Source organism: Littorina saxatilis, linkage group LG1, assembly GCF_037325665.1.
Source record: "Littorina saxatilis isolate snail1 linkage group LG1, US_GU_Lsax_2.0, whole genome shotgun sequence".
NCBI lineage: Eukaryota > Metazoa > Mollusca > Gastropoda > Littorinimorpha > Littorinidae > Littorina > Littorina saxatilis.
Window position 1 is genome coordinate 84902115 of NC_090245.1, and position 228943 is coordinate 85131057.

At 41.9% G+C, this 228943-nt stretch overlaps 7 protein-coding genes and 1 long non-coding RNA gene across 12 annotated transcripts in view; 4 read left to right on the plus strand and 4 right to left on the minus strand.

Moving 5' to 3' along the window:
- Positions 1–14335: 14335 nt before the first annotated feature.
- On the minus strand, positions 14336–23388 carry LOC138982215 (COMM domain-containing protein 10-like). 2 transcript variants are annotated; one of them, XM_070355452.1, is made up of 8 exons: positions 23263–23388; positions 22935–23025; positions 22343–22453; positions 21658–21729; positions 20664–20747; positions 16613–16723; positions 15456–15515; positions 14336–15151 (listed from the first exon to the last, which is right to left on the minus strand). In XM_070355452.1, exons 1-8 carry the CDS (start codon positions 23289–23291, stop codon positions 15113–15115), a joined length of 597 nt encoding a protein of 198 aa, XP_070211553.1. In that variant the 5' UTR covers positions 23292–23388; the 3' UTR covers positions 14336–15112. The 2 variants fall into 2 exon arrangements, with proteins under 2 accessions (XP_070211553.1, XP_070211545.1); XM_070355444.1 differs by lacking the exon at positions 23263–23388 and having other exon boundaries at positions 22935–23072.
- Positions 23322–34776, plus strand: LOC138982205 (GPN-loop GTPase 2-like). The gene is made up of 6 exons (XM_070355432.1): positions 23322–23420; positions 24736–24896; positions 25193–25370; positions 31886–32176; positions 32727–32825; positions 33331–34776. Exons 2-6 carry the CDS (start codon positions 24754–24756, stop codon positions 33529–33531), a joined length of 912 nt encoding a protein of 303 aa, XP_070211533.1. The 5' UTR covers positions 23322–23420; positions 24736–24753; the 3' UTR covers positions 33532–34776.
- Positions 25564–31513, plus strand: LOC138982147 (uncharacterized). Its single transcript, XM_070355370.1, has 2 exons — positions 25564–27116; positions 30824–31513. Exons 1-2 carry the CDS (start codon positions 25905–25907, stop codon positions 31148–31150), a joined length of 1539 nt encoding a protein of 512 aa, XP_070211471.1. The 5' UTR covers positions 25564–25904; the 3' UTR covers positions 31151–31513.
- Positions 34777–36785: 2009 nt separating the features above from the next.
- Positions 36786–52935, minus strand: LOC138982188 (protein FAM81A-like). 2 transcript variants are annotated; one of them, XM_070355418.1, is made up of 8 exons: positions 52809–52935; positions 46646–46945; positions 45633–45731; positions 44254–44433; positions 43503–43751; positions 42016–42258; positions 39646–39756; positions 36786–38892 (listed from the first exon to the last, which is right to left on the minus strand). In XM_070355418.1, exons 2-8 carry the CDS (start codon positions 46859–46861, stop codon positions 38677–38679), a joined length of 1314 nt encoding a protein of 437 aa, XP_070211519.1. In that variant the 5' UTR covers positions 46862–46945; positions 52809–52935; the 3' UTR covers positions 36786–38676. The 2 variants fall into 2 exon arrangements, with proteins under 2 accessions (XP_070211519.1, XP_070211525.1); XM_070355424.1 differs by lacking the exon at positions 45633–45731 and having other exon boundaries at positions 52809–52933.
- A 94-nt stretch (positions 52936–53029) lies between these two features.
- Positions 53030–145443, plus strand: LOC138982157 (ras GTPase-activating-like protein IQGAP1). Of its 3 annotated transcripts, none has more exons than XM_070355391.1 (43): positions 53030–53452; positions 55716–55812; positions 98012–98168; positions 98778–98855; positions 99195–99271; positions 100500–100567; positions 102089–102180; positions 102829–102850; positions 104344–104522; positions 105982–106110; positions 109040–109130; positions 109749–109909; positions 110450–110543; positions 111003–111163; positions 111706–111915; positions 114479–114560; positions 117034–117197; positions 118021–118111; positions 118748–118912; positions 119335–119477; positions 119916–120086; positions 120652–120735; positions 120947–121018; positions 121288–121357; positions 122170–122256; positions 122722–122843; positions 124203–124498; positions 127828–127902; positions 128484–128633; positions 129203–129343; positions 129951–130035; positions 130217–130381; positions 130594–130661; positions 131079–131211; positions 132961–133063; positions 133795–133927; positions 135064–135151; positions 135691–135806; positions 136578–136692; positions 137479–137645; positions 139129–139260; positions 141988–142096; positions 142374–145443. In XM_070355391.1, exons 1-43 carry the CDS (start codon positions 53416–53418, stop codon positions 142497–142499), a joined length of 5106 nt encoding a protein of 1701 aa, XP_070211492.1. In that variant the 5' UTR covers positions 53030–53415; the 3' UTR covers positions 142500–145443. The 3 variants fall into 3 exon arrangements, with proteins under 3 accessions (XP_070211492.1, XP_070211484.1, XP_070211500.1); XM_070355383.1 differs by having other exon boundaries at positions 53031–53452; positions 133789–133927; XM_070355399.1 differs by lacking the exon at positions 105982–106110 and having other exon boundaries at positions 53032–53452; positions 133789–133927.
- LOC138982228 (uncharacterized) lies at positions 92548–94098 on the plus strand. The gene is made up of 3 exons (XR_011460811.1): positions 92548–92709; positions 93458–93550; positions 93803–94098. It is a non-coding gene; the product is annotated as an uncharacterized lncRNA (long non-coding RNA).
- A 167-nt stretch (positions 145444–145610) lies between the features above and the next one.
- On the minus strand, positions 145611–199459 carry LOC138982178 (uncharacterized WD repeat-containing protein alr3466-like). The gene is made up of 21 exons (XM_070355409.1): positions 199249–199459; positions 197602–197692; positions 197302–197389; positions 195439–195535; positions 194981–195089; positions 192998–193066; positions 190797–190862; positions 189933–190116; positions 189234–189327; positions 181376–181474; positions 172848–172938; positions 162936–163095; positions 159312–159408; positions 158695–158831; positions 156772–156897; positions 156196–156248; positions 155639–155734; positions 155169–155352; positions 154831–154946; positions 153858–153951; positions 145611–149348 (listed from the first exon to the last, which is right to left on the minus strand). Exons 1-21 carry the CDS (start codon positions 199349–199351, stop codon positions 149067–149069), a joined length of 2436 nt encoding a protein of 811 aa, XP_070211510.1. The 5' UTR covers positions 199352–199459; the 3' UTR covers positions 145611–149066.
- Positions 199460–219390: 19931 nt separating this feature from the next.
- Positions 219391–228943, minus strand: part of LOC138982233 (ATP-binding cassette subfamily C member 4-like) — a 48773-nt gene continuing 39220 nt past the window's right edge. Inside the window, exons 23-27 of the mRNA XM_070355472.1 lie at positions 228511–228702; positions 227893–228048; positions 227274–227536; positions 225961–226066; positions 219391–225774 (exon numbers count right to left, since the gene is read on the minus strand). Of these exons, the coding sequence (XP_070211573.1) occupies positions 224785–225774; positions 225961–226066; positions 227274–227536; positions 227893–228048; positions 228511–228702 (1707 nt within the window). The 3' untranslated portion in view covers positions 219391–224784. The remainder of the gene's footprint in view (positions 225775–225960; positions 226067–227273; positions 227537–227892; positions 228049–228510; positions 228703–228943) is intronic.

The window sequence follows — 228943 nt, forward strand, 5'->3', positions numbered from 1 at the left end:
CACAAAAACGAAAAGACCCTCAAGCAAGAATTCCAGAAGGTTTGCCCCGCCCCCAAAAAAAGTGAAAACTTTTGTTACAGGTTCAGGCAGGCTAGCAGTCACTGTTGCACCAAAGTGGAACAAGGGGACGTTACAAACAAGTCGCGTAAGGCAAAATTACCACATTTAGTCAAGCTGTGGAACTCACAGAATGAAACTGAACGCACTGCATTTTATCACAATGACCGTAGTCCGCCGCTTGTGCAAAACGGAGTGAAACTGACGAGCCTGTTCAGCGCGGTAGTGGTTTCGCTGTGCTGCATAGCACGCTTTTATGTACCTCTCTTCGTTTTAACTTTCTGAGCGTGTTTTTAATCCAAACATATCATATCTATATGTTTTTGGAATCAGGAACCGACAAGGAATAAGATGAAATTGTTTTTAAATCGATTTCGGAAATTTAATTTTGATCATAATTTTTATATTTTTAATTTTCAGAGCTTGTTTTTAATCCAAATATAACATATTTATATGTTTTTGGAATCAGGAAATGATGTAGAATAAGATGAACGTAAATTTGGATCATTTTATATAAAAACAAAATTATTACAATTTTCAGATTTTTAATGACCAAAGTCATTAATTATTTTTAAGCCACCAAGCTGAAATGCAATACCGAAGTCCGGCCTTCGTCGAAGATTGCTTTACAAAAATTTCAATCAATTTGATTGAAAAATGAGGGTGTGACAGTGCCGCCTCAACTTTTACAAAAAGCCGGATATGACGTCATTAAAAGTATTTATCGAAAAAAAGAAAAAAACCATCCGGGGATATCATACCCAGGAACTCTCATGTCAAATTTCATAAAGATCGGTCCAGTAGTTTGGTCTGAATCGCTCTACACACACATACGCACAGACAGACAGACAGACACACACACATACACCTCGACCCTCGTCTCGATTCCCCCTCTATGTTAAAACATTAAGGCAAAACTTGACTAAATGTAAAAAGGAGCCCTGTGATAACGCGGGACAACTCAGTTTGACAGTGAAAACGAAGTTTGACAGAGACTGGAGAGGCCGAGAGAAGAGGACAGACATGGGGGGACAGGGTGAATCAGGTTCACTATGACTCACTGTGGCCTGCATAACTGCACACTTGTCACAACACTAGTGCAGCAAAGGGGCTGTTTTGGAAAGTTTGGGACCGGGAGGATGTTACAGAGAGAAAGAGAGAGACAGAGAGAGAGACAAGGACAGAGACAGAGACAGAGACAGACACACAGACACACAGACAGACACACACACACACACACACACACACACACACACACACACACACACTCCCCCCGCGGGTTAGGGGGAAGAATTTACCCGATGCTCCCCAGCATGTCGTAAGAGGCGACGAACGGATTCTGTTTCTCCTTTTACCCTTGTTAAGTGTTTCTTGTATAGAATATAGTCAATTTTTGTAAAGATTTTAGTCAAGCAGTATGTAAGAAATGTTAAGTCCTTTGTACTGGAAACTTGCATTCTCCCAGTAAGGTAATTATATTGTACTACGTTGCAAGCCCCAAGAGCAAATTTTTGATTAGTGCTTTTGTGAACAAGAAACAATTGACAAGTGGCTCTATCACATCTCCCCCTTTCCCCGTCGCGATATAACCTTCGTGGTTGAAAACGACGTTAAACATCAAATAAAGAAAGAAAGACACACACACACACACACACACACACACACACACACACACACACACACACACACACACACAGAACGAGAGAGAGAAAGAAACAAAGACACAGACAGAGAGACAGAGAGAGAGAGAGACAGAGACAGAGACAGAGACCGACAGAGACAGACAGACAGACAGACAGACAGACAGACAGACTGACAGACAGACAGAAACAGATAGAGAGAGTTTCACAGACTGACAGACACACATGATACAGAGGGCATGAACGAACTATGTGTAGGGGGAGAGACAGACAGACAGACAGACAGACAGACAGACTGACAGACTGACATACAGACAGACAGACAGACTGACAGACAGACAGACAGACAGAAATATATAGAGAGAATTTCACAGACTGACACTCAGACACTCATAAGACAGAGGGCATGAACGAACGATGATATGGAGGAGGAAAAACAGAGACAGACAGGCAGACAGACAGACAGACAGACAGACAGACAGACAGACAGATAGACAGACAGAGAGACAGACTGACAGACAGACAGGCAGACCGAAATATTTGGAGAGAATTTCACAGACTGACACTCAGACACACAATCATATAAGACAGAGGGCGTGAACGAACGATGATATGGAAGAGGAGAAACAGAGACAGACAGACAGACAGACAGACAGGCAGACCGAAACAGATAGAGAGAGTTTTACAGACCGACAGTCAGACACACATGAGAGAGAGGACATGAACAAACGATGTGAAGGAGGAGAAACAGAGAGAGAAAGACTGACAGTTAGACAGACAGACAGACTGACTGATAGACAGACAGACAGACAGACAGACAGACAGACAGACGGAGACAGAGGCATGGCAGACAGACAGACAGACATTGAGACAGAGAGGGATACTGAGAAAGTGAGAGAGCCAAATGAAAAGTTGAAATTTGGTGGAGTGGGGAAATGCGTTAGAACATTGACGGCGTTGACGGGATGACTTGGTATACGACCAGAAAGGCCCATTTCACAATTTGATTGAGTTATTGTGCACTGACAAAACACAAGTGCAACAAATGGGGGTGAGGGTTGGTGATTTAGAGAAAAGGGCAAGAGGTTATATGATGCGAGAGAGAGATAGAAAGAGAGAAAAGCGCGTGCGCGCGAGAGAGAGAGATGGAGATAGAGAGAGCTAGCGTGAGTGTGTGTGTGTGTGTGTGTGTGTGTGCGTGGGTGCGTGCATGCGTGCGTGCGCGTGTGTATGTTTGTGCGTGTGTGTATGTATGTGTGCGCGCGTGTGTGTGTGTGTGTGTGTGTGTGTGTGTGTATGTGCGTGCGTGCATGCGTGCGTGCGCGTTTGTGTGTTTGTGCGTGTGTGTATGTGTGTGTGCGTGTGTGTGTGTGTGTATTTGTGTGTGTGTGTGTGAGAGAGAGAGAGAGAGAGAGAGAGAGAGAGAGAGAGAGAGAGAGAGAGAGAAAGTAAGGAGAGGATGAGGGTTGACATTTAAAGATGAAGTAAAACAGATCAATTTCATGATTGCGTCGCTCGCCACTGTCATCACAGTATTGCAAAATTGGGCGTTGCTAGATTGACTTCAGGGTAGGTAGACGAGATAAGGAGATTTGAAGGACGATTGGTAAAGATGAAGCCGTCCCGGCGGAGAGAGTATGTTTAGTTATGAAAGCGCGCGTGTATTGTTAAGCGAACACGAGATGGGTGGAGGCGCCAGAATGGAGGAACTTACGTGAAAGGATCCTGGATCCTAAAGAAGATCATACTAAAGATGCAGAATTAAAGTATCAATTCACTTTTACTGTGCACGTGTCATTTTTTGGTCCAATTATTTTAAAGTATTGTGAGTAAGAGTGACGTAGGACAAGGCGAGAGATTGGACAACCCATACGTAAGCTTTTAACCTAAATGGAAATGTCTGCTTGAAAACATGACATCCGTGTCAACAGTGTCTACATAAAGTGAAAATGTCCAAAGAAATGACAGAGGAAAATGCCGGCTAGTTACTGACTGAGTGACAGTCAAGAGAAAGCAATGAAGAAATACGTAGAACGGAACAACACGAAGAAAAAACGAAGAAATTGAAATTGAAATAATGAAGGAAGTTGGAAGTGCAGAATGCAGTCCTTGTCATAAATAAAAGGTTTTCTTTGTCTTCGAGTCAAGACAATCCTGAGTTCACAAAGTAAGGGATGAGAATGGACGGATCTGACTGACGAATAGGGGGGGAAGGGGGAACATGATGGCGGGAGAGGGCAGGAAGAAAACTGTACAAGACGGAGGAAAAAAGAGAAGATTGGATCATGAGCAATAGGCGGGGATGACTGAAGGAATAAAAAGGCAATTTTCTAATTCAAAAACGCAGTCGCGGCAATGTCCACTTGTCACAATACTGCTGCAAGACAGGGGTCTTAAAACAGGAAATGGGCGTAACATCAACGGAGGCAGGGGCGGACGGGAGGATGAAAAATAAAATCAACAGCGCCAGAAAGGACAGAGAGGGTTAAAAGGATGACTAGGGTGATTGCAAAAGGGAAATGTCAGTTTGAAAATACGACTTCTTCGATGTCCATTTGTCACAATACGGCTGCAATGAAGAGAACGCGGAATCAGGAAGCGAAGAGGGCAACCAGAGAGGGGGAGGGACAAAGAGAAAGAGATACCGTTAGACGCACCCTGGGGGGGGGGGGGGGGCGGAGATGAATACAGACTTGCCTGCCAACCAACCAAGAAAGACAGAGGGAGTGTAGAAGGTAGTGACTAACTGATTGACTGATCGACTGATGAATGGATGGATAGATGCCTGACTATGGTCATCAAACGACCATCATACAGTCTTATCAGAACATATGCCTGTCTGAGAAAAACAGATTAAACAAAATCTGTCACATTGCACTCTTTTAAATATTGTAGCTTAAGAAAGACAGACACATCGACAAATCGACAGACGGACAGATACAGAAAGACAGACAGAGAAAATGAGCAAGCACTGTGTGTGTTAAAGGTCGGAGGATTAAAAGAGGTGAATTATAGAGCGTAAAAAGTGAAATTCCTGGCTTGAAAATAGGAACTACATCAGTGTCTTTTTGTCACAACACCGCATTGCAGAAATTTCAAGGAAAGATAGCGAAAGATACTCATGAGAACCACCACAAAAATAGAACGCAGGATGCATAAAAAAGGCTTAAAAGACTGATAAAGACGAAGAAGGAAGAAAATTGGGGTGGACAAGATTCGAAAGAAAAGGGGGGGGGGAGAGAGAGAGAAAGGGGGTGAGTGGGGATAGACAAACCCGTGGCGGTGAGGGGGGGGGGGGGGGTCAACTTGGGGTATTTGTGCGAGTAAATAAAAAAAATTCTGATCAGAACTACATCGAACTACCAGGAAAAAGAGGATGGAAGGTTGCATAAAGGGCTTATAATGATGACGAAGAAGGAGGGGAACAAAGAGAGAAAGAGAGAAGGAAGGAGAACAGAAAGATCGAGGTAGCATTTGGGAAGACGTGCAGGATTGGGGAAGGGGATGGGTGGGCCTGGAGTCTTGTGCGTGTGTGTGTGTGTGGGGGGGGGGGGGAGTGGAGGGCAAAGGAGAAAGAAGAGAATATAAAAAATCCATGTCTGGGGGAAATGTAGGGCAGTCAAGTGCACGCGGGGTCAGTCAGGCGTGTTGAACCGGCAATGGGGGGAACGCTGGCAGGTCCATTTTCAAAAATGGCCAACCTGATTGATTGACTTGATGATTTGAACGCCCGTGTCAACACATGGCTAGTAAGGTTAATCCTTCTTCTCCTTAGATTCCAAAAGATTCTTCGCCCTTATCCCCCACCCAAAGACCCCAGATTCGTAAGAGCGCAGTAACTCCTTTCCTCCCCCCCCCTCCCCCCTCCCCCCTCCCCACACAAAATGTGTTAAAGGCAGAGGTGTTGTTGTTGTTGTTGTTTTTAAGGGGAAAAAAGCAAGGTGAAAGCGTTGAACCCAGCATCTTGGAATTCATTTTGCTCTCGTGTAATTCACGATAAGGTGCCAAGCTGTAAAATAAAAAGAAAGAGAAAAAAAAACGAAAGGGAAAGAAAGACAGAAAAGAAAGAAAGATTGAAAGAGGGAAAAAATAAGAAAGAAAGAAAGACGGCGAGGCTGACTGTCAGAAAGAAAGAAAAACAAACAGAAAGAAGGACAGATAGAAAGACAGACATATAGAAAGACAGACATAAAGAAAGACAGATAGACAGACAGACAGACAGACAGACAGACAAAAAAACAAAAAAACAAAAAGACAAAAAGACAGAAAGACAGAAAGAATTGGGGGGGGGGGGGGGGGAGAGAAAAAATCAGGAAAGGAGGAACAAATGAGAGAAAGAAATGAAAGAAAGAAAAAAATAAAGACCATATTGGAAAAGCGATGAATCCCGAATCAGTGAAAGCATCCGATGTAATTAAATTGTCGTTATTTTTCTTTCTTTCTGTTGTTGTATGCAGTCAGATTGTTTAGGGACGAGGATTGTTAAAAAGAAAGATGCTAATGACAGGAAAACTAAATCACCGAAAGGTCGGGAAAGACGGACCGAAGAAACAGAAAAATCGGAATCTATAAACAAACTTTAAAAAAAATAATTTAAAAAAAATTAGTATCTTCTTTCATTCATTTGCAATTTTTGTTCTTCACTTTCATTACAGCCAAGCCGAAAGTGGATATAGGACTGTATAGTCAACGAATTTAGCTTTAAGTATAAAGTAGAAGGATCTACAATAGAAATACATTCTTCTATAGCTGAGACTTCTTTTTTGATTTGGTTAATTTTGTTCCTTTTATTTATCACAAGAGAGTCAACAAGTAAGTATAGGCTTATTTAGTCAACGATTTTAGAATTAAGTGTAAACAAGTTAGATTTAAAATAACTGAATTATTTTATAACTCAGCTCTAAGAGAAATAGCCCACAGATTATTTTTATATTTGCGAACAATCTTCCAAGAAGACAGCCAACACACACTTACACTACAGCAGAAGTGAACAAACAATATGAATTTAGGTATGGCAATTTTGCATTTCATATCAATATCATACACTTTTCGATTTGACAAAAACCCTCATGAGAAAAGCGAGCTTCTTGTTTCGAGAACAGATATTTCTAAGAAGAACCACGGTCGTTTTTGTAGGGTTTTTTTTCTTTTCTTCTATAAACAAGATATTGAAATTATTATCTGCAGCATAAAAACTAAAAACTACAATATCTAACTGAATCCAAAAGCAATTGCTCCTCACAAGACACCTCGAACATGTCCAAAAACTCCACCCTCTCTCCCTTCAGATCCAGAAAGTCCATTACAGATAACAGTTTTCCCTCTCCACGAAAATAACATGGAGCCAATCACAAAATATCATTCCTCGCTGCTCCCCCCAGAATCACTCAAGTGTCTCATAGGCCTCACACTCGGAATATGAAATCTCCATTTGCTCCCCCCGCCAGCACTTTCAATCATTGCACAACGATTGCAGCGTGCGTCGTAGAATGATTCTGGCATGCCAGACGCCCTCAGCGGCAAAGTCGGTCTAATGACGCTAATGAAATCCTGTAGGCTCTTGTTTTCTGGAACTTATTTCTGTGAAAACCTGCCCTTGCCAAAAACGAAGTCCTCGGGCAATGAAATCCTAGAGGCGTCTGTTTTCTGGAACTTATTTCTGTGAAAACCTGCCCTTGCCAAAAACGAAGTCCTCGGGCAATGAAATCCTAGAGGCGTCTGTTTTCTGGAACTTATTTCTGTGAAAACCTGTCCTTTCAGAAAACGAAATCCTCGGGCTGAACGTCTTCGGGGCAGGAAGAAGAACATCGTCGATTGAAATGGCATTCCGTGACTGCTAATTAAGCATGATGCAATTTTGCGGCTGGAAATATGCTGCGGAAATCAGGTTAATAAAGAGGTAGAGTGGAGAGTGAGTTTGCACGAGTGTTGAGAGAAAAACGTGTGAAGGGTGGGGAAACGGCGGTATACGTGGGGAGGGAGAGACAAAAACAGAGAGGAGGAAGACAGACAGACAGGAATACAGACAGGTACACACACACACACACACACACACACACACACACACACACACACACACACACACACACACACACACACACACACACAAAGGCAGACATTCTATCACTACCAAAACATTATTTAACGTTCCATGTGGACAACTTTTTAGCAGTGGTTGTAGCCTAGCAGAAGTAACATAAGTACTGAGCAAGCACAGTAGTAGCAATGGTTGTATAAGTAGTTGCAGCAGTTATATAGCAGTAAAAATTGCGTGCATGTTCGAAATTGCTTTCAAAAACTGTTTACTTGCACTCTCTGACTGTTGTATGTTTTACAATGACAAAACACGCACACAATGTATTCTGCTTTGCCGTCGTGAATATTTTCCTGGAAATCTGCCGAAGACGATCGAGTTACATCACGAAAGGTACGTTTGCAATAGAAGATCAAAGGCCATACAATATATGAAGCGTAATAAATCATTTTGTGAAGGGATCGATTATCTAGTAGAATCAGTATCCATTGTGAAGGTATGAATAATTTATCAACGGCTTTCGATCACCTGTGATATACATTGACGTTTGGTATGATGTATTATGATGAATATGAAAAGGCGACAATCGCATGGATTAGTTATTACTCCATCGATCATTCATTGGTAGAAATCGGTGTGGCACCAGTTGTATTCAACAAACAAAAATTCTTAAGCGATCAGGGTGCAAGACTGCACGCACGCACCCTTAATATGTCACGTGCGAGAACACGCGAGTCTTGTATTGTACTCTCTCGCTCTCTCTGTCTCACAAACACACACGCACACACACACACACACACACACACACACACACACACACACACACACACACACACACACACACACACACAAAAGGTTATCTCGACAAAAACTCCATGGGATGTCGGCAGTAAATCTCTACCCTGTCTAATATATTCTCGTATATATCACAGTCGACCCCATTTCTGCTCGCAGGTACCTCCATTGTGAAGTTATTAGACCTACTGCAGAAAAAGGACACCACACAAAACAGTTGACAGGCGATCGTAAACACAGCACACCGCTCTCATCTATATAGATCTCGTAAAATCTCGTATCACATGGGAAGGCCTTTTTGAGAGCGAGAAAGATGGCGACCTACAGAGGTTGGGGCTAAAGTTCACTGGGCTGCATGCATGTTTTAAGTTGTAATGTCCCTTTTCAACGATGACTGAAAAGAATTTGATCGTCTATATAAGAAGGCAATAGACGGGAACAAATAGTTTTATGGATTTGCGGAACATAACATGCTGCGTGTAAAGCAGTCTTATCGGCGTCAGTTTTGCTGAAAGGAGTACCAGACGACGCCATAGTGCCTTAATTGTTCACACTTGCTTGCGACATAGATCTGACGTACCAGGCACCCAAGTTCACTCTTGAGAGAGAGTATTTGAGTCCTCCGCTGGTAAAAACTCTTTATTATTTTTATTTTCAGAGGGCTTTGTGGTGCTTTAAACGTTCATGTTCTTTGTGAAAGTTTTATGAGAATATCTGTAGTCATTGGGTAAAAACAAAAACCCGTTTTACATGACAGTTAATAGTATATGTATGACGTCACTACAGGAGGCCATGACGTCAGTCGGTTGCAGATTTTAGATACATGTATAAAACACAAGTCCGTGGCTTTTAAAGTATGTCGTAAAGCATTCCTGTATTGAATTGTGGGACTCACGTTGTATTGTTTGGCTTTGAACATTGTAACTTTGTAAGAAAAACAGACATACAAAAAGAAGGATCTGAGCCACAGTAAAATGATCGCTGGCACTATTTCACTTTTTCTCATCTTGAGTACTTGGCCGCCAAGAGTTCGGAGTGCAAGGACACGAGGAAGATAGAAATGAAACAGATAAAGACTGAGATGGAACTGCCACCTCCCATTCACATTCATTATCATTATCTATTATCTCTCCTCCTCCTCTTCAAACTCCTCCCTTGTCATCTGTATTCTGTCATCTTCCTCAACCTTTGTTGTCCTCTATATTCTCTATTCTCCTCCTCCTTCTTTCTTGCCCCCTATACTCTCTGCATCCTGCCTCCTCCTCTTCCTCTCTTGCCCTCCCCTCTCCTGTCACATATACTCGCTATCTTCTTTCTCCTCCTCCTCCTTCTGCTCATCCTCCTCTTCTTCTTCCTCCTTCTCGTCCTCCTATTCTTCCTCTTCCTCTCTTGTCCTCTCTACTCTCTAACCCCTTCCCTTCCTCCCCCTCTCGCCCTGTCCTCTTTTGTCCTCTCTTCTCTCTGTACTCCTCCTCCTCCTCCTCCTCCTCCCTTGCCCTCTCTACTCTCTAACCCCCTTCCCTTCCTCCCCCTCTCGCCCTGTCCTCTTTTGTCCTCTCTTCTCTCTGTACTCCTCCTCCTCCTCCTCCTCCTCCTCCTCCTCTCTTACCCTCTCTATTACATATCCTCCCTTCCTCTTTCCTCACCTCCTCGTTGTTCGTCTCTTGCCCTCGGTGTCTGAAGAAGAAGAAGAGATTAATGGCAGTGCAGGAGTTAATGAAGCGAGCGACCCAGTGTTGACAACATCGTCCGATCATCATCCATCACCGTGTGTGTGATCGCTCTGCATCTCTTTCTGCCTTCTTTCTCTGGCACCAACAAAGAAAACAATACAATCCTTTTCCCTTCTGTCCCGGCGTGTTTTTTGTTGTTTTTTAAAAATTATTTTTTGGGTTGGGTTTATCTTTCTTTTCTTTCTTTCGGTGAGTTTTGTGAGTGTTAACCTCCATTCCAAATAGATTGGGGGAAAACATGTAAGACAAGGAGGGCTCACTGAATTCTTTTCAGCGACCAGCATTTTAGAGGAGACTCAAGTAAAGTTCAGATGGAAAACGACCGAAGTTCCTACTGCTTCAATGATTCTTCGTTTAACTTTCAGATGAGAAAAGACCAAGAGTCCCACTGCTTCGATGATTCTTCGCCACACATGGCTCTTCTGGACACTCTTGCCTCAGTAATGGTTTGCCCCAAAATTGCCCTGCGTTTGATCGTTAAAACCGCCATAAACTAACTGCCTGTGCTTGAAACTAACACATGATGCTCGTCCTGACAGCAAGGCCAGCTCACAGTCATAGGCCCCACTTCCAGAAATAATATCTCTGCGTCATTTCTTTTATTCGTCATCACGCTTCCGCCCCCCCCCCCTCCCCCCCCCCCCTCCCCCCCCCCCCCCTTCTCCCTATTTTTTCCTTTAAAAATATCGTTTTTCCTTCTTTACGGATCATTTTTCTCCTTTTTTTCTCTTTTTTTTTGGTTTTTTTTGGGGTTTTTTTTTGGGGGGGGGAGGGGGTTCCATGGCTTGTGCCACGGTTGACTCCAACTCATCATTTTTGCCCTCTTCCTCTTGGTTCTGTAACTCACCCCCAGTAACTTCCGGCCACTCACAACGGCCAAAACGGACTTGATTAACGAACACCCACTTTGTTCTCATTTCCTGCCTCTATGAACACACCATTTCTGCGCCCTCAATTGTTCAATGGGGTCCCAGGAATAAAGGGTTCCTTTTGGCCACCAGTCCCGCCGGTTTGAGAATTTCCGTTCTGACTTCTCTGATGTCATCCTTCACCGCTGTCCATTCTCAAGAGCGTGCACACACAAAATAGAGAGAAGAGGGGTGGGGTGGGGGTTAAGGGGACGAGTTATTGTTGGCTAGCTGAGATGAGGACAAAGAAGAGCCGGGGAGAGAGAGAGAGAGAGAGAGAGAGAGAGAGAGCGAGAGAGAGAGAGAGAGAGAGAGAGAAAGAGAGAGAGAAGAGAGTAAGAGAGAGAGAGAGAACGAGAGAGAGGGGGGTCGGCGTTGCAGCCCGAGGAAAACGTTTTTCAATACATGACTATGACTAAGAGAGAGACAAACAGACAGCCTGACAGACAGAGACGGAGAGACTGACAGGCAGAGAAAGAGAGACTGACAGACAGAGGGGTTTGAACGAGACAGAGGCAAAGAGTTTAATCGGCTCACTGCCCACCCACCCCCACCCCCTCCGAAAAAATGTATGTAAATCCGAGAAGAAACAAGTGAGAGACTGAAAGACACAGTACGGACAGACAGGGAGACGGAAACACAGAGACAGACTGACATAAAGACAGACAGACAGACTACGACAGAGAAATCCGATACGCATGCAGACCCTTATCTCCAAATAAACAATGGACGGTGTCATACTCGAATGCAGCTTGTCACAGATTTGACACTAGACCATCAGCAATAATGCCCCTTGGCGACTTATAAAAAGCATTGTGTGTTTACGGAAGCACCCTGATGAGAGTGAGGTCAGGCTGCATGTATGCGAAAAAGCATGATTAGTGCACGTCACCTTTGTGATAGTGTGTAAAATAAACATAGAAACCTGGAATACAGGAACCAGTGGAGAGCTGAGGGTGGAACGGGAGAAGTTAGGCAGAGAGAGAAAGGGGGGGGGGTGAGAGAGAGGGAAAAAGAGGGACTGGAAAGAGAGACTGAGAGAATGAGTGAGATAGAGAGATGGGCAGACAGACAGAGAGACATAGACGGACTGAGACAGAGGCACAGAGAGAGAGGGGGGAGGAGAGAGAGAGGGGGGGGGGGAGATGGCTTTGTCAGACAAAGAAGCGGACAGAGATGGTGATGAATGATAACTCAAGTTATTGTGTAGGCTAACCTGATTACGCTGTTGCTGCTGCTACTGATGGTGACGACGGCGACCACTCAGTATTTCTTTTTCCTTAAATGCATGCCGAAAATACAAAGACATACGCGGGAGAAACGGAGAGCGAGACCGGAGGAGTGGGGGAGTGGGGGAGAGACACACAGAGAGAGACGACAGAGAGAGAGAAAGACAGACAGACAGACATAGAGACAGAGAGAGAGAGAGAGAGAGAGAGAGAGAGAGAGAGAGAGAGAGAGAGACACACACACACACACACACACACACACACACTCACACAGCGAATCAATACTGACAGACAAAAGGAGTGAAATTGAGACAGCACGGACATGGCGGATAGAGACAGAGACTTGGAGACTAACCTTCCGCCAAAACACACACACACATACACACACATACACACACACACACACCAGTCACTCCGCCAAAAAATTCACTGTGACCGTGTGTTTAATCTTCTACCGCCGCTAATGTGCACGACCTTTGTAGGGGCGAGCAATTTGTCCCTTGTCCAGAATCACGGTTCCAGAGTCTTGGGGGACATCAGTGTTGATCATCCTGTCTCCGCCCTTTCCCCCCTCCCGCGATCTGTGCCGATACGCCCTCCACAGTCCTCCCCTCACCCGTCGGCGAACCTCTGCTTCTCTTCACTTCCCCCAAGTTTAAGACATGAGGCTTCATTACAGACTGGTGGTACCAGCCGTTTGGAATCCGTCTGTTCGAGAGAGAGAGAGAGAGTGTGTGTGTGTGTGTGTGTGTGTGACGGTGTGTGTGTGCCAGTCAGTGTGCGTGTGGTGTATGTCAGTTTGTGGATGCGCTGACATGCCATTTGAGTGTGCGCGTGAGCGTACATATGATATGAGTGACTAATCATGTTCAGTCGCTAGAAAGATAACGAAGGAATAGTTTATGAAACTAAGCGCAGCAAACGGAGTAAAGATTTTTAGGAGGTTATGACATTTTCTTGTTGATCTTCTCTCACTATTCGGAGTGTATGAGTGCTCACATCGAAAATTTGTCAAATGAGATTTGAGAGTATTGTTTAGCATGGGCGCTCTTTGGATGCTGGTGACTTTTAACAAAAGGTACACAAAGCGTGAGCCTCTTGTTCATGTACTAAGATTGTAGTCACAGTGATTCTTACTTCTATAGGAACTCTTTTAAACTCTTTGAATTAGAGCCTGAGTGTCTACAATAAGCGTATCAGTGACTGATGAAACAAGTAAGCACACACACACACATACACACGCGCGCGCGCACACACACACACAATGTGTACCACTGCACTAAATATAAAATGTGTGTTTTTCTCATGTTACCTGCACGTCACGAAGGCACGTTTGTTTTGCCACCACTATTCTTTGACTTGACCGAAGCAATTAGTATTCTATAATTAAAGAGGTGTGAACAGAAAACGCCATCAGACAAGCATGTCACACTATCTCGTCCCAGACGTGATTTCCCATGAGCCTGCCATGGTCAACTTATTTATGGTCTTTCTCTCCTGTGTGCTGAAGCTCACATGTTTTCCGAACGTGCGTGCAAGCAGACCGAATCTTAGTGATTTGTTCAGTGTTTGCAGGCTTGCATTCTGCTCTGTGTGTGTGTGTGTGTGTGTGTGTGTTTGAGACATATAATCGGAGAGAGAACGCATGTATGAATGTTCCTGTATGGGTGTGTGCTAACTTGTTTGTAAACCGACAGTGTGTGCAAACGTGTGCTTGTGGGATTACATGAAGGTGTGTGTGCAGGGGTGTGCCTTTGTGTGTGTGTGTGTGTGTGTGTGAGAGAGAGAGAGAGAGAGAGAGAGAGAGAGAGAGAGAGAGAGAGAGAGAGAGAGAGAGAGAGAGAGAGAGAGAGAGAGAGAGAGGATGTATACATAAATGCAAAATCAAGATGAAAAACAACAACTACAAACACAGAAAATATGACATGGGAGTGTTGGCAACATTTTAAAAAATCACCTCTTTATTGACACATAAAACACTGACGGACATTCACTATTAGATTTCATACATTTACATGACATATGCCTAATGAATCATTTGAGTTAAACAGTTTGTGGCCCCTCACATCACTTAAGATTATTTACAATAAAGTCTAAAGAAGCAGACTCGACTAACAGACTTCCATGACACACACACACGCACTCAAACAAACACAACACACACACACACACACACACACACACACACAAACACATGCTCGCAAGACAAAATGTGGCTGATTCAGCTGACGCTGAGAAACACATTGTTCTTCTTAAAGCTAAACGACCTGCCGAGGCCGAGCACCAATGGCAATGCAAAATGACATTCCTAGCTATGATGCTTCAATTCAGGTAACATGGACATAACTGATGAACCATCAGCTTCATAAATGAGCTTGTACATTGGAAGAAACAATGCTTTAAAACTGACACTTGCCTTAGACTCTCTGATCACAGTTCTTTATTTGCCCAAATTGGTAAACAGAAATCTTGTATTCAAACAACTTTAAGCTTGAAAGTTTTCCAACACTTTTGCTTTAGTCTGCCATACTTTGCATGGCTGTTAAAACTAGTGTTTTGGCATGAACAATTATTCCAGCAGACAGCTAGACAATAGCAGCTTAAACTGAATTTTTGACTTTAAGTTCCTTAGTACAAATTATCAAGGCTGCCTTTTCATTTCTTTAACTACCTACCAGGCTTACAAACCATAAAAACATGTTTTTTAACCGCAACTTCAGCTCAAGGAATCCAACTGTTTTTGGATAGCCTCCAACTGAAAAACAGAAACATGACTGTATGAGACACAACGTTCTTCAAATCTTGTAAACTACTAGATTTGGACAGGGTGATGGTGGTTTATGTAAAAGAAAGACAGAGATATAAACAAATAGAGAAAGAAGAACAGACAGAGAGAGGACGGTGTGTGTGTCGGTACAGGGGGGGGTGTGTGAGTGTGTGTGAAGAGTTATTTTGAAGAGTATTGGGAAACTTAATAAGCATCAACCAAGGTATTCAAACAAGAATATGTGGTAACAAAGAGAAAGTCAGACAGAAAAATAAGACGAAGAAGTTCAAACCTGGTTATAGAATCCATAAAGTTCATCATGTGTAAATTCCATTCTGATTTTCTCCTTTTCCTAAAACACAAAACATAAACTTGTCAACATCCAGAATGAAAAAAATAACAAGTTACAGGTGATCTCAGGGCGACACTTTGCGTTTCAGGATGCAATCCAAGGGCAATAACCTTCGCTACATTTACAACTGTGAATCTGTAACTCGTGGATTTACATCCCCTCTCAACCCTTTGCAGCCTTAGTAATCACAGAGACATACATATCTATGTCTCTAACATTTATGTTCCACCATCACAAGCTCAATCTCACCAGCCTTTTATTGACAAATGTTGCTTTACCTTCAGCCATTAATTAAAACATACATGCAGTGGAAGACCACTGCTCCTATTCACAAGGAAATTGAATAGCCTTTTCCCCCTATAGGTTTGCGCGTAGCATGAACGCCACCCATTTGTATTGTTCAATTTACATGCATTTTTCATATTGCATTAAAACTGTCTTGTCCTAGATAGGGATTTGCGAGCCTGAGGATAAGAAGTCCCCAATATTAGTACTGAGTAATTTATATGGAGAAGACATCCTTGCTTCAAATCTAGTCTCACCAAAGTTCAGACATCTATATCTTCAGCAGGAACTATATGAGTCAACTCAAGGGTCACCACTAATTTAAGGCAATGTGAGGCACTAAAATTACCAAAACTTAAACTTGGAGAATACATGGAATAACTTAGTTTTTGGGGGTAGTTTTTAAAGTGACTTATAAAAAGAAATGAAAAATGTGTGAATACTAAAAGACATAGACTGCCGTTGCTATGGAAACTGGCATAAACAGCGCCATATTGGATTTCTAGGAAACGGTTTCACAGCAACATCATACATCAGAAATGCATAATATTTGGCACAAAGATGCACATGACTTATATCTACAATCAAATAAAACGATTTTTTTTACTAAAGACTACAGTTGAATTTTAATTAATTTTTGAAATAAGGATTAATGAATATGCGGTAAGAAATTCATTAATCCTTATTTCAAAAACTAGCTAAAGAGAGTTACTGATCTAAAGATCCACGCTGAGGCCTAGCTCATCAACTGATCAAACCACGCAGAAGCTCTAAATTTAGACTAGAGATGCACACAAGCAGTCAATACCTACCCCTGAGTTTTCATCTCTAACTCCAAATTCAAACATGGCGTTTGGTTCTTTCATCTTTAACTTGGAGGCCTGGGCCAGTTGTAGATTCAGTCTCCAGTTCACCTCCTCCAGCTGTAAAAATATGAGCAGAGTACATTTACAGGAACATTATTCCTATAACTCTTATTATGCCATATATATAATATAAAACAGAGAGACAACTAGACAGAATATATATCACTCATGACAACAGACCAAACAAATAAAAAAATAAAAGAATTGAAATATAAAAGCATATGTGAGACGATGACTGTCTATTGCATTGTTGATGTTGCGCGCCTGTTGGGTTGTTTGGGGCTTTTGCACTAATAAGACGCGTGGCAATGTATGATCACGTGAGACCGCGAGACTCGAGAAAGAGCTCAGCAGTCGAGCGGAAACCTTTGTGAAGTAAACACCAAGAACTGACTTCGCTTGCTCGACTCCCTTTTATTGCGTGTGACCAGTTTGACTGAGAAGCATTCAACAACCACCCGAACATAGAACAACAACACCACAAATGGCGTCGTCAAGTTGAGTGTGGGTAAAGCAGAGGGGGTGGACAAGATTTTCCACGTATTGAGGGAACATTTTTCGGGGGTTGGGTCCTCTCATGAAATTCTGGGACAGTTGTATGGTAGAGGGCAACGCGCAGATGAAGATGTTCGTGAGTTTTCGTTCGGACTTAGAGATTTACAAGAGAAAGTGCTTGCACTTAAGACATCAGTTTTCCCCAACCCGGATGAGGCTATTAGAGATCAGTTTATAGCTGGAGTCCGAGATACGATCCTGAGGAGAGAGTTAAAGAAAACCGTACAAGAAAAGAAGGGCATGACTTTCGTTGATGTGAGGCAAATCGCCTTACAGTGGAGCATGAATGCACCCCCCTCCCCAACCCCAGTAGTAGAGGCATTTAGGGTAGACGCAGGGCAGGCACCGGACTCCGTCCACCAGGAATGTAGAGTGTGTGTGATGAATAAAAAGTGATTTATGGAGGACATACTTAGTTTTGGTGAAAATGGTGCTCCATATAATTTGTGTTGTTTTTGTAAAGGTGACAGTAAACGGCTGTCACGGTGTGTTATTGGTGCTTTGGTATGAAATGTGTGCTATGTCGTGTGCAAAATGAGAAGATGGGAGGATGGTTTTTCATCAGCATGGCACGGTGGCATTGTTTCTGTTTGGTACAGATGAAGGATATATTTGTAACCATTAATTGGTAGCTTTCGCTATTGTAGTGGATATTGCAAATGGAAGGTCATTGTGCCGTGGTGGAGAGAGTGTCATCGTTTCTTGCATTCAGGTTGAGAATTTGAGAGAAGATGGGAGGATGGTTTTTCATCAGTATGGCACGGTGGCATTGTTTCTGTTTGGTACAGATGAAGGGGTAATCCTTAGAAAAGAATGCGTTCTTTTTGATAAATGGGATAAATTTGTAACCATTAATGGATAGCTTTCGCTACTATAGTGGGTATTGCAAATGGAAGTTCATTGTGCCGTGGTGGAGAGAGTGTCAGCGTTTCTGCATTCAGGTTGGGAATTTGGAATTCTAGCTGTTATGAATGAGAAAGATTGTGCAATCCAAGATGTGTAGTCAATTCTGCTTTATTGGAAATTGCATACTTGCCGTGTTGATTGAATTGCTGTTTTTCTGCTTTGCATCTCAAGAGAAAAGAAAAGTTTGGATATAGCATGTAAATGTGTGATTAGTAATGTTTAGTGTACGCTGAGAGACTGAAAATTGCAAATGTTAGTTGTTGGTGAGTTTGCGTCTGAGAGAAACGTTTTTGTTTATGTGTGGTGTTTTCATATGATGAAAGGGAAGTAACTTTTTTGGGGGTACTTGTATAATGATGAAAGGAAGACATTTGAGAAGAAGAAAAGAACATGACTAATGAAAACACTGTGTTTGTTCAAAATTTTTATGGCAAATAGTTGTAGAGATTATTTGGTCCTTTAGGACAAAGGAATAATGGATACATTTTTAAGATCAATTTTATACCGGATTCTTTGTTTTGTTTTTTTCTTTCTGGAAATTGGTTGTGCTTGTCTGATTTGTCAATGGTGAAGCAACATGGTGTGATCAAAGGGAGATAACCTGTTAGTGTTTTGTTGTGCATTGTGTTGTTTTGGACTGAACTTGTTTCAGTTTATGTTTTTGTGTTTTTTCAAGATTTGCTGCTGCAATGAAATTCAATGCGTAGTCAAGGCTACGTTGTTTTGTGATTGCAGTTTAATTTTGATTGTATGTTTTTGTGTTTTTTCAAGATTTGCTGCTGCAATTAAATCAGTGCGTAGTCAAGGCTACATTATTTTGTGATTGCAGTTTAATTTTGATGGGATGTATTTGTGTTTGTTTTAAGATTTGCTGCTGCAATTGAGTCAATGCGTAGTCAAGGCTACATTGTTTTGTGATTGCAGTTTAATTTTGATTGTAGGTTTTTGTGTTTTTTCAAGATTTGCTGCTGCAATTAAGTCAATGCGTAGTCAAGGCTACATTGTTTTGTGATTGCAGTTTAATTTTGATTGTATGTTTTTGTGTTTCTCCAAGATTTGCTGCTGCAATGAAATCAATGCGTAGTCAAGGCTACATTGTTTTGTGATTGCAGTTTAGTTTTGATGAGATGTTTTTGTTTGTTTCTCCAAGATTTGATGCTGCAATGAAATCAATGCGTAGTCAAGGCTACATTGTTTTGTGATTGCAGTTTAGTTTTGATGAGATGTTTTTGTTTGTTTCTCCAAGATTTGGTGCTGCAATGAAATCAATGCGTAGTCAAGGCTACATTGTTTATTTGCAGTTTAGTTTTGATGAGATGTTTTTGTTTGTTTTTTCCAAGATTTGATGCTGCAATGAAATCAGTGCGTAGTCAAGGCTACATTGTTTTGTGATTGCAGTTTAATTTTGATGGTATGTTCAAGACACTCTTAGGTGTGCTTGGGTGTTTTTGTATGCAGGGAAAAGATAAAGAAAAAGTTGCTGCCATAGGACAAATTTCGGACATGTACATTATTTCCTGAAATTTTTTTTATTATATTTTTTTGTTGTGGTGTATATTCGTTGTTTTTGGGTGGTTGTAACGAAAAGGGTGAATGTATTTGGCCACGACGGACATTTTAGAGAGTAACTTTTTAGCCTAAACGAAAGGCTTAAATGAAATTGACTGGGGATCTTTTTCGCAACTTGGGTTTCAGTGTGATGGTTTTCAGTGTGTAGATATGTTGTCATTTGGCACCCTATGTTTTGGCGAGTGTTGTGCACAGTTTATATTTTTGGATATAGTATGGCTTCCCATTGATGCACCTTACGATTTGTCTGTGTGGTTTTGCCTTACGTTTTGTCTTTAAGAATTGTTTGTGCAAATTGACTTATAATATTTTGTCGTTGATGACACTTGGTCAACGGCGGGACGCCGTTGCATGTCCCGGGGGGTGTATGTGAGACGATGACTGTCTATTGCATTGTTGATGTTGCGCGCCTGTTGGGTTGTTTGGGGCTTTTGCACTAATAAGACGCGTGGCAATGTATGATCACGTGAGACCGCGAGACTCGAGAAAGAGCTCAGCAGTCGAGCGGAAACCTTTGTGAAGTAAACACCAAGAACTGACTTCGCTTGCTCGACTCCCTTTTATTGCGTGTGACCAGTTTGACTGAGAAGCATTCAACAACCACCCGAACATAGAACAACAACACCACACATATTACAAAAAAAATTACAAGCTTCAAAATAAACGAGTTAATACCTTTTTAAACTTGACAAATAGACAAGCACACTATGGATTCCTTTGATCACATTCCACCAATTAGCAACAGTTACAGTGGAACCCCCCTTTTTTAAGACCTCAAAAAATCTGAGAAATTCAGGTCAAAAGGAGGGAATCTTCAAATGAAGCTAAAATTTAAAGAGGTTTTGAAAGGTACACCTGAAAATCAAGGTCTTGAAAGGGGGTATGTCTTCATTGAGTGGGTCTTAAACAGGGGGAGGGAGTTCCACTGTACTTTTATCATACAACCTAGATATATATAATGTCTTACTTGCTTGGGATGAACAGTGCGCTGACGAAGCTTGCTGATAGTCTCTTTAGCATTGGATGCCCATGCTTCCACTATCGGTTTCACCTGCAACAGAGACAAGACTGTGTCATATACCACAAGTAGTACATCCAGTAGTATCAGCAAACAAAGGCAATCACATTCTGATCATCATCGCTCAACGGCTATTGCCAGTTATCTCTCTGACCGGACGCTAAATTCCTACGCGAATCTATCAAAACAAGAATACAGAGTTATCTCCCATTATGTTGTTCACGAGCAGTGTTCGCGAGACGAAAATGATTGCAGATTGGCCGACTGACAGTGATCTCCGTTCTGTTCTTCACAGTTATGAGAAAGACATCGTTCTAAGGTCAAAACAAGTCGAAATTTTGGGACTGCTGCCGGAAGGAGACCGTCATATATGGTTGCATCACTGTCAAAAAATCGTCTGCTCCAGCGAGCGCGAAAACCAAACGGTTGATTATCACGTGACACTTTTGCCATATTTAGAGTTGTTTGCACAGTAAATACAGCCGCGAAAAATAGCTCGCTTGAAACTGTCTTACATATCAATTCTTTTGTAATTTAAAAATTACACAACACCATGAAAAATCATTATCGACGATTGCGAATCTGCTTACATCCATAACACATTACGAAAAGATCTAAATATATGTAAAAAAAAAAATCGATTTCCTCGCCAGACAAGAAAAACCAAGGCATCCTGTCAGGGATAGAATGAGCCGAACTCATTTTGACCTGAGTTCAGGATGAGGTAATCACTGTAATTCTCAAGACAGAAAGGTCAGCCCCCCTCTCTCTCTCTCTCTCTCTCTCTCTCTCTCTCTCCCTCTCCCTCTCCCTCTCTCTCTTTCTCTCTCCCTCTCTCTCTCACACACACACACACACACACACACACGCACATGCACACACGCTACCACGCATGCACACACACATGCACACACGCACACACACACACACAATGAACACAAACCTTATCATCATCTAGTTCAAGCTGTTGTAACTGTTGAGATAAGACCTGGGGTTTCGCGGCATGATAGGCTGCCTGTAAACAAAAGTAACAAATATTTGAGCTCAAGGAAACATGAAAAAAAGAAACAATAACAATGCTGCAACAACTAAAAATACATAAATGTACTAACGAGTATGTATATCATCTGCCCAATTTCCCTGGTATTTGTTCTCATATTAATGTCTCACTGCATGATCCTAATTTGCATCAGTACATCTCATAATTTCACAAATATTTCAGCTACCAATATAAAATGCAATCCCATTGTCCGGGGTAAACCAAAGACTACTTGGTGAAACTTTTGAAGAAATAGCTTTCACATGTGACCGCCTCAACTTTCAATAAAACGCACAAATGACGTCATCAAGCAACACGGAGAAAATGTGTTTCAAGCAAATGCCCTCAAAATGTCGCTATTAATTTTCATAACAATCCGTTGGGTAGTTTTTGAGAAATGCTTTTTACAGACAGACACACTGTACACGCAAGTAGGGAGACAACTAAACCTCCCCTTCAACCTGGTTAATCATTCAGTCAAGTATAAAACAGTGAATGTAAAAACAAGGTCTTGAATTAATGAATGGCAGAAGTCTCAAATTGGGGGTCTTAAAAAGGGGGGGGGAGGGGGTTCCACTGTATTAATTACCTGTTGCAGAACAAACTCCAGAGTCTCAATGACAAGTTCCAAGTCAGCACCTCCCATTCCTAATGCGGCTTGAAGTTTTTCTTCTTCTTCATCAGAAAACGTTCGTTCTTCCTGGAAAACGAGTGTTTCTCAAGTGAATAGTTCATTGTGCTCTTATTTTTCTGCAGATAACTCTAATCTTTAAGGTCATTGCCAAGTGAAGCATAGTCTGATTTCTAATGGTAGAATTTATAGTACATGTATCATATTAATTTAGGTTCAAATGGCCAACATCCATGGGTGGATATATATGCGTGTGTGTGTGTGTATGTGTGCCCATGGGTGTGTGTTATATGTGTTTGTGTATGTGTGTCACTGTGTGCATGCACATTGTGTGTGTGTTTGTGTGTGTGTGTGTGTGTGTGTGTGTATTTGTTTTACGGTGTGTGTGTTGTGTCCGTGTGCTGGGGTGTTTGTGTCTTTTGGTCTTTCTATGATTCTGTGTTGCTGTGCGTGTCTCTGTGTGTCTGTGTCTGCCTAGATGTATGTGACTGAGGGCATGCAAGTATGCAGGAATATAACATTAACAAAATATTAAAAGCCTTTCACCAACCTTGATGTGGATTTTCTGTAAAATACGTGACAGAAGAAGTGGGAACTTCGCTGTAGCTAGATCATTAATCAAGGCCACTGCCTTCTTGATACTGCACGTAGAAAACAGGAGGAAAATACTCATAAAATGCACACATACGGCCTTTCACAAATCAGAAGCAAGTGTCGGTGTCACCGGTTTGACACTGAATGTCAATGCAACCCACTTATATTTTGCAGTAATCTATGCGATAAAATAAGTAACTGGAAGCAAGATATTTCATCTCGACAAATACTATGCTAAAGCAAAAAATTAACGTGAAGTTTACACCAGGAAAACGCCCACTTACTTCGCTGTCGCTGTGAACATCGCCGCCATCTTGTTTACATGTGACGGCTTTTACGAGAGTGATTTCCCTTGTAAAATGTCGGCGCCCATGGGTGCCTGAGATTCTGTGGACACTGGAGTTTGTGTATAGCTGGGCAATCTCTGTTGTTTGACAGTAAGGTACAGTATGACATTCTTATTTCTTTAATAATCTTGAACTTTAGCGTGTTAAATTCATAGCTCATAATTCAGAGGCATTTAAGTCCACAAATTTGTAGAACCTGCACTTGTAATCATAACAAGTCATTTTAGATCCCTTTGAAGTTACGGAATGAACTCCGATGAACTGTACGAATGCATAAATTATGAGCGGGGCAAGGAAAACAACTCTTTCGTGTAAATGATGTCCCATGGTTGACAACGTACGCCATTTTCGGTGCATTTTCGTCGATTGAACAACCAAATTAATTCATTATGCTTAAGTTTGGAGCTCAATCCGTCAGTTAATTTCACGACAAATGTTCTTTAGCTTGCTTACATGGACTTGTATCAAAAATAAGTAAAGAATGTCACTGGATTCTGAGCTATGAATTTAACACGCTAAAGTTCAAGATTACCGTCCTTTGGCATTTAAAACAGTCTTGCTGACAAAGGGAAACACAGTAACTAGTAAGGTAATGTTGGGGTGATTCCTTGGCAGAATTACTGTCACACTCACAATCTTATGCAGTTGCCAAAACTATATGCACTCCGAGTGTATACAGTATCGATGAGTCTGTATACACTCCGACAATGAAAAGCTCTGTTACAAATTTGTAGCCAATGAAATACCCCTAACAAGTGGTTAGGAAGAAGCCAATGAAAAATCAATCTGACGTATGGACTTCCGCTATCTCGGAGTGTCCAGGGTTGGCAAATAATGTACATTCACATAGTATACAACCGTTTCTAGGTCGATACAAGTGTGTTCCAAACTCAGACAATAAACTGCCGTGAAGCATCATTTTGTGTGTGTGTTTGTTTTTGTCTGTGTTTGTTCCCAGCGTACTTTGAAACCATGAATCTAAAGTGAAGCGTACCTTCGCAAAATGGCGTTGAATGACGCTCCAAGTGTTATGCGGTTCAGTGTGTGGTCTTTTAAGTTCACCCCGAAACTGTAATCTACGTTAACAGCAAAGCCCGTGCAGCATCTGCCATCAGATTGTTTTCGTTTCTTTGTAAATTGTACTCTTATAATCAACTGCTCTGCGTTCCTATCGCAAAGTGTTTTTGAATGGCAAATTCGCTTCGCGGCCGGAAGTTAACGCCTGAGTGTATACAAGATTCTGACCCCTGTATACACTCCGAGTGCGTATAGCCAGTGCGAAGGCAGTTATACTTATAGGGCTGTATATTTTCAGATAAAACTGAACTTTTGTTCTCCGAGTCTTAGAACAATACTGTCTTCTTGCTTTCTTATACAACTGCCTCCTAACATATTTAGTTTGTGTTTCAGGAAATCAGAACATTGAAGATGCCATTTGGACAAATAGTTATTGGACCACCGGGGTCTGGCAAGACAACCTACTGTGCTGGAATGGCCCAGTTCCTGGAAACCTTTGGCCGTAGTGTTGCTGTCATCAACCTTGATCCTGCCAACGATGCTCTGCCCTACAGGTGTGATTGATTGATGGATTGATGCAAAACTAAGTGTGATAAGGCAGTCCTTTTAATTGAGCCCGAAGTCGACTTATCGCAAAGAGAAAAAATGTAAGTTTTACGCCCTCACGGCAAAGCCATTAGGGGCATGTTACACGGGAAAACCCGGCTTTGTATGAAAATAAAAAATAAAAATGCGGGGGGGGGGGGATGATTTAGACAGCTGGCTGCTAGAGGAGACCTGAAATGGGGTAGGGACCGGGTTGGGTTAATTGGACGTGTTGTTTACTGTGTTTGCGATTTTTTTTTTACAGATGTGATGTGGACATTTCTGACCTGATCACAGTGGACGACGTGATGACTCACCTAAACCTGGGTCCCAACGGAGGCCTCATTTACTGCATGGAATACCTGGAGAAAAACCTGGACTGGCTCAGACAGAAACTGGCACCACTAAAAGACAAGTATCTCATCTTTGACTTCCCTGGACAGGTATGTAGAGCTGTGGCAGAAGAGCTTTGCATACATATATATATATGTGCCAGCCTGAAGTGTTTGTAAGTCTGATTAAATTACATATTCCTACTCCGAATCACATGTAGCAGTTGACTCAGTCTAAAGTGCTAGGTCTGAAAAGGCTACCCGTCTAAGGGGAGCAACCCCAACTAAAAAAGTGTAAACGTAGCTATGGTAATGACGACGCACCCAGGGAGTTACCTCCCCTCCTGCGTACTACGTCACTACTGCTACTGACCACGTGACCCCTATCATTCGACACTTCAGCTTTCTAGGGAGCAGGTCGTGAATTTTTTGGCTCTAGTGGAAGTTCGCTGTTTGGTGTTTGCTTAGACACCCACCGGCACCCACACCCGTCTCCTCACCCGCTGCACTGGTAGTTGGTGAGCTCGTTCCTTTACTTGTATCGAACGTAATTTTTCAGTTGCTACTTGAAATTTTCGGCCACGTGTTGGTCACGTATTTTGTGGTAGCCATTTTGGAATTTTGTGTCTCCATTTTGTTGTCAGCATGTCTGACGGAGACAAAAAGCGCGAGCGCGGCAAGGCTGATGCGAAGGGGAAAATTAAACCCAAGTCTTCCACTTCTGTCCCTAAGCCTATTTTGGTTGTTGTTTCTGACGCGGCTAACAATGCTGTTATGACGGTTCCTATTTCTGCCCCAAATGACCAGCCGGTTGGGGGGCAGTCTAATCAACCTACGCGTACCGTTGTTTCTCGCTCGTCTTCTCTGCCTCTTGCAGATTCGACGTCGCTGGTTTCATCGTTGCTTTCTTCGCTGGTTCCCGAGCTTCGCACGTTGGTGAGAGAGGAGATGGTGCGTTCTCAGCCTTCGACTTCCGTTGTCCCGTCGATGGCTTCCTTTCCGCTTCCGGCTGTGACGCTGTCCTTGACCGAGGCGGTTGCTTCTGTGCCTTCTACCGCTGTGGTTGGCGACGCAAGTAAGTTGGGCTTGTCCGTAGGTCCTCGTGAGGCCGCTGGACGCTCCCTGCTGGGAAGCAGCCCTTTTCGGCGGGTTCACGACCCGCAAACCCCTGTTCGTTCTCACTTTGGCTTCACGGAAGACCATCGTGTCGATGAGCAATGGCGGCATTTGGTTCAGGCTTCGACGCTTCCGGCACTCGCCGGAAGTGTAGGTCCTCCGACGTACGCACCCGCTGGGGTCGTTTCCGGAGTCGACCAGCCGGTTCCGTCTGCTGCGCTTCCGGCACTCGCCGGAAGCATAGGTCCCCCGATGTACGCACCCGCCGGGGTCGTTTCCGGGGTTGACCGGACGTGGCCCTCTGGGCAATCGGCCTTCCGGCCGCCGTCCACAGTGTCTGCGCTTCCGCCTTTCGCGGTCGCGTCTGATACTTTTCCGGCTCAGACCGGATCTGCTGCTTCTTCCGCTTCCGCTTCCTCTCAGGTGGCGGTCGCGGGGGGGCATCACCAGCCCTTTGGGCAGGTGTCTCAGCCCTGGCCGGGGCAGTCAGCGCTTCCGTCTTCGGTTGTTGCTTCGACTGCGGTTCCGGTTCCGGCGGCTGTGGGCATGCCGTCCTCTTACTCTTTCCCTATTCAGGGCATGAGTTCGGATGGCATTGGAGTGGACGGGTTTCCGGTTTCCGGTTACGGTGTTCACCGCCCTTCTACCAGCAACGTGGACTTCGGTCCTTCGCCGGATGTTTCGGATATTCAGTCCGTCGCCAGCGAGGCTGCACGTGTTGGTTATCCGGAGAGACTCAAAGTGGCTCTTGAGGCCGCTGCTGAGGTCACTTCGAGATATTTCGCGGAAGGGGCTTCGGTCTCGTCGGCTGCCGCTTCGACGGCACCGTCCGCGATGGCTGATTTTCGCTCTGGGAAGGAGGATGACTCATACTTCCGGTTTTTGGAGTCTCCATCCATAGCCTTTCAGCTTTCTCAAGTTTTGGCCAAGCCATCTCCTTCCGGAAGCGGAATTCCTTCACTTCCGGTTCCGCTGCTTGTGCCTCACGGCTCAGTTCCGGAGCTGGCTCAGCAGTGGATGGCTTCGCCTTCTCAGGCTTCTGCATTCGCTCTGTCGTCTCACAAGCGGTTGGTTTTGCAGAAGTCTCCTAGGAACTTGTTGGATGCTTTCGCTCTCCCGCGTTCATCTTTGACAGTTCCTCCGGAGATGCTTGCCTTGTTGGCCAAGCCTATCAAGAAGGATGACGGCGTGCTCTTTTCTGAGAACACGCTGATTGCTTCTGAAGAGGCAGGGCGTCAACAGCTGGAGCTTGCCTCCATTGCTGAGACTCTCATTCGGGCCCTCTCTCGTGCCCTCACTGATTCGCTGAATCCGTTCTCTCTCAGCGAGGATCAGGATGCGGATGACGTCTCCACTTTGTTGGCCGCTCTTGCGAGGGTCAATGAAGAACAGATGAGACTTTCTGCTGTGCACTATGCGCACTCTGTTATGTGTCGTCGGGATCTCTTCCTGTCACACTCTCAGTTTTCGGATCAGGCGACCAAGGACACTTTGCGTGCCTCACCGGTCTTGGAGGGTTCCCTCTTTGGGCATCTCGTTTTTGATGCCCGAAGACAGGAAATTCAGGCTAACAGGGACCAGCAGTTCTCTGACTTTTCCCTGCACAGCCTTAAGCAGTCCAAGCAGTCTCAGCCTTCTCAGCCGAAGCAGGCTAAGGTTGCTGGCCCTCCCAAACCGGCAGACAAGGGTCGGGGACGTTCCTCTTCTCGGGGCTCGAGAAGACGACCGTCTTCCGGCAGGGGGAGAGGCGGCTCTGGAAGCAAGCCTCACCCCCAATGAAGTGCTCCCGATCTCCCCCCCACCCCGCCCTCCACTCTGGTGATGGCGGGGGGCCCTTCCCGGGCACTTTCCCACTGGCTCGTGTCTGTACAGAGTCAATGGATCGTGGGGGTCGTGAGGTCGGGCTTCCGTCTTCTCTGGAAAGATGGCAAGGCACCTCTGGTCAGGCGTCCGCCGGCGTTCAGGCCTCCCTCCTCGCAGGAAGCCATTTCCGTCCTTCGGTCGGAAATAGACTCCCTGGTGCAGAAGGGCGCAGTGGAGAAAGTCCTCGACCACAGTTCCCCTGGGTTTTACGGACGGCTTTTCGCCGTCCCCAAAGCCTCAGGGGCATGGCGTCCTGTCTTGGACCTGTCGTTCCTCAATACCTTTTTGAGGGAGATAAGGTTCAAGATGGAGACGCCAGCGTCGGTCAGGGACTCTCTCCGCCCGGGAGATTGGGCGACTTCCATCGACCTGACGGATGCATACTTCCATATTCTTATGCATCCAGCCGACCGGAAATGGCTTCGTTTCCGGTGGGCAAGTCAGGTTTACCAGTTTCGCGCCCTTCCTTTTGGCCTGTCTCTCGCCCCTTGGGTCTTCACCATGGTCGTGAGACAGGTCTGCGCGCTGGTGAGGTCGCGGGGTGTCCGGCTACGTGCCTACCTGGACGATTGGCTCATCCTGAGTCAGAGTCAGGCGGGGTGCGAGCAGGATACCCAATCGGTTCTTCGGGAGGCCAACTTGTTTGGCTTCTCGATCAACCGATCAAAGTCGGAGCTGACACCGTGTCAGACGTTCACCTACTTGGGAATGTCTTTCGACACGGTGGCTTGGACTGTTCAGCCCTCTCAGAAGAGGGTGGACAAGCTCCAGGCGTGCATACGCTCCACTTTGCCTCTCCCGAGGGCCTCCCTGCGGACTTTGGCCTCCATCTTAGGGCAGATGGAGTCCATGGCTCTCCTGGTCCCCTTGGGGAGGGTCCACAAACGTCCCTTTCAGCTGGCGCTGAAGCCGTTCGTGGACTCTCCCACGGTGGATTGGAATGCCCTCATCCCTCTCCAGGGATGGTTCCAATCCGCTACCCTTCCGTGGCTGGACACGGAGTGGGTGTGCAGGGGCGTGCCGATAGCCCTTCCTGCCCCAGATTTGGACCTGTTCACGGACGCGTCCTTGATGGGGTGGGGGGCTCACACAGACCAGCTGACTGCGTCAGGTCTGTGGTCGGCAGATCAGAGGATGCAGCACATCAACTTGCTGGAGCTAGAAGCCGTGGCTCTAGCTCTGGACAAGTTCCGGCCCTCCCTTCAGGCCAAGCATGTTCGTCTGTTTACAGACAACACGACAGTGGCAGCTTACATCAACAAGCAGGGAGGGTCGCGGTCTCCGTCGCTTTCGGTCAGGGCCTGCGAGATCCTGATTTGGTGTTCAGAGCATCAAATCAGGCTTTCGGCCAGGTACCTGCCCGGAAGCTTGAACACTCTGGCGGACGCGCTCAGCCGCTCCGACAGAGTGCTTCAAACAGAGTGGACCATCACTCACGGAGCGCTGGATCGTCTCTGGTCTCTTGTGCAGAAACCTCAGGTGGACCTTTTTGCCACCAGGTTCTCGAAGAGACTACCAGTGTTCGTCTCACCATTCCCGGATCCCGAGGCGTGGGAGACGAACGCGATGGACATTTCCTGGTCAGGCCTGGAGGCTTACGCGTTCCCGCCATTCCAGTTACTCACACGAGTTCTCAGGAAGGCGGAGCAGGAGGGCCCGTCCCTCCTGCTGATCGCTCCTCTTTGGCCGTCTCAGCCGTGGTTCCCGGACCTGCTGAGACTCGCCCAGGGCCCTCCCATTCCTCTCGCTCTCACGCGAGGAGAACTGGTACAGCCTCACACCGGCAGCCTCCACGCAGAGCCTCAGATGCTGAATCTTCACGCGTGGAGGTTGTGCGGTCTTCTCTGAGGCGCAAAGGGGCATCAGATCTGACCATGGACCTGGTAGGACGCTCGCACAGAGCATCTACCTCGTCCGTTTATGAGTCACATTGGAGGGCCTGGGTTACCTGGTGTCACGAGCATCGGCTGGATGCTACGGCGCCCCGCACGATGCATGTGGCGAACCATCTTGCTTTCATGTCCTCTCAGGGAGCTTCTGCTGCCTCGTTGAAAGTAAGAAGATCGGCCATCTCGGCGACCCTACGCCAGATAGGTCGCTCTATAGATGTTAGTGGCGTGATCGCGGGGGTCATCAAGGGCGCTTCCCTTGCTGACGTCAAGTCTCGTACGCCCGTTCCTAAGTGGGATCTCTTATTGGTCATGGAGTTTCTGCGTTCAGCGGATTTTGAACCTCTCAGAGATGCCAGTTTTGCGAATCTTACACGCAAGTCCCTTTTCCTTTTGCTGCTAGCATCGGCACGAAGGGGCAGTGAGATCCACGCTCTTTCCGGTAAGTCGGAAGACATTTCCTTTGAATCAGATGGGTCCGTTACTTTGCGGTTTCGACCTGAGTTTCTTGCGAAAAACCAGGCTCCCGAGCGAGCTTCTCCTTTGGTTCATGTCAGGCCTTTGTCCACTATTCTGGCTCCGAATGATCCAGACTTAGTAAATTGCCCTGTTAGAGCCCTTCGCATCTACCTTGCCCGTGCTCAGTCTCTTAGATCCGCAGCTCAAAAGCTTTTGTTTATTTCTCTCAATACGGAGAGACATAAGGATATTACTAAGACGACTCTGGCCCGGTGGGTGTCGGCGCTCATTAAGCATGCTTACGAGTGGAGCCGCCGCAATGAAGGGGGGACACAGCCTGTCCTTCCTCTGGAATCAGCTCGGGCTCACGAGACGCGAGCTTGGGCCTCCTCCTTGGCCGTGTTACGATCAAGAAGACTGGAGGAGGTGCTCCACACCGCATACTGGCGTTCCGAGGATGTCTTCATGAATTTTTACCTGCGTGACATCTCGGCTCTTCGCCAGGATGGATCTAGAGCTTTGCCTGCCATGGTGGCAGGAGGTCAGCTCTTGACAAGGATTTGAGAGTGAGTTTGAACTTTTTCTTTCCCACCGCCTTGTTGTTTCAATCTGCTACATGTGATTCGGAGTAGGAATATGTAATTTAATCGAAAATTTTATTGTAAATTTTCATTTAATAAATATACCTACCCGAATCACATATCGTAGTCCCTCCCACCTACCCCGCTTATGATTGGGAGATTTTATTCTTCGAGTCGAATGATAGGGGTCACGTGGTCAGTAGCAGTAGTGACGTAGTACGCAGGAGGGGAGGTAACTCCCTGGGTGCGTCGTCATTACCATAGCTACGTTTACACTTTTTTAGTTGGGGTTGCTCCCCTTAGACGGGTAGCCTTTTCAGACCTAGCACTTTAGACTGAGTCAACTGCTACATGTGATTCGGGTAGGTATATTTATTAAATGAAAATTTACAATAAAATTTTCGAGTTACCCTCCCTCTTGCGTGTGTTCAGTTCAGTCTCTACTTCGATCCACGTGTGTGTATGTGTTACATGTTTATAACAGAATTGGTATTGAAATGATGAGTCATGAGAACTGTTGAAAGATAGTATTGTGTGTTGCTGTTTTAAAAACAACTATGTTTTGGTAACATGTTTTTGGTTGTATTGATATATACATATCAACATTAAATTCATTCAAGACTCTTACTTTCAGCAAATGCTCACAAGTGGACTCTATAACGTATTCCTTACCACAAATACATTACAATTAATGACCAAGTTCGACACTTGTTTTTAGGTGGAGCTCTACACACATCACAACTCAGTGCGCAACGTTGTTCAGCAGCTTCAGACTGTGGACGATTATCGCTTGGTGGCAGTTCACCTCGTGGATTCCCACTACTGCAGTGATCCAGGAAAATTTGTTGCCATCCTGCTTACCTCCCTTGCCACAATGCTTCAGGTGGAGTTGCCTCACATGAACCTCCTGTCCAAGGCAGACCTGATAGAGAAGCATGGTAAACTTCACTTTGGTGTGGATTTCTACACAGAGGTTCTGGATCTGTCCTATCTCTTGGAACATTTACAGGTATGTCCCGTCATATCATTTTATATTTTTGCAAATATTAAAGATAAAGTGTAAGCAGATAAATTTCTGCCATTTCTGCAAAAACAGTCACTGTGGTAAATACATTTTTTTATACGCATCCCGAGACTGTTTTCCATTCCTTTTCATCTGTTTTACAATGTGCTATTACTAATCCTTCCTTGAACTTTTAGAAGTTCAGCTTGAAGTGGGAGTCAGTGAGTACAGTCAAGTTTATTTACAGTTTTGTCAACTTTGACCACAGGTTTCTCCAATCAGAAGATTGAGTCAACAATGCCCATAGATATGGCCACATATGGTCAACCATTAGAGCTTTTTTGTCAAAGGTTTGGTTTATCTTTAGACAATTTATTTCATGTAGTTTCCAGGACATGTGCAAAACAGCAAACTGTTATAAAAGCAATTCTGATCAGGATACAGTGTTTTGCCATTGTACCACAACCAAACATGGTGCAGGCAGGTAAACCATCAGCAATTACTTTGCCACTGACTTGATTCATTTATTACAACTTCTTTCTTATTTGTCAACCAGGGTGATCCAATCTTTGCAAAATACAAACGTCTGAACGAGGCCCTGGTGGGAGTGGTTGAAGACTATAGTCTTGTCAGCTTTACTGCGCTCAGTGTTCATGTAAGTGAAAGTGCCTCATATCTCTCTCTCTCTCTCTCTCTCTCTCTCTTTCTGTTCTAAAAACAATTTTTTGTGAGACAGCTGTCATTGAAGTGGTCACATTGCATTCAGTGAAAAGAAAGGCAGTTATGTCCCTTGCACTGTTGCTTTATTCTATTGTCTCCCAGCACGCTCACCGTGATGCCTTTTGGATCCCAGGACTTTTGGGTGAATAGATAAGTAAATGGATAGATGAAGAAGCAAATAGATGAATAAATAAGTGAATGAATAAATGCATAAGATTATGATTCACATACAGATTGACAAAGGGAAAGGGGACACGCTGAGTAACATTTATTAGGAAGTACTTTGTAGTGTGTTTGTGTCTGTCTGTGTTGTCCACAAGTGCTTGTATATGTAACGAAGATCAAATGCAGTGTTTATTCCTCTAACAAAACTAGACTATATACAAGCTGTTGTGATATCATACTGTAATACTGTTTCTGATCTTTGCTTTTTTGCTCAGAACAAGGAATCCATGCTGCGTGTGAAGAACTTAGCTGACAAAGCCAACGGCTACATATTTGGGAAGGAAGAAGAACGAACCATGGAATCTCTCATGTCCTGCGCCATGGGGGCCGAGTTTGAATATTCGAAGATCCAAGACATCAGAGAAAAGTACACTGAAGTGGACGCTCAGATTGAGATGAATGACGAAGATTCCTGATAAAGTGTGTAATTATTGATGGGTGGGGAGTAACCATGCTGTCTGTGCTATGTAAGAGTGCATGACATTTCCATTGATTCTTTACACATGCTGCAGCCGCCTTAAAGTTAAACAGAAACACTCTGAACCTTTAGAGCAGGATTGTGTGTGCTTACCCTCGACAAGCAAGTTTGTGACTTGTCAAAGTTAGTTCAACTCAGCTGAAACGTCCTCATTTTTGGCTCACGTAAGTGTAGCCTATGCGATGCTAACTTTTGTCTGTCTGTGCGTGCGTGCGTGCGTATGTATGTGTGTATGTCTGTGGTAGAAACTTTAATATTTGAAGACGTCATATTACATTGACGTCACATTATGACGTACGAGGGTTAGACGATGGAATTTCTGAAAGTCTCGGTGATTGTTATTTTGAGCGGGCCGAGACTAGTTTGGCAGTCGTGTCCATGTAAGTAGGCTACATGCAGACAGACAGATCTAGATCTAGTGTCTCGCTTTCTTGCACAGTTTCACCTATGCTCTTTCTCTGTGTCTGTGTCTGTGTGTACTGTGTGTCTGTATGTGTGATGGAGTGATTGAGTTTGTGTTACTGTTTGTCGATTTCTTACGTGAGCCTTGAAGGCTTCGCCTCTTGTTTGCTGTTGTAACTTAAAAGGGGGCAACTGTGAAGAAAAGCTTGGTAAGAAATATCTGCATTAACATTTGGGTAATTGTTTACCATGAATATTAGAGGATCTGTGACACAATTCTTAGGGAGAAATAATCAATAATGTTATAGTGTGAAAGTATGGCTGTGATTCATGCCTCTGTGTGTATGTATGTTTGCTTGCTTGCATGTGTGAATATTACTTATTAGAGAGAGAGAGAGAGAGAGAGAGAGAGAGAGAGTTTGTTGATACTTTCAATAGGTTTTGTTGTTTTTTACTGAATAAAACTACGTGGAAAAAATAATCAAAGACTGCGAAACTGTCTTCTTGTTTCTGTCACCCTTGCATACATTCACACATCTGAAGTTAAAAAATATTTTATTGGCCAAAAATGTCTATTCAGTAAACAAGAAAATGTGTACATAAAATATTCCAACCAGCATTTCTTTCTGTACATCACAGCAATGTTCACAAAAGGCATTATGATCTGCAGAAGGCAAAAATGATCACCCTGTATGAGATCAAATGGACGGAATGATGCGTAATACTTTGGTGCGTGCATTATCTACAGGGTACATTTGTTTATGTAACATACAGAGAAATAGCCCGCAGCAAAAATGTCTAAAATGTTAACCTTTTTTCTTCTTTTTTTGCGCAATGAAAGATACTGATGTATGTACACACTTTCTCTTCTAAACTCAAATTTAAAGGGAACAGATTTATTTGTTTATCATTGGAAGCATAACTGGTTCCAAACCAAATGAAAGGATCAATGCAAGTTCTATTTTTACAATAAAAACGCCATCAAATCAGAATGGAAACCATGCACTTTTTCAAAGTGTGTCAAAACATTGATTTATCAGGTCACTGCACGTTCAGAACTAAATGTTAATATTTCTACTGCTGATGTTTTATCATGGAATGTCAACAATGTGATTTATGCAATGGCATTCTACTGCTAATAAAAAATGTAAGCACTACATGCGCTATTGGTTAAACAAATGTAACATACAAAAAGTAAACATTTAAATAGATTTATAAAAGTAACAAAGACACTTGCAGACAAACAAAAAGATACATCACTTTCCTGAAATACCAAATGTAAATATATGGAGACCGCAAGGAAACAAATAATTAAATAGGCTGATCAAATGTGAACATGATACCATCATATTCAAATGCATAACAATGGAATACAAGTACTGTAATGTGCATCAGATAATCCAACCAATATAGATTATGCAGCTGTTTTGTGACAAGAACTAACACAGGCAAAAAAGTGTTAATAACCATTGTGCACAAGACATATTAAACGGCATATATACGAGACAATTTAGGTACTTCTTAAACTTTCTTTCTTTCTTTATTTGGTGTTTAACGTCGTTTTCAACCGTTGAAGGTTATATCGCGACGGGGGGAGGGGGGGGGGGGGGGGGGGGGGGGAATTGATAGAGCCACTTGTCAATTGTTTCTTGTTCACAAAAGCACTAATCAAAAACTTGCTCCAGGGGCTTGCAACGTAGTACAATATATTACCTTACTGGGAGAATGCAAGTTTCCAGTACAAAGGACTTAACATTTCTTACATACTGCTTGACTAAAATCTTTACAAAAATTGACTGTATTCTATACAAGAAACACTTAACAAGGGTAAAAGGAGAAACAAAACCGGTTATTCGCCTCTCACGACATGCTGGGGAGCATCGGGTAAATTCTTCCCCCTAACCCGCGGGGGGTGCGGGGGGTAGTACCAGCACTACCTAAAGATAGTAGTACATTGGTCATAAACACCATCACCTGTGCAACTTGTTTCTGGTGGTGATGGACAATATGCAATCTGTCACCAAAACCTTATCATCCAGATTGGAAGATCATGATTTGTGTGTAACCAAAGTCAAAACCGACTGAAGCATAACAGGTACAAACAATTCTAAAGTTTGGGGGCAAAAGTTCAAGTTCTTTCATCATGATCAGTTGGTACACTCAGGTGCAATATTTCAGTCAAAAGCGTGTGTATAACATAATAAGTAACGTAACAGGTGATATAGTCTGACATGAATACAAGTCTGTAGCATGTACATGTATACAAAAAATTGAATTACAAAGGGATAGATGTAAGATAATGATGTATTAAAGAGCAACTTATCCTTTTATGAAATACCTCTTTTGTATCTTATAAACAGAACTGTCTGATATTCATCACTTTGGATTCCCTGAGCAACCTAATGTTGTGACTGATACAATCAATAAGGAAAGAAAACTACACCAATGTGTAACCTGTAACCTTCAAATTCACAAATGACATATATATACGCAAGGCATGCATAAAGTCAACTGCTACTTAAAAGAAGAAAACTGTTACACAGATAACGAGTCATCAGAAAACAAAGAATATTTAAGTCCAATGGGGATGTATAGTGGCACCCATGCAATGAACCCGAATTCTTGAAAATAAAAAAGACAAAATGATTTGGGTTAAAAGAATATTTATGCTTCCTGCAAAGAATATTTGTATACAGCTCTCTTATCTTTATATCTCTTCAATACAAAATGACTGGAGAGTTTACATGCATTTAACTATTACTAATGACATTCCCTTGTCAAAACAGGTTCTCTTTTTACATTTAGTCAAGTTTTGACTAAATGTTTTAACATAGAGGGGGAATCGAGGCGAGGGTCGTGGTGTATGTGTCTGTGTCTGTGTCTGTGCGTGTGTGTGTGTAGAGCGATTCAGAGTAAACTACTGGACCGATCTTTATGAAATTTTACATGAGAGTTTCTGGGTATGATATCCCCAGACGTTTTTTTCATTTTTTCGATAAATGTCTTTGATGACGTCATATCCGGCTTTTTGTAAAAGTTGAGGCGGCACTGTCACACCCTCATTTTTCAATCAAATTGATTGAAATTTTGGCCAAGCAATCTTCGACGAAGGCCGGACTTCGGTATTGCATTTCAGCATGGAGGCTTAAAAATTAATTAATGAATTTGGTCATTAAAAATCTGAAAATTGTAATTAAAATTATTTTTTTATAAAACGATCCAAAAGTACTTTTATTTTATTCTTCATCATGTTCTGATTCCAAAAACATATAAATATGTTATATTCGGATTAAAAACAAGTTCTGAAAATTAAAAATATAAAAATTATGATTAAAATTAAATTTCCGAACTCGTTTTAAAAACAATTTCATCTTATTCCTTGTCGGTTCCTGATTCCAAAAACATATAGATATGATATGTTTGGATTAAAAACACGCGCAGAAAGTTAAAACGAAGAGAGGTACAGTAAAGCGTGCTATGCAGCACAGAGCAACCGCTACCGCGCTAAACAGGCTCGTCACTTTCACTGCCTTTTGCACTAGCGGCGGACTACGGTCATTGTGAAAAAATGCAGTGCGTTCAGTTTCATTCTGTGAGTTCCACAGCTTGACTAAATGTAGTAATTTTGCCTTACGCGACTTGTTTTTTATTGTTATTCTTCAGAGGGTTGAACATAAAAAACAGTACCTAAATGCACGAAACATGAGGTCAACCTCTTCACAAAAGGAAAGAAACGATAACATAACACATAAACACAAACATTTTTCTTGCTGTAGCTTCACTTCTCTGTATTGTTCCCCACTCTTGAACACTGCCGATGGGAATTGCACAAAATATTTTTCAAGCAGCATATGCTGCATTCCCAGTTTAATTTCCCATCCTATCCCCTTCTCCTAGTATTGTCTTCTAATGAAACGGGCTGAGGAAGTCAAAGTAATGAGATATGAAGACTTGAAGTTGTTTTTCTCTCTGAATGCTAACAACGCCACTCTGATTACCCCTCACGAATGACTTTGAAATGGCAACCATGATTTAGGAAGTCAGTTTAGTGATCTCATCAGCGTTGCGCTTGACGTTGGCATCTATCTTTGCCAGGAGTTTGGGCCAAGGCTTAGTCAGTTTTACTCCCATCTATCAAGAGCAACAACAAAATTCAACTAGACCCTAACCCTGCCCATCACAACCCTTTCTCCATATCCCTCTTCTACCACACTCCCTTACTCTCTTCACTTTTCCTCCTCTGTCACACTCCCTGTCCTTAATTAAGCCCAAAGTCGACTTCACGAAGACTTCACAAATTCTATTTACCGAAAACTCAGTGCTAAAGATTTGTGCGGTCAGCTTTGCGAAGTATACTTCACGTAGTCGACTTCGCCCAGTTGAGGACAGGCTTAACTCTCTTCACATTCACACCTCTCTAACAATTCTCTTCCAAAGCCCCCTTTGCATCTACTGCTGGTCCCCAGACTACAGTGAAACCTCTGTTTTTAAGACCGTCCATATGACCCTGCTGTATTGAGACCTAGTTTCCCCAAAGTTCCTTTTTACAAAGTCTGTAACTTTATTTCCATTTTATGACTCCCTCCTTTGTAAGACCTGATTTTCTCAGGTTTTTTCAGGTTTTAAAAACAGAGGCCTCACTGTATCACTAAGTGTTCTTCAATGATACTTTTGTCAAAGGCTACACTAACACCACCATTTTACGAATCTGTCCGATTTCCTTGCGCAGCTGGTCTTCCATGAGCTTGCGTTTGCCCTCCATGACTGTTTTAACATTGCTGATACTTTCGTGCACAGTGGCAAACCCTTCGCGGCACTCTCGCTTCAATTTAGCGATCTCGTCAGAGTTGCGCTTGATGTTGGCATCCATTTTGGCCAGGAGTTTCGATTCTATGTTCTGTGTGAAAGGAAAACAACAAACAAAATTAAAACACTGGCTTGTACACATAGATTCTTCTGCAGTCTAAAAAATCTAAATTCCACATCCAGCAAACAGGATTTTTGTTTTCAACATGATTTTTTTTTCGAAACACCTTCCCACAATCAACCAAAGTGGGGAAAAAAGGAGGCTAAATCATATCAGCATTTATGTTGCACATGTATTAGCACTTTACAGAAATTCCAAAACTGAATATACCCCTCATGTGCAGGGGCTCACATCCACGTCGGACATCGGACATACACGGATATTTTTTCCAAATGTCCTATACATTTTTCATGCAAGAGGACATATGTCCTATTGTTTTTGTCACAAAGGGGTTATTGTCCGATTATGCTTTCATTTGATCTGGAAACTGTCACTACTTTCCAATTTACAGTAGTTTGATTTGCTACGATGTGTCTCTCCAAGCAGACAAAACCATGCTGTTAGTGTCCGTTTTGTTGCGAGACAAAAAAGGTCCTATTAATTTTTTTCCGGGACAAATGTCCTATCGCTTTTACATTGTCCAGGACATTTGTCCTATGCCATCTCTCATGGATGTGAGCCCCTCATGTGTGTGGGGGTCATGCAGTCCTTGACTGTTCTGGTATCCAAGAAAAGAGCCATATAGGCTCTAAAGTCTACTCGTTAGAAATTCAAACGTACTGAATGTACAATTTTTGCCAATGAACCCAGAAGAAGAGTTGCAAGACAAAAGAAAACGCTTACAGTCTGCATGTCGGACATGAAGGTCCTGGAATCCGCCAGCAGTTCTTCCAGCTTGATGATGCGAGCTTCAAGGCCGTAGTGGGTGTCGTCCAGCCTTCTTTCCAGCTTTTCCTGTTCAGTAACAAATAAACTGAATAGAGGATGTTCAGAAATCACTGCTTACATATTTATGGGTTAATGTGGAAGAGTGGTGCCCCCAAAATGAGGCAATAAATCATCTGACTGATGATGTGTAGAGCGATGTGTGCGTTAATGTCACATCGAAAATTTAGCTCTGATATGTATTTTGTGCAATGTTAGCTTGACATGATATGCCCTTTTCTTTCAAAAATATGCACATAGTAGCTCACGATCACTACCTTAATGATTGCATGGCTGCCTATTGAAAAGACGCCAAGTGTTTTGGCACTCATACATGTGGCCACTGATCAGCATACGTGGCAACTTTTTAGTTTTGAAAAGGGTTGAATTCAAAAAGACAAACTGCTGTGGATTTATTCTAATACCTGATACAGTATGAACCATGTTTGAATTAGCGATGAACAGTATGTATTTAAAAAAATAACTTACTCTCTAAGTCAGTAAGTGTTATATATATCATAATAATAATAATAATAACGGGTATCTATGTTGCGCCTTATCTGAAGTTCAAAGCGCGTATGCCATGTGAGATGGAATTTTTTACACAATATATCACGCATTCACATCGGCCAGTAGATCAACAGCCTATATAGGCGCTGCATCCACATTTCACGGCCTATTATTCCAAGTCACACGGGTATTTTGGTGGACATTTTTATCTACGCCTATACAATTTTGCCAGGAAAGACCCTTTTGTCAATCGTGGGATCTTTAACGTGCATACCCCAATGTAGTGTACACGAAGGGACCTCGGTTTATCGTCTCATCCGAAAGACTAGCACTTGAACCCACCACCTAGGTTAGGAAAGGGGGGAGAAAATTTCTAACGCCCTGACCCAGGGTCGAACTCGCTTCCGAGCGCAAGTGCGTTACCACTCGGCCACCCAGACCTATATACAGCCCTAACATACTATTTCAACTGCATGCACTGAGTTAAAGTAGTGGCTTTAGATCATACTACTAATCAGATCACTATTGTCACCATGACATTGTTAAACTTAACACTATTGTGACTAGCACTGCCACGGCGTTTACGTCCTGCCTGCCCAAGCTTGCCACCAAGAAACTTCCCAAAAATCAGTAACTGTAAAGAAATCTGTCTAGCAAGCTTGAATTAAGTCCAATCACCACCAAATTTTGTGTACTAATTCAAAAATGGATGCCCAGTTCAGTCGTGCTATTTATAAGTTTGTCACACGATTTGTTTTAGCAAAGGGGGGTGAAAGGGGGGTGAAAGGGGGATAATTTGTGTTTTTTAACGTTTTTTTGTGTGTGTTTTATTTTCTACTGCTTTTTTTAAAAGTTATTTTTTAACAGAAAGTATCATAAATAATGTTATTACCAAACAAGGTGTAAAACCTATGAATTAGCTGAAATATTGTTAACATTGTACACAGAAATAAGGAGACAGTACAAAGAAAAAAACAAGCAAATCACGCATTCACTCACAGCATCCTGACTCAAATGAAACAAAACTGTAGATCTAACACTCACCAAATGATGTCTAGGTAATCCATATTGAATATAAGTCACATTTTCACAACAAAGTACCAACTGTACACCTATGAACAATTCCAAAAGGATTTGAAGGCTCCAGCCATCCATTGTTATCAGTGCTGCCACGCCCCCATAGCTCCTGCACGATTCCGAGATACATGTTCGTCTAGAAGTATCACCGCCAACCACGTGTAGTTTGCCGACTCATACTAGCAACAACGGGACTGTTTCTTCCTTACTTTCACTGCTTGTATCGCTTTCGTGAGGCGAAAACGATACGTCCGAATCATGCTCTACGGGATCCTCAAGGTCCAACATCCGGAGAATCTCCTCCCGAGGCAAGGCTCGCCTTTGATTCATTTTTTTTCCTCAAAAACGCACACAAATCAGGCGGATTTGCAAATGGCAGAAGGGGACGCCAAGTGTATCAAGGGAAACAACTCAATCTATTTGCAAGCTTCAAAAACCGGGAAGCAATCACGAGTCGTGTACCCTCTATGGCTGGTACTGAAAAATGCGCGTCCCGTCCATGGGCGTGTCAGCGCTGGTACTGATTTATCAGTGTCCCGTCGCGAAAGTGTTAAACAAATTCAAAAACACCATTTCACTGAATCAATAAACCAGAATGGTAAAGTTTTATTGATTTATTTGTTAATTTTAGTTTTATTCACTCGCATCAGCCTAACTTTTCTCAGCAATGGTAACTTACACAGAACTCAACACAATACTCACAATGAGATGATCCTTGTTGGCGCCAGTCTTATCAATCATAGCCAGGATGCGTTGTTCCATACGGTCCCTCTCAACATCCATATTGGTTTGCATGTTAGCCATGGATGTCTTGACCTCGTCCACAAGCTGACGCGCCCTTCCGTCGATCATCGTCATCTGTGTGCTGGTGTCTCCTTCAAGATGGGTCATTTTCAGACGACTTTCACCTGAGTTCCGCTCAATTTGGTTGTTGAGGGCAATCAGCTGAAAGAAAGTGTGTGGGTTTAGTGAGCTGAAATTTGGTACACATACTGGCTCCTGATGTTATATTTTGGGAGAGAAAGGACTGGGGGCGTTGTGGTGAAAGAGAGAGCAAGAGAGAGACATATGATAAGATGTTTTGAAAAAGAACAGATTATTTTAACCTTCACCGATAGCTCTGCATGCAGACTCGGGCACCCACACTACAATAAACTTTGCCATAATTTCTTTGTTTTTGATGTCACAACCAAGAGACTTTAGGTATTCTTCAAGAATGTCTATACTAATATTGTGATCATGAAAATGGTGAATATACTTGATAAACGCGAAAATAAAAAACAAAAATCGAGAGTGGGTGTCTAACGCACGCATACTTTGACAGTGACTATGCCGGGCCCTGCTTAACCTCTCCACTGACAACTCTGTGTGCAGAAGGCGCCCACACTTGTTTACACAACAGAAATCTAAGACCGCAACAAGCTGAAAGATGGCGGGAAAATGACTGTACAGTGGTAACGGTCCCGTTAGGTCTCATCATGTTATCAAACTAAACTGGACAGTGCATGGGAAACTAGTACACACAGAAAGCACCACATATGCACTTCGACCCTGTTATTTTCTTTAGCGCTTTCATCTATTCATTTGGCGGCAAGCAACTGTTTGGAGAAGTACAGTATAACGAATGCCACTAATTTGAACACACGAAGCGGTACATTTTTATGATCATATATATGCAAGAATTTGTTCCCTCCTACACAGTTTTCAGATTTGGAGCACAGGGCATGGAGTCTCTGTAAAATGTGCTGCCGCTTGGTAGGGAATGTCCATTTGCAACCGAGAGGATTGATGCTTTTGGACAAGAACATGATTATATAAAAAGATGATTAAACCACAGAGACAGAGACAGAGATGCACACACATGTACACAGAAACACACACAGACACATGGGCGCCTAAGGCACCCACCATTGTCAAAACCGGAAATTCCCATGGACGCCTTATAGTTGCCCACAGCCGTCAAATCATAATTTTTACAGCCAGGCAGTATGGTGAACATTAAACAACTTAACATGTGAAAACCAACAAACAAACAATACACACAAAGATAATTCAACCAACCCACCTCAGACAGAAAAAAACACTTACCACACACAAAAAGAACTACGAATGAACACAAATGTCCACTTACAATATGTGTATGGACTGACAGTAATGCAAACACTGAATCCTCTCCCTCTCCCTCTTACCTGTTGTTCAATGCCGTTCATTCTGTCACCGATGCGATTGGTCACTTCTTGCTGCTGTACGTTTAGTTGGCGGATGGAGTCAAAGCATGACCTGACATCTGTCCCCAGCTTGCCAATGGCGGAATCACAGCGCACAATGCGACCTTTGAGGTCAGTGAGGGTCGCCACATGGTGAACTTCTAAGTTCTTCACAGCATTGTTTGTTCCAACATGGGCACTGTCTCGAGATTTGATGGAGTCCTCTATGGCCTGAAAATTGATAAGTAATTAATATCTCACTATTTGTTGCAATTTATGTCAAGCCAAATGGGGGGGGGGAGGGGAGGGGGGGGGAAGGGGGGGGGAACAACGCGGATGAAAACTGCAACACCCCCCCCCCCCAAAAGTAGAAAGTAGTGTTTGTTTAAATCTTTTTTAAGAGACTACTTTATTAATATCAATATTACATACTCCAATTCCTTTCTACAATGAAGACTTTCTCTTGGGTTCACTTCCTTTAAACTATGTTATCTTAGGTTCTCATCTATCCTCTTCTTGCCTTCTCTTTGTGCTATTTTTTTTCTTCTGTTTGCTAATGAAGACATTGTTTGTTTCCCCCCTTTTTTATATTGGCGACAACATTTCCACTGTTGTCTCACTTATGTCAGCTCACAAGTGGTCACTTGTTTATTTCCTAACACTTATCATCAAGCTCATCAGCATAAAAAAAAACTAAAACTAATGAACAAAAGGCGTGTGTGCCATGACTGACCGCAATATCTGAATTGAGGCGATTGACGCAGGCGGTGATGGTACGGATGTGTTCCTGTAGCAAGGTGCGGGCCTGTTTTTCCTCGTTCCAAGTGCCCTGGGTGAAGTTGAGGCTGTCAATGACATCTTCTTTGATCTTGAACGCTCGGTCAATTAGCCCTGATGTTGTTCGCTCTTGGGCCTGCAACATTTCAACACTTTTTGTGAAGGTATTTTGAGGGTTATAAGTTTAGAAATCTGTGAAGATATGGTACAGTGGAACCCCCCTTTTAGAACCTCCAAAAGTCTTAGACAATCAGGTGTTAATAAAGGAGGGAGTCTAAAAATGGTAAGTTTACAGATATATGAACAGAAAATTTAAAAATGTAAGGTCTTAAAAAGGGGGTTTATTCTTAAATTGGGGGTTCCACTGTACTAACATGGAAGGAAAATGCAGGGACAGCTTGGCAAATGCCAGCTCCTGCACACATAAGAAACTCTTAACATTTTTTTTCTCTCTCATACCTGTACATCTAAAATGCATGTACGGTATAAGTTATAATTACCCTCTGTGCTCTCTAAAAATTTCATTTTACATGTAGTCAAATACTGACTAAATGTAAAAACTAAATTCCTGTGTCACAGGAATATCATTCATAAATGTCTGAACATATTGACCTACCACATAGAGGCTTAATAATGTTCAAGGTTGAATGAATAGGGTTCCTTTGCTTTCAAAGTTTACAAGAATTATCAGTAACATCGTAAACACACAGCTGTTGCAGAAAAATCTGGCTACGTAGAGTCTCTCAGACAGAAAGATAAAAAAAAAAGCAGAGGCAAATAAATAAAAGGGGGACATTGGGGAGGAAGGGGGTATGGCAGTAAATGAATAAATCCATGTGTCACCTGCAAAGGCCTTAAAATATTATACCTGACAAGCTCACGTAACATTCACAAACCTAACTTTCTAGGAATGAACTACAACAAAAGTTCATAAATCTACGATGACAAAACATTGTTTAAAACAAAGTAGCTAATAAAACATTAAATACATGTACAATCAAATGTCCCTGAGCCCGTCTACATAAAAACAACAACAATATTTTCCATTTTGTATTAAATAGCCCAAGCCTACATTACAGACAAACACTATTTTAGTGCTAAGTTCCATAGAGAGTTATTGGTTCACTAAAACATTAGTCAAAGCCTAGGCTGCGCCTGGTACTCTAAGCCTGACCCTTTCACTATATCCTGTATTATTTAGCTGGAGGAAAGTGTTCTCCAAACCCAAAAAAATTTAACAATCAAGCTGAAAAAGAAGCAAAATGTTAATGAAATGAAGCTGCTAAATGCGTTAAGAAGCGATCAAAATGTCTGCAGCCTTCCTGTGTTGAATACCTGCAGGCGTGCCTCCAGCTCATCAACGCGGGAGGGGATCTCTGCATCAACAACTGGCACTGGAACAATCTCTCTCTTCACCACTGGGCGTTCCGCTGCCTATCACAAGAGCGGAGCTTTGCTCAGAAAAACACTTCCCTTCTCCATTGTAGATGGGAAATCTTAAGAGCTGATACTTCTACTTTCTTTCAAAATTGTCCAGGACTGATTACATCAGAGATTAAAAAGAAACCTAAATGAGGCAAGACCATCGCTGTGACTAATCAATTTTAAACCCAGACAAATGTATGTTGAATGCTGGATCATTGCATAGATATAAATATAGGTCCCTGATCATTTTATCCCCATGGAACAAATAGAAAGCTGAAGGCAACAGGAATACACAGAGGGAAAAACACTTGATTCAGATACACTGAACTGAGGACGTTGCAATATATTACAAGGGCTGACTGCAGATATCTTGACCGCAGCTGATGTCAGGAGATCTCTCTAATCATTGTTAGCATCAGGCTGATTACTCTAACTTGCCATAGAAACTTGAAGCAGTGCAAGTACTGTGTCCTCAAATGTAATACATGTAAAGAAGAAAAAGGAAACTGCATAAAGAGGACAAAATTATGAAATTAATCAGCAAGTGCCGATGCGTCATGGAAGTGATGCCCTTTCCTCGGTTCTCTCTATTACATACAGACAAATACAAATTATTTGTCTCTTGGTTTCTTGTTAACAATGAAGTGTTAGCTGTTGTCTTGTTTGCTTCTATTGCAGATCTGAGGTCCTAACATTAATGCTCAAGAACATTTTAAGATACCTAAAACACAAGAAAGACTGAAAACAGAATAGAAACAGCAACACACGTAAACAAACACACATGCACACACACACACGCTATCACACACACACACGCTAACACTTACCACTGCCTCCTGGATTTAACTACATGTACTAACCAAACAAACACATTTGACCTGAAATAGACTTTCAACACCAATAAACAAACAAATACATTATACCTGTAATCGCTCCTCTAGAGCATCAATGCGATTTGGGATGTCCGACTGGACGACTGGCACCAGCTCTTGGAATGTCTCCCCCCTGTGCGACACAGGGGGCAGATGGCGAGGGGTGCCGACTTGGATGGCATTGTAGTCGTGGGTTGTGTCCCATGGGGCAGTCACAACGTAGCCCTGGTTGTTACGACCACGACCGCGACGTACCAACTGACTCATTTAAAATGAGGACTAAACTTGCTGGTGAATGAAAAAGTCAAGTCAGCCCACCGAGTGTGCAGTGTGTTGTGACCCCCACTGTGCCTGGAAACAGAAAATCATACAAGTTGAATGTGAAACCCAGAAAACTAACTTACTTTCTTATTTAAACATTAAAAGCTTAATATTAATTGGTAGAAGTCAACTTCACAAAGCTCAGTGTCCGATGGTTTGGCACTGAATTTTCATTATGAACAGTTTGGGAAGTCTTCGTGAAGTCAACTCAGGGCTCATTTGAGGACAGCCTTAAGGGTGATTAAAAACAGTCTTTTGCAGCCCAATGTTGCAATTAAGCAACAGCTCATATAGCCCTGACAACACTCGACACACATGTAAAATAAAAGATTAATGGTTATTAAGCTTTCAACTGAAAACAAAATGAAAATCAATTGGTCTAAAAGTTCAAAAGATATTAAGTAGTAATTGAAGACCAAAGCTAAGATTTTGTGTGGCTTGCAGTAGTACAAGACTCTGCTATAGATCTAGAAGAAAAATGGATATGGCTGAAAGGGATACATTTCAGGAAACATCAAAGAGCAAATTAAAGCTAAAAACAAAACAAAACAAAATGAAGGAAAAATTAAAAATGTCTAATCAAAGGCAAGTCCAGTAATGATCAGACCTGTCCATTCAGAAAGTAAGACAAATCCATAATAAATTCAAAACACTCTCATTTTTACAAAGATAAGTGCTATTAAAAAACATTGGATTTTGCAATTAACGGCACATTTACACAAAATCTCAGTCAGTTTATTCCAGGGCAGAGCAAAAGCTATTGGCACAGAAACCAACGTTGCTTATAATTTATATTATCTCGGGATCAGGTAAACCACAACACTGAAATTTAAAACCTAACCTAGCCAGGAAAAGTAATTAATCTAACTGAAACACCAATTAACAACTAGCTGTCTTAATTGTTTGCTTTTCTCCCATAACACAAAGGGGAAAAAACGGGAGCATGTCTATGTTCCCCCAGGTCTATGTTCCCCCAGGTCTATGTTCCCCCAGGTCTATGTTCCCCCAGGTCTATGTTCCCCCAGGTCTATGTTCCTCCAGTCATACCATGTGTCATATGTCATGTCATGCCATATGCCATGTCGCATGTCATGTCATATCATGGCAAGCAATATGTCGTGTCATATGTCATGCTATATATCGTGCTATAAGTATAAGTCGTGTCATGTGTCATGTCATATGTCACGTCCTCTGTTCTGGTGTTTATGAAAACGGAAGCTTCTGAAAATCAAAATATTCCCCCCTCTGTCACCTCTTACAAGACGCGCTTCATCCATTTTGAACAGAGAAATCTGCTTGCTTGCCGCTTGGCAATAAGTGGAAGTGCCTAGCTTCAGATTGACTGTCTTGGGCTTCTAGCCCTTATAACCTGAATTTCTCTATAAGTAAGGATGTACTGGCAGAAAGAGTAGTCAGCTCCTTCCACAGAAAACCCAAGCTTTGTCAGTAGGCTAGCTACCAGCATACAGGCCAAGAGAGAGGCTGAATAAAAGAATAGATCCGTTGTGTATTGCAACGGAATGCAGTAACTTCTGTAGGCGCCCTGTAGGCCTACCGCTTTTTGGCTTTTTGGGAAATTACGGGCAGTTTGAAGACTAATGTTGGCGGGAAAAGTACACACCCAAGTTAAGTACACACCCCACACAGAGTTTAATTACTCCATTTCAGATTTCTAGAAATGTTGAAGTTCCCCCAGGACAGAAATGGCATTTGCCATGTCATATGACATGACATGACACATGACATGACATATGACATAACATATCAGACCTGGGGGAACATAGACCTGGGGGAACATCGGGTGCCTCCCGAAAAGAAAAAAAAACTTAAACCCCTTTTGAAAAAGTTCAGATGTCTCTTACATCCACTCATATAAAACAGACCACAACAGTCCTAAACAACATCAACATCTTCTCTAATATAATACAGAATCATTTCTGTCCTGCTCTGAACACTAAATCTGTTATACACCCTAAAGAAGTCACACATACAAAATGCACAGGTTTACCAGTTGTGCCCACAAATGCAGAAGAGATAATCCAAAGAATGATGTTACACTGTCTGCAAAAACTGCTTCTGCTCAGAAATCCAGATATATTCCTTGCACACAAAATTCTAATCCAGTAGTGGGCAGGAGATAGGTGAGTCTCTCCCACACACAGTCGATCAGTTCATTTCTCTCTGCTCAAATCGAGACCAGGAAAAATGACTGCTTTCTTTAAGGAGGTATAGAGCTCTGCACTGGTTGAATTATTGAGTGAGTGGCTGGCAACAGTTGCTAAGCACTGCTCTGGGAGTTCCTGCCTTGCATACTGAAACAGCTATAGGTCTCATAACTCCCCAAGGTAACACAGCCATTCTCCCACATTGACAAGCTCACTCTATTCTCTTGCCCTCAAGTAGAAGAGAATGCTGATAAAGGAGCCGGTTCTCTATTATAGCAACCAGTCAAATTGGCTGTGGCAGATTTCTCTGTGCAGCTATTTGGTTATCATTCATAAATCATTATCATGATGTGGGTGAAGGGATTGTGCAGCTGAACCTACGAAAGACTGACAAATTGGCAGCAATACAGAGCAAACAAACCTCACCATATGTATCATCTCTACAAAGCTGAGTAAACAGATACATAATCCTTTGTTTCAAGAACATTTCATCAGGCAATAAAGCAATCAAAGAATCGACAAAACAACAAAAACGTATTAGAGATAGGGCAAACAAAGTAACATAGTGTATGAACCATAACCCTTTATCAATTTTACAGGTCTGAAATAAAACGTCACATAAAAATGAGATGAGTAATTCAAGCAGTTTCCTATAAAATTACATGTAACCTTCATTGTATTGATTTTTCCCCCCACAATTCACACAAAACCTTGGTTCATATTTCTGTTTTGTACCTGGGTTTTTTTCTTTTTTCTTTTTTATACTACATGTATGAATCATATGGGGAAAACAGAACAATGAACATCACGATCTCTTGCGTTTCAAGCATGCTTTCACATATTGTGCTGTCTCTATGGAGACCTCACAGTCGCTGCCCTCCAACCAGCTCTGATGTCAAACACTGACTGTCCGCAGTAGCCACATTGAAACTAACAGTGCCAACAGTCGTATGTGACCCTCCACCACGGAATGAGTCCCATGTCACCTCGTGCAGTTCTGCGCTAGACTTAATATAAGTCTGGGGGGTGTCTGGTAACTGTGTGAGGGTCACCTTAGCCACAGGCTTATAACTCGAACAGTTTTCGCTCTTTTCTAAAACGGTTTTCACCACTGGATAGAGCATAAAAAACTCTTTAGGAAAATGTAAAAATATGAAAATCATGTAAAGGTGACATGCGACTCATTCCGTGGTGGAGGGTCACATATCGGGTTAATGGAAAGAGCTGACAAACACATGAAGTAGGTCGTTTGAACTGTTAATGGTAAAAGTTCTCTGATTGTATGTATGTATACTGTACAGGTGTGTAAAGCATTGGCGATGTACTAATTTTTTGGGAGGTGTTGAAAAAAGGTCTGTGCATTTTTAATATTTTACAAACACTTTGTTCTCAGTATCAAAACTAAAGAAAGCCCTTAATAATAAAAAACCCAAGAAAGGTATGTTGTTGTAACGTTTAATTATTGACAAAACAAAACTTTACGTTCACAGATATTTTGACCCAGCGGTTTTTCAAGTGCACAGACAAACAAACACTAATTATACAGAAAACTTAGATCTGACAAAATGTTCAGCCGCTTACAGGGAAGACACAAGCAAGGAAAGCGTTCCAACGACATATCTTTCTTGTTTTTCTATTCTGAATTTTGGAACGTTGGTAGTCTATTTGCTTTTGGATTAAAGAAAATGGTTTTACCAACCAACAATGAAGCAGTCTGATAAAAAGAAAACTCAGCAGCTTTCTCTCTCTCTTGCTCCCTCTCTCTCTCCCTGTGCAGCATTACTTTTTGTGTTAGTCTTTTTTTCCCTTAAATATCTGTACACAAAGTCTTTCCTGATTGTTATTAACTCAATTACAGTATTTTCTCTCATTTGATCTGCTTCCTTGTTGGCATGGAAATTGATAACACACTTGTAATAAGACACTTGTAAGTGCCTGCATGTTCACCCCATAAATTTGTATAAACCTTTATTTGTCCAAAACTATGATACATTACTTATGTAATACATGTGGACACAAAAAAGCATCTCATAAACTAATTGAAGTGATAAAATCATAAGACAAACCAACTTTGCACTTTCTTTTGCCAGATGTGGTGTAGCCCAACAGTGATCCTGCAATGTGCTCAAGTTACCTATGTTTTAGTCCAGAGTCAAGCTACCTTTTTTTCTATTTCTATTTCTTTTCCTCTCAGCACCTTTGACAATTTATACCATACTCCTGTTCTTTGGTTCAACCGTTTTCAGAGGGGATGGCAGGGAGAAGTCTTGTTATTTGGTAAGGCTCGAGAAATTATGACGTGATGAGTTGGTTACAGAGACAGGCCAGAGGCTCACAGCGACCGTAGGCTCAAGAACTGACAAGTCATTAATAAAGATCTGTTTGAGTTAAATGCAAGAACTATTCTTTCTCTTTTTTAAAGAATTTTTTTTTTTTTGAAGACTTGTATCTCAACAATTGGAATACATGTGTGACAGGGAGACTACCGTCGCCCTGCACAGCAGGCTCTGCAGAGTTGTTGGCCTTTGAGCACGAGCTATTTATAGCTCGCCGCCTAGACACCTGTGGATTGTAGAGTTCTGTTTGTGATGGGGTCTGGTGGCTGCTGACTCCCTGTATGGGAAAGCGAACAAACACTCAAGTCCTTAATGGCAAAAAAACATAGGACTTTTAGTTTTAATATCAATTTTACTACTCCCTGTATGTTCTTGGTTTCCTTTGGGTAACCATAACACATTAACAGTTTTAATAGGGCTAAGAAATTAGCTCTAAAATTCTCAATCTTGTTTGATTTGACATCGTCTCCAAAGGTGATAGTTGTGTTTCGGCACTCGTTTACATTTGGCGCCAGCGGGCAGGAATGGGACTCGACATGATATGTTCAGGAATGGCATTATGGCCACTGAATCATTTTCGTGCTGTTCCCATTCCACAAACCTGGGAGGGACCTAAGCTCGGAGGGTCCATGGTTCGGAACTTTGGGGACAAATTTCATTCAAACGGTGGTGAGTGTGGCACTGACAGGGAGAATACCGTCGCCCTTCACAGCAGGCTCTGCAGAGTTGTTGGCCTTTGAGCGCAAGCTATTTATAGCTCGCCGGCTAGACACCTATACATTGTAGAGTTCTATTTGTGATGGGGTCTGGTGGCCGTTGTCTCCCTGTATGTTCTTGGTTTCCTTCGTGTAACCACGACAGTTTTTATAGGGCTAAGAAATTAGCTCTAAAAGTAAAATCAATTATACAAGATTTATATATATAGTACTTGTAGAAGTTAAAAGCAGAAGTTTACATCGCTTTTCACAATGTAACAGGTAAACATTAGATTAACCGAGTGAGTAATCACCTTCCACACTTCATTAACTGGAAGATTGCCAATACGGACAATCGATTGTACTGCAAAAAATCACTACTTAAGTTTATAGTTTATATAACTGTTGAAAATGCTTATCAGCTTCATTTAGATTCTAATAAAACACCAGCTAGAGGAAAGTACACACAAGTGAATGCAATATTTTGACTAACGGAATCCAGTTTCGAACGCAAAAAAAACCCTGCTAAGAACTTCTCTGAAAAGTTTGAGCAAATAAAAACGTCTTACGATCGCTTAAACATTTCAAAACATAATAAAAGTTCATACAAACGACAAAAACAGACAAAGCTCATCCATAATACAAGAAAAACAAATCTCCTTGCTGTACAGTACAAGAAAAAGCATATTATGCTCACCTTGCAAAAATATGACCAAGCAAATAACTTTTCCAACAAGTTGCTACCGATCGTCAGTCGCCATTTGTAAACAAAGCACAGTGCACACATCTCGCGCTAGTTTTCGAGACTTCATGACGGGGTCAGGGGGTTACGGGGTTTCTGCCCATGACAGTTCGCGCGAAATCGTAACTTCAAACCAAACCAGCGGTGGGCGCCGCATTCAAGCGTCGAAAGGGAGAGAAAAACAAGTTGTCGCGCCGCGAAACTCTGTTGCGCTTCGCTTGCGATGGCAGTGACGTGACCCGACTGTTTCTTACTGTCTGTGTGTGGATTATGATGTGTGTGGCGACAGCTTCCAACGTGTGTTAGTTGCTTTACTTTGTGGCTTCGGATACATCTCGGTGTGTGTGAGACTGAGAGACTGGGACTGGGAGTGTCGTCTGCTTCAACGGCCTGTTGACAGCGCATCGACAGTGGCTGTTGGCTAAATGTGTTTGTTGTGTTGATTTACGATTACAGAGGCCCTGTGCGATCGGATTACGTACGTGTGGAACTTGGACAGCTTTGATAATATTTGTCTTGCTTCAGTGATTCGAAAGGATTATTACTTCGTGACTTATTCAAAATGGAAAATTCCACGGAACATAAGCCTCACTACAGAAGTAAGTCATGGACCATTAATGGCATTTTTGGCTACTTATGTTTCTTTGTTCTTTTTTTAATTTAGAGTTTTGTTTCAGGGTGTTGTTGTTCATTGGAAAAAAAGAAAACGTTCTTACATACAGCACATCTCAATTAAACTAGTGGTTTATAACACTTACATTGTCGTTTTACACCATCGTAATTTTAATTCAGTTGCAGGTTACACTTACAGGTAACATTTTTTCCCGGCCTAACCTCATTTTAGGGCAGGTATGCATGAGTAATGAGATACATCGATCCCAAGTTTGACAGACTGCCTATGTCCATCAGTCTATTTATGACATAGTGACAGAAAATATTCAGGCTACCTGCACCTCACCGTCTTAGTAATCTATGAGTGATGAGTGGGCCCCCTCTGTTTATCTCCACATCTCGGCCACTTTGGGAGCTATATTGATTTTCCCCTCACCTGCTGTCTCTCTGTCTGTTTCCCCAGTATTGTTTCCAACAAGAGACCACCGGTAGAGCAACAAACAGGTGATGCTGAACATTGGGAAGGAGGGGTGAATGGGAAGTCCAACTATCATGGTTCTTACTAATCTTAGAAAGGGGGTGCTGTAGTACTAGTAGAACTATAGGGAGTGAGAGATGAACTGCATGAGATGGTTAAACAGTATTGTTAGACTTAAAACCTGCAGTTGGTTGAGAGGATGCTGTCTAATAAGTAAAATCACAAACATTGATTGATTGGGGTTAACATTTAAAGATGTAGTTTTACCTACCTGATCATTTTTTGTATGGCATTTGCTTGATGTGTGTGTACGTTTTAACATGGGTGTTTGACTATTATTATCAGAAATCCACGTTTTTGTTTGTTTACGTTTAAAGCCAAATAGCTAACTTCAAATTATGTACTGTAACTAACTAGTAACTGGGCACATGCATAAATGTTCTCACTCAGATGAGTCAGAACAAGAAGGTATCCTCATGATATATATTTCATAGTAGTATAAATAAGAGGATATAGACATTAAGTTCAGGCACATGGTTACATTTGTCAAGAAGATACCTTATTATATTTATGTTTTATTTTGGTTTACTTGTCCACTTTTTAGCCGTGGGGAAACAAAAGGCGTAAAAGGGGGGCAGCTCCGAATGTAAAAGAGACACTTGAGCCCCTTTGTGATGAGTGGCACACGTGAAGGTGAAGTACTACAAACAGTGGCCTCACTTTACCAAGTTCAGAGCTAACATGCAAACATTTTTTCAAGGGCCACTGTTGGAAATGGGTGAGATTTGGTCAGTTTTGGAGATCAACTGTGAAAAGTGACCATGCTCTTTGCTCACCAGCAAACATTGATATTTTTTTCCCCGGGCGCTGTTGGTTTGTGCAGAGATGCAAATTCAGGAGGAAAACAGTTGTAACAAGTTCGTAAACATGTCACTTGTCAGATGTTTACTCCTCTGAACTAGCTTTCAAACACTAAGACAGCTCGCTGCCCCTCCCTTTCCTCTTTTGCGTTTCCTTTTCTGGTTCCCCTCTCTCTCTTTCTCATTACCCCCTTCCTCTCCTCAAGACTGAGACAAGGATGGTTCTCTCTACCCCCCCCCCCCCCCCGCCATCCCCTACCACCACACACACGCGGACACACATGTGCTCGTAGTCGGGATGTCTGTTCCTTCCGAAGTCCTGAAGTTTCTGTGCGGTACCGGGAAGACGGTGGCACTTGGTGAGACTCAAGCTGTGAGTTATGCACACACGAATATGAAGGTAGTTTCTCCTCTCAATAACCGAATGCACAACACACACACCGCTACTCAGCTGTTTCGACTGGCATTGTTATCGAGCCGCAGACCCTTTATGGAATATTTCTTTAAGGGGGGGGGGGGGGGGGGGGTTACATTAGGTATGAACTGTGCAAGGAGTGGAAAATCATTGTGGAAACAATGAAAGCAACCATACAGTAAATTCTTACTTTCTGCATTGAAAGTACCCCACTCCGTCCTGATTATTAGCCATTCATGACCGAAAGTAGAACTCCTTTAGTTTTATGGTAATTGAGTTCGTGATTGCGATTTTGACATTTAAAATGTGGTCTATTATTAGCAGGAGACTCAAAGTCAAAGTGTATGCGAACTGTTAGATCCGTGTCAGATTGGGTCATTTTGAAAATGATGTGTTCAAATTATTATTAATCACTAAGTTCAATTAATATAATTTTAGTTGACATTTTTTTTCTAAACATGTCTTCTTCATCCTATTTCGTTTGCTATGACGCACAGCCTTGGATGATGAGCGCCTCACGGCAGACGAGATGGACGACCAGAGGAAGAGGAACATGGCCTATGAGTACCTCTGCCATCTCGAGGAGGCCAAAGTGTGAGTATACGCTCTGTGCCGCCGCCGCCCCCCCCCCCCCCTCCTTTTCTTTGCTTTGGATGTTATTGTGCGTTGCCGTGTATTTGTTCTTTATGTTTAACTTTAAGTTGGGAGAAACAGATCTAGGCTTACACTTTATGTCGTTGCACACCGTTCTCTCTCTCTCTCTCTCTCTCTCTCTCTCTCTCTCTCTCTCTCTCTCTCTCTCTCTCTCTCTCTCTCTCTCTCTCTCTCTCTCTCTCTCTCTCTCTCTCTCTCTCTCTCCATATAGACATACACACAAACAAGGAGACAGTCATGCCTGAATATAAATGTGTCCGTTTACACACAAACAGGTACACCATATGTATGTATGCTCAGCAGGGACTCTGAGTCTGAAAGAAAGAATACGGTTAATGTGAACACGTCGCCCTTTTTTTCTGGCGTGCCAGTAGACAGGCCATTAACCACCAACAACATCGATGTCGCCCAACACCTGCTTCTGCTGCAGCTGGTTACTGAACTATTTATTCAAGTCTTTTTTGGGTGCAAGCTGTACAATAATGTATGTGTACACATGTATAGATCTACCTTATCTACAGCTAGTCAACTAGCTGGCGTATTTCTCGGTGTCCCTGCTCCCTCTCCCCTGCCACCTCAAGGGGTGATTCAATAGACGCGCACGTACATTTGATGCACATTATGTATCAAGGTTGGCACGTGCAGCACAATGCAGGATTGCTGTTTTCTTTTCCTTATCTCATTTAAAGTGGGCAATCTTTGCTGACTAATGCGACTGAGCCCCCGTATTACGAGAGGGTTCATTTACATTTTAAATTAAAACAGTCCGATTTTCTATAGTGACAGAAAAACGCCCGTTTGTAGCCCTGCTTCTGTTTGCATTGTTCTTAGTCATCTCTCTTTGTTCAGCTTGTTTTTCGGGTTGAAAATAGATCTGTGGATGTACCTTTCAGCGTTTCTGCTAATATTGACGTTACTCCGGTTACCAACCTTGCTGTGCTTTTGCAGTCCATATTCCGACATAGGTGTGATTGTGCGCGATATTAGGACCGCGAGGCAAACATTCCAGTTTGATGTGCTTTTTTTCTGAGTCATTTTTTAAGATAAGGGAATGGGGTGAAGCAACGCTTACGTGGGTACCGGTTTCTCGTTTTGTTTTATTTCGTTATAATTGCGTTGCACACCCAAACGCACTCAACGGCTTCGCTTGAAGTTCGTGTTTATCCGCTCTGTGCCGCTGGTACCACTTGATTACAGCATGTTGCTGTTTCTTCGCGTTTTATATGATATAGTGACCTTGTATGTGTGTTTTGCGATTAGCATGTTGATTGTCTCTCATCCTTTGGCCAGTCTGTTAAAAACTCATTGAATGCACTTCGTGTGTCGGAACGATTCAGTCGCCAAAGCAAGTTTGAGTGGGGGGGGGGGGGGTGCCTGTACACGTGTCTGTTCGTTCGCCCGTCTGTCTGTGTCTGAAAGCGCGGATAGGGATATGGGAGATCGAAAGAGGGAGTAGGTCAGTGCTTTCGCTGTTTCTTTGATCACGCAGCCTCATCGACCGCTGCTGCACTGACTGACGGTGTCTGGCAAATCAGACCGGCGTCATGTCTGGCGTTTGATCCAGGTACCTTTGCGGACACATTGTCGTGGTCAAGTTCCCGTGATTTTCCCCTCGAACTTGATCTTTTCTTTTCTTTGCAAGCTATTTGTGTCAGAAAGATTGGGTTTCCAGCGAAAGCTTTTATGTGTTGGGACCCTAGTAATTATCAGGAAGGTTTCGTGTTAGCTCTGACCCTTGTGAGGGCCAGGCGGCGTAAGGTTTCCTGTGGTCACCTCTCAGAAACATGCTGAAAAGTTGAGTGGAGGTATCTTTAAGAAAAACGTCATGCGACGGTCTAACCAACGCCGTTTAACGTGATGACTTGACGTACATTGGTCGTGACGGGTCAGGCAACTGGGGGTATATTGAGTCAAACCGACAAACGCCAACTTGTAGTAGTACTGTAGGTCAGCCCATCCAATGCCAAGCTGTGTCCGGGTCTACAAGAGCATGCGAGATGATTTCGTCTCCATGAGTAGCATTTGTTGTACCTTTTTGTCTTGTTTTCAGGGCGTGAGTGCAAGCGGGGCGAAAAAGTAGTTGACGGCATTTCGTCACGCGACTAGCCATGCCAGGCGCATGTTACCATGTATTCTATTTTTATCGACTAGACGTTGTTTTCAATCCTCTTGTTTTGAAATTCACCGACGACCCAGGTTCGCCGAGCTGCCTGCTTTACTTTTTGGGTCAATTGACTGTGTCCCATTTAGACCGAGGAAAATATTTTGTCACACAGCTTTAACTTAAAAGCCAAGCTAAATGTCACTAAACCGTTTCCACGAGCTGAAAATCCTGCGCTCTGTTGGGTGACATTATTAGGAAAGGAAGCCAGATCTCTCTCACTGGCGGAGTTTTAACCTGGTGGAGTCACTTATTTTGTCGCTGCAGAGCGTGTAGAAAGGGATGAGTCATAGTGCATTACACTAGGACACACACAATGACAGATTGCCGCCAAATGTTCTCGAAAGGAAAAGGAAACGCTGGTGTAGTGGCGATAGCATGATAGTCCGACTACAGGCGCTTGACACCAGTGGATTGTAGTCTTGTTTTTCTTTTTTGTGCTTCTTGTTATCATTATCATTTTTGGAAAGCAAAACAAGACCAAATTGAATTACTCAGCACACAAAAAGGGGATCATCGTCTTAGTTTTATCAGAATGATATTGAAGAATGACGACAAAGAAGACTGCAAGTGTATCTGTTTTTATTGTGGATTGACTCGTCTTTCAGGGTTCAGAAGATCATGGCCCTTCTCCCCTCAAAATTTGCGACATGAGTCAAGAACATGAACGTTAACTATTGACTTTCTATGATAATAAGGTTTAAAAAGCAAAATTGCTGCCCATGTAAGTATCAGTCGGGCTTTTGGTGTAATTTCTTTTCTCCCGAAAAGTACGTCAACTAACCGTGATGTGCGTCTTTGATTGATTAAAAGAGGTACACGAACAACGTAGGAATGTGAATATGACTTTGATGGTCAGTTAATCACAACTGATGTGCGAAGTTTGAATAAGGACATGACAGCTGCCTGTTGGCTTGGCCCATCATACCAGTTTTCTTGAGCATGCTATTGTGTATCGTCGTGAGTTCTTTTTAGAAACTCCTTCTCTCTGTGCCCTTTTCTTGCATCAGTCAAAGAAGCAGCTCATTATGCGAACGCTAGGCTGCGCGAATGAATCGTGTAGAAGAGCACTTCAGAGTAGGAATTTGAATAATTGCACGTGGCTTGTCATGCTCATACTCATAGAGGTCTTGCCGACGAGGAGACTATTGCGCAGGTGCTTACATTGAATTAGGCGAATGTATTGGAGATATCCGGCTTTAGTGTGTATATATATTTTCTTTGGTTTGCAGTGAACGTGAAAAGCAGCGGCTGTTTAAACAAGAATGTCAAAAAGTCATGTCAACATGTTCGTCTGGGTCATACTGCATTTGATCTGTTATTTATGTACCTTCCTTATTGCTAATGTAGGATCAAATGTGACCACTGTGGGAGGGGGGGGGGGGGGATTCAAGCCATTTGATAAACTCTGGGGAGGGGTATGGTTGAGGGACTTGGCACCAGCACAACGATGATTAAAACAGATTGGACATTAAGTCAGTGAAGCAGATCGTGTTTAAAAACTTCAGTTTGCAGTCATTTATCTCCAGGGCGGTCGTGGTATAATACTATTTTACAACTCTCGCACAACCATAACAGAACCGCCCTATTATTGACGTATCAAGCACAAAAAGGGGGTACTTGTTAGGCAAGTTAATCGTGAATGTGACTTGAATACAGTCACTGTGATTATACTCCCCTTTTGTGGGAGAAGTTAACACCAATTTCGGTTTCTCCCATAGTCTCTCTGACTCTAGTCTCGTAATTATTCATCGCGGCCCGTTTTGGGCTGTAACACCTTTGCGGTTTCTCGCTGCATGATGTACGGTGTGTGTCACGAAGGTGTGGGCTGTTGTCAGTGACAATGCTATGTCGGTTGCAGCCAAGATAAAACGTATTCTCTCCTCTGTTACTGAATGTGTACATGTATGTTTGTGTTTTTCGGTGCGCTCTCAAATCCCGGACGTGTACACACAGGCATGGGAATTGTCCGCCGAAAGGCAAATTTCCGCCGATTTTTTTGTTGTTCCGCCGAAAAAGCTTCAGTGTTCGCCGAAAAAATAAGTGGGGGAGGCAAAAATGGTTCTGAAAACTGAATTTAATGGCAAACTTGGAGCTCAGATGACACCAAATTGCACAATTTGGGTTCTTTAGAGATTTTTTTTCTCGGGGGGGGGGGGGGGGGGGCATGCCCCCGGAACCCCCCTAGTAAGGCTAGGCGCTTTGCGCCGTCGACTTTAAGCTTACTTACAAATGTTCAGCCCTTTTTACTTTATTCAATTCCCATGCCTGATAGTGATACAGTACATTTCTACTTTTTTTTTCTTTTTTAAACGGCAGGCGGAAACCATGTTATTTAGCTCTGAAATTGACGTTAAGTTTATAAATGATTCATTGTTTAATCTTATTTTGATTTATGTCCACTGAATACGAATTTGTAATACATTTTTTAAAGTGTCCTCGAACTATATGTGTATCACGTGCGTAAGGATTTCCCCTGCTGAAAAACTGTAAACTGACTGAGTGTTGCGCAGTCAACAAAAAAATTGTGTAGGTTTTGAATACAGTGTCAGTGGCATGGCCAGACCCATTCTGACTATCATCGCTCAACGCTATCGCTTTTAAGAGCCTCTGACAGGATGCTCTAGTCCTACGCGAATCTATCAAAACAAGAACTACAGAGTTATCTCCCATGTTTTTCGCGAGTCGCAGATCTAAATTTGAGATCAATGTTCGCGAGAGGAAAATTATTGCAGATTGGCCGACTTCGACAGTGATCTCCGTTCTGTTCTTCACAGTTACAGTGATCTCCGTTCTGTTCTTCACAGTTATGATAAAGACATCGTTCTAAGGTCAAAACAAGTCGAAATTTTGGGACTGCTGCCCGAAGGAGACCATAATATATGGTTGTATCACTGTCAACTCGTTACAGAAAAAATCGTCTGCTCTAGCGAGCCCCGGAACCAAACGGTTGATTATCACGTGACACTTTTGCCATATTTAGAGTTGTTTGCACAGTAAATACATCCGCGAAAAATAGCTCGCTTGAAACTGTCTAAAATAAAAATTCCTCTGTAATTTAAAGATTACAAAACACCATGAAAAATCATTATCGACGATCGCGAATCTGCTTATATCAATAACACATTACAAAAAGCTATAAATATGTTTAAAAAAAAATCGGTTTCCTTGCCAGACAAGGAAACTTAAGGCATCCTGTCAGGGAGAGAATGAGCCGAACTCATTTTGACCGGAGTTCAGGATGGGCCAGACCGTAAAGCGCGGACATGAATGGGACCCGTGAGCTGGAGGACAGGGCAGTGGGTGCTGTAGCTTGTAACACCTGTAACTTGACCATGTTGAGCTGACAGCCACTGTCTTTGAAGTGGACATGTCGGTTCGCGGCTACCAGTTTTACTGGTGAGAAGGGGAGATGTATGTGGATCTGGTAAGATCTATGTGGATCCACACGAGGTATAAAAGTAGTGGAGGCGACGATGTGTAGCGGACCCTAAGGACATAACAGAGTCAGTCTGGATGATGCTGTATAAGTGTTTTCGCTTATGTCGAGTGTTTGGGATATATTGTAACCGTTGTTGTAACTATTGTTGTAACCATTCTAACCCAAGCGAACACGTAAAAAGAATGCAGGAATTGTCGGTATACAACGCCCCAACACCTGCAACAGTTAACGTTTCTGGTTATTTTGCTTCCTATAGATAGTGCTTGGTTCTCAAAGACAGTCTCCTCTGGACTGAAATTATCCCGCGTCACAAAAGCAGACGGCAAACACCCATAACGATGCAATCGGTGACCTTTTCAAAAATGAAAATCGCAGTGTCGGGGAGCTTTACTCTGCCAGTCAGGAAGGATCCAGTTGCCTTTCCCAATTACGTCTATCTATCGTTTGGCTGGGTGTTTTCGCATACAATCTCTCTCTCTCTCTCTCTCTCTCTCTCTCTCTCTCTCTCTCTCTCTCTCTCTCTCTCTCTCTCTCTCACTCTCTCACACGCACGTATACACACACACACACACACACTGCTGTGCATATACTTGTCGAGAGAATCATTGCTTATAATACTGACAGCGCTATTAATCACTTGAGACGCGATTAGGTGGAAAGAGGATAACATTACACGGAAATGATGGATCGTACAAAAGGAGATCCTGACATTGGAAAGGTAATATCGCAGTTGACGCATGTTGCATGTTCGTAGGATTGCACATTGCACATAGAAAAATTAGAAAGCCACTCATTTGATGCTTTAAATTCGAACTATGTTGGCTGGTTTCTTTTTTGTTGTTGTTGCGGCTGCTGTATTGAAAGACGAAGTGTGTCATTATTTGTCACTTAGTGTGTCACTGTGTGTCTGTGTTTGTGGAAGACCGTTAACGAAAAAGTTGAGGTTGCACCATGGATAATATGAGAACTTTTCTTAAATGTCATGATCAACGATTACCTTATGATACCTGTCCTTTGGGTCAAGTTTCATGCTGCACCAGAAATGGTATACAGAATAGAGATAGCAGAATGGGAAATATAGTGTGCGTTTCTTTATATTTTTGTGCGTTTCTTTATATTTTTGTGCCTATAGCAATGCAGTTCGACAGAAAAAAAGACTTTCACTGCGCTCCAGATTGACACAACACGCACTCCTGTTTCAAAAGGGAGTCTGTTTCGTGTGGGATACATTGCATTTTTTTAGAATTAAACATTAGCGCTGGTACGGAAATAGGTTACCAGCTAACTCGGGCTACTTTCCGCTTGTCCATTGCATGATTATTTTCCCACGACAGCCAGACTTGTCACTGTCACTCACCATGAGAACAGAAAGTTTGCCCAAAGTTAAAATTGTTGTTGCTAGACGTGTCGTGTGACGGGTTTTTTCTTCTGAGGGAGAGCACAAAACTGCTGAGAGCGATAGGTTGAACGGCTGTGACGTGCCGGCACGTCCTTCCGACACAGCCTTAATTTGGGTCAACAAGCAAAGGAGTCATGTTTGCAGGGAAAATATTTTAAACCCGAAAGAATTTGAACTTTAATTTTCTTTCTTTCTTTTGGTATTTGTCAAACTGGAGCGGCTTTACGCGGCCTCGGCCCTGGGTTGCCAATGTTTTCGCCTGTGTGTCATTGTTATTTTCGCACGTACGTGGTGTGGACTGTCACGTGGGCTTTGGAAAAGCGTGGGTTGTGGTGTGCATTTGACATTTTTTGCTCCATCCACCCTCCTTTGGGTGCCGGATGCATTGGGCGATACACATTGATTTAATCGTAGTATAGTTTTCTACAAATCAAAAAATATATCGCTTAAAGATACTGCACGCAACTTCCAAACAGTATGCCTTGGGTAGCTATTACTGTATAAGTTCTTTTGATAAAAATGCATCCCTTGGCTCTTTACCGGCTGTTGTGTGACTCGGTGATGGGGGCGGGGATTCAACTTTGCCAGAGTGTGATATGTTGACATAAAAACTGATACTTCCGTGGGCTTCTGTTCCCTAGCCGGATGACACGAATGAACTAGAAATGGTAATGGCCTTCCGCAAACCAACCGGCCGAAAACAAAACAAAAACAATAGCTGCATATTGGTCAAGATCCAAAGAGAGTAGTCAGGAACGAATAAATGCATTATTTATGCTGGAAGTGTGACTGGAATCCGGGGGGCCATCTTGTTTATTACTATAGGTAAATACACTCCAGTTTTGTTTTGTTTTTTTAACACATGAATGGCAGTAGGCAGCACAGAGTCAATTTCAGAAGTACGTTCTCTTGGCATTAATCATTCGGATAATATAGTCTAAATGATTCGGCACACTCAAGTCACGGGTGAATTATTATTGTCGTTGGCCGCCAACTGAGTGAACGGTCGGTAACCTAAGTAAACCGGTTATGCAGAGCAGGAAAAGCAAGGAAGAGTGACAGAGGTAACAGGTGTAAATAACTGCCGCTCAACTTTTGTCCGCTTGCTATCCATGTCCCAGGCCACCATGTTCATGCATGAGTGGCTTTACATAACCCTGAATATATGCGGCCCTTTTGAGAATACTGCCGCACTGAGCCGGTGTGTTTTCTGCGCAGCACGATAATCGAAGGGCTGATAAAATAGATTTTGGGGACATCAGGCTTTTTTGCCGACGTGTCAGGTCGCCGTTATGTCGCTGGCGGGATTGGGAATTAATTTCCCCTTTAGCTTTGTTGACCTGGTTGAATAGATTCTTTCTCTCGCGTATAGGAACGGTAATAAGCACATCTGAATGCACCTTCGAGAATAAATCTCGTGTCAATAGACCAGTAATGTATTCTTTTATTGAACGTTCATGTCTCCAGTTGACGCCTTTTAACTTGAGTACATGTTATAAATTCGCTGGGCGCGTGTAAATTGTGAAAACATGTGGTTACAATTCAATAAAACTATGAAATGTATGTGTTTATCACCAGTAATAGTTCACAATCACACACATGAACATTTTCGGTATGTAATTCACAATAAATTATGTTGACTGCAAGTCGTATTTTGATTTTAAAACAAATATTTAAAGAACGCCTATTCAGTTTAAAAGAATAAATGCTTTTGCTGCTAAAAAAAAAAAGTGTAGCTTTAACATGTTTCTTATGCTGAGACACATGTTATCCTCATCCTAAGGTTCACTATTCAAATTGGTCCGGACTGTACATCGTAACGAGCAAAAAATGAGCAAGCGCAAGCTGTTGCCACTTGTTGGCGAAACACCCTTCTCGTGTAAATAGTACTGACACAAGCACGATCAAAACTATTGACAACATGAGTACAGTTTAACAAAATCTGTTTGCCACTGCACAGTGGTGGTGTTTGAAGAATCCGTGTCGTGTTAACGTACATTGTGTGGTGTGTATGTGTGTGTGTGCTTCAAATTAGCAACAGTACATGTCTGAATAATATATGTGGTTGAAGATGAAAGCGATTTGGTTGTCACGCTCCGGTTTCATTTTTGTCATTTCCTGATTACGGAATACCCCACTGTGTGTGTGTGTGTGTGTGTGTGTGTGTGTGTGTGTGTGTGTGTGTGTGTGTGTGTGTGTGTGTGTGTGTGTGTACACGTGTGTGTGTGATAATGTTCAGTCTTGGTTCGTCATGACTGTAGTCTGCAAAAAAACCTGTGATGATCGTGTCCTCATTGCTTACCTGTTGGTCATACTCGTATCATGTCAGCGTATCCTCCTAATATGTCCAGTTGCGTTTCAACCAGCTGAGCAGGAATAAACGAGGATGGAGGACTGGATGTCAGAGCCCTGTAGCGAGAGGCGTTTATTGAACAATTTGCATCGTCGTGACTGTCCCCAATCCGCCCTCTTCCAGTTTGCTTTGTGCCAACTCCCACTATTTGACCAGCTCCCCCCATCGAAAACACACACGCACATGTATGCACGGTGATTTTCACCTTCATCACAACCGTTTTCACCTGTTCCTTACTTGCATGCCCGTAGTCACTGTACGTTTTGGTCAAGTAAACAGCTGCTGGGTTCTTATGGAGGTGTCATGACCTTGGTCGGAGTCACACTCGAAGTATAAGCGAAAACATGGTGGCAGTTCTCTGTTGGTTCTTACCTGGGTAGTTTTCGTGGGTCCTGCACTGTTCTGGTCTTTTCTTCTCGGAATGTGTTTAGGGATACTTCGAATTTTATTACAAGGACATGTTACAAACCGTGACAAGTGATAGACCCAGTTTACACTGCTCTTAGAAGGATCGCTTCGTGCAAAACATTCACGCAGTGAGAATGATTGTGTATCTGTCTGATTGTGTGTGTGTGTGTGTGTGTCTGTTTGTCTGTCTGTCTGTCTGGTATTCTGCAGACGTTTGTTGTGTTTCTGGGAACGAAAACAGTGCAAAGGTAGTCCAACACGAACACAAGCCTCAAGATAAAGCTCCCTCTAATCTATCTGTTGCTCGAGGACAAGAAATGCGACCAAGTATAACACCTACAGTGTAGACACAGTTGTATCTAGCTAAAAATGTAAGTGCATCTGCTTTTACCGTTAGGAGCTAAAAATGGAGAGAAAAGAGGCAGATTCTTATTCAGATGAAAGAAAAGATACACACGCAAAAGAGGGGAAGGGCAACGCGGGGTGTCCCCTAATGAAAGATTTAACGACCGGCATTTGAAGGTGTTGCGTGACTTAGCAGAACAAGTGGATCAGAGAGATGCCTCGGCATAGTGCTGGTGTAGCAGAATGTCTCCGCTGGTGAACGGCACACAGAAAAATCACGTAAGTCTCCCCGTGGGGTTCCGACCCTACAAATAGCTTTGACGACTTTCTGTTTGTGCTCCTGGGTGTTAGTGTCATCAAGGCAAACAGAGAGCCCGTCTCAACTATGTCGGCCCCGGACACCACCACTGCCTTTGACGATCGTTAAAGGAGGCTTAGATACACATAGACACAGACAGACCGACACACACACACACACACACACACACACACACACACACACACACACACACACACACACCGAGATATACACACACACACGCCGAGAGAGAGATAGGGGGGGGGGGGGGGGTGGGAGAGATTCTTCATTCATTTTGACGCAGGCAGTCTACGAGATCCCTTCTCTCAAAGCGAGCGTGGATGCGCAGGTGCTTTTTTAAATTTTATTTAAAATTTTATTTTTATAAACGCTGAAGTGGCAATCGCACTGACAGCAATGAATTTTAAGGGTCCCAGTGTAAATGTTCTTATTCAGTTTATTAAAGGGAAGAAACTTGTCTTTCTACTTCTACAAAGAGAATTTAAATAATCGAGCGAGGAGGCCAGACGAGGAAGATGTCATTCACTGAACTTCAGTTCAACTTGGGTGTCGGTGGTAAAATCTTTTTCAGTCTCTGTTGAAGTTGTGAGTTCTGTGTGGAAGGTTGTAATGTTTGTCAATGCGACAAACATTACAACCTTCCACACAGAACTCACAACTTCAACAGAGAAAAAAAAGAGAGACATGAAGGTATACAATGATGGTGGTTGTTTCTGGATGATTTGGTAGTATTAATCGGTTGTGACATGTACAACGATGGTGAAAATATAGAACTATTTCAAACATACATGTAAATGTGTATGCATATTGACATGTAACTATTTTACACATTCGCAATTTATGAATTAGACACACGTCAAATTCGAAGAAGGTATTATTCAGCGTTTAATTTTCTTCAGAAGACATGGCGGTTGGGAGCAGAGACTCGATATATACGAAGACTTTTCCACTTTCTGACCCTAACAATCTTTTGCAGGATACGGTGGCATAACACTTTATTATTGTGCACTGGTCATTACTAAATTTGTCGCTCTGGTCACCTTGCGGTCAACGTCTTCGAAGGGTCATTACAATTAATGCTATTAGTACTTGGCACTTAGCCCTTATAGCCCCTCTCTCTCTCTCTCTCTCTCTCTCTCTCTCTCTCTCTCTCTCTCTCTCTCTACTCTGCCTTGCGGGGGCAGTCATTGTATACCTTCATGTCTCTCTGAATGCAAAGCGGTGTGGTAGTACAGTAGTTTATTAAAAGGATTTAGTGCTCAAGTAATAGTTTTGATTGTTCCCGCAGGCGAGAATGTAAGCTCCCGTTTCATGTATTGCGTGCAAACGCAATTGATCCACACGTACAGTACACAAACCAGAAACAGACGAGATTAGAAAGGAAAAGGGGAAAGCTTGGGGCCGGGTTTGAAAGTGAATCACAGTCAGGACATGCCAGGGTTGGGATGTGCAGCAGACGACAAGTGGAATGAAAGGAAATCCTCTTAGGGCCGACTGAGAGCTTTGTGGGCCCTGTCCCAGCCTTGCACTCATATCTGTCTATCGCTCTTCCTTTCTCTCTCTCAACTTTGTTTGCATCATGCTTGTCGAGTATCATGTGTACTTCATTTCCGATTTCTTCATCTCAGTCCGACGCATTCTGTCGTGTCTGTGTCAAACGGATCCTGACTTCAGAATAATGCTCCAATGTTGAAGCACTTCGTCAACTGAAGCAGTCCGCTCACGTGGCGTGATGACGAAACTGAGATAAGCTGTTTGTAAGTTTGCGTAAGAACAATCTATCCGCGCCAACTCTGCCTTTCTATCCGTGGTTTCTTTCTCATGTTTCTTCACCACTATCCCCTAGAGAAAGGGAGTTAGGTGTCTGTGTCTGTGCATGTGTGTGTGTGCACGCGCACAAACGAGGGAAAGAGTCGTCTGAGTTTTGCAAGTCGCAAACCGACCCACCTCCCCCAAACTCACGATTTAACTGCAGTAAAATGTATACTGCCGTAAATGTAATTATATCTTATAAAGGAGTAACAGCCATATTTTGACTGTATACTTACGGTCAGCTCCTATTTTTACCACTTCTGTTATGAGGTTGAAAAGAGTCCTCGGATGTCACGGAAGCCGTCAGCGACTAATAATATTAGGCGTGTGGTATTCGATAGTTCTGATTCATTCACAGTAAACTGCCCAGAAAATCGTAGGCTTAAGAAGGGATGGCAAGATGGTTCAGGGTGGCATTTGTAAAACACTTCTCTTGTGAGAGTTTCCTTTCAAATGAAAGGTTGAATATTTCTGAAGCATCTGACGTGTAATTAGTGGAATACGTTTAGCCGGGCCGAAAGCTATGTGATAAGCGAATGCCTGACTAGAAAATGTTTTCTTGTCTGGCGATTGTGTATAGCTTGCTGCAAACGCTGCGCATCAAATGTCCAGCGAGACGCAGCGAGATTTGCTATTCGTAAAAAAACCCACCAAAATGACTCAGGTTCTGATGGTTCTACAACTGATACTAAATGTATTGCTGTGATTTTATACCATCTTTGAGGAACGTATTTATTTATCTATGATTGTGTGAAAACGTTAGCTCCTCCTCTGATGAAAATGCAGCTTGTTTGTGAATGCAAAGCGATTGCTTACAAGCTACTAAAACTGTATAAGCTATTACTAACGTCATTCGCATTGAAAACAAACAACTCAGACGAACAGTCGATGTCAGCGTGACACTCTTAAAACTATTATCAACATAAATTGTTGGAGCGTACGGCGCAGTAATGTCATAGACATATATATCTTATGCCATAAAACCTGCCACAAAGATCGAGATATTGTGCGTAGACTTTTTGTTTAGCTGTCAATTCAGAAAGAGTTTGTAAATGTAATGAAATTTAACTTGTTTCGCGTTGGGACTTGAAAACGACATCGCACGGTGGCGTGAACGATGAAGCCACTTCTTGGCCCTACCCTACGTTATCCCTATATTCGATCATAGGCGGAAGGCGAATAAATAGGAATCTTAAAAGAGTGATGGGCAACAACAACAAAAATAATAATGATTCTGTTACGTTTGTGAACTTGAGGTGGACATTGCATCGTATTGAGGTGCGAAAAAGATGGAAGCCCTGCTGCCTTGCCTCATTATCCCCATGCTGAAGAACAGCGAATTCAGATGAATCTATAACTGTATCGATCGTGGTCTTCGAAACAACATTGCACGACCGTATCGTGGCGTGAACAGATGAAATCACATCTGGCCCTGTGGTCTGCACCAGCAGTTTATCCCTATGCCGGATTACGGGCGAATTTGCTGAGTGGTGCAGACGACAAACGTCAAGCGCATGGCAGGCATGGCTGCTCCTGTTGCCAAACATAGAGTTAATCCCCACACAAAGCTTTTACGTCCTGCACACCGCCGTTGTCTTGCTGCGTTTCACTCGCTGAAAAGGCTGATCAATGAGAAAGTGTTCGCAGACTGTGTGTGTGGGGGGGGGGGAAGGGGTAGGAGAGAGAATGTGTGTGTGTGTGTGTGTGTGTGTGTGTGTGTGTGTGTGTGTGTGCTCAGCTTGCATCTGTTTGCGACATTGACCAGCGCTTAATCATCTGCGTCTTTTAACTCCTGTTTTCCTCAGAACTAGAATCCTCGGATGTTTGGTCACACCCACACCAACTAATTCTCTCCAGATAATTGTAACGTTGAACACGGAAAGGAAAACAAAAACGAAAGGAAAACAAAAACGAAAGGAAAAACAAGAACGACATCAATCCCCAGCTACCACCACCACCAAAAAAAAAAATAAAAAAAATAAAATAAAGGGAGGGAAGAGAACAAGACAGACAGAAAGAAATAGAGAATGCTTCATGTCCTACTGACTAAATATTTCGCCTTTTAAGGATCAGATATGGGTTATATGATAATTCGAGTTTTACGCCCTCACGGCTTTTGATGAGATACACAAGTGTATGCGTGTTTAGGTGGTATCAGCCATCTGCACTATTGGCCGAATGACCTAGACCTTTACGTGCCATTGTGATGACACGGGGGTGGGACGTGGCTTCCGTCTCTGGGTCTGCACATAAAGTTGACCCGTGTCCGTCCCGGCCCGAATTCGAACCTGCGACCTTCGTATCACAAGTCCAGTGCTCTACTGAGCTACCGGGCCCCCAAGACAGACAGAGAAAGAGGGATATGTTTTATACTTCAGTTTTTATTGTTCAAAATGCCCCCATGGGTTATGGACCAATAAAAACTTGAACTTGAACTTGTTACCACGTGTGTGCGATCACTGCCTGTCGCGATGAGTAAGTCTGAATAAAGCATTTACACAAGAACAACGTGAAAGTTTATTAGATGACATCCTGTCCTTGAGCTGTTTTTCTGTTGGCAGTTCCCTGTCTGACTATGACAAACGTAGAGGGCAGGCACCTCGCGCTCAACTTACGTTCTATCACGATTATCCGGACTGTCTGACCTTCTTCTCTTTGTCTATTGGACTACAGTGTGTTCTGTGTCACTTTCCATCTGGGACACACACACACTCTCTCTCTCTCTCTCTCTCTCTCTCTCTCTCTCTGTCTCGCTCTCGCTCTCTCTCTCGCCCACCAATGAACTCGCAATTTCCCTCTATACAATGTATTTTGCGTACATAATTATGTATAAATGTGTTCTTACTTCATTTATCTGTTAAAATGTAAAAGTGTTTTGTTTGTCTTTAGATAGTCCCTCTTTAGGGCGAGGGATGGATGGAAAAAAAGCAGATCACTGCTTAATCTATTACCTTCATTAAATAAAAGAATTGTCATTGTCTCTGTGTCTCTGTGTGTGTGTCTCTCTCTCTCTAGAGAGAGAGAGAGAGAGAGAGAGAGAGAGAGAGAGAGAGAGAGAGAGAGAGAGAAGGGTTGGCGTGTGTGCGTGCGTACGTGTGTGTGTGTGTGTGTGTGATAGAGACAGAGAGAGTCTGTGTGTGTTAAAGTGCTTGTGCAAGAGTTGTTGGTTCAGTGTGATTGTCGGTATATATATATATATATATATATATATATATATATATATATATATATATATATATATATATATGAGAGCACGTGTTGAAATATCTCATCGATGAGGTTGTGTCCGGGGTGTAGCTGAATACGGTGTCCAAATTTGAAAAAGATCCACCGAGAACTTTGGCCGTGCATCGCGAACAGACACACAGACACACAGACACTAGTCGTATATATATATAGATATATAGATATCTTTGTACATTATTGTAACTCCCTTTGTCTAAAGGGCTTTTTAAGCTGATGACAATAAACCCTCAAAGCGTCTCTCTCTCTCTCTCTCTCTCTCTCTCTCTCTCTCTCTCTCTCTCTCTCTCTCTCTCTCTCTCTCTCTCTCTCTCTCTCTCTCTCTCTCTCTCTCTCTCTCTCTCTCTCTTCGCGTGTAAAGAAACATGTGTTAGCATGCAGTGCATGAGTGTGTGTGTGTGTGGGCGCGCGGGTAATGTAGGTGCTTTCAGTCGTTTATCCAAAGAAAGAGTAGAGGAGGGAAGGTAAAGTGGGTTAAAAATGTGACTCTTCGGCTACATTTTCAAAACAACACCGAAAACTTGCAGTTCGATCTTCACTGACAGAAAGAGAAAACCCTACTTCCAAGTTAGTAACCTCACCGACGAATACCACAGGGATTTTTTTGTTTTCAGTCCCGGCGTAGTCTGATAAGAAACGATTTCTTTTCTTTTGATTTTGAATATAAAAATAGAAGCCCTTTTGAACGTCAGGCGATCGAACATTCCCACACAGACTACACCTCTGAACACCAGGAAGTGAAAACCCTGTTTACTGAGGTGAGGGCAATCTTTTTTTTTGTTGTTGTTTTTTTGTGGTGCATCCTGTTTACCTGTCAGACTTTGATTACCTGTCAGACTTCAATACTACGAAAACACAGGAGAGAAAAAACACAAACAAGTGTCAACGCCCAGCAATTCATTTATCGCAAGCAGTATGACATTTATCTGGTAACAAGAGGATGTCTTCTTTGCTGACGTACTGAATATCATATTTAGTCAAAAATATGACACAAGCTGTCCAAACAGTAGTGAGTTCCTTTGCGTGATTAAACGAGGAAAAATGTGTCGTTTGAAGGAACAGTATTACACGAAATTAGAAATTGAGATTGTCAGAGTGAGGTTCATAGACCGATGGAAGTAGTGTTTAGAATGTAAAAGGGAATTAAATTAATTCACGAACCCCGAAGAGAGAAAAATACGAAGTAATCATTAAAATAACCGAAGTTAACTCAGTGTGTGTGTGTGTGTGTGTGTGTGTGTGTGTGTGTGTGTGTGTGTGTGTGTGTGTGTGTGCTTTAAAACATTCGTTACCAAAGCTACTCATAATATTCAGTGTACTTACGTAAAAGAGGTACGCATGCGTAAACTGGTATAAACGTAACTCATAGTTATTAACAACACGCAGATTCTTAAAAAAAACATTAAACAAACATGGAGATGCCGATAGGGGTCGTTGTGGTGGTGTGTGTGTGTGGTGGGGGGAGGGGGTAGTGCGACAGTCACTGACGTGACCTGATTGCCATCTTGTGACAGGAAATGTCAAGAGCACTTCAGGAAGCCCGTTTCGCCCAAGAGTTAATGTCTCTTACAAACGACAGTCATCTTTGCTGTATTTAAGTGCGAGAAAACAGCAGCTCGCTTAACTTTTAAAGAAAAAGAAAGAGAGAAGAAAATTGCTTTCATAGAGATGCCTGTTCGTGAAATATATCATGCAGTTAATTACTGTCAGAGCATTATACGACGAACTTACACGAAAGTTAAGACTACAGAAAATGTCAACGTGTGTAGACACTTCGGTCACGTTTCACTCAATGTCAAAAGTAACATTTGAGTAGCAAGCTGTGACAACGATGTACAAATGGCTATTTAGCTCATGTTATTGCCCTGAACACAATTACGGCTGTCTTCAGTTTACGCTGGTCGATTGTTGTGTCGAGGATATTATCTGTTGATGCATGGCACTATGCATGCCTTCTTGGTGGTTTAAGATGTGAGACAGGCTAGACAAGTATTTAAATGTTCCTTGGAATAAGATTAAAGGCTCACTCCGCCTTCCGTAAACCAACAATTTGGGATCACGAACAACGACAGGCTTTTACATACAGTACAAACATTATTTCCTTTGAACGCTTACCGCTGGGGAACACTCTGGGTGCTCTCCATAGACTGTCACTGTTCGTATTGCTTGTGGTTCGATGTCAGGGCATGTATTGCCAAACGGAAATGATTCCACACTAGTTGCATTGGTCTTGAAAAGATCACACACACACACACACACACACACACACACACACACACACACACACACACACACACACACACACACACACACACAGTTTACTTCGGTTAATTTTATGATTACTTCGTATTTTTCTCTTTTCGGGGTCAGTGGAGTATATAATTTATTTTGGGTATCTTCAGGTGGTTTTTGTCATTTGCGGGATAGGTCACCATGGTCCTTTACGTAATAGCTTTAGTGCTAAGACAGATGTTGTACACCTGTTATAAACCACGCGTGTTTAGTTTATATTATAAACATCTTCCGTTTCTGAAGACAGCATCGCATAGACAACCTTTGTTATTCGTCATCCGCTTTCTTCAGTCGATTCGTCTTTGATTTAGGCCACAGCTGTCCTCATGCTCCGCTTGACTTTTCCATTTGTTTGTCGCAGGAGTTCGATTTCGTGATTGACAAAAATAAAGGCCCCGGGGAAAGGTCGAAAGGGGAATGTTGAAAATTTACCTGTGTTTAAATTTAGATAAATTGGTGTGTGTCACTATCTTTGTGTTCGTGTGTGTCTGTGTGAGAGAGTGAGAGAGAGAACAAAACAGAACTGCGAAAGGCCGTATGTGTGTCAGTTTTCATACTTAAGTCAATTAATTGATGTAAACGATAATACTGTCGTTCAAAAATGGAAATGTTCCTTATTGATTTATTTATTTTTCATTACCAAGATAAAAAATCTTGGTGTCAGTTTCTGCTCGGTTGTAATGTTTGCGTGGCGGTGCTTTTGATTGACAGGAACGCTAGTAATATAACAATGTGGCACACTGGATGCAGACACACACAAACAAACACACACACACATCCACACACACACACACACACACACACACACACACACACACACACATGCACACACGCACGCACACACACATTGGGTTCTGTAACAGGCATACGGTCACGCCCTAGTTGTGTTATTGATTGCCGTGTTTCACGGGCGACAGATCGTTCATCCACGGATACCTACCTCAGCATCCATACTGCGATGAGTGCGTGGGTTGAACTGCGTCGTAGTTTGCTATTGATCACTGTCCAAAAATAGTGCTTTGCATCTTTCTGTTGATGTAAATAATGAGGAATTTGAGTCTTGACTGTTTTTTGTGGAGTGCTTTGACTGCGTGTTGTTGTCTATCTGTGTGTGTGTTTCTCTCTCTGTGTTTCTCTCTGTGTTTCTCTCTGTGTTTCTTTCTCTCAGTGTTCGTTGCACTAGCACTTGTTGGGCTTTGTTTCCATTACACAAGTCTACTTCTGAACCCCTGTTTTGGGGGTCGATTCAATTATTTCTATTTCAGTGCGGACGGTTCATTATACTAACTTCACAGGATTACAATGTGTTTACGTAAAGGTACGAGACAAGACCAATCGATAAAGCGTTTTTGTGTTCGCACAAAACTGTAATTGCATTTCTGCTGAGTGCGTTTTACCGGGTGGGATTATACGATTTAGTTGGCAGTTGATTAGATGTCACGATTTATTTTACACGCCTTCATAGTGTATACTTGAAGTATTTCGTAGGGAATTATGGAGACCTGTGTAAAGGCACCTGCATTGATTTTTTTTAGTTTAGCTGGCTGTAACAAATTCAAGATGTGTTATATTGTAGGAAATAAAGTTTGACGAGTATGAAGGACCGTTGAAAGTAATTCCGTTATTGCCACTTCAGTTTTTAGGGCAGCAGATTAGTAGTGTTCTCTCTCTCTCTCTCTCTCTGTCTCTCTCTGTCTCTCTCTCTCTCTCTCTCTCTCTCTCTCTCTCTCTCTCTCTCTCTCTCTCTCTCTCTCTCTCTCTAGAATATAATTATGTGTGTACATTTGAGAGAAAGACCATATCATGGAGTCAGATGAAAAAGCCTTGTGCGGGATAAGATCGATGGTAGAGTTTCCTGGTCTGTAATTGAATTACATTCACAGTCTCATTCACGCCAATAAATATTTTGCGGTTACTTTTCCGCCTTTTTTCCTGTGTACTTGCCACGACCCAACCCTCAAACCTTTTAACCAGCACAGTTTGAAACTCTCTAAATTAAACAGGAAAAAATAGACTTGCTAATTTGATTTCGGGGAGATTTATTGTGAAAATGTCGGGTCTGTTTCACCGTCTGGGAAAGTAAGACAGTTCGATTTTGTGCCGTCCTCGACACATGTTGGTTCAGCCGGAAGGTCGTTGTGAAGCTGGACGTTAGTGTCCTGCGTCCATTAAGAGTTAAGTATTTTGAGTGTGATAATGGGAACCCCCCCCCCCCCCCCCCTCGCAGCCAATTTGCAGAGTCTGGGCGCACTGCCTAGGTTGGCAAGATTATGAATGGTTAAAGTTACAACGCACAAAGTACAGCAGTGGTTTTTTGCTTGAGAACGTCCGTTTCTGTTGGTCGCAGGTCATTTACCCAACTGTAGACAATTTGACAGTATCACAATTATGTTACGTTGTCAGCAGGAGTTCTTCGTCGGATTGAACAGCACCGCAATGATACCTACTTACGGACATGCCGAAGTAAATTGAAGAAAATGTTAACATTGCCGTTCTTGAGAGAAGAGGGAAGGGGCCGGTGTTATTTCAAATCGTTAACACTAATGCAGTCCTCTACAGTCAATCACCATGCAGTACTATTGAGGCAAACACCGCCTTTCCGGAAGAGAGATTTGAAGTGGGTTATTCACTTAACACTTTTTATAAGTACATTTTCGCGAAGCTCTATGATAGTGTACTTGAGACGATCAGAACTGATCGTTTTGAGACAGACCAATTATCACGATAACATTCTGAGTTTTATGTGCACCTCTGTGGTTCCGTGTGAACTGGAGATATCTCGCCTGTTAGAATTATTCTTTTTTTCTTCTTCTTTGTTTGTACAATTATGACTCATTATAGAGCTAGTAACGTGATTAAAAAAATAAAAGCTGGTGTAAAGTTTCTGGTCATTACTGTCATGAAACACACTGCATTCTCCCTTCCCCCGGACACTTACACATAGACTTCTCTAGAACCCTTGGGTCCAGAGGAACGTGCTCTAGTTTTGTAGCGCAACTTTCCGGGTCGAAGTTTCGACTACTGTACTATAGATCTATCAGTGTACAGATATTTTATGAAAGTTTTGGAGTGCAACTTTTCTGGCAGAAGTTTCGACTAAAATCAACCAGTGTGCCGATATTTTATGAAAAAGTAAGGGTTCTTTTGTCAAATGACAAGTTGAGGTGATCGTAGTTTCGTAACTAGTTTGCATGCCAATTACACCAGCACGCTTCATTTAACACCTCCCACTCTGTAGTGCTATGCCTGGAGGGGATAAGACATGATCTATGTATAGTGGCCCACTTGCCATGCTTCATTGACTGCCAGATATATATACAGTACAGCGCCTGAGGGGCTGAGTCTTTTGATGTGTGATCCCTCCCTGCACCTCCACACGACAAGTCGATCTCTTTACGACCACACATCCACACCTCTCCTTCTTTCTACAGGTCATGCTATCTTGTCTTTGTTATGTTAGGTTGCAAGTCCGCTGGAGATGAACAACATCTGGTTGGTGGTAGTAAAATTAATATTAAAAGTCCTACGGTTGATGGTCGAGCCGATTTTGCATTTATACCCGCTTACTCAAGGAAGTCTTATCGTGGTTGGTCTATTTTAGTTTCCATAGTGAGCCTTCCTCCCTCACTTAAAACCCTTGCGAGCTTGTCGAAGTTGTTTTGAACTAGTCGCGAGACTCCTAAACCGCAGGAGTTGTGCTAAACCTGGTTGATGGTCAAGCTAGTTTTGTTTTTCTGTTTATTTGCTCGAGGAAGTTGTTATCTTGGTCGGTATCCAACACATACAAATATATTATATACGTTCTATTCGGGGCTCGATGTAATCTTGTGCCGTATTGTCCTTTCATTCACGATAGCCGATGTTGGCTTGCTTGCCAATAAAGGATCAGGTGTTGGACTACGTAGCGCGAATTATAGCAGCTAAAAAGTCCTGATGATTTTGTGTTGGTGTCCACACACCGCGGAACTTAGTCATTGATATATATACATGTGTATATATTTATGCGAAGAGTTGACCAGTTGGCAAGATCATGTGTAATATGGCAGAGCCTTTGTGTCCTATTTCCTGAGCAGCTGATTTAAATTTTGCATCGAGTGAGGTCTGTCGTAATCACTATGTATTGTCCTTTGGGATTTCTTCCCGAAACTTGGGTACACTCACACATATTATATGCCTTCTGTAGCATGTTTTGGAAAACCAAATGCAAAGTTGTGCGTGTTTAGATAAAATGTCACATGTCACATTTGGTAACTGTCAAATTATGTAAGTGAAACTTTTGAAAAGCCGTGACACAGAAAATGGATGAAGGAGAGGGGGATTTTGCCGAATGACAGTGCGGACATTGAGTTAAAAAGGTCATCTTCTACACTGGTTCTCACACCAATGCCTCTTCTTACAGTGGCCAGTCCGAGAGAGAGAACCCTGAACTGTATTAAGAGATTTACAAAGAGAGTGCTTTCCTGAAGACGGCTCTTGTCATAGACATAGTGTAACAGTCGGTTTTAATACACCATTACTACGAATTACTACCTTTTCCCCCCAGCAGCACTTTATAAGAGCTTGTTTATTTACCACAGAACACTCACTCACTCACTCACTCTCTGTCTCTTATCTGTGTGCGCCATTTCACCTTGAGGGCTTAGTTTTTCTAGCGTGTCAATGTCAGGAAAAGAACACATTTATTTGAACCAAACAGCCTTTTTGTCGCCGTTGTAGATTGATTACTGTCAGCGTCATGTATAGCCGACCTGTAACACGAAACCTGCGGTGAATATTGCACGTGTGGTAGGCGTAACGCTGCATATTATGTGTAGGCCTCGTTTTATGCTCGAAAGGAAGCTGTACATAAATTTCAATTTTACCCTGATTATGCATGACTCATTTGTCGTATTACGTTGGTTCTATTAATGCCCCCACCTCCAAACCGTCCCCACTCTTCCTACTCGTTCTCTCTTTTACTGTTTAAGGCCATGCAGCAGTAAACAGAAATCAGAAGACAAGTGCTTTAAGTTGTTTCGTTTAAATTGTAAAGCCTTTTCATTCGTCTGTTTCGTGTGAGTGTATGTGGGTGTGTGTAGGTGTGTGTGCGTATACGCTGAGTATACACTGACATAAAATCTTGTTACATCTTGATGTTTCGCCCTTTCATTTGGGAGATTGCGATTGTTCCCTGAGTGCGACCGAGAGCTTGTGACATCAACAGAAAGTAAACATATTATATGCGTGCATATTGTCAGATAAATGCAAGATAAATGCAAACTAAACCTCCCTGGCTCATTTCATTTCGCTACACCACATGTATGAAGGTGGACGCATCCTTTGGACTTTTTCCTCAAGTGACATGTTTTGTGTGTTTGTGTGTGTGTGGTGTTGGTGTTGTTGTTCGTCGCGTCCTGACCTCAATTACAATTCTGTAATATACTAATAATGAAGGAGTAATAAATACTAATTTTCTGCTGCTAAGTGGTTTACGATGTAATTTTAACGAGTGTTTTATATTTTGTAAAACACCAGGAAATGAAATGGTCATTACTCATCCAACAAGGTTGAAAGAGAATTCTTCTTACAGCTGTAGTTTGTTTGGTGTTTTGTTTGGTGTTTTGTTTTTATCAGAACTATGTTTATTGTTTGAGTCACGGACACAACAAAATCACACAATCAAGTGTTGTGTGTGGACTCCATTTTACTGCATGAAGAAATGCAATTATGTTAAAGTGCACAAATACCGCGCTGACGCGTGTGCTACTTAGTATTAATATTTACCGGCGTAGATTATGTTGGGAGGAGTGCATGTGTTTTGTTGTTGTTGTTGCTTTGGGTTGTTGTTGCTGCTGTTATTTTGCACTTTGCGTTAAATAAAAAACGCTCGCGCTGGACCCGAGTACTCTTCAGACTGGCTCGCTCAATAAATATAAATGTTTGGAATGTCTGTGGTGGGAATGTTGGTTTCTGACCAGAAATGCAGGTCTATCTCTGGCCGATTCATAGATTCAACCTACAAACTGCGACCTCATCTGTGATCAGATATATATTAGTACAGCGCACCTATGATTGCTGCTTACTTGATGCTCTCAATAATTACCATAGATTTGATTTATATCACAATGCACAGTACCAACCAAGAAAAAACACATATGAAAAGTCCCGGTGAGAAACTGGAACAATTGATTTTTTTTCGGGCTTTTTCGATATCTAAAAAAAAAAAAAATGCCAAAGAAATTAGCAATTTCTTGAAAAAAAAATGAGAATCCTATCATGCTGCATATCAAATGAAAGGGCTTGAGCTGAATAACAAGAATATTAAGCTAAAATCCATTTCCGGTCAAATGCTGATGAAATATTCAGTAAGAACGTTATTTCCCGCGGTAACGGTGATCATACCTAATGACGAAAAGCATCATAACAAAGAAAATCCCTTACATGATGCATAATTCAACCTAGATGCCTATCTGACTCTATTTCTACAGTCCTAGTGACTCCTACCTCAAATATTAGTCTCGTCCTCCTCTTCATCCATGGGAAGCATCGAATTGAGGCAACTTATTCCACGGCACTGTCCACAGGCAGTTGTGCAGCTAAGGCCGACCTTCCGGCAACTACAGCGTTGTGAGGAACAGTCAGTAGTGCAACCACATCTGATGATGTTCATTAACTCCTCAGGGGCTGGAGGAATGTCAGTGTGAACAGGAAGCAGCTGTCCCCGCTGAAGCTGAAACCCCCATTCTTCAGGCATGAGCTCCAGACTGGTACCCAAACAGATGATGCACTTGTCCGAGACACACCCCGACGTGTACAGGGACTTCATGGCTGGACATCATGTCATCCGACGGAGTCAACGTTTTTGGGCGGGACTGTCATGCGATCTGACGATAGAGCAGACTTTGATGTGTTCCCTCAAGTCAAGTGGCGGACTCACGAGAGGCAGGGGAATGGGTGAACTCCAGCGGCTTGTTTGGTTGCTCTCCATGCCGTCTTGCGCTGCAGTGAACCAGTGGATGGTATCCTTCACCCATGGTGACTCAAACACTGAACATCACAAAGATCTCACGGAGGCAAGACAGCTTGTCAAGAGTGTCACCATCATTTTCTTTGTATATGTCGACTAACAGTTTCTCTCCTGTCTCTTCAATCATCTGGTGATCCGAATTAGTCTGCAGGAAAACCTTGGCACTATTTTCAAACAGTTTGTTCTTTTTTTGCAGTCTCTTCACTGGGACACATTTTCCGACACTGAAAGGCCGAGAAGTTGTGTCACAGCCACTAAATGCATGCGCGAATAAGATATTCTTGCACACATTTGGGCCAAGACGGCTCTGCGTTGATCTGATGTCCCAAAGTCTTGTTGTACTTGCCTTGCTTGACGAGAAGAACACATCCTTCATGTCTGACTTGACATGAAACAGAAGAAGAATGAGTAGGCCTGTGTCTTCCCCAACAACATATGTAGTGTATTCTACGGCAGACTGAAGTGCGACCTGAACTATGACACAGTCAGCATCCCCCTGAGCATGCTGCACCGGAATCTCATTCTCCTCAAAGCAATTGCCAACAAGATGAATGAACCGCTGTTTGTTGGTGGTGTTGGAGAGGAACTCCTCCTTCTTCTCTGAGAGCAACATGTCAGGAGTGAACTGCACATCACGGCCAAGCGTCTTTGAACATGGGCCATGTCTTTGGTCGAAGGGCCCCCAAAATACCCATCAAAGACGACTGTTGCATGAGGGTATGAGTTCTTCACATACTCAACATACCTCTCAGCCAAGTGCGTGTAGGATGTGCCTCTCAGCCAAGACAGTTGATGAATTAAAGAGCCCCCATCAAGGATGTAGTGAACATCTTTGGTTCTCAACATTTCCTGCTTGCAGCCTTCACTGGCATCCCACAAGTGCTTTGCCAAGAGGTGTTTGCTGGATTCTCGCATGAACCCGCTGTCGTCAAACAAGGATGAGGGCAGGGCTGTCAGTTCATGCTGGAAAATGTCTTGGAGCTTGGACAAGTCGCCACCAGCAACATGAAGAAGGCGCTGGAAAAGCAGCTGTGGATCTATGCTGACTCGCTCACCTCCAATCTTGACAGTGGGTTTGGTGCTCATGGTCACAGCCTCCTCCTTTTTCTTGAAACTGACCGCTGACACTGCTTGGCCTGTCATTGTCTGGAGAATTCGATGCCCAATCACTTTGGCACTGTCCACGTTAGCAGATGTGTCAGATGTCAGGCCAGTTGCTATGCAGACAAGTTGGTGTCCCTCCGTCTCAAAAGGGTTTCTTTGTAGAACGTATGTAACTATAGTGCTGGTGTCCTTGTCATCTTTCCGCTGTCTTGCCTCCGTGAGATCTTTGTGATGTTCAGTGTTTGAGTCACCATGGGTGAAGGATACCATCCACTGGTTCACTGCAGCGCAAGACGGCATGGAGAGCAACCAAACAAGCCGCTGGAGTTCACCCATTCCCCTGCCTCTCGTGAGTCCGCCACTTGACTTGAGGGAACACATCAAAGTCTGCTCTATCGTCAGATCGCATGACAGTCCCGCCCAAAAACGTTGACTCCGTCGGATGACATGATGTCCAGCCATGAAGTCCCTGTACACGTCGGGGTGTGTCTCGGACAAGTGCATCATCTGTTTGGGTACCAGTCTGGAGCTCATGCCTGAAGAATGGGGGTTTCAGCTTCAGCGGGGACAGCTGCTTCCTGTTCACACTGACATTCCTCCAGCCCCTGAGGAGTTAATGAACATCATCAGATGTGGTTGCACTACTGACTGTTCCTCACAACGCTGTAGTTGCCGGAAGGTCGGCCTTAGCTGCACAACTGCCTGTGGACAGTGCCGTGGAATAAGTTGCCTCAATTCGATGCTTCCCATGGATGAAGAGGAGGAGGAGACTAATATTTGAGGTAGGAGTCACTAGGACTGTAGAAATAGAGTCAGATAGGTATCTAGGTTGAATTATGCATCATGTAAGGGATTTTCTTTGTTATGATGCTTTTCGTCATCAGGTATGATCACCGTTACCGCGGGAAATAACGTTCTTACTGAATATTTCATCAGCATTTGACCGGAAATGGATTTTAGCTTAATATTCTTGTTATTCAGCTCAAGCCCTTTCATTTGATATGCAGCATGATAGGGTTCTCATTTTTTTGCAAGAAATTGCTAATTTCTTTGGCATTTTTTTTTTTAAATATCGAAAAAGCCCGAAAAAAAATTAATTGTTCCAGTTTCTCACCGGGACTTTTCATATGTGTTTTTTCTTGGTTGGTACTGTGCATTGTGATATAAATCAATTCTATGGTCATTATTGTGAGGTGAAATCATAAGTGGCCTAGACTATATGTTTTGACAAGCATTAAACGGATGAAATTAACCACATGCAGTTTATTCTTCAGAAAAATGCAGCGATACGCACCCCCAAAAATGGGTTGGGTTCGGTGATTTGTACATAAACGTCTTCCTCGCGATAGATTCGCTTATTATTTTGTCTTATGAAGCCGTCATCAACACGAACACAATGATTGCAGAAGCAAACTCTGTACCTACACGACCGAGACACAAGACTGATTATTTCACAGCTGCAATGAGAATAGAGAACACAGACGTTTTGGGTAAGCTTACTCACGTCAGGTCTTCACTGACAAGCTAGGAACAGACGGAAAATTCCGAACAAAAGTAAATGACCTCAAAGACAAAGTCTCTTTCGCTTTGCGTGTAACTTTGTCATGACGTATTTTTGTGTGACGCGTTCGGCTGTTCTATCAGGTCAATGGCTGCGTGTTGCCCCGCCGGTGTGAACTCCTCCTACGGCCAAGTCGTTTTTGTGGTTTATTTCGCATTTAGGTCCCAGGTAACATTATGAAGTTTTAATACGATCAATCGGACCTATTATCAAGTTAGTGTATCAACTTTTGAACGAACTGCGCCCAGTAGTTTCCCAGCAATAAGCTGTTAAGTGGAGAAAGTCGGCGCTGGCAGTAGCCAGACGACGATAAAGAACTAGCTGCGCACCCCCCACTCCGCTGCAACAATGCCAGACATCTGGATGACTTGTTTTACAAGTGCAGCGTAACAGACAGATACAGAGACAGATACAGAAAGACAGACACGCAGACAGACACACAAAGTCTGCTGAGCCCTAGTACCAGCGTACTCGGGGATAAAATTTAGGATAATGTATGTTTTAAAAACAGCGTTTTGGCGTCCATTAGCACTGATGTTGTGTACTTACTAGCCGCTTTAAAATCGAATAAGCGCCAACCAACGCCGACGTGTGGGACGTAAGCTTTGCATGCCAATTGAGGCGAGATGTCTCAAAATCAGTCAGTCGAGGAGAAATGTTGACTCACTAATGAACTGGCGTTGTGCTTGGAAGAATTCGAACTATTTCTAAGCAATACATAACAACATGAATCAGACTGATGCTCACGTTATGGAGCATTTTGAGTTCCTACTTGATATTTAGATTACATTACGTTACTTGCAACAGGTAATATTTACCTGGATCGAAGTCCGTCCTACTCTGGGGAATGTTTTGCCATGCTTCATTGACTGCCCGATATAGCGCCCGGTATGGTGTTGCCCATCAAAATTGATGAATACAAGGATTTCTGACTGCTAATCTCCTTCCTTCACCTTGCTCCCTCTGTAAAGTGAAAAGCGAAGTGGTGGTGATCAAGGAGTTGTTGCTGTTGTTGTTGTTTTCTGTTGTTGTTGTTTTTTCTCTCCTCTTAGCATTGCCCTTTGTTTTAAATGTGATGTATTTTGTGTCGGTAACCGCCCGACACTGCATGGGCAATTTTCCTTGTTTTTATAACTAGGACAGTATAATATTGAGTCTTGAGTCATTGACGTCATCTTTCTTCAAGGTTGTTTGACTTGTACACAGATTTAGTTTCACTCAGAAGTGTTGATCTAAAGATCTTAGGTTTGTTATTGTGCTTCAATTCATGGGCAGGATACTCTCCTTCCTTTAGTTTGCTCCCACTGTAAAGTGGACAGTTTTTTTTAATGTTTTGTTTTGTTTTTATAATGAAAGCGGGGGTTGTGTGTGCGTGGTACTAAAAACATCGAGAGTATGCATATAGTTACATCACTATCAGCGGCGGGCGGATGTATTGTTTCGTTTCGCGGTTACCCAAAACTGCCGACTTTGATCACACACACACACACACACACACACACATAGCACAGCACAACCGTTTGTCAAGCGTTGCCCGGCAACTCGTCTTGAGAGACTTGGAGGTGGGGGGGGGGGGGGGGGGGGAGTTTTCTTTGCGGCGGAAAAAATGTGGGTTGGGGACACACAAGGGCAAATTGTCGACTGCATGTCGTTCAGTGTGACTGTGTCACAAGGGGTGCTCTCTGGAAGTCGGGCACATTACGCTGCGAGGACCATTGGTTCCCAAGTGAATACATGCATACAGTCTCTCTCTCCCTCTCTGTCTGTCTGTACTCACACACACACACACACACACACGTACATATACACAGAGTTTATTACGGCTCTCTCATTATCTGAAACCATAGCTTTGATTTATGCTGGGGTAGGTGCTATGCATTTGTACACAAAAATATTGCCAACGTGTTTCCCCCACAGAGATATAGAATAGATTCTATATCTCTGTGGTTTCCCCCTTGCATAGTTGCGTTTAAGCCGGCAAGCATGAACTCCTTCATGCGTGTTATGTCCTCTCCATCCAACCGGCGGGGATACGATGACAAAACGCCAGTAATGTATAGGCTCAACAGTGGGGCCAGCATCAGTGCACACAAACATTGCAGCAAATGTGCCAGCGTTTTATTTGTAAAATAAAAGGTACCCTCCTCGTGAAAACCATCCCAGATCTGGCCAGGCTTTTACATGAGATAAGACCTTCCCTCCTCTTGCTCATCTATATCTGTATTGAAAAGGAACAGCCTGGGTGCTCTCTGTACACGGAGGAAATGTTTTATGAATTGGTTTTGTAAATGTAGCCAGATGCTTTTTAAGAAATTCATTCATTACACACACAAAAATCAACTGACCACGGATGTTGATCAGGGTGTTGATTTTGGGTATGTGACCAAGTGGAGGGATGGTCTTATCCCATGTAAAAGTCTGACCAGATCTGAGGAGGAGTGGGCCTTTAATGTTACCCTTTAATGTGGTTCACTTCTTGTTTCACTAACTGCACGCAGAATTTAAAAAAAGATGTTAAGCTGATTGCAATGACACAGTCAGCGGTCTCGCAGGAGGATCAACGTGGCAATACATTACCCGTAATCAGTAACCAAACCAATGCGAACTCGAACAGCCATCTGAAAATGAAAGGTAAATTAATCGATCGCTATTATTTATAATGTTTGAGGCGACCGTTTTCAGGAATAACTAAGAGCGAATCTGACTTCCTAATTTAAATTTAGGTCATGTTTGCCTTTGGTGAAAAAGAATAATGACGAGAAGAGGAAAAAGAAAAGCCTTGTTAAGTTAAGGACAATCGTAAAGTATTTAATCATTCTTTGAGACTGACCGACATAGCTTGGGCAGAAGGACCACGCTTCAGGTCACGTCGATGAAGTAGAAGGGGAGGACTCGGAGGGAAAGAGATGATAAAGCAACAGTGGCAGTTAAAACTCGGAGCTTTTCCACAGGTTTTTTTCAAGGAACAAACAGCGCAGGGTTATGTGTGTGTGTCCCTCAAAGCCAACAGAGCCCGGAGTCCATTGTGTGGGCAGACGAGAACAAAACCGTTATGTTATGATGACTCAGAGGCAGATTGACGGAGAGTGGGGGTGATAATCTCCCTTTTGTCCTTCGACGTTCAGGTGGTTTGTGCTCCTATTCAGAGCATTTGTTGTCAGATGTTCGTGATGTTTGTTTTGTGCTGTTTTATGTTAAAAAGCTATTGTATTTTTGCACACTGGGATTTTTCACAATGAACGACAAGTTTTTGTGGGGGGAAAACAAAACAATTGAATTCGCTTTGTCCCGCTATAGCCATATCGCTTTTTATATTTAGTCAAGTTTTGACTAAATATTTTAACATCGAGGGGGAATCGAAACGAGGGTCGTGGTGTATGTGCGTGTGTGTGTGTGTGTGTGTGTGTAGAGCGATTCAGACTAAACTACTGGACCGATCTTTATGAAATTTGACATGAGAGTTCCTGGGTATGAAATCCCCGAACGTTTTTTTCATTTTTTTGATAAATGTCTTTGATGACGTCATATCCGGCTTTTCGTGAAAGTTGAGGCGGCACTGTCACGCCCTCATTTTTCAACCAAATTGGTTCAAATTTTGGTCAAGTAATCTTCGACGAAGCCCGGACTTCGGTATTGCATTTCAGCTTGGTGGCTTAAAAATTAAGTAATGACTTTGGTCATTAAAAATCGGAAAATTGTAAAAAAAAATAAAAATTTATAAAACGATCCAAATTTACGTTTATCTTATTCTCCATCATTTGCTGATTCCAAAAACATATAAATATGTTATATTCGGATTAAAAACAAGCTCTGAAAATTAAATATATAAAAATTATTATCAAAATTAAATTTTCCAAATCAATTTAAAAACACTTTCATCTTATTCCTTGTCGGTTCCTGATTCCAAAAACATATAGATATGATATGTTTGGATTAAAAACACGCTCAGAAAGTTAAAACGAAGAGAGGTATAGAAAAGCGTGCTATCCTTCTCAGCGCAACTACTAAACCGCTCTTCTTGTCAATTTCACTGCCTGAACGGTGGACTGACGATGCTATGAGTATACGGTCTTGCTGAAAAATTGCATTGCGTTCAGTTTCATTCTGTGAGTTCGACAGCTACTTGACTAAATATTGTATTTTCGCCTTACGCGACTTGTTTTTTGTTTTTTTTAAAGAAGTTTACGTTTCAGCATACGCATATGGTCACGAACGTGACTGTGAATGTGTTTGTGACTTTCAACAAAGACAGCTTTATTTCACCTTTCGATTGTGTTTAACATTTTCTATTCCCTTTTTTTCAACATTCCTCGCAGTCGCACCCTCCCCTCAGCCAGTGTGCACATCTATATTCTCCCATCCCTCCGTGTGTTACTTAGGCAGAAGTTCAGTAAATGGGTTTTGAGGAAATAGCACGAATGGTGATGTGACCGATGTAAATTCTCACGCGTGGCTTTGTGACTGGTTGCGTAGAATCTCTCTCTCTCTCTCTCTCTCTCTCTCTCTCTCTCTCTCTCTCTCTCTCTCTCTCTCTCTCTCTCTCTCTCTCTCTCTCTCTCTGTCACACACACACACCAGCTTAACTCTTAATGTGTCCCCGTTTTCCCTTGCCTAGCTAAGACTTCTTTAACTTGTTCCAGAAAGGGCTCTTTTCGAAAGTTCATATTGTACGCGTGCTGTGGCTTTGCCAGTCTCTCTGCCTGCTGATGAAAAGTAAACCTCGCTAATACTGATGATCTTTTGCCACCAGCCCTGCCACTTGAGGTACGGTTGTGTTTTCTTTAGGATGACGACGTGAAGCCTTTGCTCACAGTCGCAGGCCGACACAGACACGCGCGCGTACGTAGGTAATCTCTTTTGTATGAAGAAGGCAGGTAGAAATGCCTTTTGTATTCACCTGAGCGACGGTGTCCGTCTTCGTCGTATGCAAGAAAAACGAGGAAGTGGACCAGATGTATGGAGGGTTCTCCGATTTTACAGTCGACGTTATGTTTGTTGAGTTTATGTGGCGGGGAGGGGGGGGGGTATACAAGAAATACATAAATAAGTGTGTTGGAGAGAGACAGAGAAGAGAAAGAGTGTGCAATTGTACATAGAACTTTTAAACCTCCCCACCTTTTTAATCTCCCTGTTTGCCGGAGCTAGCCACTCTCGGTAACAGTGACTCAACCGCAGGACTCAGAGACGTTCGCAAGAACCCAGGGAAGAAGAAGAAGAAGAATGTGTGTGCCTGTGTGTGTGTGTGTGTGTGTTATAGCTTGCGTGTGTGTTGGAGGGTGCAAGACAGACTAGCTGTTCCACTGTCATTGTACTGAGCATTCTTAGCTGCAATGGTAAATTTCAATGCTCTGGCAGTCCTTTCCCTTGTTAATACCATACTTACATGTATTCTGATACACATAATTCCATGTCCGCCCTTGTGCAGCACGGTGTGCGTTTTACTCTTTACCTTTTATCTTCCTCTTTGTGTCATATTTCTTCGTGTCTCATCAGTTGTGGTTGCTTGGGTGGGTTGTGTCGTCAAATGTTTGCACAGTATGCCGGCTGTTTGCAGTGAAGACATTATGCACAAGATCCTGTAGCACCCTGCTGTTCAAGTTTTCATTGAAGTTTTTGTCATGTTGCCCTTCAAGTGTATTTTTCGTCCATCCTTGCAACACATCTTGGTGATATGCAGAACATTAACTGCATATGGATGACAGGTGTAGGAAGGGGGGAGGGGGATGAAGGAAGGGCATTTTAAAGGATGCTTTGTATTTGTTTTAACCCTGCACACATTCACTCTTCCTCAGTTAAAGAGGGGGAGGAAGAGAGAAATGTTGTTCTTTTAGACAACTTGTGTCAAGAGGAAACTTGTCCACAAGAAGCAGATTGGTTTCAGCTTTTGAAATCTTCTTCTTCTTGTCGATCACTAGCTTTTGAAATGAATTGACATTTTGTTTGAGCTAATTTGCACATATGTTAATTTAACTTGTTCAATGTGTAGTTTCTTCTTCAGAAGAGGTATTTTAGACAAACACTCAACCGCTTGTCGGTACAACTTGATTAAAAATAGATGACTAGGTGGCATACATCCACTGTCTTAAGGCAGATGAAAAATTAGTGGAAATGTTGTGTTCTTCCGGGTTGAGGCAGACGTTTTTAAAATTTTTGATGAGATGCAAAGTTTGTTGCACCACAGGCCAGTGAGTCATTAACTACAGTCATAAGGCCTAAAAAATAAAAAATAAATAGGTGTGGTTACGGTAACCCGACCTACCCTATTTTTAGGGGCCGACCCTATAACTTTTTATTACATTTGTCAAAAAAACAAACAAACAAAAACCAAGAAAACGAGTGCAGAAAACGCAATGAAAGCGAAAGCGCCTGAGTCGCACACTTATTTCCCTGTCAAGTAGGTTTAATTTGTACACATTAGAAAAAAAAGTTTTAAAAAAAAAGGGATTGCCTACCTTCCTACCCTATTTTTTTTTGGGCTATGTTTCCGTAACCACACCTATTTTTTTTATTTTTTTGGGCCTATAAGGAAAACTAGTCCTTGGTTCCCTCTATAAACCCGCATACTTGGTGTACAAGAATAATTATGTGTCACTGTAACTTGTAAGCAATGATGTTGATAAATAAGTGAAAAGGATTTCCCTGTTCACAACCCCGGCGAAACGGTCAAGAACAATTCTAGAACCATTCAAGAAACATTCATGAATATTCATGAATATATATTCTAGAAGGTTCTTGAATTATTCATAAAGATTAAATGAGAATTCTTGAATTTTAACTAGAATATTTCGATGTTTTGGTAAGGAATATTCTTGAAAAAGGACTTGAATAATTCTAGAATATTCTTGCCTACTTGAAGAATATTCCTAACATTATTCTAGAATATTCCTGACAATATTCTAGAATATTCCTAACAATATTCTAGAATGACACTAACATTATTCTAGAATATTCCTAACATTATTCTAGAATATTCTTAACATTATTCTAGAATATTCTTAACACTATTCTAGAATAATTCAAAAAAGTTCAGGAATATTCATGAATTTATATTCAAGAAGTTTCTTGAATTATTCATAAAGATTAAATGAGAATTCTTGAATCTTAACATTTTTCTGGAATATTCTTGAATCCTGTTAACTTAAAGTATATTCTTGAACATGTCTTAAGTATTCTAGAATATTCAAAACTAGGTTGAAGTTCTACTTCTAGTATACTCTCAACACAATTTTCAGAATGATCTTGGAATATTCTGTGCTGGCATTTAAGAATAAATCCATTAAGAATATATTCTTCATACAAATCAGAATGATAGTACAATTATCTAATGACTAATAACAGAACAAGAATATTTTAAGTGATTTTTTCCTCCATCAATACTTGATACAGCAGACAAAACAAGATTTCATTCAATACTTTATCACATGTAATTTAACTACTCGAAGGATGATAAATCGGTGATGGTTATTCATTTGGCGAAGAACCTTTCCACTGGTCACACCGGGTGCAGTCTGAATACTGGAGCCGATGCTTTGCAGGTTGCGGATGCCCTGTAAAGTGCAATGAAAATACAATTTTAAAAGTCTAAATGTTTCTTTGTGGTGCTTTTTTTCATCATGCTTAAAGAGTCAACAATATGGTCAGGAATCTGTCAAGGTGTCCAAATGCAAAATTCCTGTTCTGGATACTTTTATTACTATGTATTTTGTTCCGTTTTAAAATGACTACAAAATAAACAATACAGTTATGAAGTATTCTTCATGCAGATTCTATCCACACCAAATGTATGTATCAGTCGCCTGGATGCTGAGAACATTAACTGTTCAAGAAATGATGGTTACAAAATCGAAAAATGTTTTGTGAATTTTGTCAAATCAAGGGTGCCATGTCAATGTTTTTATCAAATAAGTCACCATTCATAAAAGTATTGAAACAACTAAATGATAGCTTTAGTTAGCTTCATTTCCAGAAATGCCATCCAGAGAGTTTTTGGGGACTGACATGCAACGGGCCAGGAATGAAAGAAATTACAGTATTTAACTAATTTAATTTTCAAAGAGACTTTTTGTTGCGATTCCAAGCCATTTTTTTCTTCAGTTTAGGAATAATTCATTCATCATGTTTTGTGCTTTCATTTAATTATCCCAAATTTTGTTGTGACAAAGGTTTAAATCAATAAATGTTGATTGCCTTCACTTAATTACCTGAGTAAATCTCTTCTTGCATCACTATTCCCATGGCCTTGACTCAGGCTTGAGCACCTCTTCAAGCTCTTGAAAAGACTAATTGATGCACTCTCTGACAAGATGTTGATGGGTTAATGGTTTGCAGCTTGTTGCCTTTTGATGCAGCATCTGTAAAAATGAGAAGTGATCAAATTAGAACAACCATTATATATATAATTATAAATGCTCAAGTTTGAATATATATTTATATTTACTAATAAGGGGTAAATACTGAACTATTTACAAATAATACTAATAGTAATCATCTTTGTTCATGCAGGAATTTCTATAAGTATAAATATATGTTCCTGACCAAACCCAGTCTCCTGTAAAGTCTTGTAATTGACTAGCTAATACTCAGAAGACAATTATTTGAAAAAAATAAAAACAATTTAGTGCCGGCTTGCTGATTGACACTTGACTATTAGTATCACTGTCAGACAAAAAAGTCATGCAATCCTACCAAAACAAATGATAGTTCAAAATAAACAAATCCTACAGGTCTAACTCAACTGATTTCACTTAAAATCTTGCAAACAAGAGAGAAAGCATTTAATTGTTATTCACTTATTGTAAACAAAATAAAAAATAAAAACCTAAACCTAGATCCTAGATATATCTATATATATGTCACCTAAAACAAACAACAATATCAAACATAAAAGAATTTTTATAAAACACCTACCTTTGTTTTTCCTGAGAAAATCAGGATACAGCTTGTTGCCAGTGCCACTCAAGTGAGATCGCTGCTCTTAGTTTCACCCATGGTGCTTTCAGTTTCACTCATCTGTCATTTTTGTGTCTGGCACCTCCAAGTTCAAACTCTTGTTTGGGATGAAGAATACAGCATTTCTTCATGCCTAACAAGTTGACAAATCGGTGGCATGCCATTTTTTCAGATAAATGGAGATTACAAAATCTTTCTCAGTTCTAACAACGTGCTTCCAAAGAATTTGGCGCCTGGTTTCTTAGCTTCCGGTGCCAGAGTTTGTCCACCGGAGTTACTTCCCTTAAAAGCAAAATGGCGACGCTCTGTAAATACACCATGAGGAAAGGGGACTCTTTTGAACGAACTGCTGCAGCTAGAAACCTTTTCTCTGTTGTCTTTGTTGAAGCACTTTTGCATCAAAGCAAAACAACATTGATCCATGCATCATTTCCATGAACTCAGTAAGTATGTTTTGTTTTTGCTTGTTTTATTCAACACGTGGTACAGATGTAAACATGTGTGTCACTGTGTGACTGTGAAATCGAAACCAGCCTTCAATTTTAAAAGTTTCTTCTTCGATCTGACACATGAGAAATGGCAGATGTATAAAACTTAACTACATTTTAAGCAAAAGTACTGTTTAATCATGTGATGATTTGATTGTTGGGTTTAACGGCCGCCTTTCTGTGTCAGTGTGTCATTGTGTCGTCTGTTTGCAAACAGAAAGTCTGCCGTGATTTGCGTTCTGCTGGCACTGTTGGACAGAATAAACGAAACCTGTTGGTTTCAAAGTATAAATTATAGACTGTAACTTCTGCTGAATTTGTTTGAGGTTTGGAACTCACAGATTTGGTATAAATTTGCCGCTAGCAAACTGACTGGTTTGGTCAAAATTGAAAACAGGTTTCTGAAAATGAAATTGAAAAAAGTGCTTCAAATTGTAAACATGCCTGTGGGTATTTACAACAATGACGATTATAACAAATATTCCGAAAGTGTATTGATAGAATTATGTACATTTATGTAAAAAGGTAACATTAACCATTGCATCAAAATTGGTTTGATTGATTGATTGAATGACATTAATGACAAGCAATACGTTTGTAAGTTTTCTGTTCACATTCACTCTAGTTATGATGATGATCTTTGGAATGTCTGATGTTTGAGTTTATCCTTTGTTAAAACCTTTTTTTGTTTCTTATTTACTAGGTCCAGGAAAGAGGGGTGAAGAAGATATCTGGATGAATTCTCACTGGAAGTACCATGAAGCACATCATAAATAAAATATCACTGGAGGAAAAGGTAAGAGTCCTGTCAACGAACTGTGGAAGTAATTAATCAGCCAGTGAATGAATTAAATCAATTAATGGGCAAAACGTCTCAGAGAAAAATGGCTTATTTCAGATGAAAATGTGTTTTCATCAATATTACAATAATATACCATATTTACATACCAAAAAGAACAAACTGCGGACATTTAACTCTTCATTTTTGTTCCTTTTTCCAAGTTTTTGAATGAATGATTTTTTGTAAACTGTAGGCATTGTGTTTCAGGCTTTACAGGACACAATGTTGCAAAGCTTCAAGCTGAGACTGAGCCTTCTTTTGAATCAAATCCACCATGCCCTGCCACAGACTGACAGTGAAGTTGGCCAAGGGAATCATCCAACAAGGGATGCTGGTGACAGTGACCTTTCCTGGAGAAGCGGTACCGCATCCATGCAGTTCCAGTAGTTCAGAAAAGTGATGACAAATGTTGAAGACACATTCTGCTTGTGAACATTGTTAGCCCAAGATCGACTTGTCATCTATTTCACTTCTTTGTGACAATATAACATTTGAAGAATGAACCAAGTGTTTGTTTGGCTTTATTTTGTAGCATAATTCGAATGTGTAGCAAACACAACCAAAACTATAAGTGGAGAACACAAAATTAAATTAAAAGTGTTTTAAAAATAAGGGATCACAGTTCTTGAACTTTGAAGAAGAATGTTCTTGAATAAGATCATTCTTGAAAAAAAATATTCTAGAACATTGTTGCTGTTCTTGAATTTTGTTCGATATTCTAGAATATTCTACAAGCCAAAAAATTCTAGAATAATGCCAGTTGAAAAATTCTAGAACATTCTAGAACATTCTAGAATATTCTTGAATAAAAAAAAGTTCTTGAACAACGTTTCGCCGGGGAACTGTCTGGCGCCTGGAATTTTGCACAATTATGTGCAGAAATTGCATATATATATTATAGAAAACTGAAGTCCCTGTCTTAACTCTGCAAGCTACCGGCACGGTTGGCCTAGTGGTAAGGCATCCGCCCCGTGATCAGGAGGTCGTGGGTTCGAACCCCGGCCGGGTCATACCTAAGACTTTAAAATTGGCAATCTAGTGGCTGCTCCGCCTGGCGTCTGGCATTATTGGGTTAGTGCTAGGACTGGTTGGTCCAGTGTCAGAATAATGTGACTGGGTGAGACATGAAGCCTGTGCTGCGACTTCTGTCTTGTGTGTGGCGCACGTTATATGTCAAAGCAGCACCGCCCTGATATGGCCCTTCGTGGTCGGCTGGGCGTTAAGCAAACAAACAAACAAACAAACAAACTCTGCAAGCTCAAGGGTTTGCCTGATACAAGTGGTCGCGCTGATTTTGAGGGATTTGCATGGGTTGACGCAAAACAAGATTTATTTTGCACAGCAATATATATTGCTTATGGTTTTTGTGAGTCTCATATTTCAAAGGCTTAATTGGCTTTTCTCTAACTTTATTGCACCAGTAACTTACTGCCCGATAAATGTATGACTCACAGGGTTTCATTTACTAGTATGCCCTGCGCCATTGGCACATTAAATCTGAAAATGTCCCATCACAATTCCCTTCAGTGCGTCAAAGGGCGCATTGAGATTACGTACCACTGCGCCACCAAATGTACACTTTACATCAGATTAAACGCACGCACGCACACACACACACACACACACACAGACAGATAACACAATATAGCGGCTAATTCTCAAATGGCACCATATTGCACCCTTTTGCTTCGACTATGTTCCATCCGAATTTGGTTGAGTGGGACAAATGTCCTATTGCCTTTTTCTCCCAGGCTAAACCCAGGACTCATGTATGTAAAGCACAGTAGAACAGGAGAGAAAAAAAGGTGAGGTGAGCAAAGGCACTGATTGAATGATGTAGGGGTGAGTTGGAGGCGTTGTAAGAATGATGTAGGGGTGAGTTGGAGCCGTTGTTAGTACAAATTGTTATTCATATCGTCTGACAAGCAGAATGACTCTGCTTGTGGTACAGATTATTTCCAGTTGACAGCCATTCAGCATCATAATCTGCGCTTTGAATAGGCTGAATGGTTCAGGAGTGGCACCTGTATTTAAGTTTGAGATCAATGCAAAATAGCACAACAGCCATACCAGTGTTCTGCCCAACTTATTTTTGCTGAGAGGTGGTTTATTCTAGCAGTTCAGCCTTACATGACCAATTGTGTGTGTGTGTGTGGAGGTGCGTGCATGTACGTGAGTGTGTCTGTTTCAGTGTGCAAGTGCTATGTGCTGCAAGGATTAAGGGGTGGGGGTATTAGGTATGGTTAGACAGCAAAATTCTTTCAGTATCCCTTGCCAACTTCTTGACAGGGACTGTGTTTGAGTAGACAAAGGTTGTCTTGCACACCGAAGTCTTGAATGACAATTAATTAGACCGTTCATTGATTTTTGTTCCTCCAATCTGTTTTTGTATTTCATCATCAGTCCCGGATGTCATTCGTGCAAACATTTTCTTGAATGTTTTGTAACCCAGATATTTGAGGGGAACTGATGTGCGTGTCTGACATTTTGGGCTGATGTTCTATTCTGAAACTTTACACTTACAGTAGACCTGTTTTTCTGTAGTAATGGAGAATATGTACAAGACATAAACTCTTTGGCTTCAGTGCTGAGTTGTGTTTGCTTTGTTTCCCTTTTTCATAAGAAAATAACACATTTGATTGTAACTGTGTGGTATTATTTTTACAACAACAAGAACAGTATCATAACAACAACATTCAGCTCTGCATACATGACTTCTTCTTCTTCATTCATGGGCTTAGACTCCCACGTTCACTCATGTTTTTAGCTTGAGTGGATTTTTACGTGTATGACCGTTTTTACCCTGCCTTTCAGGCAGCATACGCCGATTTCGGGGGAGGCATGCTGGGTATTTTCGTGTTTCTATAACCCACCGAACTCTGACATGGATTACAGGATCTTTTCCGTGCGCTCTTGGTCTTATGCTTGCGTGTACACACAAAGGGGGTTAAGTCACTAGCAGGTCTGCACATAAGTTGACATGGGAGATCGGAAAAATCTCCACTCTTAACAGGGATCGCGCTAGCTTTTTAAAAAACGCGTAAGTCATACGCAACGAAACGAAAAAAACGCGTCACGGACCAATATTTTTGCGTACTACGAAAACACGTACAGACACAAACAAAACACGCACGAAAGACTTAAAGACACTCCTTACCTAAATACGGCGAGTTTTCCTGTCGAACTCCGCGCACGCCTGTCGAATAACACCCCTGCTGTCTCCAACCTTCGGGCCTTGCGAGTTTGTTTCCCGCTCTAATACGACTAGACACACTTTCCGCCTTTTGGAAGCGCGAGATGGGAGAGCAGCTAATGTCTGTTTCTTTATCCGACAAGACATTGTTACGTTCGTTTGCGATACTTCGATGCAAAAAGAAACGGACTTTAGTTTTGACGCGCAGATTTCATGTGTGTCGTCACTTTTCGAGCCCTATAGTCAGTTTCAGGATCGGGTGATTATTAAGTCAGAGCAAAAGCGCTGCGTGAAGACAAGAAAAAGTTACAATATTTTTGCGTATGGCTTACGCGGCGCGGCGAAAAAAACGCGTCAGCGACTTTTAAAATGCGTCAAATACGCAAAAATCGTGCGTAAACGCGATCCCTGTCTTAACCCACCAGGCGGCAGCGACCGGGATTCGAACTCACGACCTCCCGATTAGGAGGCCGACGTCTTCCCACCACGCCACGCAGCGCCCGTCCATGAAAATGACAAATGTGTCAGGAACATGCGCACAGTAACGTACTCTAACTTCCACTCTTTTCTTCTTTGTGAAATAAATCAGTTTATGCCACAATCTGAAACAAGCTTAGGCTCTACGATAGAGAGAGAAAAAAGCCACTATATTCTGTAGACAAACCTTGTGAGGTACATTCCACATAAACAGACCACATACTTTTATTGTTTGTGGCCAGACGGGCGCTGTGGCGTGGTGGTAAGGCGTCGGCCTCCTAATCGGGAGGTCGTGAGTTCGAATCCCGGTCGCTGCCGCCTGGTGGGTTAAGAGTGGAGATTTTTTCGATCTCCCAGGTCAACTTATGTGCAGACCTGCTAGTGACTTAACCCCCTTCGTGTGTACACGCAAGCACAAGACCAAGTGCACACGGAAAAGATCCTGTAATCCATGTCAGAGTTCAATGGGTTATGGAAACACGAAAATACCCTGCATGCCTACCCAACGAAAGTGGACTGAAGCTGACTATGCTCTCAGAGTATAGTGTGGGGAACCCAAATGGGCAAACGAGCTAACACGTCACCAGAGTGTCTGGAACGCTGAAGAAGAAATTGTTTGTGGCCCAGTCAGACTAGAAATCAAAAACTGCATCTAGCTTGATAATGATACACTCAAGTTTCGTTACAAACCGAATTCAAAACGTTGAACTTGAAGGATTTTAATTTCTATTTCCTGTGTGTTTCAGTTGGATACAAGCTTGCATCAATGAGGACCTGCCACCAACCGTAGAACTTGAGGAGGGGCTGCGAAATGGGGTTTATCTTGGAAAGCTGGGACATTTCTTCGCCCCAAATGTTGTGCCGCTCAAGAAAATATATGACAAAGATCAGACCCGATACAATGTGAGTGAAAAAGTAAATTCTGTGCTTCTGCAATTGTAAGGTCACATTGCATTTTCAAGGACTCAGTGTTTTGCTTTGATTTTGGTGCTTGTGTGTTGTGCTTTGTTTGTTTGTTTGTCTGTTTGTTTCTTCACTGCCTTTATCTTAGGTTGACTTAAAATGATTCAGCACAGCTTGATGCGATCATCTCTCAAAAGATGCTTCTAATCTTTCATTAGATGCTCCTGTAAGTATTGCCATATTTTTTAACACTCATCTTGGTAGGCAGGTTGAATGGTAACAGGTTCAGATCTCTGTAGGAGTTGATACAGTGGAACCCCCTTTTAAGACCACCCAATATAAGACTTCTCCCCTTTTGGACCCTGCTTTTACAGATTGTCTGTTCATAATCTCTGTAAATTTACCCCCATTTTAAGACTTCCCTCCCTTTTAAGGCCGTATTTTCTCAAACTTTCTGTTCATAATCTCTGTAAATTTACCCCCATTTTAAGACTCCCTCCTTTTAAGACCTGATTTTGTAGATTTTTAAAACTATTTGTTGAGGTCTTGAATGCAAGGATCCACTTCAAGAATTGCTACACGAGATTTTTGTGATGGTTTGGTTTTCAGAGCAGAGGTCTTCACTTCCGACACACAGACAACATCAATTACTGGTTACGAGCCATGGAGGATGTTGGCTTGCCTAAGGTGGGTGGCTTTGATGTTGTAGACAAGACCGGTAGTATGATAAGATCTCATCATACCCAGGGTAGGCTTAGGGATAACACCTGTCCTGGTCTTTGCTTTGGTAAAACATTGTGTCATAACAGGGCGTTGTCAGCCTTGCTGATTAAATGAGATCATTAGATGATTGGGTGTGATGATTTTCTTCTTTGCTCAGCTTGACTTGATGTGGTGACTAGACTTAGTTTGATCTAACCAAACTGTACTTCATTTTTATTGACTGAAGACTTAGAAATGCGTGAAAGGTGTTTTTCACTGATAATGTGACTGATATGTTCAATGATGCAATTTTCCTCCTTTCAGATCTTTTACCCAGAAACAACAGACATTTACGACAGAAAGAACATGCCTAGAGCGGTCTACTGTGTCCATGCCCTCAGGTAAACAATGACAATGAAACAACATCAACAGCACAAATAACCTTGTCACCCATTAAAATAAGCTTAAAGTTGGACAAGCTCTCCACTTTTCCCCCATTCTTTCTTGATTCTGTCTCTGCATTTCCCCTCTGTCATTTACCTTTATTTATAGTCTGTGGGGAAGGAACAAAGAAGAGAACAATGGAAATGAGATAATTATAAAAGTACACACTTGGTATTGAAAGCTAACAACAAAATGGAAAAATATATGCCAGCTGTTGTAATCAAGCATGGTTTCTTTTAAGGGGTGTGTATGAAAAGGATGCTGATGTTCCAAAATCAATGGTAGAATGTATCAGGAGGGAAAAAACACTTGAAGGCTGATCATACACATGCACGCATGCCCTTCATTTTACTCACAACGACAGACAAGACGAGAGCGAGCTGTAAAAGCAATTAAACGAAGTACACACACGTTTGCACACACGCTCACACACACACAGCTATACATTTTTCATTAAGGGCAGGCATCTTCAGTGTAAATTCCCCTTTAGCTTATTAGTATTGATCTTCTTGCACAGTGCGGTGCAGCAACCACTTTGACCTTTGCATTATGGATGTTTGTTGTGCAATTTGGCTAATACATTATACATGATTGTAGCGCAGAGGAATAATCCAAAGCTATCTGCTTTGTAACATTCAATTATCCCGTGTATGACAGAGATAAATTGCTCACAAAGGTATTGTGCCTTCACAGGAAAATGTCTTGGCAAAATCTGTTTCTCACAGGAAAGAAGAAATATGGCTGTAGATATTGTTGTCTTGGTCTCACTGTCTGTTTTGTGATCTCTTTCTCTCTCTCATTTTTTCTTCTTTTTTCTCTTTTTTTCCCCTCTTAGTTTTCATTTTGTTTATAACTGCATGGGATTGGGGGGGGGGGGGGGGGGGGGGCAGCAATGAGAAGTCATATGTTTCATCTGGAATAAAGTGTTAGTTACTTTAGTGTTAATGTTAATTGGATTGCCACAAATCTGTAAAAGGCAGAACTCGGCATAAAAGGCGCATTACATAATCATGAGGTGTTTCAGATTTGTTGGGACATTCTGTCATTTTGCCATATATATAGAGTTCTTTCCACAACCTTTATATATATCCAACAGTGTCAAAACAGCTTTTTTGTTCTTGCTTGCTGGCTTGGTTATTTGATTTTGTTGTGTATTACATACTTGTTTCTGTGTTTGCTTTCCAGTCTGTACCTATTCAAGTTGGGTCTGGCTCCACAGATACAGGATCTCTATGGAAAGATAAACTTCACAGGTATGGTTCTTCTCTTTTTTTTCTCAGAAGAACTTGGTTTAATGGGTTGCTTACTGAGTGCTACAGTGGAACGCACATTTTATGACCTAAATAATGTGAGAAATTCAGGTCTTAAAAAGGAGGGAGTCTTAAATAAGGGTTAATTTGCAGAGGTTATATTAAACTTATAAACAACAAAATCTGTGAGAATACAATACAATACAATACAATAATCTTTATTCATCTCTAAAAGAGAAATTACAAGCTTGACTGTGTGTCTGTAAAATCAATCAATTAGTCAATCAATCAACCATGCATGTAGTAACATTCGCATCGCATATTCACATCATATCGTTACACGCAAACATTGTACCCACACACTTACTAAAATAAGCCTACAAATAGAAGCAATGCATTGCCTGTTTAAAAATTATATCACATTATCACCTTATCACTGGGTCTTCAAAAAGAGTCTCAAATCAGGGGGTCTTCAAAAATAAAAGGGGGGGTTCCACTATATTCAGACTTGAACGAAGAATAAGTCAGGCATGGGAATTGTCCGCCGAACGGCGGATTTCCGTTGAAATTTTTTTTTGTTCCGCCGAAAAAGCGAAAGTGTCCGCCGAAAAAATAAAAGGGGGATGCACACAAAAAAAGCACCGGTTACTTTTGCCTTTGCGCAAAAGCCCGCGAAAATTGTCCGTACTTTGTTCACGCACTGCTACCGCCTGCCTCAGTTACTTGAACTTTTATGTTTGAAAGTAAACCAGATTGCACAGATTGTGTTACAAGTTACATTTTCCTGTTTGTCTCAACAGATCAATTTTTTAACAAATTTAAACCATATAATACATGTATATATATTTTTCCTTCAAAAAAGCAAAAATTGGTACTAAAAACTATTCTAAAAACAGAATTTAATGGCAAACTTGGAGCTCAGATGACACCAGATTGCACCATCTAGGTTCTTTGGAGAATTTTTTTCCGGGGTGGCATGCCCCCGGACCCCCCTAGTAAGGCTAGGCGCTTCGCGTCGTCGACTTGACGCTTCGCGTCTTCAGTTATACATTTTCAGCCTTTTTATTACAATTTTCAATTCCCATGCCTGATAAGTGCATTTTTACATTTAGTCAAGTTTTGATTTATACTTAAAAAAAAACTATACAATGGGCGCCTGCAATTTGAAGCCTTTTTGATGACAGAATACCTCCCAGGAAAGGAAACCTTCTGTAACCCATGTGTCTGTTATCTTGGAACATATTACACTACCTGTTCATGACAGGCCATCGGCAATGTAAGGATGCTTTTGGCTGGTGTAAAGGATGTCCTTTTATCACAAGTGCCACTGTATTACTATATGCGAGTGTGTGTGTGTGTGTATGCCTGCATTTGTGAGTGTGTGTACAAGTGTGTGTGTGTGTGCGTGCGTGCATATGTGTGAGTGCATGGTTGTGTGTGTGTGTTACAAGTGAGTCTTTGTTTAGTGTATTATACTAGTAGAACTGCATGTTATGTAAATGGGCACATGTTGCTTTTTTTCAGAGGAGGAGATCAGTGCCATGCGGAAGGAACTAGACAAATATGGAATTCAGATGCCTGCCTTCAGCAAGATTGGTGGAATTCTGGCCAATGAGGTACGATGGTTGAAGAGTTCACTGTTAATAATAATAATAATAATAAATGAGCATTTATATAGCGCAACATCATAACTTTACAATTATGCTCTTTGCGCTTGACACATTTAAAATTAAAACACAGTTATACAAGCATTTACATCTACATTCATAGTCAGCAACGCTTAATTAAAAGCATACACCATCAAACATACATCACAAAAGATTCTTCCACTAACTAAATAATAAAAACATGAATAAAATAGGTAGTGAAAACAAGGAAATACCAGCTGAATACCCTGTTGTGGTTGTTTTTGAAATAAAATGTTCAAAAGATAATTATATAGAAGTCCAGCACTGTTAAACAGACATGCTAAGAAAGCACTTATGCATTGTGCAGTGTATTTGGTTGTGGATTGTCATTGTTTTTCATCTGTAAATATTTGGCATGCACACACACACTCGTACACGCACCTAAAAGATTTCATCTGTACACAGTCATTCACGCACATGTAAGAACAAAAACATTATAGAACTTTTTTTCAGTGAAGATTTTACAGAAAAGAATCTCATTTGCGGTAATATTAACCACATTTCATAATTCAGCTTCAATGCAAATGCACTTTAAATACTGTAGAAGTTTACATTTCTCTGTTGTTTGTTTTACAGATGTCAGTTGATGAGGCAGCATGTAAGTATGAATTGCTTTATTGGCAAATTTAGTCTACCTTTAACTAATGAGGCTTGACATATGCTTCAATATCACTGTTATTTTGTCATTTCAAAAGTCCAGTATGAGGTTATCTTGCTATTTTATGATCGACCAGATATTATTTTGTCAGTTTCCAAAATCCACCTAGGCCCCTCAGAATGTTAGTATTCTATGACGTGGTTTGTCAAAATGCCAGATGTTACCATGATTCAGATTATGTGGTAATGCATTGAGATTGGTTGAAGAGCTCCCCTTGTGTAATAGATAAAAAGAAAGGTGATCGTTGAATTCTGGCTGCTCATTTTAGAAAAAGAGGATTGAACTGTTTGGTAAAAGGAGAGGACTTTATTGCAGCAGATAGAAGTATCTTGAGCATTATGTTTGTCAGTAACGAAAGTTATTACTACAGTGGTACTTGATATATATATAAGGCTCCTCTAATGAGAGGACACCTCCCATGAAAAAACACATTCTGTTGCCCCTGAATGTGTCTATTAAAAGTATTATCTTGACCAGAATATATCTGTTATGACAGGCCAGTTGCAACATAGGGACACTTTTTAATGATCCTAAGGGTGTCCTTTCATTGCATGTACATGTACCAATGAAATATGTGACCCGTTCTCACAAAAGGGGGCCTAAGTCGGAATTTGGATATTTGGAGTTATGCATATCACTGGAAACTGCATTTAATAAGCTTTAATTTGATACCAAAAAGAAGTTTGTGTGAAAAAAATTGCGGAAGTTAAGTAAGTTACAACCGGACCATGTTCAAGGACGCCATTTTGAGAAAATCGCGATTTTTTTCCTTCCCTAATTATAGTGTTGTGAGCGAATTTGTGTCTTTGAAGACATAATTAACACATTTAAATAATAAAACATATGAGAATCTTCAGACTTTTGGCTGATATCAGACTTAATGTGAGCCCCAAAACAACGATACAGGGGGCCCGGTAGCTCAGTTGGTAGAGCACTGGACTTGTGATCGGAAGGTCGCAGGATCGAATTCGGGCCGGGACGGACACGGGTCAACTTTATGTGCAGACCCAGAGACGGAAGCCATGTCCCACCCCCGTGTCATCACAATGGCACGTAAAAGACCTTGGTCATTCTGCCATAAGTGCAGGTGGCTGAATACACCTAAACACGCAGACACCTGGGTAGCGCGACTCTGTTGCTGCTAGCTTTCCACTGGGAGGAAGCGACCCGAATTTCCCAGCAATGGGACAATAAAGTAAAGAAAAAATGAAAATGATTCAAAGCAGTTTTGTGGGTTTATTCTCAGAGTCTGAATTACTACCTACATTATTTTGGAACCATAAGTCATATTCAGACTTTTTCAATTCCATGCACAGTGGAGCAGTGTTATGACTGTGTTAATTGTCAACTGCAATGTAATTTCTCATTTTGAGATTATTAAGTTTTATGGTATTGTATATTGTATTGGATTGTATTGTATTGTATGTCAACAGTACATGCTGCCATCATTGCAATCAACGAGGCCATTGACCAGCAAGTTGCAGAGGATACTTTCACAGCTCTGCAGAACCACTCAGCCATGCTGGTCAACTTGGACCCTGAGGTCAAGCAGGAGTTACAAAACCAACTCTACAGTGCCAAGCAGGTCAAGGCTGAAAACGCCAAGAACAAGGTCAGTTGCAAGGTCAAGGTGACTGGTGCTTTTTTTCTGCTTGTTTAGTTTGTTCCTTTCTTCTTCTTTATTTCAATTTTTGTTTGTTTCATACATGTATATTTTTTCATAGTTCTGCTTGAAATATATTCAGGTGTGGGCTGAAAAGTAGGGTGAGGGCTCAGTTATGTATTTTTTGGTTTAGTATTTCCTTTTTCTTCTGCATTTTCCTTTCTGTTTTGACCTGTACACAAAATGTTGTTTCTCTCTCTCTCTCTCTCTCTCTCTCTCTCTCTCTCTCTCTCTCTCTCTCTCTCTCTCTCTCTCTCTCTCTCTCTCTCTCTCTCTCTCTCTCTCTCTCTCTCTGTGTTTTCAACAAGTACTCTAACACTGTGATTCAGGGTGTTATTTAGGCTACTTATAGCTTAATTAAGTGCTGAATAATCTGCCACATGTAAAAGTAAGGCAACTTTTTTTTTTAAGTTAGATGATACAGTTGATATAGTGTGTTAAGAATCATGAAGCAGCATATAAAAGATAAAACTAAATTACAAAACTGTGGTCAAAACAATGTTACTTTTTGAAAACATTTACAGGATCTTCCAAATGAGTCAGACATATTCTCCACTCCTAAGACAGTGGTAACCCTGAACATTAATTCTGTTGTAACTTCAGTTGCATTAAGAATTGCACTTTTTTTTATAGAGCACTGCAGATCAGCTTTACAAAACAAACATGCACTAGCAACAACAAAAGAGCACAGATTTTGGGGTTGTCTTTTTTTCATGCAAATTGCAGTATGTGCATGTCCACTGACTGTTTTGACACAGAATGTTTTTACTAACGCACAAATGTTCGTGTTTTGTTGGGATTTTTATGAATGCAGTGGTTTGATATATGTCACTACATGTATATGTTTCCCCAGACTAATCATTGAATGGTCCTTTATACAATGTAATGATATTCAGATTTACTTTTTCCTTGAAATGTTCCCATTATACAGTGAAATCACTTCCCTTTCAAGACTAGTTTCCCTGATTTTCTGTTAGTAACATAATAAAGTACCTCCTTAAGACTTCCTCACTTGTAAGACCCAGATTTTTTCTAGACTTTTTTGAGGTCTTCAATGTATCTCTCTCTCTCTCTCTCTCTCTCTCTCTCTCTCTCTCTCTCTCTCTCTCTCTCTCTCTCTCTCTCTCTCTCTCTCTCTCTCTCTGAGTCTCTCTCTCTCTGAGTCTCTCTCTCTCTCTCTCTCTGAGTCTCTCTCTCTCTCTCTTTCTCTGAGTCTCTGAGTCTCTCCTCTCTCTCTCTCTCTCTCTCTCTCTCTCTCTCTCTCTCTCTCTCTCTCTCTCTTTCTTTGATTTAGAGTGTATAACATACTTTTTTCAGTAATGTTTCTTTCTTCTGGCATTTTGGGCTATTTTGTGAAGGCTTGATTTCTTACCTTTTTTATACTTCTTTAATGGCTGGCTCTCCTTAGCTGGAAGAAATAAAGCACTTGGCACAGAAACTTCAAAATCCATCGCTCATTCTCCACGGTTCACACGAGATGGCACAATTGAATCGAGGAGGAGACAGTCCGCTGGCAAACTTTGTCTCTCCACCTGCTGTTAGTATGAATGAGAATCAAGGAAAATATATTCGGACAAATCTAATCATTTCACCCTCACCCTTTGGTAAATTTGCTTTATCCAGCATGCAGTCATGTATTTTGTTGGTGGAGTACTTTCCCAGTGGTGTATGCAGTCCTTTGGTGTTCCTGTTTGAAATGCTGTACATCTTGTACATGAGCTGTTTCCATTAGTTTTTGGGTTTTTTACAGTATGTGTGTTTGTGAATGTGTGTTCCTTGTGCACATTGAGTCGGCTTGTGGTGAGATATGTTCGCGTTATAAATTCTCGTATTATTATTAATATTGTTATTATTGGGGTTGGTGGACTTTACAGCATGATTGTCATCAGAATCCCTTGCTTCTAACCTTAATGTTGAGAGCATTATCATCCATCTGTTCTTACTGAAACCACTTACAAAGTGCTTGTGGATACAACACTTTACCATTTTACAACATATTATGTTAACAGAGCTTACCATTTGCGTTTAATACATCCTATGGTGTACAGTATATGTACGAATTTAACTGTTGCTGTTCACCCAAAGCTGAAGCGATACTTTTATCTGAGATTAGTATTTAAATATCTTTAAAATGTGTGTGTGCATTTTCATATTGAGAAGAAAAGAAAGAAACTCTGCTTACTTTGTCAACATTATTTTGTGTGTGTTGTTTTTTTGTTCTTTTTACATTTAGTCAAGTTTTGACTAAATGTTTTAACGTAGGGGGGGAATCGAGACGAGGGTGTGGTGTATGTGTGTGTGTCTGTGTCTGTGCGTGTGTGTGTGTGTAGAGCGATTCAGACTAAACTACTGGACCAATCTTTATGAAATTTTACATGAGAGTTCCTGGGAATGATATCCCCGGACGTTTTTTTCTTTTTTTCGATAAATGTCTTTAATGACGTCATATCCGGCTTTTTGTAAAAGTTGAGGCGGCATTTTCACACCCTCATTTTTCAATCAAATTTATTGAAATTTTGGCCAAGCAATCTTCGACGAAGGCCGGACTTCGGTATTGCATTTCAGCTTGGTGGCTTAAAAATTAATTAATGACTTTGGTCATTAAAAATCTGAAAATTGTAAAAATAAAAAATTATAAAACGATCCAAATTTACGTTTATCTTATTCTTTATCATGTTCTGATTCCAAAAACATATAAATATGTTATATTTGGATTAAAAACAAGCTCTGAAAATTAAAAATATAAAAATTATGATCAAAATTAACTTTCCGAAATCGATTTAAAAACAATTTCATCTTATTCCTTGTCGGTTCCTGATTCTAAAAACATATAGATATGATATGTTTGGATTAAAAACACGCTCAGAAAGTTAAAACGAAGAGAGGTACAGTAAAGCGTGCTATGAAGCACGTGCAGCGCAACCGCTACCGCGCCAAACAGGCTCGTAACTTTCACTGCCTTTTGCACTAGCGGCGGACTACGTTCAGTTTCATTCTGTGAGTTCCACAGCTTGACTAAATGTAGTAATTTCGCCTTACGCGACTTGTTAAATTTATCGTGATTTGTTTTCAAGCTTTTGTTGTACACTGAATACCATAGCTTTTTTTTTCTTTAATAGTTTCTGTCTCTGGCATTTCATGCTTTCATTCCTCACTAGATTGGTATTGTGAGCTTTGTGTGTGGTTCTAGAATTTGACAGATGCTGTCCTGATTTGGTTAAAAATAACATTGCACACAAATCTCTGTCTAGAAAATTACCTTATTTTCAGAGATAGGATTTCTGCAAATCATCTGAGTTGCATTAATGTTGCATGCATTGGATTGAACCATTTGTTGTGTAGCTGCTAAAGGGACAGCATATGATGCTCACAATCACATCAACAAGTGATTTGGTGAAGACTGAGTGCTTTGTATTAAACAACTTTTTTTGCACTGTTTTGTATTGGATATTTATGATTGCATTATGTAAAGTTTACATGATTGGAAGACACTAGCTGTTATATGTTGAATGTGTGTATTTTAATTGAAGCTGAAAACATGACTCTTTTGAAATTTAGTGACAACATTTGATTTGATTGGGGAGATAACCATATGTTGTCAGTGTTGTTGCTGAAGACAGTAGTGTTTTGTTTTTGTTTTTCCATTCAAACAGTAGGTAGGTTTCTGTATTGTGTTTTGAGTAAAGTTGTGTTCTGTTTATCACCCAGTTAAACTTTTGATAGCATCATGAATGTTCATTATGTACAAATCCCTTTGCCATTCCATCAGATGTGCTGCCGCTCCATTCACTTCCCACAACTTGTACACTCTTCATTTCACATTTATTTAGACTTGAACATACAATAGCAATCTTTCATCAAAGTTGGTAACACTTTAACAATTGGTTTCTTGTCAATTTGATTAATTGAGTGTGCTTGGCATATATATACACTTTAAATAATTGGTGGGCTGATGGAAGAATTAATTAGTCAGACGAAAACAGGGTGGTTTATGGATTAAAACAATTCTATGACAGCAAATTAAGGGGGTGATGGCTTTTGTAGAGAGGATCAAGCCGTTATACTTGCATGTTAGATTCTTCTAGAATATTACAGACCATGTAGAGAAGATCTCAACATTTGGGAAAATGACTTTGATGACCCTTTGGTCAGTTGCAATCACTAGAAATTGTTCTTAATGCCTGCTAGTCGGTTTTTTGTGGGATTAGTTTTTTCTTCATCATATTGGCAACTTCTTTTAGACATGAATAATGTTGAAAATGTCAATTGTCAAAACAAAACAAAACAAAAATAGATAAACAACAAGCTTTCAATGGCAATTTCTTTTTGCTGGAAATGTTTAGCAATGCTTTGAGGATTTATTTGACTTTTGCATCTTTTTTTCTTAAAGATTAACTACATATTTTGGCGTAGGTGATCCTGATGAAAGTGTGACACCTATTGATACCTGTATTTTATGTTTTCAGAGCATAGACCCAGAGCGTAGCTATGACCATGATGTCTATGATGAGCTGCTGACCCAAGCTGAAATTCAGGGCAACGTCAACAAAGTCAACAGTAAGTGCAAACTTTGTTTCTCATTTATTTTATTTTATTTTGTATTAATTTTTTTCATAACTGTAAAGCGTTATACATGTAATAGTTTAAAAGAATTGGTTTAAATAGTGTTTTATTCATTATCATGTTTTACAAAGCCATGTAATTTAGTAAACAACAGAGGAGCACAAGAAGTTAAACCTGTTACAGTGTTAGAATTATGCGTTTAATATTTTATTTTTGATTATACATGTACTTCACTCTATAGACGTTCATTAGACTTCCTCTGATTACCAGAAAGATTAAGTCCAACATAAGACATTGATCCAGAGATATATATGCCCAAAATCATATTTGATGAATGAGTCTTTAAGTAAATGCAGTGTTGTTACCAGACACAGGGGGCAATAGGTCAGCTGGATATGTCAAAATATCCTTGCTGCAGAAGAATGTTGTGAATAATGACTCTTGTCCAAAAAGTATGCGTAAATGACCGAAGATCAAAAGCCTGGAAACAACACTGTAAATGGTTCAACATGCGTTACTTTTCATAATATTAAAGTAACTTTAGTAAAGGATACTTCCCTTTTCATGATACCATTTCCCAGCATTTTTATTAAGCTTTGTTATTTGTTGCAGCATCTATTGCCTTGGAAAAGCTGAATGATGCCTTGTCGAAGGGAGACTTGTCGCTTCTTCTTGCTACTCTCAAGTCTTCTGCTCTCGGGCTAAAGGATGTAAAAGATGAAAATGTGGAATTCTACGCCTTGAAGCTGATTGAAGCAAGAGAACTCAAGAAGGTTTGGAAATACATGTAATGTTTGTCGGCTTGCTTGCTTCATGTTTAAGTCTGGTTGTGGTATTTGAAAGATCCGTAACTTTGATTAAAAGAAACCAAGTAAGTAACTTCTTTTGGCAGTGTGTAGACATGAAAGGGTGAAAACCTTCACTGCATTTGTATTTGTAAGCAATTGCATCAGGGGTCCCTTATTTTGGAGTTCAAACGAAAAGGTCTTCCTTGTGAGTAAATGGAGATCAATATTGACTACAGTTTGAAAATAGTGTTTATGTAGCAAGTTTCGGCAGTTGGTTCTACTGTTTCACTACCTCCAGACACAGCCATCCTTTAAACAACTGCAATGGCATATAAATACATCACTGTGATGCCCAACTTAATTTGAATTTATGGCAAATGGTTGCACAATTGACTTACACATTGTCGAGCTTTTGCACAAATTTAATGTTTACTTCACAATAAGGGGGAGTTTTTAAACTGTGCATATAACATTTTCTAATCTGTTTTACTGATTCATTTTTACTGTGTTCTTTTCTGCAATCAGAACAACAACAATGGGGAGGATGTTCATCTGGACAAAGATGAGCTCCAGCAAGCTATCAACCAGGCAAACTTGGAAGCCAGCGCAGAATACAAAAGTGAGTAAAGCTGCTTTTATTGCTAGGAAAAACAGATTGCTATTCATTATTGTAACCATCTGTCGCTTGTAATTGAAGGTTATGTGAAGTGACTGTCTTGTCTTTATTTCATGTTCTCTTTACAACTGTTCAATGTACATGTTCAGCTTATAAGTTTTTTTGCGTTTTAAATACAGGCTGGTTTGAATACAATAATTCTTTGTTGTCCTTTGTAAAGATTTTCTTATTCTTCTCCCTCACTTCAAACTGACTTGATGCTCATTTTACAAGTTGCTGATTGTGTGTGTGTGTGTGTGTGCGCCTGCGTGTGCGCCTGCGTGTGTGCCTGCGTGTGTGTGTTTTAGTCTTTTTTTCAGTTTCTTTCTATTTGTTGCTTTTGGTTTTGTTTTGTTTTTTTACTTTCCTCCTGTTTGCTTTTCTTGTGTACTTTGATGATTATCTTCCTCCTACTGTTGACAGAGGCCCAAGCAGTGAAGGCAGTGAACGCCGCCATCAGTACCAAGGACCCAGCAGAGCTTCTAAAGGCTCTGCAGAACTCTTCAGCACAGTTCCCTCAGGTCTACGACTTTGCAGCACCACTTTACCTGGAGGAACTCTCTAGCATCAAGGCAGAAAAACAGGTTTGTCTGTTGTGAACGATTCAGTCTTTGAGTGCTGGGTTAGGTGTAGCTTTTTAGGAAGGTTGTGTTGGAATTTGAAAACTTACAAATCAGCACCAAGATCAAAAATTCAACTGAAGGTGTTTGAATCATATAGAAGCAATAGAAGTGTGTTATGTTTTTCCCTCCATCTCCCTATCCCTATTGAAAAATGCCTTTTGGGTATGTGACGATCTAATTGACATTTGCATGGTTCAGATAAAGCACCCAATAATTACGAGTGAAGATTCTAGCTTGTCACAACATTCACTGAAAATTGATGATACTACAGTGGAACCGCCCCCTTTTCAGATCCGGCAATTTAAGACTCCCTCCCTTTCAAGATCTTGTCTCAGATTTTCTGTTCATAACCTTTGTATATTTACCTCTATTTTAAGACTCCCTCCTTTTTAAGACCTGATTTTTTTTTAGATATTGGGAGGTCTCAAAATGGGGGCTCCACTGTAGCAGATCCTCAGTGGTCAAAGAAAAACTGACCTAAAAAGTCTTTCTGGTCTTTACAGGAAGAGCTTGACTTCGATGAAATTGCAGCAGCACTTATGGTACTGAACGCAGTGGCGGCCATCAACCAGGCAGTGGATGCAGGTGACCCCCAAACAACCCACACCTCTCTGTGCGACCCCCAGGCCCACCTGCCCGAAGTGGAGGAACACAACGCTGACAGCTACCAGTCAGCTCTTTCAGAGCACAAGGCCACCAAGGCAGAAACGCAGGTAGGTTGTGTTTTGTTGGCTGAACTGGAAGGAGGGGAGGGGAGGAAGGATGGACAATGGGTGGCCGAGTGGTAACGCACTTGCGCTCGGAAGCGAGAGGTTGCGAGTTCGACCCTGGGTCAGGGCGTTAGCAATTTTCTCCCCCCCTTTCCTAACCTAGGTGGTGGGTTGAAGTGCTTAGTCTTTCGGATGAGACGAAAAACCAAGGTCCCTTCGTTGCACACTACATTGGGGTGTGCACGTTAAAGATCCCACATTTGACAAAAGGGTCTTTCCTGGCAAAATTGTATAGGCATAGATAAAATAATGTCCACCAAAATACCCGTGTGACTTGGAATAATAGGCCGTGAAAAGTAGGATATGCGCCGAAATGGCTGCGATCTGCTGGTCGATGTGAATGCGTGATGTATTGTGTAAAAAATTCCATCTCACACGGCATAAATAGATCCCTGCGCCTTGAGTCCGAGTCTGGAGATACGCGCGCGATATAAGACTTCATATCCCATGACCTCCCTTCTTTGTCTCTGTTACTTCAGTATGGGTATATATGTTGTATTTTTATAGCTCAATAAATACATCATGGACTCAAAAAAATATATGATAGTGCAGATTCCGATTTGGGCGAAGAACTACTTTGCTCCCGACCTTTGACCTCGCGCCGAACAATGTGACACATTTGTATGAAGTTCCAAAATCGTATTGCACGGCTCAGAAAACCATATCAGTTGCACGCAAAAATGAATCTCAGAACTGATCTGATGTATGAGATGCAATAAGCAAACGTTTCTTTCATTATGAAAGCAATGCAGGTGGGAAAAAACGAACATTCAACTTACAAGATAACCAGATGCTAGCGAACCAAAACAAAAACACGAGTACCCTCCCCTTGCTTCGTTAGCAGACGACTTTTGAGAATCTGTCAGACCGTCCTTACCTGGCACGGTTGGGCTTCGCTATCATCAGCTGTTTCACGTGTTTTGCGAGCAAGTCTACTCTTTTGCCTGGCTCTGCAGTAAGTCCACATTGGCGATGAAGGTATCTAAGAACTTAACATGTGTGTATTTTTCCGTAATCCAGTCATATTCTTTCAAAATGCAATCAAGCGGCGGTGACAGACTTGGGTCCTGTTTTCCTCGCACCCATACCAGTTTAGGTTCATGCAAACACACTCGCAAAACATGTAGATACATTTCAAATAGGGAGCAAATGGTTAAATCTACATATGTGTTCCCTAAAATTTGCTTCTCTGTCAATAAGACTAATTGTATAATAATGCGTTCGAAAAAAACAACGTGGAATCGATTCTGAATCGAGTCGAGTAAGCCAAATGGGGGCCAAACCGGTTTCCCCGTTCCGCCGACCTGAAACGCAAAAGAATTGTGCGCTTCAACTAAATGGATTTCTATACGACTTCATTACTTTCTTGCAACTTATGAACCTTTACTTAAAGCTTTTAAACGGTCTGAAAGTAGTGTTACCGCGTACTTATAGATGCACTCATTCGTTTTATTTTTTCAGCGACGGTCACTTAGTTTAAGGTTGCAAAAAGGCCAAGTCTCGCTGAAAACACTGTTTCACACTCCACAGATCGCAACAGTGCCGCTAGTAGTCTACACTTTGTGTTTGATGGTAGAATGGGATATACAGATTACAACACTCGTGGTTTTTTATATGGCTTGTATTTCAGTCAAGACCCAGCGGGAATATCAATCGAGAGCCACTCGCCAAAGGCTCGTGTCTCCCGATGATATTCATCCGCTGGGTCTTGACTGAAATACAAGCCATATAAAAAACCACTCGTGTTGTAACCTATACATATAACATGACAATGAAAGAGAGAGGAAGGATATGTGTGCACTTAAGCAAGTCACTGGGGGGAGGGGGGGTAGAGAAAAATAGAGATAAAGTGTGTGTGTATTTATACAAATCACATAACTGTGTGGTGAGGGGGGTAGTAGGAGAGAAAGTGTGAGAGCATGTGTACTTTGACAAGTCATGTAACTGTCTCAGTATGTGTGTATGCGGTTGCTTGTTTAACTTCAACTAGTCATATAATCTGGTGTGACATTTTCTGGACATGGTCCACCACTCAAGAAAATGTTAGCAGGAGAATTTTAAAGATATTCATTGATTCAACTACCCCCGTATTTCCAAATGTGATTATTAAAATGGAGACCAGGTTGAATGTTTCACTTGTCACCAAGGAGTTTCCAATGAAAGAACCTTGGTAAAAAAAAACTTCATTTAGGTCTTGCTTTAGTGACCTTAGTAAGCAGACTGTTCACAAATGTGATTATTAATTGAGACGTTGAATGTTTCAATTACTTGTTACCAAGGAATTGTCTATACAAAATACATATGAAGAAGTCTCTTGATTTTAATGGCGATGCGCACACCACCCGTCACGAAATAGCTGAAGTCGGCTCCTGTGACAAAATCCCCATGAACATCACCAAGTGGGCAACCAGATCCAAATCAAGATAAAAGAACCTTGTTGAACAATTTCATTTAGGTCTTGCTATAGTCAGCAGATCATAATCTTGCAATGTCTTTCCTTCCTCAGAGTGAAAACCCATTGCTGACACATGCGGACATTGTGGACTGCATTGGGACAGTTCATCAGAAGGTGCAGGAGGAACAAGAACGTAAGATAACTTTTTGTCGCCGTGTTTCTTCTTTGTACTTTTGACTGACTCTTTGCAATTCTGAGCACAGAATTAAAAAAATAAGAAAAGTTAGTTTATGTAACGTTTAATTTTGGACAAAGCCAAACATTCACACGTACCTCGACCAAATGGCCCTTGCGATGGACAGGCACATAATTATCAGGTAAATAAAAGAACGTATCTGAGAATCTGTTGAATTTGATCTTAACACTTTCGCGACGGGAGGTGACTAAATTAGTAACAGCGCTGACACGCCCACGGACGGGAAGTGACTATTTGAGTAACAGACATACAAGGTACACGACTCGTGATTGCTTCCCGGTTTTTGAAGCTTGCAATAAATTGAGTTGTTTCCCTTGATACACGTGACTTACTCTTCCTCCATGTGCAAATTAGAGAAGATTTGAGTGGTTTTTTCGAACAAAAAAAATGAATCAAAGGCGAGCCTTGTCACGGGAGGAGATTCTCCGGATGTTTGATCTTGAGGATTCTGTAGATCATGATTCCGACGTGTTGTTTTCGCCTCAAGAAAGCGATAATAGCAGTGATATTGAGGAAGAAACAGTCCTGTTGTTGCTAGTATGAGTCGGCAAACTACACGTGGTAGGGTGGTACTGCATGGATCTTCGAATCGTGTAGTTGCAAGGGGGGCGTGGCAGCACTGATAACAATGGATGGCTGGAGCCTCCTAATCCTTTTGGAAATGTTCATAGGTGTACAGTTGGGACTTTGTTGTGAAAATGTGACTTATATTCAATATGGATTACCTAGACATCATTTGGTGAGTCATGTCACAGTTTTGTTTCATTTGAGTCAGGATGCTGTGAGTGAATGCGGGATTTGCTTGTTTTTGACTCACATGCGAAGCAAAAGTGAGTCTATGTACTCACCCGAGTCGTCCGTCCGTCCGTCCGTCCGTCCGTCCGTCCGGACGTCCGTCCGTCCGGACGTCCGTCCGGAAAACTTTAACGTTGGATATTTCTTGGACACTATTCAGTCTATCAGTACCAAATTTGGCAAGATGGTGTATGATGACAAGGCCCCAAAAAACATACATAGCATCTTGACCTTGCTTCAAGGTCAAGGTCACAGGGGCCATAAATGTTGCCTAAAAAACAGCTATTTTTCACATTTTTCCCATTTTCTCTGAAGTTTTTGAGATTCAATACCTCACCTATATATGATATATAGGGCAAAGTAAGCCCCATCTTTTAATACCAGTTTGGTTTACCTTGCTTCAAGGTCAAGGTCACAGGAGCTCTTCAAAGTTGGATTGTATACATATTTTGAAGTGACCTTGACCCTGAACTATGGAAGATAACTGTTTCAAACTAAAAAATTATGTGGGGCACATGTTATGCTTTCATCATGAGACACATTTGGTCACATATGATCAAGGTCAAGGTCACTTTGACCCTTATGAAATGTGACCAAAATAAGGTAGTGAACCACTAAAAGTGACCATATCTCATGGTAGAAAGAGCCAATAAGCACCATTGTACTTCCTATGTCTTGAATTAACAGCTTTGTGTTGCATGACCTTGGATGACCTTGACCTTGGGTCAAGGTCACATGTATTTTGGTAGGAAAAATGTGTAAAGCAGTTCTTAGTGTATGATGTCATTGCTGTCAAGGTCAAGCATGTGAGTCGTATGGGCTTTGCCCTTCTTGTTTGTTGTTGTACTGTCTCCTTATTTCTGTGTAGAATTTTAACAATATTTCAGCTAATTCATAGGTTTTACACCTTGTTTGGTTATAAAATTATTTATAATACTTTCTGTTAAAAAATAACTTTTAAAAAAGCAGTGGAAAAGAAAACACACACAAAAAAACGTTAAAAAACACAAAATATTATTATCCTCCTTTCACCCCCCCTTTGCTAAAACAAATCGCGTGACAAACTTATAAATAGCACGACTGAACTGGGCATCCATTTTTTAATTAGTACACAAAATTTGGTGGTGATTGGACTTAATTCAAGCTTGCTAGACAGATTTCTTTACAGTTACTGTTTTTTGGGAAGTTTCTTGGTGGCAAGCTTGGGCAGGCAGGACGTTAACGCCGTGGCAATGCTAGTCACAATAGTGTTAATGCATGGGTGGGATTGTTTCGGTATATGCCGGAAATCCGGATTCGTAATGTCTGTGGTGACGGTTTTTTTGTTATTAATTATACAAATCCTTCAGCGTCTGGGGGCCCCCAGACCTCCCCCCCCCCCCCCCCCCCCCCCTTAAAATTCTTCAGGATTCATGACATTTTTCAGTCCCACCCATGTTAATGTGGCGCGGCAAAATGAATGACCATAAAAGTATATCATATTCGGGTCTCATATAAAAGAATACCTTTCCACCACCCTCTTTTTTTCACCCTTTCTTTTTCCTTTATGCTAATGAGATTGAAATTTTAATGTTTTTGATGTCTGTAATTCTCACAATGACCTATGGGCTTACAGGCATAGAGGCTATCAAGAGCATTAACGAGGCAATTGAAAAGGGAGACGAGAACGATACGCTAGCGGCGCTGCAACTGCGAACAGCAAAACTGAGCAACATTGATCCTCTGCAGGCACTACACTACCAGGTCCTGTTGGCCAAAGAGAAAGACAAAAAGGCAGAGGTATGGTGTATGTCAGTGTGTGCGATTTTGTGTTAATGAGCGCTTCTGGGGTGATAACGCAAGACAACTCCTGTGATCTTGCCGCGAGGTGGCGCCAGTTACCAGCCGAAAGAAAGAAGGGGCATAACCTCACCAGAACCGACCATTGTCTGTTTACCATATAAAATGCACGACTTACACACGAACCGTTACCAAACCGATATGCTATTTGGGACCAATGCAAGTTTTTTTTCCTTTCTTGTGTGATCTTGCCGCTAGGTGGCTCCAGAGTCCAGAGTCCAGTTACCAGGGCATAACCTCACCAGAACCGCCCATTGATATGCGTGTTATGTCTCTTTTTTATGATTTTGGACTCTGCAGATGTCTGTTTGGGGTGGGGTGACATTAGTCCTGTAATTTTCACTGAATAGCCCAAAAAACATGTATGTCATGTGTGTTCTGTTGAAATCCGAAATGGATAGATAGTTTTCTGTTGAAGCCTAAACCCGGATTACAGATATCCACACATACATACACTCGCATAATTTGCCCTAGATTTTTTTTCTCTTGCCTGTCTTAATAACCAAATGGTGAGAAAAATGTGCACACATAAGCATAATCATACATGCACACGCACCCACACGCACACACACACACACACACACCTTCCACACACACACACGCCCACGCTTACACTTACAGTCACAATCATAATCTGAGTAAACACAGTAGAAATACTCTGGACCTCCTCCCGCCTTCCTCTATAGCATGGCACAATCTGTAATCTGGTTTCATGCATCATTACGTACAGTTTGCTGTGAGCAGTGTTGTACATTTGCTTCAGAACACCAAAGATGAGGCAGCAGTATTGTGGCTGGAAGAGATTCAGTCCACAGTGGACCATGCCAACAGTAACGCAGAGGAGGGTGTCAAAAGTGAGTGTCATATTGCAAGAATGAAATAAAATGCTTTATATCAATCAATCAATCAATGAAGCTTATATCGCGCATATTCCGTGGGTACAGTTCTAGGCGTTCTGCAGTGATGCCGTGTGAGATGAAATTTTATACGGCCAGTAGATTGCAGCCATTTCGGCGCATATTTACCTTTCACGGCCTATTATTCCAAGTCACACGGGTATAGGTAGACAATTATTAACTGTGCCTAAGCAATTTTGCCAGGAAAGACCCTTTTGTCAATCGTGGGATCTTTAACGTGCACACCCAATGTAGTGTACACAGGGGGAGGGTTCGGACACCGAAGAGAGTCTGCACACAAAGTTGACTCTGTGAAATAAATTTCCGCCGAACCTGGGATCGAACTCACGCTGACAGCGGCCAACTGAATACAAATCCAGCGCGCTACCAACTGAGCTATATCCCCGCCCCAGCATGGCCATAGTGCTAATCTCTTGTTCCCAACTTCAGAGGGTTGAGTAAAACTTGTTATTATTATTATTATTATTATTATTATTTAAGTTATTGAGACATCACAGTGCACTAAGAGTTTTATAGACCAAATAGAGAAAATGAATTATTCAACGAAGTGACAGTCTGTCTTCTTTTCCCCAGTGTCTAAAGGCATACAGGCGGCCAATGAAGCTGTCAAGGCTGAAGATTCTGATGCCCTGGTAGTGGCTTTGTCAGGTGACGCCCGCTTGCAGGGTGTGAAGAGCGAATGTGGCGCCACGTACCTGGAGAAGCTCCAACATCTGCTGGAAGAGAAGGCAGCATCAGGTTGGTGAACATGCTCATGGTTTTACAGGGATATTGTTTGGCATCGACAGTAGGCTAAACGCTGACATTTATTTCAAATCGAGCAAAACGTTTGGTCATTTCGGCATCAATAGCCGCTGAAGCTTGTTTTAAATTGCTGAAAAAATGTGCCTCTTTTTTTTTCCCCCGCAGAGCTGCCAAACCATTTCATGGTGACATAAGTAAAGACTGCCTTAAAGTTTTGAAAATTGCTGACACTTTATGGCCATCTCTCTCTCTCTCTCTCTCTCTCTCTCTCTCTCTCTCTCTCTCTCTCTCTCTCTCTCTCTCTCTCCTCCCCCACCCCCCTCTCCCCACACCCACTCCCAGGTCACTCTTTTGGTGTAACATAAAAGCCACTTCAGCCCTTCTATCCTGACAATGTGAGTTATTTTTCTCTCCAGGTGAGTGTGGCAGCGGATGGATGATGAACCGTGTAAAAGATGGCTCCAAGTTTTTCTACAACATCAACACAGAGGAGTATGCCTGGACTCGCAGAGATGATGTGGCCAAAGATTTCTCGCTGCTCACAAAAGACGAAATTCAGGTAACGATCCAGACACTGAAAGTCATTTAGGAAAATGAGAGAGAGAAGAGAGAGGGAGCAAGAGTAAGACCATCTGTTTGCATTTTTTTCAGGTTTGTGTGAGGGAGGAGGTGGTAGGAAATGTTTGCTTGCCTGTATGAACACACATTTTGAATATTTGGCCTGTTCTGAAATGTAGTACCATTAAAATTAATGCCAATGACCTTTGGAAACCAAACTGCTTTATTTTTTTCTTGCGTATTTTTTTTTCTGAACAGAAAAGTCACTTAAAAAACATGCAAGAGATTTCTGAGATGATGTTGTTTAATTTCAACATTTAGGGGGAAGCGTTTTACACTTTGGCCCTTTTCAGTGCAAGCCTTCATTATTTGATTATGTATACCTGTTGAGCATACGTATATTCCATCAGCTGTCATAGGTTTATTGTGCATTTTCCAGGGAGTTGTATCTGAGGTGACGGTGGAACACAACAGACAAATGCTGTTTATAGCCAACGAGGACTTCATTGTGCGGGTGCAAGCACACATCCGGGGGTACCTCGCCAGAAAGGCCTTCCGCGACCGTAAGCAGTACCTGTCTGAACAGCTGCCTGCCATCACAAAAATACAGGTGTGTTGAAAATGTTAGCTCAACAGAAAAAAAATGTAAGCAAAAGGTAAATGAAACAAATGTGTTAATGTTTTCTTCATCTGATAATGAGGGTCTTAAACCTTAAAAATAAAATTTGAATCACATCTAATCTCAACATTGCTGAAAACCCATGCAACAGCCGTATTAACAAAATATGTAATGAATACAAATGAAAGAAAAGCAGATGGTAGAATTTAAACCCTTAAGTCTGAAAAACCACCAAGGGTATACTCTGGCAAGGGAAATGCAGGCAGTCAGCTCAAGATTGCAGAAGTCTTCTGAAACCCACTTCTCCTCAATTTAAGACCCTGATTTTTCAGACTTTCTGTTTATGCTCTTTGTAAATATACCCCCATTTTAAGACTCCCTTCTTTTTAACTCATTGTCTCCCAGGTACGGATATATCCGTACCCACTCATATGGCTCTATCTAAAAAAAAACTTGGTCAACATAGCTGGGGTAGAAAGTGTTAAGACCTAATTTTCTTAGATGTTTGGAGGGTGTAAAAGGGAGATTCCCTTGTACAGTGATTGTATTTTGACAGGCATTTTGGCGAGGCAGCAAGCAGAAGCAAGCCTACCAGGAGAGGCGTCAATTCCAGAGGGACAACTTGCCTGCTGTTGTCAAGGTCAGTGGATTAATTTGCTAGTCTTTCAGTCTTCATCTAACGCATGATTTCCTCGTTACTGTTTCAACCGTGCAGTGTCTCCTATGGTTTGTTTGGTCATGTAGTTGTAGTCTCAAGACAACACATTTCTGGTTAGAATGTTTTGTTTGGACTCTGCGTGTGTGTGTGTGTGTAATTTCTAATAACATTTTGTTCACCAATTTCTTTTCAGCTCCAGTCATTGGTCAGAATGTGGAGAGACAGAAAGCGCTACAGGGATAGGAAAAACTTCTTCAAGCAAAATGTAAGTTGACCATTATGCATGTTATGTCATTTTAAAGAGGAAGACTGTGGACTGATGACTAATTTGTTACCACATGATGGTTCTATTGTTTTCAGTTGTGCTAAAACCTTTTAGTCTTCTTTTGAAATTAAAGCAGCTACATAGAACCAAATCAAGTAGCAGCGCTGTTGCATCAAAAGCAACATGTAATGATGTTTGTTGTCCTTTACTTTTAAATTGCATATATATCATTTGAACGGGTTTGAAATGACGTATGTTTTGCATTACAGGAGGACAAAATTGTCAAGATCCAGGCTTTCTTCCGCTCCAACTTGGCAAGACAGGATTACAAGGCTCTAAGTAAGTCGTTGGTTGAGCTGATTGTTAAGTGACATGTTTTCATTATTTATTGAGTCACTTGAGAAAAAGTGACTCTATGTAATCGGTCAGTGTTAATCTGTCCGGCCGGCCGGCCGTCCGGCCGGCCGTCCGTAGACACCACCTTAACGTTGGACTTTTCTCGGAAACTATCAAAGCGATCGGGCTCATATTTTGTTTAGTCGTGACCTCCAATGACCTCTACACTTTAACGATGGTTTCGTTGACCTTTGACCTTTTTCAAGGTCACAGGTCAGCGTCAAAGGAAAAATTAGACATTTTATATCTTTGACAAAGTTCATCGGATGTGATTGAAACTTTGTAGGATTATTCTTTACATCAAAGTATTTACATCTGTAGCCTTTTACGAACGTTATCAGAAAAACAAGGGAGATAACTAGCCTTTTCTGTTCGGCAACACACAACTTAACGTTGGGCTTTTCTCGGAAACTATAAAAGTGACCGGGCTCAAATTTTATGTGAACGTGACTCATTGTGTTGTGAATAGCAATTTCTTCCTGTCCATCTGATGCCTCATATAATATTCAGAACTGCGAAAGTGACTCGATCGAGCGTTTGCTCTTCTTGTTTAATTAAATGCTAAATGGTTTTGAAGCTTTACCTTATGGTAGGAGCACCTGTCTGATGGTGTGTGTGTTGGGGTTTGGTTTGTGTGCGTACGTGCGAGTGTGTATGTGTGTATTCCCTCAGTGCATAGCTAATAATTATTGCACAAGTCCAAAATGCTCAAAGGTCTGATTCATGCCATGACAGTTAGTGTTTGATGGTTGCAGTGTATGACGAGAATCCCTCACTGGCTGTTGTAAGAAAGTTTGTGCATCTTCTGGATGCCAGCGACAACGACTATGCAGAGGAACTTGGTCAGTGTTTTAATTTGCTTCCTAATAAAGATGTGTCTTGTTTTATGTAAAACAGATAGATTGCTAATGTTCCAAATCAAGAATCCAAAAACAAGAAAGCTGACATTTTTGCAAAGTTTAATTAAGGTTTTAACGTTAAATTGTGTTATTTTGTCCTGTATGAAACATTCCAAAAATGTAACCTTTCTTGTTTTGTTATTCTCTTTTTCATGGAATGGATTCTCACAGAACAATTTGCTATTCCTTATAAGCGTACATTTAGTAAGACAGGTTTCTTCTGTGTTCTGGAGGGTGTTGAGGTTAGACATTTTGGGAGGTGATTTTCAACTATCCTGGATATTATTTGTCTGAACTGCATTAGTCAGGATCAAATGACATCAGGTATTGATGAGCAAGAGTGATTTGTTTCAGTGAAACCTGTTTTTCATGGAGTATGTACTGAATTATTTCTGACATTGTGTGCAGAGCTGCAGAAGCTGAGGCAGCAGGTGGTGGCAGAGATTCGCTCCAACACGCAGCTGGAACAGGACCTGGACCAGATGGACATCAAGATCGGTCTCCTCATCAAGAACAGAATCACCTTACAGGTAAAGCTGCTTTCTTTCTTTCTTTCTTTCTTGCTTTCTTGCTTTCTTTCTTTCTTCCTTCCTTCCTTCCTTCCTTCCTTCCTTCCTTCCTTCCTTCCTTCCTTCCTTCCTTCCTTCCTTCCTTCCTTCCTTCCTTCCTTCCTTCTTTCTTTCTTTGGTGTTTAACGTCGTTTTCAACCACGAAGGTTATATCGCGACGGGGAAAGGGGGGAGATGGGATAGACCCACTTGTCAATTGTTTCTTGTTCACAAAAGCACTAATCAAAAAATTGCTCCAGGGGCTTGCAACGTAGTACAATGTATGACCTTACTGGGAGAATGCAAGTTTCCAGTACAAAGGACTTAACATTTCTTACATACTGCTTGACTAAAATCTTTACAAACATTGACTATATTCTATACAAGAAACACTTAACAAGGGTAAAAGGAGAAACAGAATCCGTTTGTCGCCTCTTACGACATGCTGGGGAGCATCAGGTAAATTCTTCCCCCTAACCCGCGGGGGGGGGGGGGGGGGGGGGTAAAGCTGCTAAGTGGACAGAATATTGATGCTGCTAAGTGGACAGAATATTGAATTGACTGTGTGATGCTAGTGTTGGTGACTGCTGAAGGCACAGTGTCCCAAACAGAGGATGCAGAATGTGGTAAACGTCTGTATTTACCCTCTGCAGACCTGTTTACTCATACGATTTCGCCGTATTTTGTACACCAAGTTTCAAAGAATACGATGAATATGCAGGTTGATAAGAAATTACGACGATTAAAAAAAATAGAATAGGTTTTTATTTATTTATTGCGTCTCTAAACTGAATGTTGGTTGTGTATGTGATTGGGATAAAAATCCGGGTTGCTTCGGTTAGCGCTTACAATTGGTCTATATTTTGTCACATGATTAACAAGCACCTCTACCTGGTAAGAAATAATATTTTGAAAATACATTTTGTCTCTGTGGAAAATGCACCAACTGTTCCAATTAGGTAAACAGGTCTGTCTCTGGAATGATGACAAGAACGCTTAACAATTTACAACAGTAAGATTGGATTGAGCTTTCCCCATCTCTACTTGCTCAACAGAAGTACTCAAAGTCAACCAACACAAGCATCACACTGAATTATTTCACAAAATGTGAGCGGAAGATCAGGGTTGCACCCTTATGTAGATTCCCAAAGAATTGTGCACTCACTACCTTTCTTAATGACAATATCTCATACACACATAGCTTTTTTCAAGCCTGATATTAATTGGGCGAAATTCACGGAATTTTTGGTAAACAGATTTTGAGAGTCAAGTTGACGGGCTTAATTAAGAAACATGCATTAATGCAGGCCTTTAATGATCACAACCTCCATCCCTTGGCAGGACGTCGTGACCCACAACCGCAAGTTGACCAAGCGTTCAGACGACACCAGTTCCGTCAAAGGCCTGAAAGCGTTGAGCAAAGAGAGCCACGAACGCATGGAGGCGTACCAGCATCTCTTCTACCTGCTTCAGACCAACCCCACATACCTTGCCAAGCTCATCTTTGAGATGCCGCAGAGCAAGACCACAAAATTCATGGAGGCCGTCATCTTCTCGTTGTTTAACTACGGGGCTAATCAGAGAGAGGAGTACCTGTTGCTGAAATTGTTCAGGACTGCTTTGGAGGAGGAAATAAAGTGAGTTTTGTCTGTGGACATGTTCTTAGGCTTGTGTTGATGGGAACGGGATTGTGGATTAATTTTTTTTTTTTTTTTTTAAGCTGGGAAGGGTAGAAAGGTGAGACTCAGAGGCAGGAGGATTAGAAAATTGGAATCAATTTTGTATGGGTTCTAAGGATGTAGGCTTTGGATCACGTTCTGTTTGGAATATGCTGTGCTGTTGGTTTGTTGGGCTATGGAAAGTAGGCACGAGTTGTGTGCTTGTCTGTCTGTCTGTCTGTCTGTCTGTCTGCGTGTGTGTTTGTTTCTTTTATGGAGGATAGTGAACGGCATGATGGTTTTCATAGAAATTGGCTTTCTAGTGAAGTGATTCAGGGCGTCTAAGAGAAAGCATGATTGATGTTGTAACATTAGTTCATGATTTGGGTTGTTCATATATGTTGAAACAGCAGAATGTGTCATTAATGGGAATTTAGTCATATTTATTGACAAGTATCTAAATTCACTGTAAGATGTTTAGTATCTATCTGTGAAGCCAAACTACAAGTTTACTGCTTTTTGAACGCAATATATGGGTAAATAGTGCCATCAAAGGAGTTAGCCTTGGTGAAATTAAAAGAATGTTTGTACATACACTAGAAATGAAAATAGAAATAGGCATTGTGAAGATGGGGATTACAAGTTCAATTACACTATTTTTGCATTTGCCAGAATTTACATTGCTTCAACTAACCCTACCTCTTCTTTTTCTTTTCTTCTCCTTTTTTAACTTTGGAAACTTCTTTTCTTTTATGTACACTGTTTATGCAGTACTAATGTGAGTGTACTAATTTATATATTTCTTTCTATGCCTGCTATCCGCAGTCGGATGTAAGTATGGATGCAGTCCGCATTTGTGCACATGTGGTCATTACTACTTTTGTACTCAGAATTTGGTTGAAAAGTTTTGATTCACACTCAGGAGCGGTGCAATTTATATTGTTGCAGATTCTTTTTTGTAATCAAGGGATGTGTTTAAGCAGGTTACGGCATTGTAGCAATACTTCTGTACTGAAAGATGCTTAGATATTAGTTCTACCTGTAATTAATCACATCTAAACTATATGTATTGAAAAGTAGATTGACATTTATTCACAGAGGCTCATGAAAACACAGCCACAAGCATGCATGTAGATGTAAATATGGGTTATTCACATGGACTCATTCACATGAACATACACACTCATGTGCTAATGCAGGTATCCATGCGCGCTCACACATGCACACACACACACACGCACGCACGCATGCACGCACGCATGCACGCGCACACACACACACACACACACACACACACACACACACACACACACACACACACACACACACACAGAATAGCACAAACACAATTTTGCATGCATTAATTGACCTGCACACATCAGGCCATTCATGCAAACGTTCATTCAGTCGTTCATCTTTTAAACTTGGTTATGGAGCTCCTTTTAACAACTATCTAAAGTAAAATCTCTTTGCTTCAGTATTTATGTTATAAACAAGTGCCGAATGAGTCGTAGCATAATGGGTCATGGGAAATTTGTCTAATGAGTCGTGCAGCGAGTTTTGTTTTTCTCAATGTCACTATTGTTCATGTTTATGTTGGGTGTATGAATCCATGTATCTTTTCTGTTAATGGAAATATCCTTGCATGAACACATTTTGCATGAGCTGACTCGAGTTTTAAATTAGGGGTGAACTCTTTCAGTCTTTGTATTGGTTAGTCTACCAACATTCCCACCTCAGATAGAAGAAATCTCCATAACGCTAACCAATCTGCATGCAAAAAGTAATTATGCAAACATGTGTATCGCCCTCTGTATTTATCTTTGGGCAGAGGATCTTCTGGTTGCGGTTTTCCTTTTTTTTACCTCATGATGGGAAAGGAAAACTTGTGTAAATTCTGCTTCTCGGTTCAAATCTTTCTTTTGAAATTTGTTGCAGTTCTTGTTTTGTTGGTTTTTGGTTTTATTTATTTATTTTCGTTTTTACTGACTTTCATCGGAGGTTAGCATTTTGTCTGATCCTTTATGACAATGTTATTTGTTGTGATTAAAAGTTTGACTTGAAATCACATGGTTGTAATTCCTCTTTCACATTGACTTTTTATTTGCTGCTTTGTTTTGGGGTATTTCATTACTCCCTTGTGTGAACAAATGCATGAGAATATATTTACAAAATAAAGAAATTGGGGAGAAGTGGATTTCAGAAGACTCGTGCAGACCTGTTTACCCTTACGATTTTGGCGTAATTTATTACGATTTTCTGCAAAAAATACGCCATTCCGGTATCCGTGTCAAGACTACGATTTTCATAAATAAATAAAAAAGTTTTTAAAAAAAAAAAAAAATTTTTTATTTATTAATTCACATGTTTGGCATTGGGTTTTTTAATGGCAAAATGGGGTGAAAAAGCACAGGACTGACCAAAGATCATGTCTGTCTGATGAGACGCTGGATAGCCTTCTAGTGGTGAAGTCTCGCCCTCACTCATTCGGCAAGCGCAAGTACAGTAGAGAAGCGCTTTACACACTGAAAAAGGCCTACTACGAGCAAAAGAAAAAGAATCAGTGATGCATGTGCTTTTGATGTGATCTTTTTTGAAATTATGATGACTACAAAAACTGATGTGTTTTTTTTTGTGAATGATGGATATTATGTGCATGATTGCGTTTCGCAGACACAGTTGTCATGTGCGTTGTAATTGGCGACGAATGCTGGATGATTACTATTTTTGTACCAGGATTACTATTTTGGGGCCTGAGCATTACTCTAAAACACTTTTGGGGGTAAACAGGTCTGCTCGTGTAATCTTGAGCTGCCTGCCTGCATTTCCCTTGCCAGGTTATACCTTAGTGGCTTTTCAGACTTTAAGGGTTTAAATTCTCCCATCTGCTTTTCTTTCATTTGTATTCATTATATATTTTTATTTTCATAAGGCTGTTGCATGGGTTTTCAGCAGTATTGAGATCAGGTGCGATACAATTTATTTTTTTAAGGTATTGTGTGCTGTTTTGCATAAAACCCGAAGCAACTGCATGCTTACTCCTGTTTGCTTTGCAAACTAAACCTTTTCTTTTGTAACAAATGTAAGAATATTTAGCAGTATAAAATGTGTTATAACTTTGTCTCCTGTTTAGCTTTGGCCCATAATTTTGCACTTGTTATTATTTCATTGATCAGAACGTAATTCATTTTTTGCTGGATTGTTTTGTTTTTAATCCTGGCTTCCATTCAAAGTGACCAAGATGGTATGCTTCGAGATCATTAATGGCTGGAGTGCAATTTAAAACATTTTTAAATTGCAATTTTCAGCTCTAAGGTGGACAAGATGACAGACATTGTGACAGGCAATCCGCTGGTCGTCAAGATGATCGTTGCCTTCAACAGGTATTGTGAAGACTGAATTAAATATTGGAAGGTTGTGTACAGTGTGCATTTTTGCAACTGATGTAATTGCAGAAGCAGCAGCTGAATAGAATATTCATCGGGTTGTCTATCTGTATGTACAGAAGCACTAAAGTTGTGGGTTTTGTTTTTTGTTTTTTTATGTTTCAAAGTCCATTAATTCATTTCTTTACTGACTTGAAACCTGCCAATTAAATCAAAGTCAGAATCAATTTAATTTGTTTTGGTTCGTAACGGGGTTGAACCTTACAACTACATGTAGTTAAGTGACATAAAATACAAAGCAAAACCCCATAACATAGAAAATGAAATACTAAATCATTGATAACTGGCCCTTGTACGGACAGTGACGATAAAAGAAACTACACATTTAGCTGTGATTTTAATGAAACTGTATTTCTGTTCTGATTTAAACATTGTTTTAACTCAGATTCTGTATTGATTTTAATTTAGTTTTAACTCAGATTCTGTATTTCTTTATTGATTTTAACGTAGTTTTAACACAGATTCTGTATTTCTGAATTGATTTTAACGGAGTTTAAACTCAGATTCTGTGTTATCAGGAACCAGAGGGGCCAGAACGCCCTGCGAGAGATGCTGAACCCGCTGATCACGGGGGTCATCGAGGATCGCAACCTGCGTATCAACACCAACCCTGTGGAGGTCTACAAGGCCTGGATCAACCAGGTGGAGTCCACCACAGGCAAAACCAGGTGAGACTGTCTTGTTGGCAGAAAGCGTTAGAATGGCAAAAGATGTAGATTGTATGCCATGAAATGGGGATGTGCTTAGATTGTATGCCAGGAAACGGGGATGTGCGAGTGTTATGAATGCTGGACTGAAGTGTTCGAATTCCTGACTCCACAAAGATAGCTGGGTGAGCCTAGTTTTCTGTGCGCTCCAATTTAGAACCACAACGCATGCAGATTTTACCCCAGTAGTAAAGCTTATGAACACTTTGTGGAGGGCATAAAAGCCCTGATTGATCAGTTGCAAATTGCAAACTACACTATTGATAAAAGTTAAGTTAGACTCATACACTCTTGAAACAGAGAAAGAGGCAAAGGTTTTCAATAATAACTTCTAATTTGATTTTATCAGTGTTTTAACAACAGCTAGGGAGAGGAGTGGGTACTGCCCTCATAAAGGTGGCCCGAGAGTAGTTAAGTTCCCTAACATCTCGCTCCCCTACGACCAAAAATGGTTATGGGACTACCTTTACACCGGTGATCTGTATGTCTGAGTCACAAAAGTTTTGAATAAAGCATGTGGGTTTTGTCAGTGAGCTGCCATACGACGTGTCAACGGAACAAGCCCTGCAGCACCCCGAGGTGCTGGAGAAGATAGAGGAATCCATCAAACACCTGCAAGCACTCACTGACACCTTCCTCAACAAGATACTCACCTCTCTCGACAACATCCCGTAAGTTGGTTTTAACATGGCAATGAAACTTTAATCCTTTACAGCTTCTAAGGCTCTTCTATGATTAGCATTGCCCATATACGGAAACAAACTAAATAGGATCAAACCGTTAGAGAATTACGCTGAAACGGCCTACTAACAGTGGTTGGCCACTTGTCATAAAATCATTTATAGCCGAAGCCGAAATGTATTTAATCTGGCAATGAAACTTTAATCCTTTACAGCTTTTAAGGCTCATATATTTTTACTTTCTCTCTACCACTCCAAATTTTCCAAACTGCTTTATTACATACAGCAGGGCTAAAGCTAGTTCAGGATCATTTCATGTTTTGTTTTGTTAGTTTTCTTATAGACGTGGGTGTGTGTGTTCCAAAAATATTCTGGTTTCAGACAGTGCTATATTTCAGTATTCGTTTTGTGTCTACTAGCTTGCTTGTTTGTTTATTTTGTTTTGTTTAGTTATTCTCTGTGTGTTTAGATTTGTCAGATAGGTCCTGAGATTCTTATGTGTATTTTCTCTGAATAACCACGCCTGATACTGGTTACATTTGCGGTATAAGTTCCTTTAAAAAAAAATGTTTGAGTCTACTCTTTTGTTCTTCTGCAGGTATGGAATGCGGTATATGGCCAAGGTCATGAGAGCTGCTCTTCTGAAGAAGTTCCCTGATGCTCCAGAGAAGGAAGTCTTGAAGGTATGTATTTTTTTTTTTTTTTTTTTTCCCCTGATTCTCACATGCAATCAAGCAGTGAAATTTATACATAGAAAAGTATTTGAAGAATTGCTGTCTTTATTTTCTGGTGTTTATGAGTAATCCTCGATATTGCTTGATGTTATAGACTTTGTGTGGTTTGATCATTTTCTTTGTTTTGTAGATTGTCGGCAACTTGCTGTACTACCGCTACATCAACTCGGCCATCGTTGCCCCAGACGCCTTTGACATTGTCAACATTGGTGCGGAAAAAGCCTTGTCGCCTGACCAGCGACGAAACCTGGGTTCCATCGCCAAGATTCTGCAGTTTGCTGCCTCCAACAAAGGGGTAGGTAGATGTTTTCTTTTACCACTCTCATGCTCCTTATGTATTTTGTGCCATTCCATTCCTCTATTTTCTTGGGTTTTTTTTCTCATACTAATTTGTCCCTTTGATCTTACCTCCAAGAGTATCCATGTGCAGAAAAGGTTTGTACATCTAATTTGCTCAGTATACACATCACTGAATGTGAATTTGATGTGCTGTAAATCTTTTTTCAGTTTGGTGGTGAGAGTGCCTATCTGTCCAGCATGAACGACTACATCAGACAGGCCCATGAAAAATTCAAGTAAGATTTTTCAGAATGATTACACTGGAGTAATAAAAAAGCAGACTGAATGGCACAGCAGAATAAGGCTGTGAAGACATAACTTGAACATAATTTGTTTGCTTCAGATTTAGCAATTGCAGAGAATTTACAAGGAACAATTTTCTCTGCACCAAATGGTCTTCATCTACATTGACTTTCAACATGGAATTGTTCTTCTTTCATTGAAGGGGAGTGTGTGTGTGTGTGAGTGAGTGCATGTGTGAGTGAGTGCATGTGTGAGTGAGCGCATGTGTGTGTGAGTGAATGCATGTGTATGCGTGTGTGTGTGTGTGCTTGCAGACATGCATGCATGCATGCATGCACAGATGTATGTAAATGGTTTGATTTTCAACTCTCTTGACCTCATATTAATCTAATTTTTACATTGCAACACAGGAGGTACTGCCTGAATGCGTGTGAAGTAGAGGAACCAGAGGCGCGATTCAACATTGACCAGTACAGCGACGTCATCATGATTGCAAAGCCTGTCATCTACATGTCTGTTGGAGAGATTGTCGACACACACTCCGTGAGTGAAATTATTCTCTTGTTTGGCAATAGACGATGTTCGGAAATAACTGTCGGGTTTGTAGGGCCGGGGTTTTAGTGAGACAAACGATCCATGGGCCAATCAATAGCAAGGGGTGTGCCTGAAACATGTGAAAAAGGAGCACCTGTGAATTATTTGTCTCACTAAAAACAAGGGTATTCACTCTTTCAAAACCCATACAAACCTGACAGAGTTATTTTTGGAATTCGTCTATTCAAATTCTGAAAAGATACACAATTTCAGAGGCTGCAGTTTCAGAGTTCAGACGTTCAGAAAGGACTTCAGAGAAAAACGTAAAGCCCGTCCATGTTCTGGTTCAAGTTTATACCCTTGGTATGATTTGACAACACGCAAGACGTAAGCTTTTAGCAATCGACCCAGTCATGAAATGGTGTACACTTTATACCATTAAATATATTTACGCTTCATATTAGTCTTTGCATGTAGCATGCTGGCAACCTATGAGGATGAAGTAGATACTCTTGTTTCTTGCAGTTAAAGTGGAAAGTTTTTTTGTTTTTGTTTTTGCCTAGCCCAGAAGCTTTATAGGCCATCAACATTAGCCAGACCTGGGAACCCATACAATGTTGCCGTATTTTATACGCATGATTGTCTAGAATACGAGCAGTACGGTCTGTGGAAAAAAAATACGACGAGAAAAATTCCTAGACTACTTTTCTTCACAAGCGCATCTTGAAGCCAATCCAGTATTTTGACACATGATCACAGTTTTTGTCATTAACTCATTCGAGGCGCAGCTAAATTTCCCCTGTGTTCCCTGCCAACGCGCGATTTAGAGCCATTTTGAAAAAAATATTAAAAATCAACAACACAAGATAACCTTACATACCTTATGTTTTTGCAAAGTTTGAAACTTACTCTTTTAGAAAATATATGAAACATTTGAAAGTACATACCTTTTGTTGTCTTCATATCCACGCAAAATATCCAATTTGAAGCAAAACAAAAAAACTTTCTACGTCATGGGTTCATCATACACAATGTCATGATCGACACTTGCATTGCCCGAATCATCACCCAAATGATCGTCCATTGGCACAAAATCGTCACCAGAATCTAAAATATCATCTCCACTATCATCATCACTGAGGTCAAGATCAGAACCGTACTGAATAACACGTTCTAGCACTCTTTTCAAGTTACTACGTCTCAGCAGAACGATCCGCCATCTTGGAAAAGTCAAAACACGTGGGTCGCACACCGTCAACAAAATTTTTATTAATCCCAACAATTTAAGGGAAGGAACTGTTTACAGTGAATGGTACCACTGTAGACAGATAGAAGTTCATTGCAGGGGTTGTTTCCCTTGGTCAGCAGGACCGTTTACACCGTTAAAAATTCGTGATATCCGTCGGAACTCAAGTGCCGGCACGCAGCCAACGCTAAACACAGATGTCGGAATTCCAGTTCCGACGCGCCTCGAATGAGTTTAAACATTAAAAGGAGCATTTGTTTTAAATGTATTGGTAAACTTAATTAACGGTGCGAATGCTGTGTGGAGTACGCTCATTTTTCTGAAAATACACCAAGTTTGCTTGAGAATACTCCGAGTGCAAAACAGGGGTTCCCAGGTCTGAGTAGCCCTTCAGCATGAGGTGCTGGTTGCCTTCTCCGGGTAAACAGCCTGGAGAGACTATTTTCTGTTCACCTTTATTTGCCTCACACAAGGGAACAGCACCTCCACCAATCCTGTGTTTTGCATTACAGTTACTGCTACAACATCAAGAGGTGATTGCACCAGACCATGACGACCCTATCCACGAACTGCTGGAGGACCTGGGGGATGCTCCCACTATTGATGAACTCCTTGGTCAGTTTGTTTGTTTGTTTGTTTGCTTAACGCCCAGCCGACCACGAAGGGCCATATCAGGGCGGTGCTGCTTTGACATATAACGTGCGCCACACACAAGACAGAAGTCGCAGCACAGGCTTCATGTCTCACCCAGTCACATTAGTCTGACACCGGACCAACCAGTCCTAGCACTAACCCCATAATGCCAGACGCCAGGCGGAGCAGCCACTAGATTGCCAATTTTAAAGTCTTAGGTATGACCTGGCCGGAGTTCGAACCCACGACCTCCCGATCACGGGGCGGACGCCTTACCAATAGGCCAACCGTGCCGGTCTCCCTCCTTGGTCAGTCCTTGGTTCTGTTTTACATTGGGTCTAGTATTAACTGAAAGTTTTAACAAGGGCAGAGGAAACCTTTGTCTCCCTGGGTATGTGTCTGTGAAAGGCATTTCACAAAAACTACCTGACGGATTTTAATGAAATGCTTACATTTTGTTAGTGAATTTTGTTAAAACTTCATGTAGATATTTCTGCTTTTACAAGTGAAAGCCTTTTTCAAGCCATGACATACTGTACAATTGAAACATTAAAAGTGCTTTACCTCATGCATGAATTATGAAAGTCTGATACAACTTTTTATCAGACATACTTAACATAACCAAAAATAAGAATAATGATAAAGAAAGTTACCCTCTCTTTCACAAGTGTGAATCATAGTGGATATGAAATTATGTTACTGTGCAGGAACAGAGCTCACTGGAGACGAGGCCACCAATGAGACACTGAGAGCACAGCTGGCAAAGACGGAAATGTCCATGACGCTCTCGAGCAGAGTAGAGCTCCACACGGATGACAAGGCTGATATGAAGTCACTCCTCATCAGGTCTGTGATGTTTGCCTTGCTCCTTCTTTCCTCTTTTTCTCATTCTCTGTCTGAGTGTGTGTGCATGTATATGTGTGTGACTTGCGACTGTGAGTGAACACTGCTCATAAAATGATTTTGTGGTACAAAACTTGCACAGTAGAGCACTACAACAGCAGGGGAATTGCACTACAGTAGAGCACTACAACAGCAGGGGAATTGCACTACAGTAGAGCCCCCCTTTTAAGACCTACAAGAATCTGAGAAAATCAGCTCTTAAAATGAAGGGGGGGGGTCTTAAAATGGGGGTAAATTTAGAGAGGCTATGAACAGAAAATCTGAGAAAACAGGATCTTAAAAAGGAGGGAGTCTTAAAAGGGGGGTAAATTTAGATTAGAGAGGCTATGAACAGAAAATCTGAGAAAACAGGGTCTTAAAAAGGGGGGAGTCTTAAAATGGGGAGGAGGGGTCTTAAAATGGGGGTAAATTTAGAGAGGCTATGAACAGAACATCTGAGAAAACAGGGTCTTAAAAAGGAGGGGGTCTTAAAATAGGGTTAAATTTAGAGAGGCTATGAACAGAAAATCTGAGAAAATCAGGTCTTAAAAGAGAGGGTGTCTTAAAATGGGAGTAAATTTAGAGAGGTTATGAACAGAAAGTCTGAGAAAGCAGGGTCTTAAAAAGGAGGGAGTCTTAAAATGGGGGTAAATTTAGAGAGGCTATGAACAGAAAGTCTGAGAAAACAGGATCTTAAAAAGGAGGGAGTCTTAAAAGGGGGGTAAATTTAGATTAGAGAGGCTATGAACAGAAAATCTGAGAAAACAAGGTCTTAAAAAGGAGGGGGTCTTAAAATGGGGGTAAATTTAGAGAGGCTATGTACAGAAAGTCTGAGAAAACAGGGTCTTAAAAAGGAGGGAGTCTTAAATTGGGGGTCTTAAAAGGGGGGTTTCATTCTTCTTTTTGCTGTACTCACTCTTCCTTTCTTTTAACTTTCATTGTTTTGGTTGTGTGAGCACATGATGCTTCATATGTGATTAACATCTTCTTGAGTGCACAGTCCTTCAATACTGTCCAGGATTACTGATCGAACCTAAAGGCTATGTTTGCATTATTTTCTTTTGCCCTTTGTTCAGATTTTTTCATTGATGAATTTTCAGAACAAAGAGGATGATTGTGGATGTGATAGCATGTCAGCCAGGTGACAGACTGACCGACATACTGGAAAAATCGGCCAGTAGTCCACAGGTATTAAGTGCTTTCTTTCTTTGCTTGTTGTTTTCTTTGATTCTGTGTGGTACCCTGTTTATTTGTGTCTCTAGAAACGCAAAAAGAAGGGCATAGATTTAAAGTGATGTTAAATACTAAAAGAAGAGCGAACCTTTGACATTCACTCTGTGAGACTGACTGATTTGACTGTTGCCTTGCTTGTGTGCATAATCAGAAGAGTGATCGTTTGGCATTCACTCAGTGGAACCAGGATTTGACTGTTGCCTTGTTTGTGTGCATATAATCAGAAGAGTGATCGTTTGGCATTCACTCAGAGGGACCAGGATTTGACTGTTGCCTTGTTTGTGTGCATATAATCAGAAGAGTGATCGTTTGACATTCACTCAGAGGGACCAGGATTTGACTGTTGCCTTGTTTGTGAGCATATAATCAGAAGAGCGATTGTTTGACATTCACTCTGTGAGACCAGGATTTGACTATTGCCATGTTTGTGTGCGCAATGAGAATGATGTTGATGTTACTCACTGCACCTGTCTTTCTGCGCTTGCTGCCACCAGGAAGAGAGGCATCAGGTGATGGTCAAGAAGAGAGACATTCTGGACAAAAAGCTGACCCAGTCCGAGAAAACAGGAGCCAAGATTGTCAGACATGCTTCTGTTGTGGGAGATACCAGGTGAGTACTTGACTGCAAAATATCCCTATGAGTAGATCCATTTGCAATTTGTTATGACAACATTGCGTTCAAATCGGAAACAGAAAAGCCTAGAAGTCCTAAAGCCTGATACTAATGGGCAGATTCTACTTCTCGAAGCTCGATGCACAAAGCTTTGGTGCTGAAGTTTTGGTCAAAAGACTTCGCAAAGTCTTTCCAAAGTCAACTTGGGGCTCAATTAATGACAGTCTTTAACCTGAACATACAATGCTAACTGTTTCTGATTTCACAGTCCTACCACTGTTTTATGATCGCACAAAATCTAAGGTGGAGTCTTGGAATGCAGATAATTTGACTGATAATATGAGAGAGAAAACTGTCTGACAAAATGAAGTCTGAAAGTTGAGGGAGTCATAGAATGCAGATAATTTGACTGATAATATGAGAGAGAAAACTGTCTGACAAAATGAAGTCTGAAAGTTGAGGGAGTCATAGAATGCAGATACTTTGACTGATACTATGAGAGAGAAAACTGTCTGACAAAATGAAGTCTGAAAGTTGAGGGAGTCATAAAAGAGAGAGCCTGAAAGCAGATGTTTCACTGTACTTTGGAACTTAAAATTCAGGCATTCGGCTCCACAGTACAAAGCCTTGAGAAGAAAGCCACAGAGCTAAATTTAGCATTGCCAGCGACATCTGATGGTCAAGACACGAGAAAACAGCTACCTCTGTGGCACCCGGAAACCAGCCGATGTTGGCCTTTATCTATCATTTGGGGTGTGCATCAAACAGGTTGCCCCTGGAAATGATGAAGACGAAGATCCGCAACAACTTGCAGGTGCTGGAGCTGGCAGGTATGGTGTCCCACAAAGACCACTACCAGGACCTCATCAACGCCATCGTGCAGGTCAGTTTGCAGTGTTCTTGCCTGACTAAAGTGCTGTTCACATGGCAGACTGTGTACCAACTTTCCCCCAACTTTCAAACGATTTTAGTTGGCGCCAAGTCAAATCAAAATTGCTGCCCATGTGAACAGCGCAAACGCTCACACTAGTTTTAAGCGGCGATTCTCGCCAGACTTGAAGGCCAGTGCAGCGCTCCGAGCTACTTCCTAATACGGTAAGAGCAGTTTGGCTAGAGCTAACTAATCAGTAAGCATGATGAGAAAAGTCTGCGCAAAATCTGTGTCAAGTCACGGCCGAGTCGAGCAGTGCTCAACTGAGTTTTGGAGTCGCTGCTAAGTCTGGCCTAAATCGTACCTAAATCGCTGGAGCCGTTCACATGGCTGACTTTTTGCCGACTTGGCCTCGATGTCTCGGGAGCGATTTTCAAACAAAAGTTTGGGAAATGTTGGTTGCAAGTCTGCCATGTGAACGGCACTTAAGAGGACACTAGGTCAGCTGGATCACTGTAAAATCAGCTAAGACAGACTTATTCCTCTGAAATAAAAAAAAGGTTGTTTCGAGGCAAGTTTAAAAAAAACCTTATGATCCACATCTGATTAAGATTGCGTTAAAAACAAGAGGTCAGCTGGATCACTCTAATTCTGATCACTGTAACATCAGATTAGACAGACTCATTCTCATGAAATAAAAAAAGGTTGTTTTAATGCAGCTGGTTAATAGTTTAAAAAACAAACTATGACCCACATCTGATGTAAGATTGTGCTCATAACAATGTTTTATCCCAACAGGACATCCGTAACCAGCGACGTTACCGTAACAACAGGAAACAGGAGTTGCTGCGTGTACGTAACACGCTGAACAGTCTGAATGAGAAGCGCACGTTCTACGAGTCTCAGATTGACTACTACAACCAGTATGTCAAGACCTGTCTCGACAACCTGCAGAGCAAGAGCAAGTCAGTGACATTTTCTTATTTTTCCATCTGGTGTTTTTTTTCTTCTTTTTTTCTGTCATGTCCGTGTCTTTCTTGCGCAAGCGTTCTCTCTCTCTCTCTCTCTCTCTCTCTCTCTCTCTCTCTCTCTCTCTCTCTCTCTCTCTCTCTCTCTCTCTCTCTCTCTTTCTCTCTCTCTCACTGAAATTTCAAATGGTGGCTATTATGGAAGAGTGTATTTTGGATCTTATAGAAAACGTTGGTGATTTGCCCTTTATTTTGTTTGGAGATTTGAATGCAAGAACAGGTTCTCGGAATGCACGTGAAATGCAGTGTTTTTATGATGCAGATTACTTCAGTGTGTTCCCGCCACAGAACACTGAAGTCGAGGAAGGAGACGATTGTTTTGAAGTATGCGTGCGTGTGTCGAAAGATAAAGAGTAGGATGTTCTTGTTTTTGTTTACTATGTGCATTTGTATGCTGGTCCTTGAGATGTGCTCATCTCCATGAAAAGGGCCCAAGGCCTACTCATTAAAACATTCAGACTTCAGACCCCTCTCTCTCTCTCTCTGTCTCTCTCTCTCTCTCTCTCTCTCTCTCTCTCTCTCTCTCTCTCTCTCTCTCTCTCTCTCTCTCTCTCTCTCTCTCTCTCTCTCTCTCTCTCTCTCTCTCTCTCATCCCCCTCCCCCTCCAAACCATATAGTGTGTGTGTGTATTTCTCTTTCCTTCACCAAATCTCACATCATTCGCCATATGCATGTACCGTATTTGACGGACTACAAGCCGCGACTTTTTAAAAAAAAAAATCGCATTGCGGCTTATAAAAAGATGCGGCTAAAACGTTACCTAAACTTGAATAGCATTCACCTAATGGAAGTCGCCGCGGATTTTCATTTCGCTCGATTAGCGATTACCGGTACTTTATTAGCTCTCTACTCAAGACTCGGCGCTTTTCTCTTTCTTTCGCGAATCTTTGTTTGTCAACAAGTCGTCGTGACAAGATAGCGTACAGAGAAACACCGGATGTATCAGGATCTCGCGCGCGCAAGATTTCGTTTTTTTGTGTCTCGCGATAGTTGGAGGAGCGAGAGCCGCCATGTTGTGTTTTCGTCTGCTCGAAATGTGCGCTAAAGTCGTAAATCATCCCAAAAAAGCTTATTCCGGGCGGGACTACATGTGTGTGTTGGTTACAAATTGTGTGTGTGTGATATTTTTCTTCAAACTTTTTCACTTTTCTTCTTTGTTTCACTTGTTTATTCTCGGAGCCGATTTCGCCAAATAGCGTACTTTCGTTTGCCTGGTTGTTTTGATTGATTGACACGATCTGATTATATTTTTTTCGACGGCGGCTAATATAGTGACGCAGCCTATACGTGGCTCGTTCCAATTTTTTTTTTTAAAGTCGGGGGTGCGGCTTATAAAACGGTGCGTCTTGTAATTCGTCAAATATGGTATGTATTTTCTTTCACAAATTAGTTTCATTACCAAGTTTAGTTTCTTGTCCAGAAAACCAAAGAAGAGTGGGTTTTTCCATCGTCGCGAGGGTAACCAGAACGCCCGCAAGTCTATCCACTACAACGCAGCCCAGCTTTACGAGAAAGGAGTTGTCCTGGAGATTGAGAGTTTGCCTCAGAACCAGTGAGTGTCAAGTTAGATTATTCAGTTGGCATAACTTTCAGATTCCATCAAGCGTGGTAATAATCCTTGGATCTGCTAATTTCAGAGGTTTGAGCATGACATTTCTGTGGAATAAAGTTAATTTCTGAGGACAAAAGTCTCAAAATTTGTAACAGTGTTTCATATTCTCAATAAGCTCAGGCGTATGTAAATGCTACACCTCTGTAAGCGGAGGTGATGAGTAGCTTCAGCTAGATTTTGTGCCGAATACCCCTCAGCTTGTGTAGGCTTTGATTTGGCCCCTCTAGTTTTCAGAGGTTTCCTCTCAGGCATTCACAAGCCTGATTCACGAAGAAAGCGTTTAAGAGTTCCTACACAAATGCTTTGTGGACACCAACTTCCCAAGCAAGCCAGTTTTATAAGTATCCTGAACAGCAACAAAGAAGGACAATGTCCATATGCACATACTGATTTCAGGATGTTATTTGGTTCATGCTTTCTTTCTTTCTTTATTTGGTGTTTAACGTCGTTTTCAACCACGAAGGTTATATCGCGACGGGGAAAGGGGGGAGATGGGATAGAGCCACTTGTCAATTGTTTCTTGTTCACAAAAGCACTGATAAAAAATTTGCTCCAGGGGCTTGCAACGTAGTACAATGTATTACCTTACTGGGAGAATGCAAGTTTCCAGTACAAAGGACTTAACATTTCTTACATACTGCTTGACTAAAATCTTTACAAAAATTGACTATATTCTATACAAGAAACACTTAACAAGGGTAAAAAGAGAAACAGAATCCGTTAGTCGCCTCTTACGACATGCTGGGGAGCATCGGGTAAATTCTTCCCCCTAACCCATGGGGGGTTTTGATTCATGCACGTGTTTGTTTGTTTGACTTTTGACAGTAGTAGATGTCATTGAGTATGATATGCCTTGAAAGTTTACTGCCATTGCTCTGATAATTTGATAAACTTAAAATGTTTAATGCTTGAAGATGGGAGAAACATCTACAATATATACTGTTCAAAAAAAGAAACGCATAGCTTGTAATATTTGGTTAATTTAGTTATATGGCTACAAGGATATCCACCAAACTGCAGAAAATGTTTATCTGGTCGTCGACCTTTCGTCCATTGCCACAAGTGAGCTCTGCACGTGACGCATGCGTTATCAGTGGCTACAATGTCAAAATTGCTCATTTGGCATGACCACTCGTCATGCTTCAGTGTAATCTCGTGAAACTCGGGGAATATTGAGCTCTCACCATGTCTTCCAAAACCCATAAAAGCGGATTGTTCGCCACAAAGAAATCAGACGACAATTCAGCGACGAAAGATGGCCCGATTGAGCAGAGAAGACCGCCAAATTGCATTGGGTCGTTCACAAGCAGGCCAAAGTCAAAGTGCAATCGCCAGGCACTTCCACGTGTCCCAGAGCACCATCAGTAGACTGTGGGTCAGGTTTCAAGCCACTGGCTCCGTTGCTGACTTGCCACGAGCGGGAAGACCAAGGGCGACAACTGCTGCTCACGACCGCTTCATACGGCTCCGCCACCTCCGGAATCGTTTCCTGTCGGCCTCATCTTCTGTCCAGGCTCTCCCCGGGCCACACCGATTATCGGACCAGACCGTGCGGAACCGCCTGCATGAAGCTGGTTTGAGAGCTCGCAGACCTCACAGAGGAGCTGTCCTCACCCGCCGCCATCGCCAGAACCGAGTGCAGTGGGGCAACCAGCACCTTCGCTGGACCGTCCGGAATCACTGGAGACACGTGTGGTTCAGCGACGAGTCCTACTTCCTGCTCCAGCGACATGATGGTCGGAGGAGGGTCTACCGGAGAGTAAACGAACGTTACGCGCCCAACTGTGTGGATGAGGCACCCGTTCATGGTGGTGGAGGCGTCATGGTGTGGGGGGCGATCAATACCGCTGGAAGGAGCACCCTGGTGCACGTCCAAGGGCGCATAACTGCCCAGCGATACGTGGAGGAAATTCTGCGCCCACACGCCCTTCCTCTTCTGGCTGACCAGGATGCCATATTCCAGCAGGACAACGCTCGCCCGCACACAGCACGACTCACCACCCAGTTCCTCACCGACCACCATGTCCAGGTGCTTCCCTGGCCATCCATGTCGCCAGACATGAACCCGATAGAACACCTCTGGGATGAATTGGACAGACGTGTGCGCAGGCGAGAAGAAGCGCCGGCAAATCACCGCGATCTATTGAAGGCACTTCAGGAGGAGTGGGACACCATCCCATAGCAAGATATCCGGCATCTGATCCAGTCCATGCCCAGAAGGTGCCGGGCAGTTGTTGCTGCTCAAGGCAGTCACACCCCCTACTGACTTGACAGCCTCGGCACCCAATCGTATTGATTGACTGATTGATTTGAAGATGCAAATGAACTGTTTGTGCATTCAACTGTGTCCATACCAAATTTCAAACAAATAATCTAAATATTGGATTTTCTGTTAATTTTTTCGAAAAATAAAACAAATTTGGCAAGTAGCAACTATGCGTTTCTTTTTTTGAACAGTATATGTTAAATGCTTCAAGATCGGAGAAATGTCTGCTTTTTTGGCCATCAGGATACTTTTTTTTTTACTTTTATTTTATTTTAACAAGATGCATGCAGTGTTCAGAAGAGGAATTCTGAAATTGGAAATTTGTTGTGTGTGTGTGTGTGTGTGTGTGTGTGTGTGTGTGTGTGTGTGTGTGTGTGTGTGTTGATTTGTTCTTCTTTCAGGTTCAAGAATGTTCTGTTTGAAATTGCGGCAACTGAAGACCCTGGTGTCTTTGAGGTCAGTGCCAAGTTCATGGGAGTAGCCATGGATAAAGTGCAACTGGTGTTCCAGGTACGTGTCTCTCTTCTTCTCCGTTTCCCCACCCTTGCCCCCACTCCCTCCCTCCCTCCCCTGCTTCCCTGTGTTCTGTGACAAAATCTCATAAGATAAAGTGAGATAGGATAAGGTATCATAATATATTATAGTCCTGCAAGGTTACCCTCATGAAAATTCGGACACAGTGTGTGTGTGTTAGTGCGTGCGTGCGTACATGAGTCCATGTTTGTGTGTGTGTTTGATTTACAACTGTCAGCAAACCTAACTCTTATGATCATCGCCCGTGTTACAGGATCTCCTGCAGTTGCAGTACGAAGGGGTGGCTGTAATGAAGATGTTCAACCGTGCCAAGGTCAATGTCAACCTCCTCATTTTTCTTCTCAACCGAAAATTCTATGGCAGGCAGTTGGGAAAGTGATAACTTTTTCCCCAAGGACATTATTTATGTTTTACAAATGTGCCACTGTTATGTTCTTCATAAGAGCAAAGCATCCAAGCGGGGACCAACAGTGCAACGGAGTGAGATTCTGGAATTGAGAATCCGAAACCTGACGACTGATTTCATGACAGAAATAATGATTGTTATACTGAACCTCTCAGTGACTATTTGTTGACATATAAAGAGCAGCTTTAGATAAATGTTTAGATGCCAAGAAAAATGCAGGTCAAATGTATTTGTACTGTTACCTATTTGCCATGATATGCTGCATTGTTTGTGTACATAATAAGGATACTGTGTATATGTGTAATGGATTATATATACCTCTCTCTGTCTTTGTCTCTCTCTCTCTCATTTTCTTATACCTCATCTGAGCAGTCTTGTTCTTCCATTTTTTTCTTATTTTTTTCTATATACATAAGCTGAATATCTTGTTGATGTACAGAAACTTTGAATTGTCCAAAATAGTAATAACTTTTCTCTTTTTTGTTATTTCATGGTTGTCTGTTGAAGTAGTATTACCTTGTTTCTTGCCTCACCCTACTCCAGCTTTGTCTTTCTCTCTTGTGTAATTTTACAAGAGCTAACTGCTTTGGGAAGTGAAAGCTTCAAAAACTAAATATACGCTCAGGTTTTATGGAAATTGAGTGTTTTACACCAGGTATTGGAGAGCTAAACAGTTTGCCTGCTGCAAGCTTTAGTTTGCATTTTAAACATCACAATGATTTTTATATTTGCCTTTGTGGGGAAAAAAAGGAGATCTCAACTAAATAGACACATGAGTGTTCTGAGATAAATATTGATGATTTGAGATCACTTCAACTGTATATATATTTGAAGTCATTATAGGCAGATCTGTATTACTTTCAGTTTATTCTAGATAGATCTGTTGTGGAGCACCTTTTGATGCAGACTTTTGGAAAACTTTAAGTTTTTACTTTTATTTTGTTATTTCTTTATTTTCTTTTAGGTGAATGATCTGTTAGTCGTGCTTTTTTCCACTTGATTTTGCTAACCATTTTGAATATTCTGGTGCTTGTTACAAATGAAAGAGAATCTCACTGCTTGCTTTATAATGTAAGGTATGAACTGGTTGTTGATTTCAACTGCATTATTTTTCTTTTGTATGCTTTATTTTGCAGATCTGCTAAACAGCTTTCTTGTGCCTTTTGTTTCATTCAGGGTATAACTCTATTTGTAGTTTTAGGATGTTTGTACATAATCAAGATCTTAAAGAACTGCGGTTACAGAAATTATACTTTGATCAGTTTTGGTTTTGCTAGAGAAAGTATTTGAATTACATTGCCATTGATGTATAGAATTAGCATAAACAGTTTCTGATGTATTTTTCACTTGTCACTGTTTTTAATTTTAAAACATGTTTTTCGCGTTTACATGATGGTGCTATAGAAGTAGTAACTTTGTTTGCTTGTTTAGTAATGTGTACACCTTGCACTTTACACTTGCATGCTAAATGTGTATGCATCGCTTCATGTTGATGAGAAGAGTTGTACAATACATGATCTGGGGGCAGTCAACGTTTATGATTAGTTTCAAAATGAACATTTTCTGGTTCATTTGGTTAGCCTTGACAGATTTGTTTGAGTCATTTTGACAACAAAATGAGCGCTGATGTTTGTGTTGAAATTTAGTACCTGAATGGTACTGTTGTACAGCTATACTGAGGGGTGTGAAATGATGGCTAATGTCAAGATAACAAAGGAAGATACATACATAGTTTGACAGGAAGTGCTTTGCATAGGTTTGTGTTCCCCTCCAAAGTTTATCATCACAAAAATTCACTGTTTGCCATTACACTTGCCTTTTTTCTCATTTTGTGCATTATCATGTCTCACTGTAAATCACATATTTCAACATTGTTTTCAATATTGAACTGCAGAGAGTTTTGTGCAGCAGTAAACGTCATTGTTTCGAAGAGTCACGTGTCACTCTAATAGAATCAAATAAAGGGAAATTTAACCAAGATATGTTGCAGGATATATGGTGAGGCAATCTCTATTATCGATTATGCTGATTAATACTGTTCAACGTTTTTTGAGAGACATATTGAATGTTCTTTGTTTTGTATACCTCCATTGTACAATGTCTTCACGCGAAACAAATTGATTGCCTCTGTAGAAAGCTGATTAAATATTAGATGTTAATATTTTCACAAACATCATGCAAAAGTGATTTAGTCATGAAAAATTGCATCAACCTCCAGATTGTCTCTCTCTCTCTCTCAAAATATAATATTCAGCCACATACACACAGCTAGAAGGGAAATATATATCCTTTTTCATTGAATTAGACTGTAACAAGATTTTAGATTAGCTTTTTTGTGTGCTCTTATTTAGTTGTGTTTGCTGCTTCTAGTCTTGGTTCTCAGTTCTAGGGTCTATGCTTATGTACATGTACATTCATTTTAATTTATGCTAGCTTTTTAACAAGATGCAGTGCATTATCTAAAGTGCAATGTTGGTGCATGTGCGGATATGTTTTCATCTTTTATTCTTTCTTTGCTTTAAACATACAATGTGCAAGACAAGAAATACTGATGCAATCTGTTCTTTGATTTTGAGCAGTTACTTTATGTCAGAAGAAAGTGACTGTACTCCAAAAAGTCAGAAAAGCAAATGTTTTAGCGTGATGGAAATCACTGTAGATGTGTCCCAGCTCAAACCTGCTTGTTAATTATTTCTGTATACCGCTTGGTTTATTTTTTACTATACTTGCATTTTGGCTGTTTTGAATGCTTTGACTTTGCTTGTCAACTTGTGTTTGGCATTAAGCTTGGCGTCACTTTATCAAGTGAACACTACAAAAACATTTTCTATTTGAATGTGTATATTATGTGATCTGCCATGAAGATAATACCGGTTTGTAACTCTGTGGTTTGTAGAGTACAATTTTTTTCAAAACCCTTGCTTTGTTTGGTGATGAAATTCTCTCTTTCTCTGTTCTGCTCCTTCGTGTTATGTATGTATGTGTGTGTGTGTGTGTGTAAAATCACCTTCAGACATTTACTGCCAAGGATTGAGCATTCTACTAACAAACATACTCTCCATGCAAAACAACATTCCTGGTATATGCATTTTAAAACTGCTTTTAATCAGCTGTGTCCATGCACATTTCCTTGATCAAAAACAATAACAAAGTGATGTACATAAAAACCAGACAGTTTGCAGGCAGACAACAAAAGATCAGGTTTTGGGCCTCTGCATTCCTTTTTCTCCAATATTTTCTTTCTGGACTGACTTGATAATCACTTGAGTGTGCACACTAACCAATATGTTAGGTACATCTTTCTCAAAACAGAGAAATACCATTACTAAAAGAAACTGCATTACTCACGTTGAAATGGCCATTTGTGCTTGCACAAAACGAGATGTATATGTACAATTTATTTACACTCAAAACTACAATGCTAACCACAGCCAATTTGTTTTAACTGAAAGCATGTGCCTCACTTGTACACTGAAAGACATTGTTTTAATTTGCTTCATCAAGTCTCCACATACATAATCGTTAAAAAAAAACCTGAGGTCCATAATAAATAAATGTACACACACCATATGAAGATATAAATATGTATGTACATGTATATACAAATAAATTTTAAAATTCACAGTGAAATCAATGCTGTCCTCTTGCATAGAAAAGTCATAAATTTGCACAAAATGTAATGCTGTACTGAAGAAGAAATATAATGAATCAATAAACTGCTTAATATTTAAACAGCAGCCATTCATTGCTAAGTTTTCTTGATCACAGATTTCAACAATTGAAGTATAGTGTAAAATCAATGCTGATAATTGTGTGGAGATCTAGCGAGAAAAAAAACCATGTACAATGTATCAAATCATAAAATAACAAAAGTCAAAAACTTGGTTAAAAACATAAGCAGTCGTAACTTTGATAATTCAACAGTCACGACTTCAAGACACAATGTATTAAATTTTAAAATAACAAAATTCAAAAACTTGGTGTAAAATATAAGGAATCGTAGCTTTGATAATTCAACAGTTATGACTTCAAGACACAGAAAGGTATGTACCATACATTAAAAGCATCTTCCCTTCCATGTAAACTGCCCCAGATCAGTCCTGGCATTTGTTATAACCATCCACCATCAACTTGAATACATACACAATGCAACAAGAGTCCAAAAGGTGGTTGCTTACTCAAGTTACTGTGATTGGAATTTTCTGCTGATTTTTTTCCCCAATACAGTAACAGCAATATTCCACCTGCTGTGAACACTGCTCACAGACTATTTTCTGAGATTCATTCCGACAACCAGGGTACCTACAGCACTGAATTTTCATCCAACACTGCCATGAAATATAAGGTTCCTATTCCAGTCTGTAGAATGTCCGGGTTAATATATTCCAGCAAAACACAAATGTCATCTGCAGAGTTTCATACTCGTGCACATGCACTGAATAAAGCAATACACAAGATACCACTCCAGGTAGCAAACGCTGAAGCCGTTGTAAATTTCTGTGTAAGCAAGATAAGTAAAAACATGGTGCTAAACACATGTTAGGCACCGCTGTCAATCTTGAGCACACACTTGAAAAAAAGGCAACTGTAACGAATATTCCATACCAATTTCTGGAAAGCATCATGTGACCTTTTTTACATTTAGTCAAGTTTTGACTAAATGTTTTAACATAGAGGGGGAATCGAGACGAGGGTCGTGGTGTATGTGTGTGTCTGTGTCTGTGCGTGTGCGTGTGTGTGTGTGTAGAGCGATTCAGAGTAAACTACTGGACCGATCTTTATGAAATTTGACATAAGAGTTCCTGGGTATGATATCCCCAGACATTTTTTTCCTTTTTTTCGATAAATGTCTTTTATGACGTCATATTCGGCTTTTCGTAAAAGTTGAGGCGGCACTGTCACACCTTCATTTTTCAATCAAATTGATTGAAATTTTGGCCAAGCAATCTTCGACGAAGGCCTGACTTCGGTATTGCATTTCAGCATGTAGGCTTAAAAATGAATTAATGACTTTGGTCATTAAAAATCTGAAAGTTGTAATTAAAAAAAAAAAATTATAAAACGATCCAAAATTACTTTTATTTTATTCTTCATCATGTTCTGATTCCAAAAACATATAAATGTGTTATATTCGGATTAAAAACAAGCTCTGAAAATTAAAAATATAAAAATTATGATTAAAATTAAATTTCCGAAATCGTTTTAAAAACAATTTCATCTTATTCCTTGTTGGTTCCTGATTCCAAAAACATATAGATATGATATATTTGGATTAAAAACACGCTCAGAAAGTTAAAACAAAGAGAAGTACAGTAAAGCGTGCTATGCAGTACAGCGCAACCGCTACCGCGCTAAACAGGCTCTTCACTTTCACTGCCTTTTGCACTAGCGGCGGACTACGGTCATTGTGAAAAAATGCAGTGCATTCCGTTTCATCCTGTGAGTTCCACAGCTTGACTAAATGTACTAATTTTGCCTTACGCGACTTGTTTTATAACTCTACAGGAGTATATGAACACCATGAGATATAACCACCACTGAGAAAAACTCACCACTGAGGGGGCAGGGTAGCTCAGGTGGTAGAGCACTGGACTTGTGATCCTAAGGTCGCAGGTTCCAATCCAGGCAGGGACGGACACGAGTCAACTTTATGTGCAGACTCGGAGACAGTATCCATGTCCGACTCCTGTGTCACCACAGTGGCACTTAAAAGATCTCGGTCATTCGGCCATAAGTGCAGGTGGCTCATTACACCTAAACACGCATACACCTGCAGGGTAGCGCGCCTCTTAATTGTTGCTGCTAGCTTTACACTGGGAGGAAGCGACCCAAATTTCCCAGCATTTAGATAATAGAGTAAATCAAATCAAATGAAATGAAATATGTACAGTTGACAATAAGCCAGCCCTGCTGCAATCTTCTGGGAACTCGACCATTGAGTTTATTCATCCAAACGCTGCAATCTACGTATTATGAACTCTACAGGAACTTTCAGCCGAAACTATTATAGTTACAATTAGAACCAAAACCTCCTATCCAAGTGATATCAGCTTGGAAAGATCACTTCCGTGACTTCCCACAGGTCAATACATGTACTAATACTCCCCCGAAAGCAGTCATACATGTAAAAACCCACTCGTGCAAAAAACACAAGTCTACGCGGGAGTTTCAGCCAATGAACGCAGAAGAAGAAGAAGTACTATACACTTTGCTGCCATCTATTCCCAGCTTCTGAGCTCATTGGCAAGTATCACTGATGATTTTACCCAAACCCTGAATTGTCAAAAAACAAACACACTAAAATATGCCGGGAAAAAAGGCAGACACTGATTCGCAAGTGTCACTGACAATTTTATCCAGACCTTGAATTGAAAAAAAAAAAAGGGAAAAGTTTTACTCATAAAACCTTCCTAGAGCCAGCTCATTCTCTCACGTTACTCTTGCGCAGAAGAGTGACTCCTTCCAAGGACAGTAACTCCATACACAATGTGTCAATACACTACAACAGCCTCACCCCACAGTCTAACAACCCCTGTCCCCCTAATGCGCTGTAATTTTGCCTAAAGCTGTTGTTGACCCATGTCCTGTCTTCTTCTCCTCCTCTCCTCCTTTTGATAGCAGCTTGCTTGATCTGCGGGCACCACCTAAGTTGCTTTCCCTGCTGCGGGCACCACTTATGTCGCTTTCCCTGCTGCCACCAAGGTCCTGGGAAAGGATGCTCCCACGCATGTTCTTCTTCTCGGGTTTGGCCGCGTTCTTGTTGCGAGGTATCTTCCAGGCATTCCACGCTCGGATGGTGTTGTCCCATGAACAAGACACATACTGAAAGCACGCAAAACAGATGGTTCAGATAGATGAGCTGTACCATACACAGGACACATACGGAAAGCACACACAAACGGATGGTTCAAATGAATGTTGTCCTGTGAACAGGACACATACTGGAAGCTCACAAAACAGATGGTTCAGATAGATGCTGTACCATACACGGGACACATACTGAAAGCACACACAAACGGATGGTTCAAATGAATGTTGTTCTATGATGAACAGGACACATACTGGAAGCACACAGAAGCAGATGGTTGAGATAAATGCTGTCATACGAACAGGGCATATAATAAAGAATACAGACAAAAAGTTGGTTCAGATAAATACTGTCCCATTAATGAGACACATACTGAAAGCAAATACAGGTTCAGATGAATGCTGTCATATGAACAGGACAAATCATGAAACCACATACACAAATGGTTCAGATAAAGGCTGTCCCATTAACGGGACACATACTGGAAACAACCAGAACAGATGGTTCAGATAAATGCTGTCATATGAACAGGCACATGATGAAAGCACACACAAACAGATGGTTCAGATGAATGCTGTCCCATTAACAGAACACATACGGAAAGCACACAAAACAGATGGTTCAGATGAATGCTGTCCCATTAACAGAACACATACGGAAAGCACACAAAACAGATGGTTCAGATGAATGCTGTCACATTAACACAACACATACAGAAAGCACACAAAACAGATGGTTCAGATGAATGCTGTCACATTAACAGAACACATACGGAAAGCACACAAAACGGATAGTTCAGATGAATGCTGTCCCATTAACACAACACATACTGTAAGCACACAAAACAGATGGTTTAGATGAATGCTGTCCCATCAACAGAACACATACAGAAAGCACACAGAACAGATGGTTCAGATGAATGCTGTCACATTAACATAATACGTAAAGCACACAAAACAGATGGTTCAGATGAATGCTGTCACATTAACAGAACACATACGGAAAGCACACAAAACAGATGGTTCAGATGAATGCTGTCCCATAAACGCAACACATACTGAAAGCACACACAAACGGATAGTTCAGATGAATGCTGTCTCATTAACGCAACACATACTGAAAGCACACACAAAACGGATAGTTTAGATGAATGTTGTCCTATGAACAGGACACATACTGAAAGCACACAGAAACAGATGGATTAGATGAATGCTGTCCCATTAACACGACACATACTGTAAGCACACAAAACAGATGGTTCAGATGAATGCTGTCACATTAACCCTACATTATACTGTAAGCACACAAAACAGATGGTTCAGATGAATGCTGTCACATTAACCCTACATTACACTGTAAGCACACAAAACAGATGGTTCAGATGAATGCTGTCTCATTAACGCAACACAGACTGAAAGCACACACAAACGGATAGTTTAGATGAATGCTGTCTCATTAACGCAACACATACTGAAAGCACACACAAAACGGATAGTTTAGATGAATGTTGTCCTATGAACAGGACACATACTGAAAGCACACAGAAACAGATGGATTAGATGAATGCTGTCCCATTAACACGACACATACTGTAAGCACACAAAACAGATGGTTCAGATGAATGCTGTCACATTAACCCTACATTATACTGTAAGCACACAAAACAGATGGTTCAGATGAATGCTGTCACATTAACCCTACATTACACTGTAAGCACACAAAACAGATGGTTCAGATGAATGCTGTCACATTAACAGAACACATACGGAAAGCACACAAAACAGATGGTTCAGATGAATGCTGTCTCATTAACGCAACACATACTGAAAGCACACACAAACGGATAGTTCAGATGAATGCTGTCTCATTAACGCAACACATACTGAAAGCACACACAAACGGATAGTTTAGATGAATGCTGTCTCACCCGTACGAAACGTTCTTATAAGAAATTGGACCCAATTTCATATAAGATTCTTATAAGAGTCTTGTATGACAATTTCATATATGTGGCCTATAGGTATTTTAAATGCAAATGAGGTAAATTCTTATAAGAAACTTATATGAATCATATTGAACCTTTAACCTGAGCTCATATAGGTCTCTTATATGAATCTTATATTCTCTTATAAGAAAGCTATAGGTCTCTTATATGAAATGTTCATATATGAGACTTATAAGAATCTTATATGAAACCTACATCTCCCTTATAGGATTCTTATATGTCTCATATATGATATTTATATGTCTCATACTAGATACACGACCTTGACCTACATTTGTGTTTACAAGGGAAATAACACCTGCTTAACCCAATTTAACTGTCTTGACTTTGAATTATAATGAATCCAACTGCAAAATACCTTTTGGTTCAGTATATATACATATCTTTACTGAAGTTGTGTTTATTTTGAGGGCAAAAACAAACAGATCTCTAAATCACTGGTCACAAGAAGAGGAGTAAGACATGCATTGTCCTCTTCAAATCCAATACTTTGAAACTTGAAATTATGAACAAGAAACAACAAACAAGTTACAGCCGCAAATAATTTTCTTGAATATGCACAGCTGTCACAGTTTCTTGTTGCTTGAACCAAAGTAGTGCTGGTAAACATGATTTGATCACCTGATGCAGAACCAGAACTGTAAAGTAAAACAAATAATGGAGGGAAATTCTGGATTTTAAATAAAAACACAAACCTGTCAGTGTCAAGCTGTTGGGTTGGTTGGGCTGCCAGCCACCCACAAACATCAGCATGACATAAACATTCTCTTCACATATTCATACATCAAGTCCAATTATTTCTGTAAGAACTTTGCATTTTAGTCCTGCTCTTTCACTGATTTTCTGCTAAACATCCTCACAGAGCTGCTGTCACAAAGATGGCCGTTCAGTCAGGGGGAGATAATGCTCAAGGCAAACCATCCACTTCCTGTTCATATATGAAACATATATGAAAGCCAGTATTGCCAGTAATTCAGCATTGTCCAATATTTTTTCTAAGTCCTGAATTCTCCTATGCAGAAACTAAGTGATGATTCATATAAGAGTCATATAAGATTCATATAAGAAACATATAAGAGAACTATAGGTTTCTGGAAGTGCAGGTTCTCATATATGATTCATATATGATTCTTATATGAATTGGGGTCTTTTTCATATAAGAGACTTATAAGAAACCTATTCCTACAACTGACATACATAGCTTTTTACTTGTCATATATGAAACTTATATGTTTCTTATAAGAAACTTATAGGTTTCTTATATGTCTCTTATATGTTCATATATGTTCATTTCGTACGGGCATTAACGCAACACAGACTGAAAGCACACACAAACGGATAGTTCAGATGAATGCTGTCTCATTAACGCAACACATACTGAAAGCACACACAAACGGATAGTTCAGATGAATGCTGTCTCATTAACGCAACACATACTGAAAGCACACACAAACGGATAGTTTAGATGAATGTTGTCGTATGAACAGGACACATACTGAAAGCACACAGAAACAGATGGATTAGATAACTGCTATCAAAAGAACAGGACACACACTGATAATAGACTGATAACAGAACATATGGTTTAGATGAATAAGGTCCCATGAACAGGACATAAACTGAAAGCAAAAATAGAAATCTGCAACGAATCCTGTCCCATGAACAGGACGCATACTGAAAGCAAACAAAACTGATGAATACTGACACATACTGAAAGCAGACAAAACAGATAGTTCTGATGAATGCTGTCCCTTGAATATATCACCTACTCAAAGCTGAAAGACAGAATAGCTCAGATTAATCTTAGACGTCCTCAAGGTTTTCAACAGACAGACAGCACAGACAAGGGAGAGCAACATATACTGAAGTAAGCATCGAGCAATAATGAGTCTGTGATTAGTATTGTCTGCAAGATATGGGAGATTGATGCTGTATCATGAACTTGATCCATACTAACAAGTGAAAAGATAGATAAACAGTCTTCTTCTTCTTCTTCTTCTTCTTCACCGTTCCAGAATTTTTCTGGTTTATATATGTGAGCTCGTTTGCCCATTTGGGTTCACCAAACTATACTCTGAGAGCATAGTCAGCTTCACTCCGCTTTCGTTGAGTAGTCATGCTGGGTATTTTCGTGTTTCCATAACCCACCGAACTCTGACATGGATCTTTTTCGTGCGCACTTGGTCTTGTGCTTGCGTGTACACACAAAGGGGATTAAGTCGCTAGCAGGTCTGCACATAAGTTGACCTGGGAGATTGGAAAAATCTCCACTCTTAACCCACCAGGCGGCAGCGACCGGGATTCGAACTCACAACCTCCCGATTAGGAGGCCGACATCTTACCACCACGCTATTACGCCCGTCAAACAGTGTTCAAAATAGTGTACTAATTCCTCAAGCAATCTAGGGGAAACCAAACCTCTTTGAAATGTTCAGTGAAGAAATAAAAGTGCATGTTACATAGACATAATGCGAATGACAAAGACGGATACAGGAACCCAGGGTAAGATATAACTGACCTGGTTTCTCTCTGGTACATGGATGACGCTGCGCACAGAGTCTACATGTCCCAGGTTGCTTTGCACAAGCCGATATTGCTCCGGTTCATACACCCTGCACAAAAGCACATACCCATCTTGTTACTCAAACTGATTTTTCATCAAATCTGAAAGGATCTAAACATATTTACAAAATAAAAATATCGAAGGTTACAGTAAGGACATGTCATTTTGTCTCCAACAAAAAAAGGGTTAAATGTAACTTGACTGTCACTATTATTCTCTTTATTATCCATGATCTATTCATGCGATTAATGAGACACATACTGAAAGCACATACAGATTCAGATGAATGCTGTCATATGAACAGGACAAATCATGAAACCAAACACACAAATGGTTCGGATAAATGCTGTCCTATTAACAGGACACATACTGGAAACAACCAGAACAGATGGTTCAGATAAATGCTGTCATATAAACAGGCACATGATGAGAGCACACACAAACAGATGGTTCAGATGAATGCTGTCCCATTAACAGAACACATACGGAAAGCACACAAAACAGATGGTTCAGATGTCTCCCCCACTCATCAACTCATTCACTCACAAATGAACCAACAGAAGTACTCATTTTCCAAACCTAAAACTACCTCATAAACCTCTCTGCACATCCATTTCCATTTCAATTACTTTATCCCATTGCTGGAAAATTCAGGTCAATTCCTCCTAGTGCAAAGCTAGCAGCAACAAAGTCGCGCTACTCAGGTGTGTGTGTGTGTGTGTGTATGTGTGTTTAGGTGTAGCAATCAACCACCCACACCGCTGTCTTTTGCGTGCCAATGTGGTGACACCGAGGTGGAACATGGATACCGTCTGAGAGTCTGCACATAAAGTTGACCTGTGTTCGTCCCGGCCTGGATTCGAACCCGTGACCCAAGGATCACAAGTCCAGTGTTCCACCAACTGAGCTACCAGGCCCCCTATCTCACCTGATGTTGTTCTGGATGGCTATCACAATGCTGCCGATGGTCTGGTCAATGCACAGACAGGTCACCCCTCTGTTGACCGTCAGAACTTGTTCACAATCGTTCATCCCTGTGCCATTCTGCACATAAGCATATGGTCTCTCTAAAGGTGGTGGAATGACAAACCTGGTTATAAACCTGGTTGAAAAGATTAACATGATGTTTGTACACACTACACCTAGCATGTCTGCAGGTGCATAAACAAAACCATTGTGTCATAATTTAAATACATCTATTGTCTCGTCGTCGTCATCATCATCCCCATCCCCAACACCACCGCTATCACCCAAAAGCAGACTGACCCAGATGCGAACAGTGCCGTCCTCAGACCCTGTAATCCACTTGTTGTAGGGTTTGCTCCACTCCACCGCTGTCACATCTGTCTCGTGACCTTGCAGCGTGTTCAACAGAGTCTGGCGGCTCCCGTGGGGGTTGAACTTTCGTATGTACACCATCTTGTCGCTCGAGGAGTGGGCAAATTCATTGCTGCAACGCATTTGTAAGAATGAATTATAATACGGTGAGACAATTGAACAAACTTGCCAATCAACAACAGTAACAGTACACATCTTGATTGTTTTTTTTAAAGCTTTCAGAGTTGTTGTTTTTATGCAAAAACATGCACTATTAAACCACCAAGAATCATTTTTCACATGCTCTCTTGTACAAACACACACACACACACACTTGCACACACACACATGTGCACACACACACACATGCACACACAGACATATGCCTGGGCATGTGCAAACACTAAGCCGTTTCTCACTTTTTGGGTGAGTAAGCCATGTCAGTGATGATTCCATCGCACATAAGTTCAATACTCTGTGGTGAAGATACAATTGTGCGACACACGTCCTTCAGGCTGGGTCAGAAAAAGAAAGAAACAAAAATAAAATTAAAAACGACCACAACAGAACTAGCAACAGGTAGGTTAAAATCATTGGCATTTTGAACCAAGAGAAATGAAACAGCTCGAATGACTTAATTACTGTGATTTTCTGTGAAGAAAGGACTGTATCAAAGGGCAAAGCACAAAAGGCAAGGAGTGACAAAAAAAATGAACAATAAATCTGCAAATGGCCACTCATAACTGTATCAACATGTCTGTTTGGTAGTCCCTTCATGTCTTCCATGCTGAGCAGAATGTTCCTTTAGCACATCTTGAGAACACTGTTTTCCTCCTTTTTTTGCGTAAGAAACAAACAGTACATGCAGTTTGTTCACTTGCTTGTTTTTTGCTCTTTCATAGCAAAGAAACATCACAGTGCACGCTGTTTGTTTACTTGTTTGTTTGTTTGCTCTTTCATAACAAAGAAAACTTACATTAAGGCCTCAATGTCCCACAAGCATATCCTTCTGTCCCATCCACCGCTCAGCTGAAATCACAAACATGTGTTGGTTACTCCCCATAGCGTAATTCAATTCACATTCTTATGTAATGTCGAGGCATGGATTTAATGCCATTTGAGCCAGGAGCAGGCACGTAACCTTTTATGCCCTATTAGTGAAATGATTCTCTGTCATGAATTATTGCACAAAAAGATATTATAGTTACAGAAATTTTTTTTTACTCACAATATAGATGGTTTATTCTTACCCAGGCTCATGCACATCAACAGTCTTTCTCTCTCCAGTCTTGGGGAACAGAGAACACAGTTTGCAGTTTAAAAAAAATAATTTGGTATCTGGTATCTGTACCATTTGTTTTATCTGAAGCCTCTCCAATGAGATGATACCTCGCATGAAAGGACACTTTCTGCTGTCCCGTTTTCTATTATCCTGGTACCTGTCATGACAGGCCACCTGCAAAGTAGGTACACTTTGGGCTGGTCATTACAGGTACCACTGTGGCAGAGAGTGACATAACTATCTAAAAGAATGCACAGAGCTTGTTCTTACCACATAGGTAGTATCCTGACCGTGCTCTCGCCCGATGGTGATGAGACTCGTCACACAGCTGTAGTGTTCTGACAGAACGCCTTTGCACACAAACCCGGCCACACGGTTCGTCACAGAGTCACTATCCTGCACACACCAAATCAGACATTATTTTTTGGCAGGGTGAGGTAGTAAAATTCATTGTCTGCAATGTATACATTGATGGAAACAGACGTGCGTACATATACACAAACACACTTGCACATGCACACACACACACACACACATACACACACACACACGCACATGCAATCACACAAAGACACAACACTTCTTATTCTTCTGCTTACTCTTTTATCCCAATAAGATAGAATCTGTAAAAACCCTTCCATGACAGAACACTGCCCAATGAAGAACTTGCTGTGTGATCTTTTACTTCTATCAACTTCACCAAAATATACCTGTCATGGAAGCTTGGACACCTGCAGCGTAGGGACGCTCTTAGCATGTTTCAGGTGTTCTCTTATCACCCTTATTACAACCGCCCTGATATGGCCCTTCGTGGTCGGCTGGGCGTTAAGCAAAAAAAACCACACAAAAAATTATTACAATACAGTGGTACCTCCCCTGATGACCTCTCTACTTGACAGCTCCCTCCATATTACAACCCACTTTTCTCTGACGGATTATTTTTCCTTTGATTTATTGCTATTTCTTACCCCTATATTACGTCCCCATCTCTGTTATGTTATTTGTGATCTGCCTACATATTACCTCATTAGACCCAAACCAACTTCTACAAGAAAGAATACATTACAATACAATACAATACTATCTAATACAATACTATGTAATACAATACAATACAATACAATACAATACAATGTAATACTATGCAATATTATTACCAATTCAGTGCCCCATATGGATTGTTGACCAATCAGGGCGGATTCCAGGTGACCCTCTAAATGTTATAACGTTCAGGCAGGGACCCTTTTTGTTTATCAAGCTAAAAATTAACAAGACAAAGTAAAAATTTAAGTCAACAATATCAGCGTGATTTATTCTAAAGAATGACACTTCAAATGCTGTCAGATAATACTCTCTTTATCTAAAAAATACCGAAAAGCGAGTTTTGTCGGTGGGTGCTTTACGGAACAGCAAGGCACCGCCCATCCTCTGAGTGTGCAATGCCGACCCGCTCACTTGAAATTTAAATTATCTAAGTTCGGAAAAATCAAGTGAAATTGTGTCACTCGCTTTACGTCAAATGTATCTTTACGTCATTTCCCATCCGTCTGGAGTCGGTTCTAAACCTGTCGCTCTCTGTTCAACAAGAAAAAGCGAAGCAACCGAAACGCATGTTCAACATGGTTTATCTTGTGAGATTGTTGTGTGTCAAACGCATTTGATCTGTGAATATTCATTACGTCAGGTGTGTTACTCTGATTGGCTGACCCAGGTCATGAGAATTCTTTGAGTGACAGGCATAATCAGGTAGGAGCGCTCAAGTTCCCATTGCGGCTGTTCTGTCTAATTCGCGGGGTCGCTTCGAAATTTCTTTTGGTCGAATTAAACGGTAATAAAACCGTTATTTTTAATATGCTGACTGTTAGCAAATGATAACAGACATGTCTCACAAACGATATCAGCATTCGCCTAAAAGGCTCATGCTTGATATCTTTTTTCTTGACATGTCTGTTATCATTTGCTAACAGTCAGCATATTAGAAATAACTCATACTATGTCATGCAATACAATACAATCCAATAAAATACAATGCAATCAAATATAATACAATGCAATGACATCAATACAATACAATACAATACAATACAATACAATACAATACAATACAATTACAACACAATACAATAAACGTCTGATTTGAGGGTGCAAAAAAAAGTTTCTTTTCGCAAAGTCAAAAAAGAAACAACGTAGTACCTTCCCTTGAGAGTTCTGAGGCAGGAGTTGTGACTTGGGATCCAAGAGTATGGCGTATTTCTGGATCAGCATGTCCACATCCGGTGAACGCATGCTCTGCAAGACTTGCACTGCAGTGTCGTCAAATCCCCATACATCTGTTGTGATGAAAGTAAGTGCGATATATATACAAGACCAGCATCTTCAATATTCCCATAAAAAAACAATAAGGTGACACACTCATATCCATCTCCTCCACCTCCTGAGGCATTCATCAGGGCCTCCAGAATTGCTGTCTAATGAACCAGCATAACGGGCAGTAAGTATTTTAGTAAGTAAGAACCGACAAAGAAGAAGAATATCAGCTAAGACTGCATGATTGATGCACAAATAGTGGCCTGGCATTCAAGGTACGTCGTATCAAGTATGGTAAGAGTTATATTTCTTTGTCTGCAATTTGTTTGAAAGTAAGATTTCATTTAAGTAAAAGATGCAATATAATGTGTCAGTGTGCATAAATCTGTGTAATTGCATGTGAGCATGTGTGTGCCTCTGTATAGGTTGCATGAAAACATCAGAATGAATCAGTTTTCACTGGTGCTCCCAGGAAAACCTACTACAGTAGACATAAGACTCACAGACATTGCTGTCTTCAGAAGCAGCCAGAATGTAGTCCAAGCTCTCAATGAAGATGACCTTCAGAATGGTGGTGTGGGCATGGTTGTGAGTTGACAGCTTATATATAGGGAAGAAGGAAGAAGGTACAGAGTCAATCAATGTCTCAAAAGACAATTTCCAGAAATAACTGTTTTTTTATGGATTGTGGAAGGGAGTTGCTTTCCCTTGTTTTCAATCAATCAATCAATGTGAGGCTTATATCGCGCGTATTCCGTGGGTACAGTTCTAAGCGCAGGGATTTATTTATCTTTTTTTTTGTTAAAAAAATTTTTTTAGGCAATTTATATCGCGCACATATTCAAGGTGCAGGGATTTATTTATGCCGTGTGAGATGGAAATTTTTTTTACACAATACATCACGCATTCACATCGGCCAGCAGATCGCAGCCATTTCGGCGCATATCCCACTTTTCACGGCCTATTATTCCAAGTCACACGGGTATTTTGGTGGACATTTTTATCTATGCCTATACAATTTTGCCAGGAAAGACCCTTTTGTCAATCGTGGGATCTTTAACGTGCACACCCCAATGTAGTGTACACGAAGGGACCTCGGTTTTTCGTCTCATCCGAAAGACTAGCACTTGAACCCACCACCTAGGTTAGGAAAAGGGGGGAGAAAATTGCTAACGCCCTGACCCAGGGTCGAACTCGCATTACCTCTCGCTTCCGAGCGCAAGTGCGTTACCACTCGGCCACCCGCTTTTCCATAGAAATACTGAGGGAAACTACACATGACATTGTATATAGGCTTGCCTCAGCGTTCCTATGGTAACAAGCAAAAGCAACTCTTCCACAACCTACAAAAACTTGACAGACTTATTTCTCAACATTCATTGTCTAATTGTTCCAGGTCCTACTTTTCTAAATTTGCCATAGCATTTTTAAACTGCACTATATCATTATAAAATGTTTCTTTTTACATTTAGTCAAGTTTTGACTAAATGTTTTAACATCGAGGGGGAATCGAAACGAGGGTCGTGGTGTATGTGTGTGCGTGTGTGCGTGCGTGTAGAGCGATTCAGACCAAACTACTGGACCGATCTTTATGAAATTTGACATGAGAGTTCCTGGGTATGATATCCCCGAACGTTTTTTTCCTTTTTTTTTTTATAAATGTCTTTGATGACGTCATATCCGGCTTTTCGTGAAAGTTGAGGCGGCACTGTCACGCTCTCATTTTTCAACCAAATTGGTTGAAATTTTGATCAAGTAGTCTTCGACGAAGCCCGGACTTCGGTATTGCATTTCAGCTTGGTGGCTTAAAAATTAATCAATGACTTTGGTCATTAAAAATCTGAAAATTGTAAAAAAAATTATTTTTTTCTAAAACGATCCAAATTTACGTTCATCTTATTCTCCATCATTTGCTGATTCCAAAAACATATACATATGTTATATTTGGATTAAAAACAAGCTCTGAAAATTAAATATATAAAAATTATTATCAAATTTTTTTTTTCGAAATCAATTTAAAAACACTTTCATCTTATTCCTTGTCGGTTCCTGATTCCAAAAACATATAGATATGATATGTTTGGATTCAAAACACGCTCAGAAAGTTAAAACGAAGAGAGGTACAGAAAAGCGTGCTATCCTTCTCAGCGCAACTACTACCCCGCTCTTCTTGTCAATTTCACTGCCTTCGCCATGAGCGGTGGACTGACGATGCTACGGTCTTGCTGAAACATTGCATTGCGTTCAGTTTCATTCTGTGAGTTCGACAGCTACTTGACTAAATGTTGTATTTTCGCCTTACGCGACTTATTTAATTTATTGCCTTGAAATGATCTGGTGACAAAACTTTAAAAACCAAAAGCAAGTCCCTTGTGTCTGCATGCCTGTGTGAGTGCACGAGTGTTCTAATTTGATTGATTGATTGCAGTTTTCTTGTGCCCTTTTCATTGTTAACGTGTATGTCTGTTTGCAAACGACATGTTCAAAATACAACAATTAAAATCTTACATCGATCTCTCTTATCTATCACTGTCATTTATGGCACTGTTATGTATCATAACCACTACTGACATACATGTAGTACTTTACGTACAGCAGGATATTTAAATTGAGGAAAGATAAAACTTGTCTGATATTTTTTACAGCAGAAATACTTTTTGAATCATATTTAAGAATGTCACACAGTCCATTCATGAATTAAAAAAAGAAAAAGAAAAGCAAAACTGCCATGTTCACTTTAATTAGCTGTGCTATCTTTCTCTCGCTCACTTGTACCCTCATGCTACAACCTTTGTAAATGAAGATATACTCTCTCTCTCTCTCTCTCTCTCTCTCTCTCTCTCTCTCTCTCTCTCTCTCTCTCACTCTCTCTCTCTCTCTCTCTCTCTCTCACATACACACACACACACACACACACACACACACACACACACACACACACACACACACACACACACAGAGACAGATCACAAGAAAAAGGACAAAGATTGGAAGGGAGATGAGGGGGGGGGGGGGTGGAATAGATTAATGAAGGTGTGGAAGAAGTGGTTGAAGAAAGAGGAGTAACTCATCCAAGTCAAATTGTCTAAATTTCAACAATACCATCAATTAGACAATAAAACGGATAGAGACACATCTAGAAATGAAGCTGGCATAAAACCCAATAACCATAAAAAGGAACATGTTGCTTGAAATATTTGGAGAGTCACACCTTAATTGAGAAAGAAAACAAGCATTTCAGCATTGACTTCCATACCCATTTGCCAAGCTTGCGAAAGTAAAGAAATGAAGGACTCATTTCCCTCAACCACTTTAATAACCAATAGAGAAACAAGTTACTGCATTAGCCAACATTTTCTGATACCTTAATCCTGATTAGTGATCATTGTTAATCTAAAGGTTGAAATCGTTAGTCTGTACATGTTCATATGTAACACCTGGATCCAACAAAAATAGTCACAGTTTCTGACCTTTTTTGCTCTATACTGGACAGCAGAAATTGGTCCACATTTTGCATTGAAGTGAGATAAAGTTCAAACATTAATGCTGAGTATCATCTTTTTTCTCTTAAATGCACTCATCTGATTAGTTGACATTTCTAACGGCTTTAAACTGTTAAAAAAACGGTCATTATTAACGCCATAACAGAAGATCAAATGCAAGATTAATTAAAACAGAAATAGTGCCCATCCTAATGATGTCATTTGCACCATACCGTAAAGCCCATTTTGCACTCTCTCTTAATTCTGATCAAGCAATTCTGACTAGACAGGGGTCACAATAGAGATCGAGCTACATTCTGTGGCTATTTGGCTGGTGACAGCAGTAAAACTGATTCTGTCTGTAAATGAACAGTTACATTCTTGTTGCTTTGAAAGCATGTGTCAACATGGGATACTTTGGTAAAAGGCACACACACACACATACATGCCTGAAGGCGCATTCAACCATTCTCAGACTCTCTTCAACTGATGACAAGAAAATATTGTCAATGATCATGAACAATCAACTACAAACAAAATCTGCCCTCGTTCCCATCCCAACCCCATGGATATTTTCATCAAGAACAATTATATAATGACTGCATGCAATAACGCATGATGATTAGCAGGGTTAGAGCCACTCACAGGAGGTATAGGCTGTTTGTTAAAGGCGTAGTGACTTTCAGCCTGCCGAATTTTCGAATTGTCGCCATCTCTGCGGGAGTCTGTCGACGCCTCCAGCTGTTCTCGTATTCTGGTTCCTACATGCTTCTTCTTGCGCAAGTCCCCCAAAAACACCTCTTTGCTAGTAAACAAGGAGAGAGATACAAAATGAAAACAAGAAGGGCAAAGCCCATACGACTCACATGCTTTACACATTTTTCCTACCAAAATACATGTGACCTTGACCCAAGGTCAAGGTCATCCAAGGTCATGCAACACAAAGCTGTTAATTCAAGACATAGGAAGTACAATGGTGCTTATTGGGTCTTTCTACCATGAGATATGGTCACTTTTAGTGGTTCACTACCTTATTTTGGTTACATTTCATAAGGGTCAAAGTGACCTTGACCTTGATCATATGTGACCAAATGTGTCTCATGATGAAAGCATAACATGTGCCCCACATAATTTTTAAGTTTGAAACAGTTATCTTCCATAGTTCAGGGTCAAGGTCACTTCAAAATATGTATACAATCCAACTTTGAAGAGCTCCTGTGACCTTGACCTTGAAGCAAGGTAAACCAAACTGGTATCAAAAGATGGGGCTTACTTTGCCCTATATATCATATATAGGTGAGGTATTGAATCTCAAAAACTTCAGAGAAAATGGGAAAAATGTGAAAAATAGCTGTTTTTTAGGCAACATTTATGGCCCCTGCGACCTTGACCTTGAAGCAAGGTCAAGATGCTATGTATGTTTTTTGGGGCCTTGTCATCATACACCATCTTGCCAAATTTGGTACTGATAGACTGAATAGTGTCCAAGAAATATCCAACGTTAAAGTTTTCCGGACGTCCGGACAGACGTCCGGACGGACGGACGGACGGACGGACGACTCGGGTGAGTACATAGACTCACTTTTGCTTCGCATGTGAGTCAAAAAGGAAAGGAAGAGAACAAAATTAAAAGGCCTTTTCCTTAATGTGTAAAAATAGACAAAAAATTAAACAGAGGAAAGGGTTATATCACAGCTATCTCCCACAAGCAAGATGACATGTCTTTGCATTGCAGAAAGAATCAATCTAAGGAACACTTTAAAGTTAAACCTATGAAGTGATTAGGACACAGATACGGAAAGGGTAGAGCAGATACAAAAGTTGCGCACAGAGAAATGACTCAAACTTTGGCAGTGCTTTCTGCTTTCTTCTTCATTTCAATTGAGATCTCCTGCACTTCTTTGCTGTTGAAATAAAAACACCACGCACAATTGTAGTTATGTATTATTATCAATCACCTCCAAGAAAAGCATGACAGTGTATTTACTTGGATAATATGTCTCATCTGTTTAATAGAGCAAGTGAATAATTCATATCACTATATATATATATAGAGAGAGGTTACAACACGAGTGGTTTTTTATATGGCTTGTATTTCAGTCAAGACCCAGCGGATGAATATCAAGGGACTCACGAGCCTCTGGCGAGTGAGTCCCTTTGATATTCCCACTGGGTCTTGACTTAAATACAAGCCATATAAAAAATCATGAGTGTTGTAACCTGTATATTCCATGAAGATCTAAAAGACAAAGTGTGACGGAAACATCAAGCTTTAGTTGTCCGTTCAGATGAGGCACCTCTGCACATACCTTATTCTAAAGGCACGTCTGTTGATCTATGTCAAGTCGGTGCATAATGGTGGCTTGGTTGTCCCCGTCAGTAATGAAAGCCTCTTACACGGATTTGACTGAATACCTAGTGGTTACACACGCATCTCCTGAGATGATCTTGGACACCTTCATCGTCTATGTACCGATAAAGGCGTGTGTACCGGGCACGCTGTAACTTCACATGAGCATAGTCTGAACATAGCAGTGCTGGTCGAACGGACTGGGTTTTTAATGATTGCTAGTTTGACTTTTGTTTTAGTTGAGAGCACGAGCACACACACTCAAACACATACGGCTTGTCATGTTGATCACAAGAGAGAAATAGAACAGCGAATAGAAGGAAACATAACAGATTACGTCCCCTTAATATGACGCGATGGAAGACAGACGTCATGAAAGACGCTATGATGATAGTCTCGGCAAGTCGAGACTAAAACTAAGCTATAACACTGAACGACTCTCGCGCAAGTTCTCAAAAGCGTGGTTACCCCTTGCACATCCGGTCTATAGGTACATGTGCATTTTGGAATGTCAAGGACGACAGAAAGTAGAGCCAGCTATGATGTATTTCGTGCACCCTTATTTATCCTCTATTTTATGTGCTATGAGAGTGCAATAGTTACATCATAGATGTAACAACAGAACAATGGAAATACAAGAAATATACCTAGAGTACATTTACAGAGACAAAAAAGGGATAGCGAAATATCAATCCAGGGAGACAACTCCCCTTTGAGGCCATATGCATGTGAAAATATATTAAAAATTTTAGTAATAAATTTTCATTTGATTAATATACTTACCCAACTCACATATAGCAATTAACCCTAGTTCAGTGCTGGATACGCTGTACGCGTCCCCTTGGTAACCAAGGGAGACCACTCTAAAAAAGAGAGTGCTCTATCCCATAATGCCAGACTAACTACTAGCCTGACTTCCGTATGCGTGCGCATACGCCGCCATCTTATCATTCCAAAACGAAGCCCAACCCACATCTTTTTTAGACCCCCATACCACCACAGCGGGGAGGCGGGAGGGAATAAACGATGTGAGTTGGGTAAGTATATTAATCAAATGAAAATTTATTACTAAAATTTTTAATTAAATTACATATCTTACCCAACTCACATATAGCAGATTGCTATCATAGGAGGAGGGTACTCACCAGATCAATCCACAAGGACCTGCCCTGCAGCCACCAAAGAGGGCAAAGCAGAGCTGCCATCTTGACGTATGCCAGCCACCTCCCGGAGATAGAAGTTTATAAAAACGTCCTCAGATCTCCAGTATGCCGACTCCAGAACTTCTGAAAGACGACCTGACCTCAAAACTGCCAACGACGAAGACCATGCCCTGGCCTCGTGAGTTCTGGCAGCCGTAAGAGGCAACACCACTCTGGTATCACCTAACTGTCTTTGCCACCAGATATAAGCGTTGCGAATGGTAGAAGACACCCATTTGGTTAGCGTGACTTTCGAGATGTCTTTCCCCCGAGCCGTATTGAGTGATATAAAGAGCAGTTTCTGAGACATAGAGCGAATCGGCTGAGTCCGGGACAGGTAGCTGCTGAGTGCTCGTACAGGGCAGTTAAAAACATCCTCATCTCCCGGAGCCAGAATTGTGCTTAGAGGGGGAATACGGATAAGCGGGGATGGTTGGCCTGGTTTTTGGTTCTTGGCCAAGAAATTAGGCCTGAACTTAAGAGAAAATGAACCGTCTTTTTCCCGCGAGATATCATTTGCCATTCCCGACAACGCGTGAACCTCGCTACCACGTCTAGCCGTAGCGAGTAAGACCAAGAAAAGAGTTTTATGTGTTACATTCGCCAGACTGGCCAAATGGATAGGCTCAAACTCCTCTGACGCAAGAAAACGTAGCACCAAAAAAAGATCCCATGCCGGGAGCTGTGTTTTGTCACGAGCCAGCTTAAGGGAAGCGCCCTTAATAACGCCGGAGATAACCCCCGACAAGTTAACTTTGTGTCCGAGTTGCCTGAGTGTAGAGGCAATCGCGGACCTCCTAACCCTCAATGAAGAGGGAGAACCCCCCTGATCAGCTAGCCACGATAAGTGATTCGCTACCTGCATCGACCTAGGAGTCAAGGGGTTCACATTATTCTCAAGACACCACTTCGACCAAGACGACCAGTGCGAAGCGTAAACAGAGTTGGTCGACTCTCTGTGAGCGTTTTGAACCAGCTTCAAAGTCGACACAGAGGCCCCTGCCCTAAGCAGAGAGTCTCTGATAGCACCCACCCGTGAAGTTGCAGCATTTGCGGGTTTAAGTGATGAATGCCTGACCGAGGCTGCAAAAGTTCGCCCTTCCTTAGAGCGAGCGGGATGGGCGGACGAACCGCCAGACGCACCAGATCCGGATACCAGTGCTGGCTGGGCCAGAGAGGAGCCACCAGCACGAGCGCTGGCCTTTCGAGATCTGCTTTCCTTATCACCCTGCCCAGAATGCAGAAAGGAGGGAAGGCGTAAGCCACCAGATTCGACCAGTTCATCTCGAGTGCGTCCACCGCCCAGGCCTGTGGGTCCAGAAACGGAGACACAAAGAGCGGGAGCCTTGCCGAAAACCTTGTCGCAAACAGGTCGATGCACGGCTTGTCCACCTGAGCCCAAAGGCGCTCCAAGGCCTGATGCGAGAGAGTCCACTCTGAGTGGAGTATCTTGTCCCCCCTGCTCAGGGCATCCGCCAACACGTTGAGCTTGCCCCTCAGGTAAGTTGCCGACAACCGAATGTGTTGCGTACTGCACCACATCAGCAAGCGACATGCTCTGTCTGACAGAACCTGTGAGCGCGTCCCCCCTTGGCGGTTTATATAAGCCGCAACAGTCGTATTGTCTGTATGTACCCTGACATGACTGTTCGCCAGAGAAGGAAGAAACGACCTCAGGCCCAAGGCCACAGCCTCCAGTTCCAGGACGTTTATGTGCAAGGACCCTTGACTGACGTCCCACACACCCGCAGCCGTCTGATCCGCCAAATGAGCTCCCCACCCTGTCTGAGACGCATCCGTGAACAGATCGTTCTCCGGGGCCGGGGGAGTGATGGGAACACCCTGGGACACCCAAGGAAGAAGCCAGACACCTGTGGTGCTTCTGAACCACAGGTGTCTGGCTTCTTCCTTGGGTGTCCCAGGGTGTTCCCATCACTCCCCCGGCCCCGGAGAACGATCTGTTCACGGATGCGTCTCAGACAGGGTGGGGAGCTCATTTGGCGGATCAGACGGCTGCGGGTGTGTGGGACGTCAGTCAAGGGTCCTTGCACACCCGCAGCCGTCTGATCCGCCAAATGAGCTCCCCACCCTGTCTGAGACGCATCCGTGAACAGATCGTTCTCCGGGGCCGGGGGAGTGATGGGAACACCCTGGGACACCCAAGGAAGAAGCCAGACACCTGTGGTGCTTCTGAACCAATCCCCCAACTCGACCTGGCAACTCCAAGCTTGAGTTGCCTGATCCCATCGAGTCTGCACAGCCGCCTGAAACGGTCTTTTGTGCACTCTTCCCAACGGAACCAGCGAGGCCATTGATTCCATCTGACCCAGGATAGAATACAATTCCCGAGCTGAGGCCACATTCTTTCCGTGTAGCGCACGGATCAACGCCTGAAGTTTGTCCACCCGCTTTTGAGCAGGACGAACTGACCACTCCACCGTGTTGAACTCTATGCCCAGATAGGTGAACCCTTGTGAAGGTTCCAACTCGGACTTTCCCACATTGACTGAGAACCCGAGTTGACCCGCCAGGCTGAGCACCCTGTGCGTGTGTGTGCTGCAGAGAACCTGATCCTGGTGTAAAATCAGCCAGTCGTCGAGGTACGCCCTGAGGCGCACCCCCTCCTGCCTCACTAGAGCACAGAGCTGACGAACGACCATCGTGAAAATCCATGGAGAGAGGGACAGACCGAACGGGAGAGCCCGAAACTGGAAAATCCTCTCCCCCCACCGAAACCGCAGCCACTTTCTGTCTGCTGTGTGCATCAGCACGTGAAAGTAGGCGTCCGTGAGATCGATGGAAGTAGCCCAATCTCCTGGACGGAGAGCCTCTCTCACCGACGCAGGGGTTTCCATCGTGAATTTTACTACTCTCAGGAACCTGTTCAGACATGAAAGGTCTAGAACTGGCCTCCACGCGCCCGAAGCCTTGGGCACCACAAAGAGCCTGCCGTAAAATCCCAACGATCCCTGATCGCGAACCTCCTCGATCGCTTCTTTTTGCAGGAGAGCAACTACCTCCCCCTGCACAGCCAACTTGGCCTCGGGATCGTTTGGAAATCTGAAAGGCGGAGGTATCCTGGACAGAGGTGCCTTCTTCTCTGCCCAGAGTAGCCGGAACCCCGAACTGACCACCCCTAATACCCACTGGCTGGCCACCAAGCATGACCAGGTAGTGAGGGCCCTGGAGGGGCCACCCGCCACCACAACGGTGGGGGCTAACGGGACCGAAAGTTCGGGAAGGCATCATTGGGGGTGGGGCTTGCGCCCCGACCCCCTAGACCCGCCAAAAGAACCCCTCTTCTGGGAAGAGGCACCACGCCCCCTACCCCGAGAAGCAGAGCTCTGACCCTGTGTCTTGCCCGCCGCCGCGGACGAAGACTGAGCCTTGCCTTGACCCTGAGGCTTGCCCTGAGGCTTCTGAAAACCTTGGTGCGCAATCTTGGCAATAGCCAGATCCCTTGCCTCATGCGTTTCCTTTTGCAAAGCATCCAACGATTCGCGACCCAGAAGTGAACCGTCCATGACGGGAGAAACCTTCAGAGCTTCGATCGTCACCTTGTCCCTAATTCTTGACCCCGTCAAAAAAGCCGACCTGCGAGAATGCACGGCAAACGTGTACAATCTAGCCGACAAAGTCATTTGTTCCTGTGACACCCTGGCCAAAGTAGCCAACAAAGTCGTCACATCCTCCGAGGAAGCGTCATACCGGAACTCAAAGGGGTCGAGCGACGTCGCAATCGATCTCGACAAGGACCTCTGGAGTGACTCTGACACAGACGCCAGCTCCAGCAGAGACCTTCCTGTCTCCTCTAAAGACATCAACGATGCCTCCGTACAAGGGACAGGCCTCTCTCTCGCATAACCATCCTCCCTTAAAGCCGCAAGTTCCGGTGTCACCGGGAGTATCGACTTGGGCAAAGAGTAGGAATCAATCAGTCTGACTGGGTTGACTACCAGCTTGAAGTTGCGCAGATTAGCCGAACAAGGAACTTGTTGACCAACCTTAGCTAACCACGGTACAGCCGCCTCGGGAGCCTCACTGTGTTGTGCCAACAACGGAACAGGAGGCAGACCCTTAGACCAACCCTTCACCAACACCTTCGACATCTCAAATGCCAGAGAAGGAGATTCGATGAACTTGAAAGAACCCTTCGTATTCTTATCAACACGAAAATCCCCCCAAGCCGAAGGAGGTGGAGCAAGCTGAGACTTGCTCTCCACCACACCCTCTTCAAAGTATTTTGAAGCCGTCTCAGCTGCAAGCGCCACCGCACTTCCCAGCCTAGACGGCAAACGGAGCCCGGCATCGTCTCCCAGAACGGAAGTGCCATCGTCCAGACAGTCGTCCTGTACGTCAGTACAGTCCGGAAGTTGACCCCCCGCTTGACTGCCATAGCCAAACAGAGAGCCATCTCCACTGTCTTCTTCCCCCAAAGGAGGAAGCGGAAGTCGCACAGACTGACCAACGTCAAATGGCGCGGCAGAAAGCATCGAACGTTCCGTACGCTCTACAGTGTCCCTACCCCCCCCTGACCGGCCGACAGCGCGGCGATGGCCAGGAGGAGTATCAGAACTTTCACCCGTGAGCGCGATGCCCATGGCTACTTTTGACTGTAGACGCGCTACACTTTCCCCGGAGAACCCGGGTACTCGTGTAGCAGACATACCTTGTGACAGCGAACCACCAGGAGACGGAACACCCAACGAAAGTGGGATAATCTCATCCCCATCCTGAACAGCGTGAACATCCGCTGTAGTCACTGTAGCAGAAGGGCCCGCCACAATCTTGGCCAAAGATGACGGTCCTGTCACCCCGGGAGGGAGTGAACGGAGTTCAGCTCGCGTAGACGAAATTTCTTCCGCCAGTGAAGATACCTGCGAACTAAGTGCAAGCAAAAGAGAAGCCACGTCTGCGGCAGCTAGACCAGAAACAGCAGGAGCAGAAACCGCTTTAGCCGGTTTAGCAACATGAGTAACCTTATCCAAAGGCTTCACCGGCAAAATGGCCGCCGGCAAAATGGCGGCAGAAGGCATGTCTAACAAAACATCAACACATTTGCCTGAGTCAGGTTCTAACACCGCCGCGACGGTTTGTTTAGATTTTCTAGGCGTCTTTTTCGGAGGGGAGGACTCAGCAGCCACCTGCTTAGAACTCTGCCTCTTCTTAACGTTATCAGCCATAGCAGGTAAGACTTTGTCAAAAAAATTTCAGAACAAATTTTCGGAAAATTTCACAAGTCAAAAATGGCCAAACAACGCCTTTACAACAAGTACAAAACAAAGAACGATCTCACCTCAATACAGTAGCAAGGTAAGACGACGAAAGAATACCAAGGAGAAGAAACCCGGTCCCTCAGACCAAGCAACAAAAGGCTGAACAACAGCCAGAGCGTACACAAATGCGACCAGCTTGTCTGAGCGCTGAGTATGGAATGATAAGATGGCGGCGTATGCGCACGCATACGGAAGTCAGGCTAGTAGTTAGTCTGGCATTATGGGATAGAGCACTCTCTTTTTTAGAGTGGTCTCCCTTGGTTACCAAGGGGACGCGTACAGCGTATCCAGCACTGAACTAGGGTTAATTGCTATATGTGAGTTGGGTAAGATATGTAATTTAATTTGCATTTTAATATTGGTAGCAAATATCACATTCTGTAACAACCAATAGGAAAGGAATGAGCTCAAAGCAGTATGCATGAAAAATATATTTTTCTTCATTTTTACATTTAGTCAAGTTTTGACTAAATGTTTTAACATAGAGGGGGAATCGAGACAAGGGTTGTGGTGTATGTGTGTGTGTCTGTCTGTGCGTGTGTGTGTGTAGAGCGATTCAGAGTAAACTACTGGACCCGATCTTGATGAAATTTTACATGAGAGTTCCTGGGTTATGATATCCCCAGACATTTTTTTCATTTTTTCGATAAATGTCTTTGATGAGGTCATATCCAGCTTTTTGTAAAAGTTGAGGCGGCACTGTCACACCCTCATTTTTCTATCAAATTGATTGAAATTTTGGCCAAGCAATCTTCGACAAAGGCCGGACTTTGGTATTGCATTTCAGCTTGGAGGCTTAAAAATCAATTAATGACTTTGGTCATTAAAAATCTGAAAATTGTAATTAAAATTATTTTTTTTATAAAACGATCCAAAATTACGTTTATCGTATTCTTCATCATTTTCTGATTCCAAAAACATATAAATATGTTATATTCGGATTAAAAACAAACTCTGAAAATTAAAAATATGATTATGATTCAAATAAAATTTCCGAAATCGATTTAAAAACAATTTCATTTTATTCCTTGTCGGTTCCTGATTCCAAAAACATATAGATATGATATGTTTGGATTAAAAACACACTCAGAAAGTTAAAACGAAGAGAGGTACAGAAAAGCGTGCTATGCAGCACAGCGCAACCACTACCGAGCTAAACAGGCTCGTTAATTTCACTGCGTTTTGCACTTTACTTTTCTTTTCTTTATTTTGTGTTTTACGTCGTTTTCAACCACGAAGTTTATATCGCGACGGGGAAAGGGGGGAGATGGGATAGAGCCACTTGTCAATTGTTTCTTGTTCACAAAAGCACAAATCAAAATTTTGCTCCAGGGGCTTGCAACGTAGTACAATATATTACCTTACTGGGAGAATGCAAGTTTCCAGTACAAAGGACTTAACATTTCTTACATACTGCTTGACTAAAATCTTTACAAAAATTGACTATATTCTATACAAGAAACACTTAACAAGGGTAAAAGGAGAAACAGAATCCGTTAGTCGCCTCTTACGACATGCTGGGGAGCATCGGGTACATTCTTACCCCTAACCCGCGGGGGGTGCGTTTTGCACGAGCGGCGGACTACGGTCATTGTGAAAAAAAATGCAGTGCGTTCAGTTTCATTCTGTGAGTTCCACAGCTTGACTAAATGTAGTAATTTCGCCTTACGCAACTTGTTTTAATTGTATGCTAGAAGATTATTTCTTTGGCTCATCAAAACATTCTGACCTGTACATGAAATGGTTGGATTGCATTCGTTCCCACTTGCTGATAAGCCCCTCATGATCCCCGCTGAAGAGCAGGATTGGGATTTTGGAAGCTGAAAATAAAATAAAATGAGTATGTGCATGGTAAGTGTATGTGCTTGGTACAAAAGGGATTAGTTAACCATTTGACTACAGCTTTCTCATACATAGACCCGCTGAACCACATGTGTGGAACATCCATACATTGCACAAACAGATACTCTCTCTCACTCTCTGCCTCCACCCCACTCCCCCTCTTTTTCTTGCCCTTTTAAACATAAATACACAAACTGTTCCTAAATCCTTTCAAACATTACATTACGGTTACAAGTCGTAAATGATTGTCACGTTTCAATATATCACTCAAGGTGATTATGAACCGGTTAATTACTACTAATTAACTAACCACACCACGATCCACTCTCGCAGGCATACAATTAAATAGAGTCAACAAAAGTATAAGTTTCAGACGCCTGTTTATGTATAAACTCTCCACCTCCCTCGAGCCTTCACTCAAAATATGTTCCTTTTACGTTCTCAACACGTAAAAACCAGTGTTCACTGACAAAATGCCAGTAGTATGTAGAAAATTATAGGAACACGCTGAACCCGTGTAAATATAGTTAAATGAGAATGTTCTGTTCGAAAAGCTCTAGTTCGTGCAGGTGTCCACACCCCACGTTGTCACTACTCCAATGAAATCATAGATACGAAAAGACAACGGTGGTCAACGGGGTGCGTACGACATGGTGCACTTAGCTTTATCTCTGCTGCTGCTGCTTAGCCGGTATGCTGGTTAGCCGGCCCGCTGGTTAGCCGGTTCGCTGGTTAGCCGGTCCGCTGGTTAGCCGGTCTCCTGGTTAGCGTAGCTTCAACAGGTCCCGCCAAAGTCAGCCGTGCAGATGTTACAGGAACTCGAAACGAACGAATCGGATCGAACGAACGAAGGCTGCAAACAGAAAGCATCGGTGCACTAAACATGTCAGCTACCCCTCACCCACCACCTTAAAACATGTCATCTTTAAATATCTCATCGAGCACGTGGGCCTGCACAAAACGGACTTTTTACAACAACAAAACAGCCATTTTCCGTCCTTCTCTCCCTATCTGCAAAAACCATATACAGATTAGTATTTTAGCGTCAGAGAGTAAATTATGCGCTAACCTGGAAAGAACAACAGAGAGTATTTCATTCCACAACACAGACTCATCAACAGCGTTAAATAATGATTTATTACCTCAAAAGCCTATGATTGTACTCTCAATGGAAGCAAAGTCCGCTTCCTCCCTGGAACAGCCTCTGTTCGTCAACAGTGACCAAAAACGTCCAGAACCCCTTGTCGAATCCTTATGCGAAAGCCATCGCCGACGAAGGAAAGTTGACGACTTGTCCTCAGCAAAATACGTGGCAGTGGAAGTTCCCCTAGAGTGCCGAATATAACATTCGGTGAAAAACCATCATACTCTAGAAACTGTGTATAAGATCCTTCCCCTTCTGCCGCTGGGTGTCAAGTGTCCCGTACTCGTGTCTCTGTCAGACAACCTAGCCAAATACACGTGACTGACCTTGTCACAAAAACCAGTCCAGCTATACACAATTCTGCCTCCCCAAGCAGAAAAAAGACACGAGAAACTCAATCCCTGAAAATCCCGTGCGCGCTGTCAGCGAAAAACCGTCAGCTCTATGACAGCAGAAACCTCCACTGTAAAGCTCGTGCGTTTCAAAACATCCGTGCTCGGGAGCACTGTCAGCAAACTCTGCTGTGTCCAATATCACGCACAGGCGCTTTCTATCATAACCGACCAAGAACAGGCACTCCACTGAGTGACACTTTCTTGGTCTCTGTCACCCGATCGTGACACACCTCCCCTCTTCAAGACGAAACCTCGGTTTCGCTCACAGTCATGTTCTCCTCTCCAGCCCGAGAGAGAAAGTCAGCTCCAACATTGTTGGCGCCCGGTATGACGCGTACCGTAAATTGGTACGGTTGGAGAATCAACGCCCAGCGCATAAGTCTGGCGTTTGCCAACCTTGCAACCTGAAGATATTGCAGAGGTTGATGGTCCGTCTCCAGACAGAAAGGTCGTCCGTACAGGTACGCTTCGAACTTCTGGATGCCCCAGACAATGGCGAGACACTCGCGTTCAACCGTTGCATACGCTGCCTCGGCCGAGGTCAGCTTACGGCTGGCGAAGCAAACAGGGTGCAAAAACCCCTCTGTCTCCTGAAGCAACACTGCCCCAAGTCCCTTTCCTGAAGCGTCTGTCCTCAGCACGAAGTCCTTGTTCAGGTCTGGTAGTCGGAGAATAGGCTGACTGGTGAGTCGCCTCTTCAGGGTGTTGAATGCGGAGCTGCATTCCTCAGTCCACACTACAACGGTCGGTTGTAGTTTCTTGGTAAGGTTGGTCAGTGGTAGTGCGATTTCGGCAAAGTGCGGGATGAAGCGTCTGTAGAAGCTGGCTAGGCCCAGGAAAGACCTGACTTCTTTCTTCGTGCGCGGTGGCTCCGCCTCCCGAATCTTCTGGATCTTGTCGTCCTCTGGAACGAGCAATCCCTCGCCGACAACATGACCCAGGAAAGACAATTCCCGAAATCCCAAGTAGCACTTGGACGGTTTAGCTCCCAGATTTCCGTCCTTCAACCTCCCGAACACGTCGCGCAGAGCGTCGAGATGTTCAGTCCATGTCTCTGTCGCGATCAGCACATCGTCGATGAAACTGCTGATGTCCTCGCGCTTCAATGGTTCCAAAAGTTTCCTCATCATGCGAGTGAAGACGGCACCTGCATTCTGTAGACCAAAAGGCATGACTGTCCACTGGAACTGGCCGAATGGAGTGGTAAATGCAGTCTTTGGGCGATCTTCCTCGGCAACTGGAATTTGCCAGTATCCCTTGGTGAGGTCCAGTTTGGAAAAGTACTTGGCCTTGGCCAAGTGACTGAAGAGGTAGTCCACATCAGGCATGGGTTCCGCGTCAAACGCCGTAATCTTGTTCAGCTTCCGGTAGTCGACACAGAACCTGACGCGTCCATCCTTCTTCTTCACAAGCACAATTGGTGAACTGTAGGGAGAGTTCGCTGGCTCGATGACGCCCAACTTCGTCATGTCGGCGATTTCCTTCCTGACCACCTCCTTCTGGGCATGAGGCATGGGATACTGCTTCGTCCTCACTGGCTGTTTCTCCAGCAAGTCGAAGGTAAACTCCTCTAGATGCGTCTGAAGTGGTATGTCTGTAAGGACCCGTGCTGCATCCTTCAGGATCTCTTGCAGGTCCGCCTGCTGGTCGTCCCCAAGATCAGGTGAGATGTGCACGTCCGTGTGATCCTCACTAGCCTCCAGCGGACAAACTGGTACACGTCCTCCTCCCTGTTCTTCCGTTGTCTCGTCCATCACGACAGCAACTGCTTCTGTCACTTTGTCCTTTTCCCCGTAGGCAGTCCTCTCTATGTAGGCGCGCAGCAGGTTGGCGTGGTACAGGCGTGCTTTCCCGTTCATGACGATCCTGTAGTCGTTCTGGCCCACTTTCGCTGTCACCTCAAAAGGTCCTTGCCACTGCAGTTGTAGCTTGTTGTGTTTGACAGGTAGAAGTAGCAACACCCGTTCTCCGATCTTGAAGCTGCGCGGTCGTGCCTTGCGGTCGAATCCTCGCGCGTAACGCTGTGCTGCTCTTCCCAGGTTCTCTTGAGCCAATTTGCAGGTCTCTTCAATCCTGTTCCTGAGTTCTACGATGTAGGTCGCTGTCGTCTGCACCTCCTCGTCAGCTTCTTCGTCCGTCCAAGCCTGACGCAGGATAGCCATGGGACCGCGTACCTGTCTGCCGTACAACAGCTCGAATGGGGAAAAGCCCAAGCTCTCCTGAGGAACCTCGCGGTATGCAAAAAGCAATGCTGGGATGTACCTGTCCCACGTGCGTGGTTTCTCCTGAGCTAGTTTCCTCAGCATGGTCTTCAAGGTGCCATTGAACCTTTCCACCAGTCCGTTGCACTGAGCATGGTAAGGAGTGGTGAAGTGCTGCTCCAGAGATAGCAGTCGTGCTGCCTCCGCCATCACTCCTCCCGTGAACTGCGTGCCTCTGTCGGTGAGTACCTCTGATGGAATTCCCAGCCGGGACCACATAGTAACCAGAGCCTCAGCTACTCGCGTGGCTTCAATCGATTTCAGAGGGATCGCCTCTGGGTATCGAGTAGCGTAGTCCACCATGGTCAAAATGTATCTGTTTCCGTCCTCAGACGCAGGCAAGATGGGCCCGATGATGTCCACTGCCACCCGACGAAAGGGTTCGTCGATGAGCGGCATCTTCTCTAAGGGGACCTTCCTCACCCTTCCTTTGGCAACCACCTTCTGGCACTTATCGCAGGACGCACAGAAACGTCGGACATCCGTGCAGATGCCTGGCCAGTAAAAGTGGCGCCAGACACGATCCGTGGTCTTCTTTACGTTCTAACTCCTTGCGCTTAAGCAAACTACGCGCTCTAACGCGTGCGTCTCGCTCTGTCTGTTCCTCGCTGCCAGGAGTCTCGAAAGTTATTCTCCTCGTAGGAGATCCCCCTGTAGCCATGGTTAGTTTTAGCAAAGCTTTATCACAAAAGTAAGTCTAACGCAGCTATAGCTAGAACACGCGGTGATGAAAGCGGTGGATACAAAAATCCCGCAACCAGAAAATGCAGAAGAAAAATCCAAACGGTGTAGAACAAATCGCGTAGCCTACTTTATGGCTGCTTTTTGCGGTGAAACAAAGTGTTTCCCACAGCCGTGGCCTACTTTATCGGCTGCTTTTTGCGGTGAAACAGAGTGTCTCCCACAGCCTTGGTTAGGACAGAAGTCCTCGGACCCTTCCCCCCCAAAATTCCAACAAAGTCAAAATATGGAGAAAAATCCAAGTAAAACAAGACGGTAGAAATGTAACCTGTTACAGAATGCGAAACAAACAATGTAGAGAAAACTGAGTAAAACGAATAACAAATCCGCTAACCCCGCTCAGCTCTCTGCAACGGAAAACTCTGAACGTACAACAACAAAGATTCACAAACAAAGGAAAAGGGAAGTAATCACAGTTAGCGCATACAATAACTCACAAATTACAATTTACATTTCCTGCAAGATGTGAATCGCTTAAGGTGTGGTATATGATCAAAACTATACAAAAAAGGGTAGCACCAAGCAGAAAATAAGTCGAGCACTGACGAGATTATCTGCTCTTAGTTATCCTTAATTGGTGGGTCTTTATCAGTTGGAAATTAACTGAGTAAATCCCGGCTTGGCCCCCATGTGTCACGTTTCAATATATCACTCAAGGTGATTATGAACCGGTTAATTACTACTAATTAACTAACCACACCACGATCCACTCTCGCAGGCATACAATTAAATAGAGTCAACAAAAGTATAAGTTTCAGACGCCTGTTTATGTATAAACTCTCCACCTCCCTCGAGCCTTCACTCAAAATATGTTCCTTTTACGTTCTCAACACGTAAAAACCAGTGTTCACTGACAAAATGCCAGTAGTATGTAGAAAATTATAGGAACACGCTGAACCCGTGTAAATATAGTTAAATGAGAATGTTCTGTTCGAAAAGCTCTAGTTCGTGCAGGTGTCCACACCCCACGTTGTCACTACTCCAATGAAATCATAGATACGAAAAGACAACGGTGGTCAACGGGGTGCGTACGACATGGTGCACTTAGCTTTATCTCTGCTGCTGCTGCTTAGCCGGTATGCTGGTTAGCCGGTCCGCTGGTTAGCCGGTTCGCTGGTTAGCCGGTCCGCTGGTTAGCCGGTCTCCTGGTTAGCGTAGCTTCAACAGGTCCCGCCAAAGTCAGCCGTGCAGATGTTACAGGAACTCGAAACGAACGAATCGGATCGAACGAACGAAGGCTGCAAACAGAAAGCATCGGTGCACTAAACATGTCAGCTACCCCTCACCCACCACCTTAAAACATGTCATCTTTAAATATCTCATCGAGCACGTGGGCCTGCACAAAACGGACTTTTTACAACAACAAAACAGCCATTTTCCGTCCTTCTCTCCCTATCTGCAAAAACCATATACAGATTAGTATTTTAGCGTCAGAGAGTAAATTATGCGCTAACCTGGAAAGAACAACAGAGAGTATTTCATTCCACAACACAGACTCATCAACAGCGTTAAATAATGATTTATTACCTCAAAAGCCTATGATTGTACTCTCAATGGAAGCAAAGTCCGCTTCCTCCCTGGAACAGCCTCTGTTCGTCAACAGTGACCAAAAACGTCCAGAACCCCTTGTCGAATCCTTATGCGAAAGCCATCGCCGACGAAGGAAAGTTGACGACTTGTCCTCAGCAAAATACGTGGCAGTGGAAGTTCCCCTAGAGTGCCGAATATAACATTCGGTGAAAAACCATCATACTCTAGAAACTGTGTATAAGATCCTTCCCCTTCTGCCGCTGGGTGTCAAGTGTCCCGTACTCGTGTCTCTGTCAGACAACCTAGCCAAATACACGTGACTGACCTTGTCACAAAAACCAGTCCAGCTATACACAATTCTGCCTCCCAAGCAGAAAAAAGACACGAGAAACTCAATCCCTGAAAATCCCGTGCGCGCTGTCAGCGAAAAACCGTCAGCTCTATGACAGCAGAAACCTCCACTGTAAAGCTCGTGCGTTTCAAAACATCCGTGCTCGGGAGCACTGTCAGCAAACTCTGCTGTGTCCCATATCACGCACAGGCGCTTTCTATCATAACCGACCAAGAACAGGCACTCCACTGAGTGACACTTTCTTGGTCTCTGTCACCCGATCGTGACAATGATTTCCAAGCATCAGACATTGAAACTCAATAAAATAAGGCCCAGAAGAAGTCATTAATAAAATGAGTTAGTTTTTATATTTAGTCAAGTTTTGACTAAATATTTTAACATCGAGGGGGAATCGAAACGAGGGTCGTGGTGTATGTGCGTGTGTGTGTGTGTCTGTGTGTGTGTGTGTGTGTGTGTGTAGAGCGATTCAGACTAAACTACTGGACCGATCTTTATGAAATTTGACATGAGAGTTCCTGGGTATGAAATCCCCGAACGTTTTTTTCATTTTTTGGATAAATGTCTTTGATGACGTCATATCCGGCTTTTCGTGAAAGTTGAGGCGGCACTGTCACGCCCTCATTTTTCAACCAAATTGGTTGAAATTTTGGTCAAGTAATCTTCGACGAAGCCCGGACTTCGGTATTGCATTTCAGCTTGGTGGCTTAAAAATTAATTAATGACTTTGGTCATTAAAAATCTGAAAATTGTAAAAAAAAATAAAAATTTATAACACGATCCAAATTTACGTTTATCTTATTCTCCATCATTTGCTGATTCCAAAAACATATAAATATGTTATATTCGGATTAAAAACAAGCTCTGAAAATTAAATATATAAAAATTATTATCAAAATTAAATTGGCGGAATCAATTTAAAAACACTTTCATCTTATTCCTTGTCGGTTCCTGATTCCAAAAACATATAGATATGATATGTTTGGATTAAAAACACGCTCAGAAAGTTAAAACAAAGAGAGGTACAGAAAAGCGTGCTATCCTTCTTAGCGCAACTACTACCCCGCTCTTCTTGTCAATTTCACTGCCTTTGCCATGAGCGGTGGACTGACGATGCTACGAGTATACGGTCTTGCTGAAAAATGGCATTGCGTTCAGTTTCATTCTGTGAGTTCGACAGCTACTTGACTAAATATTGTATTTTCGCCTTACGCGACTTGTAATTGTTGCCTGGTGCTGGGTTTTACAGTTCACTTGTAAGACCTTTCAGGGTCCTAAGCCCCATGCACCCAGGGGAACTGTGGCGGGATGTCACCTTACTGGCAGGGGGCTGTCCCGTTTGAAGCGGGCGGTAGCTATCCAATGAGGCAGGATGACCTCTCCCACTGTCAGAAGTGACCCCTGGCGCCTCCCTCTACGCCAAAGGAGTGTTGACTTAACTGGTAACTGTCACTTCTCATGTTGTACCATCGCGGTGAGGTGATGCTGGAGTGTCCTCTCCAGGTTGCAGGCCTGGGCTGAGGGGATAAGGAAGACAGGCTGTAGCCCACGTAGCAGGTCCCCCCTCTCCACGTCACTGATGTAGCCCACGCAGTAGGTCCCCCCTCTCCACGTCACTGATGTAGCCCACGCAGTAGGTCCCCCCTCTCCACGTCACTGATGTAGTCCAAGGGAAGGGCAAGAGTCAATACAGCTTGGCACCAGTGTTGCCGGAAAGAGTTGGCAAGCAACAACAGACCGCCTTAGGGACTCCAGCTCCGGATTTTTCCTCAGGGTTTTTACTCCCGAAGCCTTTCCTGTGATCAGGTATGGCCGCAAGGCAGCGGAGGTTTGAAGTCAGGGTTTTCCTTTCCTTAGACGAACTGCCCTCCCAGGCTAACCAGTTCCGTCTACCCAAAGCTACTGGTTTTGAGGCAAAACTCAGCAAAATAGCAAAACAAATAAACAAACAACAACAAAATCTACAACGATCAGAGAGAGATAAACAAAACTCACTGTAACATAGACTCTCTATGGGGGTGGTGCATTTTAATGCTGTGATGCAGCCCGAGGTATTGAACTTCCACACAAGTAGCTGTCTTCTGCTCGTTGTGGCTGCAAATCATTTACAGAAAAGTCATCATTTTTAAACTAAATAAGCGGCAGAGCCAAAGGGACAAATATGCACATGTGGTGGGTAGCTGGGAACCAGAGAGAGATGAATCTTTACAACCTTTCATCTGGAAAGTTTTCAAATAATAATAATAATAATGATAATAACAATAAATAACTTTTCTATAGCGCGAGTCCCATCAATTGGCTCCAGGCGCTTTACAAATTCATTCTAAAACAAACCAGCACAAATTAAACGAGCATACAAAGAATACAAATAACTGAGAAAAACAAGAAATTCCTCCGATAGGAAAAACACCCCCGTTGGTCACAGGGAAATAACCATTCTCACTGCTCAGGATTGAGCAATTTAGAGCTTATCTCTAAGCCCTTTTGAACTGTTCTGGCTTCTCAAAGGAAGGCCAGTACATACAAATACACAAAAGCCGCCAGACCACATCACAAACAGAACTGAACAATCCACAGGTGTTGCCCACATAGAGAGAGACACACACACACACACACACACAAACACACAAACACAGAGAAGCCGTATATATAGAGAGATAGATGACAGTGTATTTTTCGCGTGGCTATAAATTGATTCGACCTTTGCACTTTTACAGTGAGGATAATTTACGGGTCCAATTTACGTTCTGGACACTGCGGTGACCTTCTAAAAATAGTAACAGAACGCCGGGAATATCCGAAGATGCCCCCTCATACTATAGTGCACCATACGAAGGAAGGGAGGTAAACGCTGAAAACATGGAGAAGATAAGGAAGAGTTATGCCGTAGTTGATCCCCCCAAAAAACCAAAATCCACCAATAACTCCCTAACCGTGTGTTTGACTGGTCCCAATTTTTGTAAGGACCGTCTCAGGAATGTATAGAACCTGTTCACCAAGTTTGGTGACGATCGGTCCGTTCATTCTTGAGATCTACTTGCGAACACAAACAAACACACAAACATACAAACAAACAAACACACAAACAAACAAACACATCGACCGAAACCTATACACACCCCTATACCGGGGGTGTAACAAAGCACAAATGCCAAAAGTTTCCTACATGGCTACAAGTATAGTCACTCTGTTAACTCGAACACTCAGGACAAATTAATACAGATCAAAATCAAAAATTTTAGTAATAAATTTTCCTTTGATTAATATACTTACCCAACTCACATATAGCAATTAACCCTAGTTCAGTGCTGGTAACGCTGGTAACAAGGGAGACAACTCTAAAAAAGAGTGACCAATACCCATACTGGTATCAAGGCCAGACCAATACTGAGTCTGTCTTCCGTATGCGTGCGCATATGCCTCCATGTTTTCATTCTAACCGAAGCCCAACTCACTTCTTTTTTAGACAAGAAGAGCAAACGCTCGATCGAGTCACTTTCGCAGTTCTGAATATTATATGAGGCATCAGATGGACAGGAAGAAATTGCTATTCACAACACAATGAGTCACGTTCACATAAAATTTGAGCCCGGTCACTTTTATAGTTTCCGAGAAAAGCCCAACGTTAAGTTGTGTGTTGCCGAACAGAAAAGGCTTGTTATCTCCCTTGTTTTTCTGATAACGTTCGTAAAAGGCTACAGATGTAAATACTTTGATGTAAAGAATAATCCTACAAAGTTTCAATCACATCCGATGAACTTTGTCAAAGATATAAAATGTCTAATTTTTCCTTTGACGCTGACCTGTGACCTTGAAAAAGGTCAAAGGTCAACGAAACCATCGTTAAAGTGTAGAGGTCATTGGAGGTCACGACTAAACAAAATATGAGCCCGATCGCTTTGATAGTTTCCGAGAAAAGTCCAACGTTAAGGTGGTGTCTACGGACGGCCGGCCGGACGGCCGGCCGGACAGACTAACACTGACCGATTACATAGAGTCACTTTTTCTCAAGTGACTCAAAAAATATACCCCCAACAGCGGGGAGGCGGGAGGGAATAAACGATGTGAGTTGGGTAAGTATATTAATCAAATGAAAATTTATTACTAAAATGTTTGATTAAATTACATATCTTACCCAACTTACATATAGCAGATTGCTACTATAGGTGGAGGGCACTCACCATATCAAGAATGAAGGACCTGCCCTGCCGCTACCAAAGCTGGCAACGCAGAACTGCCATCCTGTCGAGTTCCAGCAACATCTCTCAGATAGAAGTTTATGAACACATCTTCAGAGCGCCAGTAAGCCGACTCAAGGACCTCTGAGAGGCGCCCAGAACCAAGAACCGCTAACGACGAAGCCCAGGCTCTAGCCTCATGCGCTATGGCCACAGTAAGAGGCAAGATCGCTCGAGTATCGCCTGACTGGCTTTGCCACCAGATGTAGGCCTGCCTAATCGTTGTGGAAACCCACTTGGCCAAAGTGACTCTCGAAATGTCTTTCCCTCGAACCGTGTTGGGAGAGATAAAAAGCAGTTTCTGTGTTTCAGAGCGAATAGGCAAAATCCGAGACAGGTAGCTGCTGAGAGCTCTAACAGGGCAGTTAAAAACATCAGGGTCTCCAGGAGCAAGAATAAGAGGGGATGTTTGACCAGGCTTCTGGTTCTTAGCAAGAAAGTCAGGTCTAAATTTAAGAGAAATAGAGCCATCTTTTTCTAATGAAATATCCCTCGAAAGTCCCGATAACGCATGAACTTTGCTACCCCGCCTAGAGGTAGCAAGTAAAACAAGAAAAAGAGTCTTTCGAGTCACATTAGCCAAACTGGCTGCATGGAGAGGCTCAAACTCATCAGAAGCAAGAAACCTCAAAACCAAAAACAGGTCCCAAGCCGGGAGCTGAGCCTTGGAACGAGCTGTGTCAAGAGAAGCGCCCTTGATGACACTACCGATAACCCCATCCAGGTTAATCTTGTGACCTAATTGCTTAAGAGTAGAAGAGATCGAAGATCTCATAACTCGCAGAGAAGAGGGAGAACCTCCTTGATCTGCTCGCCAGGACAAGTGGTTGGCCACCTGCATAGACCTAGGAGAGAGAGGATCAACGCCATTCTCCAAACACCATTTCGACCAAGCTGCCCAGTGTGAAGAATACACTGAGTTGGTTGAATCCCTGTGAGCATGCTGCACCAAATTCAGAGTTGAAGCTGAGGCCCCTGCACGGAGCAGAGAGACTCTGACAGAATCCACCCGTGAAGCTGAAGAGCTTGTGGATTTTCGTGCGGTATGCCTGACCGAGGCTGTAACAGATCGCCCTTTCTTACGCCGAGTGGAATTGGAGGACGAACTGCAAGACGTAGTAGATCGGGATACCAGTGCTGGCTGGGCCAAAGAGGAGCCACCAGAACCAGTGCTGGCCTCTCTATGTCTGCCTTTCTCACAACCCTGCCCAGAAGGCAAAAGGGAGGAAAGGCATAGGCCACCAGACTTGACCAATCCATCTCGAGTGCATTTACCCCCCATGCTTGAGGGTCCAGGAACGGTGACACAAAGAGAGGTAATCTGGTGGAAAACCTTGTCGCGAACAAGTCGATGAACGGCTTGTGCACCTGAGCCCAGAGACGATGAAGAGCCTGGTGGGACAGAGTCCACTCTGAATGTAGGACTTTGTCCCCCCTGCTCAGGGCATTTGCCAACACATTGAGACTGCCCTTCAGATATGTTGCTGACAGAAGAATGTGATGATTGTTGCACCATATCAGTATGCGACAAGCTCTGTCTGACAGACTCTGAGACCGAGCCCCACCCTGGCGGTTTATGTAGGCCGCTACAGTCATGTTGTCTGTATGTAACCTGACATGGCTGTCTGTCAGAAGAGGCAGAAACGCCTGAAGACCAAGAGCAACAGCCTCTAACTCCATTGCATTTATGTGCCAAGAGACCTGATCGGCGCCCCACACACCCGACGCCGTCTGCTCTACCAGATGTGCTCCCCAACCTATCCGGGAGGCGTCCGTGAACAGATCGTTCTCCGGGGAAACCCAGGGAAGGAGCCACACACCCGTGGTGCGGCTGAACCAACTCCCCAACTTGACCTGGACATTCCAATCTTGCGTCGTTTGGTTCCATTCTGCTTGCAGAGCTGCCTGAAACGGCCTTTTGTGAACTCTGCCATGAGGAACCAGCGGAGCCATAGATTCCATCTGACCCAGCAGCGAGGACAACTCCCGAGCCGTGGATAGATTCTTTCCGTAAAGAGAGCAAATCAAAGCCTGCAACTTGTCCACCCTTCTCTGAGAAGGACGGACTGACCAATTCAAGGTGTTGAACTCCATCCCCAGATAAGTGAAATGTTGGGACGGTTCCAACTCCGACATCACCAGATTCACTGTGAAGCCGAGTTGCCATGCCTGACTGAGAACCCTCTGTGTGTGTGTTCTGCAAAGGTCCTGGTCCTGATGTAAAATCAGCCAGTCGTCCAGATATGCCCTCAAACGCACCCCCTCCTGTCTCACCAGGGCACAGAGCTGACGAATGACCATGGTGAATATCCAAGGGGAGAGAGAGAGACTGAAAGGAAGGGCTTGAAACTGCAAAATTTTCTCTCCCCAGCGGAAGCGCAGCCATTTCCTGTCCGCCGAGTGCATGAGCACATGAAAATAGGCGTCCGTCAAGTCGACAGAAGTGGCCCAGTCTCCTGGCCGGAGAGCCTCTCTCACAGAGACAGGAGTCTCCATTGTGAATTTCACAACTCGAAGATATCTGTTCAGAGTTGACAGATCGAGAACCGGTCTCCATGCTCCTGAAGCTTTGGGGACAACAAAAAGTCTGCCATAGAAACCCCAGAGACCCCTGATCGTGAATCTTCTCGATCGCTTCTTTCAAAATGAGGGAAGTCACTTCTCCCTGCACAGCTGACTTGGACTCCGGGTCTCTTGGAAACTTGAAAGGCGGAAGTATCCTGGTCAGAGGAGCCTTTCCCTCTGCCCAGAGAAGACGGAATCCCGAACGCACTATCCCTAAGATCCACTCGCTGGCCACCAGGAAGCGAGAGCCCTGGAGGGGCCGCCCGCCACCACGAAGGTGGGGGCTACCGGGATCAGCGGTTTGGGAAGGCATCATTGGGGGTGGGGCTTACGCCCCGACCCCTTAGAACCACCAAAAGAAGAGCCTCTCTTCTGATAAGGAGCACCTCGCCCCCTACCTCGAGAAGAAGTGTTCTGGTTCTGTGCCTTGCCCCCACCAGAGGAAGCAGGCTGTGCCTTGCTCTGAACCTGAGGCTTGCTCTGCGCTTTCTGGAAACTCTGATGCGCAATACGAGCAATGGCTAAATCTCTTGCATCTTGAGTCTCTTTTTGCAGAGCATCGAGAGATGTACGACCCAAGAGGGAGCCCTCCGTGAAAGGTGAGACCCTCAGATTATCAATCGTGCCTTTGTCTCTGATCCTAGACCCAGCTAGGAAAGCCGATCTGCAAGAATGTACTGCGTGAGTATATAGTCTGGCCGAAAGATTCATCTGTTCTTGCAAAACCCAGGCTAAAGTAGCCAAAAGGGTAGTCACATCCTCCAAAGAGGCATCAAACCGAAATTCAAAAGGATCAAGCGAAGTTGCAATCGACCTTGACAAAGATCTCTGGAGAGACTCCGACACGGAAGCCAACTCCAACAGAGACCTTCCAGTTTCCTCCAATGCCAAAAGGGAAGCTTCAGTATAGGGGACAGGCCTGTCCCTACTATACCCATCCTCCCTCAGAGTGGCTAGTTCCGGTGTAACCGGAAGAGCTGACCTAGGTAGAGCAAACGCCTCAATCAGATTGATAGGCTGAGTACCCAGTTTGAAATTCCGAAAGCCAGCCGAACAAGAAGAAGCTTGTTGATCAGCTTGAGCAAGCCAAGGCTTAGCCGACTCAGGTGCCTCACTGTGTTGTGACAACAAAGGAACAGTAGAGCTCTGAGTACTCGACTGAGGGCCGAAATTTCGTCAGAACTTTCGACATCTCGAAGGCCACAGACGGTGATTCTCGGAACCAGAAAGAACATTTAGTCTCCTTGGAACTCCGGAAATCACCAAGAGCAGAAGGTGGTGGAACAACCTGAGCCTTAGACTCAACCACCCCTTCCTCGAAATACTTGAAGGGCGTTTCCGCTGCCAACGCAACAGCGTTTGACAGCTTGTGCGGCAACCTGAATTCAGTGCATTCCCCCATAGCGGAAGCACCCTCATCAGAACACCCTTCATGCACATCCGTGCAATCCGGAAGCTGACCCCCACATTGACTGTCATAGTTCAACAAGGAGCCAGCTTTACTGCCCTCTTCCTGCCCCCAGGGCGGAAGCGGAAGCTGCACACCCTGGCCAAAATCTTCTGATAAGGCGGGGTGTCCCAAGACCTCCGTTCGCTCCTCAGGCTCCCTACCCCGCACTGACCGACCAACAGAGCGGTGGGGGCCAGCCCAGAGATCAGAACTTTCGCCCCTACGAATCACGTCAGGGGTTACTTTCTCCTGAGGACGCGCTACGCTTTGGCCGGAGAACCTGGTTACTTGCGTAGCTGACATACCTTTAGAAAAGACTGGAACGACGGAAGACGGACCACTCAACGAAAGGAAGTGACGGTCATCATCATCCTGTGAAGCATGAACATCCGCGTGCGTGACCGTAGTGGAAGGGGAAGGGCGAACCTTGGCTAGAGAAGACACATCAGTCACCCCGGAAGGAAGGGCCCGAAGCTCCGCTCTCGTGGACGAAATCTCTGCAGCCAAAGATGAAACCTGCGAACTGAGCAAAAGTAGCAAAGCAGCTACGTCCGCAGAAGCCAAACCAGAAACCCCAGAAGAGGAAGTCCCTTTAACAGACTTATCTTCATGAACGACCTTGTCCAAGGACTTAACAGGCAAAATGGAGGTAGCCGGTAAATGGACCAAGACATCAATACATTTCTTGGAGGTCGGTTCTAAAACAGAAACAGCCTGGCCGGTTTGTTTAGATTTCCTAGGCATTTTCTTAGACGGAGAGGACTCAGCAGCCACCTGTTTGGGAGTATGCCTCTTCCTGGCACTATCAGCCATGACAAAAAGACTCAAGAAAAATTTGTTGAAAAAATTTTACAAGTCCAAAATGTGGCCGAAATGCCGGCAAAATCAAGAAAATACAAGGAAAGATCTCACCTCAACATAGTAGCGAAGTCAAAACGAAGAGTAGAAAACCAAGAGGAATGAAACAAAGTCAAAAGACTCAGTGACAACAGCAGTAAAACAGCCAGAGCGTACAAAATATGCGACCACCTTGACTGAGTCTGAGCGCTGAGGTAGGAATGAAAACATGGCGGCATATGCGCACGCATACGGAAGACAGACTCAGTATTGGTCTGGCCTTGATACCAGTATGGGTATTGGTCACTCTTTTTTAGAGTTGTCTCCCTTGTTACCAAGGGGACGCGTACGGCGTTACCAGCACTGAACTAGGGTTAATTGCTATATATGAGTTGGGTAAGATATGTAATTTAACATAAAATTAAGAGATATTGACTTGACTTGATCAGTGAATGAGGCTTGTGAGGGCCTGTTCACCATTCCAAAGTTGATGGGGACAAAATACACACAAAAATAGCAATGTGCGGCGGTGTAAAAAAAGTCTATGTCACAATCTGGCAATCTGGGTCATATTTAGGGGAAAGATTATGCCAGTGTGCATCTAGTCTAGATATCAACTGACATTGGAGGTAGAAAAAGTTCTCATGAGTCAAATTATAATACATGTCATACTTATCTTGGTTGTTGCCCCTCCTTTTCAAAAAGGGCTTCCTATTTTAGGAATTCTGACCATCATTACATGACAAAGAATTTGAAGACTCACCCACAACTTGGCTCAGTTCTGGACAATATTTCAGGACCTGCAGATGGTATTTCTCTTCTTCAATGTTCTGAAATGTGCCAATGAAGTCTGAAACCTGAAAACAAACCAACAAAAGATAAGAGCGTCACAAGTGTTAGTGCTAGAAATGAACCGGGTATTGGGATTCTTTCAGAAGGCTTGACTTTCTTATGTTAGATAGGCTTCTTTTTCATCTGTAAATAAAGTCTTGTCAACGTTCGTTCTTTCTCGTGCGTTATATTATTAATTCTTCAGTCGCTCTTTTTGTTGTTTTACGCTGTTTGCCATGCACCTCACTTTCTCCTTCAGGAATGTGCCAAAGTGTACACAAAATTAATTCATTTCACAAATTTTCTTCTGATACCATAAACTTTTTCTGGTAAGTAGAATACTGCGGGTGAAAGAGTACAAAACTAGATGTCTTTCTATCTATGACTAAATGCAAAAGCGAACCAACCAAATCAATCACAATGTGATACAGAATGTTGTTAAAAATAAGCAGTATCCTCATTTTTTCTATTTTTTTTCTTCTTCCAGAAATGCATCTTCATTAGTGAAATAAGCTTTCCCCTGCACGTCAACACTAGATCTTATGTGTGCTATCAGATCTATTCAATACATAGCATATTCCATGTAACTTAACAAAGCACACAAACTAATTGTTGTGTTCAAGAATCTCACATTATCACCAGACTTAGGGTCATACTGCCAGGCATAGGAGGCACCACCAGCCACCCAGACGGTCTTGTTTCGAGGCACGTAGCAGAGGCCCGTCACAGTACCAAAGAAGTTGTCTAGCTTGTGCACCAGCTTGCCATCCACTGTCCACATCTTCATGCACTTGTCAAACGACCCGCTCATTATCCTGCACACAATGCACATTTACACGGTCTGAGGAACAAAGGGACAAAAACAGTGGCCCTCCCTTTTCAGACAGCCCCCCCCCCCCCCCCCCTCCTATGACTTTTTTAAAAATAAATTTTCCGTTCATAACCTCTGTAAATGCGCGCCCATTTTAAAACTCCCTCCTTTTTAAGACCCAACTTGTTCAATTTGTGTAAGGCCTTAAAAGGGGGGGGGGGGTCCACTGTACACATGAGCTTACATGCACACGATTAAAGATCACACAATTATTGCCGCTGCTGGTCACATTTAAGTTTTGACTTTTGCACAATTATCTGAATTAATGATCTGACCATAATAGAAAATTCAATTATCTATTGTTATCTGATTTTGGAACAAGATATATTGTGCAAATGTATTTACAGAATGTGTATGCAGATTGTTTTCTTTGGGGGCTGTATATGCCGTGATAACAACTATATAGAAAAAGACTATGCTGGTGGAGAAAAAGATTATGGTGATGATTATGAGGAGGATCAGAAAGAGAAAGATCTGAATTTAAGCAGAAGAGGATTGTTGTTACATTGCCTGTGAAATTTGTTTTGTGTTATCAAAGAAAGTTCCTTGCATGGATGCTGAATGAAAATCAGAAGTTTTGTACACTGTACTATCTATCCTGTTTGTAATTGTTGCCAAACTCACCAAGTATTGTTTTCACTGTCTCGAGCCAGCTGAAGGCAAGTGATGCCAGCATCATGGATGACATGACTGCAAGACACACAATGATATGTACACAGGATATTTTAGCTAACCATCTTTCTTTCTTTCTTTCTTTATTTGGCGTTTAACGTCGTTTAGCTAACCATCCCCATGCACACGACACAACTATTCTTGGGCACACACCATTCATCTTGCACTGACAATTCATCCCAAAGAATAAGATAAGCTTTAAGGGCAGCTGTTGGGTTGCCTGGCCTCGAAAATGAGCGGAGTCGCATGCAAAAACGTGTTTAAGAGTTTTCCGAGTTGATTCAACTAAAGACTGTTGATTTGGTCCAGAAGAAGACACTTTTATCATTAGTTTGAAACCATTAAAATGCGTGAAACTTTCTGCTAGTTCTCACAATCCGCAAAACAATGAAGCAGTTGGCAGGCCGAAACGACGAGAAAAGACGCCGCAGCATTAGCCTTGCTGTGACGTCACTCGAGGGACCCGATAAGGCCGCTGCGAAGTTTACAGTACAATGTAGACTACAGCTGGACATCTGTAATGCTGTACGCGTGATTGATTCTTGCACAAAGTAAAGTATTAGGATGGTGGTATCTTCTCAAGACCCACGTTCCCATTTTCTCTTCTTTGATCTGACCGACTGCAACCTTCACAAGTCATTTCTAAAGTTGTTCACATGCTGTTGCTACTCCTCCAGTCCACCCGGTTAAACCATAAAGTTGCTCAACCACAGACCCTTGTGTCCCTGGTCAGCAGACACTTTACATTTATGAAGGTCAGCTTGAGGTGTCACGCCAATTACCGTGTACGTGTGAGGTACTGAATTCAAGACAAAAGCCAACTCTGTCGGTGGGAAAATCTAGGAAAGAGATGATGATAATACATCTTCAGTTACTCACTCAAGTAGATAGACAAGATAAGATAAAGGGAAGAGAGACGGAGACAAAGATGAAACAGTGGATCTAGTGTGGAAAATGGGGGAGGGGGGTTCGGCCGCAAAAAATCAAAGATGAATTTGTCAAACAGTGTTTGTGATGGTTATCGTGTGTGTGTGTGTGTGTGTGTGTGTGTGTGTGTGATAACACATGTGTGTGTGTGTGTGTGTGTGTGTGTGTGTGTGTGTGTGTGTGTGTGTGTGCGTGTGTGTGTGTGTGTGTGTGTGTGTGTTTGTGGGTGCGTGTGTGTGTCTGTGTCTGTGTGTGAGTGTGAGTGTGTTTGTGTGTGTTTGTGTTCCTTGATGCGTGACAATATCTGCCAATAAGTAGAACAAAAACAGGGTTCATGTGGAACAAAAGCAGGAGGGGGACGGAAGACAATTGTTATGAACTCCGTTTTTTTCAGCGAAATTTTGGCCTGGGAGAAGTCACCTCATCCTAAGTTTCTCTTCACCTACCCGTGAAGTATGCTTGAGGGCTTGACTAGACAACCCGATTGCGCCCACTACACGGCATAAAGAGAGCACCGTTCAACCCGGCCGATTCCGCGGCTGACGTCACGCGTCCAAGGGAAGTAATTTTCGAGCGGGCTGCATTGACTCGGCCAAGAATGCAAACTTTCTTCGATTAAATTGTAGCATGTCTAAAATCTTCGGACTTGTGTTATCAAGCTGTAAAAATCACCAAGTAACTTTTAAGTAGAGTTTCAGTTACATGAGAACTGATTCTAATGAACAGATTTTGAGAGCCACAACCCAACAGCTGCCCTTTAAGAGACGAACCCACACAAACATACACTTTTCTACACTAATGTGCTGGTTGGCCTAGTGGTAAGGCGTCCGCCCCGTGATCGGGACGTCGTGGGTTCGAACCCCGGCCGGGTCGTACCTAAGACTTTAATCTAGTGGCTGCTCCGCCTGGCGTCTGGCATTATGGGGTTAGCGCTAGGACTGGTTGGTCCGGTGTCAGAATAATGTGACTGGGTGAGACATGAAGCCTGTGCTGCGACTTCTGTCTTGTGTGTGGCGCACGTTATATGTCAAAGCAGCACCGCCCTGATATGGCCCTTCGTGGTCGGCTGGGCGTTAAGCAAATAAACAAATTAATGTGCTGGTTGGTTTAACTATACCAAACATTTTGTTTCAGCATGCCACCCTTAATTTTTTTCATAGATAATCTTGCTTGTTTTTTATCTTTTCTTTATTGTTGTTCTTGATTTTTCTTAAATTTTTACTCACTTAAAAATGGGATCCAAACTGTAGTCTCCTGTGTATGATGAGTCATAAATCACCAACTTTTGGTCATAGCTACAACAGAAAAGCCAAAGTCATTACAAATATACACAACAACAGGGGTGTACCTTAACTTTTTTTGCTACCGGCCAGGGGGGCCGGTAAGTCAAAAATTGAACCGGCCCCCCAAAATCCCAACCGGCCCCCAACCAGCCCGGATTTTTGTGACCACAACCCGAACTCATGGATTTTATATGGAGATTCATGTGTTCAGGCCTGTAGTTGTTAATTTAAATGCGGTATGTTTGTATTGTTTGCTCCAGAGATGTATACTTCGTACGTATAGAGCGTTCGGAACTTTTCAGTCGCAAAAGTAGTACCAAAACAGAACAGCTTCTCAACCCATTGCACTATCGAGGATTCAGGCTGTTGCTGGCTCGTTATTTGTTTGGTTGCTGGGTCATTATCGAAAAATAACTAGCTCTACAAGTTTACAGAGGTAAAGAAGCAGAGGGGGGAATAAATACTAATAACTACCACAAACACACGCACACACACTTAAAAAAAAAAAAATTTAAATCAGCAAAATGTGGTTTTTTTAAATCATGTTTTTTGTTGTGTGAAAAAAGTGTAAAAACCTGACTACAACATTTTTTTTCAAGTTGCTTTCTTGTTTTTTTCTTTTTCTTTATGTGTGTGTTGTTAATGTTACTGTTAGATTAAGCAGAAGTATGAAAGTTGCATACCAGCCAAATTTATCACAGCTTTAGTCATAAATAATCAAAAGCATTATATTTCATTTCTATTTCCCAATGAAAACAAAAAGATTTTCAGATTTCCTGATCCTAGAATTGTTTACAGGTGATCTTTATGCTTTTGAGTCAGAAGAGTTGCAGAGTTGCATCCCTTATCCTATTGTTGAAGCTCTGTCTTTTCTTCTTTATCACATATATTGGATTGGTTTTTTTACTTCCTTAGTTGAAGGGAAATAGCAGTAGTACTGTCACTACTTGTACTAGGTTGGTCAGCAAAGCTGGTGTTAACATGTTTTAGAAAACCATCTCAGTGAGTTTCCCTGCCGTCAGTGACCTATACATTTCACAGAAACTGGATCAGTGGGGAAATATGTTTGCTCTGGATGGGCGGTCAGATCAAAGGCAGATGCATTGTAATAGCTGGTTGGCCTTGAGACCTGGGTCAATGACCGGTATAATTGCAATCTGAACACAGCTGTCTGTCCCAGTTCAGAGACACTGTCCTTCTTACCCGGGGTCAATGACTGATTTTTTTCTGAGAGGAAACTGTTTCTTTCACAACATTTGAAAGTCTCTCAAGGACTGGCCAGCGATAAAAGAGGTGAATAGCGCAGAGAGGGGGGAGGGAGTGGGGGGGGGGGGGTAGCTATTTTGACTGTTGATGCTATTGCCAGCGGCTATAGTGGCACTGGAGGGGTGATGACACAGTCAAGTGAGGCAGAGACCGGTTGCTGTCTAGCCAAAGTGTCTGGGCTTGATTGGTGGTAGTCCTGAGTCCTTCTCAAAGGGGGAGGGGAGAGGAGGAGGGGGGGGGGGTGAGTGGGCAGCAGAGAAGTGACAGATTTTGAGATCGCCCGCGAGAGATCTTTGTTCGCGGGCCTTTCGATTGACTGCGTTGTCTAACGACTTTGTGCTTCAGCGAAATTTGAACCGGATTTGAACCCGCCCGGCGGGCGATTTCAGAGCAATTTTGAACTCGCCCGACGCGATTTGAACCAGCCCGGGACAGTGGGGCGGCCGCTAAGGTACAGGCCTGAATAATATCCACAACAGAAGACACAAATCTAATACCGCAATGACATTTACAAAATCTGCTAGCAACTTTGTCCTCACAGTTGTCATACTAGAAACTACACAGTGAAAAAAAAAACCTGGTGAATTTCAATCTACCAAAGGATATATAATGCAGATGACACTTCAGTATGCACAAATCATAAATACAGTACATGCTTACCCTGCAGAGTAGATTCGGGAATCAAGGCACAGAATGCACCGCACAATGTCTGTGTGTTCACGGGCAAAGTACAGCACCTTGTTGTTGATCAAGTGGCCGCACTCACGCTCTGCACATGTATTTAAATGTAAAATGAACATACCGATTGACGACCATCATAAACAAATACTGAGATGTCATTTAAAATGTACAAAAGAAATGCAATTAATTACTACCCTAACACTAGCCAGATGCAAACACTGAATTGAAACCCTTACAACTTTTACAAGTGTTTCAGGCATTAACGTATCCGTTTCGCTGTTCATTTAAAGCTACACAAGATCACAACAATCACTGTCAATGCTGACATCACATGAGGCAAACAACAGAGGAAACACAGACACACAAAAACAAAGCAAGTACAAACGGTACAGCAACAACAATGACAGATTTACAATGAAAGATATAAGAGCATTTACCTCCATCCAAAGCATAGACACGAATCCCACCATTGACACCACAGACCAGCTGGTGTCGCCTCGGGTTGATGGCCATACAGTACACTGGCATGCCAATCTGAACGAAAAAAATGGCAACATTTATCTCAATACAGTGGAATACTTCTTTTAAGCCGCCCACACCCCCCCCCCCCCCCCACCCCAACTTTTTTTTTTTAAACCTTCTGTCCTTTCTGAGACCATCTGTTCCTAACATCTGTAAATATATCTCAATTTTATTACTCTCAAAAGGATAAACAAAGCAAAAGTATGAAAAGCTGATGCTTGCTTACAAAAAACCCATTACATGTCAGTAATTACAGTAGTCCCTTCCATTTCCGGCCCTTTCGTGGGCGTGAACCTGCCCGGAGCGGCCAGCTTTCCCATGACTAATGAGTTTTCCTTCTATAATTGACTCTTAATGGCCGTTAACCTGTCTGACGCGGTCAACGGTCACTGATTTTTGCCCTAAGGTGCCCCTCTTACTCGACAGGAGCGGCCACTTAACGGCCACTTGTCACTTTCGCGGGCGAGCGCCTGTGGCTCTCCCCGCCCACCCACCTCCCACCTGCTATCTTGCCGTTAGAAATCAGCACCTGTCCACTTTCTATAACTGTTAACACATGTATCGCCTGTTAATAAAGCTGACGAGTCAAAATCTGAGTCCGAGATAGAGAGCACGACGGCTTCGCCACCGCTGACTGCCGATGAAGCCATGGCACTTGTTCTTCAGTTGCGTGGCTTTGCGACAGATCACAGCAATCCAGACATATTTAACTTGATGGAGTCTGTGGCGCATGAAGTGCAGAAAGTGAAGTTTGTTGCACAGACCAAGCAGTCCACGCTGGACAGCTTCTTCAACAAACGCCAGCGTTTGGAATGACTGTCGTTTGTGGCGACAACGAGGCATCCGTGAAGAATGACATTTACACTGAGTTTTCGCTTTTTCCATTTTTGTTTGTTTGAATAGATGTATTTGGTTGCTTCCTTCAGTATCAAACTTAAAGTGCTTGAATCATTAATATCCAGCTTGTGTGTGTGTGTGTGTGTGTGTGTGTGTGTGTGTGTGTGTGTGTGTGTGTGTGTGTGTGTGTGTGTGTGTGTGTGTGTGTGTGTGTGTGTGTGTGTGTGTGTGTGTGTGTGTGTGTGTGTGTGTGTGTGTGTGTGTGTGTGACGGTGTGTGTGTGTGTGTGTGTGTGTGTGTTGTGTGCACAGACGGCACAGCACGAGCAGACGACATGAATACTTACGCATGCGCAAACTGTAAATACAGACATGCGCATACATGTACATTTACGGCAGTCACTTCCGGATCGATCACAGCTGATGTGAGTTTGAAACACTTGTTTATCTGACACTCAAATACATATATAATAATCCAAACAACACACATAGAAACATACGAAACAATAGCTTAGCCAGGACGATCGAGTTAAACAAGCAAATAATTAAGATGTATAAACGAAAGCAAAACTAACAGAGACAATGAATCGGCGGCTCCTGGATGATCGCTTTCTTTTCTTCATGAAAACTTGATCGTGTTTTGGGGGTTTTTTTGGAGGAGGAGGGGGCCTGTAATGAACGGCCACCTGATATTTGCGGTCACCTTTGCAATGACTAATGGGTGACCGGATATGGCAGGTACTACTGTAACGTCCTGAGTTTACTGCCAATGAACACTTAATTCATACAGCTAAGTATATAATAACAATAACCTCTGCCTCACTTTTGTGTGGGTGCGTGCAAACCAGTTAATCTCTTGTTTCCTTTTTTAATTATAATTATCTCTGCTATATAACTGTTAATAACAAATTTTAACTGCTGACAGCAACAAAATGTACTTACCACGATTCTGTCGCTGACGCCACCACCAGAACCCCAAGCGATTAAGTCACCATCATTAGCAGAGGAGATAAGCACCTTAGTATCACTCCTGACGGAAGAATAAATTATTTTGATTACTTCAACAGTATTGAAAATTGCTTCCACATTGTAGACATGTTATTGCTCGTGTGACTTCATGCAACAACTTTCTGTAGTCTTTGTTTTTCTCTCGGACAATGTAAACAACACAATATGGTATTCACTATTATCCATGCATCCACATTTTAATTACTCTGACATTACTCAGAGATCAAAACTTACCAGTACATAAAATCAGTCACCCATCCTTTGTGCTCATAGAAAACGCTTATCAGTTTTCCGCTTTCTGCTTCAAATGCTTTCACCACACCATCTGCAAAGCAAAGAACACAACAAAAGCAAATGATTAATTGTTTGATTCTGAAATTCTCTTCTACACTCTAATGTGCACTGAAAATCATTTTTGCTGGAGAAAAAAAAAGAAATTTGAAATGACAAACTTGTGCACGTAATAGACACGCAGGCCACTTACTGCTTTATGTAGATTAGTTCAGTATAGTTTGTGGCTGTACTACTTGTCTACGAAATCCTCCCAAAACAAGAAGGGCAAAGCCCATACGACTCACATGCTTTACACATTTTTCCTACCAAAATACATGACTTTTGTGACCTTGACCCAAGGTCAAGGTCATCCAAGGTCATGCAACACAAAGCTGTTAATTCAAGACATAGGAAGTACAATGGTGCTTATTGGCTCTTTCTACCATGAGATATGGTCACTTTTAGTGGTTCACTACCTTATTTTGGTCACATTTCATAAGGGTCAAAGTGACCTTGACCTTGATCATATGTGACCGAATGTGTCTCATGATGAAAGCATAACATGTGCCCCACATAATTTTTAAGTTTGAAACAGTTATCTTCCATAGTTCAGGGTCAAGGTCACTTCAAAATATGTATACAATCCAACTTTGAAGAGCTCCTGTGACCTTGACCTTGAAGCAAGGTAAACCAAACTGGTATCAAAAGATGGGGCTTACTTTGCCCTATATATCATATATAGGTGAGGTATTGAATCTCAAAAACTTCAGAGAAAATGGGAAAAATATGAAAAATAGCTGTTTTTTAGGCAACATTTATGGCCCCTGCGACCTTGACCTTGAAGCAAGGTCAAGATGCTATGTAAGTTTTTTGGGGCCTTGTCATCATACACCATCTTGCCAAATTTGGTACTGATAGACTGAATAGTGTCCAAGAAATATCCAACGTTAAAGTTTCCGGACGTCCGGACGGACGGACGGACGGACGACTCGGGTGAGTACATAGACTCACTTTTGCTTCGCATGTGAGTCAAAAACCGAAAACCTCATTAGAAATTAAGAAAATTTGTCCTTAGATCGTGTTTTGTTACTTATTTGTTTGAAATCATAACTTATATCTGCAACTTTCACAATTCACGGCTTTATTTTCGTGTTTGTGAGAGGATTAACAAAGGAGCGGAAGCACTAATCACATGACATCATCAATACATGTGCTTTCGAGTAACAAGAGTTACCTCCCTTGCATTGAAATCGATGCATCGACTTTGTCGAAAATCCGGCTCTAAACACAAAAAATAAGGGTGTAAATAGCATGAATCAGGCATGACTTCTAATAGACATGTCAAAAAACTTCAATTTGAAGTTAGATTTAGTCATTTTAGATGGTGTTTTCGGGAGTTTTTGGGGGTTTTCGGAGTCAAGTAGTACCCGTTTGTGGGGACAAATGTAGTAGCTAGGCTGTGAAACCCATAAATCGTCCCATCAATAATTTGTTCAATGTAAGTAATGAACACGTTCTTCTAACTCAGTCTTTAATTACACACACATTATCTGACGACGATATAAACCAACCCCAATACAGCAACCGTAACTTGCATCTATTTTGTACCTTCACATCCAACGAGGATTTCACGACGGGTGGGATTGTAGCCAACGGCTGTTAGCGGCCGAGTGTGCGTCTCGCGGATCATATACTGCCTTTCCATAGCCATGATGACGGTTTTGTGTGTGTCACTGCCTCAGTCCAATATTCTCTTCTTCATCCACACTGAACCATTCGAAAGGATCAAAATCAGTCATCTTGCCCCCTCTTACCCCTTTGCCGCCATTGCTGTATTTCATGGCAACAGCGCATGATCAGTGACACTTTTCCGGTTTTTAGCCAAAGTTGGATTTACCTCCCTTTGAGAGTTCCGCCAGCCTCGTTCTTGGCACGCGTGGGCATTCCCTATTTGCGTCATTTGTCTGTTTGACGAAATATTTCAACAAAACACGTATGACAAAGCGTTTACGTAAGTACTAAGTTGTTTGTCAAAGGCTAGACCTGGCCATGGAGGTTATTTGGAAATGATAATCGGCAGTTTCTGTCAGTTTGAGACGACCAGACAGATAAGGGTGGACAACCGTTGGCCCAAGTCACATTGAAAAGGTTTCTTACGTGTTTGTGTTTAAAATCGTTATACATACATACATGTATCAATTACATTAGATTGAACTGTCGCTGATTTACTTATCAGATGAATATGGTAGTTTGACAACAGTGAGACGCTTTTCTCTTCCTCTGTGTCGTTTCTAACAGCAAGGAAGTGCGGCTAGTGTCAACATTAGCCATTGATTGCATTTGCATTGCACCCGGTCCAGATTTTTAGAGTGCCGAATTCGAAAGGTCAGGTTATCCAGAGGGAGAAAAAAACAGACACGTCTGTTTATTGCAAATGAAACAAGTTTGTGCAAAACTGCTATGATTTTTAGAAGGACATTTGTCTTATTTGAAAATGAACACCTAACAGTCGGATCGATTGATCATCATCCAGTAATTAAATTAGTAATATAATATATTATACATGTATCAACTATTAGGCCTATCCCTTGAGCATGAATTGATCAAATAAGATTTTTGTAATGGAGCTACTTCAAGGTATTATTTTTTATCAGGAATTTGGTGCAACTGCAAGAAATAATGTGGTTGAACTTGGTTCTGTTCAAGTTCCGATTGGGTAACTTGACTTGAATTTTGAAACATGCAGCGGCCGTCAATTTTAAACTAAGAAGGTTACTGGTTAAGATTACTAACAATAGTAATATCGCTGACTAGCCTGAGTTGATATATATATACTAATTACTATAGTTCTAGTTCTACCCTGTAAGTTGTAACTCACAATGAGCACTCGATCAGGTCTGCCTTTTACTTTAAGTCGCTGATAATGGTATACATTATTGGTGCTGCTGTATCGATCAGTCTCAAGTGGCCGTGTGTTTTTGACTCTCCTGAGTAATAAGGAGGGTTTAAAGGCCCGGCAGGAGTATATAAGGAGCCTGACCTTCTGCGTTGGCAAATCATTTCAAACCTCTTGCAGGCAACGGACAAATACTGCTCCTACATTTTCTTTAATATCTCGGTTAAGCATGAGTTACGGTGTCAGATTTTTTGTTCACACAGCTGGTTTTCACACATTTACCGCCCTATGCGCTTAGATAAGGTTAATTCTCCATAATAAAGAAGATATTTGTAAACAAACATTTCAATGGGGATCTTGTTCAAAGAAAAGGGCGGAGTCAACACTCTCCGACGTCACAGATTTACACCATGCGTTCCAAAAATAGCAAAACACGTGGCATGCGGCAATTTGGTTCCAGAACATGCTGTCTCAGGTGCATGTGTATTTGTTACATCGGATATGAAGAAAGAAATGCAACTAACCTTTACCACCAGTTGTGGCCTTGATAGGGTATTCCTGTGGGGTTGGGATAAAGCTCTCTCACTAATTTGAGCACACAGTCGGGCATCATTTCTCGGTTAATGTTTACCCGTGTTGGATTGTCTTGATGTAAGGAAGACGTCTTTTTCGCCAAGTACAATGCACAATTCCAAGCACCGCGTCGGTCTAGCATGGACCAATACTTCTTGTAGAGTACTTTTCTAACGCCGGAATTCCTGCGGTGTGGCAATTGGCCTGTACCTAGCCACCTCTGGCGATGATTTGTCACACAAGGGCTGCAAAAACAAAAGGCACACTGGCCTACCCCAGAGGAGAGCCCTGTACTAGGACCCGTGTCTCCGCTTTCACCATCGCCTCCAGGATCAGATAACCACGTCTGCACCCTAACGGTACTACACACACGAGAGACAGCCTCTGTATCGAGGTCACACGATGATGGCACAGCACCTCTTGGTACACAAGTCGAATCTTTTATTACACACCTTCGAGTTTCAAATGGCCACTGATTCTCAGTAAATAGTCTCCTTATTGCGTTCTCCTGGTCACTGTTAATGTTGAGAAGTGTTAAATCAAATTTCGCCATTTATTTCCACAGACAGAAAGAGATGTCAGTGCAATACAGCTTACAGACCGCAGCCTAGCCCTTACTAAGTTACTATCACCATCGGATGTTGGAATGTGAAACACTCACTTCCCGCCTTCAGCTGTCGACAACACTGATTGTGTTAGAGGCTCTCGCTGGGTGGAATAACAGACCGTGTTCCAAAGTATGCGTATACACTACGCAGATTATCACCGTTGACTTCGTCTACATGGTCGTCCCGCTAACTATAATTACTGTCCCTGAAAGTGCCTCACAGGATGGGCAAGTTTACTTTCAAAACAGAAAGGGGTAATCTAAACTCGGTTTGTTCTAAGTGGACATGGGACACAACGGGACTCGGATCTTGGGTCGCCCCTGGCAACACAAATGGAAGAATCCAGGATATGCAAATGGTCTTCTGCAGTTTATTCCAAGGTGGTAGGGGGTTGAAAGGGGGAACGAACGGGAGGGGGGAGGGGACAGTGGTCGGTGGAGCTACTATACTAAGACTGCAACAATGGACTGGTGATGTGAAATCATCACCCACACATTTTGAGGTACCCTCCCCCCTCACCATTCGGTTCACAAGCCTGTTTTTGTCCTTGGTCAGTTTGAAAATGATTGGTTTGTTCAAGTATTCCGCCAAAAAAATGCGCCAAGATTTCCCTCCTCATTTTAGTGGTGTTTGACGCTTGCCCCACTCACTTAGTCAGAGTCTGATGCAAAAATTGACTCGAGAATTCTGTTCATTGACGTTGTGACGTACTAAACTTGTTTATTGTTCGCGGTTTTGGCTGATTCTGTGTTGTTTTTCTGCAATATCAGCGAAAGTACCATCATAGCGGTGACTGAGTTACAGCAACCAAGACTAAGTTTCATTTTGTCCGTTTGACTAGCCTGACATCTACAGCCTTGACATTGTTATTCTGTTTCTCTCTGTGTGACTGATTTCTTTGACACAAAGGTTCTCTGTGTGAAAGTTCAATTGTATTGTAAATTTATATAAACAAAATACGCAATCAATATGCAAGATATCACAAATGTTCAGAAACGAAAATATGTGAAAAACTCTGAAGAAGCTGTTAAAAGAAGAAATGCTGCTCGCACAGACAGAAAGCCAGATGGTAAAATTCAGTTTAGCGGTGAGAGAGAGGAAATTGATCTTATTTACGCCCAAGTTCAAAAGGTTAAAACATTTTTGGGAGAAGGAAATCCAAACAAAGAGCTTGTGGACACTATCTTGTGCTTTTTTTATTGACAAAAACATTGAAGCTGATTTATTAGAGCGCCCTGATGCCCCCGCGTCCCCAGTGCACTTTGGCCTGTTCGTGTTTACATAGCGTGCCACGCGTTGTGCTATTTTTGCTAAGCCCCGCCCCTTTTTCTGTTGCATTATGGGAGAGGCCGGATTGGCCGTGACGTGTTTAAATAGTATTAAATGAAGTTTTAGGTCAGCCAGCAGTACATAGACTAAAAGTAAAAGCTTATCATTGCTGTTTTCTTGGATGTCATTGAAGCTAGAGCTTTGACATTTTGCACAAGTTTCTGAGTATAGATGACCTCCAGACAATTGCCCCAAGTTTGGCTGACAGGGCCCCTCATCAATTTTTAAAAGTTTTTCTAGGAATATTCTAAACAACATAGCAAGGAAAAGGCTGAAAAGCCTAATAAGCCATAGATCTATGTTATGTTAAGTCATTGATGGGTGGAATTTGGGTCAACAATTAAAATTTGATATTTTCTTGTGCGTTACTGAATCCAGAGGCAGAACTTTGAAGCTTTTAAAGCTCTTCTAGGGTTTGGTGACTTCGAGACATGCCAAAAGTCTGGTTGATCCTAATCAAATGTCATGGTCATGGTGGAGTCAAGTTCAGGTTTAACCCTTTCGCTGCCAATCAAAACTTGCGTATGTGCATTCCTGACTGCCAGGGAATATTGGAGTTCGGGGTGTAATAATTCACACAAAATTGTAGCTCCAAACTGGCAGTAGGTAGGTAAGTAAAACCTATGTTATTTTTAAGGGAAACTGAACCAAGAATCTGTTTTTAGTGTCTAATCATGGAAATAATAATTAGTTTGGCTTATAATGATGTTTAAATATGAACTTTTGAAAAATCAGTCCGGCGCATCTTCCGGTGCCTGTGGATCAAACACAGGTGGCTGTTTTGCTTGCTCCAAGAAAGGATTATAATCACTATCATCTACCTGTTTCCAACGAATCGTCCGAAAGAAGATCTCCCCCTTCCCCTGTCAGTATCCATAATCATTTGCACCGCCTGTAGCGTCAGTCCGGCTTTGTTTTTCCCTACTAGGGCCCGGTCGACTGTCACCGTTAGCCATTTTGACGAGTCGAGATTTTTCTCCCCTACCCTGTCGCCAAGGCCGAAAATAGCCTTCAGACGCAAAACCGCGTCACCATTTATGTTTATTCATGAGAATGAGGTATCCTACCAAGCCATTGGCTGCTATTTGTGTGTCAGCAGTGACGTAGCATTTCTGGAAAATCCCGGAACGGAGAAGACGAGTTTACCCGTCCTAAGGCGCTGCGGCTGCACAAGCGCATGACGGGTATACCTGTCCTAAGGCAGTCAAGTGGTTAAGAAAAAAAAATAGTCAGTCAATATTTGACATTTTTACACCCCCGGTATAGGGGTGTGTATAGGATTCGGTCGATGTGTTTGTTTGTTTGTGTGTTTGTGTTCGCATATAGATCTCAAGAATGAACGGACCGATCGTCGCCAAACTTGGTGAACAGGTTCTATACATTCCTGAGACGGTCCTTACAAAAATTGGGACCAGTCAAACACACGGTTAGGGAGTTATTGGTGGATTAAGATTCTACAAGGACTTATAGAGGGACATATTAATGGTCAAAGGGAAATAACCTTCTCAGTTGGTGGCAGTGAGAATGGTAAGGACGGGGGTGTTTTTCCTACCTCGGAGGAATTTCTTGTTGAAGATAGAGCTTTGAAACTTCCCACATCTCCAAGTTTTGATGACCTCCAGACGTGCGGCAAGTTTACTTTACCATAGCATAATTTCAAGGTCACAGTGCAGTCATGTTTCGAAGGGTAAAAAAACTATTGGAAAATGATAATTTTCTCTAAAGTACAGGGTGACACAAAAAAAACAGATCTATCCCACCAAAAGTTTAATATTTTCTGAAATAATCAGCCGATTCTTTTATTTTTTCAGGTGAGCCAAGCTGAAATGATGTTCTAACAGCCCACCAAGTTTGAGCTTCAAGATGTCATGGACAACGGAGCATAAGACATTTATAGTCGAGGCCTATTTTCGGTCGAATTCTATCCAGACTGGTCAGCCGCAGATGTGACCCAGAGTGGTCCCCCTATTCACCGGACTTGAACCCCCCAGATTTTTATCTGTGGGGGTACCTCAAGGACAGGGTATATGGCAACAACCCCCAGACCATCCCTGATCTTAAGGCAGCAATAACAGCAGCTGTAAGAGCGATCCCACATCTGCGGCTGACCAGTCTGGATAGAATTCGACCGAAAATAGGCCTCGACTATAAATGTCTTATGCTCCGTTGTCCATGACATCTTGAAGCTCAAACTTGGTGGGCTGTTAGAACATCATTTCAGCTTGGCTCACCTGAAAAAATAAAAGAATCGGCTGATTATTTCAGAAAATATTAAACTTTTGGTGGGCTCTGTTTTTTTTGTGTCACCCTGTATTTGATTTTTGAAGCCAGAGCTGTTGAAACTACATGCACGTCCATGGTTTGATGACCTACATAAATGTTCCAAGTCTGGTTAACCCTTGTCAAATTTCAAGGTCACAGTGTGGTCAAGTTCAACTTCTTCAAGTAAAAAAAAAAATCGTTTTGGAAGAAGGGCTTTTAAACTTTACCCACTTTTGGGGTTTGATGGCCCTGAATCTAATACTGATTAGACCCAAGTCAGGCTGATCCTGGACACATTCCAATGTCACAGTGAGGTGATGAGTAGGATATTATCATTTTATTGAACGTTTAACTTTATGGAGCTAGAACAGCAGTTATTTTGCTTCTTATTTGTATTGTGTATGACAATGGTGAGTTGTACAAGAATTTGCTCTTCTTGTTTACTAAAGTTAGGACTGCATGGCAAACAGGTTTAAGTTTAAACTCAGGTAAAGGAGAGTCATGACTTTTCCAGGGCTAAAGGCAAGAGTATGTTTCAAGTTGGTCAAGGAAAATTAATAGAAATTTACGTCAAAAGTGAGAATGCCGAAGAATTCCGTCATGCGCAAGGGAGATCATCCTTTACTCTGTGTGTCTTTGCTGCTTACACACCAATGCGGTGTTTTGAAAGGATAAAGCACACTAGAAGAAAATATTGTGGAAATATTAAAAACAATCTCCTCAAAAGTTTTAACGATGAATATGAAAAGTTTAATAGAAGATGAGATTCACATATATTTTACAAACTGTGTGTCTTAGATTGGTCAACAGAGGATCTCTAGATAAGAATATGGTATAGAAATACAACATTTCTGTGACACGTCAGACACTGACAGCTTGCTTCCCGAACTCAGAGACTTGGATGTTTTGAGGTCAACTGTGAAAATAAAAAAAAGCAGCATCGGATAAGTTAGTATCCCCAATTATTGCCTCTGTCAACGTCTGTTTTTTAACACTTGCTTCCCTTTCTATAATAAACTGGTCCTAAGGCCTTATCGTCCTGAACGAAATTTTCAAAATCTCCAAAACCGTTTGTAGTTCTTGGTAGGGAAATCCTTAAATGAAATGATGTCAGCACCTTTCGGCGATTGGTCAATGAATTTCAGAGCTTGACAGCTAGAAGACTGTCGGTCACACCTGAAATTAATGCTACTTGTGTTTGCTTTCCAAACTGATACGAAGTGCACAGGAGCATAATAATGATACAAATTATTTCTAGAGCGTATATACCGTGAACTACCTTGTAAACGCCAGGTATTGTGCAAACACCGGCCCCCTACTTTGCGTCAAAAACAGTGTATAGGGTATAGTACCTTGTAAATGCCCACCCCCCACATTTGTTCCAAAGGTGTCAGAAAACAGTTTCTAGTTGATTCTAATCCTATTAAATTATATTAAAAATACAGAAATATCATGCGAGTGGACAATGTCAAGATGCTGCATCATCAGTCCTGCCGTTAAATTCATACTTTTGCTACTGCAGTCTCTGGATAGCCATGCCAAAAGTGGACAAATATTTGCGAGATTTATTTAAGTAAGAGGTAGACCTTGACCTTGCTTTTTTGACTCACATGCGAAGCAAAAGTGAGTCTATACAGTACTCACCCGAGTCCTCCGTCCGTCCGTCCGGAAAACTTTAACGTTGGATATTTCTTGGACACTATTCAGTTTATCAGCACCAAATTTGGCAAGATGGTGTATGATGACAAGGCCCCAAAAAACATACATAGCATCTTGACCTTGCTTCAAGGTCAAGGTCGCAGGGGCCATAAATGTTGTCTAAAAAACAGCTATTTTTCACATTTTTCCCATTTTCTCTGAAGTTTTTGAGATTTAATACCTCACCTATATATGATATATAGGGCAAAGTAAGCCCCATCTTTTGATACCAGTTTGGTTTACCTTGCTTCAAGGTCAAGGTCACAGGAGCTCTTCAAAGTTGGATTGTATACATATTTTGAAGTGACCTTGGCCCTGAACTATGGAAGATAACTGTTTCAAACTTAAAAATTATGTGGGGCACATGTTATGCTTTCATCATGAGACACATTTGGTCACATATGGTCAAGGTCACTTTGACCCTTATGAAATGTGACCAAAATAAGGTAGTGAACCACTAAAAGTGACCATATCTCATGGTAGAAAGAGCCAATAAGCACCATTGTACTTCCTATGTCTTGAATTAACAGCTTTGTGTTGCATGACCTTGGATGACCTTGACCTTGGGTCAAGGTCACATGTATTTTGGTAGGAAAAATGTGTAAAGCAGTTCTTAGTGTATGATGTCATTGCTAGGTTTAGCTGAAGGTCAAGGTCGTATGGGCTTTCCCCTTCTTGTTTTTAAAGGGATTGTATGAACAGACTATTTTTTTAATACCCTGTGTTTGCTGGAGAAGATCAATCACTACTAATGATAGCACCTGAGCTTACAACTTACAAGGGAATAAGTCTCCACTTCATCAAAATATGATGTCATTGTTTGATTTGAGCTCACAGAAGAGTGTCTGGGGTAATATAGTCTTGGCTAGACTAGTCACAGTAGTGGTGATGACATCATGTTGTGAGGTCATTGTGTCAGAAATGAGGTCACTCAGGTATCAATCCTGTCAACTTGGATGAAACTGCGTCAAACAAAATTGTTATGGTTTAGTTGGGCTGAAATGATATTGTAATAGTTGATTGTTGTTTGGGGGAGATGGGGTACAGTACTGTAATGGGACACGACAAAGGGATGTCTTATAAAGCGTTTGCTTTTCTTGTTCAACTTTTTCTTTCTTTTCTGAACTCGTAATTCTTGTGTTCTATTCATTTTAGTGCATCATTATTGAGTACTTCTAGTGAACGATTTCCCAGATATACTCATTCCATTTTTATCACCGCTCATCGACTGAATGTAATGGTAGTTCACAAATTTTAATTATAAATATAATGTACTTCTGACAACAGCAAAATATGAGCAGAAGGTCAAAATATGTATGTATGTCTTCAATATTAAGCCACGGTCATAGGGCATTCTGTAATGAGAATAGAATACAATATTTTGAAGGAGTCAACATAGAGTTGTCAAAACTGAAGACGTTGAATGGTTGATATTAATTGATAATGATTTTTTTTTTAATATATTTCCAGGTGTTGCCTAAATCAAAACAACAGGCATAGCCATCAGGCTTTCTTCCCTCAACATGGATCCTAGTTCTGATGGATCTTCTGCCTTGCCTTCCTTTGCCTGTGGGATGTGCGGCAAGTGCTTCTCAGATGCAGAACAGTGCAGACTGCACATCCAGTCCCACACTGGACAGCAGCCGTTCCGCTGTGTCATCTGCTGGCCTCTCTTCTATGACATGTCCAGCAACCTGCCCCCAGGTCCCAGCCCCATAATGTCCCAGCAATCTGCCCCTGCAACAGGTAGTACTTCCCTGCAGTCAGAATCTAGGACCCCTTCCATGCAGACCTCTGAAATGTCAGCTTCACTAGAAACCACAGCAACTGCACGTTTGTCAGGTACTTCAGGTGTTGAGGCAGCATTACCTTCTATATCTAGTTCAGAGATCCAGCCATCTTCCTCTCATGTTTCTTCAGCAGATTCTCCTGTTTTGTCTAGTGAGTCTCAGAAGGTCACATATGAAGGTGAAACCCAGCATGGAACTTTCCTGAATAAAAACCAAACAGAAACTAGTATTGAAATCTCAGAAAAAGACAAGGTTGTTGCTGAAAAAGAGACCTTTGTGAATTCACCTTGCCAAGAAGATGCTACAGAACCACATGCTCTTAGTTTGGATCTTCCCACTGAAAGAAGTGCTTGTGTCAAAGTTGTTGACAAGGCAGATTCAGCAGCTACCAATCCGGACCATGTTCATACTTCTGTTGATACTCAGTCTGAAGATGCCCATACAGAAGCAGAGAAAAGCCTCTGTAAACCTTTGCTTCAAACTTCGTCTGTCACAGGTCACAATCCTGCTTCAGCTGCAAAAGAAGTCAGTGTGTCTAATGCAAAAACACCTGTGAATTCTTCATGCAATTCGCCAGAAGGTATGAGTATCAATCCTTCTCATAAGTACTCTTTTGGAGACTTGCCTGGATGCTCAGATACACAGCAGACATATTTGATGGGAGTGATGAATCAGGATGCTTCTTTTGATCAGAAACTGAAAAGTTCAACAACCACTTACAGGATTTCAGAAGAAGGCGTACTCCATTCGCCATCATCTGCATATGAACAAAGACCTTCTTCACTTCACCTAAACACAGAAGAAACCCTCACAGACAAAGGCAGGAGAAGGAAGGGTAAACCCAAAAGACTTGTTGGTGAAGTGCCAATCCCACCTTTTCTTGCAGAGAGATTGCGCCAGGAAGCTGCAATTTACAACGACCACATGTACAGTTCCAAATCCAGTGAAAATATTGCACAGACTAAGAACAAACAAAAATCAATGGAAAGTCAGACAAACATTTCAGAATCTGATGACAGTGAGGCTGACAGTAGGCAGGAGAGTAGGACCTCAAACAGAGATGTTTCACAAGAACATCTGATGAGAGTTAATCCTCCTGTGAAAACTTATACAAGAAAAGCACGTCCACAAGAAAAAGAAGGGGGAAATGTCCCACACATGAAAACTGCAGTTCAAGGAAAATCCTGTGCAAAAACGCAGGAAGTCTCTTCACAGAACACTCAAAACAAAGTCAGTCCACCTATTCACAGTAAAGACGCTACTTCTACTAATGAGTCGTCTGTCAACTTCGAAGGGGTGATTAGGTTCTTGAAGAATTTTCCAGTGAGAAGTCCACCCAAGACGACAACTTCTGGTCACTATACGCCAGGAAAACAGATCATGTCTGCCTCTGAAGCGGCCAGCACAGCCAAACCAGACTCAGTAACAAGGATCACAACTGATGAAAGAAGACCTGATCAAATGGCTCTTCCAACAGAAGAGAGTCAGATTCCAGAGACTTCTTTTCCTAGCAATGCTACAGCTGAAGCAGGAAGGGAAAGACCTCAAAAGGCATCTGCAGAAGAGAGACAAGTGCATGCTCAACAGTCTTCTGGCGAGAAAAATGCAGTAGATTCTAACAAGGCATCTACAGAAAGCACAAGAGTGGCACCTCAAGCAGCGTCATCCCAAGGGAAAAACACGTGTTCCCAAACTACACCTTTGGACAAACAATCACTTTCTTCTGGTGTGGTTGCAGAGCCAGTTTGTAATGTTCGTAGAAGAGGGCGACCTTCAAAGGGGTCCAAAAAAAATGCTGTGAGCTTGAATGTAGAAGCTTCAACCCAGGTTGAAGAGATAGCAACAGTCATGGGCAAGGCTGGTGGAGGAAGCCTCAAAGTTCAGTCGAAAGACAAAGTCCACGATGGCAGTATTCCCAGCAGGCCGATTTCCATAGCACCAGCGAGAGAAGGATCTGACACTGGAAGTACACAACTTGTTTGCTCGGGTCCTAACAGAGGTATACCTGTGCAAAAAGTGGGAATGAAGGAACCTGCTCACCAGCCAGCTGCTAGTGTGTCTGGAAGCACGCTGAACCAGCACGGAACTTACATTGCTCTTCCACAGCATGCAAAGCATGTGGTTGTGACTAAACCCACAGCAAATACAAGTTCAGATGTGCAGAAAAACCCTGCTTCAGATGCAGCTCCAAGGAACAGAGCCAAAATTATAATTGTAACACCAAGCCCTTCCCAGGGCATGTCAGTTGTTGCTACTGTAGCTGCTGATGCGAGTACAATGTCTCTGCCTACTGGTGACACCCACACCACTCGAAGTCACGCACCCTCAATAACCGTTCTCAGTTCCTCTAGAGAAGTGACTTCTGTTGCGTCTTCGCCTCCCAAGGCCAAAAGCCAGTTCAAGGATGCTGAAAAGATGCCTTCAATCTCATCATTCTCAGATAAAAGCCCAGTAACAGCTTCCAGCATCATTGTCAGTGCAACCTCCACATCGGTTGTGGCAAGCAGTGTTACAAAGACAGCTTCTACAATGACTCACATTGTTAGTTGCCCTCCTCCAAGGGGACCAAAACTTTTAAGAACCACCAGTCCAGCAAGAACTGATGCTGAAGGAAGCAGGAGTCCTGCTAGATGTGGTCCAGGAAGACGATCAGATGAAACAGCTGCAGGATGTCCTATGATATCAAACTTCGCTAAAAAAGATCCGTGTGTGTCTCTGGAAAAAATTCGTGAATCAGCTTTGAAGGAACTACAGGTGGGCAAGTCTATCAACTTGAACACATATTTTCAGCAAAATTTGAGCTGGTTTCTCAGTCTTGCTGGCAGTGACTGTTCATCTGTTGAAGTTGTGTCTGAAGACAGCACCCAAGACCTTGATGAGGAAGATCTAAGTGGAACGGAATTTGTAGACTCTGATAACACAGTTCTGTATGGTGACAATGAGAACATGACAGAGTCCACCTGGAGTCCACCAAGGAGACAAAATGGGGTGAGTCCCAGAAAATCAGCTTGGCCAAGTCAGTCAGAAAAGGAAGCTGGTCCCTGGAGACAAAGTAAAAGTCCAAATAAAGACAAAGATAAAAATCAGACTCTTCAAGAACAGGAATCAGAAAAGTATAAAAAGCTGAGTCCCACAAAACGCAGCATGTCAGCAATGGTACAAGGGAAAGAAAAGACTTCATCTAACACGAGTTTAAAGATGGGGCAGGTTCAAGTACAAAGGTGTAGCCCAAGGAAGTCCATGCTTGAAAGAGGTGTGTTCCCTCAAAAAAGAAGAGGTGAAGTTCTTGAGGCAACAGTTACACACACTTCTTGCAAAAAGATTGCTGGGAGAAAGACCATACCAGTGCAGAAACCAGCAATGCACAAATCGCAAAGGACACGGGACACAACAGTAAGCAACAGACCACAACCAGAAGCTGCTCACAGAGACACAAGGTGTCTCATGCATCATGCAGCTAAACAAACACAGCTGCCTCCAAGGACACATGACAGGTTTCAGCCTGAAGGAACAGGAGAGCAGGTAACAGTTACAAATGCCTCTGCAGTTGATGCATTAGTATCTGATTCAAGAGCATACCACAATGACTACAACAGTCACACACAGAAGAGACAGAAGAAGAAGAGAAGACCTAGGGTTTCTGCTGAAAGGTATACAGTTGCTTTTCCTGAGAGTGAACTGGCACTGCAAGAACTGTTTACTCCTGGACACAAATTGAGGAAAAGATATGATGACGTAGATGGATCTGAAGAAAATGATTCAAAAGCTCACGACAGTAAGGGTAGAGATCCTGCTGTTGAGAAAATCGCTTTGAAAGATTTTGACTTGCCTGTGAGTTTTGCTGGTGATATGAGAAACCTTGGGGCTCCTTCCCTGTCAAGCTTTTGTCAATCTCTTGACCTAATGGCTTCATCACCAACAAAAAGTACCTCTGAAGAATCACAGGAACTGCTGCCAATGACTTCAGGAAGGAAATATCAGCAACCGAGCAACGCAAAGATCACTACAAAATATGGCAATGCATCTGCAACCGTGACAAGGGAAAGTTTGCACATTACAACTGGTGCAGCTTTTGATAAAGATCCGATCAGTATGACTGAATCAAGATTAGCGGACGCACAAGGTAGGCAGTCTTCCCAAACAAGTGAACTGTCTACATCGAACACTCATGAAACACCAGGCATTGTTGCAAAGACGCTGCATTCATTCTCACAAGCTTCAATGGCGTACAAAGATAGAAAGATGCATATCACAAGTGCAGAGATGAGAAAACTGAAGAAGACTCAGTGCAGTCAAAGCCAAGAAATCACTGAGATTCCCAGCAAGATTTCATCCCCTCTTATTTTCACGCCAAGTGTTGCAGAGTCAGTCAAGCGAGCAGAGAGAAAAAGGAAATCTGTTATGCACATATATCCATCTCTGGACTTGGAAACAACCACTGCAAAGATTGCAGAAAGCATCGCGCCAAACGTTCTATCAGAAATCCGACAAACAGACCCCAACTCTCCTGTTCTTGCAGTTTCAGCAACGGATGTCAGTCCAACAAGTACAACAAAGACAAGCGTGTATGCTAGTGACTCCACTGACAGCTTCACTCCCTTCAGCCCCAGTGGCCGCTTCAGCCATGGAAAGATCAGTCAGTTCATATGTGACAAATGTGGCGTAAAGTTCAAGAAACATTCTAACTACTTGCTCCATAAAAAGAATCAGTGTAAAGATCGTTTTCACTGTGAGATATGTGGAAATTCCTTTGGACGCAAAGAATCCCTCAAGATCCACATGAAGATTCACACAGGAGAAGCTGCTATGGACTGTACTGTCTGCGGAAAGACCCTCAGCACACCGCAGTCCCATACCACACATATGCGCATTCACACAGGTGAAAAGCCATACGTATGCCCTTTGTGCCCCAAAACCTTCCGGCAGCAGCCAGCGCTGACCGCACACTATCGCACACACACCAAGGACAGGCCTTTCAAGTGCAACATCTGTGGCAAGTGCTACCGGTTCCACAAAAGCCTCCACGACCACAAGTTCACCCACACAGGGGAACGACGCTTTGTTTGCAATATCTGCAGTGCCGCCTACTACCAGGTCAGTGCCCTGAATGTTCATCTCAGGGTGCACGCTGGAATACGACCTCATGCGTGTCACCTCTGCAGTATGCGTTTCGTACAAAAATCTCATCTGGACAAACACATGCGCCACCTTCACATAGACAAGCTTACCAAGTTTGCGGAGAATGAAGCCAAGGGTGCTGGTAAGCCATTCAAATGTAGCCGTTGTGGACGTGGATTCACAAGTTTGTTCTCCAAACGTCGTCACAGGCAACATTTCTGCGTGACTCTCTTTCCTTTCACAGATGAATAGGATACCTGCTGAAACTAAAGATATGTTTTTGAAGGTTAGTGAATGCAATGAAAGCTGTTTTGTCGTCAGTGATGCAGGCATACAGTATTCTTGACTACCAGTACCTCTGAAAGTGAAACTTAATCTGGCGCTATGGCAAATCAAATTGGCTGTGCAACTTCAAGTGCTGAAATGTTAATGAAATATCATTTTGGCTTGTGAGGTACTCATGCCACCATGCACACACACATTTGAAATTCTCACTGTACACATTACAGGTACATGTAGAAAGCACTTGTTGAAAACATGTAATGCATTGTTTATAACATACACATTTTATGGAGGATACATTGTTTTTTATTTTCATTACAGACTCTTACTTTTGTAAAATAGTGTTTTTTAATTTGTTGTGGACATTGGAATACAGCAAGTTTTTGTCTTTTTCAAACTCTGGTGGTTAAACATGAATGTAACAGAGTTTCTGCAATGTGCCATAGACTATAGAGACATGGAGAATGAGAGATGTGGGTGTGCAATGCTTTGTGTGTAGGAGAGAGCAAATGCACTTGTGCCATTTATATACACATATATATATTGTACATGTACTCATAAAGACAGAGGTGTGTTTTGTGTGTTGTGTTGTCTTTTCCTGAGCTTGATTGGTTGGTTCTTGTAACGTCCATTCAACCATTCAAAATTTGACTATGTAGGGCCAATTCAATTTGTTTCCCTTTCTCAATTTACAGGATGATTTCGTGTTTGAAACTATAAAATAATTTACAGTGGAAGTATCATTTTCAGTTATGGTGCAGTTTCTGGTTCTTGTGATCATGAATCTGTCCATTTGCCTGAAAGATATTTTAAGATTATTGGTACAGTAATAGACTAATACCAAGATCAAGAGTACATTTTTGGCTTGCCTGTTGCAACTACAAATAGTTGATAAATTAGGTACACATGTCCAATCAAATAAGGATACAATGTTTTTGTGGTTATTTAAAGCCTTATGGTACAAAATATTGGTGCTGTGTTATTAAAATTGTCTTTAGTAGTAAGACAATGGTTGTGTATTAATATTAACACTAAAAGTTAACTCTCAATCTCATTCTCAAGAATCAGAACTGAGAAGTTCAGAAAAAAATAAAGGGATGTTTTTTAATTTTTTTATACAAATCTGTAACAAAATATGGGAGACTGGTTTACTTTTGATTGCAGGTTATTTGTTGTTTGACATTGACAATGATCAATATTTGTAATACATTAAAAAGATTAATCATTTAATGTACATGTATAGGATTTTGATGGCAAGAATTCTTTTGAGGAGCAGAATATGGTGCATGGCACTGATTATTGTACAAGTACTGTTTCTTGAAAGTGATCACAGATCTGCATATATTATGCATAAGTATGTAGCCTTTGTTGTTCAAGTTTGTCCTTGTAGAATTACAAGAACACAAGAACCTTTTGTGATTTGTTTTTCAGTTTTTCTTCATGATTTTCTGGGGTTATTTATTTAGCTACAGGGGCACCTGGGTAGTATTTTGTTACAAATATGATATTGATAATTGATGATGCACTGAATTGGGACCCCAAAGCTCAAGAGAAGCATTTTCATTTAACTTTAGCTTCGTGAGAAAGAATTCCGAGGAAGTAGTTGCAGGTATGTCTAAATAGACTTTTCATGAAATAACTGTCAGGATTTTCAAGCAGTGACATAGAGTAATCACCCCAGACATTGAGGGAAGCTATGGTTGAAGTAAAGCCCGTCCTTAATTAAGCCCGAAGTCGACTTCGCGAAGACTTTTTACCGAAAAATCACTGCTAAAGCTTCATGCGGCCAGCTTTGCCATGTAATATTACTTCGCGTAGTCGAATTTGCCCAGTTAAGGACAGGCTATAGGCCAGGCAACAACACACTGCTGACCGGCTTAGACATTCCATTGCAACAAACAACTTATTCATGTGAATGTTATGTTAATATCATACCCTTTCCTTTCCAAAATATACTTATCAGAGTTCACTATTCGTTGGGGCAATGATCGCTGGCCTTCAGTGTTTGCTGACATCATGTTTTGACCGAGGTGACGTGGGTTTGGAAAACAGACTTGCTTGCACTGCAAGCAATTGGCAGCAAAACGTGGCTCTGATACACGTGCATATGGTTTCGAAAGAAACGGGTATCATATTGAACGCACACTGCATAACATACACATCAGAGTTCAGTTAGTGCTGTGCTAATTTAGTAATTTGCAGACCTTAGCGGGTCAGCAGACTGTTGTTGTTGGCCTTGCTTTGACTAGCTTGCCTTGATTTCTGGGGCGCTTAACCTTCACCGGATCACGCGTTGGACTACACAGTCCGGATGATGTGGGTCGTGTTCGACCCATACTTTGCAAAGAAGGATTCAACGTAAAAAGTATGGGTCGTACACGACCCACGCCATGGATAAACGTTGTGCCGCCTCTTTGTAGTTGCATGTAAATAATGCTTGGCTTCAATGTAAGACTTCTGTAAACACTGACTTTGTGAGAGAAAAAAACCTATACCTTTTGAGATCCATAGATTAATTTAGTAGTGAAACTGTAATTTGTATGAACATGTGTGAAGACCTACCTGCTTTGATTTGTAATGAAACTGTAATTTGCCTGTGTGACAGCAAAGTGTCCACTCAGTGAAGTGCATAACGCACATGTGTACATTCTTTCTTTCTTTATTTGGTGTTTAACGTCGTTTTCAACCACGAAGGTTATATCGCGACGGGGAAAGGGGGGAGATGGGATAGAGCCACTTGTCAATTGTTTCTTGTTCACAAAAGCACTAATCAAAAATTTGCTCCAGGGGCTTGCAACGTAGCACAATGTATTACCTTACTGGGAGAATGCAAGTTTCCAGTACAAAGGACTTAACATTTCTTACATACTGCTTGACTAAAATCTTTACAAAAATTGACTATATTCTATACAAGAAACACTTAACAAGGGTAAAAAGAGAAACAGAATCCGTTAGTCGCCTCTTACGACATGCTGGGGAGCATCGGGTAAATTCTTCCCCCTAACCCGCGGGGGGTACATGTGTACATGTATTTGTGACTTCAACTCAAATAACACAAAAGTTAAACAGTTACTGTCAGACCAAAGAGGCATGCTTTATAAAATGTTATCTAAAGCAGTTATTTTTGTGTAAATCCCGAGCAAGGGCAACGCATTTATATGAACATGGTCAACTGAATTAGTTTTCTTTTAAAAATACTGTACCTTCCTGCCAAATGTCGTCAATAGCCTATGCTCCGCTGGGGGCAAAGGGCCTAAGTAAGTACCTTCCTTCCCATGTCAACTACATGACTTTTGTATCATGTAAACCATCAGTGCACCACATATGTGCCAAAGTTTGTACATGAGATAAGACCATATGCATATCTTTCCACGTGAGAAGAAACCTAAAATTATCGCAAAAATCATCAGCCTAGCTGCTTCCTGTTTGCTGGATTAATTTTACAGATTGACAATGACATAGGTACGCGTCTGTTAAAGGCTGACAAATATAGTCCTATTTAATTACTTCCAGGGCTTTTCCAATCGTTGCGGGAATGTATAAATTAAGCTTCCTGCAAAGTTTTAGGTTTAAAGTCCTTACCAATTACGAGAAATAATTAATTCTTTATTGCTATGTTTAGCAACAGTTCTCCAGGACTTGGGCTATTTTTTGACCGTCAACACAGACAGTACAGCTTCGTCAATCCCTGCGTGAAGGAAATCGCTCACCTTCCACGTGCAAAACGTAGTGATATTGACACGCCAGATTAGCGCGGTAGCGTATTGTGCTAAGCAGGAAAGCGCGCTTTTCTGTATTCTTGTTAACTTCGCAATTTCCGGAAAACATCCACTTTCACTTTGAGACTGTTCCGTTTACATTCGACACTATCAACACCACTTTGCAATACTGAAATAATTTGTTCTGTGTTCGAAAGCTACAGCCAATCGTTATTATATCCCCTTAGGTACAGTTTTACTGTATAACATTATTGGCACATGTTAACAATATGAATTAATTAATGAACGCTACATAATTATATGGCAGCCTTTAAGCCTGTCCTTAATTGACCGAAGTTGACTTCGCGAAGCTTGCTGCACTAAGCTTCGTCTCTTAATTGGACTATTTCCAGCTTTGCTATGTCCAAGGGTATGCACTCTGCTCTCGGCAGAGAATAGATTTATCTTTTCTTGTCTTGGCGTCTCCAGGCTTTTTTGTCTAGACCCGTGCGAGGTTTGCTTCCATTTGGGTACTTAACGTCACCAATTGACGTAAGTTTAATTGTAACACAAAGTTCTTTGTTCCATTTTGGCCAGTCAACACAATGTGGGCCCATCCCGTGAACACTGGGATTTCGAGTTTGATTCAACGTGTCAAAGCATCGCATTATGACATCATACCGGTATGTGATTAGTTCTCGTAGTTAGGGTCAACCAAAGTCGATAAACACATCCTTCACTTTTCGGTTTTAAGTGTGATTTCTACGTCCATCTTGAATCAAAAAGCACTCTTCTGACAAAAGAACAACTTCATTGCAGAGCTACGGCGTAGCTTCGCATGTCAAAACTTGAGAAGCGAAGTAGGGGATGAAGTACTTCACCGTAGCTGAAGGAAGGTTTTCGGTTTGAAGACTTCAATAAGATTCGCAAATTCGACTTTGGTCTCAGTTAAGGACGGGCTTTACAAAATTTATTGAGCAAAGAATTTCCATGATGGAGCAGGGATACTGTTAACTTCTGGATAAGATCCTTTTATCCAGTGTAAAATCTTGGACGTGAGGAAGGTATCTTTAAATACAGTGCTACTTCTGTTCAGACTTTGTCCTTAATTCTTCTTGTGTAGCCTGTTTAAAGTTGGCAGTTGTACTTGTGTTATGCATTGTTTGTTAACCATTCATATTACAGTGTAATTAAAAACAAATTTGCAAGACAGATTTGTCTAAATATATTGTAAAAAAAAAAAAAAGGTAAATATCCGCTTGTTTCTGAATTATGAAAGGTTCATGTATTTTCAGTGATTAACAAGTGCTTCTTTTGGTAACATCTCCAACCTTTACAGAAGTCCTGCAACAAGTATACTCGATTAATGATGAAAGTTCTGTTATTAACTTATTAAAGTGTTCTTTACCACTATTTAAGCCTTGCTTTGTTTAAAAAGGACAATTGCATGTGTACGGATGTGTGTGCATGAACAAATTAGACACCAACAGAATTAGTTCTGTAATCACAAATTTATTGTCAAATAAATAGGCCAAGTTTCATGAAGCTGCAAGTTCTTGAAAATTAAACATCTGACAAAACATGATTGTCCAATGTGATAGAAAATTCATCAGTTCTTAAAGATACAAGTTCTTTTCAGTGTTTCATCTTGCAAATCACTAAACAGCTGTCGAGGATTTTTCATGAGATAAGAGCACCCTTCCACTTGAACCAAAAATATGTTGTTTTATTTAATTTTTGTGCAGATTCAGATTTGTTGAGCTGACACCTGTCACAATAAATTCATAAAGAAACACAAATATGTGTCCAAATTGAAGGATGCATGCTCTTATCCCACCTAAAAGCCAGGAAAAAACTGTGCTGGATTACGTCATTGCTTACACAGGAAGGAAGGCATCTTTGAGTTGCTGAAACAAAGTTTGGAGGAAGCACCCCCATCACAATTCTAGATTATGCAATGTAACTCTACCTAGTTCTGTAGTATTTCACTGCAAAATGTTTATTTTACATATTTCTTCTCTCTGGATAGTTAGATAAGTTTCCCTAACACCAGCACCATCACCTCAAATCTATCAGAGCTGAGAATAAGTCTTGTGTCAATATCAGCTGGTATTTATATCATGTGACATGGGTATGAATGAAGAGGCTGTGTTTGGGCATGTGTAACAATAGTGTACAACTTTTAAAAAAACAAATATTTTCTTGTAGTTTATTATTATTATTATTATTATTATTGTGATTATTTTTATGCGCCTAATCTAGATATAGCCCTAGGCGCTTACATATTAATTTCTGCCGTTTGAAATGGAATTTTTTACAGACAGACAGACATACATTTTTTACACACTATATAACGCATTCACATCGGCCAGTAAAGCTCAGTAGCCTATTAGGCGAGCATTCACCTTTCACGGCCTTTATTCCAAGACAAACGGGTATTTGGTGGACATTTTTATCTATGCCTATACAATTTTGCCAGGAAAGACCCTTTTGTCAATCGTGGGATCTTTAACGTGCACACCCCAGTTTATAAGACATTTTCAAAGACGTATATTTTTGTTCTTACAATTTTGTCATTCCACGAGTCAAATTTAAAAACATGCATCCAATCAAAACAAAAAGTGACAATCAACATAAAATGGCATTGTTAACTACAGCACCGGAGAGTATTTTGACTTAGTTGAAAATGCACATTAAAATACTGTTTTCCATTGCCAATTACAGAAGATCTAAGAATACAAAAGACTTGCACATTAGCAAGCTAATCAGCTAAGCAGAGCACTGTCCAATAGCAGTCTTATTATTAAAAAAAATAACTGGCATGTTCACTTAAAACTTTAGCGAACACTTGTGCCAATGCAGGCATCTTCACAATTCATTTTCTTATCTCCTGGTCACATGTAGCAAATGCCTACACAACCATCTGACACTAAAGTGAACAAATGTTGCCTGCTGGAAATATTTTAACTACCTGTGTTAAAAATAAAGCATAATGAAACATGAATAAATGGAACCACATTACTTGCTGTTTCGTACATAAAATATCAGAATCGATCCTTCAATATTAATAGGTCAGTATTATGGAGCTGCAATAACAGTAAAAGGTACTCCTCATCATATTATTTGTAATATTTGTATCCACTGACAGGTTATCTTTCAATCACAACAAATGGCACAAATCTCAGTGGAATGTTAAAGAGGGAGATGTAAAAACGATCTCAGGCCAAGCCTTCAAGAATAAGTCAAACTGACCAACCATTTTACGTAGACTTTCTTTTCTTTATTTGGTGTTTAACGTCGTTTTCAACCACGAAGGTTATATCGCGACGGGGAAAGGGGGAAGATGGGATAGAGCCACTTGTCAATTGTTTCTTGTTCACAAAAGCACTAATCAAAAATTTGCTCCAGGGGCTTGCAACGTAGTACAATATATTACCTTACTGGGAGAATGCAAGTTTCCAGTACAAAGGACTTAACATTTCTTACATACTGCTTGACTAAAATCTTTAGAAAAAATTGACTATATTCTATACAAGAAACACTTCACAAGGGTAAAAGGAGAAGCAGAATCCGTTAGTCGCCTCTTACGACATGCTGGGGAGCATCGGGTAAATTCTTCCCCCTAACCCGCGTTTTTTTTTACGCAGACATGCACCAATATGTTTAGCAGAATGAAAGAAAACCAACACCATATATATATGCATGCAGATTTTGCTTTAACTTCAAATGCGCATGAAAAGATAGCCTCTGCTCTGGATGCCATTGCCACTAAATGCAAGTGAGTAGATTTAAAAACAAAACAAAAAAAGAGTTCAAACAGGCAAAGATTTCTTTTGCAAACAACAGAGGGCAACATAGTCTTCTGGCAACCCTTGTATGTTTACTGGCACAACACTCCTTAAAACCTATCCACCTGTCTTTGAACTAATGACTAGACACTCACCTGGATTTTGTGTTCAAGAACCCAACAGATCACATCCATCCCTTTAATCCCAACAGAATATGTGTGCTACAGCCTCCTTTTTAAGACCCTCCTTTCTCAAATGTTCTGTTCATAGCCGCTGTATATCTACCTCCATTTTAAGACTCCCTCCCTTTTAAGAGCTGATTTTCTCAGATTTTTGAAGGTCTTAAAACAGGGGTTCCACTGAAGTAAGACTGTGACAGAGCTGTACATTGCAAACTATAATCATTAAATTTGATATGCAAGGTGATTATGAAGAAATATGATACAGTTTTAAACAACAGCAAAAGTTTTGACTCAAAAAGAACCAAAGTCATATTAAAGGTAGTTGGTTACTTAAAGATGGATAAAATGTAATAAACTACATAAATATAATAGATACTGCACAGATTGAGCATAAAATATCATGATATGTATTTGTTTACAATAGAAATGAAAATTATTCACAACACAGAAGTGACATTGTGTCTTGATATGGAATGCAAATTGTATAATTCTGATAGCCATACTATCTTCAATGTGTAAGAATCACTGGTACCTTGAAAGCAGCAGTAAATTGATTATTAAAATTGATATTTGTTGCATATAAAAATAGGCACAGGGACAGGATTAACTGCACAGATAATTACAATAGCAGGGGCCGGTTTCATTGGCCAGCAACACAGTCGTTAACTGCAGTTGAACAAGTGAACTGCAGTAATCCGATGAAAATTGAAATCAGGTCGCATGAAAAGATTTCAGTCGGCCGACTGTGCCTCTTCGCACAGAGAGTTGCCCAATTACAGTGCAGCCCTCCCCAATCACCGGTTTCGGACAACCGCAGTTGGATGACAAAGCGCTGGTCTGTCAGTGTGACCACCGCCAGTCAATGAAACCGGCTCCTGATGTTACACTTTGCAAGGCATGTTTCAAAGCAAAGCAATTTTACTTTCCCTCTCACTTCTTTCAACCTAACTACGAAAAGGTCATCTTACCAATCCAAAAATCTCTCTCAAAAACAAAACAAAATAACCATGGAAAATGCCTTGCCTGTTTTGGTCATTGCTACTGTTGTGCTCAACTTTAAATGATGAACATTTATTACGGTTTAAGCTGTCTTCGGAAAACAGTGAAAATACTTTTACGAAAACCTAACACATTTTAAGAGGTAAAAGAAGTTTCTGCATTTCCCAGCCAAAATCTTTCTCCTTACAATGGTTTACAAGTCTATTCAGCTGCACTATAAAATGCCCTAAAATAAAATAAAAGTTTGCGTAACTTGGACAATGTAAACAGCATTAAAACATCAAAAATGACAACTAAATGGAATGTTTTGATTTGGGTATGATCTAAAAGCAGCTACAAATCACAAAAACAAAGAACGAATATATATATATATAAACAAAAGTGTATGAATATCACTTGTAGGTTTGACATCATTTTCCTCAACACAAGTTATACAATCCGTTGGGTAAAAAAATAAAAAGGCAGAAGCCGAAGACAACACACATGCATAAATAATTATAAACAAACAGCTGCCTGTCTGCTCAAAGCAGCTTGCACAATAACATGGCATTCTGGATTACACATCTCTGATATATATATGATTCTCATGGTTATTGATGTTAAAACACGTTTAATACAACACATACTAGCGTTACTACCCAAAACTACTGGTTCATTTCTAATTTTGACCATGTCATCAACTCCAGATCTATAATACTAAATCAAGGTTTGTTTGTTTATTTGTTGCTTAACGTCCAGCCGACTACGCAGAGCCATATCAGGACGAGGAAGGGGGGGATGAAGGGGGCCACTTGTCAAGCGATTCCTGTTTACAAATGCACTAACCCATTACTTGTGTCCCAGCAGGCTTTAGTAAAACTAAATTAATACCTACTGGAAGATTACCAGTTTCCAGTATGTTAAAATAGGCTTAACCTATCTACTGCTGGACTTACATCAGAACACTAACAGATTAAACTATACATGAATCGCGAGACAAGCGGCAAGAGAAGAGATTTTTGGAAAAAATACAGGTGAATGAGCAAGAAGGCAGAAAAAAGAAAAGAATTCATGAAGAAAAAGAGAGCATGACAGGAAAGAGGAACCAAAAATCTACCTAACAGCAAACTAGAAAGCTCCTGCGGTTCCAAACACAGGAGGGGCTTTTAATTTCATAACCGCAGTGCCCCACTGCGGGACTAAATCAAGGTCCGAGTCCTTTTAACAGATAAAAGTTTTACAATACAAACCACAATTTATATTGAGCAGTGAAGACTATGTACTGCCAAGTTACTTTCTTTACATAACTGATTGTACATACCATGATTTAATAAAGAGATACAGAAAAACTTTAGTCTGTCTACATGAGTATCAAAAGAACAAAAATAATATCATGCATGGTCAAACCAGTGACAAAAATATAGTTTCTTGCATCAAATCTTGATTTAAAATTTTGCACAGAATATTATGTTGTACATATGCACAGTGTTGCCGAATATTTTAAAATGTTATATCCCAATTGAAAAATTCACATGTACAGAAAATCAGGCAATCATTTATTCATCACTATGATTATAAAATACACACACACACTCTCTCTCTCTCTCTCTCTCTCTCACTCACAATGCATTCATCAAATTGTATCTGCCCAGTACTACCAACCCCTTGGTATGTTAAAAATACTTTCGAAAAAAGCTGAAAGCATGTGAATAAATGTATTGCATAATGAACTGTAGAATAAGTGCAGTCATAAAAATACACTTCCTTCCTTACGGCAAAAAATACTGATGCCCAAAATACAAACAATGTTGAATATTACTCACAACAAAACGCTCTTGGCAACACATTAAAATAAAAGTATCAGCAGACTCAAAATACAAACAATGTTGAATAGTACTCACAACAAGACACTCTTTGAAACGCATATTTAGGTTAAAGTGCATCAGCAGAATATGATCCTTTCTGTGTCTTCTTTGCTTTCTTGGCCCGGAGGGGAGTACTCTCCAGAAATGATCCTTGGTCTGGACGATGGATACCCCACCCTCCCTGACGTCCTCCCTCTGGACTTTTCTGATCTCCCCTGGACCCGAGCAGGAGGTGCACTGGCCTCCCCTATAGAAGGAGAGGGAGAGAAGTTTCTTCGAGGTACAGGTGGAGTGTCGATACTAGTCTCGAGAATTCTTCTCTCCACAACCCCTCTGGGGTTGCTACTGCTTCTGTCTGTGTCTCTGTTGGGAGCATTTTGATTGGTTGGTGAACGCACTCTCGGTCGTGGGGAAGAGCTGTAATCTACGATGGGACTAGACTCCACACTTCTGGGAACATTCTTCCCATTATTTGGCCTGTAAGTCCTCTCTTTCTCTCTGCCCGCCTCGTCGCTTTCAGCAGAGTTTTGAGCCAGAAGCTTTGGTGGTGTGTCGTAGCTCAACAACGGCAGTTGCTCCCCACCTTCCTCTTTTTCTGTTACCTCCTCCCTGTCTGCATGCCCAGCTCTCTTTCCTCGGTTAGGACTCATCCTCCTCTTGTTGATAAGCTTCTGTGCCGGTGCCATACTCACCTGCGGTTTGGGTCGGGCCAAGGGGCTTGTCACTTCCTCATCTCTAACATCGCCCCGGCTTCCCCAATCACTGTATGCCTTCTCCAGCGAATCCTGGCTTTTGGTGAACTTTGCCAAGTTACTCCACGCCAGGGATCCAGGGCGGAAAGTCAGGTCTTCTGTGCTGGCGTGGAGCTGCTCTGTGGCCATGAAGACCGCATGTTCCAGCATCAGGCTGGCCGAGGCACGCTGCTGGTGGGACAACTCTGCTAAGCTGCGTAAATGCTGAGCCTGGCGTCTGCTGCCCTGTTCAACGAGGCGCATGAAGTAGCCATCTCCTGTATTCATCAGGTTGTAAGGTGTGTCAAATTCTTTTGCCTCGCCTTTGTGAAACACCTGCACACAGACCATCAATCTCACTTGATGTTTTCCAACTGGCTACATGAACTATTAGAGCATGAACGGAAAATAATTAATTCTTAAAGATTCAATCAAACTTACAACTTTAACTGTCAGTAAAAATTGATGTTCGGAAATAACTGTACACACACACACAAGCACTCTGCCCTTGACACAACTCACCATAATCCTGTCACAATCCATCACAGAGGGGAGTCGGTGAGCAACAGTCAGAACAGTACAGTCCCGAAACTTAGCTCTCAGAATGCGCTGTATCTGGTCATTCACACTGAAATAGAAACGGTTCCACATAAAATTAGGCTACAGCTTTCAAGTAATTAGAGAGATTAAGTGTACAGTTTTAGTGGTAGTAGTAGTGGTTAACTTAAGGAAAATCTATGTATCATTACGCATTCCGCTTACCATAACGAAACCGACAACGGCGTCTTGGCCCGTGCGTTTAGTTTCACTTTCGTTAACGTGATGGGAGGGAAGACAACTGTTGCAATAATTCGAAAGAGTAGTGTCCCATGTCTGGACTCTTCAGTTGGAAAAAGAAGAAAAGTCATACACGGAGCAGACTTTCTTTTTTTATTTGGTGTTTAACGTCGTTTTCAACCACGAAGGTTATATCGCGACGGGGGAAGGGGGGAGATGGGATAGAGCCACTTGTCAATTGTTACGGAGCAGACGACACAGCCGAAAACAAGAACAAAAGAAACGATTATTGCAATGTTGTTTGTATTGATACATCTTAATGTTTCTGTGATACATTTTAACCACTCAATTGTTGAATAGGCGCATGCAGAACGTTCGACGTGTACAGAATCTTCAGAAAGTGAATTCGCTGGAAGAGAAGTGTTTGTGTGCATCTTTCTCTGTCTGCAGATTCACTCATTCCGATTCATTTCTTTGGCTGAGAATTTAGTGCATTAAACCTGGAATAAATCACACATGAAACTGACATTTGTGTTGTTCAGTAACATACTGGTTATAAAGAAATGTAGGAATAAACATGCGTGCGCTGAGTTTTCACATAACATTCAGGGCTCGTTATTTCTGTCGATTTAACCATCGCTCGTTAGCAGATCAAAGGGAGCAAACGTAAACTTTGACCCCTAACCTTTGAACTGCGCACAAAACGCTGACGTCACCACATAAAAAAGTACCGATAACCACTCACACTGACACTGACACTGTACACTTAACCAGTCTATTATTAATTACAAATTGTATAGACTTTACACTGAGAGCAATCTTTAGCAAGTACAAAATGCTGTTACCCCAGGCTTCTGATCTCATATGTTTATTTCATATGAGGATAAAAAAACAAACTGGTTATTTAGTGTTAACTTGAAATCCATGATCTTTACCTCAGCAACTTGATTTGAGTTATCCATTTCATGTACAAAATATAAAACATGGAAGAAAGCAGTTGCCACTTACTTGAAAAATGTGATGCACCCAAAGCAAACTCAAATAACTCTTTTTCTCACCTGGGTTCAATATTGTCAGTAGCCTCCTCAAACAGAATCAGCTTGGTTTTCCTGATGACGGCTCTGGCAAGATACAGCAGCTGCTTCTGGCCCAAGCTGAGGAGTGATGCATCCACACCCACATCCACAGACAAGCCTCCACGGATGCCTGCCACTCGGTCCCGGAGTCCCACCTGCTCCAGAATGCCCCACAGCTCCTCGTCAGACAGCAAGCCTGAGAGGTCAAGGTTGGAGCGAAGTGTGCCAGGCAGCAAAATTGGGTCCTGAAACAAATGGAGGGTTGAACAATCTTCAATAGAAGAGCCTGAATATACTGGTACCGCTGTTACAGTCTTTGCACTACTGTGTATCCTTTAGGATGTTTCTACAAATCATATGAACATACATATATAACATTGCTTTGATGCAAACATTTCCTCACTAATATTCATGTTTTCAAGGGTTGACTCCTCTTATTCGACAATCAATGAATCATACTTGCATTTAGCATGACAAAGTTTCCTAGCCCTCCTGCTCTACTGTGTTCTTTTCAAGCGTAGGCATATAAGGAAAATGATATTGGCTCAAGAGTTAGAACCCTGAATAAGGAGAAGCATTACCAAGTCTGCCCTCTTCTCACCTTGGGAACAACAGAGATGTTTTTACGCAGTTCGTGCAGACCAATCTTCAAGATGTCAAATCCATCCATGAAGAGCATCCCCTGTACCTGCCCCAAACGAAGTAATGCAGCTACCAGCGAGTACTTTCCAGAGCCTGCATCCCCTACCACGCCCACCTGTGAAGAGAAAAAAGAAGAATACAATCAATGAGAGCATTCTCCACATCTGATCTATAAAATCAGCCAAGGTCCACGGCTGAACAGATATATCCAATTCAGTTTTTCTTCCAAAACAAATCCTCTGAAGAAGATAAGATGCCCGCAGCAAGCACGTAAGCGAGTTTCTTGCCCTTGCTGCTTTTAAATTAACACAGCTCGTGTTTAAGAACACTGCTACAAAATGTTCCTAACACTTCCTTACCACATTTACACAAGAAAGATCTATATGAATGATATGACATTTGATGGAGGCATCACAATGTGACCCTCTCTGAACAACTTTTATACAACATCTTTAGATTTTCCTACAGCCACCAGCAAAGACTAATAATGTAGATGCAATAGTCCCCTAATTTCTCATGCATCTCTCTCCAGGATAAACGCCCATCACATTCACTACCATAAACCCAAACAGCTCACCTTTTCTCTACTCTTGATGTGGACATTGATGTCCCTGAGTAAGTAAGTGCCGTTGGGACCAGCCAGTAGACTGGTACTGCTGAAAGTGATGGAACCCCGGTTTGGCCAGTCATCAGGGGGAGGCTTGTCTGAGAACAAGGCTGGCTCCTGTTCTTCTCTTCTTAAGGCCAGGGCTTGCTGGACGGACATCATCTGAAAAATTGTCCACTTGTTCATCTGCACCTTTTCATTCTGTCTGGTAAGTACAGTGGAACCTCCTTTAGAAGACCTCCAAAATTCTGCGAAAATTAAGTCTTAAAAAGGAAGGAGTCATAAAATGGAGGTACGGCTGAACAAATTTTAAATTTGTGGTTTTCCATGAAAAGTCACAAGAAATTAGGGTCCGTTCCTTTTTGACTCCCCTAAGTGATCAAGGGGGGGGGGGGGGGGGGGG

Excerpts from the sequence above, each read along its gene's own strand:
- LOC138982205 (XM_070355432.1), top strand. The coding sequence starts at position 24,754 with ATGCCATTTGGACAAATAGTTATTGGACCACCGGGGTCTGGCAAGACA. Across the intron at positions 24,897-25,192 it reads AACGATGCTCTGCCCTACAG|ATGTGATGTGGACATTTCTG; the intron begins GTGTGATTGATT and ends TTTTTTTTACAG. Across the intron at positions 25,371-31,885 it reads TCTTTGACTTCCCTGGACAG|GTGGAGCTCTACACACATCA; the intron begins GTATGTAGAGCT and ends ACTTGTTTTTAG.
- LOC138982215 (XM_070355444.1), bottom strand. The coding sequence starts at position 23,057 with ATGAGTATTTTCCTCCTGTTTTCTACGTGCAGTATCAAGAAGGCAGTG. Across the intron at positions 21,730-22,342 it reads TGGAGTTTGTTCTGCAACAG|GCAGCCTATCATGCCGCGAA; the intron begins GTAATTAATACA and ends TTTTGTTTACAG. Across the intron at positions 20,748-21,657 it reads TTGAACTAGATGATGATAAG|GTGAAACCGATAGTGGAAGC; the intron begins GTTTGTGTTCAT and ends TCTCTGTTGCAG.
- LOC138982147 (XM_070355370.1), top strand. The coding sequence starts at position 25,905 with ATGTCTGACGGAGACAAAAAGCGCGAGCGCGGCAAGGCTGATGCGAAG. Across the intron at positions 27,117-30,823 it reads GTTATCCGGAGAGACTCAAA|AGACATAAGGATATTACTAA; the intron begins GTGGCTCTTGAG and ends CTCAATACGGAG.
- LOC138982178 (XM_070355409.1), bottom strand. The coding sequence starts at position 199,351 with ATGGCTATGGAAAGGCAGTATATGATCCGCGAGACGCACACTCGGCCG. Across the intron at positions 156,249-156,771 it reads GTCAGGATACTACCTATGTG|CTGAGCGGTGGATGGGACAG; the intron begins GTAAGAACAAGC and ends TTGTGATTTCAG. Across the intron at positions 153,952-154,830 it reads GCCATCCAGAACAACATCAG|GGTGTATGAACCGGAGCAAT; the intron begins GTGAGATAGGGG and ends GCTTTTGTGCAG.
- LOC138982157 (XM_070355383.1), top strand. The coding sequence starts at position 53,416 with ATGGAAAATTCCACGGAACATAAGCCTCACTACAGAA. Across the intron at positions 119,478-119,915 it reads TCACAAAAGACGAAATTCAG|GGAGTTGTATCTGAGGTGAC; the intron begins GTAACGATCCAG and ends TGCATTTTCCAG. Across the intron at positions 120,087-120,651 it reads CTGCCATCACAAAAATACAG|GCATTTTGGCGAGGCAGCAA; the intron begins GTGTGTTGAAAA and ends GTATTTTGACAG.
- LOC138982188 (XM_070355418.1), bottom strand. The coding sequence starts at position 46,861 with ATGAGTCAGTTGGTACGTCGCGGTCGTGGTCGTAACAACCAGGGCTAC. Across the intron at positions 45,732-46,645 it reads CTCTAGAGGAGCGATTACAG|GCAGCGGAACGCCCAGTGGT; the intron begins GTATAATGTATT and ends CTCTTGTGATAG. Across the intron at positions 43,752-44,253 it reads GCCTCAATTCAGATATTGCG|GCCATAGAGGACTCCATCAA; the intron begins GTCAGTCATGGC and ends ATCAATTTTCAG.